At 42.1% G+C, this 246,644-nt stretch overlaps 1 protein-coding gene and 1 long non-coding RNA gene across 4 annotated transcripts; one reads left to right on the top strand and one right to left on the bottom strand.

Annotated features, from left to right (window-relative positions):
- Window positions 1–22,311: 22,311 nt before the first annotated feature.
- Window positions 22,312–24,749, bottom strand: LOC140908205 (uncharacterized). The gene is made up of 3 exons (XR_012157803.1): window positions 24,626–24,749; window positions 23,427–23,508; window positions 22,312–23,090 (listed from the first exon to the last, which is right to left on the bottom strand). It is a non-coding gene; the product is annotated as an uncharacterized LOC140908205 (long non-coding RNA).
- LIN28B (lin-28 RNA binding posttranscriptional regulator B) lies at window positions 24,178–202,502 on the top strand. Of its 3 annotated transcripts, XM_073335159.1 has the most exons (5): window positions 24,178–24,219; window positions 84,669–84,717; window positions 94,020–94,204; window positions 139,298–139,482; window positions 202,133–202,502. In XM_073335159.1, exons 2-5 carry the CDS (start codon window positions 84,684–84,686, stop codon window positions 202,500–202,502), a joined length of 774 nt encoding a protein of 257 aa, XP_073191260.1. In that variant the 5' UTR covers window positions 24,178–24,219; window positions 84,669–84,683. The 3 variants fall into 3 exon arrangements, with proteins under 3 accessions (XP_073191260.1, XP_073191261.1, XP_073191262.1); XM_073335160.2 differs by lacking the exons at window positions 24,178–24,219; window positions 84,669–84,717 and adding an exon at window positions 93,644–93,674; XM_073335161.1 differs by lacking the exons at window positions 24,178–24,219; window positions 84,669–84,717 and adding an exon at window positions 93,644–93,674 and having other exon boundaries at window positions 94,023–94,204.
- The last annotated feature ends 44,142 nt before the right edge of the window (window positions 202,503–246,644 follow it).

A 246,644-nucleotide genomic window follows, 5' to 3' on the forward strand; every position in this document is an offset into this window, starting at 1 on the left:
ATTGTAGTAAATGTGAGTACTTACGTATTTACTTAGATAAAAAAGAGTGTGATGTGATTAATTTGGGGCTTACTCAACAACTGGGTCGAGGGGAACAAGTACCACAATAAAGAAATCTGTTTACTCAATCCATCTCTGGGTCCTTCTGCTCCTTCTTTCTCTCTCTAACACTTAACTCCATGTTAATGTAGGTTTTTGCCACTGAATATCCATATAGTACTACTCATGTAAAAAAGTTAGTCATTAACTTAGCCAGCCCTTTCCTGCCATTGTAATGAACAAAACTGCAGTCAAAATATCATTAAGCGGTGATTCAAAATTGTTCTAGTTGTTTTAGGCTTTACAGCACGAGACTAGTGATGTGGAGAAGGTACCAGAAAACCTGTGGAGGGAAGTAATGGAGTTTTAGTGTGACATGGTTCAGAAGCCAGCATGTGACTGATTAAAAGTGCCTCTGATCTAGCCATATCTTATAATTACCTCTTAGAAGATTTGTGTGCTGCCAGAATAAGGACCGTGTTTGGGAGCACCTCCAAAGAACTATTTTCCCTCTGTGATGGGATTCCCACACATCATGAAAAGGGTAAAAATAGGCTTGAGAGGCAAATTAACCTGCCTGCTTGCACGAGGATGGTGGGCCTAGCCTAATTAGTGATAAAGCACACCTGGAGAAAGGGTTGGAAGGAGGTTCTGTGACCCTGAGGCTCCTTGGCAAAGAATCCCTTGCTCTTTACAACCAACTTTCATCTCAGGCCTCACAAACTGCTACACCAAGCACATCCTGCAGGGTATTCATCCATCAAGAACAGCAAGTGAGGTATCTACAGAAAGCTGATAACTGATCAAGACTCAATCATGGTGAAATGCATTTCTAATACATTTATTCTTAATATTTAAGGAATAATGTAACTATACTGAAAATATGCTTAGAGTAAAAGTTAGTCACCAGTGGATAACATGTCTCGGTGATGGCCCATTCACGCAGGAGGGAGTTGCTACCCCAACTTGGTTAGCCAGAGATGTAATGCAAGGCTCAATTGTCTAGCTTTGCTCCACCCCAAGACTATTAATGGAAAACCATCAGACACCACTGCAAACAATTGACACCACTTGGAGGTAAAAATGGAACATTACAACAAGCAGAGGTTTGTCCTGTCTATGAATAAAAAACAGTATAATAGAGGAGAAGGAAAGATCCTCTGCATCTTTTCCCTGAGGAGACATGTTGGAGAGCTCTCATGAAAAATTGGATCCTTGTTCCTGAAGTCAGCCAGCTCTGCAACAGACTGAAGTTTGCAGGAGGGGGAAACCTACTTTATTAAATAGGAAAGGTAACTACTGATAAGTGTAGACCCAGGGTCATGTTTTATGATTCTCTTTTATATTGTAACCATTTGTTTCCACCACTCTCTGGTTCTAGTTAACTCTCCATTGTTTCTTCTATAGCCTACTGTTGTTTTAATGTAAGTGCTCACAAATGCTGTAGGGATTACAGAAGTGGTGGTTTAAGGTAAAACCAGAAAACTGAGATGCATTGCAATTTTGGTGCAGAGGATTTGGGATTTCTGAGAGTAACCCATGTCAGTGTCTGGATATCACAGGGGAATGACTCAAAGGGACTTGAGGACTGTGATGCACCTATAATTAACCTGTAAGGCGAAGATGGGGCTGGCATAGCCCAAAGGAGAGTACTTGAGTAGCTAATAGGCTGGTGGTGTTAGGTCGTTAACACCTAGCCACCACAAGCAAAACTACCTCTATCTGGAGGCAGAGGATGACAAGGTGATTCACAGTCCTTGGTACCCCAAGAACCATCACAGGTTCCCATAAAAGGAATGAGCAAGCTCAATTAGAGAGAGAAGTTAGAAAGCTCCTTCTCTCTCCCCGGAAGTATGACTGAAAATGGCTACACAGATGGGATCAATCCCTGGGGTAGATCTGCAAACCCATCAGCACAAAAAGTGGCCCAGAGAAATCACAGTGCATCTGAAGGAGCTGACCTAACAGCTCAATACAGGGTCCCTGGGCTGAATTCCCCTACCAGGGGAGGGGCATACAAGCCCATCTTAAGTACTGTTGAGTCCAGCATGGGGCTGTAGACTGAGCCTCAAGGACGGGCTGAGGAATTGCCCAAAGGTGGGAAAGAAAAATGTTTTGGGGAACTTCCGTTGTTACCCTGGAAGGGGTGGATGGAAAAAGTGACTTGGCTGGAGGGCCAAGTCAAGGGAAGAGAGATCACTGTAGGGCTGGAACTCCAGTTAACATGGGGTGCTAAATAACAAACAAGCTGCTGTGCCAATCCCAGCCACGGGATGTGAGTGCATTCTTTACATCGCTGCTTGTGAACATTAACAAGGCAAATTTCAGGTCACAACTGAAATCAATAATGAAATTAGCTTCTCCAGAAAAGCTGAAACCCAGACATTGATGCACTTGTTCATAACAGATCATACTACATGTGAGAGTGGTCCAACTCACATAAATAATTGAAACCTGCTGTTTTCACAGATTTTTCTCATTGGTATATTTGTACAACAGCAGGACTTTACAACACCTTTGAATAGACCTAGAATTTTGTCCACAGGCACACCAAAAGAGAGCCATCTATTTTGTTACTTGTGCTTGACCACATGGTAAAACCACCTGAGAGACTGAATCTATAAACACTTGTTACGAAGGTAATATTTGAATAATATTATTTCACCTTAAATAGCAATGTTCTGAAAAATCTGGTCAGAACTAATGTCAAGTCTGTATTAAATAGTGAACTTAATTAGTTTTGTGATGATGATGTTGAGTCCCTGTTACATATAGCCTTGCATGTTCTGTTTATGCAAATGTACAGACAGTTCTGGTGCAATTTTTATTTTATTTGCAGCTGAGCTTAACATGGTTATTCCTTGCCTTAGTCTCGGTCTGTCTCGTTCTTAGGGGCAGAGCTTTTGCTCTCAGATTATAACCCCACAAGCAAACAAAAACATTACTTTAGTGGCAGAATACCTTATTCCAGTGGTCCCCAAACTGTGGGGCGCACACACACCCCTAGGGGAGTGTGGAGGAACATTCAGGGGGTGCACAGCAGGGGCCAGGCCAGACCCCATAGGGGGCAGGGAGGGAATGCCCCCCCCTCCAACCACAGCTGTCCCTTGCTCGGCTCCACCTCCAACCCAGCTCTGCCCTCATTCCTCCTTGCCCCTAGGCCAGCTCCACTTCTAGCCCCAGTTCCTCCCCCCTCTCCTGTTCTGCCCCCAGCTCCACCTTGAGCCCAAGCTGTGCTGAGGAAGCCTTGGCTGTGCAGTAATGGGGGGAGGGGTGCAGACAGATTCCATTGCTGGTAAGGGGTGGCATTACAGGAAAAGTTTGGACACCATTTCCTTACATGTACAGGGGGCTTTCAACGGGGATAAGATGGCCCCAAGTTTAGTGTGAAGTAACTGGCATGGTGGTTTTACAGTTCTGCACATCTTAAGTGACCAATTTCAGCTTGAACTAGGACAACCCTAAAAAGTCTGTTGTCTATATAAGTTTTTAGACCATGCTCAGTATTGTAGTATCTGATTGTCACCTAGAAGGACATTAAGCAATTTGCCTACACATCTGTCACATGTTGTTCTGTCAGCCTCTTCCCAGAAGGAGAAGCATGTGCAGGGAAGTAACTTGTTTTGATTAGAAGTTTCTCTTTTAAATAATAATAATTGTAGCTGTTAGGTATTTATATTAGAGATGCAAGGTCAAGGTTGTGTGCCTAACCCTTGACGCAGAAAGTGGTGATGTTTGTGATGGCCCTTAGTTCTTGAGGCAAGTCATTCCACAGTCCTGAAATCAGTCTGTTGGCCAGTTGTTTCCTGGTCAGTGCCCTAAGTCCTCTGTTGCCATACCAAATTGTTGAGGCGGGGAGGAGGCGTTGAATGTTTGCTTGTTTCAGTTTAGCAGCTTTAGATGTTTAAGCTACTTGGGGGTTATTTTAGTTTAAAAAGGGGGGGGGGCTTAAAGCAACTTAAAACCTAACCCTCCACCTGTCCTCCACCTCCTGAAAAATCCACACCCTTCTGGGAACAGGAAGGGGGCTGGAGAAATGGACTTGCACTGCCTTAAAAGTGTTCTGAAGTGCATGCTTACAAGGGCATATAACATGCAGAGGGAAAGAAATGCATATCTAGCCTGGAGAACTAAGAGAAACAAGTTGACCTTTGGCCAACTGGTGCCTGTTAAATCTAAAGGGTACAGTTTACTAATGTTGTTGTTAAAAACCTAGGGAATTAAATAACTGTTAAGGTTAGACAGTTAAGCTACCAAAAGTAAGAAAATGTGAAACTTTTAAGACCAAATGCAAAACTTTCATTCTACCCATTTAAATATAAACGGTGACAGGAGGAGAGCTAGAAGTTGACAGGTCATCATAGCTCCCACCTGTGTCCACCATCAGTCAGGACTTCTGCATGATGACAGATGAGCCCTCTGAGACGCAACCACCCCTCTTGCCAAAGCTTAGTACCAGAGGCAGCAGTGGTGCTAGAATTTATTGGACCATCATGGCTCCATTCCTTCCATACCTAAACCTAACCCACACCAGCTGGGGCTCTTCCTGGGGGCAGGGGGTAACCTCCTTTAAGAGGGACATGCACACTGCCCCAACCATATGACAGCAGTGAAGCAGAAAGGTTGGGAGCTGCCAAGTCGTCATGGCTCCAAACCATTCTGCCTCCTCACCAACCATGACTCTTGCACAGTGAAAGATGAACCTCTTTAAATCCATTCAGTCCCATTTAGGTCAACTCCATTTTGTTCACTGGGGGCTGTGATGGTCTTTGCTCATGGCAATTGTTGCCTAGTGGTCAGGGATTAGGTCTTTCAACATGCAGGAGCGGGGTGGTAGGGGAGCCCAGGGCCTCGTGAGGGTCTGACACCTAGGAGCACCTTCAGGCTGCCCTTTGTGGACTACTTCCTACCACCTTGCTATTGTCCAAAGTTTAGCCTATCACAGGAGGCCGTGTAGAGGGTCAGCTCACCACATGGCACCGCTTTGCAGCCAGGCATGGCATGAAAGCTCTCTCCCTCTTAAGACAGCAGTTGTCTCCTCTCCTCTAGCCAGGTCAGTTCCAAGTCTTTCCCTTTCAGGGGTGGGCCATAAACACATCACAAGGAATTAACACAAACTGCGTCAGAGGGGAAGCTCTTCCTTCTCCAGGTATAACAAAAACCAGCCCTTCCTTCCCTCGGAGAGGGACCTTCAGGCAATTGTTGAGGGAGATAAGGGCTGAGGGAAGGCAGCCTTTCTCAGGAGCAGTAAGGCAGAGTCCTTTTTCTTTCCTGACCTGCACACATGTTCTGCTCCCTTTTAATTCCTCCTCCAGTCTGTCCATCTCTTGCCCATATGACTGGACAGGGCTGGCTGATCCCAGAGCCGGGCCCTAACCCCTTGTTGCCCAGTGTGGGGTTTGTCTATTCCAGGGGTTGGCAACCTACGGCACACAAGCTGATTTTTTGTGGCACTCTGCTGCCAGCCAGGGTCCCAGCCGACAGTCTCGCTCAGCCCACTGCTGGCCTGGATGGACGGAACCCCGGACTGGCAGCAGGTTGAGCAGGGCCGGTGCCAGGACCCTGGCTGGCAGGGGCCGGTGGACGGAACCCCAGACTGGCAGCAGGCTGATCGGCTCAGCGCACTGCCGGTCTGGGGTTCCATCTGCAACCCGCGCTGCCGGTCTGGGGTTCTGTCTGTCGGTCCCTGCCAGCCAGGATCTCAGCCACCAGCCCCACTCATCCCGCTGCCGGCCCAGGGTTCTGTCCATCCAGGCCGGCAGCAGGATGAGTGGGATCCCAGAGCAGCAGCGCGGGTGGCAGATGGAACCCCAGACCAGCTGAGCGGCTCGTGGTGCTGGTCTGGGGTTCCGGCAGCTGGCCCCTGCCAGCACCGCTCAGCCCGTTGGGTGGGGGGGCCCTGTAAATGTAAAATTTGTTACTGGCATGTGAAACCTTAAATCAATGAAGACTTGGCACACTGCTTCTCAAAGGTTGCCGACCCCCGGCCTGTTCCGTCACAGGGGCTAAGCACAATAAGATTTTGTCTGGGTGTTTTTTTGCATTGGTTGAATATAGTACCCAATATAATGTGAGCAAGCCTTTCGGCCAGAAGCCTACTCTGCTTCGTGTTCAATGGGTCTTATAGGCTAGATTCTCATACCCTTATTCACAGAGAGTACCACCTTAATTTTCAAATAGACCCACTGAAACCAGTGGGATTACATTTGAAGAAAGGTACTACCCATTCAGGGTGGATTGACTTAAATCACCAATTTTAATCATGATTTAAATCAGCAAGCAGGAAACCTTGATTTAAATAATCTATTTTAATTTTATTTTTCATTTGTTCTTTTTAGGACTTGCCAATATAAGGCAAGTCTACACTACAAACTAAAGTGGACCTATGTTAGGTCGACTTACAGTCACCACAGTAATTACTGCGGTGGTTCATGTCCACATTGCCCTCCTTCTGTCAGTGGTGCGCATCCTAACTTCTTCCCTCCCCCAGGCTCTTGGCTCCCTGCTCCCCACCAGAAGCAGGGCATCCACCCAGGCTCCTAGTGAGAAGCTCCACACCCCAAGCCTGGGCAGTTCCCAGTGGGGAGCTGGGCAAACATAACCTGGCTGGGAGCTGGGAGCCTGGGTAGCAGCCCAGCCGGGAGCCCCACACCTGCCCCAGGGTGACAGCCTAAGCTGTAAGCAGCTTTCTTGTCAATTTCAGGGCTCCATGGGCGGTGGGTATGGTATGCTGGTGGAGGCTGTGCCTCCCCAAACAGCCTAGCATGGCCCCACCCATGCTCTTCCCCCCCAGGCAGGCCCCCTTCTCCAGTTCCCAGCCCTCTGTCCTGGCCCGGGCTGGCTAGCTTGCCTCCCACAGGGACTTGGGGTGGCTGGCACTGGGGCAGCGCTGCCTGCCTGGCGCTTGGACCATGCTACCTGGCTGCCTGGAGCACCAGGGCTGCCGAGGCTGTGGCTGCACTGCCTGGGGCTGGGGGTGCTCTGGACTCCTGAGGGGGTAGGGAGCACATGGAGGAGGAAGGGAGGGGCCTCGGGCACAAGGAGAGGGGCTGGGGACTAGCCTCCCCCAATGGCCGGGTCACCAGCCACACGTCCATGGAGCCCTGAAATTGACAAGAATTACCACCAACTGCCAATGTAAGTAACCCACAGTGTCTACACAGACACTGCATTGCCCTAACTACATTGACATAAACCCTACGCCCCTCATAGAGGTCGAATTATTATGTTGGTGTAGTGGGACACTTACATGAGTGGAAGCAAGGCTCTGGTGTAGATACTGACATAATTAGGTCAACATAAGCTGCTTTACATTGACCAAACTCTGTAGTATAGACCAAGCTTTAGTGCACAGAAAGCTGGGGTGAAAATCTACCTTGTACTAGATTGCTGTGTACTAATTGTCCATGTGGACCCTGCTCCTGTGCATTAGAAGTTCTCTATTGCACTCTTATTTATCCTGCTTTTGAAATTTTCCGTAAAAATAAAATTTAAAAAAAGGTTGATTCTCATTGACTGGTAACCATTAAAACATGTTGAATTGCAACTAAATATAGCCTTTATATAAACGTGATGCTGGTTTTGTTAACTAGGAGAGTGTGTGTGTGTGATATATACATATAGTATAACGTACATTTATTTATATTCTTAATTTTTACATTTGTATTACATTAGACAATGGTGAATGATGCATTTCTTATTTACTATGATTATTATATGTTTACCTGGGATTTGTCAAGCTGTTTTTGGATGGAAATTCAAATTCAGTTAAAAATGCACAAAAACTGCATTTCAAATTATTTGTTAACTAAAACTATCTTACATTTGCTGTGTAAATAAGGGGAAAGTTCATATTTTGTAGTAAAAGTGATGAATTAATTCTTGTTTATCTGTAGTTAGTGAATTAAGCTGTTTTTTTTTTTTTCTGGTCTCCATGTCCTTCAAGATTTTAGAACTAGTAGATCTTATCCTCTCACACTTAGTTCTTAAACTTAAATTGGAAGAGGAAAACAAACTTCCCTGCATTGGTTTCTTAACTTTGAATGAACTAGTCATTGAACTGAACTAGTTGAATAAAATGAAGTGAAGAGAACATTCTCTGCACCTGCATAAGAGGCTACTGCTGTAAAAAGCTGTTTCAACAAACTCAAATTCCAGGTGCTTAGCCAGTAACTACCATTTTAGTGGTTTAACTTTCTTTAAAACTTGGCAGCAAAGGTGAACTGCTTAACATTTTTTTTTTATTTTATTTTAAATCTAGGTCTTAACATAGGTTGTTATAATTTCAAATGGGTTTATTTTTAAATTGTTTTTTTTTAATTCAGATTTTTATTCATCCCGCTACCCAGAATGAATAAGGGTATCTGAATCTAACCTTACTGAGTAAACAGGGTTCACCTCCTTATGTCTGTTTTGGAGCTATTTGAAATCTTTGTATTACTATGTCTAGGGGTAATGGGGAAGGCATAATACGTATAGACACTTTTTAGCAGAACATAATGCAAATAAGTCATTGAATTAAAAAATGAACTACATTGTAAGAAAAGCTGTCTCACTGAAAAAAGTTTAAAATGGAAAAAAAATCTCATAATTTAAATCCATTTAGTCACAAACTTCAATGATGTTAGAATATTTTTTGAAAAAAACAGAATAGATTAGACTGTAGACATTCCTGTCTGAGAGCAGTATGGTTCAGAAATCCTGGCTAGGCATAAAGGAGTTATTTATGTTCTGAAACAGAGCAGACAGAAATGTTAGCATTGGCTTATATAAACCTGCTATATATATATATATATATTGTATTTACATTTCATTACATTTACATTTCAACTCCAGCCTTCAGCTGGATGGTGAGAAATCTAGTTCTGCTGCATTTCTCCCCCTATTCCACCTCAAGGGGAAAAGAAGTCCATAGTAATAGTTTTTAAATGAAATTAGGGACAATCAGCATGTAAAATATGACAAAACAGTGTAGTGTTTTCAATTCGTATGATGACATAATTTCAGGTCATTAACAAAAGGGGACAATTCAAGCTATTTTTAAACTAAAACTGATTTCCACAGTGCACACTTACATAATTGTTTTGTGTGTTTATTATGTGTATTAATTAGCAAAGGTATATGCACAGGTTCTGTCACTTTACTCAGGTTGAATAGTACCTTGCTTTATAAGCCCCACTGAAATTAATGGGACCACATGTGGAGTAAAGTACTACTCAGCATGATTAAAGGAATCAGAATCTCTTCCTTACTGGATAATACATATTTATTAATATAAGCATTATCTAGTGCCCTATTAAGCATATTATCTAATGTCCTACTAGGCACAAATGCAGAGTCTAACCCTTCAGGAATTGTGGACTTCTACAGGATAGTGTCTTCATCTAATCGTGATTACCCCAATCTTAAATCTGAAGAGAAAATTCCTTCTCTCTCTCATTGATACCTTACTCCTGGTTTCCTATAATATGTACCCCACTAATTATATAAAAAAAAATTGAAGGCATCCTCCTCTATAAACATATACAAAAGATAGCTCATATAGATGAGGCATACATTTCAGATTCTCTTATCCTATTATGCTGTCCAATACTATACACAGAAAGATTCCAAGATGTTTTTTTACTAATTACTAGACGTGTGTTTTTTCTACTCCCTTTGGCCAAATTCAGAGCTAATATAAGAACTTCACTGACTTCAATAGAACTGCACCAGCTTGGTTTTATGCCCTTGATAATATTACAGAACAATTATATGGACTCTGCACTGTTCATCTCTAGGTGATCCAAGAGGTCCCTTCCCAACCATACCATCTATGATTCCATCAATATCACAAGATCCTTCTCTTCTAGGACCAAAGTAGGGAAGTCAAAACAGGCCAATGGATAGGGATCTTCCAAATAAAAGGGGCTTCTTACCAGAACTAGTGCAAGATCTTCTATATGTCCCTTTACACTACTGTGCATTAGAATCAATATGGTTAATTAACCAGTCTTAAAATACAGCTAAAAATTCAAGCGTTGCCTTACCCTAAATAAGTCTTTGGTTTGTACCTTAACAAATTTTAAACCAATATGTTGCCCCGCGTGAGAACAATTACAGACACAGACATGCCAAAGATACAACATGTGCCTCAAATAGAGTATTAGGGCCATGTTATAAGAAGAATCTAAAGCTTCAGTGCCTGGTGTTAGAAGATATACCATCATATTCTAGCGAGAGAGATTAACTTTGACTATCCAAAAATAGCTTCTGTGGCTGTGTAAAGTGAGTTTTGGCTTTGGAGAATCTGGATTAGTGTTTCACAGGAAGGAGACATAGTCTAACAAAGACTCTCCCCTTAATCACTTCCCAGGGAACAGTGGTCTGAAGACCAGCCAAATGAACTGCTGACCAGGCTGCGCAACACAGGTTGGACAGTTTTGACTTTACACAGCTTTGCCCCCCATTTCTGCTGTATATGGTCCATAACACATGAGCTGCAAATCAATAAATGACCCTCATATGAGGTAGCAAGCTTTGGACACTGTAACAAATGAGCATCCAGAGGTACTTCCCTGACAGCCCTATATAGTGATTAATATTCAAAACATTTACCATAGTTCTTTAAACTTGTCCATTATGTAATTGCTATCTTTCTTACCTTTATCTTGTTTCCCTCAATCCCAGCTGTAGAATGTCAGTGATAGCCTGACAAGCATAAAACTACCCTGTCTAGAACTATTCAAGTACAAATAGTTTTTAAATTAGAGGTTTCTGAGTAGAAGCCGTATTAAAAAAGAAAAGGAGTACTTGTGGCACCTTAGAGACTAACCAATTTATTTGAGCATAAGCTTTTGTGAGCTACAGCTCACTTCATCGGATGCATCCGATGAAGTGAGCTCTAGCTCACGAAAGCATGCATCTGATGAAGTGAGGTCTAGCTCACGAAAGCTTATGCTCAAATGAATTGGTTAGTCTCTAAGGTGCCACTAGTACTCCTTTTCTTTTTTTAAATTAGAGTTTTTCTCTGTCACTTGAAAGCTTGGTTAACAAAAGTACTATTGCCCACTTTGTAACTGGAGCAGCTAGTCGAAGTTCAGGGTCCTGGGGATATTCCAGCTGGGAGTAGAAATGGATGACTTTGTCTTTTTTTGGTGGTTGTTTGATGCAATCTTGTTTATGTACAAGGATTTTGTACAACATTCAGGCACTGTAAAGAGACAAAGTTTACACTAAAATCCCTGATCAGAATAGCAGGAAAATGGGGCACCTATTGAAAAAGCAATGTTACAATTAAAAAAAAAAAAAAAACCTGGGAAAAGAGAGACTGTAACTATATATCATGAAATCCTGCCCCGATGATTATAGACTTAGAATGTGAGTCTGCTACACCATACAATACAAGATTAATAAGATGAAGATGTGGATAGAGAGCTGTAAGAAGCAGGAGGTCCCTGGGTGGGAAAAAATGGAAGGGAGAAGAGAAAGGTACAGGAAGCACGTTGGTGTCTCTGGCAGGTTCTGGAAAAGGGTGACATAAACACACGACTGTTCTAATCTGGGTTGAAAAGTCCGTGATGTTGTGCATAGGTTTGCCCAAATGAAAATTGCATTAGTAAAACATGATAGATGGCGAGCAGGTTTGGGCCCTTAAGTAGGTCTGTGGTGGGTTGTGCTGAGAGCAATAATATTTGTGGCTTTAGAAATCTAAAATGTATATCCTGCTTTGAGACAAATATCTCCAAAGATCTGTATGAAAAATGTGTATTGTTATGAACTGGGTTCAATCTTGTTAGGGGTTGAGTTAAAACCTCATTAAAACTGATCTGTGAACATGCCTTTTACTTAAATGATTGTAAAAGACAGTGAAGGGGCCATACCTAAAAGAAGGCCTAATGGAGTCTGCCCAGAAACTAGCACCATAGAATATCAGGGTTGGAAGGGACTCCAGGAGGCCATCTAGTCCAACCCCCTGCTCAAAGCAGGACCAAATCCCCAATATTTGCCCCAGATCCCTAAATGGCCCCCTCAAGGATTCAACTCACAACCCTAGATTTAGTAGGCCAATGCTCAAACCACTGAGCTATCTATCTCATCCTCCATGTACAGAGAGGATTTCACTGCGTATTCTGACGGGGGCAGGGGGGTGGTGTGTGTGTCTCAGATAAGCAAGCGTGAAGACTTAGAAACAGACAGAACACATAAAGACTCAGAGACAAAAAGCAAGAAAGCCAAGCAGCAGCCTGGCTGTGAGCACAGTATAGGACTCTGAAAAAAGCTAGAGAGGTGTGTTTGGGGTTTTTTTGGGGGGGGCTCTGGTGTTGGCTAATGAGACTTGGGGCTGCAAGCTAAGAAACTATTCTTTTGTTTTTGGTTCCTCCCATGTTTGGAGAATCAGGACTTTGTACATTCCTTGTACATAAACAAGATTGCATCAAACAACCACCAAAAAAAGACAAAGTCATCCATTTCTACTCCCAGCTGGAATATCCCCAGGACTCTGAACTTCGACTATCTGCTCCAGTTACAAAGTGGGCAATAGTACTTTTGTTAACCAAGCTTTCAAGTGACAGAGAAAAACTCTAATTTAAAAAAAGAAAAGGAGTACTAGTGGCACCTTAGAGACTAACCAATTCATTTGAGCATAAGCTTTCGTGAGCTAGACCTCACTTCGTCGGATGCAAGCTTTCGTGAGCTAGACCTCACTTCGTCGGATGCATCCGACGAAGTGAGCTGTAGCTCACGAAAGCTTATGCTCAAATAAATTTGTTAGTCTCTAAGGTGCCACAAGTACTCCTTTTCTTTTTGCGAATACAGACTCACATTCTAAGTCTATAATCAACAGGGGTGGGATTTCATGATATATAGTTACAGTCTCTCTTTTCCCAGGTGTTGTTTTTTTTAATTGTAACATTGCTTTCTCAATAGGTGCCCCATTTTCCTGCTATTCTGACCAGGGATTTTAGTGTAAACTTTGTCTCTTTACAGTGCCTGAATGTTACACACTACAAACTCCCAAAGGATGTGATCAACTGTTTCTTTGATTTTACATGTTTCACACAGCCCATCTTGGTGTTTATTAATTAAGGTCAAATTATTCTTTAATCCACAGTGTCCAGTGAGTATTTGGAATAGAGCTATCTCACTTTTTTCCTCAGGTTCTTGCAGCATGTCAGCATTTTCAATTCAAGAGCATACTTCATATACTCTTCTCCCCTTGTTTCTTCTGTCCATATTTCCTGCCACTCCTCTCCTGGTTCATTTTAAACTCCTGTTTACTTATAGGGATTGTTGTTGTTGGTTTTTTTTGGCTTTTTTTCATTTTTTTTGCAGCATATTTTGCTGCTTTGTCTTGTCTTCATTTCTTGCTATCCCAACGTGACTGGGATTTATGCTATTTCAATGTTTGTTCTCATCTGTGCCAATTCTGTTAAGAAATTTTAATTAATTATATAATTCTGCCATCTGAATTCTCAGTTTGGATTTCCGGTAGTGCCGATAGTGAATTTGACAAGAGGACAATGGAGGTACGTCACACATTCCATGTAATGCCAACATTAGCCCTGCTAGTTCGGCCATCATAAGGCTATAAAATTTGATAGTCGAACGGATTTCTTTATTCCGCAGAATGCTGTCCCCACAATCTCGGTTTTTTAATCTTTAGACTCCTCCATAAAGATTTAGCAATGTTTTCTCCATTTATCACATATATATTGATTTAATACATTTAGCTCTCCTTTTCCTCTTTTAACTATGTTGTAAAGTTCCACATTTATATAGGGGGGAGTATTTTTTTTTTCACCCATAATGCTTTTTTCCATGACTATATATGCTAATTTCTTTTAGGTCTTTCTTTTCTCTTAATTCCTTTGTCCATATTTTAATCCTATTCACATGAGGCATTCCGGGGTTTTCCTACCCACTAAATCCCCAGCATTCTTCATATATTTTAGCGTTTCCATCTTCTCTATTTCCTCTGACTCTTGCCAAAAGGTTAAGTCCAATAATTTCTTTCTTGACACTACAGCATTTCAGCAGCAGCAATCTGTGTTAAACACAAAGGGGTTGCAATAAAGGCACCATATATAATGCCTGAACTTGGGTTGAGTCCTACACCCATCTGACCCATGTCCTGGCTTTTATGATCAGCTAAGGTCACGTGATTAGGCACAGGTGAGGCAGGGCTCAATTTCCCTTATAAGAAAAACCCCTCAGTGACAGAGGTTGGTAGAGGGTTGTGAATAAGAGAGGTGTTTCAGTTGTCACTTATGATGGAAAAGCTTTCTCAAAGAGAGAGGCTTTGCAACATTTTCTAAAGATGGTCAGACTCTGAATTTACCTAATCTTCTCTGGAAGTGCATTCCATAGTATCCGAGAATGGCTTTGTCCTTAGCTCTCACATGCTTTGTGTATGATCTGCATTGTCCTAGAAGAGCATAGTTGTCTTCAATGTAGCTGGGGTTTGATCCATTAATTGCTTTGAAAGTCAATGGAATAATGACAATTTATGCCAGCTGAGGATCCTCCCCTAAATACCTGGGGCTCTCAGCCTCATAAAAATGGTTGTTCCATATCAAATTTCCATCCTGGTTTTGTCCAAGTTTCAAATAAGGCAGAAGAGTGGATACGCTTTCCAGTCATTCCCTGGCATGGTAGAGTTCTTGTGACAAAAATGACTTGGATGACCACAATTACTTTTTATATGTTTGATAGTGCCTTCAAGTTGTATCTGCCAACTAATTAGCAAGTAACTATGGGAGGAAGGGGGTTAGTCATTTTCACATGCATTAGTACATGCAGAAGGAGAGTGTAGATGCTTAGCTCTATCTATTGAGAAAAGCCTCCTCACTTCCCTTGGGTATCCAAGGGCAGACCTAGCTGAAGACTTAAAGGCACTATTGTCTTATTTAGTTCATGGAGGCAATAGTTACCCTTGAGGACCCAGCCAACCCCTTGCTCCCATGGCTCATGAAGCCATACACAGGCAGCCTGGACAGTAGTAAGGAGCAGTTCAACTATAGGCTGGGCAAGTGCAGAATGGTGGTAGAATGTGCCTTTGAACGTTTAAAAGCTCGCTGGTGCTGTTTGACTAGGTCAGACCTCAGCACAACCAACATTCCCATTGTTGCTGCTGCTGCTGTGTGCTCCATAATATCTGTGAGAGTAAGGGGGAGATGTTTGATGGGGTGGGAGGTTGAGGCAAATCGCCTGGTATCCAAATCTGAGCAGCCAGACACCAGGGTGATTAGAAGAGCACAGCAAGGTGCACTGTGCATCAGAGAGGCTTTGAAAACCAGTTTCGTGACTGGCCAGGCTTCGGTGTGACAGTTGTGTGTGTTTCTCCTTGATGCAAATTCGCCCCCTTTGTTGATTTTAATTCCCTCTAAGCCAACCACCCTCTCCCCTTCTAAATAAAGTAACTATTGTTTTGAAACCATGCATTCTTTCTCTCAATTAAAAAAAAAATAAAAAGAGATAGCGAACAAGGTAGCCCGGGTGGGGTGGGGGAGAAGGGAAGGACAAGACCCCATTGTTTATTGTAGCCACACTAAAAATCAAACTGTTTGAATGACAGCCTTCTGTTGCTTAGGACATCCTCTGGAGTGGTTGGGTGCCCGGAGCATCCCCCACCCCCGCGTTCTTGGGCGTCTGGGCGAGTAGGCGGTTATACAGTGGATGCAGCGGGGGGGGGGGGGTCTGTGCTCTTGTTGGCTTTCCTGCAGCTCCAACAGCTGCTTCATCATGTCTGTTTGCTCCCCCATTAGCCTCAGCATCATGTCCTGCCTCCACTTTTCGCGCTCACTTAATTCTTTCCTGGCATCTGCCACTGAATACCTCCATGCATTAAGCTGTGCCCTATTAGTGCAGGAGGACTGCATGAGCTCAGAAAACATGTTAGTGTGAGTGCATTTTTTTTTTGCCTTCTAATCTGCGATAACCTCAGGGACGGAGATGATAGGGGTAGCATAGAAACATTTGCACCTGTTTGCACCTGAGGGGGGGGGGAGATAAAAAGGGAGAGTAAAACTGGGTTGGCTTCTTCTGCCTTCATAACATGTGGGAATGTTTTCAAACTGCAGCACCCCCCTTTCCCCGAACAAGCAATGGGCTGGGTTTCACATTTAAAAGGAGGGGCTACAGTATTGGGGTAGATGTGCAGCACACACCTACCCCCAGGGCTGGCTCCAGGCACCAGCTTTCCAAGCAGGTGCTTGGGGCAGCAATCAGAACGGGGCGGCCTTCCGTGTCCCCCCGCAGCGGCAATTCGGTGGCAGCTCCGCCACTCTTCCCGCTGCAGCGGCTTCTGTGTGGCAGCTCCGCTGCTCTTCCGGGGGCGGCGGCAATTTGGCGGCGACTGCTTGGGGTGGCAAAATTGGTAGAGCTGCCCCTACCTACCCCCCCCCCCCCCCGCCACATGGCTATTCTCTGGGATGATCCCTGTTAGACAAGCACAAACAGACCAGCATGAACGGGGTCCTTTTACTGTTCCCTTACAAAAATTCCCCTCTTTCAACCAGGTGACCATGAACACTACTGGTTTTAAACCCTGTACTGTAGTTACAAATGTGCACTCAACAGAGGTGCCTTCTCTGGCTTCAGAGTCGGGGATCCCGCCTTGGGAGGGTATTGGCTCCAGGGCAATGAAAAGGTTCTGGCTGCCAGGGAGAACGGATTCATCCCTTGCCTGCTGCGCATTCTCCTCCTCCTCCTCCTCCGCAAAATCCTCCTCCCTGTTGCATGAGACTCCCCCCTTACAGGTGTCCACAGACAATGGTGGGATGGTGGTAGGGTTCCCCCCCCCCCCCGAATGCCATGCAGCTGATCATAGAAGCGACACGTATGGGGCTTTGACCCGGAGCAACCATTTGCCTCCTTTGTCTTTTGGTAGGCTTGCCTGAGCTCCTTCACTTTCACGCAGCACTGCTGTGTATCCCTGTTGTAGCCTCTCTCCACCATGCCCTGTGAGATTTTGGCAAATATATTAGCATTTCTTCCTTTGGATCAGAGTTCTGCCTGCACGGATTCTTCTCCCCATACAGCAATCAGATCCAGTGTCTCCCTTCTCGTCCATGCTGGAGCTCGTTTGCGATTCTGGGACTGCATGGTCACCTGTGCTGCTGAGCTTATCACGCTGACCAAACAGGAAATGAAATTCAAAAGTTCCTGAGGCTTTTCCTGTGTACCTGGCTAGTGCATCGGAGTGGAAAGTGCTGTCCAGAGCGGTCACAATGGAGCACTCTGGGATAGCTCCCGGAGGCCAATTCCGTCGATTTGCGTCCACCCTACCCCAAATTTGACCCAGCAAGGTCGATTTTAGCGCTACTCTCCTCGTTAGGGAGAAGTACAGAAGATGATTTTAAGAGCCGTTTTGGTTGACAAAACGGGGTTGGTTGTGTGGACGCGGTCATTTTGAATTTGACCTAACTCTGTAGTGTAGACCAGGCCTTGGAGGCAATTAAGGCAACTTCGTAGATGATCTCATTCAATAATGAGATGTTGACTCCCACCTCCAATCAGCCAATGATGGTCGCCTCCATCGACCACTTGTCTGAAAATTTAACAAGTATCTTTGTGCTTTTTCCCGTGCTTGAGAAGAGCTCCATAAACAAAACTAATGTATTTTCTTCCTTCAAATCGCTCATTAAAAAAACTCCTTCTCTATTATGCCTACAAAAAATTTGATAATAGTTATTCTGCTGGTGTGCAGAGATCTCAGACTACCATGCTGACCAAGATTGTCTCATTGCTCCTTCCTTCATCTGCCTGTGTCCATCTGTTTTCTTTTGTCTTATACTTGGATTGTAAGCTCTTTATTGTCTTTTTGACCAGTGTTTTGTACAGGGGCTAGCACAATGAGGATCTGGTCCATGACTGGGCACTGTAGTAATACAAGCATAACTAATAATAATAATAATCAGTTTCTTCCAGGTGTCCTAACTCACCCATTGTCTGCCAGTCCTGCTCACTTTGTGGACTCTGCCTGCAGGCTCTAGGCCTCCTAGAGAAACAAGGTTTGTGGAAGATTTGTGTGGCTACAGCTTGGGTCTCCCCAAGAAGAACTCAAAGAGTGAATGATGACAAATAGACCTGAAAAGAGAATGGTCAGTTCAGACCTCAAATGGATGTCTCTTCTGTCTTCAACAGACTGTGTCTTGACCCTGGAGATAATGAGGGGATAAATCCTTTATCCCCTTCTTTCTTTCCTTTTTTTTTTTTTTTTTTTGGTCATCCTTTCCCACTTCACAGTTTAATGACTAGTTAGTTAAAGAAGGGGAGAGAGAGAGAGAGAGAGAGAGGCCTCTTTTCACTAGACTGCTAGCAGTGTTTAAAAAAAGAAAAGGAGTACTTGTGGCACCTTGGAGACTAACAAATTTATTTGAGCATAAGCATCCGATGAAGTGAGCTGTAGCTCACGAAAGCTTATGCTCAAATAAATTTGCTAGTCTCTAAGGTGCCACAAGTACTCCTTTTCTTTTTGCGAATACAGACAACACGGCTGCTACTCTGAAACCTAGCAGTGTTTAAGTATATTATTTAGATGTTCCCAGCTCTCACATAGTACAAGAGGATGGCTCTGCAGAATTCTATGAGACTTGCCTCCTCTTATTAAGATCCAGTTCATGGTTGAATGGCAAAGGGATTTAAGTCAAATTAGATATAAGGTACTGGAAAGGATTATGATGAAGGGTAGGAAGTGTCTATTTATCTAATAAGGATTTATGCAAAGCTCATCACTGTGGTATCTCACTATCTCGTTTCCATTTCATTGTCCTTTGAGAAACCTCACTACAAAACAGTTAATGGGAACGTATGACATGCACTCAGGCTGAAGCATGCAAATCCCAATATTTCTCATTTAGAGTGGAGAAAGTGCACGCAGAGGGTGGACTCTCCTCCATTCCTTCTGGACCTGTCCCCAAATTGTTGACTTTATTGTTTGTTTATTGGAATTTTACTGGGTGCTGAGATGCTAATGAACTTTGCAAAGGGTTCCTTTTTCTAAGCTCTTGTCAGATGAGCATACCTTCATTCTGAGGAGATAAGGTGGCAGGGCCCACTGCCTAGGGGTGTTCCCTTCTTCTGCAACCCAGCTTTTCTTCCTAGCCTTCTAGTCCGGCTAGGATCCCAGAGTTTATTCTCCCCCGCCCCCACCCCCAGGCTTACTTCTCACTTCCTTTCTATTCCCAAAGAGTCACTATAGACGCTCTTTCTGCTACAAACTTCTTCTCCCCATACTAATCAGCCTGCTCCTGCCAGAGCTGGGCTTTATGGTCAGTTAAGCCTGACTCCCTTTCCAGGTGCAGCATGGTATCTTTAAATGGCCTCTCAGGTCCACATTAGCACATTAGGTACACACGCCATCATGGGTGATAAGTGAAAAGTAGCATTAGCAATTGGTTAGTGTGTAGCTAGGGGACTGCATCTCTCTTCTGGCTGGCACTTTGTAACAACAATCAACATAACAAATAGAAGAGCTTTAGAGGTGGTCAGAAAGAAAATAGTCATCCTTGCCCTTTTGAACTGTGCTCATGTATACCTCCACCCCAGGCTGTAGCGTGGGGCCAGAGCATCTCCAGTCTTGGGGCCACAGTGGAGGGCGGGGCAGAAAGGAGCAAAAGGGGTTGCAGTGCTGCAGTGCGGGGAATGGGGGCAGGCCCCAGGGAAGGGGCAGAAAGGGGTGGGTCTGTGAGTGGGGCTGCAGGTGGAAGGGGTGGAGCTTCAGGCAAAAGGGCCCCCCCTGCCCCTACTTGTTCTGGTCTAAGACACGAGGAAACCTTAATCTCCTCTGGCAGAGAACTAGAGACCGGTTCTAAATTGAGGAATTGAGATGGTTTCATTTGCTCAATTTTTAACTAAAGATTTAATTTACTTTTGCTACCCCATAATAAACATGCACCACAAAGGAGTGCTAGTAAGAAAATATTATTTAGACTTTATTTCTGTCCCAGTAACATGACATGACACAGGATAAAAAAAGGCTAGCATCCCTGTGCATCAAAGGGAACCCCGAGGCAGACTCATGACTTGTCACAATCTTGTTCAAATAGCAAGGCATTCTGAGACTGTGTTTTAGAAGGACTCATGAGATGTATAGGCTGGAGAGTAATGCTTGCTGGGAAAGTGGACAGCTATAAAAGAGCTCCTCCATTTTTTCAGTATAAGAGAGAAGCTAGACCTGGTGTGGGTTTCTACACAGAAAAAGAAAGATGTGAGTACAGCAGTGGTAGTTGAGGCATCTCTCCAGGATGGGCCCTAGAAGGAGTCTGAGCTGTGACTAAAAAGTGTTGAAGCACAGAGGAAAGAGAAATCCCAAGCAGGGGAGTTCGTTCATTTTTGGTGTGTTTAAGGGGTTTTGTTTGAAGCTTTATTCCCCCCCCCCCCCCGTTGAAGAAGTGGCCCTATGCATTGAAACAGAGATTACATATCCTAGAGTGAAGAACTGCTACCTTCCAGGGCCCCAGCAGGGTTAGCACTTCTGGTAGACCAATGGAGGAAGTTCCCGCTGTAGCCAGCAGGGGAGCTTGTCATAAACTGGCAGAGAGCCTAGGACCAGGTAGCTGAGGATCTAGACCAGTATTATTTGGTGGGAACCCTATATGTTTGTCACTTACTTTCTGTACATCAGCTACAGAGTTGAATTGAATCCTCAGAAGAAATTCAAGGTAAAGAAGGAACATGACCAAGAAGTGGCTTGTTTCCCTGGGCTCTGTGCCAGGGAGGCTGTTTGTTTTGGACCTTTGTTACTCTGAAATGGGTATAATTCAGTTTGGCTAGAGGTCTAAACTACCATTACCAGAAAGGCAAACTGAGGGGCAGCACCACCATCACAGGAGGAGGCAGAAGATCTGAGACACTTGGCAAGGGTCAGCATCCATTACCCAAGAGGTTATTGTTCCAACTGAGAGCCTTTGAATTTTCCACAGCAACCTAGTAGTACTTCTAATTGCTGAGATGGGTGAAGCTGGCGTGGGGCAATGTAGTTACTCCTAGGCTCAAGTCCACTATTCACCAAGTGGTTTGAAATCTTTCTATCAACTATTATGAAAAATCTAGTCCAGAAAGGTAGTTATGTCAAATTCTTATCCTGCCTGCTTACATGAGATCCCTATATGAAATAATGACAGGTTTCAGAGTAGCAACCGTGTTAGTCTGTATCCACAAAAAGAACAGGAGTACCTTTGGCACCTTGGAGACTAACAAATTTATTACAGCATAGCCCATTAAAGCTTATACTCTAATAAATTTGTTAGTCTCTAAGGTGCCACAAGTACTCCTGTTCTTTTTTTATATGAAATAAGTTAGTGATCTCTACCTTGTTCCTAATGGGCACACATCAAGAGATGACACACATCCCTGTCACAACTGGTTCTAATTTGGCAATATCTGTAGACAGGACAAATATGGAAACCTCTTACACACCACCATTATTATTTGTATTACAGTAGTGCCTACATTGTACTAGGCACTGTAAACACAGTGCAAGAGTCCCAGTCAGGAAGAGCTTACAATCTAAATTGACAAGATGGACAAAAAGAGGGAGAGAAACAAAGGCACAGAGGTGTAGACTTGCCCAAGGTCACACCGCTGGTCAGTGGTAGAGCTGGAAATAGAACCACAGTCTCTTGAGTCCCAGTACAATGCCCTAGACCTGTGCTTCTCAAGCTATCTGATGTGGGGGACTGGCAATTTTTTTTTCCCCAATGTGCATGCAGACTGGCAGCCAATGGCTCGCGGACTGGCACCAGTCCGCGGACCACCACTTTGAGTAGCTCTGTTCTAGACCACACTTTCTCTCATACTACACTCTGATGCCTAGATGGTTTCTTCAGGTCAAAACTGATGCATATTGTCTCAGTAAGGGTGTCAAGGTTCCTTCCCCACTCTGAACTCTAGGTCTAGATGTGGGGACCTGCATGAAAACCTCCTACGCTTACTTTTACTAGCTTAGGTTAAAACTTCCCCAAGGTACAAATTATTTTACCCTTTGCCCTTGGATTTCCACTGCCACCACCAAACTTTATCTGGGTTCCTGAAAAAATGGAGTTTGGACACATCTTTCCCCCCAAAATCCTCCCAACCCTTGCACCCCACTTCCTGGGGAAGGTTTGGTAAAAATCCTCACCAATTTGCATAGGTGAGCACAGACCCAAACCCTTGGATCTTAGAACAATGAAAAAGCATTCAGTTTCCTTACAAGAAGACTTTTAATAGAAGTAAAAAAAAAAAAATCACCTCTGTAAAATCAGGATGGTGAATACCTTACAGGGTAATTAGATTCAAAACATAGAGAATCCCTCTAGGCAAAACCTTAAGTTACAAAAAAGACACACAGACAGGAATATTCATTCTATTCAGCACAGCTATTTTCTCAGCCATTTAAAGAAATCAGAATCTAACACATACCTAGCTAGATTACTTACTAAATTCTAAGACTCCATTCCTGTTCTGTCTCCAGCAAAAGCATCACACAGACAGACACAGACCCTTTTGTTTTTCTCCCTCCTCCCAGCTTTTGAAAGTATCTTGTCTCCTCATTGGTCATTTTGGTCAGGTGCCAGCGAGGTTACCTTTAGCTTCTTAACCCTTTACAGGTGAGAGGATTTTTCCTCTGGCCAGGAGGGATTTTAAAGGGGTTTACCTTTCCCTTTATATTTATGACAAAGGGGAACCTGGCACAGCTATGATCCATGTTGCAATTGTTCTGATCTACAGTAGATTCTGTTTTAAGTGGCTGTCAGTCTGGGTCCTTTCAACACCACCACATTCACTTACTAAAAAAAGAAAAGCAAATACAAACTATATATATATTAGTGTATATCTTTCACTTCGTAGTATATTGTTTCTTGTTCTAACCATTATTTGCTTAATAACTCTCTTTTCTTTAGCATCTCAGGTTGTATGTTGGCTAATTTTAGTCTCCTTTTTTCACTGTTACATATCTTTACTTCTTTCCAGGATTTTTTTGGTTTAATGATTCTCCATCCCATGTAGTAATTCTATTTCTTCATAAGTAGAAAGCAGGCTAGATGGGCTTCAAATTATCCTCTTCTAAACTAACTGCAATGCACCTATAATTTACAATAGAAACAAAAGGTTTAGTATACCAAAGGTCATGGTAATTGAAGCTGATTCCATTAGACAGTGTGGGTATGTAATTGTTCCCAGTGTAAAAATCCATGTGTAAATCATAGGGCTAGAAAAGACCACAAGGGTCATCTAGCCTAACCTGACGATAATGCATTTATAAAACTGGGCCACAGGAAATAATCACTTTTCCATTAATTGTGGGTCACCTGCTAATATTAGCTTAATTGGGGTCATAAACTGACACTGCCAATAAATAAATGTCATGTGCTTTTATTAAACCAACTCATTAAGGGCCAGACTCAGTGCCCCTTACTCACTTAGTAGAAACTTTATACCATGGGTGTCCTGCAAGGAAGGGTGGAGAAATCTGGTTCCATTTGGCTTGCATCTTTTTTCCCCCTAAGAGTAAAATACTTTGGAATTAAGAAATTTAGGGTCATGTGCTCATTGAAGATTCAGATGAATGAAAATAAAGCTACTGTTATGATGACATATCATAGTTATATGAATTCAAATGGGTATGCTTGTTTTATCTTTGGGGGAGCTGGGGGTGGCAAATGCACCTCCATATTGACACCCTGCACACTAATGTAATTATCTTTGTACAAAATATGCCTTGTGAGGTATCATTTGAAAACTAAACTCACTGGTCAATAATATGGTGAAATCTGTGTAGCATGAACGTAAGCTGAAATGACTGAAGTACGTTTACCAAACAAGTCTGGGGAGAGGGTAAACCTGTTTCTCAAAGACAAAGGAAAAGCTAACACCTCTAGCCAGGTGTCAAAGTTGATTGGCAATTGACTGGTCAAGTGGCTGAACTTTGAAATGTACCTGCTCCCTTCCATTGCCAATCTCCATTTTAGCAAACAACAACACGGAACCTCTTTCACCATGGGACTCCATGTCTCCATCCTCACAGCTGGAAGGAACTTTATCTAAGGGGAACCCTCAGGAAAATGCATTTCAAAGGATGACTGGACCTTAAAAGTGATGGGCAAAACACACCCCAGATATTCTCTCTCTCACCTAAGACAATGGAAGCAGCCATTTTACTTTGGGAGAGAGCCTGACATGAGAAGCTGTCAACCATGTTGCTGAGAACATATGGTAAGGATTTTACCTTGAACCAAGTCTAGTTTAAGTCAAGTCTTAAAACACTTTTTTAATACTTATCTTCATTTCTCTTGTGACCGTTCTGACTTGTACTCACTTAAAATCTTTTAAATTTAATAAACTTGTTTTTATCCTTTAATCAAAACCAATCCAGTGCTGTGTTTAAACTGAATTGTTTGGTAACTCCAATTAAAGAATAAGCCTGGGGAAATTCTGCAGGGGAAATTCTGCGTGCCCATTGAGAAAACACCCCTCCCCTACAGAACACCTGTGGTTCCCTGCAGAAAATGGCAGGGAAGCCATGCAGGGGTGGTGATGGGGGGAGGGGATGACTGTGTGCTGTTTTGGGGGGATTGGCCCCCCAATCAGAGGGAAGGCATCGGGGGGCATAGAGGGTTACCTGCCACTGCCCCTCCTCATTTCTGCAAGTGCAGAGCTGCCCCACTGTAGGAGGCTGCATCTGGGCTCCAGCTGACTCTGCAGCTGAACGCCACCTCCTAGGTCCTAGTGCTAGTCGGGCTCGCCTTCTGTGTGCTGGAATCTGGGGTGAAAGTAATAATAATTTCTTACTGGTACACAGGGGCAGGGCTCTGGCCCCCAGAAGGGGCGGGACTGAGGGATCCGCCTCCCGCAGCCAGCCCATCCACGCTGTCTGGCCCCCACCACCTGAGGCTCTGGCGGTGATTTAAAAGGGCCCAGGGCTCTGGCCCCTGCCGTGGTAATGGCAGCGGTAGCCAGGAACCCTGGGCCCTTTTAAATCGCCGGCCCAGGGGGCAGCTTCACTTTTGCCGCCCCCGCGCCCCCCCCCCCCCACTCGCTGTCAGCAGCCCAGGGGGACTAAAGGGGCAATGACTTTAAAGCGCCGTGGCAGCACTTTAATGTTGCTGCCCCTTCCCCGCCCCGCATCGGTGGCCCTGCCGGTACAGACTCTACCGGCAGGGCCACCAGCAGGGAAGGCAAAAGGGGCAGGGACATTAAAGCGCTGCCGCAGCAATGCTTTAAGGTGGGCTGCTTGCGGGCCACTACCGGCTTCTCAGCGGTATGCCATACCGGCTCACTTTCACCCCTGGCTGGAATCCTCCCTGTTTTCTGTGCAACAGTGAGTGCCCGTGGTGGGGCTGGGTAAGGGGGGGCGGGGAACGAGGGAAGGGGGTGTGAGGTGGTGGGGGAGAAGAGGCAGTGGGAGGGGAACAGGGGATAGAATAGGACAGGGGATGGGGCATGGGGAAGAAAAGGGGATAGGGCAGTCAGGGGGTGGAAACAGGAGCCCAACATGGGGCATCCCCTGAGCAGCAGCTGGGGCTTTCCTCACTCTGTGAAGCCCCTATACCTGGACCCCCTGATTAGCTGCCCACACACACACCCAGACTCCCACCCCACTTAGCTCCAACCAGCTGTACTTTAGTCTCCCCACCCCATCAAGCCCCAATCCCCCAGCACCCAGATTCTCCTCCCCCGCCCCCCCCCCCCCCACACACACACCCTGCCAAGCTCCATCACCCTACACCTGGACCTCCCACACCCAATCTCCCCCCCCCCGCTGAGCCCTATTGCCCCACAACTGTATCCCCCACTGAGGCCCCCAGCTCCCTACACCCACACCAGCTGAGCCCCAACTACCTCAATACTCTGCAGAGTCCCATTGCCCTTGCACCCAGAACCCCTCTGTGCATCCAGATCTCCCACTGAGCCGCCTGTAACCAAATTGCCTAGCACAGAAACCTCTCACCCCACACCAAGCCCCTCCACACTTGGATCCTGCTGGGCTGAGCCTGCCCACCCACACCTCGTGCGCCTGGCCTGGCACAGAGAAGCAGGGCCTCAGGGTGCTTCTGGGGCAGGCCTGGCCCTTGCACTGTATAAGGGCTAGGTGCAGTCTCACTGCCATGTCCCTGTACTAGGGGAGGTGGGTCTTTCAGGGTGTACCTCAGTGCAGCCAGGGGCCTGTGCTCCCTACTGCCATTCTGAAGCCACATTTATTTGAGAAATAAAATTTGCAAAATATTAAAATATTGTGTGAATAATTTTTTTTGGTGTAGAAGTTTTAATTTTTTGGCACAGAATTCCCTTTGGAATAAAAGTAGCAAATTTTTGTACATGGACCCCTTTGAAGGGCAAAGGACCTATAAATGCTGAACTGTCCAGGAGAGCTCTCGACAGAACAGAACACATATTTTGGGGGGAAATCCAGGACTGGGAGTGTGTTGGGGTCACCCTGCAAGTGGTAACCAGGGATAGTGGAAGCCAGAGTGTGACTGGAGTGTTGGTGGCAGGCTGCAGCCATACACAGACAGGGTCTGACCTGCTTGCTGTTTATGAGCGGCACAGGTTGGGAGCCGCAGCAGCAAAGCATTATGAGGCACACAAGATTTCAGGCCAGGTGATTCTTGAACAAGATTGTTGCCAATGATAAAAGTCAGTCTGAAAGGTCCTTTGTTGCACTGGAGTACTAAAAGCAGCCATGCCTAGGCTGAAGCATAAAGAAAACATTCTAAAGGAAAGACTGTTTAGTTTCTTCATGCATAAAATGAAGTTTTCAATCTGTGTTCCAAAAACTCTGAATCCCCTGTAGCAAAATGAATTTTTCACTGTTTAAAAAATAAGAGATTGTTATAGGAAATCAGACTGGAGAGTGGAGTTGGGGGTGCCAGAAAATGCTAGAATACACATTGTAGTTCCCCCTCCGATGAAAGGCGAACTGTCGAAGTACAAAGTGCTGTATGAAGATGAGCAAGTATTTCTCTCTCCTCGTGGCAGAAGGAGGAGGGTGGCAGAGAGTTTAAGGACAAAAGCTTCAAACTTCAGTGCCTAATATGATATACATTGATATTTAGATGTCTAAGTACTTATATAGCTCCCATCACTGTTGTATCCGAGGGCTGTATTAATCTCTGGGATGGAGTTACAGCAGGGATTAATTTGGCTGTGAGCTTAAATAGCATGATATCAGAGTTGGTGCTCTCACCAAGAAACTGTCAGTTCTCAGCCCCTCAGAAAACCAAGCCACTTATTTAGCTATTTACATTTCAATACCCAGCTTGCCATCTGCCTTCTGAGCCACCTGACCCCAGTGGCTCCATTTTTTCTCTCCCTTTCTCCTGGCTCTGCACTGATTCTCTCACTTGCTGTGTTTGTCACCTTTCACTGGCACTCTCAAATCTCTCCATTTCAGTTTCCCCTTTCTGATTGTCACACTTTCTCCTCTTTCCCTATCACTCATCCCTTCAGTGACTGTCAGTCTTGGAACCCTGGACGACTTTGCTACTCTCTCTACCCTTTTTTTTTCTTCTTTTTTTAAATCTTCAGGCCCTCTACCATCTCTAATAGTTACTACTCTCAGCTCTATCTATTTCTTCTACACTTGCCTACTTTGTTCTCTATCATTCTGCCAGCTGTATATGTTCAGACTTGGTTCTCCCTTTATCTATTTATGTCCACTCCTGCTCTCACTCTGCTATTTGGGGAGGAAGTCCCATGACCTTGCCATTTCCACCAAGTCCTTTTTCTCTTCCTTCAGTTCTGTTCTTATGGCTAACCAGTCTCATTTCTTCTCCCTCCATCCCACACCTTTAATCCTTGGCTACTGTCTGTTGCCTTTGACTTTCTAGGCAAATTCATAAGAGGTGACATTGTCAGGATCAGAGGAGCTCTCTCACCCCCCTTCCCCTCTCCTTGAATTTTTTTTTTTTATTTCCCGTAACACTTATGTTGAACTCTGTTCATCAGGTTTCTATCCGTCTTCAGCTCCTTCACTTGGCCCCATTTTCTACTGCTTCCTTACCTCTGTTCTCCATTAATCCTCTTTTCTCTTAGGAATCACGCTCCTCCAACTGCTTTCCTTCTGCCTTCAGACAATGTTTCCCCTAGCCTAAAGAAGTCCTTCCCTGACCTCTATGCCCTCTCTATCACCACCTCTATCTTCTTCTTCTTGTATACTCTGCCCTTCACTGGAACTGCCCTCGGAATCATCAGTTAGCTCTTCCTTACCACCACATCTAAGGGTCACTTCCTCATACCTCCTTCTTGCCTTTGACATAGTTGAAGAGTCACTATTAATCTTCCATCAGTGTGCCCTTTCATGGCTCATTCTGCCTTGCTAGTTGCTCTCAGGGCTACCTTCCACTGATCCCTTTCTTCCTCTCTGATCCATAGGGCTCTTATCCTTCTGCCAACTCATTGTCTCTCATGACCTTAACCAGCCCCATAATTTCTTACTACCTTTTCATTATTATTTTATTTAATACTTGTTAAAGATACTTGTCTAACTTAACACCTAAAGGACCAATATTTAAGAGTCAAGCCAACATCTTGAATTCTAAACCTCTTACACTCTATTTCTTCTGTACTCCACCTGCCATGGTCGTCTTCTATGTGTTGTGTTCTGTCTGATTTACATGATAACCACATTGGAAAAGGGACCCTGTAAGTCTCCATGCACAAACGTGGTGCTATACTAATAACTAACCCTCTAAAACATAACAAGGTAAATGAAAAAGGAAGGTGATCAATTCAGAGTCAGCAGATTCTGAAAAGAGGGCAAAAATCAATATAGTATAGAATCTACAGTAGGACTCATTAAAATGACTTAAATACTTGGAAAAAAATTCAGACAAGGCAAGATAAAAGACTATGCTTTAGCTACCATTATTTTGGATTTTTTTTTATGTAATAGTTTATGGAAAAATATTTAGCAAGACCATCCTCTAAGATAACACTCTCCATTACCAGCATTTCAAGTGGCTCAGAGTGGAGTTTGTCCACTGTCTTGTAGCATAGTGTATCTCGGTCTTTAAGAGAGAATTCTAGTTAACTAGAAATGAAGAGGTTCAGGAAGGGCTGGGGGAAAACAGAGTTTGTCCAGGGTCCCAAAGGGGTCATGCTGAGATTTCTCAATTAGGGCAAATTGCAGAGAATGGGGCAGACAATCCCCCAAAACTGGTGGTTATTCTAATACTTAGATCCACCAAGCTAGCAACAAAACAGTTTCTATAATACCTTATTGGTTACCCAGAAGCCAAAAAACACAGTTACCTTAAAGCAACCAAGCCTTTGGCCTTCCACCCAGACAGTCAAGTCAAATATGATGAGGATTACTGAAAATCTTATACATCAGATGAAAAGTTCTACTAATCCCAAAGGATTGGGCACATTACCTCCAGGTCTATGAATATTTCAGATCTTACTCAAATACATACTTACAGCCAGTTCCTATTAACTACACTAAAATTTATTAAATAAGAGTATTGGTTAAAAGATTATGCATACAGGTATAAATAGAGTTCTTAGGTCAGTTTCATAGTAGAGATGGTGAGCTGTAGATTTGCGAAGAGTTCTTTCAGAATCAGGCTATAACTTCAGTCCAATGTTCCACATCCAGGTGATCCAAAAATGGGACTGGAGACCTCAGTCTTTCAACTTACACTTTGCCTGATGAAGTGTAAGGAGTTCTGAAATGAAAGGTTCAGGCCCCAGGAGTGTTTTAGTTTTCTGGCAGGCTATGAGAGTCTCTTGACAGCAGGTGTCCTTTGGGTGAAGTGTAGTTGCTTTGAAATGGAATTACCGATTTCCTATGTATACACAGGTTAGTTGCATTCATCAGCATGAGATAATTATCCATTAAGCAATTCATAGACTATATACTACAAACGTCTAAGAGAAATATAGGCAATGACATTATTACACCCAAGTTTCATCTAAATGTTAATATTCCCTTTTGATCTCTGAATTAATAGACATAGAAACAGACAGGAACCATCTGTTTACATGGTTAATAACAAGATATAAGTAAACACATACAATTAGTATGATCTCTAATTCTCTAACAATACAGGTTTGCATTTCAAAGCTCTAGTCCATTTAACATGGCTATGTTAACTATTGATAAGGAATACTCCTAATTACCACGTATATACTTTTCTAACATGTCTTTAAAGGTTGAATGTGGGTGAATTAGCTTGCTAGTTGTGTAACCCTTTCTGACCCTATGCCACACAGAGTTTTCTTTGAGGGTGTATTTTTGCAGTGCTGTAACGGTCCACTCAGTCGGTTCCTGTTAAACTCATCATTAGCAATAAAAGGTGATACTGCTTTATAATGCTTTAGAAGTGACTACTCTAATTGTGGCACATTTCAGTTCAGCGAGGAGGGCACAGGGAAGCCCTCTAAATATTGTTGGTTTCTGTCATGCTTTTCCATAGACAAGAAATGCTGATCTAGATGACTAATTACTTCTCATGACTGTGCAGGGGACTATAAGGCAGGTCGTCGCTACCAATATTAAAGCGCGGCTCTGCCAGCACTTTAACATGGCTGTGTAGTCGCGGCATCAGTGCTGGGAGAGCTCTCCCAGTGCTGTTAAAAAAAAACAAAAAAAAAAAAACACACCACCACCCAAAGAGGGGAGTAGCGACCAGCACTGGTGCACCGTCTACATGGTCACTTTACAGCACCGAAACTTGCGTTGTTCGGGGGGGGGGGTGTTTTTTCACACCCCTGAGCGAGAAAATTTCAGCGCTGTAAAGTGGCACTGTAGACAAGGCCTTAGATAAAAAACAACGCAAACGTAGAGATCAGCGATGTCATATCAACCCACAGATTCTTAAAGAAGGTACTTCCTTTCCTACTCAACCCACCCTTGCAGCCCCAAGTAATCATTACCCATTTTCCCCACTGTATACTCTGAAACATGTTTTATATGATTTCTCTTGCCTGCCATCCAGACATTTTTGAGCCTGCAGTTCCCCAAAGGAACTAGTTCAAACTCATTTCATCAGGCTTCAGCAAGAATATAAAGAATTTTGTGTTGATGAAGACTGCATACTACATAATGCAATAAAAGTCACAACGAGTCTAAATCATAACCAGATAAAACGTATTCCCAATGCGAGGCTAGCATTTCTTATGGTGACCATAATTAAAGGTAGATTTTAAATGTGTTGGTTTTCAAATGTAACCAAATATGCCAATGAATTTCAAAAAGTATTTGAAGACAACTGGATTTCCAGTTGTACCTTGTGAAATAATTATTTAAGGGTGTGTGACCCAAGAACCTCTTAATGCCAATTGACAAGGAGCCCAGAGGGCCCCTCTAGGGATTACTGGGATATCGTGGGTCTGGTATTTGTTGGTGAACTGAAATGTAGAGTGTCATGTGAGCTAGTAATGGGGTTCACTACTGACTCCTAGGATACCTCCTCATGAGTCATCTGGGATTAGCTGGCCACTGGTTGTCTTTCTGGAGTCACTTATCCTGTTGTTTCAATCTCACCTTCTAGGACTCTGGATAGTCATCTTTTGTGACTTGGCTACTCCCTCTTTTTGATTTGGCCCTCCAGCCAGGTCACTATAGTCCTCCCCTTCTGGGGTCTGTCAGAGTCCCTCTGAACAAGCTGTCCCCCTTCCACTCCAGGCAGTCCTCCAATCTATGTCCAAGGCTGTACCACTGTTCCAGTGGCTGGTAGGGGAATCCGGTCCCACCCTCTACACCGGGTTCCACTGCAGGAACCCTAGGCTCTGCAGCTATGGTCTACTCATTCCCTACTCCTGAGAGAATTCTGTACCCAAAAACAAAAACCTGCATACAATTTTAAAATTCTGCATATTTTATTTGTCAATAAATGTGGAGGCTCCAGCATAACAGTGGGAAGCACAGGTCACTGGGTGCACAGAGGTGGGAGATCACCCTGCAGACCTTCCCCATCCCCAAATACAGTGCAAGGGCCAGGCCTGCCCCAGAAACACCTCAAGCCCTGCCCCTTCACGCCAGGTGCGCCAAGACAAATGAGAGACAGAGAGGGACAGAGTTTCGCATGCACACGCAGACCTGGCCCCCAAGGCCAGGTGTGGGACAAATAGGCTCAGGCCAACAGAATCCAAGTGTGGAGAGAGAGGGTTCTGTGTGGGGTGCCAGGGGAATGGGACTCTGCAGAGGGGGCCATATGAAGGTCATCAGGGCTCAGTGGGGTGGGGGGGTGTCTCAGTGCAGGGGGGATGGGTCTTATCAGGGTAGGGGTTCAAATGCAGGTGGTCTGGATACAGGGATGGGGCTTTGGATTCAGGGGGTGAGGCTTTTTGAGGTGGGGGTTCAGGTGCAGGGGGTGGTCTAGGTATGGGGGCATCCAGTTGCATGGGGGGTGGCCAGATGGAGCAGCAGCTTCACGTACAGTGACTTCACACAGCTAGGGAGTGATGAAGGCTGGAAGCAGGGGAGATGCACAGTCATAGGGGTGGGTCTGACATGGCCCCAACCGCTCTTTGCGGGGGAAGAGGAAGTCCTGTTCTCCCGCATTCCCAGCCCAGCCAGGACTAGCAGCTGAGCCCCACACAGCATAGGAACCACTGCCTGGGGCATCTCCAGTTCCACCCCGCCACGATTTACCCCTTTGTCAGCTGCTCTGGGTGCCCAAAAGGACACACCCACACCGCTGGGGAGGGAGCACACAACTGCTGTTGCAGCTTCCCTTTGATTACCCATCAGAAGTCATTTTTCTTCAGGGAAACAAAGAAATCTGTAGGGGATATGAGTTCTGCACACCCCCAGTGGCGCAGAATTCCCCCAAGAGTAATTTCCAGACTGTTTGCTGCTTCCCTGGAGTCATACTACTCCCTCTTTCTAGTCTCTGGCACCTCTGAGATTAACACCCATCTGAGTTTCCTCCACTCCTTGTGGCTTCTTCTTCTACTAGCTTCTCTCCAGACCTTGTAACCTCCAGCACACCTTCCTCTGGTCAGGAAGTAACTGCAGATAACTTCCTCTTTCAGCCTTCTTTTGTTCTCAGCTTCTTAGTTTTATCGAAGCCCTTCCTGTTCCTGTCCAGGTGAACCTCATCCTTAATTAAGCATCATTGATCCCCGGCTCCCCTCCAGGTGCAGCCTGTGCAGTTAATTGGCTCATGTAATCTCCCTTAGCCCATTCAAGACTGATGTGGGGTGAACACCCCATCACAGAGGTCTCTAATAAAAAGCCTGTCACACTGGTCATTAATATCATTGGGAAACACATGTATGGATGTTGTGTAAGGAATTATGGATATACATTGAAAATTATGTTGTTAAGGCCTGCATCTAGGGACTAGTAATCAGGAAAGGTGAAAAAACAGGTTATTTCAGGCAAGAAATCTTTATCTGTTTGTTTACATGTAAATTAAGTACTGCATGATTCACATCAGGCCTCAAATCACCAGTATGAACTGAATGCTAAAGAAGAATTGTGAAAATTTCAGAGAGAGGAAAGTACCAGGAAGAATTAAAGGTGGGTGGGAAGGGACATATACAATATCTCGTGTTGCACATCAAAGGTTTGTTTTGGTATATTTGGTGGGCAAAAAGGATATCCTGGCATCCTTCTCCCATGAAGTAAAAGGACAGTGAGTTTGCTTCATGAAAGAGAAGTTTCAGCCAGACATGGCTGAAAACACTGGAGAGAAATTTGGGTGAGATAAGTTTATTTAGACAGGAGGATAACTTGCTAGTTTTATATGTAACTGTGACGATATGAGGCCCTCAGTGCCAACTGACAAAGGGGTCCCTGTCACATAAAAGCAACTCTCATCAGGCCTGACAAACTCACTACACCTAACACTTTGCTGTCATAGTATTTAGCTATAAAGAATGTCGTGTAAGGTATCAGAAAAAAGCTTATATCATACTGGGATCATAAGCATTGCAAGATGCATGTGCAGGTGTCATACATACAACTTCCTGCATGTACTAAAAATATGTTTAAACCATGGACCAGGCAGGGTTGATAAATAAGTTTGTTCTAGACAAAGGAATGTTGATTTACCTGTTTGCATGGGTCTCTGAAGTAAATCGAGCATTGTAAAAGCCAAAACACAATGGAAGCCCCACACTCATATTAAATCAACAGGAAAACAGGTTGATGGGAGATGTGAAATCAGCATGGAAGACCAAAGCCACAGGAGGCTGTCTTGTCTCTGGTGTCAAAACAATGAGTTTTGGAGAAATATAAGGTGAAGCAAAAAAGGCATTTTGTTATCCATGTATTTACTGATGAGACCTCAGTAGAGGGGAGGGATCATGAAAATCTGGATCCTGATTTGACTGAAAATCAGAGGCGGTACAGAAAAACTTTGAGAATGAGAAAAGTGCTTTTGCCAAAGGACTGTAGCTTGCTAAAGTGCTGTTTAGTCTTAGAAACATGTTATACTTTTGTTTTATTTGTAACCACTTTTGTTTCCACTGTCCTTACTCAATACTCACTTGAACATGTGAATCTGTTCTTTAGTAAAACTTACTCTTTACTATAAAGTCATCTCACTGCTGTGATGTTAAGTAAAGTGTGCCTTCTCAGTTGAATCAAGTAAGCCCGTATGTACGCTCTTTTGAGGAAGTAGAATTGATCATTACTGTGAGCTTCCAGTGACAGGGGCTGGATACTCCAAGGAAACAGTTTTCCAGGGGGATTGGGAAATGAAGTGCACCACATGTTACCTGAAAAGCAATGGCTGGTAGAGTCCTGAGAAGTTTGTATGGGGTGACTAATAGCCTGGAGTCACAGGGAGCTGTCACCCATTTAGCATCAGCAAGTCTCTCTGTCACTGAGGCCAGGTGACTTACGTTCTCAGAGTGCCCAGAACTATGTCTTGCTATTCTTACTATCACTTGAATCTCATTTATTTGTTAATATATTTATAGTCAAAACAATAAGTTTATCTCAGTGCTGTGTGTTACGCAAAGTGCTGGTCCTGAGTTGACTATACTGGGCTGGATTAAGGTTATGAGGGGTCTAAGGCTAATGGGAGGGAAGGGCCTAAATATGAATTACATATTGCAAAAGAAAATTATGAAGTTAGCAGACATTTATCTACATACATATTTACATATTTATGTAAATTTAACAAGTTTATTCTACTCTCACTACACTCAATTCTTCAAACAATTTTTCCCCCCTAGCTTTAGCTGTACCAAAGTCATGAATTATATCATCATAATTCAAAGATCTGATGATTTCATTCTCAGTGCTCAAGAGGGACAAAGCACTAAGATGCTCTTGAATCATGGTGGATTGGAAGACATTTTTTACCCTTGTTAGAAGAGAGAAGAAACGTTGTCCACTACAGTTAGTGATCATTAGTGATAAATACAGCCATAATGTAGTTTCAACATTTGGGAAACATTCTATCACATTGGATTCAGTGATAACTTGGTACATCCAAATAGTTTTGCTTTCATCATCTTTTCTCTGTGATGTGAATTCAATAAATTGAAGAAATTCTTTAGTAAAATCTAGTAGGAGACTGTCTGGGTGCTTCTGACCCAGGTGTTTGATACCTTTACTGACTTGGGAACTTGAAATGTTAGGCGAAAAATTTGTCAATACACTAAAGGTTTTGTCAATATTTTTATAAGCCTTGATCTGATGGTCTAATGGACTCTTCAGTTTAATGATTGTGATGAAGGTATTAACTCTGAAGGCCTCCTTGTCACTGAATGAGTGGGCAGTTGCATTGTAACATGTCTTCTGTCTTTTGCGACACATCTGGTGCTGAGTCGACGGACACTGAAAAATATCCCACATCTTTGATCTCATCTACAGTGGCCAATAGCAAAAACTTTGCCAGTAGTGCAATGAATTTGTCACAAATAGTCTTTGATACATATGATTTATGGCCTTTTCTATGATTTGCCTGTTCCTTGATGTGCTGAGCTAAGAAAGGGGCGAACTTAGCGATTAACTCCAGAACACCAACATAATTGCCATTGTGTTTCGATCCAACAGTCTCATCTGAGCCACGGAATGGCAGACCATGCTCAGCAAGAAAAACAATGGTTTCAACTACGCATCTGAGAACGTTCTTCCAATAAGCAGGAGGTTCCAAAAAGTGGTTTTCAATTTGGGTGTCAATTCTGCAACTAACTTTCTTTCGGGCATGGTAGCTGCTAACTGACAATGTAGGCTGCTCACTCATTGCATGATTGGTAATGTACGCAGTATTCTTCCAATCACTGAAGCCTTCGCAGAACATTCCCCACCCACTTTTTGGTATCAGAAAACAGGCGGCAATAAAAACAGTACGCTTTCTTCTTAGAAGGGAATAGATGAGCCATTCTTGCTTGCCAATCTGTGTGTTAGGCTTCACATATTCAAACATTGATTTGGTCAGAGAACAATTCTGATTGGTATTCATTTTGTCAATGAAAAGTCAGCATCTATGTCAAGGTTCCTCCCCCACTCTGAACTCTAGGGTACAGATGTGGGGACCTGCATGAAAAACCTCCTAAGCTTATCTTTACCAGCTTAGGTCAAAACTTCCCCAAGGTACAAAATATTACACCCGTTGTCCTTGGACTGGCCGCTACCACCACCAAACTAATACTGGTTACTGGGGAAGAGCTGTTTGGACGCGTCCTTCCCCCCAAAATACTTCCCAAAACCTTGCACCCCACTTCCTGGACAAGGTTTGGTAAAAAGCCTCACCAATTTGCCTAGGTGACTACAGACCCAGAACCTTGGATCTTAAGAAAAATGAACAATCCTCCCAACACTTGCACCCCCCCTTTCCTGGGAAATGTTGGAATAAAAGCCTCACCAATTTGCATAGGTGACCACAGACCCAAACCCTTGGATCTGAGAACAATGAAAAAGCATTCAGTTTTTTACAAGAAGACTTTTAATAAAAAATAGAAGTAAATAGAAATAAAGAAATCCCCCCTGTAAAATCAGGATGGTAGATATCTTACAGGGTAATTAGATTCAAAAACATAGAGAACCCCTCTAGGCAAAACCTTAAGTTACAAAAAAGATACACAGACAGAAATAGTTATTCTATTCAGCACAATTCTTTTCTCAGCCATTTAAAGAAATCATAATCTAACACATACCTAGCTAGATTACTTACTAAAAGTTCTAAGACTCCATTCCTGTTCTGTCCCTGGCAAGAGCAGCATACAGAGAGACCCAGACCCTTTGTTTCTCTCCCTCCTCCCAGCTTTTGAAAGTCTCTTGTCTCCTCATTGGTCATTTTGGTCAGGTGCCAGCGAGGTTACCTTTAGCTTCTTAACCCTTTACAGGTGAGAGGAGCTTTCCCCTGGCCAGGAGGGATTTCAAAGGGGTTTACCCTTCCCTTTATATTTATGACAATCTAGATTCTGGCATTTCTGTGGGCCTTTCTCAGTCCAGTATACAAGGAGACTTAAGAAGTCATATCCCACTCGCCTGGATCGTTGGAGAAGGATATTTTTGGATTACTGTCATTGGGAAAGTCTTCAGAGGAGTGGGGTGAGACTGCAGCTAGAGAAGTCACAGGAGGCTGCTCCTTTTCATCAGGCGCAGGCGCAGCAGGTTCACTTGGGTTCATATTTGCCCGGACTTCCTCACCACCAGACATAGTAGGAGGAAAAAATGTTAGGAGAGAAGGAGTACCTTTCAGAACTACATCTTATTTTTGCCGTCTTTCTTTGGCCTCCTTCATTTCTGCCATCCTCCTTTCTTCGACACGGTTTCTATTGTCCAGGGTAGGCCTACTATGTACAAAGTTCAATATTGCTTGGGCCCACAAACACTTACTTAGCCCAGAAAGACAAAATCACAACCACCATAAATTGAATTCACAATCCCCTTTCTTCTCCACACTGTCCCCTAGCCCCATTTCCCCCACCCCCGTATCTTCCCCCGTCCTATATCACCCCTCTTCCTTCCCCCTGAAGAGAGCAAGGCTTAAACACAATTGTCAGCGTGCACACAGTGTGGCTGTAGAGCTGTAATCTGCCTCTTGCATGGCTGTTTAGTCCAAGCTATAATTTAGAGACCCTCTGTGTGGGGACTCTGGCTACGACAGGTGGCTTTTGGTTAGTGTGGGAGTTAAAGAGCCTGGGGTCTCTACACTGTCCTGTCTGTAGTCGTCAGCCTCAAAAAATAAATACATTTCCTCTGTATTCATTATAACTAGGTCTTGTCGTTTCTTTTCCAGGATGGGGGATGCTATGTTGTCCTTCTCTTAGGCCTCCTTCCTCCTAGGTAGTGGACTGCTCATCTCTTTGAGGATGAACACTGCAACATTCACCATTCTGCTCACCTCTTTCAGCCTTGTGATTCACCCTCAGCTCTTCACATGGCACGGTGCAAAGCCAAGCCCTGTAGGTGTTTCCCCCAAGCTATGGACTCTACACCGCATACCCTATCTCACTCTGACTGCAGTCTGGGAGGCAGCCAGCTTTTAATATGCAAAAGAAAACCACTCAGGTGTAAAATCCACTGAAGTGGAGGAAGTAGTAGTGGGAAAATTACATTGGGTGGCATTGTATTTTAGGCTGTCTTGCTCTGACAGCTGCCTCCCAGTGTTGCACCTTCTGAGGACAATGAATTACTGTTTTCACATTGAACCCAAATATTATTTGTGGGATGATACCCAGTTTATGTAGTTAATCTCCAGTGATTCACCATATCAGGCCATTCTGTCACCAAGCTCTTCCACAATTAGAATCATAGAATAGAATCATAGGATTGGAAGGGACCTCGAGAGGCAGGATCTCATGGCAGGACTATGTATTATCTATTCTAGAATGTTCGATCAGCAGCTTTGACATGAGGTTTAAGCATGAGTTCTACGTGCAACAGCCCTCTACGGTTTGTATTTGTTTGTTTTAAGCTTTCTGTAAGAAAAATGTAACTGCTAGAAGTGACGCAGATCTTTAGATGATTGCCCAGTCATAATATTTTGCACTTCTGTACTATGTTAGCTCTTCAAAATCACTGTACAAACTTAATTTAAAGGCCTTTCAGCTTTTAAATGACTAGGAGTTGACAAAACAGAGCTATTCCCTGTTGTGTTCTCTGCCTCCCTGAACAAAAAGACTTCACTGAAAATCAGCATCTTAAAAGAACCATTAAGGATCTTTCAAAAGAACAGTCCAACCAAGACTGCTGTAGTTGCATCAGGTCTGGGGTTTGTTTAAGGCTGGTGTAGAATGAAGGGAAAGCTTCCTGTTTCATTTGCATGTATAAATCAAGCAGACTTGCTTATTTTTTTTCCTTAAAGTGCTCAGAGTTTAGGGGAGGAAAGTGAAAGATTTTGCTTATACCAAGTGTAAAAAAGCAGAAGGGACTAAAATCTATTCTTGTGCAAAAATCTGTTGTCCCTGAAGTCAATAAGGCTACAGAGGTGTAACTGTCTGCAGGAATTGGCCTGTGTTCTCATTCCCTTCCCAAATCACTCACCTTCCATGCTTGCCCAACATTTTTCACTTGGGAAGGAAGTTAGTTTGAGTTGAGGCAGAAAAATGAGGACTAACTTCAGGTTTATTTAGCTTTAAGTTTTTGGAATGAAACTCAAAAGAAACCAAATGTGAGGTACTTTTATGATGGATTGAACAGCTAGAGAACTAGCAAATGGACAGAACCTACCTTTAGCCTATTCAGCCAATCTTTCTATCATAGCCTGCTAAGAAGTGGATTTAAAATCCTGGAGGGAGAGGGGAGGGAAACACCTAAAACATTGTGTGTTGAGCTTCCTCTGAAATGTTCGTAACTCTGAACAAAACATTATGGTGGTTCTTTCAAAAGTTTACAATTGGACATTGACTTAATACAGCTTTGAGACTTTACTAAAAAAAAATAAAGGGAAAACAGCATTTTTCTTCTGCATAGTAGTTTACATTTAACACAGTACTGGACTGTATTAGCTTTTTTTAGTCTCTGCTGCTGCCTGATTATGTACTTCCGGTTCCAAATGAGGTGTGTGGTTGACTGGTCAGTTTTTAACTCTGGTGTTCATAACTCTGAGGCTCTGCTGTACTTTAAAACAGAATTGTGACACTGTATTAGAAGGTGAGAACTCAAATTGACTTTCCAATTCCAGGTTGGGTTTCGGTGCTTGGTGGGTAAAAAGAACATCTTTGTACTTGTAAACTGAGCCTATTTGGTTGAGAAATCACTGAGTGACAAACATTAAACTCTATCATGCGGTTTATGCTTGACCTTTAAGTGATTGATAAGGCCTTGAATTTCACCCTAGTAGTATAACAATTGCCCTATAAAATATTCAAAATAAATCAATTCAAACACCATTTAATTGCATATCTACAGCCAAGTCAATTATATCAAACTATATATCTTTCTCACTTGGGCATCAAACCAGCAAAGTGCTTACAATCCTCAATTGCTACCGAAGTTGAAGGTGCTGAACACCTTATAGGACTGAGCCTTAACATCCCACCGATAGCATAACTGAATTATGGGTAGCATTTCTAATTCTGAAATAACTAAGGGTAGAAAATAGTCTGTTGTGCCAAGTCCAGTCCAAAAGTTGGAGAGAAATGCTGACACATTAGACTAAAACTGAATGAATGCATATTATACATGTTCAGCATGCAACAATAAATCTTACAAGAAAAATTCCATTTTGCTTTTTTCCATTATTTATACACAACCAATGCCTACACACTGTCTCTAGGCACCCTGACAACAATTAAATTTACAATCCATATTAAGATCCATTCAGCAGCATAACACAATAAGTTAATATACTAGCCAGTACCCCACTTCATCTAAACTCCACACTATCAGCCCTACCCAAAAGCCCTATCAAACAGCCTATTGAATGTCCTTACAATCAACAAACTTAAGCTATTTTGGATCTATAAGTCTATGTTTTTAGTAGTACAGTTGGTCATATGAGACTGTTAAAATCCTAAAGATTTTTATAAAATTCAAACCATTTACAGAAAAGTAACTCTGAAATTAAATATACACTTATTTGTGAGTATTGAATCAGATCAAGCCAGACAGTATCTTTTTTCTGGTATAGAACTTGATTATTCATTTGTATTCCATTAGGCCCCAATTAATACTGGGATTCCCACTGTGCTAGGGACTGCATGCGCACACATACATGCATGTGCATGCATAAGATGGTCCTGCCTTGAAGAATTTTCAGTCTTAATAGATAGACAAAAGGTATTGACATTCAATTGTGATGGCTTGAAAATGTCATGTTAGTTCCATGATTTGTTTGTTCTAAACTTTTGGGGGTACACTTTCATTTATTTTACTTTATCTATTATAAGACAGGAATGGGGCAAAGAGGGAAGGCAGGAAAGGATTAGCTAAAAGGGCAGACAAAAGAAAAGGAGAGGGACCATTAAAGAGAGAGCAGTGATGGGAATGGGGAGGGAAGGATGGAAAGGAGCATGGAGGATAGCTAGAGTGAATTTAGGCACCTACAGGGTTAAGCGGCAGCTGAGGTGGGGGTTTTGTGGATTGCGGTGGCACCTAACATGGGTCATGGGTGCCTAAGTACCTTTGTGGATTGCACTCTTAGTCTCTGGTCCTCAATTTCCCATCTGTAAAAAGAAGATAAATATGTTAAAGACTGTGAGGTTCTCAGCTACTATAATAATGAAGGCTATATACGTACCTGAGATAGAACATGCCAATATTTTGAGCACCTAATTATCCACTTTCTCAAATTAGGAACAATACAAGTATAACTTAGAGAAGAATCAGAACCTGATTTTTAAACTTGTAAAGAAGACTACTTGTTCTTCCTTACAATAAATAAGAGTATGTGCATCTGCTCTAGGGTGGGTGTGATTTCTCAGAGGGGGAAAGCACATGCACATATAGGGGAGTGCACGAAGATGAGTTGCAGCAAATTAACCTAAAAAAAGAGTTTCTATACCGATTGGTATAATTTTCTTGTGTAGACAAGGCCAGAAAAGATGGCAGCAGTGTGGAGTGTAGCCTCAGACCTAGATCGAATTGGAAGATCTGAACTCCTACCCCACAGCTATTGGAGCATACCCGTGGAATACCTGCCTCTGCATAAGTTGTTCATCTTTCCCCATCCCCATCAATGTGTCTATGTCTTCACAGCAAACAAAGTGTGTTTCTTACTTTGAGATCCTGATGTCAAAAACACTGATTTTTTGTAGTGAAGACAAAAATTATGAGTGCTCTAGACCCATGCTGCTATTGATCCTTTAGCCTGCAGCAATATACCTTCTCTCCAAGAGAGTAGAATGCATGGTTCAGCTTCATACTACATAGATCACCATTGAATTATGATTGAATTTCCTTCCCAAATTGTGTGGATTTTGTAGAGGAGCTGCTGATCCACAGTTCTATTTCTCTTCTCATCCACCCCTTCAAAGCCAGCCAGGCCCTCAAATCCCAGAGACTTCCCTCCAAATACATATTGTTTATTTCCAGGGTGTCACATGACTCAGCAAAAGAAGAGAGAGAGACTGTGGAGAGCAGCGGAAGTCAAGACCTTTACATAAACTATTCCCAATGGACCATTTGGTTAGCCCCTGTGATTCTCCACATGCAGAATCTCTATTGATTTCAGAGGGAATTCAGTTCACACAACAACTACAAAACTGCAACACTGAGTGATTTTCAAAGTTTTCTTGGTTTTTGTTTTGTTTTTAAATGTCAGAGGGCTTTGGTGTACACCCTTTATGAAAAAGATGATGAAAGTTGACTTATGTGAGCTGCTTCTGTATGTAAACACGAATGTAATGATTGATTAATTATCACTGCAAACTCAGAAATCGTATTTGCTTTGGGAAAGATCTCTGCTGTTCCAGATGGCCACAGCAGATGCAGAAGACATGGGCTTAAGTGTGGTGCTGAGTCACATCATAGATCCCTGAATGCCAGCTGGCAAGCACGTTACAGGAAAGTTCTGATTCTGATATGTACATTCTGGTTCACCAAAGATTGTCAAGTGAGGTCTTAAATGAAAGCCAGGATCCTACTGGTCATGAATATCATTGTGAAATGTAGTTACAGATATTATACAAGGAGTTTTGTATATTTACTGGAAATATATGTTTTAAAGTCTGTAGAAAGGTAGAATTGACACAGGTTTAGAAATGTTTATTCACCTGTCTGTCAAGATGTAAATCAAGCATTGTAAGCTAACACAATGGATACTATTTACATACAAAGTCAACAGAGATGTGACATCAACAATGAAACAACACACAGGAAAAATAAGCCACAGGTAGTTATCCTGATTGAGTACAGACAATGAGCTCTAGGGATATCAGCAGAAGGCAAAGAGAACACCCCTTGATCCTGCATGTAGGAGGCAGTGAATTTACATTCATGAAATTAAGATTGCAAACATCCTTGGTTGGAAACACTATAGAAGACAGTGGGTGTGAGAACCTCCTTAACCTGTTTAGGCTCTAGAAAGCACATTATGGATTTTGTTTTATATGTAACCATTTATTTCTAATATTCTTATTCACTATCACTTGAATCTTAGATATGTTTATAGTGAAAACAATAATATGTTTATTATCAAAGTGTTGTGATATTAACCAAGGTGTTGGTCCTGGAATCATACAAGCTGGTGTGCACATTGCTCCTTTGGGGAGAGCAGACCTGGTATTTCTGTGAGAGTTCCATGAATAAGGAGCTGAACACTACAGGGGAATGTTTCAAAGGAGCTTGTGAACTAGGGTGCACATATTGCTAATCTGCAAGGCAAAGTAAGGGCTAGTGTTGCCCAGAGGAGAGTGCTTGGGTGACTAACAGGCTGGTGGTGTCAGGAAGCTGACACCCAGATAAGCACAAATCTCCCTCATACTGGAGACAGGGGGTAACAAGGTGACTCACAGCCCTGAGTACCCCAAGGACCATCAGAGTAGTGTATAGAAAGGTTTTGATTTATGTTGCCCTCCACTATCTTTCTCTCTTCTTTTTTTGCTACAGTATGCAGAAGACATGGGTTTCAGCGTGATACTGAGCCACAGCATAGTCAGTTCACTGCACCTCTCATTGTGGTCATAAATTGATTGTAGGTACCTTAGCAAAAATATGCCTTGCAGACATTTCTCCTACATCCTTGGAAGTTGAAAGACTAGTTAGGAATCTGTCTCTTGTTAAAGTTGATAACGCATCAGTATATTGAGGAAGTTCTCATATGAAGAGTTTGGGTTCCAGAAAGGACTATGCCTTGTTGGTCAACCCATAGAATAGCACAGGTTTTGGCCTCAGAGGAAGCTACTTGCATGGTTCTGTCCCCTGACAAGAGGAAGAGCAATTTACTGTGAAGAGAAGTATTGACTTAAAAACGGGGCTGGAGGGGATAAAAAGAGGACTTGCTAACTTTCTTATGAGAGGTAAAAAATGTGAGACTAGTGAGAGGATTATTTAAAAAACTTCCACATTTGTTAAAGTCCTTTTAAAACCTTATTTTAAAATGTACAGATTAGTGTATGCATATTGAAACCAATCCCCTCTAACTGTACAATAAAAACCGTATAAACTACTTTTCTGTAGCAGATCTCCTTCAACTGAGAGGACAGGAAAGGTCCTATCTGAAAGGCTGTGCTTATCCTGCAGCATCTCCCCAGCTCTCCAAAACTTCTTCATGGAAAAGAAGAAGACTGTTGTCTTCCCTCTGCCAAAGGAGAACAACCAAAGGCAGCCTTCTCTGCTCTCTAAGCAGCATCTTCACAGCAGAAACCTTTGATTATTTCAATAAATTTCCTAGAGACAAGAGCCCAGAGCCCCTAACCAGATTAAAAGGAAGGAAAACTCTTTATGACACCTTTGACCTCTCTAGGTCTTAGTGTGTATCAAATTTACAACTGAATAACACCTACACCACACAGGAGTCATGGGAGGCTAATAAGCCCTTTGAGTTCTTTGAAAAACAAGTGCTACTCAAATGCAAAGTATCATACTGTTTCGATGTGACCTTACACTCAAACCATTGGTGAGCAACCACAAGTCTGTTAAACCAAACGTATTGCCGGCAGAGTATGCAGTCAGTTTACCACATGCTGTTGTTAAAGTCATAATTTCCCTTCAAGGCCCAGTCTACGCTCACTTAGATTGACTCAGCTATGTTGCTCAGGGCTGTGAAAAATTTTGTGCAATGTAGTTAAATAGACCTAATCTCTGATGTAGACACAGCTAGGTCAGTGGAATAATTCTGCTCTCCACCAAACTACCACGTCTCAAAGAAGCGGATTAACTACGTCGACAGAAACCCCCTTCCCTCACTATAGGAAGGGTCTGTGCTACAGCGTCACAGCTGCAGCGCCGGAGCTGTGCTGCTATAGCAACTGTAATGTAGACATACTTTGAGAGTCTGGAAAACCAGAAACATCCCTTAATTTCCTGAGCCAAGAGTTCACTCCCTTTGGTGACTGGGAGCGTGTGCACGTGTTGTGTGTGCATGCCAAGAAACCCTGGCTCAGCCCAGTAATTCTGTTACAATGTTATACAGAGTTATTAGTAATATGCTACTTATGAAAAATCAAATCCAAAATTATATATTCAACAATGAAAGCAAAAGACACTCACAAATTAAAGACATTTATACTTCCCTCATAGATTTCCACTGCAATTTCAACAGCCACCCCCCATCCAATAAACTCTCTAGAAGAGGGATTGGCAACCTTTGGCACGCGGCCCATCAGGGAAAGCCGCTGGCAGGCCGGGCCAGTTTGTTTACCTGCAGCGTCCGCAGGTTCGGCTGATTGCAGCTCCCGTTGGCTGTGGTTCGCCGTTCCTGGCCAATGGGGGCTGCGGGAAGCGCGGACGCTGCAGGTAAACAAACCGGCCCGGCCCGCCAGCGGCTTTCCCTGACGGGCCGCATGCCAAAGGTTGCCGATCCCTGCTTTAGAACATTCCCATATTAGTGTCAGCTTCCTGGACACCATGATCGGCTTCAACAATGGAACCCTACCCAACAACTGAAAAACAAGAAACCCATGGCTAATCACATCTACCATCACAGATCCAAAAACCACTCCAACAGATTTCTTGACGTGTTTATCTATAGCCAGGCACACAGAATATGCTCAGAGAAGAAAGTCTGGGACATACACCTTAAAACACTTAAAACCGCCTTCAACAAACAAGGACGCTCCAGAGAAGTAGATCCCAGCATGGAATGGGTCACCCATATACACCGAGAACCTGCTTCAAAACAGAAATAAAGCCCCATCCCACGCCCATCACTAGCTGTCACATATCACCCCACACTGGAACCCCTATGGAGTATCAAACAACTTCAACCCATATTCGATGGGACCACATCCTGAAAAAAATCTTTCCTGAACCCCCTCATCTGGCATTCAAACAACCATCCAATCTCTCCAAGCTCATCATCAGAAGCAAGTTCCCCACAGACCAGGACACACCAACTCAAAGCAGCACCAGATCCTGCCAGAACAGATGCAAAACCTGTACATATATCTCTGCTAAAATGATCAATACCCTGTCACAACACAACTATCGAGATTCATTGGTGTACACATGTGGTGTACGTCATCCAGAGCACTAAATATCCCAATAACCACCATGAGGGTGCAACAAGACAATCACTACGCTCTCAAAAGAACTCTTACAGTACAATGATAAAGGACAAAAACACCATTTCACCTATGGGTGAACACTTTCACAAAACTATCATGTTATATCTGACTTCACAGTCCTTATCATCAAAGGAAACCTGCATACCACTGTCAAAAGACAAGTCTGGGAGTTTAAATTCATAACTTAGCCTGAGTTTTTAGTGTCTAGCAAACAGACACACACTGGATTTATGGCTTATTGCAACAATCTGTAACTCACTTAACTCCTTCCTCCACCCTTTTTTCCTACCCTCTTTTCCCCCTATGAATGGAGTGTTAATAAACCACTTCACCTTGAATGGTCCTTTGCTTAGCGTAAGAAATTAACACATTTTTCAATGTTTCATCTTGTATTTAGCTGTGACACTCTGAGAACATTTCTTAGACCTGAAAAAGAGCTCTGTAAGCTTGAATGTTTGTCTCTTGACAACAGAAGCTGGTCCAAATAAAAAAAAATTTTACCTCACCCACTTTGTCTCTCTAATATCCTGGGACTGTCTACAGGATACATGGCTACAACACTGCATGCAGGTATTTACTTGTCATTTGCTAACAATATACGACTTAGACACAATTATAGAGTAGGCTTTTTCTTCCCGTAAAAGATAACTTTCTGACAAGATGATTTATAATGCACAGCTGTATTTTGCATCTACAGTAATTGTATCTAACTGCAAACAAAATCATCTTTTTAATGTGTTTCAAGGTAGATAGCCAAAAAACTTGCATTCCCAATCCTGATTCCACTGATTTCAACAGGGTTTGGACTGGGCTCATTATGTTGATATCAATCAGTAGTGACCATTTCATTCAGAGCAGATCTTCTGAACATAAACCTTTGACATTATAAAAGCTTTATCCTGTAAAGTGCTGAAAACTGCCTAGGAAGTTCTGGATATGTTCAACTCCCATTGAAATTAATGGGCACTGAGAGGGCTTGGCAACTTACAGAATCAGCCTCCAAGACTCAAGATAATGTCCAGAAAGATAAATCTTTAAAACAGGTAATATGCAACATAGAGCAATACTCAGTTAATTGTATGCAGTATACCCACTTAACAAAAACCACTAGTAGCATGAGTATATAATTCTATTGGATATAGTTAAGGATACGATTTAGTCATGGATTCCATTACTCTACCGGACCTCCGGGACTCCAGCTTCAGCTATGTGCCCCCTCTGTCCCCTGCAACTTCAGCCTATGGCTTGGGCTGGGGCCAGGGCTGGAGCCAGGGCTGTACCACCCCCCCCCCCCCCATTCTGTCTCCTGTGGCTGCTGCCAGAGCCTGGGCTATGCACCCCCCAGCCCCCATGGCTTTGGCCAGTGCCGGAGCTGGGGCTGTGCCTACCTCTGTGGCTTTGGCGGTAGCCGCTGCTGTGTGCCCCCACCCCATGGCTTTGGACAGGGCTGAAACCGGGGATGTGCACCTCCCCCATGGCAGTGGGCTTGGGGCTATCAATCCTTCCCCCCCATGGGGCCCCAGCCCTCTCTCCCCACATTTATTTTTCGTAAAATTCATGGACAAGTCCCGGCTCCCATGATTTTTGTATATTGCCTGTGACCTGCTTGTGACTTTTACTAAAAAAAATGACAAAATCTTAACCTTACATATAGTCAATGATCACAGGTCTGTGCCAAAGATCCTAGAAGTTCTCAATACTCACTTGAGACCACAGCCCAAAGGAGGGGCTTGTCTACAGCTAGAGCTGCAATGATTTAATTAAGGGCTTCTCAATGTAAGAATGTCACACTGGATGACTTAAACCAATTTAGTTAAACAGGTGCTGTCTGGTTTAATTTAAATTGATTATGAATAGATTTAAGCTAAATTCCAATAAGCCAAACTTAAATAGATGCAGGGTTTGGAAAGTATCATGTAGACAGTCTCAAAAGTGTTATATTTCCTTCCACTCTGAGCAATGTAATCATGGCTACAGAAAGACTTTAAATACTGAAATAGTCCCCTACCATCCTATTTACTCAAATTCAGACTGCAACAGTTGTGAGGAAAACAACTCTGTTAGTAAGTGCAAGTACAAAAGCATTAAGCCTTGCAGTTCTTTTGATTTCTTATGAAGCTGCCTGCATAAAGGAGTCTGGCATGTACTGTGAAATCAGGCCCTTTCTATAAATGACCACTTGTGGCTAAATTTGTTTGTGACCCAACCAAGTTAAAACAGTTTGGCCAGATGGAGGGGGCTAGAGCCAAGGCACATTACGGCTAAAAACCTGCGTTGGTTCATTTTTCATAACTCTAATCAGGTCTGCTAAGAGTCATGCATCCAGCAGTCCTGACACACACTGCTACAGCTCAGCTGAGATGTCACATCCAGCTGTGATACAGGAGGGTTGCAGGTGTTTGGCTGCTACTGGCCACGGAAGCACCTGCTGAGCAAGCAGCCAAGCACCTCCCCTCTCTGCTCAACTTCCTAGATCAGAACCCAAAAACAGCCGCTGGAAGGAGGTGGCAGCCAGAGGAGAAGGTGGCAAAGGCAGGGACAGCAGCACAAGGGGAATAGTGACGAGTATCATACTTGCCCTAAACTCCCTCCACCCTGCAACCAGCTAAAGCAAGCTGCTCCTAGGTTCCCAACCAGCACCTTTTACTCCCAGGAGTCCACCCCCAAGGAGCCCTAGCATCTCCTCCTGCTTCCTCCCTTCCCACCCCTTGAGGAGACTCTGACCCCCCAGAATCCTCTACTCTGAGGAGCCTCCTGGCCTCCAGCAGCTCCTGCACTCACTGCCTCCCCCACAGCACCCACCCACTCCCCAGGAGTTCCCTGCATCCCAGGACTCCGTACCTCCCATTAGCCCTCGAATCCCAGGCAGCAGCAACAGCCACAGTGGAGACCCACCCAATACCTACACAGACACTGAAGCACCTACCTCAGCCACAGACACCTAGTTTTGTGCAGCTTCGTGTCCTACCCTGGCCACTGCTTGGGGCGAGGTGTGTGGACGATAACTCATTTATGGTTATACGCAAATTACCTCATTGTGTATTTTGTGGAAAATGTTCCACTTGAAGCGGAACACAACTTGACAGCTATGCCCAACGCTATTTTCAACACCAAATTGACATCCAAGACCACAATCCTGCAATGAACTCTGCACATCTGGACTCTTGTGCAGAGTCCCGCTGACTTAAACATGGCTCTGCACAGACACAGGGATCACCCTGCTCAGAGTTCTCTGCAGGACTGTGGCCCAAGAGGGCTGTGATCTCTCTGCAAGAGCAAAGCTCTAGGAGACAAGTGCAAGTCTTTCCAATAACAAAATGAGGGGCACTGAGGCTGAGCAGCCCTGCTCTTATTAGTTTCCTGGCAGAAACAGCCACCATGAAAGACAAATGTCCACAGTTGTTTGCACTAGCCTGGCCAGCCATAGCAGGGCCGGTGTCTCCTTTCCTAGGCATAAAAACCAGCAAATGTGCTGAAATAATTCTTTCAGTCTGTGGTGCACTGTACCCAAAGTAACACCCTGGAACCCCCTTATTCATCACTTGTATATGGTTGTGATATTTCATACGAGGCATGTCTTGTAAGGTACCATATGGAAGGTCATGATCTGTTGAAACTCATTGTTCTGTCAAAATATGTACATCATTAAAGTGTATGAAGTTATAAGATTTTGCTATATGGTTGTTATTGAAATATGTTGAGAGTCTCTGGGAGATGCCCACTGCTGGCTCTCCAGTGGCAACAGAGGAGGTGACCCACACCCAGGTAGGTGTTAAATGACCATTGACCAGTAAGGGAATTGTAAACAAGAAATTTACAATTCAATAAGAGACAGTTGTGCAAGCAACACAGTGGAGATTGCTCAACTCTGTTACTCAGCAAGGACTACCAAGCCATGTCTGGGCCAGTATCTTTCCTGGGACATGAACTGAGAGTATAAAATAAGGGACAGTGGCATCTTGAGACCACCTCTCTCCACCTATGCTGAAGGCAACAAGGATGTTGGGAAGACAAAGACTTTGAACTGAGGAGACTGGTCCCAGCCTGAGACAGAAATTCAGCCTCTGTATTAAGAACTGCAACCTTCCTGCAACATCCAGTAGGGTGAGCAAAGATTGCTTGATACCAATCTTGCTTAGTCTGATGAAGTTCAGGATTTAGACTGTGATTTTACTTTTTATTTATTATGTAACTATCTCTGACCTTTACCCCTACCACTTAGTCTTTCTATAGCCAATTCCCCAGTGGCAAGTGGTGGGGGAGCTAGGGCCACCCACAACTCCAAGTCCCCGGTCAGGGACCCTGTGGATCACAGTCTCCTGCTCCACCTCAAATTCCTCTCACTGCTGCTATGTCTCCCTGGGACATCTCCCCATGGCCCTAGCACCTTCTTCACTGTTCCTCAGGGCATGCAACTACCCAGTCCCAGCAGTCAGCCAGGAGCTCCTCGTGTTCTTCAGTTTCTGCCAGCAGTTGCTCTCTCCAAGGTGCTACAGGTCCCTCAGCCTGCTAGAGAGACAGTCTTTGCTCCTTGAGCTGCAAGCAGTGACTGACTGCTACTGGCCCTGCAGCTCCTTTTATATGGGCTTGCTTGGCCCTGATTGGCTGTTCCTCACAGCCCCTCTCTATTGGCTGCACAACCTCCCTAGGCTGCTTTTAACCCCGTCTCTGCCAATGTGGGGCAGATACCCCATCACACTCTCATTCCAGCCTCAGCTGCTTATGCAGCATGTCTGTTCTGCCACTGATCATTGTTTTTAGGAAGATATCACAACTTAAAGCTGACATTTGGAGTAATTGTTTCACTCCCATTGGCAGAAAACACCCAAATGTAGTCCCCAGACCCTGTCAGGTTTAAACAGACATACACACACACGTTAATTAGATGCACACACCAAGGAAATCATAGAATCATAGAATATCAGGGTTGGAAGGGACCCCAGAAGGTCATCTAGTCCAACCCCCTGCTCGAAGCAGGACCAATTCCCAGTTAAATCATCCCAGCCAGGGCTTTGTCAAGCCTGACCTTAAAAACCTCTAAGGAAGGAGATTCTACCACCTCCCTAGGTAACGCATTCCAGTGTTTCACCACCCTCTTAGTGAAAAAGCTTTTCCTAATATCCAATCTAAACCTCCCCCACTGCAACTTGAGACCATTACTCCTCATTCTGTCATCTGCTACCATTGAGAACAGTCTAGAGCCATCCTCTTTGGAACCCCCTTTCAGGTAGTTCAAAGCAGCTATCAAATCCCCCCTCATTCTTCTCTTCTGCAGGCTAAACAATCCCAGCTCCCTCAGCCTCTCCTCATAAGTCATGTGTTCCAGTCCCCTAATCATTTTTGTTGCCCTTCGCTGGACTCTCTCCAATTTATCCACATCCTTCTTGAAGTGTGGGGCCCAAAACTGGACACAGTACTCCAGATGAGGCCTCACCAATGTCGAATAGAGGGGAACGATCACGTCCCTCGATCTGCTCGCTATGCCCCTACTTATACATCCCAAAATGCCATTGGCCTTCTTGGCAACAAGGGCACACTGCTGACTCATATCCAGCTTCTCGTCCACTGTCACCCCTAGGTCCTTTTCCGCAGAACTGCTGCCTAGCCATTCGGTCCCCAGTCTGTAGCTGTGCATTGGGTTCTTCTGTCCTAAGTGCAGGACCCTGCACTTATCCTTATTGAACCTTATTTAAAAATGTATGTCATTAAATTCTACAAATAGCCACAGCATAAAAAAATAGATGGGCTAGGCTGCATACCAAAACTGTCCATGCTTGTGGGTAGAATCTTCACAGATTTAATGGAGATAAGAATTCCTTTTTAATTTGTTTTTTCTCTGATCATCAACTGCCATGGCAAATCTCTCTGACACCCGCTCACACAGTTTCTGCACCAGTTTAAACAGCAGGCATCTCCTCAGATTTCACTGAAATTAGCCTATCTGTGCCACTGGCCAATGAGAGAAATGATCACCAATTTAAAAGCAGGCACCAGTAGCCATAGGCTTGGAAATAAATGTAATCTTGCAAAGTGGGTAAATACTGACTAGTGAATGGTTGGAGCAGTGGACCATTCTGGTGCTGGCATCGTGTTTTCAGTCTTCCTGTAATAAAAGAGTTGCATCATAGCACATGTTTCAATCAATAAAATGAACATGTACAAATATAGGCTCTGTAATTTTTTTTTTTTTTTTTTGCTTTGATTGCCGTACTGGATGCTCATTTACCTGCATAGCTGCCTGACATTTGGAGGCAGAATGGAAAATGGTCTTGAAAATGTTATATTAAAGGTTTATTTTATAATTTCAAGGCCACAGAATACAGTAATGCATATTTTTGAGAGAACTGTTCCACACTAACTTTTTTAAAAAACCTCTTCCTTTTCCTAACACTTCCCGCCCCCAACCCCCCCGCAACAAGAAAATAAAATAAAAAGGAAGATGTAGCATGACATTGTGCTCAGGACACCCAGAATTGTGAGCCACTTACCCCTCTGCCTCAGTAAGAGTAAGTGTTGCTTCTGCTAAGCTGTGTCAGCTCCTTGTCACACCAGCCTGTCTGTCTTGCCACTAAACTCTTCAGGGCTCTGCCAGTGCATTATGTTTGCTGCCTCCAAAGAGGCTGAACACACACCAGCCTGTTAGGTTAGCTGAGGATTCACCCTCCACGATCAATACACAGTGCCGGGATGGTTTTGTAATAAAACCAGAATGAATTTATTAATAAAGAGCAGAGATTTACGTGATATGAAACAAGAATCAATGAGACAGGTCTGGTTGCAAACAAAACAAAACCCATTTTTTAATGACTAAAACTTAATTTTAGGAAGTTACAGTCTTTGTCTCAGCAGGTTTCTTACTTTCATCAAGTTTTTAGCAGCTCTTTCCTTTCTGGCCAAGAGGATCCAGCATTCCTAGGCTCAGAGGGTTCCTGAAGCAGGCCCCAGAGCAGGCTTTGGGACAGGAGCAGCATCAGCACATCCTGGGGCCATACTCAGAGGAGCTGTTTGATGTCCCCCGGAGGAACAGCCCACTGCAGAGCCTGCAGCAGTCACAGATCGGGCAGAAGCTGCCCCTGAGTCCAGTACTTTCGAGCTCCATATGTTTATTATACAGCAATGAGGGATTTCTGCTCTATGAACCAATGCAAAAGTTACTAGCTGCCCCAGCTAGCAACCTGTATCAGCTAATGGTGGATTGTATGCCAGCAACGTGGCTCACCCCTCCTCATCCCCCACCACATGTAGTTCAAAATGGCAACTGGGAAATGTAAACAGTAAAACTGCCTTGAAAGTTTTTTTTTTTTTTAATTTGAGAAGACAGATTTTTGCTGGGGCCATTCCTGTTTCTTTAAAATAACAACCTTACACTGCCATACCTGTGAGTACACTTCTCTGCAACCACTCAGCTGTGTAATGAGCCACCTGGAACTGTGGTGGGAGGAGCTAGAAATGTTCTCCATCTATAGCTCAGGCCATTTCAGTTACAAGTAGTCTATGCAGTTTGAGATTTTGTCCAGAAATGTGGCAGTGAAGGATGGGGATTAGGAGAAGGCTGTGGAGTTGTGTGTGTTTGCATGCAGCCATGACAGGGTGAGCCATGTGGAAATGAACACAGCATCCTGTTGATTCCCCTCATGGATTATGACCCAATCTTAGGTCCTGAAAGCTGCAACTCTAGATCAATAGTCACGTTGCGGGGAAGGGCGTATTTTCCAGAGCCACCTCGATAGCTGACCAGCCAGATGTGCTTTTTTGGTCACTTTGATTTGAATACTTTGATTGCATAAATTGGAAGATTTCCCACTAGCAGCTTGGAACAACATCTCCTTTGCCAGTCAGGCACCACAAAGACTGATATGTCCTTTGAAACATGGAGGGTCTGAAATGATAGAAAAAGCTTTTATAGCATGACCACTGATGGCACACACACACCCAAACCCAAATAGTTCTGCAATTTTTAGGGGGAAAAAACAACTTTGAATTTTTAACTTACCATTGTCTCTGCACTTCCTTTGCTGTGTTTAACAAGGCTGTATCTGTGATCTGAAGCCTCCTTCTCACACTATATTGAAGTTCAGGTAGGAAAAGAAACATTTTATGTCCTTGAATTGCCTCAAGAATTTTTTCTGTGTTCCTCCACTGAGCTCTTTGAGGCAATAACCCTCTGTGTCTTGTCCTGTTCCAGGCTGCACAACCTCTACGGGCTGCAGTACCTTCACAACTCGCCCACACTGCAGCACAAGCCTGGCTCACCATACCTTCACAGGCAGTTCCAAGAGCAAGTGTTTCCATGATGAACACTTCAACATGATGGTTGAAGTTCTGGACAGGGCCAACGAGCAGGTCCAGTAGCAAAGACAGAGGGACTTGTGGCTAGAGGAAAGGTATGACAAGAGGCAAGATTCAGGCTGCACAGCTCGAGGATAGGGTTTCAGTGCAGGTGTAGGCACTTGCTTTGCAGTTCCTGGAACAGGAATGGAGGCTAAGGGAGGAGGACAGAGCTCAGCAGAGAGAACTGTTTGAGTGTCTGATATCAATAATGGCTCCTGCTTCATCACTCACATCACGGCCTGAGTCCCTTGTTGTGATGCAGTCCAGAGACAGCTTGGAAAACTCAGTGGCTGGGTAGCCCATGCAATTGATCCCCCTGAGCAACAAGGCAGAGCAACTTTGCCCAAGGGAAACTTCCATATTGACCCACTCCCCTGTGGATGCCTCAATCCCCTTCACTGGTAACAAGTGCACAGTAAATAGGGAAAGGAGAACAGGGGGTCAGGGACATACAACAGGAGGGGGGTTCTGTCTTGTAAATGGTTTCACTGTTTGCACTTGTTCACGCACTTTGTTTTGTGTATGTTTGTTTTGTTAAGATTCTGCTGCTATGGTGTGTTGGTGTGGCAATGGCTGGTCTGCCTGGCAATGGGTTGAATGTTGTATTTTTCTAATACATGTTTGTAAATAAAACTTTTTATTTTATCAAGAAAGTTTATTGTTATCACTGTATCACATCATACAATATGCGTTTAAAATAATTAAAGGTAAATACATGATCAGGGACAATTAGGAATTAGTATGCAAACACTATTCCTCAATACAGTTGTGTACATCAATCCATACTTCAATCACTTCTTACAATCAATCACCCCCACCCCCATTGATAAATGGTCACATTATTCATAAGTACATTGTATGGCAATCAATCCCCAAGCGCAGAAACCATACACTATGAGCCCAATCCCCCCCGAGCACATTCATAATGGTACTATTCCCCTCTTCTCTGGGGTCATGCAAGTCCATAATTTGGCAGACAGAGCATCCCTGACTTCTGCTGCCCAGGTGCATCCAGGTCCAGCAGTGGTAGGTCCACAGTCTGGCTGAGCGTACCTCTTCAGTGGGCCCACCCTGTCATAGGTCCATTCAGGGGGAAATGGCTCACCGCTGGCTTCACAAAGGTTGTGAAGAGCACAGCAAGCCACAGTACTGCAATCAGCACTGATGACACTGGCATGCAAACGAGTCTGTAAACATCTCCAGTGGGATTTCAATCTGCCAAAAGCACATATAGCAACCATTCTACACCTGCTGAGAGTGTAATTGAACCGGTATGGTTCCATAAGCTAAGGCAAAAGTGGGTATACAGGGTACCCCCGAATAATGGTGCGGACAGTAACTCCATTTATTATGTCATTTGACAGGAACAGTGTCCAGCCTCTCCATGATTACAGACTCCCAATTGGTGAAAAACACTGGCACCATTTACTTTCCCAGTGTAACCCACATTAGCATTTATAAATCAATCTCTGTGGTCCATTAGGGCCTGCACTACAATAGAGTAGTACCCTTTGGTTTATGTACTCATGTGCTCCTTGAGGAGGACAAACTATGGGCATGAGTCCCATCAATGGCCCCAGGAAAATTTGGAAACCCCATTCTTTCAAAGACAGCAGTTACTTCAGGGAAGTCTTTTATGCCTGCCACCTTGGGATAAATCACACACCTGATTGCCTCACAAACCTCTACCTCCACTTTATCCACAGTCAACTTTTCAACACAGAACTGGTTTGCAACAGGCCTGCAGCAGTCTGGGGTAGCCAGTTTCCAGACAGTTATAGCAACCTGCTTCTGGATCAGGATGGCTGCCCTCATGTGTGTATCTTCATGGTAAATGGTCCAAGCAGGTTGCTCACAAAGCTCCAGAAATTTAGCCTTCTTCATGCAAAAGTTCTGGACTCATTGCTCATCCCAGGTCTGCAGGACAACGTGATCCCACCAGTCTATGCTTGTGACCCTGTTCCGGAACTGCCAGTCTATGTAGGGGATATCAGCGGCTATATTGAGTGTCATGAGCAGCATCAGCTAGTCAGTCTGCCATGGCTATGTCCTCCTCCTCCTCCTGTTCCTTCATAAGCTCTGTCAGGGACGTTTGGTGGTTCAGAAAACACCACCAAAATGTCCACTAATGCCTCATGGAAGCTCTGCCCATTTCCTGACACAGAAGTGAAAGTACAAGCAGGATAACTTCTTCAAAAGACTCCTCCATGTTGGTGACTCAAGTACCTGGGAGCACACAGACCAAAATGACTGCTTGGCCAGGATGGGCAGGGATAGTGTCCCTAGCCTCTGTTTGCCAGAAGGTAGGAATGGGCAACAGGGAATGGATCACTTGATTACTTGCCTCTGTTCATTCCCTCTGGGGAACCTGGCATTGGCCACTTTTGGAAGACAGGATTCTGGGCTAGATGGACCTTTGGTCTGATCCACTATGGTTGTTCTTATGTTCCTGGCAGGATGTGTTGGTGGACTGTTCAAACTTCCTGTAATATGCAGGATGGACAGTCAAGTTTTCCCACAGTGCACCATGGTTAAAGGGCTAGAGCAGCCACATCTCAGGACGCCATGAGGGAGTCTGGGATATGGTCGGTTTGCTTCAGGTCTGTGTGCTGCAGTGTGGATACCAAAGCCCCAGGTTCAAGCCTGTGTTAGAAAATTCTTAACATATGATTAACAATCAGAGTAGATGCTCAAACCTTTGGGTTCTCTAGCTGACTTGAGTTCCACTAACCTTGGGCTTATATTGGAGTGTAGACATGGGTGCCAAAATGGCTTTTTGCTTCTACTTATATTTCCCAAAACTCATTGTTTTGTCCCCAGAGTCAGGATGACCTCCTGCTGTTCTTCCCTTCCTGTTGATTTCTCATCCCCCTGCTGTGGAAGTATAACATTGTATAAGTATAACATTGTATAAGGGGACATGCTGGATACATTGTATATGAGAGGACATGCCAAAACATGTTACAAAGTATCTGAGGGAGCACACGTAGGGACAGTTAGCTTTTGAATGGAGAAGCAATTAAGATAGAGCCAGCACGTCTAAGAAGCAGGCATCAGAATGGAAGGTGTGAAGGGCAATTAGTTAAGTTAACTGGAAGCTGTTAAAGGAGATTGTTAAGGGTGGCAGGTAATTGAAGATACGTGACTGGTCTCAGGGATCTCGAAGGGTGGTGACTAAAATCTTTTTCTTCTTTTGTCTGTAACTTCTCTGTAACTTGTTCTCCAAAAAACTGTATAAATTAAAAGACACAAGCCCCAGTCGGGGGGCTCACTTCTAAATGTATTAGCAGAGCAGCTTTGCTAATAAAACAGAGTGGTCTGATAAATTGTGAGTCTGAGTCAAACTTTGACACTGCTGATTCGTAAATAAATGAGGTTGCCATTGTTTTGATTCCATAATGCTTAGTTTACATTGGAGAGAGGTAGGTAGCTACCTTCCCTGCTCTCTGGGAGAAAACCTGTTTCTCCCTTTGTTTGGTCACAGACTTTAAAGCATAATATCAGTGAGTGTCCATAATTCCTCATGTAGTGTTAATACATACATTTCAAAGTTATATTAATCACCGTTATATTAATCACCATAGTACCATTAGCTTTCATAAAAGACCTGACTCAATACTTTTTTATAATATAGTAATATTGTTTATAGTCAGTTGATTCAATTGATTTTTTTCTTTAGGATTCAGACTCCCTGTTCTCCCCCAGACAGTGCTGTTCCACACTAGCTTTTTAAAAATCTCTTCCTTTTTCCAGCCTTAACAAAACAATAAAATACAAAGGAAGATGCCTGGAAAATGAAAGAATGCTCTGATTTCCATTGTAGGAGCAACATCAATCTTTCACTGGATCATAAAAACACAACCTCACAGCTGCACTCTGAAGAGGCAGTCACCAGCAGAAAGGCTCTACAACTGTGTAAAGCCATTGCTGGCCAATAAATAGAAGAGAGAGGTGGCATTCATGACCCATGGTGAGGGAGAGGGAGTGCAAACTGGAAATGGAGAACAAGGACCTCACTGGGCTCATTCAGCACTGCATTTTACTTTAGCTTTGCTGCCAGCATGAAGACAGCTACAGCATCAGGCCTTTGCCACCCACCTCTCGAGCAGAACTCTACCTATCACACATTTACAGGGTTAGTTCAATCTGAGGTCCCCTATGAGCACACTTGATTGGGGCATCTTCCCAAGTAATCATTCATTTGGTCACCACACACCCAATGTTGTTAAATCTGCATGATGTATGTATAAAATTGCACACAAAACTACATTAAAAGAACACTATTAAGGTTGCAAAGTTAAGCACTCACAAGGTAGGAAATGCCAAAATTAAAGCTGCCTGTGCAACCTTAATTTGGCTCACTGGGGATACGGATTATGATACCATCTTTAATTACGTGATCATATTCTATTTTTTATTTAAAAAAAAAAAAAAGCCTGCCTCATTCAGTGCACAGGATATACGGTGCTCATTTAATGACCAGCTATGAAACATTTTGTTTTCCTCTCAGTGATCAATGTATGGCACCATGCCTCATTTACTATACACTATTCAAACATTGCTATGAATTATTTCATTTCCTCATTTCTATGGTGCTTATCATCACTATAGTATTTGAGTGTTTCAGAAACATTAATTTATCTTCACAAGACACCTGTGAAGTGAGGGGGATGGTATTATTCTCCATTTTATGGATGAAGAAGTGAGGCACAGAGCGATTAAGGTAAAAAACATCCACTAGTTTTGGGTACCAAATTCAGATGTCTAGGGGATCTGATTTTTCAGAACACTTAACATTATAGATCACTTTACATGTATTCAAGCACAGCTCCCAATGACTTCAGTTGCAGCTGTGAGTGCTCAGCATTTCTGCAAATCAGGCCCCACAGTCTCAAGTTGGGCACCCAAAAAATGAGAAACACACAATTAATGGTCACCTTTGAAAAGCTTGGTTTAAGTAACTTGCTTATCTTCCTACAAGAACTCAGTGTCAGAGACAAGGACAGAATCCAGTTCTCCAGGATAGCATTCATCTACCTTACCCATGTCCTTTCTTTTCCTGCAATCACCACCTCATTCACAATAAACCTTCCAATTTCTGTAATAAATGAGATACAGGTCCTAAAGACAACAGTCTCCTTCACTACATTTCCTAACTTGTGAATGCTTGACCTTATATATTGTAAAATATTTTAATATAGTTTTGTGTGTAATTTCCTGTTTTTTCTTAAAAGAAAGCAACCTGAGCACCCCCCCTCGCACGAAATTCCATCCTGTGGCACCATATTGGTACCCACATGGGTCATTAGCACTGGTGGAACTTTTAGATCCATTGCACAGTCCCCTGACACTTGAGATACCAGAATAACTGGCACAAGAGTATTTTATCATCCTTTATGTTATTGTGGACCAGTACTAGAAGAGGATCAAACACATACTTTAGAAAAACAGTTTTATTTATTTATTTAGGAAGTTTTAACAAGTTTACAAATCCTTATCATGTAAACATCAGAAACAAAAGAACCATTACAACAGCTGACTTTTGTTTAAAGAGACTTATACTGTAATATTGTCATCAGATCTTTCTATTTAGCAGGCTGTTACTATATTACAGAATGAACATCATTACAGCGCCTATAGTATGTAATTTCTAGTGATTTTATTAAGTTGAGTGAAATCTCAATATACACATACTTAACAGACCAGGTATGTCTATTAAATGTTAATATTGGGAAAAAATGGACAGGTATGCTGGGTTATTTTGCAAGTGAATGTACTTTGAGTACTTTATAAAAGGTAACATAATATCTAAACATCTATCTATCCTCTGTCTGTTTTGCTGGGTACATAATTGGTGTATTATTTTTCTATTAACCACAACCTTCCATATTTTTTGAACCATTCCTCAATGGTTGGGCTGTTTTTCTTTTTCCAGTGAGAGGCTACCATTAGCTGAGCAGGTACAGGCAGATAAGAGACTAATTCTTAATTTCCTTTTGTGTGATCATTTCTGCAAGGAAGCCCTGGGTGGATTAACAGGGGTAATAAATATCCAAATAAATATTTGTGATATTTGGTTACAGATTGCATCCCAATACTCTTTAATGAGTGTACACATCCACTCTATATGCATAAAAATCCCCTCTTTCACCATCATTTCTCCAATATTTATCCCTATTCAGTCTATCTATATATTTTTAACCTCACTGGAGTGAGGTGCCATTGAAACAGTATCTTAAAGAAATTTTCCTTTTTTGTGCTAAAGGCTGAGATTGCTGGTACTCTGTTCCAGATCAAACAACATTTCTCTGGGGTAATTTGTCTATCCACATCCCTTTTCCAGCATGCAATATATGGACACTTTTTCATTAGGAAAGCTGTCTCCAAAAATTGATATAAATTTGTTAAAATTGTTATTTGTTTATTTTCTAATTGACCAGACACCATTGCTTCTGTTAAATTTAGCTTTCTGTATAAAACAGTGTGAACCCGAGTGCCTGGAGGGGCCATGCTGAGAATGCTTACTCAGGGCAAACTGCAAGGAATAAGGCAGACAATCCCCCAAACTGGTGGTTTGTTCTATAATTAGATTCACCAAGCCAGGAGCCAAACAGATTCTGTAATATCGCACTGGTTATCAAGAAGCCACAATACAGACCCCTTTAAGCAACCCAGCCTTTGGCTCCCACCCAGACAGCCAAGTCTAAAATAGTGAAAGATTACTGAAAACTTTATTTGCCATACTTAAAGTTCTACCCATTCCAAAGGACCAGACACATTGCCCACCAGGTCAATGAATATTTCAGATCTCACCCAAATACATGCTTACAGCTAATCCTTATTAACTAAATCTAAGATTTATTAATAAAAAAGAAAGTTATATATAGTTAAGATCAATATACATAAAAATGTGTGTAAAGTCCTTTGGTCAGTTTCATTGCAGAGATGGTGAGGCTGCTGATTTGTAAAAGTCTTTCTGGAACCAATTTAAAAGGTTATAGTACAGTATCCAGGTACAGAGTTGGTTCAAATCCTTCCATGAAAATACCAGGGTGAATCCAGAGTAAACCTGGAGACCTAAGTCTTAGGGCTTAGAATTTCCCTGTCAAAATTTAAGCAGATCTGAGATAAAAAAAGATCAGGCCTGAAGCTTTCTTTATAGTTCTCTAGCAGGCTGATAGCCTCTTGACAGCAATTGTCACAGCAGGGCCTTCCTCGAATGAAGAATAGGTAATGTATATTGCTGCTTTGAATAATATTCTGTCTCCTATGCAAACACAGATAACTAGTTGTATTAATTAACATAGGGCAATTAACAATTCAAACTATCAAGGCAGTTTATTGTGACTTAGACAATTAAATTGAAGATGTAAATAACATGATTAATTCCTACAGTATCTTTGAGTCAATAGAATACAGTAATGAATCATTAAAAGACAGGAATAGGATTTTAGCATCTACAAGTGAATTAGATCATACTGTTAAACTTCTAACAAGATATAGGCAAACACAGTTGAATACAATTAGCATTTACTCTTGATTCTCTAACACTACCAGCAAACATGTTAAAGATTCGAGTCTAGTACACTTCTTTGAAATGCACATAAAAGTAGATTGTCTTGATTACATTTCAATGCCTCCCGTTAAGTTATTATGGGTCCCACACAATTGACCAGTCTGTCAGTGTCACAAATTCCCAAATTTTGAAGCTCTCTAGTTTCTGGATTATTTGCAAGGGAGAAACCCACACTTTTGGCAGTGGGTTTCACAAATATTTCACAGAGGAATAGTGAGACTCAGAAATCTTGGGTTCCTGCCCAGGTTCCATAGGAGAGTGTTCTTTAGCAAGCACCGACTCTTCTGCTTCTTTCCCTGTCCCTTGACACCCTTCTGTGTCATCCACTGGTCTCTCACTGGCCAGTGCCTGTCTCTTCCCCTCCAGCACCTCAGGTCTTTTTCCTAGTCCTATTTTCCTTGCCTATCCAGTCTCAGTTGCCACTCCTTGGGCTTCTCATACCAGTCCCAGTCTTCTTGCCTAGCCGGTCTTAGTCTCCTTCTCTGGGCTCACTATCTGAGTCTCAATCTCCCTCAGATCACTGTGTGTCTCCCCCTCTTCTAACCCCATCTCCTTGCCCACCAAGCCCCAGTTTCTCCCCCTCCCAGTTCCTCATCTGATCTGTCTGTCCCCTCCCATCACACTTTCCCAGTCATTCTCACAAGGTTCCTCATCCAATCTCAGTCACTCCCACACACCTTCCATGCCTCTTTGTTCCAGTCTCTTTTCCTAGCCAGTGCCAGTTCTTCCTCTGCAACCCAGCTCCTTGTCAGAACTTTCTTTCCTCCCCTTTCCCTTCGTTTCTCCCCAGGACCTAGTCAGATTCCTTCTTCAGTCAGTCCCAGTGTCCACAAACTCCTCCTCTGATCTCAGTGAGCTCAGCATTCCCCACCCTCAGCCAACTGGCTTCCAGTCCCCCACCCCATTTCCCTTATGGGCTTCCAGTCCCCTCACCCAACCAGTCCCCAAACTTCCCTTCTCCCCCAACCAGTTCCAGCCTCCCTTCCCATTGGCTCCCAGTCAGTCTCCCACTCCATTTCCCAGTCACAGTTTATCTTCCTCCAGTCCCAAGTCTCACCAGAATCCTTATCCCAATCTACTCCTTTCCCTCCCCACAGCCTGGCTTTTGTCCCCTCTGCATTCAAATCAGATAGCTTCCTCTTTCCAGTGTCCTGGCTGCCAGCAATGGGGTGACTGAGAGCACAAGAGAGACAAGATCTTTGCTCTTAGTTCTGGTGCCTAGCACCACCGCATTCTGGAGCGGCTATTATAGGGAAAGTCGTTCTGAGGCCCTGTAGAAGGCTCTGTCGCTCTACAGGGATGGTGCATGTGCAGTCTGGTCAGCACTAGAAGCTGTGAGAGGCTCAGACATGTTCAGCGAGGATGGTATATTTGGAAATAGAAAAGGAGGACTTGTGGCACCTTAGAGACTAACAAGTACTCCTGTTCTTTTTGAGGATACAGACTAACATGGCTGCTACTCTGAAACCTGTCATATTTGGAAATGTTAGCTGTTAATCTGTAACAAGTCTCTACTAAGCATGTGAAAACTGAGCTTAGAAAGGCTTATAACGTGTCCAAATTTAGGTGGATTTTCAGCAGGATAGCAAAATGCACATCCCCGACACAATGGTTACCCACTGCCAAATTTCAAGAACCTGTTCCAAAGCACAAGGGTTCTAGAACTTTTCAAAGAAAAAGTCTCAAGTATTCTTAACATGGGCAAAACAACATATTTTTTCCTAGTCTCATTTTCAGAAATGGCTGAAATTTTCAACAACAAAAAGAAAAAGAAAGAAAGAAAGAAAGAAAGAAAGAAAGAAAGAAAGAAAGAAAGAAAGAAAGAAAGAAAGAAAGAAAGAAAGAAAGAAAAAGAAAAAATCAGCCTGAGGCAGACATCTACCATGGAAAATTTAAGCCCAAACAATTAAATGTTGGTGCTGCCAGCCCCTCCCATAATAAATAACATATATTACTATTGCTAATAAAAATATACAAAATCCCAAGAATTGTACCAAACCAGAATATTTTTAGGCTGGGGGGCTGTGGGGAATGACACTGAGGTTTCCTGTCAAAGGATCTCCCGTTCTTTGCAAACAACTCTCACCTCACACCTGACAAACTCACTACACCAAACACAAGCCTTGCAGGAGATTTATAAAGAGTAGCATGTGAGGTATCCACAAAAAGTTTGTAACTTATCAAGATTCATAATCATGGTGAGATGTATGTACAGGTAATATTTAAGGAATAATGTAACTATATTGAAAGTATGCTTTAGAGTCTTGGACTAAAAGTTAGTCACCAGTGGACAATATGTCTTGGTGATGGACCATTCACAGAGGAGGGAATTGTAACCCCTATCTGTTTAGCAAGTGATGTAATGCAAGGCTCAATTGTCTAGCCTTGCTGCTTCCCAAGACTATCAACAGAAAACCACCATAGACAACTATAAACAATCAAAACCACTTGGAGGTAAACAAAGAAACACTACAACAGACAGAGGTTTGCCCTGTCTGTGAATAAAGACAAAACATGGTTTCAGTATAACAGATTCTTTAGATTCTTTGACTGAAGAGACATCTTAGGAAGACATTCTCATGAAAAACTGGATCCTTGTTCCTGTGAAGCCAGCCAGCTCAGCAATAGACTGCACTTTAGATAGAAAAGGTAACCATCAATAACTGTAGACATAAGTTTGCATTTTGTTATTTATTTTGTATAGTAACCATTTGTTTCTGTCACTACCTCTTGTTTCTAGTTAACTCTCCAATCTTTCTTAAATAAATCTACTTTTGTTTAATTATAAGTGCTCACAAGTGATGTGTGATATACAAGAGCAGTGGTTTAAGGTAAAACTAGTAAACTTGGGCACACTGCTCCTTTGGGACAGAGGATCTGAGATTTCTGTGAGTAGTCAGTGTCAGGGGCTGGATATCACAGAGGAACGATTCGAAGGGACTTGGGGACTGTGATGTCCCTATTGTTAACCTGCAAGGCAAAGACAAGGCTGGCATAGACCAGAGAAGAGTGCTTGAGAGGTTGCTGGTGTTAGGGAACTGACACCCAACTAGGCACAGGCAAGACTCCTGCACACTAGAGGCAAGATGTAGCAAGGAGAATTCACAGCCCTGGATGCCCTGAGAACCATCACAGGAGGCAGTAAGAGACAGGCAAATTGGGGATTGGAGAGGATGCTGAAAGAGAAGAAATCTGGTATAATGAGGATGGGAAGGCTGAGAGGAGACGTGTATGAACATGAAATATCAGATAGCATGAAGCTATGGGGACAAAGGAAGTACCTGGATGGTTGCAGCACTGGGGAAATGGAGGAAATTCTGATAAAAGCTTGAGTAGCCAGTGGGAGAGGGACATGAAAGTAGCCATGGTTGGTGGCAGAAACAGCCCCCAGAAGGTGGATGGTGTCCTGAAAGAAACTTTACTTAGGCCAGGAGTCTGGGAAATTCAGTCCACAGGAGTCTCTAGAAAACCTGGCAGTTTCTTATTCACAGTTTCAAGGGCAAGTGTCATGTGTAACAATATGTAATACTCCATAGTTAGAGGTACCATTAGAAGATAGAAAATGAAATTATTTATCAGATGTTCCACTTTTATTTTACCAAAGTGACAAAGGCTCCCATAAACTTCACTAGAAAAATGTCATATTTAAATGGGTTGAAGCAGTCTCATTAACTCTGCAGCATTTGGTGTTGAAAGGAGCAGAACAGAGAGGGACTATATGTTATGTTTTAAGCAGAACATGCAACTTCACAAGCTAAAAGTGCTTCTGTATTTATTTTTCCAAAATGTCAAACCTGCCAATTCTTTTTCACACGCCGTAACAACTCATTGATTTTAGTGAAAATATTATGTTCTGGGAAAATGCATAAACTGAGTAATCCACACAGAAACTGGTAGAATTCACAAAGGCTCTCAGGAATGAAACCCTGTGAATGAGCATTGTGGATCAAAGCTGGGGAACGGAACTTGCAAGTGGAAGGAATGCTCAGCGACATCAGGGAGAATGACTGTGCAACATGTTGTCACCCTTCTGCCATGTGGTTGTAATGTCGAGACCTTAGAGCATTCAGTTTGTTGTCGGAAGAGAAATCAGTGATACAGAGTCTGGGTATTTTCTTAGTATAACTTGTTTTACTAACACTGTATACACCAGTCCTTCAACAGAGGTGGTCACAAGTGCCACACAGGCAAATCCCTCTTTCAAAAATCTCAGCCCAAATCCCAGTGCCCAATTCCCAGGAAGCAAGTCTACTCCTGGTGTTGACTCTAGATAGAGAGAATAAGGTGCAGAGCAAACTCTCTTGCTGTTTACTGCAGCTTCTAGAAAGAACCTGCACCCCACAACTAACAAAATATGGCGTTTCTTCAAAGACTATATGTTGCTCACACCCTAAGGGTATGTCTACACTACGAAATTAGGTCGAATTTCTATAACTCAGTTTTGTAGAAAGTGGTTTTATACAGTTGATTGTGTGTGTCCCCCCCACACAAGTGCTCTAAGTGCATGTAGTCTGCGGAGTGTGTCCACAGTACCGAGGCAACCGTCGACTTCCGGAGCGTTGCACCGTGGGTGACTATCCCACAGTTCCTGCAGTCTACGCCGCCCATCTGAATTCTGGGTAGAAATCCCAGTACCTGATGGGGCTAAAACATTGTCGCGGGTGGTTCTGGGTACATATCGTCAGGCCTCCGTTTCCTCCCTCCCTCCGTGAAAGGGGCAGACAATCGTTTTGCGCCTTTTTTCTTGAGTTATCTGTGCAGACGCCATACCACGGCAAGCATGGAGCCCGCTCAGCAAACCGTCACCATATGTCTCCTGGGTGCTGGCAGACGTGGTACTGCATTGCTACACAGCAGCAGTTTATTGCCTTTTGGCAGCAGACAGTGCAGTATGACTGGTAGCCATCATCGACGTAGTCCTGGGTGCTCTTTTAATCGGGCGCCTGGGCAACCATGGGAGTGACTCAGCCAGGTCATTTCCCTTTTAAGTTTCGTCTCGTGGTGATTCAGTCCTACCGGCAGTGCACTGTCTTTTAACCTCCAGCCAGCAGAAGATGATGGCTAGTCGTCATACTGCACCGTCTTCTGCCGAGCCCCAGGAAATGATGACGGCTAGCGGTCGTACTGCACAGTCTGCTGCCAGCAAGATGTATAAAGATAGATGAAGTGGCTCAAAACAAGAAATAGACCAGATTTGTTTTGTATTCATTTTCTCCTCCTTCCCTCTGTGAAATCAATGGCCTTCCAAACCCAGTTTTGAGTTCTATCCTTGAGGTTCTGAGTTCTATCCTTGAGGGAGCCATTCAGTTTCTCGCAAAGCCACCCCCTTTGTTGATTTTAATTCCCTGTAAGCCAACCCTGTAAGCCATGTCGTCAGTTGCCCCTCCCTCCATCAGGGCAACGGCAGACAATCGTTCCGCGCCTTTTTTCTGTGCAGATGCCATACTACGGCAAGCATGGAGACCGCTCAGATCACTTTGGCAATTAGGAGCACATTAAACACCACGCACATTATCCAGCTGTATATGCAGCACTAGAACCTGGCAAAGCAAAACCGGGCGAGTAGGCGATGTCAGCGCGGTGACAAGAGTGATGAGGACATGGACACAGACTTCTCTCCAAGCAGGGGCCCTGGCAATGTGGGCATCATGGTGCTAATGGGCCAGGTTCATGCGGTGGAACGCCGATTCTGGGCTCGGGAAACAAGCACAGACTGGTGGGACCGCATAGTGTTGCAGGTCTGGGACGATTCCCAGTGGTTGCGAAAGTTTCGCATGCGTAAGGGCACTTTTATGGAACTTTGTGACTTGCTTTCCCCTGCCCTGAGGCGCAAGAATACCAAGATGAGAGCAGCCCTCACAGTTGAGAAGTGAATGGTGATAGCCCTGTGGAAGCTTGCAACGCCAGACAGCTACCGGTCAGTCAGGAATCAATTTGGAATGGGCATATCTACTGTGGGGGCTGCTGTGATGCAAGTAGCCCACGCAATCAAAGATCTGCTGATATCAAGGGTAGTGACCCTGGGAAATGTGCAGGTCATAGTGGATGGCTTTGCTGCAATGGGATTCCCTAACTGTGGTGGGGCCATAGACGGAACCCATATCCCTATCTTGGCACCAGAGCACCAAGCTGGCGAGTACATAAACCGCAAGGGGTACTTTTCAATAGTGCTCCAAGCACTGGTGGATCACAAGGGACGTTTCACCAACATCAACGTGGGATGGCCGGGAAAGGTACATGACGCTCGCATCTTCAGGAACTCTGGTCTGTTTCAAAAGCTGCAAGAAGGGACTTCATTCCCAGACCAGAAAATAACCGTTGGGGATGTTGAAATGCCTATAGTTATCCTTGGGGATCCAGCCTACCCCTTAATGCCATGGCTCATGAAGCCATACACAGGCAGCCAGGACAGTAGGTCAGGAGCTGTTCAACTACAGGCTGAGCAAGTGCAGAATGGTGGTAGAATGTGCATTTGGATGTTTAAAAGTGCGCTGGTGCAGTTCACTGACTCGGTTAGACCTCAGCGAAACCAATATTCCCCCTGTTATTACTGCTTGCTGTGCGCTCCATAATATCTGAGAGTAAGGGGGAGACGTTTATGGCGGGGTGGGAGGTTGAGGCAAATCGCCTGGCTGCTGGTTGCGCACAGCAGACACCAGGGCGGTTAGAAGAGCACAGGAGGGCGCAGTGCACATCAGAGAAGCTTTGAAAACCAGTTTCATGACTGGACAGGCTACGGTGTGAAAGTTCTGCTTGTTTCTCCATGATGAAACCCACCGCCCCTTGGTTCACTCTGCTTCCCTGTAAGCTAACCACCCTCCCCTCCTCCCTTCGATCACCTCTGTCAGAGGCAATAAAGTCATTGTTGCTTCACATTCATGCATTCTTTATTCATTCATCACACAAATAGGGGGATAACTACCAAGGTAGCCCCGGGAGGGGTGGTGGAGGAGGGAAGGAGAAGGCCACACAGCACTTTAAAAGTTTAAAACTTTAAAACTTATTGAATGCCAGTCTTCTGTTGCTTGGGCAATCCTCTGGGGTGGAGTGGCCGGAGGCCCCCCCACCGCGTTCTTGGGCGTCTGGGTGAGGAGGCTATGGAACTTGGGGAGGAGGGCGGTTGGTTACACAGGGGCTGTAGCGGCGGTCTGTGCTCCTGCTGCCTTTCCTGCAGCTCAACCATACGCTGGAGCATATTGGTTTGATCCTCCAGCAGCCTCAGCATTGAATCCTGCCTCCTCTCATCACGCTGCCACCACACTTGAGCTTCAGCCCTCTCTTCAGCCCGCCACTTACTCTCTTCAGCCTGCCACCTCTGCTCCCAGTCATATTGTGCTTTCCTGCACTCTGACATTGTCTGCCTCCACGCAGTCATCTGTGCTATGTCAGTGTGGGAGGACACCATGAGCTCAGAGACTATTTCATCACGAGTGCGTTTTTTTCGCCTTCTAATCTTCACTAGCCTCTGGGAAGGAGAAGATCCTGTGATCATTGAAACACATGCAGCTGGTGGAGAAAAAAAAAGAGGGAGGGGTATTTAAAAAGACACATTTTCTAGAACAATGGCTACACTCTTTCACGGTAAACCTTGCTGTTAACATTACATAAATAGCACATGTGCTTCCATTCCAAGGTCGCATTTTGCCTTCCCCCACCATGTGACTAGCCCCTCACCCCCCCATCCCCCCTTCCATCTCCATTGAAGGAGTCAAACAACACAGCTGGGGTCGTGGTGGCTGAAGCCCCTAAAATGGCATGCAGCTCACCATAGAAGCGGCATGTTTGGGGCTCTGACCCGGAGCAACTGTTCGCCTCTCTGGTTTTCTGGTAGGCTTGCCTCAGCTCCTTAAGTTTCATGTGGCATTGCTTTGGGTCCCTGTTATGGCCTCTGTCCTTCATGCCCTGGGAGATTTTGACAAAGGTTTTGGCATTTCGAAAACTGGAATGGAGTTGGACTAGATAACCTCCTGAGGTCCCTTCCAACTCTGATATTCTATGATTCTGACAGCACGGATTCCTCTCCCCATACAGCAATCAGATCCCGTACCTCCCGTTCGGTCCATGCTGGAGCTCTTTTGTGATTCTGGGACTCCATCATGGTCACCTCTGCTGATGAGCTCTGCATGGTCACCTCTGCTGATAAGCTCTGGCTGGCGTGGCAAGCTGCAGGTGACCATGCAAACAGGAAATTGAAATTCAAAAGTTCGCGGGCCTTTTCCTGTCTACCTGGCCAGTGCATTTAAGTTGAGAGTGCTGTCCAGAGCGGTCAGAATAGAGCACTCTTGGATAGCTCCCGGAGGCCAATACCATCTAATTGCGTCTACAGTACCCCAAATTTGACCCAGCAAGGCCAATTTAAGCGCTAATCCACTTGTCAGAGGTGGATTAAGGAAATCGATTTTAAGAGCCCTTTAAGTCGAAAAAAAGGGCTTCATCGTGTGGACGGGTGCAGGTTTACATCGATTTAACGCTGCTAAATTCGATCTAAACTCCTAGTGTAGACCAAGGCTAAGAAAAGCAACTTATAAGACTAAGTGTAATAGCACTATTTGATTACTTTTATGTTGAGCTCTAAGAATGGAACCCCAGCCACAAGAAAAGCAGGAATCCATGATGGCAGCTGAGTGAGCAAAATGTTTGAAGGTCTGAGAATGGTACAGTATGTTGTGTAACTATACAGCACAGGCTGAGATTATGTAACAGAACTTTGTGATCAGCATGTAGTACATAGACAAAAGGAATTAAAAGCTATACATTGTAAGTACAGCAGCCCCTTACTGGAACCTCATGACTGCAATGTATGTATAGAGACCTGGGAATAGAATTCTGACTAGACGGCATGTTCAGAGACTCAAGAATTAAATCCCATACATGGGTGGGCCACTGGAGACTCAGTAAAGGAACTCCACATGTGAGATCTGAGACTAGAACCTTATGAGCAGGGCAAGTATGCCAAAACTACCAATGGAACCCTATACACACCATGCACATGGGCCCAGGAATGGGACTCTGCAAAAAAGCAACCTGTTCTGAGACCCACTTTTTCACTCTAATTTGAACTGTGGTAGTGGCACATAATAAGAGCTATGAATGGTATGCTGTGAGCAGGTCAGTTAGGTCAAGACTGAGAAAAAGAACTTGGAAGTAGGTGATGGATTCAGAGACCTCGGCATGCAACACTGTCACCATGCAACATGTGATGAGAGTTGAGAGCAGCTCATGCACAGAACAGACCAGGTATTGGAATTAGAACACTGGAATGTGTGGGCTGGGTCAAGACCTGGAAATCTGGAAGTGAATAATATGCTGAGACCCAGAAATGACAACCTGGTCAAGACCTGGAAATAGAACCTTGTGTGTAGCACAAGCCAAGACACAAGATTGGAGCCTTGCAAGTGATTGGCACACTTAAGAGACCCAGGAGTGCAAGTGGGTTGAACATACTGAGTGGTGAAGTCAGATCAAACCAAAAAATGGAAGCCTGAGTGTGCAGAAAATACTGAGATCTGGAAATGGAGCCCTGACAGAAACCTGGACATGAACTGTTGAGACAAGGAGGTACCTGCAAACTCTTGGAGAACAGGTTGTTGTGATGTCAGGCACATTCAGAGAGAGGAGTGGATCTCTATGCAAGACATATTTTGGCCCTGTGGGATAGGACTTTCTGCGACCTGATCAGACAGAACCCTGTGCCCCTAGAACACCTTCTTACCCTGGGGGACAGAACATGGGATTGCCTTGCTTAGTTTCTGATGGCCGCTCACTGCTGGGGGCACCAGCAGAGACCTTGGGCTGGGTGACAAAACCGTGTGATGTAATTACTGGTGTTGTGTAGATTAGACTATGGGATGGAGGGAGGCACAGCCTGGAGAGAGGGAGGAACTGCCTGGGGGAAGCCTGTAACATGGGGGGTTGGGTGGTCTCTGTCGGAAGGCAAGGGCTGGGAAATGGAAGAAGGTTTCAGCCCCTAGGGAAGGCGGGAAAGCGAACCCAGCGCCGGCCACCCCTTCTGGAGGCAGGGGGAGGAGCCCTGCGTGCGGCACAGCCCGAGCAGGGGCGGAGCATAGCTGAACCCGTCTGGGTGGGCTGGGAGCGCCTCAGCCCCTGGATGGCTCGGCCTCGGTGCCGGTTTCAGGCTGGGAGCCTGCCAAGGAGGGGAGGTGTCAGACCTGGCCGGGGGCCGGGGCCAGGCTGAGGCGGGGCGGGCGGGAAGCGCCCTGTGCGGACCGGTTCCAGCCCCGAGGCTGGGGGGCGGGTCGCCCCCCGGACAAGCCGAGTCCCCCCGGGCTCGCGTGGGAGCCCGCCTGGGGAAGTGACTCGCGCTTGGGCTTCAACCTGCCGCGCCCCCTGGTGCAGCCAGGGCGGGCCGGGCCGGGCCGGGCAGGTGCACGCCTGCCGCGGCGTGACCCAGCGTTGGAGCGGTAACGGGCTGCTGCGTCCCTGCCCAGCCATCCAGCCACCGCCGCTCCGCCACCGGCTGGGAGCGTGAGCGCCGCTTCCCTCCCCCGCCGCCAGCCCCGCTCCGCAGCCGCCCCACAGCGCCTTAGGAAGCCAAGCGCCACCCGCTGCCCCCCCCAGCCCCGCCCGCCCGCGTAGCCCAGCGACCATGGCGCCCGGGAGGTAAGCGAGCTCCAGGCACTGCTCCTTCGCCGTCCGTGCCGCGCCGGGTCCCGGCCGCTGCCAGCGCCGCAGCTGGCACCTGCCCGGCACCTTGCCCGCGGAGTCCGCGCGCCCTGCGCAGATGCGGGGAGGGAGAGGGGGGTTTGTGGGGCGCCTTCGCTTCCCCTGCAGGGAAAGTTGCTTCCCGCCGCCCGAGCGCCCCTTTATTTCTCCCCAGTGTTGCCATTGAGATGCTGCTGCCGTGCCGAGTGTACTTCCGGGTTCACACCTTCCTCCCCCCCACCCCCCCTCTGCCGCCCTTCTCCGAGGGCTGCGGTTACCCTGGAGAAGATCAGACGCCTCGGAGCCCAGCGGCCAAGTTGCTGCTTCCCCTGGGGGGGAGGGAGGGGGGAGAGTGCCTTGCATGTGATATTACAAATAAAACAATAATTAAAAAAGGGATCGAGGGACAAGAGCCGAGCCTCCCTGGCATGTCACCCCGGGGTGCGCGAGGAGAGCGCCAGCGCTCGCATGGTGCATCTGCAAAGCGATGGGCAGCTCCAGGTGCGAGCACAAAGGGATTGTATTAACTTGCGCCGGTCAAGGTACAGGTTGGGATGCCCGCAGGTGAAACTGCGCCCGTTCGACGCCAGGGGGCGTCCCGTGCTCTTGGGATCCCTCCACTCCCTGCCTTTGCCCTCTGGTAGCAAAGAGATCTTTGTATTTGTAACCTACCAAGGAAACAATCTTGTACTGTCAGTGTGTGTGTGTGTGCGCGCGGGGGGGGGGGGGGGAGTTTGTGGGGGGAGGGAAAGATGCAGAGGCACAAACACAAATTAGGACTCTGGAGGAGCGAAGGAGAACGATCCTGGAGCTTGAGCTGTTGCAAAAAGGAAAGAGAAGGAGGAAAGTAGATGGACAACTACATTGTGTTTGCCAATCGGTGCGTCAGCTTTAAAGTGACTAGAGAGCAGAGGATGCAGCTGTCTTGTACGGATTTGTGCCCCAAAGGACTGTTTTTTAATTGCACCTTGGTAACTATTCCTGCCCTTTAGTGCTTTTTTTGGTGGGGGCGTGGCGGGCGGGGATGTTACTATTTGATCTCATACATAATTCCGTGTCCTCTCTACGGGGGTTTTAAATGTAAGTAATGGTAAGGCCGCCATTTTGAATTGTTTCATGCAACAGAACGAAATCTTAGGTCGATCTCTGTGTTTCCTTGCATTTTCCCCTCAGTGTTTTTTATAAATTGCTCCTAGTGGTACTGTGTATAGTTGGGGTCATTTTATAGTAAACTTAAAAAAGAAGTAGCACTGTGCTATTCTCCTGTGAAGTTGTCCTGTTGATGGCATGTAATGTAAGGGAAAACAAATAAATGTCTTTAAACTTTGTAGTTTCTGTTTTCTGGTTTCAAACACTGATAGAAATCTGGCTGTGTCAATTTGATTTATGAGTATAGACTAGAATGGCTGGCTTCAGAACTAGTTTCAGAAGTATATATTTCTCTTTTAGCAATGTAAAATTGAATTCAATCCTGGTCCAGGAAATATTTTGTATTTAATTTCTTGTTTTGAGTTATATTTTTATTAACATTTTAATTAAGCACATGTTATTTTAGTCATCTGATTTAACAGGAAATCAGTCAATTCAAACCCTGTGTGTATATGCATAAAAGATCAGAAAATATAACTTACACACTTAATGTTGCTATTTAGCCAAGCTCTTTTAAAAGCGTAACACCAGTATATTTTAAATAGTGTAAATTCTAAAGTAAGTTTTAGAGGCAGAGAGGTTTAACACTTGTTTGAGTTACCTATTTTAATTTGTTAACATCACCTAGAAAAGATGCTAGGCATTTAATTGTTCATCACTTTTCCCTGAGTGTACTTACTTGATATCTACTTAGTCTCATATTGTAGTACAAATGAATGAAATAGTAATACAGGTTATCAACTTTTGCTAAAGGATTTAGGCATGTTACTTATGTAACCAGCATTACATTTAAAAAGCCATTAACTAATATTCTAGTTATAGTCTGTTTTGGAACTTCACATTTTATGTGCATACGCTGTCTAACTACATCTACAGCAAAGTATGTGTTGTCATCAGTATTAGCTACTGTTAAGAAAATAAGAATTGTAGCTATAGTTTTATAATGGTCTAAATTGTTTTCAACATTTTAATTTAATGAAGCATCCATCAAATTTATATTAAATTACAGTAACAACCATTTAGAGTTAGATTGATACTGGATTGTACAGTAAACCATATAGGAAACAGACATTTCATTTTTAAAGGTGTAAAGATGGTACCTTATTTGTTGGAGGGGAAATATTCTGCCATTTACTTTTTTGAAAATTATTCACAGGATATGCAGTTAAACTGTAGTCTTCTGAAAGAATGATACTGTACAGCAAGAAAGATCACTAAAATATGGAATAAATATATAACCTCAAATTTATTAATAAGTATACCAAGAAGTCAAGTTTTCTTTGTTCTCATGAAACAATGAGACACAAAATAGCAAAGTAATGGTTACTTATAAGCAGACTGTTTAGTACATATTTAAAAACACCTGAGGTAGAAAATACAAGATTGCGTGAAGAAATGAGCTATCACACTTATATGTATATAAAATGAATGCTGCAAGGGATACAATTTGAAAAAAAAATCTTACCAGAAATCAACAGTAAAGTCAATGTAGGAGACATATTAGCTGATATGTATTAGAAACTTGAGGAGACAGGAGAGGAAAAATGAAAATTTCATATGTCTAGGCCCAAATCTTCATTGCTAGGATGCAGTGATAAGTCACAAGCAGTGTTTCAGATCACATTCTCCAAGCAGAAGGATGACTTAATAAGTCTTAGGCAGTTAAAGGTTTTGTTCTTCCTTTTTTCATTTTGAAGTAGCTTTTTGTTTGCATCATAGTTAAACAATGTGATAATGTGATCTTGGGGAGGGGGAGAGAAAGACCTACCAGATGATTCTCCTATTACAATATGTCTGGACAGAAGGTAGGTTCTAAAGGAACCATTTTTCCTCCAGAATGAGCCTAAAAACAATACATTGTGAGGCATAACTGCTAACTTGTTAATCAGAATAATAAGATTCCAGTTATCAAGTATAACTAAAATTCACATTATTTATAGCTGGCAGATGTACTTTATAAAGCCAGCTGTATTTTGAAAATATGAGGGTACATGCCTTTATGGAGTAGCTCCTCCTATGACATGATACTGTATGATGTCGCTGACCGGAGTGCTGAATCAAGACAGCCATGTTGATCACTACTAAATCCAACTGAAAAACACATCCTGAAGTTCTGTGGAGGTTCAAATACAAGAATAACTATAGTAAGTTTTGTCTTTATTATCTTATTTTTGCATCATTCATTCACTAAATGTAGTAGGCAGATAGATGCTGTCTCAAGGAAGCTTTTTCCAGTGAATTGTATTAGTTTGGTATTGAATGAGTATAGGAAAATCAATTAGATCAATACTATGGCACTCTCTTGTTTTGAAAATGGTCCTTTACCACCATAAAGACATTTTAAACCATCTTACATAAAAATGAAGCCTAATTTTTAAAAAATACACATTTTTGAGTCAAACAAATTTTAGACCTAAGTTTGCTATTAGCCATTTTTAAACACAGTTTCAGATTGTGAAAGGGTATTTTGAGAGCTAATATCAAAGCATGTGATCAGTGACTAAAAAAAATCAATGATGATATGGACAAAGTTCATGTAATTGCGTATACGCATTAACAACAAAAGATATGAGCATGAGGCTTTTGTTAAAGAGTTAAAATTTGGAGGAGCCAAGCAGACTATAGGAGAATCTTCTCTAAATTTGTTTTGTGTTCCAATATCTCTGGTAGGAAAAGCTCTTTCTTACATAAAGCATTTTGTGGACTAGTTCATGGTGTGTGTTATTTCAAAAACAGTTGTATAATAAAAAAGCAAAATAATTTTAATTTGCTACTCTTTTTGATACATAAGTGGTAAAAATTTTAACACAGGACTTTGACATACTGCTTCTAAAAATAGAATGACTTGATATGCAGGATCCTCAAATTAAAGGTCAAAGGTGACAAACCAGGACAAAGGTCATGCAGCTCATTTTCAAGCAATCAGTTTCTAGTTTTTTCATGGCTGAACAAAAGCTTAATTATACAGAGGGAAAAAAAGAGGCCTGTAATGTTAACTGATCAGTTTTCACAAAGAAATGGAGATTTACACAATTTCCCAAATAATGTACATTCTCAACTATGATTCTTAATACTGAATTTATGCTGACTTTTATAGAAATATGTATATACATGTTTAGGTTTAAACACTAAAATGTCTTCCTTAATTTAGTATTTTACCATCTCTAAATGGTCTAGATGCTAGTACTATGTACAACTGGGAATTTGTAGGATGGAATGCAGTCATTTTTCTAATACTATATGGTAAAGTTCTTAGATATATATCTAATGTTTGCTTTAAACAAAATTCTAAAATTGAAGACCATGTATTCTGACAGTGGTGTATGTGTAGATGCACACTAGGTTAAAAATAATCCCCCTCCCCTCCAAAAATGTATCTCAATAGCTAGTTGCTAGCAAAGAAACAGCTTCTAAAACTGTCAATTTTATTTTGTTGGAATAAACCTTGTTATTTTATTACATATAGTGTTGTGTTCTGCTACCCCACTACCTTTCAGAAAGGTGTGAGGGTTTTATTTTTAACTACAAACACATTTTAAAATGCCCTTATTTCTCTGTGTAGGTATGCATGCTATTTAGGCCAGTTATTTTTAATAATTTAACCCTGTTCAATGTATCTTACATCTATCTATCATCACTACCTATGTTACTGACAGTACTTCAATGCATAAAAGGTTTTTCAGTCTGGCCACAACATACACATGTAGATTGTTAAACTAGTGTAGAAAATATTCGCACACTGAGCATTATTTTGTAACTCAATACTGAGACTGATTTGTTTAGTAATATTTTAGATGTTCTACCACTATTGTACATACTTCATAATAAATTCTTGCATGTGCAATCATTTTGTAAGAAAAAATAAAATTCAAGATAAATGACAATTTCTAATCTCCAAGAATTTAGTATCAGTGATACTGTTCTGTAGTCTCATTTTAAATTAATAAACAATTTCAACTAAAACAAACAAGATCTACCATTGCATTATTTTGTTCAATAACTTATTTTAAACAATGACTCAGCAGGAATGTTTATTATATGGAACTATTTTCTTTTACAATTAGGAAAATTTCACATACCCTGAACTGTTTATGCTGCATTACTCAAACTTATGTGAAAAGAAAATTTCAATATTAGATTGACATTAGTGTTGTAAGCAATGTCTTTTGACAAACACACATTTTACTTTTAATATGTTTTCTTTAGCTTGGTTGCTTTATTCCTGGTAAATTCCTAATATTCACACCAAAAAGAAGACCTATAAAGGAGCTGAATTTAAGCTTGTGAATCTGTTAGACTCCGAAATGATAATTCACTAATTATAATTACAGAAAAAAATTGTTGTTTTACAGGTAAATGGCCTGTATAAAGGTATAACAAAAGTAGTGTGGGGCACAAAGGATGTAACAGAGATGAAATGTTAACTCCATGAAGAGTAAATATTAATTTGAAGTACAACAAATGACCTTAGAAATGCTTCGGTAGCATCTACAACCAGTCATGCTGAAGCTTTTACAGAAGTATATGAATTTTTTTAAACATATAGAATATTTTTTAAGTAAAATTTTAAAAAGTAGTGCAATACATAAAGTAGTTTTAACATGGTTAAGTTCTAATTGGCAAAAAATGCTTTTATTACCTGACTGCAAATTATGCATTATGCAGTTTACAGTTTCATTTTATTTATAAATCCAAATTCTGATTTTGGCTTAATTAATTCCACTTAAATTGAGGCTCTGTTGAGTTTAGGGAAAGGTTACAAACACAGATTTAGAATTATTTTCTGTGTGATGTTCATACCTCATTTGTACTGTAGAGGACATATCAAATGTAATGTCATTATGCGGAATGGAAGAATTGTACATATATTTTTATAAGTTAAAGCTGAATAATTTTAATTTACAATATTGCCATAACAGCTCTTATTTGATACACATCTTTCCAACATTTATTAAACATTATTTCATTCGTGAGCAAATATTATTCTTAAAAATGGCTTCAAAATGAATATGAACCACAAGTTTAAGATACATTTACATTTGTTTAACTTTTTAATAACTTGAATACAAATTAAACCAATGATCATAAGTAGGCTTTTCAGAATTAGATTTTTTTTTATAACTGACGGATAATATTTATTTTTAACCTTTTTTTTCCCCAGTTGTTATCTATTTAAGTTGTCATAGTTGCAGGAAACTATAGGGGTGTCAGAGAATTAATAATAGTAGATGGTGAGATTTAAAAAGTAAAAGCTGTATAACTGATTAAATCAAATTCTGATAAGTTCTCAAGAAGCATTTTTCTTTCTCTGCCTATCTTTAAATTTTGATTGTCAGTAGAAATATTTTTTCATTGGTTTGTGTGTGTGTATGGTGAAATCACTGTTGACATTTGACAATAAAAATCTAATCCTTCAAAGCCTATAAACTAAGCAAAATATCTAATAAATTTGGATTTGTTTTTATTTGTCTCAGTCACATGGGTACTCAAGTTATTGTGAACAAAAGAACAATACTAGCAACTTCTGGAGATAATCACTTTGAAAGCTAAATGAAGTAAATTGGTAGTAAATGAAGCCCAGTAAATGAAGGCTATTTAACTTCATTTGCTTAAGAAAATGCAAATTGCTCCAAATTTGGACAAATTAGCTTTAAATTACTATTTTACATGCTAGCTGTAAATTTGAATAAAATGCTGAAAATATGACAAGTAAAAAGAGACTAAATAGTTGCTTTTCAAAATATTTTATGTTTAGACATATTTTTGTACCCTTGAAAAGTAAAATTGGTTACAATCATATGAAAATATAGTCACTATTCTATATTATGGAATTTTTTTAGATATACAGAACATTTTCTATTTAAGGTATTTTTTCAAATTCTTCTAAATACAGAACATATAAAATAGATAATATGGATTAAGAACAATTAATCTCACTAAAAGGGAATGAGAAATGACTTTATCCAATTGTATTTCTTGATTATACAATTATTGTCATTTTACTACTAAATAAAAATGTAACTTTAGTGCATATGATTAAAGTTTTAGCCTTGTTGATCTTGGGGTCAAAGCACATCATTTAAAAGAAACTAAAAATTAAATTGAATGGTGGTATTTCACTTTTAAGAGTCAAATGTTGGTTCTGTTGGAGTCAGTGGCAGACTCCACACCATCGAGGTCAATGGAGCTAGTTATTCCCAATTTACATTGCTTTACTAGAACAGTCCAGAGTCTTGACATCAATGGGTGCAGATTTTGTTCTTATGTGCTCCTGTTCCAACTGAACTCAAATGGGAGTCTAGTAACTGATTGAGTGGGAGCAGAACTGGGCCCTCTGGTTATCAGAAATGCCTACATTATTGTGTACCAAATAGTCCACCTTACTCCTTTCATATGTCAGCAAAACATAGCTAGAGAATATCACCAAGTTATTTATATTGTTAACCACAAAGGGTAATCAATTTAACACATAACAAAAGATTCAAAGGTTCAGATCAGCAAAGAAAGATTAAACCTCTATTTGCTGATCATTAAAAAACAAAACAGAACCAAGTCAGTTTGAAGGATTTTTACTAAAAAAGTGTGTCAAGGTGAATTCTTGAATTTAGAAGATAATTGAAAGGAGTTACTTTTCCCATACCTGCTTTATCACTTCACTTCCTAAAAATGTTTATTGCAATGCTCACAGTATTGGGATGGGAAGAAAATTGTGAACAAAATTACACAATGTATGTAATTACACAAGAAAATGAAATCTAGTTATATAATTTCAGAAGAGAATAATTCACAGGAATTATGTTGTATCTTTAGCAAATTATACAATATTGAATAGGTAAGCCACTGGTTTGAGGATGTGGATCAGTTCCAGTGTTTTTCTATGTGTTTTATTTCCAAACTTTGAGGTGTTTTGAATTTTACAGAATGCAATTCAATTTCTTTGGGATATTATAAATTGATTTCTGTACCTTACTTAATGAAATATTAAAAGAAAGTAAGGGATACAATACCAGATACCTTTTAAAAAAAACAAACACATTTTAATGAAGTGTAGACCCATCACTTAGGATTTTGTTTTAAAACTATTGATATTTCTAAAAATTCAAAAACATTTTAGCATTGTTAAGTGTCAGGTAATTTGTTTGATTTAGCACTCCTCCGCAGCATTTGCAACTAAGATAGTGCAGCATGGTGCTAGTGCATTCAATCAGAAGTTGAAGTGACTATAAACAGAAATAAACTGATTAGTCTGTGTTACTGTCCAGCAGCTGAATCAAGTGCAAAAGGTAAAGCATACACTATATAATATATAAATATATTTTTTTTAATTCACAGTTTTTAAACAAATTCGTTAATGTTACCATAAGGTCTTTATTTTTTTTTTAAGAGTACCTGGCATTTTCTCTTAAAAATAAACAGCCTGTAGTATTTAGGTGTTCACAATTTATCTAATTCAGTTTCTGACAGGTACACCTGAAATCCTTAAAAAAAAATCCATCCTAGATAAGAGTTGCAAATAGAAAATAAAGGAATGTTGTATCTTTTTCTGCCCCATATGAAATTTGCTCACTAGTTAGTAGTAATTTTTTATTATTGTATATTTTACTTTTGTGTTCTGATGCATTTTGTAACTGTTTTAAACAATATTAATAAAATATTGAGTCCACTCTTGCTCACAGTAAAATCAATGTCCAAATTTTGATGGATTTCAGTGGAGCAGGATCAGGATCATTGTTTTAAAATTTTTGTTCTAGCTAATCTCTGAAATAGAGCAAACAATTTTCTAGGTAAACAGGCAAACTATAAATACCTGATTTTCTAACCCTATTACTATACATTCAATTTTCATATGGCAGTAAAATTGTTTAAATTAACACTCTGCATTATGTGAAATCCAAAACACTGTATAATTTTGCTGGTCACTAAGAATTTGGGGGGAAAATGAATGATTGGAGGCATACTATTGCCTTTCACTGTCCAATATGAATGAACTGCCAAAGATAAACAGTAAGTGGCAGAAAAAAAACCCTCAAATTATTTTATGTGTTATCTGTAACAAAGGTAAAGATTATTTCATAGGTATAATTTATAACTTTAACTTTCACTCTCCTTGAGTAGGTTTTATTTCCTGTTCTGTGATGATTGCATGGTATCTTCAAATATCACTTTATTCCTACAACTAGTTTCCACTCAGACATGTTACGATTAAATGCCTATAGACATTTAATCAGGCTTTTAAAGCAAAGAACAATTTCTCTCCAAAACCCTCTTACTAGGCTTGATTATTATATAATCCTTGATTAGCATTTATTAAATATTAGCAATTATGAAGCCTATTTAAATATGAATTTCAATTTCAGCACTAGCAGATCCCAATTTGCTTGAAATATTTATACCGAAGTAGTGTAGGAAAATACTAACCTATCACTGTTACTATTAGTTGCTTTAGGGCCCAAGCCTGCTCCCATTTAAATCAGTGACTAAATTCCTATTGGCTTCAGTATGATGCAGTAGAATATATGACGACTAGTTTTTTGTTTATACAGTTTTAAGAATTAATTTAATAGAATTAAGATGTTCAGACTTTTGAAGTTATTTTTATAAGCTAGCATTTCTTACAATTATATGTCAAGACTTCTATAGCCTATTAAGAAACAATTAACACCAAGTCTTTTAGAACAGTTACATCCCATTTACTTTCTGTATAATAATCTATTCTGATGCTTATGATATCCACATATTTATATACATGTTTACAAATACATTGAAGTGACAAAAACAAGGTTTTTTTTTAACCCTATCCAATTTTCAGAGTACCAAACTCGGTAGTTACTGCAATTCTTAATATTTCTTTTCCAAAGTATTTTGAATTCTCCCATAAACTAAAGCACATCACTTGTCAAAGCCAGGAAAGGATCTCTTACTCTATGTTTGCATATTTCATTATGCTGCATAAATAATGTAGCTAAATCCGAGAGACAAAAGCCACACAGCTGCAGGTTGGCAGAAGAGACAAGTAAAAACAGGGATTGGGCTGTAATAGTTGAAGGTGTAAAAGGAAGGATAGGTTTAATATTAAATTTATAAACTGCTCTACTGGAAAACAAAACTTGATATAGATGATCACAAAAAAAAACAAAAAACGGAGACCAGTGGCTGGTGTTATTTCACTGCAAGGGAAACCAAGCTGGCTATCACCTTTTCTAGTTGCTGATGCTGTATAGAAGTGGGGTTAACTAGAGGATAAGAAGTTAATATACAGAAATTTGATTCTCACTTGTCTTTGGCTGTTCACACAGTGAGAGAAGGAAGGTGGAGATTCCACATTTGTAGGAAAAGGCTAGAATCAACAGTCAGGACATGATCTCCAATTGCAAAAAATCTCAATTTTCTTTAAAGGAAGAAGAGATTTAGATTCACATCCAAATAGAACATGAAGTGGTTTATTTGCTTTGGATGGGTCTTACTTAAGGTAGAGTGTATAAAAATCAGGTAGAGGGAGACAAAAAGGACATAGGCTGGTAGCAGGTGAGTTTGTGTATGTTCAAATCTATTAATCTTCCTTGCTCTAAATAATCTGCACAGCCTGAGCAACAAGATTACTCTAAACAGAGTCAGTGGCTTTCCTTGAGTGTCTCTCACTATCTACTGTACTATGTTACTGCATGGCATTTTTGCTGTCATTATTATGCTATGAAATCAGATAGATCCTGCTTAATTGGAAGTGGACCAGAAATACATCTAGCACCAACAAAGCCATATTGTGTGTTGGTCTCTGATCAAATATTTTTGTTAATTTATTGAGACTTTGTAAGTATTGGTTTAAAATGCAAATGATTGTCTGGGATTTTACTAGTATTAAAGGGAAGGCATTTTCCTACTGATTCTCTTAGGTTGTTACTATGACCTATAATGTTTAGTACAATTTGACCAAAAATTTATTCCAAGATACTTCCTTTGAAATATATGTAAAGACACAAATTGATTGAATTTTTTAAAATGATTTAAGGTGTACAATTTAAGCATGGCAAAGCCAATAACCACTAGTACTTGAGTTACCTATTGCGATGAAATATTGATAAGTGAAAACAACACCTTGCAGTATCCAGCAAATCTGTGTATTTGTCTACTTCCTCATTAACTTGTATAAAAAGATTATTAATGGGGCAATGCCTTTAAAGAATGGAGAAGGCCCCCCCCCTTTTTTTTTGTAACAGGCTGATTGTTACCTCTTGGTTATCTAATTGTGGTTCTGATGAGCTAGGTAAGTCGCAAACAGTTAAAAAGTTTACAGGTCACTTCACAGAGTCAAAGCCCTGGCATTTTATGGCCTTCTAATGAGCCGTTAAACTGGAGAAGGGGTAATTAAATACTGTGCTCTAGTACAATTTGCCGGCTAGTACTGACTTCAGCTCTCTGATTTTAGGTTCCTTAGAAGACGATGAGGTCATTCAAGAAGGTCTCCTCGGGACCAGGTCAGTCTTTTTTTTTTTTTATAAAGTCTTACATGGCTGACTTTTCATATATGATTGGGGAATTGGTATTTGATAACTACTTTATGCCTCCCACTGTCACAACAGAATATACTGTAATGAAGCTAATATCTGTCTGGAAAAGTGCGATTGGACTCGAAGAAAGAATTTCATTCAGTTTTCTCCAAGGTTTAACTTTGGAATTCTTGATTGGTCTAACGGTTTGTAAATGGATTTTTTTTTTCTGGGCTGGGGGCAAAAAGACAGTATAGAATGTTTATTCCCAGGTGTCATCTTGTGAGCCTAAATAATGGATTTAAAGACATCTTGAAATACATTACAGAATTACTCTTAGAAGAAATATGGTGTGTCACAGCCATCTCTAACAGGTCGAGTTATTAATGATAAAAACGCAATAGTTTTTAAGTACTGCATAACAAACATATCAACAAGTAAAAGGTCAGTGCCCATCTTTTAGCGATATTAAATTGATTTTTAATGCAGCAGCAATGTAAACATGTTATCCCGCACAGTCCTCACATTTATAGACAATTCCTACCTACATCTATTTTTGAGGCAGTACTATACGTTGCCAAACCCTGCTTTTGGCATATGAAACTGGAGAAGAACAAAAAAAAGCCTCAGAGTTCACTGATCTTGGTCAGGTTTCATTAGGCAGTATCCATTGATTTTATTCCCTGGAAGCTGCGCTAACAAATCCTGTATTTCACTTTGCAAATGGTCACCTGGGAAAACTCATTGCCCAACTACTCTCCCTACAGCAGCACCCGCTGTTCCCATTTTGTTTCCCCATTTGTCCACTGCCTGGCTCCTTAGAACATGTACTACAATAGCCGCGTCAGGAGAAGGGGTGACCATATTCTGTTTCTTACCTTGGTTTCAAGAGTTTGCATAGTTGTACGTAGCCTGCGTCCAGCCCTGCTTAGGCTCTGTAGCGTTGTTGGGTGCTCTCCTGTTGCCCACTGAAGTTTAGTGTTTTTGGCTCTGTTCCGAAGTTGCTACTTTTTTGTTAGGCGCATGCCTGTTAGGGATCGGTAAGGTGCTCCTGACGTCACTCAGACTAGCAAATAAAAGGGGCCGGGGGTCCTCTGGTGCGATCCTTTATCCTCCTCCCTGGGGCACTGAACACATACCGCTGAGTGAGGCTTATGCAGCGCCGCGGCACAATGGTCTGGGAATTCCGTGCATGCTTAATCACGAGCTACATCTTGTGCTTAAGGCAATGGCTTTGGTCAGCTATAGCCGTTCAGAATAGTCAGTGGGCAACAAGCGTCCATAGCATCCAGCTTTTCTGTACAATAGAGAGCTGCATATGTATTTATATGCACCACATAATACAAACCCACCTTCAGATTATACCTCCATCTAGGGCCCGATCCTGCTGCCTTTGGGAGTGTTGCTGTTGACTGCAGATGGGAGCTGGGTTTGTCCCCTAATCTCTGTAGCAATATATTGTAGTTTGCGCACGTGCTGTTACTAAAATGGGTAACGGAGACTGGTGTGTCTACCTGCCAGTGGGCGGGACAGCCTTAAACACACACAGTCCCGCGCTCTCGCTCCCTCCCTCTCAACCCAATGTTTACTGCCATTGCTATGAAACTTGAAAAAGCAATAGGAGCTTTGAGAAGCAGCTGCAATCTTTAATTTCTAGGCTTCTCTTCCTTTCCTTCTTTCCCGAAATGAAATGTAGGGAAGCATATACAATGTCTCCTTATGTGCCATCTATTTTGAGTATTTTTGACAGTGAAATGCAAGTGGTCTTACAAAAGCGGGACTCTTCTGTAGGGCTTGTTTTCCAAATATAACCACGTTTTCCGCAAGTTACTGATGTGGCGCCTCCTTAAATCTAACCATGGAAGCAGTCCTTATGAGTCCTTGCAAATCCACAGCTGAAAAACTGCTAATGTACATGAGGCCACAGCCTGCAGTGAGCTCTGGAAGGGCTCTCAGTGTTCTAATGCCCTTGGATTACATCTAGGATTAGAGGAGTTTCTGGTATTTTAATAATGCCTCTCCAAACCATCAGAATTACAGGCAAAAATGCAGAGTGCATTGTTAGCTATTTCAGAATGTTTACAGTATCACTTTTGATATCAACATTCATTTTATTTTTTTACTATCAAATATTTCAAATCACCAATTTTAAACCTTCCTCCCCCAAACTCTGGTTATTAATTAAAATAACACCACCTATGGACGAAAAAAATAAAACACAGGCTTTAAGATATGGAATATTTTAGTCAGGAATGAGGAGAAAATCGTGGTTCATAAATATTTGTTAACATATTAAAAGTTCAGATTTAAAATAAACTTTAGGTATATTCCAATCATTCAGCTACCTTCTTGAGATGTGACACATCCTTTAAAAACATTAATTCATCATCAAGTTTTTATATACGTCACTATTTTCCACTGCAGTGTGAGGTCAACTTTCTATAACAACTTGTACAAAATACAAATGGCAGAAAAAACTATCAATTTTTATGATTAAGTATTTAATAACTTTTGGAAAACAATGGAAATATTTAACGGTCCGTTAAACTAATCGATAATTAACAATAAAATAATTAAAAACGTGTAAATAGCGACGGTATTGGCATAAAATGTTAGTCACTTAATATTCATAGATGTATACAAGTGTATGTTTGAATTTTTCGTAGTTTATAATTATGGAGAGAACGATTCAATCGTAACGAGGTTTATTTATTTTAAAATTTAAATTAAGTCTAAGAAGCATCTTCGGTTAAGAAGTATAAACTTACACACACACAAAAAGAAAAGGAGGACTTGTGGCACCTTAGAGACTAACAAATTTATTTGAGCATAACCTCACGAAAGTTTATGCTCAAATACATTTGTTAGTCTCTGAGGTGCCACAAGTCCTCCTTTTCTTTTTGCGAATACAGACTAACAGGGCTGCTACTCGGAAACTTTACACACACACATACACACACCCCTGAAGTTATCTACAGGTGTTAACTTTTATAGTCGGGATATCGGAATCTTCGAAAGGGGTAAGGAAATCACCGTAAACAACAGTGAAATGGGGAAAGGAAGAAAGATTCCCCCCTTTTTAAAAAAAGTGTTTTATTCATTGGAACCGCTATAGCTGATTTAGGGCGTTGTTAAATTTCCTCTCGCTGTTTTTCTACACACAGCCCACGTTTCCTGACATGAGGGCAGCTAAGGAGGAGTCTTCAAAGCTAAAGGAACAAGTAAAATTGACAGAGCTACCTAGATCCAACAGGACAGGCAGTCTTTGCAACAAAGACAGCTAGCCAGCTCGAAGTGGTCGTTGTATTGCAGGTCAATAATGGAAAGTGGTTGCGGTGGAGGGATTATATAGGTAATAATTGGGATCTTCACACAATGAAGATTTGAATATGAAAAGCAGCCATACCAACCTCTCTTGTATTTCAAATTAATGCATGGAATGCATTAATGATCCCAGAAAACTCTCCCGGAAAAACTAACGCTGAGGGTTAAAAAAAAAAAAAAAGAAATGCGTGTGAGAAAGGAGATCATTGCCCTGGCCCTGTTTCTAATGAACGCTGGGGTGCCGAGGAAACCCCTGCCCAGGCTGCAGCGGAGAAGGAACCAGAGGACAATTTTGGCGCCTGCGCTGCAGGTGAGACCATGGGCTCGAAGAGCCTTTGCACCCGCTGATATTTTCTCTCACGCCGTGATCTTACCCCCTTGCAACTCCTCTGGCGAAACCGTTCGACATGACACGACACCCGGTATACTACAGCCCCGACCGGGCAGTCTGACTGTGAAGAGAAACGCGGGGCGGGGCGGGGCGGGGAGGGAGGGAGAAGGCGTTATTTCCCCGACACACAGACTCTGGGTTCCTAACGCGAGGGCTCAGGAGGAATCTCCAAAACTAAAGAACCAGGAGGACTTGTGGCACCTTAGAGACTAACCCATTTGTTTCAGCGTAAGCTTTCGTGGGTTACAGCTCACTTCATCGGATGCATCAAAGCTCACGCTCAAATAAATGGGTTAGTCTCTGAGGTGCCACAAGTCCTGTTCTTTTTGCGGATACAGACTAACACGGCTGCTACTCTGAAACCATCTCTAAGGTTGGCAGCGTTACCTAGAGCCACTGGGACAGACCCGATCTTCCTAGCAGGGAGCAGGTTCTGTGAGTGGGGAATTCGCCATCCCAGGAGAGCTTTTTCCTCAAACATGCAACTTCCCGGGGGCATCCCTGCCGGTAACAACCTGGAGAGGACGGGCTCTCCCTGAAGCCGAAGGGGCTGGACTGGGCGGCCCCCCAGCGCCAATGAGAAAGCCACCGTGAACCACCCCGTGACAGGTCCACTCCGCTTAGCGCGGCTCGGGCGGGACCTTGCGGATCCCCCTCACGTGGGGAGGGGCCGAAAGTTGGCTGGCTGGGTGGAAGCAGACCCGGGTTGGCTAGAACCAGGAGGTGCCCGAAAGGCGGGAGCCCACCGGCTCTCACGTGGGGCCAGGCTTGGAGGGCGCCGTCGCGTCTGGTCCCTGCCAAGCGGGTGAGTTCCGAGGCAAAGCCAGGAGCGCCCCTCAGCCAGGTCCTGGAACCGGGCTCCACGTGGGGGAGGAGAGATGGGTGGGTGACTTGACCTGACCAGCCCCAGTGGCGCTGCCCCTCCCCCTCGTTTTCGGAAGAACCGCAGCAGCGGCGGATCTGGTTTTAATAGAGACCATCGCACCAAGCACCAGGGACTTCTGATCTGCACGAAAAGAAAGGGACACCAAGCGCGGCGCGCGCGGGCTCCCTCTTCCCCCGCAGCCACACCGGCACGGTTGAGTGAAATGGGCCGTCGGGGGAGGGGAACCTGGGGCTTCCAGCTCTGAGTGATGATAATAGTTCAAACAGAGAAGCCCCCACCCCCTTTTCGATGCGGTTATCACAGGGCAATGGCAGAGGCGCGCGCTCCTGCTTTTCTTGATTAGCGACCTGAGCAAAACTACAAAGTGTTTTCAAAACATGGTAAATCGAAGTTATCCTAAGAGCTCAGTTTTCACAGTGTTAAACATGAGTTTTGATCCAAATACATGGAGGTGGGAGGAGTGGGAAAGGGTATTAAAAGAAATCGGAAATGAGAAAAAAATTAAAACCAGAGAAGTTTTAGAAACATGACAAATTAGAAAACAGGCACCCAGAGCTCTGGCCGTTTTGATGCCAAAGGAGTCCTGGGACAGCTTCATGAATACGTTTCTTTCTCCGCGTAATTATCTCAACGAAAAAGCACGTTTTCTGTGGGGAGAGCAAGTCGATGTTAAAGACAGCGGCATCTTTCTAACGCCTGAAATATGACCATGATCCTGGAATTCCCCCGACCTGGGTCTGCTTAAAAAAAGTGGGTGTTTGTGGCCGATTGTTTGTGAATGAATTTTGGAAGGTTTTTGAGAGTTCCCAGCTGGCAACAGCTCTCTACCTTCCACAAAACTTGAAAGGCTGATGTCCTTTGCAGGAAATGAATGAGTCGATAACATCTGACACCAGTGACCAGTCCGGTGACCCCAACCTTAATTCCAGTAATACTGGAGGCCTGGAAATCTCAGTAAAGACCACTTGCAAATCTCCCCCCTCCCCAACACACGTAATTTACACAATCAGCATTTATTTTGTAATGTAGGAAATCCTTTCAACTAGCTCTTATACTTGCATTCAGCTTTCTTTTGCTGTTTTCACACTCCTCCCTTTACTCTGATAAAAAGCATAATACTGTATTGCTTTAAAAATATCAAACTATCTGGAAACAAAGGACAGTTTCTCCATAAAAAAACAACGACCTGGGTCAACTTATTTGCGTCCAGTATCGGTAAACCCAAGAGCCTAGTCTCCATTGCATTTTTCAGCCAAATGCAGATAGAGGAGACCAATCTGAGAAAAATACAGACTCTTATAACAGATACTATTTTAAAAAATCATATATATATAGATGCCTCCTGGTTTTGGTAGACATATCAAATAGTTGATAGATATTTTCATATATACACTACATTCATTTTCAATCTTTTTGCAGAAAAACGCTTTAAATATTTGTTCTCTCCAGCTGCCCTGCTTTTATATTTCCATTGATTATATCAGAATTGAAATTATATATAGTAGTTCATATATATATAGATATAGATATAGGAAATATTTAGTTTTTAATCTTTCATGTAGATAAAGTGAGTTGAATACTGATTTAACTTAGTAAAATAATTGCATTTATTAGGAAGTGGAAACGAAAAAAGGAATGGTTTATTGCACAAATGTGTAAAGGCAGGTCAGTGTAGGAAGTCGACCTCCACTGTTGAAATAACCTATAGGAAATTTACGGTTGAAGACTGCAAAGGAATTTCAGGATTTAGAGCTTCTGCTCCACTTGCCAGATTGCTTGTATTTTTACACTTTTGCCCACCCCCTTCTCTTTTTACCAAACGTTCAACTGGGCACCTTGTTATTTCAAACAGAAATTAAAGACAAAGGAAAGCAATTTATACACTTTCCTGAAAAGCAACAAAAAGAGTAAACAGGCCTATCAGAGCAAAGGGGGTTTGCTTAATTGGGCAGACTAAAACAGCAAGTGCTTTGAAATTTTATAAAATACAGTTGTACAAGATCTGGGCGGATCACAGTTTGTTGTTTTGGCTTTTTATTTATTTATGTTTGTGTGGATGGGACAGGAGGGGTAATGCCAGAAAATAATCAAAAAATAATTTAACCCAGTGTCCTCAGATTTTAACAAGGTATAAACTACCTTTTAAATGTTACAGGGGCAGAAGTGTCACCAAATTTTAGTTTATGATTGTGTAGTGCCTGTGAATAGGATGTTTACTGACAAGAAAAAATGGGCAATGTGATTTTATATTTTTTATGCCTACCCAAACATATACTGTATATTTAGCCATGTTCTTCCCCAGGAAGAAAAGGAAGGAAATAGGCATTTTTGATAAGTATTTTTTCTTAACATATTAAAAACCTATTATTTGAAATACGTGGGTCGCGAACTACAGTAGTAGAAATAACACATTGTTCTTTCCTACTTGTATACCTGAGAGAGGTCCAATGCCAAGGGAATTCGTGAAGGAACACGTGAAAGCTGTATCAAGCCAGTTAGATTTTTTTTTTCTTTTATGTGCTTGATTCTCCCACCCACTAGTAGTGGAGATTTAAAAGTGCAGTCTCCAGGCCAGCATTATTCCTCTTCTCTTTGTCTTCTTCCTTCTGTTTTTTTTTTTTTTTTGTCTTCCTCCTGCCTAGCAAATTCTCCTGTTCTCTTTCAGCCTTTCCTCCTCCTCCATCATGCTCCTGGAGAACAATCGCTGCTGATTGAGGTTCACTCTAATGCTAGGCTTGAAAACTGGGCTCTTATTTAGGAAGTCATTAATCACATCTCCTCCCCCGGAAAGAGATGGCGGAGAAACCTGTGAAGTGCAATCCCTCGCCCCGTCCCCCTCCAAAAATGTTTTGAAACGCTAAACCTCAACACATTCTGAACCATATTAAGGTGATATCGCGTTTCCGGTACGCGTTTCTTTTGAATATGAAATAGTCATGTGAAACAAAGGGAGGAACACTAGCGATTCTCTGTGTATATGTTGAGCCCAAGTGTGCATATGTTTCTGCGTACAGTACATATAAAGTTTTCCTGGCAACCTAAGTAGGTTAAAATAAGGTGATCAGCGAGTTAAATTCCCTGAAGCAGTCGAATTTTGGCTCACGTGTCTACAAGAAAATAAATACAAGGTTAAAAGGCAAAAATACAGTTATAATTCAAAGGTGTTTAAATGCCACTTTTATTAAGGAAGTAGCAACACTTGCAAATATGTACATTTTTTTGTAATACATAGTATATGTGATTCTGTATACATATTTGTGTGTCTATTCACATAATATATCTCCTCCCTATGACAGAGTATATATATATATATATATATATATATAAAAAATCTCAGTTGTATGTCTAGGGGTTGGATGTAACTCCATATGTAGCTATACGTGTATCTCTACACATATGTGTAAATACACACGCGCACAGAAACCCCCAAAATACGTCATCTCGATTTCCCGTGGAGTGTGCAAAGTAGCTGTAAGACAAGTTCGTATTTGAATTTTCTTGTTCATTCATAAATTATTTTGGTGTGTCAGCCTAAATTGAAATGGCGATTGGCTACTTCAGACTCTTGCCAACCCCTTAAGGATCTGATGTGAAATTAGTCGCAAGAAAGCATGTAATTGACAAAGTCACGTGTGCGTAGGGGGCCAGAAACTGAGGGAGAGACAAGGGGAAAAATCAAAAGAGGGAAAGCACATTAGACCATGCGAGCTAAATTTGTGATCGTTCAAAATCAGGATGTTAGATTGATGCAGAAGACCACTTCGATCCAAAGGGAAAGTTTTCATCTCACGAGTTTGGAGCAGAGGGCCCGTGGGGCAACATGGCCGAAGGTTAATTTTCTTATTCTATTGTTTTTCTATTATTTTTTTCTCTCTCTCTCTTCCCCTCCCCCTCCTCCTCTTTATTAACCCCACTAGGCACCATTCTTTTCTTTTTTTTTTAATCGGATCGCGCAGAGGGGCTTTCTACAAACCTATTGTTACGGATTTCCAAAAATGTTCCGTACCGCCCACACCGATTCACACAACTTGAAAAGCTTTCATGGGGCTATTGTTTGAATTGTTCCTGTACGATTAAACACAGTTTCAGTGGAGGGATGCGAAAACGTTTGTACACCTGTCCCCCCAACTTTAACTGAAAGTGATTTCAAGGGGGGGGGAGGTGGATGCACGTTGGAAAATAGTACTGGATCCGCCGCTGTATGTGCAATAACACGTTGTTGTGCAATCTGCCCCTTTTTTGCTCATTCCCTCTCCACCCCCACCCGCGCTTTGCAAGGAGAGAATAATTTAGCTGAGCATTTCTGTTGGAAAATGGGATCGGTCCTAAACCAGCAATATTCAAGTAAAGTATCGCGTTCTGCGGTGTAGTATGGCTGAAAGTCGGCGTAAAATGGAAAAATACACGTATATACAGAAACGTGGGCTGTTCCGGGCGACAGAGAGCGAGCATATGCTGGGTTTCCTCTCTGTTACCCTGGCTGCTTTTTGGGTTGTGTGCTTTTTTTAAATGGTTTTCTGCGCAGGGAAAGAAAACGGGTTGATTTTGTAATGTGCGGGTGTGTGGGGGTGGTTGTTTTTCTCCCCTCTGAGCAATCCCTTTGTACAAGGCAAAGGACGTTTACCAGAATTTAACTCTTTGCTTTGCATCGTGTGTGTGTGTGTGTGTGTTTTTTTTCCCCCTCCTCAGCAGGGGCGAGTAAAGGTGGAGACGAGCCCGGGAAGTTGCCAGAGCAGGAAGAGGAGGAATCTCAGGTTTTGCATGGAACAGGCCATTGCAAGTGGTTCAATGTGCGAATGGGATTCGGGTTCATCTCCATGATCAACCGGGAAGGAAACCCTTTGGAGTCTCCAGTTGATGTTTTTGTACACCAAGTAAGACCAACTTTTGTCTCCCATCTTCTCCCCCCACCCCACCCCCCATCCCCTTTTTTTTGGGGTTGAGTTCAATGGTGATCGAGTTACACTGGAAGGGAAACAATCAATCTATCGTTCTAGATATTTAAATGCATCTGTATATATGTAATAAAAACTGCTCTAAGAAGGGGTTCTATCTACATCAGCCCATTAAAACTCAAATAAGATCAGCATCCATAGTTGGTGGATTGTGCAAAAGAATATTTTATCTCTTCACAATGCAGGGCTGGGGTACAAACTTTTCTTTTTGAATTCTTTTTTTTTAAATAATCTCATATCCTGTTTTTGATAAGGTTTAAACTTTTCAGCTATGTCATCTGCTCAGGAGCAGATAGGTCCTTCCGTGCAAAGGTGATTAAAAAATATACACAGAAAAGGAGAAATAAATATATTCATCAATTAGGTCTGTTGTGAACAAATATTTTTTGTAACACTCTTCTTGTAGAATTAGACATTTTTTAAAAGTAGTTCATCCCAGATTAGTTGGTGAGAAGTAAATGTAATTAATAGGTTTATTTTGCAATGATACAGACATGAAAACATCCCTCTGATAATACATGACTCATCAAACTCTGTGTGTATGTGTGTGTGTGTGTGTTTGTGTTTGTTTGTTTGTTTGTTTTAAAAATCTCTTTTGGAAAACATATCTAGTAGTAAATAAGACTAAGGACATTGTCTCTTTAAAGACACTGAACATAAAGATGTGTCCATTGTTTATATTTTTAACATGTCTAACTGGTATCTAGAGCCTTATTTTGTACATGGAAACTCTAAGACAAATGTCTTCATTTGAAAAAGTTTCAGCTGCAAGAAACGTTAATCAGGAAGTTTAGAAAACTTCTTCCAAGGTTATTGATGTGATTTGTGAGAAACCAGTGTACCTAGATCTCCCACATGCTTGTATTAGTCCCAAATTGCAAGAATGACATTTTGAATTTCATCACCCTTCTGAGTTGATCAGAGAAAAAGAGAACAATATCTGCAAAGTAAAGAGACTGTTTCAGGCTGGGTTATGGCCATGTCAGGAAAGCTAAAGGCATCTTAACTTTTCACGTTGTTGTCCATTTCCTATGACGTTTACAATGATTTGGGGGAGGTTTTGTTACGTGATATTCTATCTTGATGGTCTAGTTTTATTCCATATATTATTGTACGTTTGGGCTCATTTTCACCATTCACGTTTAAGGAATATATACTTAGGATGAAGCTGATAGGAGATAACTGAAACAAGAAACAATGCTTGCTGGTGTGTTGCTTTGCTTTGTGGTGGTGTTTGGGTAGATTTTTGACCTTTTTGTGATATGTCCACCCCTGCCTCCAGGGTCTACTCATCCATATTGTCTGTTTGTATGTGGAATTAAGTATAACTGTGAAATGAAATAGAGCTTTTATTTTTAATGTAAAAGGAATACTTTGTTTTTACATTCTTACACTTCCTGCTTCGCACTGTCAGGCATGGATGAAGCAGCTCCTTTCCTGCTGCTTTTCATGAGACTGAATTACTGAAATCATTGTCAAATCTGATTGCTATCAGTTTCCTTGCCTTTTTTCCCCTCTGAACTGTCTTTAGGTCATTAATTGCTCTTTGTGATTACATAAATGTATTTTAAAGATGAAAGAAAGAAAAAAAGTTCTCTTTGTCTAATACCCTGGCATATTTTGTTCTCCTTGCTCCTCTAATATTAAAAAAACAAGTGTTTAAAGGATAGCAAATTGATTAATAAAATAAAATATTTGAAAACAATATTCTTAGAACTGTGTAACTGCAGAAAATGTTAAGTGATCATATTATGTGTAGGACTTTGCTATTGATACACACTTTAAAGTAAGTCATGTGTAATTTACTTACACAATAGAAAATATTCATAGAAAGTCAAAAGATAATCAAATAAAATTGTAGGAAATGTTGAAGCCAGTTTGTATTTTGTGTCACATAGAAGATGGGGACATTTAATAAGCCAATAAGTGAGTTATGCAGGAGGAAATCATTTCAAGCATAAATGTTTGGAGATACTGAACTAATCTACATGTCATAAATATTTGTATGGATTTACAGATTTCTGCTAGTACACAATACCATAAAAGATAGTATAGCTAATTGGTTTAAACTGTGAACCTCATTAATAATTTTGGATTTTTCTCAAATGTATGTCTTAATGCACTAATTTATCAGTGGTTCATAATTAATTGCTCTCATTACACCAAAGAAAGTATTTTAATATATCCCACTTTGTTTTTTCTTGGTGAAATATTCATTAAATGCAGGGCTTATGGTGACATTAGTCTCTTCTCTTTCCCAAAGCTTTAATATAATGGGGGGGATTATAAGAGGAGCAACGCCTAACTCGGGTTGAGTTTGAATTTCACATACTTCATTATTACAGAATAATTGTGCTACTTGGCTAGCTGATTTGAAGGTGACAGTAGCCACTGGTGGATAGATAGCCACAACAACATAAGGCCCTTTTAAAATCTGAAATGTTATACAAAGAAGAGATTGCATGCTGTTAAAATAGAGTCTGGTATCTGTACGTTCAATGGGCCCCATCCTCCAAAGCTGTACTCGTGCAATTAGGTCTTAATCATTTGACTATTGAAGTCAGAAATATTGTTCATGTGAGAAAGGGTTTGCAGTCATATTATGAATTTGTCAGGATAAATATTGCTGTATACTATTTTAGAACTATTGTGTCTTCTACTACAGCACATACTTATGTACAGGGCTTGTCATACATACAACTAGACTTTTTAGATACTATGTATCAGAGAATCCTACAAATTAAGAATAGGAAAAACCCACATAATTTAGTACCTATACAGGATTGCTTATGCAGGATTGTTCCCTACAAATACACTTCTAGTGTTTTGTCTAGCCGAGCTTTAAATATTCCCAATGATAGGATTTTCCATCCCCTTCACTTGAGAAATTGTTCAAAGCCTAAGAGATTTTGCTGTCAGGAAGACTTTCCTGATATTCAGTCCAAATTCCCTTTAATGATTTCATCCTATTATACCCACTTCTATTTACTTGTACCACTGTAAATAATTTATCTCCCTCTGTGGTGTTTACACCCCTCAATTATGTGTGCACTATAATCATGTTTTCCCTTTGTCATTGGTTAACTAAGCTGTGCATATTTAGGTCTTTTTTAGAGCCCATACTTCTTTAAGTCAATGGAAGTTCTGTGCATGGAACAGCTGCAGTATTGAGCCTTTAACTCTTCTTTTTAAGTTATTCCCTTCAGCACTCTGATTTTGATTGATCTTCTCTGAACTACCTTCGGCTTGTCATTATCTTTCTGGTAATGAGGTACTCAGAGCCAAACACATTATTTCAGATGGAAACATACCAGAGGTCTCTCTATATTTATATATTATAATTAAAGTAGAGTACATTTGTAAACATTTACACTCAAGTCCTTTTCAGATTTGGTTTGCATATGCCTGTCCATGTATTCAGCATCTTCATGTTGATCTTTTGTTTGAGCTATTCATTATTTCCAGAAGGAAGTTATAGAATAGTTAACCTGTTTGTTTCTGAATCACTCTTTACTCAAATTGCATTAATGGGACTATCATTTATTTTTATAAGAGTAAATATAATGGGCCAAATTCTGCATAGTGTAACTATGTTGACTTCAACAGAGTTGTACCATACTGGATTTGGCTCAGTATTGTTGTTCTTCACACCTTAAATTCCACATTAGCTGCTTTATAATAGATCCTGTCTTTAGTGGGAGATGCGTGTATTTATCAGAGGGCAGAGCTGGGCCTAATGAGTGTGCAATGATAGAAACTTCTTGTGATTCTGCATAAGTTTAAGTACAGCAGTTTAAAAGGTCTACAGTTCTGTAAACTAAAACGGATTATATGTGAGGTTTTAGCCCCAAGATCACAGTAAAAGGGTTGATGCTTGAAGTTAGTTTAACTGCTGAGATGTTTGTATATAACGTTTTTTTAACCAAGGGGGAGGGGTGAACTCTGACCCACTGTAGGTCCCTTCCAGCTCTAATTATTCTATGGTTTACCTTGGGAAGAAGGTTTAACTTTGAAAGTGCTTAACAAGACTGTTTATGTGATCACACACACAAAAAAGAGCAGTTTTTGTTGGTTTTAAATGTAAATAGATGCAATTTATAAGTGTTTATTACACATGAAAACTTCATAACCTTGTGTTCTGTTTCTGAATTTTAAGATCCTTGCCTAGGTGGATTTGTTTAGAAGATGCAGATAGTGGGGATGTCCTATATTAGGGTCTGGTCCTGCAGCCCAAAATTATTGCCATAATGGGATTGATTTTTGCATAAAGATTTTGGGACTTAAAACAGGATGCTTTCTATATCTGTATTTAAATGACCAGCATTAGCTAAAAGCACACATTTCCATCTGAAACTTGTTTTAACTACTATTGTTACACTTAAGTCTACTGAAACTGGAAGAAATCTGAGGATTTTTTGTTTTGTTTTGTTTTTCAGTTACTTCATGCATTTGACCTCATGTTGTATATAGTAAATTGCATTCTTTCCCTTGTTTTAGTGGGTCTTTCACGCAACACTGGAAAGTGATAGAGAGAAAAAAAGCATCTACAATAATATACAATGTAATTTTAAAACACAAGAAACAAAAATATTGATTGGGGAATTTAGGGGTAGATATAATACCCCAAATAGAATCTGTTTTCAACTATTGTTTTTAATCACTAGATTTTAAGTTGATTGTCTCTTTAAGATTAGGCACCTGATCATGAATTTCTTTTGTATCCAAAGCTGCTACTGATGTCAACTAGGGCAAGCAAAGTTTTATTGGTACAAGAAATGCAGGACTTGGCATAGAGTATTACATTTAATATCTAATGTCCCTGATGCCAGGGTCTAGATCTTCTCCGTGTGGGGGGGGGGGGGGAGGGAGGGAAGGTACATCTAGTGATCTAGTACATCTCTTTCTTATGATGATCCGGGCTTGAAAAAGCTTGTATACAGTGACTTGAAGTTTTGATGAGCAAGAGGGGTGAATGGCAGGCTGTTTTCCCCTGCTGCGTGCAACATAGCAGTTCCACTTCGGAGTACAGCAGTCTCTGTGTGAGGCCTGCTGCTCCTAACCTGGCTCCCTGAACTGTTGTTTGGGGGCAGACAAACCCAAACCCCAATCTAAATAAAAATGGATGGAAGAGACTTGAGGAGCCAGGAGAGAGAAACCTGTAGGTGAGCAAGTGAGGAGCAAACTGTGTGTCTGTTGGCAACAAGGAGATCAGAGGGAATCAGGCTTGAACTCAGATCTGCAATAAAAAGTCTGGGCCCAGCTATTGGTACTGAGACTTGCTCAGGGGCCTGAGCCCATTCATTGGGAATCTAGGCAGTGGCTTGCAGGGCCATCATGGAATGGTCATGTGGGAGGATTCCAGGAGAAGTGACAGAGTGGATACCTGATGAGGGATTCCTGGGGAGGAGAGCTGCTTCCTTCAAACCAGTGTGCGGAGTGTACAGGTTGGATGTTTGGAAACAGCTTTAAATTGCTGGGTGGAGGGATTTGTGGTGGTGGTTTAGTTCTGGTAAACCACAAAAAAATCTTAATGAGTGTTTACAACAGCGGCGTATTAATGCCTAGGCCGACAAGGCCTAGGCCTAGGGCAGCAAATTTGCTGGGGCAGCAAATTTATAACAGCAGCCAGAGGCTGCTTCCTGCAGCACTGGTTTGCGCCTTCCGCACCCGCCCCCGCCCCAACTCCATACCTTCCCCACCCCCTCCCTGCCCCTATTGGTCCCCTTCCTCAAATCCCCGCCCCAGCCCTACCTCCTCTCCTGAGGGCGCTGCATTCCCCCCTCTTCCGCCCTCCTTCGTGAAGCTGTTTCGCGAACAAGCAATGGCAGGGAGCAGGGAGAAACAGGACCTGGCTGCATGCTCAGGGGAGGAGGTGGAGCGGACGTGAACTGGAGTGGGGGGTGGGGGTGGCAATTATTTCAGGGCCTAGGGGCGGCAAAATCTTTAATCCACCACTGGTTTACAATATGATTCACAGTTAACTGAATCAGCCTCTCCTTTGAGAATCCTAGTAAGGGAGCCTTCATCTGTGATAAATGCCTCTGAACAGAATCTATTTACATTTAAAGCTAACATCTTTGTGCATTTTTAATCTGAAGACACATGCAGTATGGAATTCCATTGAAGTCAGTGGAAAGACTCCCATTGACGTGAATGGAGTTGGATCAGCTCCTGTCATGCTAAGCAATTGTAAATATTATTTTTTTCTAGACATAAATCACAAATTGTTACACCTTCAGGGGACCTACAGTTGGTCACTATTGGTCCAATTATTTGGGACCAAATGCTCCCTTGCACGAGCAAAGGGAAACACAAGTCTACAGATGCTTCTCCAGAACTTACTTCTCCCTTCCTCCAACTCTGAGGAAGTCTTGCATGAGCTTGGGAGCATGGAAGGAGGAGGACATTCTGTTTGGAACACTTTTTACCCTTCATACAGAGAGGGTATCCAAGCAGATATATGTGCCTACATTAAAAGAAAATCAACTTGGAAATTTTTGTTATTATTTGTCCTGAGGTAGCACGAGGAAGCCCCAGTTAGGGATCAGGGCTCCATTATGTACACTCTACATTCACCTAGTGAAAAGACAACCTTGCCTCAGAGAGCTTACAATCCTAAGTAAATCATATTGGTGTGAAAATTTTGTTCCTAATACAATTACTGTAACTGAAAAAATATTTCTCTTTCTTTTTTAAGTTTATTTACTTTGTGTTTTGACAGCACATTGTTTAGAATCTGTTTCCCCTGTATAGCCAGTTAGGATGACACCAGTGAAGGCAAGGTCAGACCTTTAGATAGGCTGAGATTCTCAAAGGTGTTTAGACACCTAACTCCCATAGACTCCAATGAAAGTTGGGAGCTTAAATACCTTTGAGGCTCTTGACCTTACTAGTTTGGTGAAAAGCCCATTATAAATATCAACAAGAGAGCAGAAGAACATTTTTATAACATTTCTTAAGGGAATCTAAACAAAATGGATCTGCAGTTTAAAGGATGATTTTCCAGAAACTGGAATTTCTAAAAATGAGTCAATTGAATTATCAATTACGTAATTCAATTGACAGTAATCCTTTCAAGTTTTTCAAGGGTTATTCACTCAGGTCAGGTCTACGCAAGAAACTTTTACTGGTATCATAATATCAGTGAAGGCTGTGTTTCTTTAAGACATTTTCCTACTGCCAAGAAGCCCCACAGTAGACACGATTATACCCATAAAATAGTTAATTTTGCTGGTATAGTTTAATTCATTTGTGAAACGGGTATAAGCAATTCTGGCAACATTTTTTGCCAGTATAAGCTGCATCTCCACTAGGGGAAGGCCAGTATAGCTATTGTGGCAATCTAGTCTAGGGAAGACCTAATCAGGTTCCAGGGTGACACCACTGCCCACCTGCCTTTCCTCTTCCCTATAGACAGAGTAGGGTTTTTTTTTCCTTCCATAGATGCAAAATGCTAGGACTGTGGGAGCATAGCTCCAGTAGGGGATGGAGAGCCAGAGTTAGTAGAGCTAACTTTTAAAAGGGTTCCTCTGGATCCTGGAGATCAGTACAGTAGGAGAGGCTGCATCCCTGTCTCCTACAAGATCCTCTCACCACAGAGGAAGACTTTGAGGAAATTCCGCTAAAGAGTTTCTTAGCCCTTCATATTCCATCCTTTGGGTAGATACGCAGGATGGTAGAGTCCAGCCCAACTCTGACATATCTCTGAGAGTCTGTAGTATCAGCCCTAAACTGTGGCATTTTAATGGATAAATTAAACATATTTTGCTGTTGCTTTAAAACATTTTAAATATGGATTATTGTAATAATGGGAGTTTCTAGATTACCCAGTATTAAAAAATAATAGTTATGTGTACTCTGATTCAATTTAGCTGGTAATACAAGAAAGCTGTCACTAAATCTGTGAAATATTTATTAATTAGTATGGAGAACATAACTCTTGAGTTATTGATCACATTTAGTTCTATGATTATCTCATTTCACAAAAAGATTTATTTTAAAACATCTCATTCTAATGAATAACTTAAATTATTTCTCCTATAGCTATATGAATATTAGTGAAGAACAGAATGTAGCAATATTATATTTTCATATTTTAAATATTTTTACCAAAATTATAGCAATATATTAATAGTTTAGAGCTTGGCCTGTATTTTTTGTATATTTTCCAATTAAATGTTAGTGTTTAAGTTGTTGTTATAATTTCAAAAATATGACTTTATGAAATGACAAGTTTATAATTTGTAGTGTAGTCATTTCCTTTGAGTTGCTTTAAAAAATTCTCTTTTGAAAATATCCTTGTTTCAGTTGCTTTTTATCTATTATTTATTAATTAGGATATTTGTCTTGTAAGAATCACTGAGAAAAGACATAATCAACATTAATTTGGAGTATATGGAGTTGGCTCAAAAAAACCCCAGAATTCCTTCATTGTTTTTATGGAATGTATACAGCTTTATTAGAAAATATTGGATATTATTATAAAATAATTATACTAATGAGTGTGTATTTTTAATCAGTGAAGCCGACATCAAAGAAATATTTTCCCAATTGAGGTCCTCTATTAATGAGTCATAGTAATTTATAGATACACAGCTTTATTTTTCTACTATAATATTATTATAGTACCACTTGAGGCTCCTTTACCATTTCTGTTATAACTTCCTATTGTTCATGGTTATATCAATTCATATAACAAAGTTATCCCTCAGATGATTTAGCATAAAAGTGCTTTCCCGTGTGTAGTTTTGAACAGACTAAAATAAATACAAACGTGGTTGTTTTTGAAGTACAGAAGTCCTTAAAATCTATAAACTAACCCTGTGCACTAACTTTAAAACTGCTCTATGTTTTTTACAACAGCATTTTGTAAGGCGTTACTGAAAAGTCTTGGTCGACTTTATAGGCTAGTTTCAAAAATACAATATTGGCTGAAATATGGGCTTTAAAAACATTTCCTGTGCCTGTGCAGTAATGTCTCAAGAATGCTTACTAGACTTTTGATATTTGGAATGTACAAATGCATATAAGGCCTAATCGAAAACCCACTGAAGTCACCTGAAAGACCCATTGGCTTCTGTAGATTTTGGATCAGGCCCATATAGATTTAATATTTTGACATGTATTGATATCATATATTGTTAAGTTGTGTGGTCTACTCTAAGACATACAATTTTGACATTTGAACAGTTAGCCATTATTGATGTGAAACTAGAAAATAATGAATTGAATGAATCATTAACACATCTCTTCTTATTTCTACATGTCGATCTTTTTTTTAAACTGCCATAAACAATGAGGTCAAGAAATCACATAGATCTATGTCAAAGGGACTGAGCTGAATCGCTGAGAGAAATTCAGGCCTATTATACGTAAATCATTCCACATTGTTTTTCTTAGATATTGCAGCACAGAAGGGCTAAATTCTGCCCACTTTTCTAACATGGGCAGTCCCCTTGACTTTTGAAACCCATTCAATACCTACCCCCAACATGGTGGATTAGGAATGGATTTTAAGCCTACCCTCTGAATTTTCTTGCTGTTATTGATTTAATTCAAATCCTTTGGCTTGGTCATCACTAAAAAGTTAGGTAGACCCAGCAACGTCACTCAGGGGTGTGAAAAATCAACGCCCCTGAGTGGTGTATTTAAGCCAATGTAACTCCTGGTGTAGACAGGGCTGAGTCCATGGAAGAATTCATCCATCAACCTAGTTACCGCCTCTCAGAGAGGTGGATTATTTATGCCAGTGGAAAAGCCTCTCCTGGCAGCATAGGTAGTGTCTACACTGAAGCGCTACCACTGTGCTGCTGTTGTGTTTCCAGTGTAGTTTCCTTAATGTTATTTAATCATAGCTTTCTTGTGGTTTAAAGATAGTGAACTGTAGTCTGTCCTGATATAGTCCCTGTGAGGTACATAATGTGTAAATCAGCATCGAGTTTGGTCCAGTGTCTTTAATTCAAATTTGTTTACTTGTCCTTAAAATTATATAATATAAGATGTTGTAGATCACAAGTTCATGAACCAGACTGATCATGTAACTTTTTATATCATGTTTACTACATACTATTTTCTAGTACAATATATGTGTGCTATGTGTCGTCTCATATGACTAACCTGTCAATAGACCACTAATCTGCCAATCTGCTTTGATACATTAAGATATGCAAAGCTCCCATGCTGATAAGGCATTTTTAGTTTTTTCTGTTGAAAAATTACTTAAGCTCAGAGCATCCTTTCCCACAGGAAGGAAGGATGTCGGAAGAAATTTGTGCGAAGATCCCCAAATGGAATGACACCCTCCACCCCACACATATACATCCTGTTGATGGGAGGAATTTGCCCCTCCAGTGGGAAATGCTCAGACAATTGCCACAAACTTGCAGGTCGAACCATGGTGGAGGCCCTGTGCCTCCACACCAGATTTGAGTATTGTGCTCAATATAATATGTTACTGTATGAATGGATATGTATTTTTATGAAAACGTATGTACATACATCTCTGCATGGTTTTCTGTGTGTTAGTAAGTATATTTTAAACTGCCATTTAAAAAATATTTCTGCAAATTGAACTTTAATATGCTAATGGAAAAGTCAACGGATGTTATTTTGTAATTCTGCAAAAAAATTCGAGCACAAAAACTTTTTTTTTTTTAATAAATTAATTGGTACATTGTTTTTCACTGAGTGTAAAACTCTTTAGGAAAAATCAGTCCTCCTGGACACGTTTTCCTCAAAGAAATCAATACCTTTAGAAATAGCATATCATTTTATAGGGAAGGATTTTTTTTTTTGTATTACAGCAGTTTAATTTTTAGTTGTATGTTTTAAAAAGTATGTAGAAAGGAGTGTTTAAATATTACCGTTGTTTATTTTTAAGGAAAACAGGCCATACCATTCAGTGCTTGTCATGCTTGTGTCTACCGGCTTAATATTGCAGACTTAGTCACATGGGTAGCCCAGCTCATTTGGGATGACCCATTAAATTGAGGACTATTTCTTTGCATAAAGATTTCTAGGACCAGGTTCTAATACCGCAGCATTTTAAACACTAGCCCTTTGGAAAAGCAATATTAATTCTTATGAGAATTTTTAACCTTCTGACTTTTCAATAGTTTGTCTAATGTTTTAAATTGTAGACTGATCAGTCTGTTTCTCTTTTTTAATAAGACTATGATTAGAATACTTCTATATAGGTATCAGTACTGAAAACAGTTAGTTTTTGTGTACAAAATGATGTAGTGCTTATATAGTCATCTCCGTTTTTTACAGTGCCTGTTTCACTTAGTATTGTTTGTTTAGTTCACTGTATAACTGGTATATGCACATTATTCAGTAGGGAAAAAGTGAGAGCTAAGCACTATTGAGCTCATTAGATCCTCTGTGAAATATAGCTATAATATGTTATATTCTCTTGAGAAATATTGAGATAATCAACATGAAATGATTGCCTTCTGGTGTATCATGATATCATTATTTTCTAGAGAGATTAATATAGTCCACTTGTTAAATGATTATAAAATTTGAAATAATTTTCTAAAACAAAAATGACTAATGCATCTTAATTTGACTTTTTTCCATAATTAAAACTATCTATTGAAGGTCCAAGACATTTTAGTTAGACTTTAAGGGCCCCATTTTGTTGAAATCAAAAAAGGTAAAATCCTGGCTTCTTTAAAATAGTGGCACAAATGCATTTCCTTCAGTGGGGCCAGGATTTCACCCAAGGATTTTTTGCAGTGACTTCAGTGAGGAAAATGAAGCCTTAAAACACAAGTTTCCTATCAAGTAAGCATTTAGGTTTCTTTATATATGGGGGGTGATTACTCAGTATAGCTCTGTCTATTTCCAGTGGGAGTTTAGTATACCAAGCCCCTCACTTCCTTTAAGTAGCAGAATGAAAAGAAAATTAATTGTGTAGCCATTTCATTTGCATGAACGTAAGATTATAATGTAGCACATTTAGCTGTGCATGTGCATTGAAGGTAGCGTATGACCCCCTCATGTTTACATCTTATGTGAGAGACATTGCTCCTTTGGCTTCCTTTGTTTTGTTCCACCAGGTTCTTAATGGTTAATTTGAATGCAGCTTCACCTTTGTGGGTATGTTCGTTTGAAATTCTTAGGGTTTCAAATAGACAATAAATATTCTCAAATCATCCTTCTTTGAAATAATCTAGAGCAAAATATAGATTTATAAAAACCTACATTTTCAGAGAAAGAATCCTGTTAATATTTTGTTGTGAGACTAATATATTTACTATCTGTTGTTTGTATAACTTTTTTCTCCTACACTGTGTATTTAATTTGGAGTATACAACTCATTATTAGGCACTTCTATGAGGCACAGTTGCATCACTGCCAAATTGTAGAAATGATAGAAAGATAGCTAGTTCTCTTAATCTCTGTGGAAGAAGATTATCAAGTAACATATAGTTTATTCAGAACTATGGCTGAATTTGCTTGTTAGAAGATACTAAATATTACATTACTGTAGTAAAAAAAGAGTTTTGACACATTTATTAAAGAAAATATTTTCTTTATCAGTAACACTTGTTCATTTGTTGAACTGTCTAGTTTCCATGAAGCAAATGGTGAGAAACAGTAGTAAGAGATCTATACAAAGGTTTCCAGCCATATTTATAATATCAATTTTTACCCTAAAAATCACAGTAGAATTGTATTTGTCAAAAAGCTAGTAAAATAAATCCAAGTGATAGCCAAAATGCTAAAATAAACATCTTAAACATTACTGATTTGAATTGCTTAATATAAAAATGTGTGTATTAAATGTTTATTTTTTAAAAGAATAGGAGCAGCATCTTTGCATCTTTCAAAGCCTCACTGAAGGAATATGTCTAACCATCTTTGTTATTTGTAGTTTTTGATCATGCAGCATGCTGTGTAAAGTAATTGAAGAGACCATACTTATTTTCAGATGGGTTTTATATTGGTCGGTGCCATTTCATGACCATTGCATTCTCACAGCAATATAACTACTTTTGGTCCATTACTGATTGTAGATACTCAGGGCCTGAATCTCCACTTACACTTTTTTTATGCCAGTCATAGCTCTGTTGATTGCAATGGAGTACTACACAGATAAGTGTGGAGCATCAGACCCTCTATTTTCACCCTCTGGCTTCTTACACAGATCTCTCTATGACTTCCTTGATCTAAATGTTTTATTTATTCCTCATTCATTGTGTGATATTCATATTCAAGTAGTACATGTTTCTTCAGCCTATATAAAACTGGCTTTGTTTCCTGCTGCCTTTATAATGAGGGTGCTGCAATCTAAGCAGGTTAAATGCTGTAGTAACTCCATTGGTTCAAAAGGATATTTGAATTGAATTCCTTTAAGAATAGTTTCCACTTAAGCATATTTTTCTCCAAAGATGGCATTTTGAACTGTATGAATAATAGCTGATTATTACCAAAACTAACTTAATGAACAGAACACCTGGAATCCTTTTTTCAGCTCTTCAATGTTTCTTTTTAAAATATTGATTAAATGACATGATTGATTCAAAGACACAATCAGTCCAATCCCACTCCTGTTCAAGTTAGTGGCAAAACCATTGACTGCAGAGGAAGCAGGATTGGGTCCTTAATTTGACTTTTTTAAATGAATGAATTAAAAATGAATAGTTTTGCATGAACCATGAGTCAGTTTAAGGTTTTAACTAGAAGAAACAGACACTCATTTTAAAAGGAGGCATATAATATATTGCAGTTTTCTAACAGATATAATACACCTGGGCGTTCAATGAACTTAAATAAATTCAGTATGATTTTTTGTGTGTAAGAACAGAGTAATTCAGAGGTTAAGTTGTAAACAGAGTCTGCATGCAGATGCATTTGGATGTGTGCCTCCTTAACAGTTTCCTCCCCCACTCCATTGAAGAATTCTGAATGGTGAGGAATTTGCACCCTTTTGGCTCAGGTTGCAGACTCTCTTGATCAAACCAGGGAAACCAGGGTCAGGGGCGGGCTATTCATTGCCTATCCCTTCCTTGGGCCATTTATAACCCAGTCCTCTGCCTCTAGTTAATAGTGCTAGTGATTGATGTAGAAGATTCAAAGATTCTCTTTTTATTAGTCTCTTAATATGGTTTAAAGTGTTTTAAAAGGCAGCTAATTTAGCACATGATACAGTACTGAAAATACTTAATGTCTGTGAGAATCCAAATAATGATATCTCACATATGGGGTTGTTCAGAGGATCTGACTCATTCTAGGTTTCCGAGTAGCAGCCGTGTTAGTCTGTATTCACAAAAAGAAAAGGAGTACTTGTGGCACCTTAGAGACTAACAAATTAGTACTTTTTTAAGTTAAAATGCATAGGGTTAAATTTGGTTATTTCACAAAGTGAAATGGCTATATATTTTTCAACTTAATTTAGATGGGAACATTATCAAAATACTAGTGCAGTGAGAATATAGGCTATCTTGTTTTTCCATTGTAAAGACCCAGTGTGAACAACTGCAGAATAATTAAAGATAGATTGCTGTAAATAAGGCTTAGAGATTTAATACGTAAAAATAAAAAAAAAATCAGGATTTATACGAGTATAGTCATTTTTTTCTTCAAAAGTTTAGTTATATTTATGCTGACACTTAGAACAATACTAGCATATGTTTACATGAAGCACTATTAATGATGTAACCACTTTTAAACTGAACCTAGGTTTAAACAAACACCCAACACTTTGTTCTTATCTTTGCATCCCAAATAAAGTATACAGCCTTTAGTTCAAGACTTTAGGACCACCCAACAGCCTGGTCATCGGATACTCCTATTTATTCAAGAAGCTCCTGAAGTGTATATAGTGCTGAGTGGGGGGATGGTATTTTTAAAAAATAAAGATGGCAGCACCGTAGAGGTGATTCTAAAAAACAAAGAGGCTCCATTGTTTCTAAATTGTGAATGATGCCCCAGTAGAACTGTTCCCGTTGTAGTTCTGCCCTGTGTAGAAAGCCTGTTGTTTTCATGTGAGTGCTGTTGCAAGTAGACCTGGGTGGTGAAAGCTGTTTTCATGTTTTTTTGGTGCATTCAGAGGGTTAAAGTGGGCCCCCATTAAGATTAACCCCAGCCTATTACAGCTTTTTGGCATGCAGGCCCCACCCATGAATGGCCCTGGACAGCTAATACCAAGCTTTTGTTTCTCCTTCAGAAAGGTTTTGGGTGTTCCCCACCCCCACCCCCCTCCTTCTCCAGAAAGGAAAGAAAACGGTTGTTCCGTTCACTGCTTTAGTCATGTGACTTCCCTTTTAGTGAGTCAGAGATAAGGTTGAAGGTGAATCAGAATGAATCAGACATTAGAAATCCAATTTTAGCATTTATAACAATTTTGGTTGAAATGGATCATATGGAATTCATAACACAGGATGCATGCTAACAATAATTGATGTTTATCTTGAAATGCTGCTCCTTGTTTAAAACCATGCTTTTATTTTAGTAATGCTTAGGATGTGTAACTCAAGATAGTAATGTTTAAAAAAAAAAACAATACTAATCCTTTGCATCTTTCTAAAGTTTGCATTGTAGAGTTGTGCTGAGCTTGGAAGGAAAATGTTTCCTATCCCGTCTTCTAGCTACCTTTGAGGTTTCTGAATGTTACCATATTTTCTCAGAACGCACATGGTAACTGAGATGGGGGAGGGGTACCCACCCACCTAGCTTTTGTGTGGGGGTTGGGTTTGCTTTTTATGTCAAAGAGAAATCTGATGATAAACACATTTTAACAGCAGTAGTGTGGTGCCTTATTTCTGTTTGTTTATACTACAAACATAAATCCTATTAAAAAGGAAACATGTTATAACTTTATAATGATAAGATACGATTCATTAATTTGCTTGCTTATTTTTTGTTCAAAATAAACACAAGTATACTTTTCTGGAGGCATGTGTGCAGTTATGGTGAAAAGTTAGAAATTCTCTGGCTTCTTCAGTCCTCAAATCAGTAACTAGATTTCTTCTTATTTATTAAGCAAAATGTGTGCTGCTAAAGAAGGATATTTTAATTTAGTATTTTAGAACCTTGAGTATTTTTTCTGTAAATTTTACTTTGTAAACATAAATGCATAACTTTTCATTAGCAACAAAATGCCCACTTTTTCTATCTGGATCAAATGTTTTAATTCTAAATGTTTTTATAAAATGTTCTTGAGCTTCCTTTTGATCTTGTACCTTACACTTTTCTGCTAAACGATTTCTTAGTTTCTTTTAATGCTGTAACACAAACAGCAAGAAAGCCGTCATATACTCCCTAACATTTTTTGCTCTTGTTTGATTTGAAGGAAAAAATGGTCTTCTCACATGAGAGAGATTCAAATAGATTAATTATTGTAGATCTTAATCCTGCAAACATTTACCCTTTTGAGTAAGGACTACACATGTAAACAAAGGGGTTTCTAGATTAAGTCCATAAAGATATGACAGTTTTAGATCTAAATAATTATTGGACGCAGAGTCCATTGCTGCAGGCTCTCCAGGCAAAATGCCTGTTGGGATTAATGGGAATTTTCTCTGTGTAAGGACTGTAATATCAGGCCCTAAATGCTTGTGACTTAAATAAATAAGGGAGAGGAGAGGACATCATTATTTTCTCTTTTAAAAATGCTTCATCCACACTGAGAATTCTGTTATAAGGGAAGTCTCTTTAAGATACATTTTGTAAAATAGACCTTGATCCGTTGATTTTCATTGTGTGCAGGGGGTTGCGTTAGCAGATCCTGATGCAGGACTGAGGTTGTAACTATTTTAATATTAAAGTATGAGCAAATCTTTCTGAATTTCTTAGTAGAACAGACAAATCTTAGTAGAACAGACAAATTTGTGTGTATAAGTGTATTCAAATGTGCTGTTAGATCTCAAAAGGCAGTAATGATGATGTAATCATTCTGGGACAGATTCTCAGTTGGCGTAAATTAGTGTAGTTCCACAGACTTCAATGGGATTGTGTCAGTTTACACCAAGTGAGGATCTAGCTCTCTGTCCTCTCATCACAACTCTGATAATACATTTAACTGTAATAGTTGTTCTAAAAATATATGTATGTATGTTCTGGAGGGTTTTTTGAAATAATGAAATGTAAGTTTATGTTAAAACAACATAACTATGATTTTGTATCAAAAGAACATAGTGTTGTGATGAAAGATTATTGTATTTAACTCTTATGTTGTCGATATCTTCAATGATATTTATTGTTAGTTTGTTAGGTGGCAAACCTGTTTTGTAAAATTATTTATAAACCAGAATTATTTAACAATGCAAATACAATTTGCATTACCTCTGTGATTTTCCTCCAGTTTCGATCAAGCATTTCATATGTACTATTGATGGCAATAGCTAAAGATATAAATTAGACATAGGGAATGTGTTACAAGATATTTTGGTTATTTTTCATTGTACATATTAAGTTACTGGAATGCTTAGCTGATGTTTTCCTTAGGGTTGGTAACTTTACTTAAAGTTCCAGTGTAAACTTTTATCTCTGTTCTTTTTTACATTTATATTTGATTGTTTTTAAAATCCCCAAGTACTAATAATGCTTTTCAAAACATGTAATTATGTTGGAGCCTTTTAATTGTTCCATTCCTGTGAACCCTGTCTAATGACATTTTTGTTGACATACTCCAATTGGTACTGTATTTGAGTAGGGTGGTGGTGGGGTTTTGTTTGTTTTTTTTAGTCCAAGGGCCATAAGGTACTATCAGTTTTACAAAAGAATGCCCCATTAGAGAGGAATTCTGCAGGAATGGTGTGATCAGGCCCCAAGCTTTTAAACTCTGGATATGGCATTATGTGCTTTGAATATGAGAATTTAGGGGCCCGATCCTTCAACCTTGGAGTCATTGTGTCTCTTACAAACACAGTGAAATCAGTAGGACAGTCCACCTGAGCAAGGATTACATACCTGAGTAAAAGTTTGTAGGATCAAGAGCATCAGTTGTATTATAGGCCACTTTTTGTTTACCAAAGGATAAGTTAAAATGAGAGGTTAACAAGTTGCTTTCATGTTTGTAATTTTTCAAAGTTTGTTAGGACACTGTCAAATTCAATTTTTTGAAATAGGTTACTTTTAAAAAATAAATCCAGTTTCTGATAGAGCATCTTTAAATATTATCTCCTGACATATATTTAAAAAAAAATTACAGAAATGTTTGCAAAGGTTTTTTAGTTGAGCAGTAGCAAAACTCCATCTGGGCACTCCCTACTGATATATAGTTGGCAGAGATAACAGAGCTGGCCCCTTAACCTGTCCTGTTCCTTACTTTGCCAATGGGGGAATGACAAAGCAGAACCTCTTATGAAGATTCTCCACGAGTGCAACATTTCTTAGAGGACCTTACTCCAGTGCTATAGCTTAAAGCAGCTCGTCAGCTGCTGGAACTAACGGCAGGGTTGAACTGATGCTGCATCAGTAAGTCATAAGTCGCCCCAAAGCAGAGCCTGGACATGGGGGAGAATTGATCTCCGCAACTATAATTTACCATATATGTAGTTCCACCAGTGGTAGCAGCAGCGGAACCAAAGGCTTTGGTACGCCACTGGTTTCACCATTGCTATACTACCTGTGGAATTGTGCGGATGGTGAATTTTGTAGCTATGAAATTTGCTAGTCTGCATGCAGATAGCAAGAGAGCAGAAAAACCCTTACTTTTTCAAAGGATTTTTTGTTTTAAATATCAGGCGATAGTCTGTTGACAAGGTGATGTAACAGAAATTGGACTTGTAATAAAAGCAGACAGTTAAAAAAATTAAAGTTGATCATGTTAAAACAAATTGAAAAATTGCAGCAGTAGAGAAATGTATCCTTAATTACACACACAACACACACAATTATGTTCATGATACATATACTCTCGATCCAGCAAATACTTACTTGTATGTGTAATACATACTCATCTGAGTAGTCCTATTGACTTCAATGGACTTGTATGAGTGAGGCCCTGATCCTGCAATGAGTTCTCCACAAGAGTCCTTATGTGTGGAGCAAGGTCCTTGATTTGTCTACCAAAGTGAACACGGGGCCAAATTCTAGCCTACCATGCAATGTTATTGCAAGTAATGGGGATGTACAAGCAAAACCCAGGACAGAATTTGTCCCATAGTGTTTAAAATCTTGGGGCCCGATCTTGCTATGACTTTTAAGCAGACATCTATACGCTTTTTTAAAAAGTGATAGTACAATGTGATGGTTGGACTCTCTACGCTACAGTATGGCACTGAGGCTTGTCTGCACTACAGCTTCCACCATTGCTATCCTAGTTTGAGCTGCACCAGTGGTGAATAACAACTATAACATTTTGTTAGTGTAAACAAAGCCGTTGTTATTTTTAAGGGCTTTTCAACAAGAGAGGAAGCTGATTGATTATATAGGGGAAACATGAAACTGACTACATGGAAAGTGCTATAAAACATACATTAGACAAATTGAAAAGAATAGAGTTGCTTAATTAACTTACTCAGTTATAGTAGTCATAGGTGTTAACTGTAACTGTAGAAAGTACATTTACAGATAGGAAAGGTGTTTGTTTATACATATCTTGTCTATGCCCTGATCTTGCAAGCTGTTTTGTATAGGCAGACTACCACACTTACATGGTGTCCCATTTGGGATCTCAGGGCTCATTAAGCTCAGTAGCTCTTTCTTTCATGGTGCAGGATCAGGGTCTTACTGATGAAGTACTTTTTTTTTACAAAATTGTTTATGGTTTGATGTTCCAGTGCCATTTTTTCCCAGTAGCATCTAGCTATTATTTTAGAAAATAAACCAAATCTAAGTGAATTATTAAAACTCTTTGTTGTTTGGCCCTTTGTTTACTGCAGTAATTTGGAATTTATTCTTGCAAAGAGCAAGGTGTATGCTTAGCTTTATGCACTTACAGTAAGGTTGAACAAGATGGGCACAACCCTTTGTTTCTGATACAATAATTTTTCAGACTAGGAATAGCCATGATTGCAATGTTTGGTGTATTAGCAAAATTTGAATGTATTTGGGATGTTGTTCTTATGTAGACTGTATTGTGTGAATGATTCTACAAGGTGTTTTTATCAGTATGTTGCTTTTGCAGAGTGATACTGATCCCCAGATTCCGGTAAATAAGCATGGTGCTATTAATGGTGATATATATATATTTTTAATCCGGTTCAGTTGTGCCCATCAATTTATTATGCAAAACCCCCCACATTTTCTTCTTCTTTCCTCACTCTTTTGTAAACCAAATAGCTTAATTCAAGCAAATATTTCCAAAGAGAATGCTATCTCTGAAATTAATATGAAATAGTTACAGATACATTTTTCCACTGAAAGACCACATTTTGTATTACACTATAGAACAGTGTTTCCCAAACTTGGGATGCCGTTTGTTCAGGGAAAGCCCGTGGCGGGCCCAGCCGGTTTGTTTACCTGCCATGTCTGCAGGTTTGGCCAATCGCGGCTCCCACTGGTTGCGGTTCGCTGTGCCCAGCCAATGGGGGCTGCGGCCAGTGGGAGCCGCGATTGGCCAAACCTGCAGACGCAGCAGGTAAACAAACCATCCGGGTCCGTCAGGGGCTTTCCCTGAACAAGCGGTGTCCCAAGTTTGGGAAACACTGCGATAGAAGATTGTATTTTTTTTCTTGCAGAATGAAACTGTTTAGGATGTTCCCTATGTTCTTTCTTAGGATAAAAGGTAGGAACATGCATTTCAAAACAATCTTCCTCCCATCAACTCAAATTATAGACCTCTGCATATTATGGATTATTATGTTTACATAGATCCTTAGGTTATTTACTAATAGCATATCATTTATGATAGATAATGCTTTCAAGATAGCCCTTTAGAAAGTTTTTTGGGTTGACGTAGGAAGATGTTTCATGAAATCCTTTTTTGTTCTTCAGTCGTGATAAGGAAATGCTACTTCACTGGAGCTGAACAAAATATGCTGTAGGCATTTCTGCTGGCTTCCCTTCATCTTCTCAGGGTGCCCCCTCCTCCTAGCCCCTCCTCCATTTTGTTTTCCTTTTTCACAAGTCTTCTGGTCATGCTTTCTCTTGACCCCACTCTGTGAACCTTTAACCATACAAGACACTGGCAAGGTCAGAGAATGCCACTGTTGGATTAAAACATGAGTGCAGAAGTCAGAAAAAGGAGGGCAAGGCCTAAGGGAGCAGGAAAATGAAGATCTGAGTTTGTTTGTTTTTTAACAGAGCTGCCTAATGCTTGGATTTGAAAGGTTTTGTACATATACTGTATATAGTACTCAGGTTATTTTAAAAAGGACTCCAGAGTGGATCCAAGATTTCGTAATCTTTGTTATCCTAAATTTTTTACAGCAAAACACTCAACATTAGTACCCCACAAGGCAAGCAGACTCCGGTACAGTGATTAAACATGTAGTATTCAACAGTCTGTAATTCAAATAAGCTTTGCTACTACAAACCCTTGAAAAATACAGACCATGTTTTAGTTTTTAACCTGTCCTTAAGACTGTATTAATTCCCAACAAATGGCCTCTCTTATCCATATCCAAATTCCTTTTTTTAGCTCATTCAAAAAGTTTGCTTTTGATAAAAAGATCCAGGTTAAAACATGTAGGCATGTGTGCATACTTCAGATGTTTTCACCCTCCACTCCTCTCCCCCCCCCTTAGCCGCAATTTGTAATACAGGCTTACATTTTCTGCGGGGGGTGGTCTATATTTCTAATATTAAGATGAAAATTGATCATGTTAACGCATATAATCTTACTGGTCAGTATTAGAATTCAGTGTACTGTAAAATGGTGAGTCTATTTCAGATATGTATACAGAAATGTCTTACTTGACTAGGAAAGAACTTGTGTAGCAAAACATCCTTCCTCCTCACCATCTGAGTAAAGGAGCAGCTTCACAAAGGTGCTGCATACAGTGCACATTATGCTGAACAGCACAAGCTCATACTCTTTCTTATTAACACAGCTAAAATCACATTTAGTTCTCATTTCATCCGTTTTAATGCTTTTTCACCTGTGTTAAGCATGTGAGCCTACATCTAAACTTAAAAGAACATATTCTACTGACAATTTAAAATTCCCTTGGGATTTCTGCAGATGGAATGAGGATAGAATATAGCTTCATTTTACCATCTTTGTGAATCTGGTGCTGTACATATGTTTTTGCAATTCCCAGAAGTCCAGTTCAGTGTGTAATTGCCACAGAAATAAACCCTATAAATAGAAGAAGTGAACTCTGCATTACCTTTTGACTGTATACACACAAAAGACTGAAATTATTTTTTAAACATGTTTGACAGTGGATTCAATTTCACAATTATTGCATTAAGAAATGCTGTTATGAGTTATTGTTTGTTTATTTTCCAGTAGTGGCTAGAGGCCCCTACTAAGAGCAGGGCCCCATTGTGCTAGGCAGTGTACAAACACATAGTAAGAGACAATCCTTGTAAACGCCAATAAGTTTCAGATCTAAATCATGGGTGGAGGGAAGGAGCCTTTGGGGAGGCTAGCCCCTGGTTCCGCCTGTGTCCCCACCCTAACTGGAGCCCCGAGACACACAAATCCCTGCAGCTGGAGCACTGAGATCCCCTGCCCTCCCGCGGCTGGAACAACCAGTCCTCCCCTATCGGAGGAGCCCGGAGCGCACCCCCCACACTGCTGCCTCCCAGAAGAGTCCTGAATTGGCCAAAGCCCTGGTTGCCAAGTTTTCTCTCCCCTCCCCACCAAAACTGCCTGGAGGAGCCCCGAGGGGGCCCCCTGCCGCTTGCCAGGAGGAGCCCTGGGACAGCTGCATCACACCTCCCCTCCCCAGACCCCAAGGCACTCAGGAAAAGCTGCAGCATGAGAACGTCTCTTCCCAAAGAACCTGAGCTTTTGATATGCCCCATGCGAGTTCCAGGGCAGCTGAGGAGGCAGTATGTGCTACTCAGCTTCCTAGGTTCATCAGTAATCTCCCTGGATACCGCCTCCTCAGCCACCCTGGAACCTGCATGGGGCATAATAAAGCAAAAACTTCCCCCGCCAAACCCACAACCAGGCGTCCGGCAGCAAGTGACAACAGAGGCAGAGCCTCCCCTGGCCTATTAGACTTGCCACCACCCATGATCTAAATAGGCATTTAAAAAGACAGATAAAGATTGCTGGTCGGGGGTGGGGTGGCGGAGGCACAGAGAAGTGAAGTTTTTGCCCATAGTGGCAGGGGAAATCTGACTTCCAATCCAGTGCCCTGTGCACTTAACCATAATGCCTACATCTGTTTACCAAATTTTCAGTGCTTCATAACTGTATTTTCATTAGGAGTAAATATAGTGTACACAGGATTTGGTCAATCAAGTTTTACGTGTAATATTCTAGTACAAGTAGCTCTGATTTATGTAGAGAAAACTATACTGAAACAGTTGTATTTGATAAAAATTGAGTACATTTTAGATTTCATAGAATCTACAAGGAAGGAACTAGGTTTCCTAGTAATAACTTTTCAGATCTTCAAAAAGAATAAAAATCTTTTGTCAACACTTATCGAACACAAATGATTAATATTTTGGAGAATGGAACCCTTTGCTAAAGATTTCACTCCCTTACCCCTTCCATGATGGCATTAGAACTCACAATATACAGTCTCTGAGATATCTAAGGCCTTGGCTACACTGGTGGTGACGGTATATAGGGTACATTTAGCTACATGCTGCAGCGAAGAGCAGGCTGTGTCCCGACTGAGGTGTGTGTAGCTACACATGGCAGTGAAAGTCTCTGACTGTGCGGAGATAGTGGGTAAAGGCTCTGCTTGGGCATGGGGAGTGCTGGGTAGGGTGCATACCTTAAGGTTCTGGCATGTCTGTACTGTACTCGCCTAAGCAGCGTCTCATTTGCGTTGTAGCAGCGGGGAGGGAGCAGGACACTACTCTGCTATTTTTAGCAGTGTAGGTGGCGGAGGTGCTGCTTGGGCATGCAGAGAGCTGGGTAGGCTAAATACCCTGAAGTTCTAGCATGTGTGTACTCTACTCACCTAAGCAGTGCCTCATTGTGTACACTACTGTTTATACCTGTGCTAAGGGGATGTGCAGTGTGTACACGCTACAGGCTGCTGTAAGTGTAGACACGGCTTTCAGCAAAACCAGAAGAGACCAGAATTATCATTCCTGATATTTCTAAGGTAAAAATCAAGCTAGGGGGCAGGTGGGGGGAATCAGGCCTGCTTCGTACATATTATAAAGATATTATTAAAAGCTTCTGGCCTCTACTGGATCCATGGGAGATTATGGAGTAACACCAAAGAATCTTGAGATTTTTGCCAGGGGGGATTGTGGGAGTTATCCTTCTTCAATTCTCTTAGGTGCTCTACATCCTACAGCAGGCCGTTCAGAAACCATCCACAGTGCACCACTGTTTGGAGTGAAGCACTAGAGTGGAAGTGGGAGGTAAAAGCAAATCCACTTAGCACTTGTGCAAATGGCTGCACTGACTCATGTGAACTACAATTGTGATAATTTCATTGAGTTACATATGACTGGTTTAATTCTCTAGTGAAGAGGTGCCTTCTGACAGAACAGCAAACTAACTAAAATATGTATTTAGCAAATGTACAGTTTATATTTGACTGTCAAGATACCAACTCTTACAGGAAGATCATTCCACTGAAGGTCTTTGTCACAATACAGTGAATTAAAAACATACTTGACACAAACCACAACCTCACTCTGGTCTGAACAAGATAAGCACTTGGCATTAGATCTGTGCAGGGTGGCTTTTTGGACTTCCCTGCATGTGTTTTCCAAGTACTGCCTGAGGAATAGATGCACATTTTCTGGCTAATGCTCACCTTAAGGTGCACCAGTTCTTAATGCCCTTGCCCTTGTACACAGGACTGGTTATCCAACGCTTTTATTTGACAAACCATTTTGTAAAAGAGATCTTGACATCGTCTACTTCCCTGTTTAACAGCCCAGTCACCTCATGGTTAGTTCCAAATACTTTGTGTTGTGAACCACTCGGAAGGCTTTATTAGACTGCTAGTGATCCACAAATCAGTCTGAAAACAAACCCGATCTGGAGCTGGTGTTCAGGGTATAAATGAAGGTAATTTTTTTTATATGGGCTAGATAATCAAATTTTCTGAATAGCAAATTACTGTATCAAGGATGTAGAATCAGCAATTCTTGTCCCTTACTTGGTTTTCGGTACCTCAGCACAATAATTTGTGAAGACCCTCAAAACAATGCTTGGCTGTCTAGTCTGATCTTTTTTCAGGGTTACTTTTCATTCCCAGTTAATATTAGTTCCCAGTTAGTGTAAATAGCTGACCCTCTTAGTACTCATTCCAATAGTAATCAGCTCTGTAATTCAGTATGTTAATGTTTACTAATCAATGATTCTCTAGTTGGTTCTCTAAGGCTGTGGAAATAACAGATGGGGTCAGAAGGTCACATAAGAAAGAGTGGAAAGACTGAAGAAAATTCTGTATCTTAATTGGCTCTGCTGCCTGTCACTTATGGAACAGGAGGATCAATGTATCAGTTACAAATTAGTGTGAAAATATGCAGAAAACCTGTTCACAGGAAAAATATTTATTTGTTTACACAAAAAATATCACTGGAATTTTGACTTTATATGCAGGAAAATTCTCTCTTGGTCTTTAGTTTTGTAAAAGCTTGGATATGTGTCCCTTTAACTTGTTTGTTAAAACACAATAATACCAGGTTGATTTTATTCTACCTGAAGTTCCTGTGAACAAATATCTATTTTTATGTTACTGCCTCACTTAATCGTCATGATCTTATGATAGCCTGTAATGGCTCATCTGGCTGGTACTCTAGATCTAATCTTTAATTATAGAAATTTTACAGAGAGTATATAGTCTGCACAGCAAACTCGTAATGGGCCCAATTCTGCAAACCTTCACTTTCATAGCTACTCCTTATTCATGTGAGTAGTTCCATTAACTTGTAAGCAACCAACAACAGTCTTGTTTACTAAAAAATCATTTGTCTGATCAGTTCACTGAAATTGATTAGATATATTTACTTTCCTGAAAAGGTCATTACAGTATTTAAACAAGAGATATTGAGTTTACTCAGATGAATTCAGTAGCTCCATAGCTTATTTGGTTTTGTGGTGCTTCAATAAAAGTTCAATTCTTGAAGCAAGATTAGTTTGCCTATATTTTACTCTGTGAATTTGGGCAATCTTAAGAGTGTAAAATATTTGAATAGGATATTATGTATGAAGAAGTGCTATATAAAAAAAAAGTTATTTTTTCACAAGCAGTTAGTCTATAATATAACCTTAATTTATTTTGTTAATTATTTTTTAGAGAATCAAAATGTTTACATTTGAAGAATAACCTAATGGGTTCGTTTAATAATTTTCTCATTTTGTATCAAGAGTAAAAGACTTGAAGGCAGAAAAGATGAGAATAATATAATTGACCAGAACAACTAGGAGTGCTACAGTACAAAACACAGATTAGCATATTTTAGGCATTTAGTATGTGGTTAATTTATAGTACATGTTTTTTCCCCAACAATTCCCATTAAATACTAAAGTTAAATATGATGAAAAGCTAAAACATAACTAATTTTCATGTGATAGATCGAGAATCATGGAAGGATTGCTCATTTTTTACTAACACAATGAAGCCGTGCTCTAGGTATACTTAATCCTGCCTCAGTATGTGGGGGGAGGACTAAATGACCTCTTGAGGACCCTTCCAGTGCTACATTTATGTGATTCTATCTCTACATTTAGAACAATAGATGCTTCACATCAAATAGCATTAATGCCCATGCAGTGTCACACATTTGTGCGGAAAAAGGTATTATGGGATGCAAAATAGCTGCAACACATGCATGTATAAAAGATTGTTTGTTTAAAAATGTAAATCCTTATGTTCTTTGTAATTTGTCAAATTTCACTACTCTGTCAAATTGAATGAATTCCACACGTTGCAGATCGCTTGTATAGACAGGCAGAGCCCCTGTTTGCATCAGTGGAGGTTACTATGGTTTCAAGCCGGGGGCACACCACCAATGCAAAGAGTAGCCATGCCAGTGTATTCAAGAGACTTGCACTACGTTGGTGGCTTAACTATCATTGACTGTCACTGGAGCAAATCTCCATTGGAGAAGAAGCCATGGAGGAAGAAGACACGGGTCCTGTGCTGAAGAGCTAACAATCTAAAAATAAGGAGGGGGAGAGGGAAACACTAAGGACAGGGGGAAGGAATATACATAGAAGTAAGACAGTGTACTGGTAGACACATGTCATGTCATTTTTTAAACATATGTTTTAATTTTATTACAAATACTTTGCTTTTGTGCTTTTTGGAGGGTGGAAGGGACTCAGGTTTGAAGCAGAGGAGAGGAAGGGTTTGTTGGACTTAGGCAAGACGGAAGTGATGCTGATTTGAAAGGAAAAACACTTAGAAGAACTAGCTGAGATGCTGTTTCCACCTTCTATTAAAGGCATTAGCCCCCATTCATCAAGGTGGCTTGAACCCCCATGGCCCTCTTCGACTCCTCGATAAATTTGGATGACCAGGTAGTGTCAGTGTCTAAAAATGCTTTCCTTCCCCTTCAGATCACTAGGAAGCTTTGTTCCTTCCTCCTGGATGAGGACCTGGCCACAATGATCCAAGCATGTATCATCTCCAGACTGGATTACTATAACTCATTGTATCTAAAGCTGAGTGGATACAGTGCACAGGCTGAGCTAGTACAGTATGTGTCTGCCTGCTTTCTCCATGGCTCAGACTGTTGTGAGCACATCAGGCCTGTGCTCAAGTCCCTCCACTGGCTCTGGCTCCCTGTCAGCTTCCTATACCAGTTTAAGGCCTTGGTCCTAATTATCAAAGCACTTAATGGATCAAGCCCCAGTTACATCAAGGATGGAATTTTGATCTGTGAACCACAGCGACAGTTGTGCTCCTCTGGGACCATGCAGAGCACAAAGCCCAGGATGAAACATGTGAGAGTTAGGGACAAAGCATTCTCTGTTGAGGGGATTCAGCTATGGAGCAATCTTCCAAAGGACATCAGGGGAATCGAGGATCTTTAGGGAACATTATAAAACCTTCCTCCAGGGGAGAGGGGGAAAGAGAGAGAGAGACAGAAAAAGCCTTTCCACAATAAGAATGACAATCAAAATACAAACAACCCATTCTGTCCCTAAACCTCTATAACAAAACAAAAAACAACAGAAATGAATAAAATTTAAAAGATCAAAACCCCAAGCAGAATTTTACTGACAACAGGGAGAAATGCCTGATGTTAGTTACTGGATGAACTGTACCTCTGACCCCTCATAGTCTGTCTGCCCACACCACCTCACAGGTTTCAGGCCACTAGCCAACACCTGTGTCTTGGTATGGAATTGTGCAATTCTCTGCTCTCCGACAAGTGCCCTGGCTGCAGACCCCTGTATATCAACTGTGACTGCCTCAGCAGGTTTGACTTAGGCTCAGATTTTGCATTTCTCTACTTTCTGGGGTAATGACAGTGGTTAATATAGTAACCACACAGCCTCCTTAAAGCAATGTTTCATTTAGAACAAAAGCATTTCAGAGAAAACATCTTAAAACATTTTCTGTTTAAAAATTTCTGTGCATTCTGTTTCAAGGGCATCCAACGATCTAACCAAAGTCAGGACCTTGTTTATTTCTAGTATTAAAAAAGCAAACAAAAATCAACAGTCAGACAGCTATTTAGGAGCTATCTTTATATAAACCAAAAAGGAGTAGTACAGATCACAAACAACCTTTTGGGATTTTTTTGCTTGGCAGTCAAGCTTTGGTAGTTGTAGCTTTCATTAGTGTTAAGTAGATCCAGTGTCCCAGGCCAGATAATCATATTAATACAGGCACTAAGTAAAAAATAAGAGTCAAAATCAAAAGATGACATAATAAAATGACTTCAGTTTTGATAAAGATAGCAAGCAATTTTACAGGGGAAAGAAATCTCCTATTGGAAAAAAAGTATCATCAGAACAGAGGGAAATAGAGCCATTAAACAGAGAAAATTTGTGTTGATGTCACAGATATGCTGAACATGAGTAAACTTCTTTGAGTTGTGGCTTAATTTAAAAAAGCACAGTTAAACAGTATTTTACTGAATGGGTCTGATTGCTGTAGAGCCAGTGTCCCCAGTCTTTCAATACCCTGAGCTAGAAAGGACTTTTCAAAGAGAAAACATGTTCACTCTTCGCCTTTGGTATTCTCCCCGACCTGGTAGAATAACCTATAGTGAAAATTCTGTCAATAAAAATGTGTCTGATCTAGCATGACCATACGTGAGACTCTCCATGATGATATTTGAAATCTGGGTGTTTTGCATATCCAATAAAACAATGTCCTACACTGGTATGTAACAAAATGTATTTAAATGTATTTTAGTATTTAAAATGAAGAATATTAGAGTGAGTGGACACAGCTCAAGCCATGTAAAAAATTCAAAGGATGCTGCTTGATGACACACATGAAATTGTGGGAAGTGTAAAAGGGGGGAAATATTTGTGGGTGAAAGGGTTTCAGTTGTGGGGAATCTGCCTTTTAACACTGTATACTTTTGTTTAATCAACACTGGAATTACTTGTATGTGTCTTTTATGAGACATATACATTTTATTAAGAGTTTTACTTAAACCTACAAAAGCATGGAAATTCAGGCTGACACTTCTGAGTATATGTTCTCCTCTCATCAATGTTAATGGGAGTTATGTGCATTCATTGGAAGAAGAATATCTCTTTGTCCTTAAGTAACCCCCTTGTGCCTTTGTATTGCAGATGATGTGGTCCTCTTTCAGGGGGCCTCAAAGCAATTGCAGTACTTAGGCTTAGTGTGGTAAAATGAGGACAGAAAAATGGCAGACTCAACTCTGAAGTCTCTCAATATTAAAGCCAACAATAGTATTTTGATGAATGCATTGTAATAGAACATATTCCAGTTCTACAATATTTCCTCAAGGAATATAATCATGGCTTCATGGTATTGTGTTGTTATTTAGAAAATAACATTTTGCAAACATTTCTGAATGCCCTTTATATTACATTACAGTAATAGATCTCAGGGGTTTCTTTTATTTTTTTAATTTAATTTAATTTAATTTTTTAATAAGTCTTTTCCTCTGCAACAAAAAATCTCTTTATTTTCTTCCTGATCCTCAGCTCTCCTGCTGTCATTTTATATTTATTTTTCATACTTCTGATAAAAGAAAATTTGGGATCAAATTCTGCTCTCATCTACACCAATTTAAATTCAGAATAGCTTAATTCAAGTCAGTGGAGATACTTGGGACTTGCCCTTTGTAACAGAACAGAATTTGTCCCATCCCCCAAACAGCCATTGCCTCCAACTGTTTTAGATGTACTGTTTAAATAGTGCATTTCATATCAGTTACAAATGAAATAAACATATTTCTTAAAAAAACTAAGTACAATATTTTTAGGGTATTTTTCTCAGAGTTCAAGTTAAATAGAATCGAGCATTCAGAACTAAACTCACAAACTCTTTTCAAATCATCAGCATTGACTCTTACTACGATTATGCATTTCAATTATATAAGAAAAACATTAATTCCTATTCACCCACTCATTTCCTGTTATGTCCAGACAGTGTTAGTCATTTATTACCAGCTTTGCTGTACTCCACTACCTGTAGACTGTTACATATTTAGATGATCTGTCATTTCCATAAAACAGTGACACAGGTTTAAAGTATAAAATTACTTTGTTCTCATTAACATTTCAAGATACAGTATTTTTTTTATTAAATTATTAGAATTTCTGAATGAACCAATCAGTATTTTTAGTTCCTATAAAATTATTTTATCGTAAGTAAAATATAATGTGAAATAAATCAGTTTGGTTTTCAATCATCTGTAATTTTTAGGAAGATGAAACTGATGATGCTAATGAACAAAAATATGTCCTGGATTATGTATTTGTTGTTTTGTAATGTTTTTCTGAAACAGCTATGAATGGGAGACTAGTCATATTTGTTAATCTTAATAAAAGAAACTGGTTATGCTATAGATCTCAAATTCTAAATCTGGAATTGTTAATGCAGTATAAATGTTGTGTATATTTTTCTTGCATAGAAACCATTAGAGTATTTGGTTGTTACAGTGTAGATAATGACATGAAAATAACTGCACTTTGTTTCCCTTTTTTTAAAGAAAAGATAGCTATTAAGTAATTGTTTCATGGGCGATTGTATTCTAACCCCCTAATAATTTCCCAAGATAATCTTGTCCTATCCCTTAGTGCCTTTATTCCCTGATATTATTTTAAGGTAATTAAATACATTAACAGGTATTTCAAAATTGTGTTTTAGTTTTTAGGTGGTGTATTCGCTTTATGCAAACCTGGGATAACTAGGCTTTTGTAATATACTGAATCCTTATGTCAGTGGAACTTTCAAAGGGGAATAGAAATCCAGCTATTAATATGTGCACTCAGAGATGTGTCCATGAGTCTTGGAGTTATCTGTGGGGGGAGAGAGGGGAGAAGGAAGAGGGCATATGAAAGAGCATGATAGAGAATATGTGACATAGATGTGGGAAAGCACAGCCTGCAACATCCATGAGCCTTCTCAGCATTTGCAGGATTTAGGTGTCCAGGTGGGGACCATAAATTAAGGAGCAGGGATTTGGTTTTAAAATATGCAGTATTTAATAAACATCCTCATTAATAAACCTTCTTGAATTATACATGTTAAATTGGACAATCTTTTCTTGATTAGGGGCTTGATCTTGCAATCCTTACTCAAGTGAATTGTCCTGTTAATGCAGTGGTTCTCAGCCTGAGACCCACAGGCTGCTTGCGGCCCAATCAGTACAGACCTGCGGCCCATGTGGCATCCTCAGGGCCATACAGGTAATAACACATTGTGGGCCTCGTGTGTCATAAATATAAAGGGATGGGTAAATGCCTTTAAATCCCTCCTGGCCAGAGGAATAACCCTTTTACCTGTAAAGGGTTAAGAAGCTAAGACAACCTCGCTGGCACCTGTCCAAAATGACCAATGAGGAGACAAAATACTTTCAAAGCTGGGGTGGGGGGAAACAAAGGGTTCTCTCTATCTGTGTGTTGCTTTTGCTGGGACCAGAGCAAGAATGCAGGTCAGAACTCCTGTAAAAAGTCAGTAAGCAATCTAGTTAGATATGCATTAGATTCTGTTTTGTTTAAATGGCTGATAAAATAAGTTGCGCTGAATGGAATGTATATAATGCATGTTTTTGTGTCTTTTTGTAACTTAAGGTTTTGCCTAGAGGGATTCTCTAAGTTTTGAATCTGATTACCCTGTAAGGTATTTACCATCCTGATTTTACAGAGGTGATTCTTTTTCTTCAATTAAAATTCTTCTTTTAAGACCCTGATTGCTTTTTCATTGTTCTTAAGATCCAAGGGTTTGGGTCTGTGTTCACCTATGCAAATTGGTGAGGATTTTTATCAAGCCTTCCCCAAGAAAGAGGGTGTAGGGTTTGGGAGGATTTTGGGGGGAAAGACGTTTCCAAGCGGGCTCTTTCCCTGTTATATTTGTTAGACGCTTGGTGGTGGCAGCAATAAAGTGTAAGGGCAAAAGGTAAAATAGTTTGTACCTTGGGGAAGTTTTAACCTAAGCTGGTAAAAATAAGCTTAGGAAATTTTCATGCAGGTCCCCACTTCTGTACCCTAGAGTTCAGAGTGGGGAAGGAACCTTGACAGAGGTAATAACACATTGTGGGCCGCATAAGTTCTCCAGAATCTAAGCTTTCATTTTAAGAAAAAGTAACTTTCCTAGCACACATGGCTACAGAGCTAACCTTCCAAATGGGGACTGAGTGTATCCAGTGCAGTGAGGTCTGCTTGAGTCTGCAGAAAGCCTGAATCAGTGACTCAGAGGTGCAAGTCCTCTATTCTCAATTAGGCCAGGTCTACAGTACCACATACTTCAGTGTAACGTACGTCAGTAACGGGCATGAATAAGCATCCTGCCCCAAGTGACGTAAATTACACCAACCTAAGCGCCAGTGTGGACAGCGTTATGTCTGTGGGATAGCTTTTCCCGCCGACATAGCTACCACCTCTCACGGAGGTGGATTTGTTATGCCTATGGGAGAGCTCTCTCCCATTGATATAGAGCATCTTCACCAGACGCGCTGCAGCAGTGCAGCTGCATCGATCCATCTGTGCCGATGTAGCACTTCTAGTATAGTCTAGCCCTAAATCTGGAGTGTCAGTGTTAAAACTCAGTGATGATGCTTCAGTGTGAACATTAACTGTTTAACTGCTGATCGTTTCAGTGGATGGAATGGAGGCAGAGAGCGGGTGTGAAGCCTGCTGGGTTGGGAATTTAGAGTTGCTATCAGGAAGGAAAAATAGAAAAAAAGAACAGAGGAGATTCACAAAGAAAAGGAAGCACGAGAGAAACAGAGAAAGGCTGATGGAGAAGAAAGAGAAACAAAAGGCAGAAATACTGGAGGCCTAGAAAGGAAGAATGTTTTCTCACTGAGTGAGAATGTGACAATAAGGCACTGAACAAATAATAAATAACTAAATCATTAGTTACTACATAGGGGCCATAATCTCCCCTTGATCTCTGTGCAACCCTCCAGCTCATATCAGTGGGCATTCTCTGGCCTGTGGATTCAATCCTCTGCAAAGGATTTGACACCACCGATGTACGCAATAAATTATGTTGTCAGTTTTTGGAGGTAGGAGCCGTGAGTTCCAGAGTGTTTGTACCACACCTAGCACAATGGGGCCACTGGACATACTGCATTACAGATAAGAAATAATGACTGCAGTAGCACAAAATACTTAATGATCTCTGAGGTAGCTTCCTGTTTACGAGGCAATAATTTTATCCTTGGCTAACTGAACTCTGAGACCAAAGGCTGAGGAGCTTAATAGCTCAGGGTATGATTACTACCAAGTTGGCAAGAAATATGATCAAGTTGTTGTTACACTGACTGAAATGCTCACTTACTTCCTTGCTGACCTGCTAGGGCTGTTTTCAAAAAGTCTCTTCTTCCCTCTCATGGGTGGAGGGGGTTCCACAGGATGGAGCATGCAGCTTAAAGTTGTATTAACTTCAGAGAGCATTTCCCACAGGGTAGTGCAAATGTCTCTGGCCCCATTTCCCTCTCTACTCACAGATCCTTGACCTCTTAGGAGCTGTCTCCTGGGTCCATAGTAGGGGAACAGCTGATCTCCTTTCCCCCCCATTCCCCCAAATGGGCTTGATTTCTTTTTGCATTTTTATGTAGTTTATTGGAATGAAAGGGGATGATAAGACAGTGGGGGGGAGGAGAGGCTAAGCTTTACAGCTAAACAAATAAAACTTTTATTGAGAAGGAGGGCTAGTCTTTCCTAAGCAAGTGGATGTGTGTGCATTGGAGAAACTGAGAGGAACGGTACTGATGGAGCTGAGAAGTGGTGAAAAGCTGAGGTGGCTAGACTGGTTTCAGCACATGGAAGGAGATTTCTGAAAGGTGCACTAAAGCCAACTGCAGGGATCTGCGTTTAATGCATGTATTTATAAATAAGTGTACCACTGCGGGTCAGTGACTATACATTATTCCTGTGATCTCACTGACTGACATAATTCTATTTTAATACTTGAAATATGCAGCAAAGATAATAAATTGAGCCTTTTATAGCATTCCTGTGCTTCAGCACCTCCAATGGAAAATATTTGTCTATAGTATGATCCGCGTTTACAGGACTATACAAGTTAACATTATTAATTATTGAAATCAGCTGTTCTCAGATTTATGACTGGGGAAGAGTAATCTGAGACAGCTCAGTGTATTATTGAAAACCCCACAAATTAAATGCGTAAATCATGGCCATATTGCAGTCCTCACCATCCTTAAATTCATGGAAAAGATCCCAAAGGGAGGAAAAGCTCAGTGAGATTCATATCACAGAATTTGCTCCAAATGTATCCTTTGTGAAAGAAGTAGGAGGCCCAGTCTCCACTCCTGCAGATCTCAGGGAATTTGCTGGAGGTCCTGGCCATATATACTGAAGCCCTGTGCCTTTCCATTAGCTCTGGGAGCCTGTGCAAACTTTCCCCTATTCCCTGATAATGGAGCTATGCTACAAGAACTACGTCTGTGATTCAGGTACATTACAAAATGGAAGGTTTTACTGAATTAAATAGCAAACATAGTACAGTCACTACAGAACTTCTTGTATAGTTTAATTTAAGATTCTGCACTGAGAACCACATGGGCATGCCCAATTGTGGTCCCAATATTTATTTTACTACACCCTCAATTTTCAATGTGCTTTGGAATTCAGTATCGAAAATGCATAATTTCACTACAGAAATTGCCAGGAGGAGTTGGGGAGAGCGGGGGGCGGAAGAGTTTCAACTTTTGGCAACTAAGTAGAGGACAAGTGGGGCTTTTGGTTCTTGGAAAGGTGGTGGAGGTAGTTTGAGATAGTGGAATAATCACATTGGGCTGGATTCTCCAATCTGATCATTTGGCACAAAGTGGTCTTAAAACTTGAAGATGGCCAGCTGAGATTTCCCCTATGTAGAGAACTGCCTCTGCTGCAAGCCACAACCATTCTTCACCTCCTCCTCCAATGTAAGTAGGTGGGGTGGGGTGGGGAGTGCGTATGAGGAACCAGAGCTTCACGACGCATGATCCTCCAAAGTGGGGTAAGGTCCTTGAGTGGTGTAAGTTAGAGCTGCTCCTTTGCAGCTTTAGCTTGTACCAGAGTTGGGCAGCTGATCATCAGGGAGCTACAACCTGCTTCCCCCAGCATTCCTCTCCACTGCACTCAAGCAGTGCTCCAACAAGGTGGAAAATCCACCCCATTAGGTGGATGCTTCTGCTAAAATAATCAGTAGTGAAATTTAATGTTTACGTTTAGGTCCTAATTCAGCAAACTATTTACATATATGCCTAACTTTAAGCAAAAATAGTCCTATTGAAGATACCCCATGCTTGGAGTAGGACACATGCTGTTGGACTTTGCTGAATAAGGGCCTGATATAGTCATCGTTAGTTTTCAGAATTAACACACAATTGACGAGAGAGCAAGAGACAGCAAAATCATATCTCTAAGAGCTACTGTTTTAGGTTCCCTGCATACTCAGGAAGACACAATACATCACTTCACACTTAGGTCATGTTCAGAAGGTTATGTCTGCAACTGTAAGGGCTAGAAAATTGTTTAAATAGTCTTCATAATTCTGTAGTAAGGGATACATTCAGTGCCAAATCCCATGACATCCTACAATACATGGGGTCCTAGTAATAGTGTGAATACAGCTCAAAGGCCCCAATCCTGCAAACACTTAAGCACATGCACAACTTTACTACCATGAATAATTCCATTGATTTCAGTGGGACTACTCTCTGTAGTAAAATGAAACGTGTGTTAGTATTTGCAGTGTTAGCACCTTAGTGTATTTCTTTTTCCTTCCGTTTCCTATTCATTTAGTTTACTTTGCTATCAATACTAAGAAGATCGAGGACAAATTAACGGCTGATATAATTGAGTGCAACTATTTTGACACTGGCGGTGGTAGGGCCATTTACTCATGTGGTAAACATGAGCCTTCGTTGTCTAGTAGGAAGTAGAAACAGTTTAACAACCAATGATAATGATAATGAATAATAATAATACTAAAAATGTTACCTTAAACCTTTTTTTTTTTAAAGCCTTAATTTACAGTGCTTTCCTACATGATATTTCTAAAACTGTAGAGACTGGTATTTCTGTTGCTTCTATTTCTTTGAATTGAAATATTGAAGAAAGCATATCTTAGAGTAGGCAGACATACTATATATTCTATCTATAAGGTATAGTAACTGCAGCTCTTATAAAATATTAACTATTGCTTTTTGTGCTTGTAATTTGAAAATACAAAATAAGAAAAAAAAATCTACTTCAGATACCATCTCAAACCAGATTAAAAACTACAGTACACTGGATACATAGACCTGATTTCATGTGCTTCATGTTTAAACAGCTGTTCTAATCTGCAATAGATTGAAGTTTGTGTGGAGCAGCCAGTCAAAGTCACGTGGCAAAGATGCCCTTTCCAAAAGGATGCTAGCTAGCTGTAGTCAGTGGGAGTTCTGTGCTAGATTCCGGGGGGTGGAGAGGGTGGAAGGAGTGTAAAACTCCAAGGTGTTCTCTTTGCTCTTGACATTATTGTCATATGAAGTGAGTTTAAGTGAGGGATTTAAAAAATAAAGTTGCCTCTTCAAAACAAATTTTTTCCACAAACCTTTCAACAACAGCCACAGGGGAGGGATAGCTCAGTAGTTTGAGCATTGGCCTGCTAAACCCAGGGTTGTGAGCTCAATGCTTGAGGGGGCCATTTAGGGATCTGGGCCAAAAATTGGGGATTGGTCCTGCTTTCAGCAAGGGGTTGAACTAGATGACCTCCTGAGGTCCCTTCCAACCCTGATATTCTATGAACCAGTGTTGGAATCTTGCACCACCACTGACAATTATAGGGAATTTTTTCATTTTGGGCCTCGCTCAGGTAGGAGAGCTAATATAGATCTGTTACTACTCTATCCTCTAACACTGCATGACGCAATGGTCTAGACTAGAGCTCACACTATTACTAGCACTGGTGGAGCTGCACTGGTGCTAGATCAGTGGAGGGAGAATGCCTTAAAATTTCAGTGTAGACAAGCTTCAGAATTTGATCTGCTTTGTGCTTTGCCTGGATTATTAACAAATCAGGGCAGAGACTCTGACTTTTTCTTTGTAAAGTGCCAAGTGTACTCTGATAGCACTTTGCAAAAAGAAAAGGAGTACTTGTGGCACCTTAGAGACTAAGCACTTGATCGTTATGCTGAACAGTTTTTTAAAAAAAACATTAAAAATACAGGTTTCAGAGTAACAGCCGTGTCAGTCTGTATTCGCAAAAAGAAAAGGAGTACTTGTGGCACCTTAGAGAGTAACCAATTTATTTGAGCATGAGCTTTCGTGAGCTACAGCTCACTTCATCGGATGCATACCGTGGAAACTGCAGCAGACTTTATATACACACAGAGAATATGAAACAATACCTCCTCCCACCCCACTGTCCTGCTGGTAATAGCTTATCTAAAGTGATCATCAGGTTGGGCTTATCATGCACATTGTGTAAAGAGTTGTCACTTTGGATGGGCTATCACCAGCAGGAGAGTGAATTTGTGTGGGGGGGTGGAGGGTGAGAAAACCTGGATTTGTGCTGGAAATGGCCCAACCTGATGATCACTTTAGATAAGCTATTACCAGCAGGACAGTGGGGTGGGAGGAGGTATTGTTTCATATTCTCTGTGTGTATATAAAGTCTGCTGCAGTTTCCACGGTATGCATCCGATGAAGTGAGCTGTAGCTCACGAAAGCTCATGCTCAAATAAATTGGTTAGTCTCTAAGGTGCCACAAGTATTCCTTTTCTTTTTATTAAAAATACAGAAAACTATAAACCATCTGAGCAAAATTGCCCCTCCACAGAATGGTTTTCAAAGAATTTTATGGCTGCGTCAGCAGGTGTTTAAGACGCTGACTAGAAACCCACAAAAGAAAGGAAATTCTGAATTAAGGCTCGTTATGGGGGCCTATTCTCTCCTCCATACGTACATGTTAATAGGAGTTATGCACGCATATCAAGAGGATAATAGACCCCCATAATGAGCCTTAACTCAGAACTTCCTTCCTTTTGTGGGTTTAAGTGAAAGTCTTAAGCACCCACAGGCAGTGCTGGGAAAGCATTCTTTTAAGGCACACTCCTACTTAGATGGTTTATGTTTGTTATATTTTTCTTCTCCGTTTTCATATTGAGGGACACTTTTCATGAAAACAGGATTGTTTTTAACTCTTCCTCCTGTTTGTTACTCACTTGAACTCGTAAGCTTTTTGCAACACACTACTGCTTGTGTTGGAGATGTGTGCGGCCTTACAGCATAGGCTGCAATACCAAGGAATAATAGCACATCCTAGAGGAACACTGTCAGGTTAAAAAAGTCTGAAATTGCTTTACCCACTGTGGCTACAAGTAACTCCCAAGGTTGTTTCTAATGGAAAGAGAGTAGAGAAACAGTGTCTATTTTTTCATTTGTTTACTTTGTGTGTAGTCAGTTTGTGTTTCCCCTTTTCTAAGGCCTGTTCCGGCAACTGGATATAAATGGGTCAGTCCTTCTTGGACCCGTGTAGAGTCTCACTGAGGTCAATGGGTTGGGATGGTCCGTGTTCAGAGCTCTGTCATGTGATTGCAAGATATATATAAATTAATGGCAGAGTGGGCGTAATTGAGCTAGTCAGGAAACCCCTGACGTTTTTAAAAACAAAAGTGGGAATTTTAAAAAATTACCAATATTGATTCACATATTTCAACCAACTCTATAAAAACTGTTTAAGAGGGCCAGCATTTGATCTTTCCTATTTGTTTCCAGGCCACTTTCTTTCATTATGCTTCAAAATAGTGGTGCATCCTCAAAGAATCTTTTTATTTGGAGGCTGACAGTTTAATAAATATTTACACAGTAAATCAGAGGAGTGCCATGTCTCTCTGTAATACTGTGAAGCTGCAAAGATATATTGTAGCAGGGTGCAATGTGAAACCATTTGGGTTTTTCTCTCCATATAATAAGCAATGCATAGTGTAAAAGAAATCATACCGTGCTTAATAGTTGATTATCAAGGTTTGGTAGCTGTCTTTTAAATGTCTTTTAAATTGCATTTTAATGTTTTTTAAATGTCATAGGTGTCCATAGTAAATTTTGAGTGTTGTTTACAAATGAAAGCTTTGTTAAAGTAGAACAATACAAAAACATTTTAAGCCATCATTACTGCTCTAAATAAAAGAGGATTTAAAAGTTTAACCAAAATTAGTTAAAAAAATACCTAACAAGCAAAAACAAAATAGGTAACACTTTTTACCACATATCAGCTTCCAGCTGTTTGCTTTCCCAATTAAAAGTCCTGAAAAAAGGGTTTATAACCTAAACACTGGCACAGCTTTATTTACAACAGCATAAATTTTATATATATATATATATATAAATATATATATAATAAAAAGTAGCCCATATCATTGCTGATGTCTCTGGGATACCATTGTCTCTGTCTTCTTGGTACTTCCAGCTTGACCGATGCCCTTTGTGAGCAGCATACTTCTCTGATCCATGTTGACTATCCCATTTGGAACACTTGTCTTTATGGTTATGACAAGGACAAAATATTGTTGTTGTAGTACAACATGCTGTCTCCTAATGTTTTTCCATGTGGCTGCTGGAGCACCAATGAGGTACTGCTGTATCTGTGAATGAATTCAGGGCCAGGTAAAATGGGATTATGATTATTTAATATTTTCATTATCATAGCACCAAGAAGCCCTCATCATGGACCAGGACCCCATTGTGCTAGGCAGTCCCTGTCCCAAAGAGCTTACAATCAAAGTATAAGACAAGAGACAACAGATGGATACAGACAGACGGGGGGAGCACAAGGAAACAATGTGACAGTATTGGTCAGCATGATAGGCAGTGGTCTCAGCACCACCAGCAGCCACTGTCCAGTTTTTTGTAGGCATCACAGCAAAGGAGAGTTTTAAGGAGGATGTTTACAGGAAGTTCCTAACAACTCTGAGGGACAGCATGAGAGAAAGCACAAAGGTGCTTGTTATATTTTAAAACAGTAAGGACAAAGGCAAAGTACTCCACTTAGGAAGGAATAATCAGTTGCACATATACAAAATGGGAAATGACTGCCTTGGAATGAGTACTGCAGAAAGGAATCTGGGGGTCATAATGGATCACAAGCTAAATATGAGTCAACAGCTAAGTTCCCTCTAAGCTGCGCAGCCACCCAGCAGTCTATCAAGGGCCACACACTTCAGTTGCCCCTCCTCCACCCCGCCACACTGCTCCTGCCCTCTGTCTTGGAGCCTCTGGGCAGCTGCTCCTGGGAGCCTCCTGCTTCCTGTGCAGAGTGTGGGGAGGAGGGCGGGGAGCTGGGGATGCTGATGTCAGAGTGTCCCCCTCCCCAATACCCCATCTCCGTGGGGGTGGGGAGACACGACAGGGCTCAGGAGTGGGGTGTGGGATGGAGCTTGCTGGCAGCTGCTGCTGTGTCTGAACAAGCAGTCTTCAGACTGGTGAGTGCCAATCTACTTAAAGGGGCAGCATACTTAATGGGGAAGCACATCTCTCTCTCTCACACACACACACACACACACACACACACGTCTCTCTCTCTCTCATTCAGACACACACACACTGTGTGTCTCTGTCCCACACACACTCTGTCTTTCACACTGACCTCCCAACACATACTTGTATTATTATTGTTGTTGTTGTTGTTACTTCTTGGTACAGTACTCCCTGCAATGCACATATATTCTCTGTAATTTTATTCTTTCAAAGTGCTGTTATTTCAGTTTTTTGACTGGTCTATGCATTTCATAATTTTTATTTCTCTCTTACACTCAAATTTAATTCTTTGAGTAGTGAGTTCTAAAATGCCTAACATGTCCTGGCTGGAGTAATTATCCCTATGGTAACTTTTAAAATATATATATTATATCTAGTTTTTTTGTTTCTACGGGTGGTGCACATCTGTACATTACCTCTATATTGGTGCACGTAACAAAATTCGTTTCACACATGGATGGAAAAAATTAGAGGGAACAATTGCAGTGTAATACTGTTGCAAAGAAAGTAAACATCTTTTTGGGATGTATTAGCAGGAGTGTTGTAAGCAAGACATGAGAAGTAATTCTTCTGCTCTACTCCTCATTGATTAGGCCTCAACAGGAGAATTGTGTCTAGTTCTGGGCACCACATTTCAGGAGCAATGTGGATAAATTGGAGAAAGTCCAGAGAAGAGCAACAAAAATGATTAAAGATCTAGAAAACATGACCTATGAGGGAAGACTGAAAAAATTGGGTTTGTTTAGTCTAGAGAAGAGAACACTGAGAAGGGACGTAACAGTTTTCATGTACCTAAAAGGTTATTACAAGGAGGAAGGAGAAAAATTGTTCTCCTTAACCTCTGAGGATAGGACAAGAAGCAATGGGCTTAAATTGCAACAAGGGAGGTTTAGATTGGACAGTAGGAAAAACTTCCTACCTGTCAGGATGAGTAAGCACTGGAATAAATTGCCTAGGGAGGTTGTAGAATCTCCATCATTGTAGATTTTTAAGAGCAGGTTGGACAAACACCTGTCAGGGATGGTCTAAATAATCCTTAGTTCTGCCATGCGTGCAGGGGACTGGGGACTGAATGACCTCTCGGGGTTCCTTCCAGTCCTGTGATTCTATGAAGTGGGCAGTGAAGGCCTATATCATGGGCCAGTTGGAGGCAGGAGTCCATTTCAATCAGTGGCTGAACGTGTCCTCCCCTGCTCATACTGTGAATTTATAATGACGCCTGGAAATCACACACATGTGGCATGAGTCCCTCTAATTCTATCCAGATATTTTAAAGCGGAGTGCTTCTTCCTAGATCTTTTTTGCAGATCACACAAGCTAATATAATAAATACTGCATTCCAATTATATTTTTCGATAATCTTAGATCACTTTGGATCATCCTTATCAGCACCTTTACCTTCATTCCCAGCAACTGCCAAAAGCACAAAGTGGAGTACTGATAGCTGCAAACTCCTCCCTTTCTTGTCTTTTCCTTTTAAACGGTGGGCACTAAGGCCATCTACACTGCAGCTGGAAGTGAGCCTCCCAGTGTGGGTTAACAGACTTGCAGGAGCTTTGCTCAAGCTAGCATGCCAAAACTAGCAGACAGGCTGTTATGGCTAGCCCCAGGCTCAGAGCCAGGGGTCAGGCGGGCTTGGACTTGAGTTGCTAGCCTGAGCTGCCACTTGTGCTACATCATCTGTGCTGCTATTGTTAGCGCCCTAGCTCCAGCTGAGTTACCCCATCTACCTGCCTACTCTGGGACACTCGCTCCCAGCTACACTGCAGACATCACCCCTCTGACCTGAAGAGGCCTGTGTTTGCTCCTCGCTTCACACGTGTTCGTCTTGGTGCAACAACTACTTCTACCCGAGCTGCAGGATTGGTCGTGCCCGAGCCCTCCTCATCCTAACCAGTGGATCCATGAATCTTCTGTGCTTGTAGCTCCTGAAAAACCTGCAATTCCTTCCCTAAAGGCAGCCAGATCCCTTTGTCAGCCTGAACTGATATTGTGACTCATAGTGCATTGGAATCCAATAGTACATTTCCCGTACCACCACGAATGACCACTGCTCAGTAGACTGTGGGAGCCCAGTAGATAGGAGTTCTTTTACTGTGTGCATGCCTGTGTGTGTACTCACTTAGTTTCTTCCAAATGAATATTTCAAACAGGTTTACAATCATTAATTTAATCTCTCGGTACCTTGTTAGATAGGTAAGTATTTGATAGTGGCTACTTTACAGATAGAGAAACTGAGGCATGGAAAAATTAAGTGATTTCATTTGCCCAAGCCCACACAGGAAGTCTGCAGAGATAGGAACAGGAGCCAAATCTTCCTGTCTCAGTATGGCTTCCATGCCTTAACCACAAGACCAGGCTTCCTCGTTGTACTTCCCACAGAAGATATTACAAAGGGGATGCCAGGCTCAGCTGACACAAATGGGGGTCCTAGCAGGCTAGTATAGACTCACTGTCCCCACAATTTCCCTTGCGATGTTGGACTATTTGCTGCCTGTGTGTGGTCAAGAGCATCCCTTGATGTTCTCCAGCTCTACCCTATATGTGGTTGAATGGAGAAATGTTGACCATTGACAGCTTTAGTGTCCAGCTACCTTCCAGACCACTACAGTGCATCCTACCTCCACAGTTAAGATTGCTTCCCTTTGTTGACTCTATGGTTTAGCCAAGAGAGTACTGGCTGGGTAGCTTGTATGAGTCAATCCAGATGTGTTGTCTATTCTGAAGTATTCACAAGCCAATAACAACAACAAAAAAGTGTTCCCCTCTTTGTTTCCCTTCCCTTTAGTTTTTATAAGAAACATAAAAGCCCAGTTTAAGTATTGGGTATTGCCAGTGATTCTGTAATACTCACTTTATAATCCCACTAATCTTGTCTGTGTTAAATATAACATTTTGAATAAACATTTAATAAGACCAGAGTCTATTATTGTCTTCCTTTTTACATTCTATTCTGTTTCACTTAACTTGCTAACCATTTCATCCAAGTTTTTTATTCAGCAGATTTATCCTTGGATATAGATTTAGTATTATACAGCATTCAGAGGATTTGAGGTGAGGAGTGAAATCCTGGCCCCATTCAAGTCAATTGCAAAACTCCCATTGACTTAATTGGGGCAGGATTTCACACTAGAAGTATATACCAAAAGATTATCAGTGTTGCTGTTTTGTTTCTCTGACCCTGGTGATGATGATTTGCTTTTCTTGGATTAAAGAATAAATCCATACCCAGATCATACCAACAAGATAGGTTTTACCGGCAATGAATGCTAACTTAGCAGTTCACCTGGAGTAACTGAGTTAACTTTTGCAATTCATTTTGTTGGTAGCTCCTTTTTCATTCTTTTTGCTCATTATTGTTTACTTCTGCTAGTTTGAAAATTGATCTTTCCTTTCCCCCCTTTTCTTTTATAGGTTGCATTTTGATTATCAACTAGAACTCAATATCTAGGTTCACTTAGAGAGGGAGCATTTGCTCTCTTTTCTTCCTATTTTTAAAAAAAAACCTATTTGCTTTGTCTTCTCTGTTTCTATTAAAATGCCTTAAACTGCAGAAAGTTTCTATAGAGCACTGTATGAGCATACAGCACGTTTAGATTTGTACAGCCCAAAAGCCCACATCAATTCAGCAGAGAATAAGGACATTATTATTTCAATTTTGTTCATATCCAAAAAGAGAATCTCATTATTTCTTAAGCTTGAAGAATGTTTTCACCATGACCATAAGTATAGACTCTTTAGTGGATCTTATTAAGGGAACCCCAATTCAACCTGTGTCTTGTAGGATAAACATAACAGGAAAGTTAAGGTTGTCCTGTTATTTTAATTGTCAACTTTGTTTTTAAGGCAATAGTAACCAAGAATATTTTTCCTATTTACAGAGCAAGCTTTACATGGAAGGATTTAGAAGCCTAAAAGAAGGAGAACCAGTGGAATTTACTTTTAAGAAATCTTCCAAAGGCCTTGAATCAATACGGGTAACAGGCCCTGGTGGGAGCCCCTGTTTAGGAAGTGAGAGACGACCCAAAGGGAAGACAGTACAGAAAAGAAAACCAAAGGGAGATAGGTAATTACTTTACTTTGTTACTCTCCTCCCCTCCATCCCACCTTCTTTGCGAGTTTTTCTGAATGTTGTATTTTCAATACTCATTCATATGTGACAGGAAACCCTTTTGTGCAAGTTTGGTTTGTACAGGTTGCCTACTACTTTGATTAGATATCCTGATCTGTATATGTAGAAATACATTTTGCTCATTTGATCGCTTTCATTTTTAAAATCCTTGCATACTGAGTTGGGGAGAGCTTGCAAAGGAATGTTAAGGTTATATTGAAATTATTGTGATTAGACTAAAAAGAGAGGTCACACTGAAGACAGGTGAAGCGATGTAACACTCAGTTGAGATAAGAGCATGCAGAAATGAATGCATGCATGCATTTGTTACATGGATATCTTTAGTACTGTACATCTGAAGAAGAAGACATTTTGTGCAATTTAGGTTGAAAAGCTAATGTTAACTTGGTATATAAATTGGTTAGTTATATTTTCACTTAATGAACAAAGTTCTGGGTGCTTCCAAATGCCTTAATTTTTGATGGTCTGCAGAACAGCTCATGGTTTTTTAAAGTAATTTTACAGATTATGGGCCAAATCCCAGAGCTGCACTCATTCACATCAGCTCAGGATCTCACCCTTTATCTATCCACTCCCAGTTCAACTCTACATCTAATGGTCTGAAGAAGTTTCATGATGCTTTTGACTATGCCGCTATAAAGACTGTACTTTAGTCCAGGGGGTATTTTCCACTCAAAAGCTGCTGTATGATGTGAATTTCAATGGCACCTAAGTCTCCATATGTCACAAATATAAAGGGAAGGGTAAACACCTTTAAATCCCTCCTGGCCAGAGGAAATACCCTTTCACCTGTAAAGGGTTAAGAAGCTAGGATAATCTCGCTGGCACCTGACCAAAATGACCAATGAGGAGACAAGATATTTTCAAAGCTGTGGGGGGGGAGAAACAAAGGTTCTCTCTGTCTGTGTGATGCTTTTGCTGGGACCAGAGCAGGAATGCAGGTCAGAACTCCTGTAAAAAGTCAGTAAGCAATCTAGTTAGATATGCATTAGATTCTGTTTTGTTTAAATGGCTGATAAAATAAGCTGTGCTGAATGGAATGTATATTCCTGTTTTTGTGTCTTTTTGTAACTTAAGGTTTTGCCTAGAGGGATTCTCTAAGTTTTGAATCTGATTACCCTGTAAGGTATTTACCATCCTGATTTTACAGAGGTGATTCTTTTACTTCAATTAAAACTCTTCTTTTAAGACCCTGATTGATTGCTTTTTCATTGTTCTTAAGATCCAAGGGTTTGGGTCTGTGTTCACCTATGCAAATTGGTGAGGATTTTTATCAAGCCTTCCCCAAGAAAGAGGGTGTAGGGTTTGGGAGGATTTTGGGGGGAAAGACGTTTCCAAGCAGGCTCTTTCCCTGTTATATATTTGTTAGACGCTTGGTGGTGGCAGCAATAAAGTGTAAGGGCAAAAGGTAAAATAGTTTGTACCTTGGGGAAGTTTTAACCTAAGCTGGTAAAAATAAGCTTAGGGGGTTTTCATGCAGGTCCCCACTTATGTACCCTAGAGTTCAGAGTGGGGAAGGAACCCTGACACCATACTTTCCGCAGCTTTGCCCAGCATGTATAGCCATGGCAATGTGGATCAAGAAAAGGACACCTTGTGAAGCACTGATCATGCTTAGTGCCTCCCCGAATGTCCAGACTTGAGCATTCCAACAGCCAGCCTTTACCCTGAGGTATTCAACCAAGGAAGAAAACTTACAGGGATAGCATGGCTCACAGATGATGTGAGTTCTGGAACAAAGTACAGTTTTGCAAAGAAAAGGGTACCAAAGCATCCCCCCAGGAGGAGGAAAGATCTCCCTTACCCATCCTCTATCTCTTCAGCCTACTGTGGTAGTGTCTCGAGGCCAAAATCAAGATGAGGATGCTGCTCTGCTATGTGCTGTACATACATGTAGCGAGAGACACTGCCTGCCTCAAAAGAGCTTAACATCTAAATGCGCAAGACACACGAAAGCTGGGAGAAAGGAAATATTACATCCCCATTTTACAGGTCAGAAACTGGGGCAGAGATACAAAATCAATGACTTGCCCATGGTAACACAAAAAGTGTGTGGCAGAGTTGGGAATTGAGCCCCAATGTCCTGAGTATCAGTGCAGTGCCTTAGCCACAAGACTGCACCACTGCCTCTTTGTGCTTAGTGTCTACTTGAAGTTGATTATTTTTGAGAAGGTTGAAGACAAAACCTTTACACTGATTGTGAATTAGGGAGGGTGAAAAAAATAAACACTTTTCTGTTCTTAGAATTCTAACTACACTAAAATGTCTGAAGTTTAAAATTTGGAACTAGGCATCAGTAATGAGAAGGGTCTGTCAATAATTCCAGCTCTTAGCTGTAACCAAAATTTAAAAAGAGAGCAAAATACTTAGTACACTCCTAATGAAATCCAGGAATCTCAGCGCAGTCACCTCTGGGTGGGAGCAGGAGGAGAGCACTGTCTTTATTAAATATAAAAGACTGCCCCTTAAACAAGTTTAATGCAAGTTTAATTCTTGGTGGTATGGTTAAATAACAAAATACTAATCTCATCAACTGTCATTTGGGACTGCTTTTTATCTGAGACCTGGTCTACACCTACAAATTAGATCAAACTAACTACATAGCTCAGAGGTGTGAAAAATTTTGCACCCTGTGCATCATAGTTAGGTTCACCTAATACCCACTGTAGACACAGCTAGGTCAACAGAAGAATTCTTCCAAACTACCACCTCTTGGAGAGGTGGATTAACTACACTGACTGAAACCCCCTTTTTGTCAATGTAGGAAGTATCTGCATGAAAGTGCTACACTGGCACAGTTGCAGTGTTAGACATACCCCGAGTCAGAGATCAGTTTAAAAAGTCTCTGGAGATTTAATATTGGAATCTGAGGAACAATCTGCAGCTGAGGATCCTACGGTGATGGTCACTAACAGCCCACAGTCTGGTCAGTCAGCTGAGGTAAAATTGAGGTATCTGGTGTGAGGTACGCAAAGGTGAGGGTAGAATGGTATTGCTGACGGGACTTGTGTCAAACTGCTGCTTGTGCAAGGTCATATAACTAGCTGCACTGGGCAGGTAATTAAAAAAAAATGTTCCATGATACAGGGTCTGGTAATTTCAAATTCCACCCCGTGAATAAATCATTCTCAAGAGGGTTAATCTAATGTTCTATTTGTTAGGAAAGCTGTCTCAAATTTAGAGGGATTTGGGGGGAATAGGGGTGGCAGATGGAGGGGCAGAGAGAGATGAGCCAGGATAGAGATGTTGGAACGAGAACTTGAAAGGGAGGGCGTGTGATGGGGCAGGAGGGGCAGATAGAACCACATTTGGAAAGTTGACGGGTGGAAGGCTGGTAGAGAAAGGAGCGTAGGGTGGTCATTTGATCAATGGAGGAAAGAACTGGCAGAGAGAGCTTAAAGAAGGCACCCAGTGGTTGGGCCATGTGGGTGACATGGGAGGGAACAAACGTCGAGAAACGTCTTGGAGAAAAGGATGGGAGACCTGTATCCTTTTGTTGTGACAATGCACAGTCAACCTGTGGAACTCGGTGCCAGGATGTCGTGAAAGCCAAAAATATAACTGGATTCGAAAGAGAATGAGATAAGTTCATGGAGGATAGGTCCATCAATAGCTATTAGCTAGCCTGGTCAGGGACACAACCCCATGCTCTGAATATCCCTAAGCCTCTCACTGCCAGAAGCTGGGACTGGACGACAGGGGATGGATCACTTGATAATTGCCCTGTTCTGTTCATTCCCTCGGGGGCACCTGGCATTAGCCATTGTTGGAAGACAGGATACTGGACTAGATGAACCATTGGTCTGACCCAGTATGGCCATTCTTATGTTCTTATGACATGGTACCAGCACCTCACTGACAAGAGGTTAATGTTTCCTACAGCCCTATAAGGTTGATAGCATTTACAGTTCTGCCATTTTGCAGAAAAGGAAAGTCAGAGAAGTTTAGTAACGTAGTTATTGCAGGCTCCATGTCGTTTGCTCAATCCACTTGAACACACTGTCTCTCAAAAGAAACTCATAAATCTGTATCCTAAAAATAAAAAATTTGATCTTTTCTTTTCCCTAGGTCTCTTTTCCATGCTTGCTTTTAGATTTTGTGCATTTTTTCCTGCCCTCTTATTTCTACTAATCTCTCTTTCCCCATTCTTTCTTTTCCTGTCCATTTCTCGCCAACTTTTCAATAGCCTTTTCTTTGTTTCCAGTCATCACCTTCTGTCTGAGGCCCCTCTCCAGTTGGGAAAGTCTCCTAAGACTTTCATATTGCCATTTTTTCCCCCTCAACGTCTAACTCCCAAAAGGCAACTATGACATATTATGGCAACTGTCCTTTCAGCCAGAAAGAATTGGGTGCAACTCTCTCCAGGGTTCTTTAATAGTGTTCCTTCTGAATGATTATTCACACTCTGTACAAAATGCTGTACAAGGAAACAATTATCAGGATGGTAGGCCAGAAGGATTGTTTAACTGTGATGTGAGCTCTATTGGTTCCTGACTGCACCGAGTCTCTGCTGACCATCCCATAATAAAGGACTCAACTAATAATGAGAGTTGTGCATTACAGGCAGAATTGGTAGCAATGCCTCCAGTTAAGGTTGCCTAACACTTTCCATTAATCCACTATTTTCAGTTCCTTATAACTTTGCTACACTTTAACCGTTTGAAATTAACTTTCAGAGGGGTAGCCGTGTTAGTCTGGATCTGTAAAAGCGGCAAAGAGTCCTGTGGCACCTTATAGACTAAAAGACGTATTGGAGCATAAGGCTTTCATGGGTCAAAACCCACTTCGTCAGATGAACGTAGTGGAAATTTCCAGAGGCAGGTATAAATATGCAAGCAAGAATCAGGCTAGGGTTAAAGAGGTTAGTTCAATCAGGGAGGATGAGGCCCTCTTCTAGCAGTTGAGGTGTGAACACCTAGGGAGCAGAGGGGCATTGCTGACACATGACGGTGTATATTACATTGATGGATGTGCAGGTGAATGAACTGGTGATGGCGTGGCTGATCTGGTTAGGTCCTGTGATGGTGTCGCTGGTGTAGATATATGGGCAGAGTTGGCATCGAGATTTGTTGCATGGATTGGTTCCTGGGTTAGAGTTACTATGGTCAGAGTTACTATGGTGCGGTGTCCACTAATGTAATATACACCATCACACAATAGCAGATTTAAAAGTAGCCATCCTACAGCAAAAAAACTTCAGGACCAGACTTCAAAGAGAAATTTTGCAACAGAAAACTTCAAAAACAGACTCCAACGAGAAACTGCTGAGCTTGAATTAATATGCAAACTAGATACCATTAACTTGGGTTTGAACAGAGACTGGGAGTGGCTGGGTCATTACACATATTGAATCTATTTCTTTAAATTAAGTATCCTCACACCTTCTTGTCAACTGTCTAAATGGGCCATCTTAATTATCACTACAAAAGTACAAATTTGACACCATCGGTTTAGGATTAAACAAAGACTGTGAATGGCTCGCCAACTACAAAAGCAGTTTCTCCTCCATTGGTGTTCACACCTCAACTGCTAGAAGAGGGCCTCCTCCTCCCTGATTGAACTAACCTCGTTATCCCTAGCCTGATTCTTGGTTGCATATTTATACCTGCCTCCGGAAATTTGAGAGGTTGCATAAAATCACTTCGTTCAGAGCTGGGCTCACAACCCTGTAGCTCATAGGGAAGATTCAAATCTCATCCACTTAGCCATACTGCCTTTCAGCAACCCCCTGTGTCCAAGCTCAGATGGCAAGCCTGGATCTCAGCCTGGAGCCGCAGTGTCCATACTGCTAATTTTAGTGCGCTACCTGGAGCTGAACTAGCATGAGTCTGTCAACCTGAGCTGGGATGCATGCTCCTGGCTGCAGCGTAGACATGCCCTCTGCTCCAACAGGGTGCTTTCAGCCAATAGACTTCCTGCTGAATGCTTCCACCAGTAGGGGGACTGGGTGCTCAAGGCCCCCTGCAGGAGCAGAGGGCACAGAGAAGTTCTCAGCTCCAGCAACAGCAACATAAGACACATTTTCCATTCTCTTTCTCATTACTCAGGAAAAAAGTTGGCAGCCTGCCACAATACCAGCTGACTGTGAACATTCTAAAGAGCCATAGTCACATCACTGCTCAAGTGGTGGCAGCAGATTCTGCACTGGGAACTGCCAGATGTGGTAGCTGTGGGAGAGGGGAGAAGAACCAGGCTAGACTGAGCTCCCCACATAATTCCCCCAGACCCAGCATGTGGACCCAGTAGTCTATCCCCCCTGTTACATGGGGCAGGGTAGGAGACTCCCACGTCCTGTGGGGAGGAAGAGAGTGATGCCAAGCTGGGCTTCACCCCTCAACCCAGCACATGGCACCAGCAGCTCCCCTCTGGGATAACAGCCCGTCTCCTGCTGCCAGCTAATGTATGAAGCTCTGTAGGTCAAATGGTAGAAGGTCTATACTACAGTGTTGAAGGTTCAGCATTGAAATATTGTTACAATTATACATAATAGAATTGGTGTTTTACTTTTTTCCCTTCTAAAAAAAAAAAGCTAGCGTATTGCATACAAAAAACCCCTAAATTAACAGAACATTTTGGCTGCAAAGTCAAGCACTCATAGCTAGGAAATGCCAGATATAAAGTTTCCTGTGCAACCTTAATTCAGCCCTTTGTGCACGTGCATTGTGATACATTCTTTCCCATATTATTTTTCAACAAGATCCCTGCCTCATTCAGTGCATTGGATGGATGCGTAAGAGAACAGAGTTAAGGCTGCAAAGGCAACTGTAAATCTGGCATTTCTAACTTTTGAGGGCTTTGCAACCTAAATAACTTGCTTTTAATATATTTTTTTAATGTAATATATAGACACATTTTTAACTGCCAGCCCAGCAAACTCACTTGAATATGGTCTAAAAGTCAAGTGGGATTCTTTCTAGCTGATATACCATCACAGTATTTTCCACTGCATGCATCCGATGAAGCGGGTTTTAGCCCACAAAAGCTTATGCTCAAATAAATGTGTTAGTCTCTAAGGTGCCACAAGGACTCCTCGTTCTTTTTGCTGATACAGACTAACACGGCTACCACTCTGAATACTGTTTTCAGTATCATTGCACATATAAAGAGGAGGGCAGCACTTGGCCCTTATCCAGCAAAGCACTTAAACCATACTTAACTTTAAGCATGTGTGCTGGCTCACTGACTTCAATGAGATGGCTCACATGCTTCAATGTAAACTTTAGTGCTTTGCTGAATCAGGGCCTTAAAACTCAATGGCAAGCCCTGAAGTTTACCTGGTTTGTTATTCAGTGCTTATCCAAAAAAATTCCTGTTGATATATATGAAAGGTGGGATAAAGACAGAATGGGACCTGCTAGTTATCAGTTCTGTTGATGATGTATGCATAAAAAGTATCAGACCTCAAATTTCTCATGGCTACATTATAATGAGCAATCCAAACTTTTCTCTAAAGTAGATACAATACCACATACACACAAGCAACACATCTGTTCAGTAGGAATGTATCGTTTTTACACAGCATTATGTAGAGTAGAAAAATCAGAAGCAGAATCTTTGTACAGCAGATGTGTCTCTTAGCTACATAAGTTGTTTTCAGAACATTGCCTTTTTTTTTTTTAGTAATAAGTATCTTCTACTCAGTTCTTCTGTGTATTCTGACTAGTTTAGGATCCTAGTGTGATTTGCTTGAGCATACGACAATATTTTCAAACTGTCCAGTCAGATTTTTTTATACTTTTACAATACTTCAACCATTTTATATTTTTACTTTGTATTGTCTGTGTTTATGATTATCAGCACTATTTGGGGTTTCTTTTTGACTTTATATCCAGACTCATCATTTTATTTATTTATTTTGTACTTTCCTTTCCTTTTCTCCATATGGAAGTCTGTTTTCTGTCTGTCACTTTTGTGCAGAGAAGTTGAGGCGGTTTTTTAGAAGGGCTACGTCAACTTGAAAAACTCCTGAAAATGTTATTACAATTTTTTTATTATTTGTATTTCAGTAGCACCTATGAGCTCCAGTTGTGGACCAGGGCCCCATTGTGCTAGGCACTGAAGAAATACATAACAAAAAATGGTCTTTGCGCCAAAGAGCTTACCATCTAAGTCATAGGCACTGACTTCCCCTCTGCCCGGTGGGTGCTCGACACCCCCATCCCTGCCCCCATTCCACCCTCTTCCCCCTAGTCCCCATCCCTGCCACGCTTCTTCTTCGCCACCTCCTTTGGGCATGCCGTGTCCCTGCTCCTCCCCTTCTCTCCTGGAAAGTCCTAAGTGCCGCCAAACAGCTGTTAGGCGGGGGGGGGGAGGAGCAGGGATGCGGCATGCTGGGGGGGAGAAGGAGGCAAGGACGAGGGAGCTTGGCTGCCAGTGGGTGCAGAGCACCCACTAATTTTTCCCTGTGGGTGCTCCAGTCATGGAGCACCCACAGAGTTGGCGCCTATGATCTAAGTATAAGAAAGAGACAGCAGATGGATACAGAGAGAGTGAGCACAAAGAAACAATGAGACAGTATTGGTCGGCATGGTAGTTAGGGGTCTCAGCACACCATTTGTACCTAGTGTTCTTACCAGGAAAGCTTAGGAGCACTATAACTTACAAGTGATTTAAAAAGAAAAAGTGTTTTCCTGAATATTTTAATGTGTTTGATTTGTGCATTTGACAGCACTGTGCGTAGTCAGCTCAGCTCAGAGATGGGCAAACTGCAGCCCGTGGGCCACATCCATCCCACAGGACCATTCTGCCCAGCCCTTGAGTTCCCGGCCAGGGAGGCTAGCCCCCAGCCCTTCCCTTGCTGTCCCCCCTCCCCCACAGCCTCAGCTTGCCATGCCACCAGTGCTCTGGGCGGTGGGGCTGTGAGCTCCTGCCAGGCAGCATGGCTGCGAGAGCCACCAGCCTGTCCCGGTGCTCTAGATTGTGCGGTGGCGGGGCTGGCTCTGGCAGGGCAGCACAGGTGCCACACCTGGTGTTCTGAGCGTCATGGTAAGGGGGCAGGGAGCCGGGGGAGGGGGTTGGATAAAGGGCAGGGGGTCCTGGAAGGCAGTCAGGGAACAGGGGGCAGTTGTATAGGCGTGGGAGTCCCAGGGGGCCTGACAGGGGGTGGGGGGGTGGATAGGCGTCGGGACAGTCAGGGGACAGGGAGTAGGGGGGATTGGATAGGGGGTGGGGTCCCGGGGGGCAGTTTAGGGTGGGAGGTTTCAGGGGGGCGGTCAGGGGACAAGGAATGGGGGACTTGGATGGGTTGGGAGTTCTGAGGGGGGCAGTAAGGCAGCGGGAAGTGGGAGGGGGCGGATAGGGGGCCGGGGCCAGGCTGTTTGGGGAGGCACAGCCTTCCCTACCCGGCCTTCCATACAGTTTCGGAACCCCTATGTGGCCCTTAGGCCAAAAAGTTTGCCCACCCCTGGCTTAGCTGTTTTGATGAATGTGCACACCCTTCCCGAGGCTCTGCAAGATGGGGATTTTACCAGGAACAGCAGCAAAACAGCTGAAACTGAAGGGTAGCCGGCAGGAGTTTGCAGAGGGAGAATGGTGATGGAGGAAAGGTGGACCTCAGCATGTTTGACATTGGTGCTCTTGTGCCCACCCAGAAGACTCCAAGTAGCATCACTAGGGCCTCAAATCAAGAAAGCATTTAAGCTTGCCTTGGAGACCATCCCTGTTCAGGACCACACATCAGAACATGCTTTGTTTTAAACATATGCTTAAGTTTTGTTGACTTCAGTGGGACTTAAGCATGTGGTTGCAGGTTTGGCCTGAATAGGGATACTTTCTTAAATCAGGAATTGGGGAGAGGAAAAAGCCTTATATTTTGTAAAGAATTGTTTGGTTTATTTTTAAATTCAGGATATCCGCTTGAAAGGGAGCTCTGTTGGAACATTTTTTTAAGCAGTCCATTAAAAAATGATGTTGACAGTATCCATTTAATGAAAAACAAAACAAAACAAAAAGAGAGCATTTTGATTTCAAGCTGTCTCCCATACCAGTGACACACTCACATGCTTGTCATTTCATGTCAGTTGTAAACTGACAGCTCTCTCTGCATACACGTACTACCAGGCCTAGTACTTACTCCCAGCTGTTCTAAAAGAAAGCACTATAAATGGAGTGAAACAGATAATATACTGTTTCTTATATTCCTGAGGTAATGTTTCCTAATCTCTTTGAGGAATTGGATAAAGTGAAAGGATTTAAGAGTGAGAGTGTGTTGGCATTTATGCACAGTCCAGCAGAACCAATGCAGGGCCTCAGTAGAGGTATTATTTAATTTAATAAATATTTTAGTAAATAATTTGAAAACATTATTCATGTTCCTAAAAATAACAGTAAATAAGAGTGCATTTAAATGGCAAAATACTTTGTTAATGCAGATCTAAGGTTTCCCAGTGACAGATAACTAATATCCTTCCAGAACATCCCGTGCAGCAAAATTCAGACTTCAGAAAACTAGAAAACAGAGGGTATAAAAACAATTAAACACCTGAGGCTGGCCCAGGTCAGCTGACTCAGGCTCGCAGGGCTTGGGCTGTGGTGTTCTAAAACTGCAGTGTTAGATGTTCAGGCTTGAGCTTAGGCTCTGGGACCCTCCCCCTTGGCAAGGGCCAGCCAGAGGTGTTTAATTGCTGTGTAGACATACCCACAGAGTTAAGATTAACACTCACACAAGCTTAACTCTGCCCCTATGGAGCTAGCAGTAGCTTCTGGGAATTATCCACATGTACTGCAGCTGCATTCAGTGTATGAGCTGTACAAAATGGTTTGACTGGTGGAGACAGGAGGTGGGGCAGAGGTGTGTTTGTGAGCTGAGGAGTTGGGGATTAGTTTGAGGAGGCTCACAGAGCTGTAATTGTGATATGAGGAGATCAGGGTTTGGCCCCACACCCCCACATTTGCAAGTAAAGAAAGGACGTGTACCTTGAGGAGCTAGTCTGCATCATTTTATTGCAAAATTGTGTCGGTTGTCTCAGTAGTAAGGCACTGGGGGTGTGCATCTTGCCTCAGGAATTGTCAGAAGTGAACTGGGAAATGGGAGCAGCCTGTGGGTTTAATGATGGTTAAGGGGAAATATAGGTTTAGATGGTATCCTGTGAATAAGTATGAAGGGCTTGTTAAATTTCACAAGTGTGGTATTCTGCCAGGACGGTAGGCTCAGTGTTTGAGTGTAGGGCAAGTTCTTTTCCTTTACAGTGAAAAGGCAGCATGCAAGTATGGGTGTTTTGAGTTATCGTGCAAAGAGGGCAGAGTTAAGGTTACATGGGCATTTACCTTAACTCTGTATTTCCTGGTTTTCTGAAGTTTGAATTTTGCTGAATTCTGTATTCTGGAAGGGCATCAGCTGTCACCGGGAAACCTTAACTCTGCATCTCCTGCTGACATAGCGCTGTCCACACCGGCTCTTCTGTCAGTGTAACTTATGTTGGTCAGGGGTGTGTTTTTTTCACACCCCGATGGACAAAAGTTTTACAGACGAAAGTCCTAGGTTAGACATAGCTACTGTGTACTCTAGGTAGGTGTGGCACACAGCTCTACACATCAGCTGCAGCTGAGGAGGCTCAGAAGGTGTGAAGTGGCTCCTACATCTCAGGGTGATGGTCTCACCAGAATGGGAAGACCTCATGGAGATGAATACAGCCTGAAACAATAAACAACTTCATTCACATCAATGGGTGTTCTCATTCTCTCTCCACAGTGCTGAAAAGCCTGTGGTATGCAACAAGCGTGCCTGCTCTCAACTCCTTACCCAGAATCAGCAGCATGTTCTTCGTCCATGCTCTCGGCATGCCTGTTCTGAGCTGCACACCCAGTGGGGTGGGACTTTCCCAGATCCTGTGCACGTGGCAGGGGAGGGTTGAAAGGGAGGCTCAGACCCCCAAAAAGGACAAGTTCTCCCAGTTCTCATGTAGGTGGGCCAGTGGCCCCCAGATTGTGACACACACAGGGGAGGGGAATGTGAGGCTGACAGGTGCTTCTGCCCTTATTTCCCCCCAGTCCTCCTGTCACTCACTCACATGTATCCTTTCCTAGTGTCCCACCCCTTCTCCTACCCACCAACTTTATTTATCCCCCAAGACCCCCTTGCTATACCCCAAACTCCTCTGCCCCTATTTCCACCTCCTCTTCCACCCCCAATCACCTTCCCTTCCCAGTGAGTATTTGTATTAATAGTGTATTTTCTTTCACAAATAGTTTCACTATCTTCTAAATATTCTTGCAGCATTCAAATTACATTGCCCCAAAATAAAAAAAAGCTCTTGTGATGAAGGTAGATTACCTCCTTTTTTGTTTCCAACTTCAGTCCTGGGATGGCTTTGAACTCAAAGTTCCTGTTTGGGCTCAGATTCAATGGCCAGCACAGTCCTTCAGAATCACACAGGTGCTGTGGATCTTTGGTACCTTTCAGCACTCCTGGGCTCTCTCTCTCTCTCTCTCTCTCTCTCTCTGCGCAGGCACAGTATAATCCATGAGGGATGAGAGCCGTGGCAATGCTTGCCAGAACACCCGCCTGGAGAAGCAAACTCTTATTCTAATAACATAATTTGATTTGCCCCAAAGAGCTTGTGGATGTCATGCACTCTATTGGGGTAACGCTTGAGCATCTGAGACCTTGCTGCAATGGTCTGAGCCCTGGTTTGATCTCTGTCTGTACACAATTTTTTAAAAAGCTGTTTTTTTCTGGGGGCTGTATCTTGGGCTCCTTGGCCAAATGGCCCTAAATTTGGGGCACTGACAGTACTGACATGCACCCCCATGTGGCACGGCAAATTTCAAGGCAATCCAAATAACCGTATGGATTTTAGAATAGTCAAGCTTCAAACAGAAAGCTGGTCTTCACCTTAACTGTAGCAGAGCTGGGGTGGCGAGGTGGCAAGCTCTGGCCATGGGACTTTGGGCTCCAGTCCCAGCCTCCAGCAGCAGGGCTTCAGGCTGTAGCTCCCCGCTGCCTACCCTGGCCCCATATCCAGGGATTAATTTGTCCCCCGGCTTGCTAGAGTTAAGTAAGTCTGCTGTGAAAAGTGACACTTGTATGTTTGTTAATATCACTTTTCACAACGGTCTTACTAGCTGGCAATAAATAAATTACAATGATTTGGACATGTATATGTGCATATTTATTTGTTTTTCCTGAAGCTAATTAAGTATTTTAGGAAAAAGCGTGAAAGTGGCCACCAGCAAGAGTTGGTGGTCACACTCTGAGGCCACCAAAAAATTTGCCCTGAGAACCCATTCTAAATACATAGGAAGAGACAGCCTCTGCCTCAAATAGCTCCAATCTAGGGTGCATCTACACTAGGAAATTTTGTAGATTTTTCTCAGGACATGGAGCTGGCAACAGCATAAACTCTAGTGTAGACATGATTTAAGGGGTTTCACCATCTAATCATCAATTGCAGCAGGGCTGAAAATGGCAAGCAGTTTTCCTAGTGTAGATGAAGAAGGCAATACACAGACAAATAGAATCATAGAAATGTAGAGCTGGAAGGAACCACCTCAAGAGGTCAACTTGTCCATCCCCTCTGCGCTGAGGCAGGACCAACTATACCTAGACCATCCCTGATAGGTGTTTGTCCAACCTGTTTTTAAAAATTCCCAGTGACTGGGATTCCATAACCTCCCTTGGAAGCCTATTCCAGGGTTTAACTACCCTTAGAGTCCCAAATAAGAGCTGCTGTGTCTCTGTGAGCCCAGTTCTTATCACAACCTCCTGTCACATCTCTGTCCCCCTCGTGGGTTATTGGCAGAATTGGAATCTTTAGATCCATAGCATAGTTCTCTGTCACTTGTGCTAACAGACTAATGTTAGCAGTAGAAAGTTATTTTCTATGTGGACCTACCACTTGAGGAGGATGAGACACACATTTGATCAGTTGGTTTCACAGCTATTTGCTAAGCAATAAAAGAATATTAAGACTCTTGGGTTCAGAATTCCAGGTTCTGCAAGGAAGTGTGCTCCTCCTGCCCCCCCCCAGCCCTTCTTGCTCCTGCAGCTCTCTGTCACATCTCTGCCCACCGGGCTGCTGCAAAGTCATACTGAGTTCAGGTGTTTCACCTGCCAGAGCCTCCCATTGTTAAGTATCAAGTGTTCAGATGTTGGGTGTTCCTGTTCTCTTTCCAGATGCTCCATTGATATGGGTTGGTTCCAGCCAGTCCTTAAATGACCCATTCATATCATATCACCCCAGACAGTTATGTGATACAAACATGTCATGTCTCCTGGTTTGCCCCAGAAGCTGCATATTAAGCCATTTGCACCCATTGGATAGGAATACCCAAGTGATAGGTACAGAGTCATATAAACAGGTCATAAAATATTACCCACATGCATCACAGCATTATGGCAGTCTTTAATTACATCATGACAAACTATTTTTTCCCACGGGGCCCCTGTCAGTGCACAGGACAGAGTATATGTGCTGGGGATGAATCAGGGTTATGTAGTGTATGACTCTATCGTCTGTAGGATTCCTGCCTCATTTGTTGCAGATGTTGGAAGGTGTGCAATGAGTGAGGCAGGGGACAGCAGGAAAAGACCTGATTGCTTCATAGTTAGGGCAGTTGAACTATATCCTAGAGAAGTGAATTCTATTCCTGCTTCTGCTACAGAGTTCCTATGTGATGCTGGGTAAGTTACTTAAACCAAAATTCTCACAGGTGGCCACTAATTGTGGGTTCCTCATTTATTTTGGGTGTCCAATGTGAGATACCTGGGGTTCGATTTGCAAAAGTGCTGAGCTCTGACAGCTGTAACTGCTGTCAAACTGGAGCTCTGCTCTGAACTTGTAAAGTGCTATAATATAGTGAGTACTCTGAAAAATTAGGCCCTAGGTTCTTCTTTGAGTGCTTGCTCATGTCGATTCCATTGTAGGGGTGTGCACGCCAATGTGTGCAGTCATCAGAGATTTTTACCTTAGCGGTATCCATAGGGTCGACTGTGGTGCCCCCTGGAGTGCTGCGCTCATGCCGCGGTATATCAGGCTCTGCCAGCCCTACACTTGTTCAGTTCCTTCTTACCGCCCATGGTGGTCAGTCGGAGCGCCTCCGTCCCTTGCTTTGCAAGCGGCCAGCAGTTCCTTTTCCTGTCTCAGCCTTGTGCTTCCAGTTGTAAATAGTTCTATTGTCTGCTGGTTAGCTGTTAAGTGTTCAGTTAGTTAGGGTCCCAGCGGGGACTTTGCCTCAGGCGGGACATGCTCCACGTGTAATAGGCCTATGCCTGTTAGTGACCCGCACGATAGTTGTCTGCAGTGCCTCGGGAATCCCATGTGAAGAAGCATTGTCATATCTGTAAGAACTTTTGTCTTCAGACACAGAGGGCACGCGACATATGACTAAGGGCCCTCCTGATGCAGGCTGCCCTGCGCCCAGCCTCAGAGCTGGCTCGGTCCAAAATGGCACCCAGTGCTTTGCCTTGGTGCGTAGCGCACCTCCAGTACCAGGCTACTCCTAGCACCGTTCACCATCCCCAGTGCTGAAACAGAAGCTAAAAAAGACGGCACTGAGCAAGCCCAATAAAGGTGCTATAGGCAAAGACCCTCTTCAGGCCTTATGCCCACTCTGGACCCGCACAAGGGCTCTGCTCTGGGGAGTTCCTCTCCCCGAAAAGACCCACCACCAACTCTGGGGAGCGGTACAGGGTCCAAGCCGATGGTACAGTCAACTCCCTTTCAGCTCTCTGCACCTGCAGAGCCAAGAGAGCTCCCATCGCAGCTGGCACCGGGTTCAGCAATGGAACTGGCTAAGGCTCCCTGCAAAGGCAAGCCTGCCAGTTAGGCCTCACACAAGATGAGAGAGTGTCATCGGTCTCTGGAGCCAAGACAGAGCCCTAGGTTGCCATGCTCTTGGTCTCTGCATCGGCCCAGGTCTCCATCCCATCGTTACCAGTCATTGGTACCGCAGTCCCGGTCCCCATTTTTGGACCGAAGCTTTCCCAGGCGTAGACAATCTCTCCGGCACCAGTCCTCGTCACATCGTCAGTCGCTGACGCTGAGACCTCGAGGCCCCTCCCCGACATGGTGCTGCTCTCCCTACTCCCAACACCAGTCACGGTGGCGACCGTTAGCCGCCAGACACAGGCCTCAACGGCCGTGCTGTGGTCACTGGAGGGCAACGACTTCTCCGGATCGAAGGCGCAGTTCAGCCCCTCACCCAGGCAGCAATGGGACTGTGCTCCAGAGGGCATGTCTGCGGCATTGGGGCTGGCCTGGCAGCAGGGCCAGTGGCCAAGCCAATGGCCTTATTGGAACACCTTGTCAAGGTCCTACAAAGAAACAGGACACTGGGTTTAGCTGCTGCCGCCCATTTTCATACTGCTCTCCTGCACAGCCTGCCCAGCGAAGCACCAAGGGGGCCAGAAGCGCTCATTTTGAGGGTGCGCCTGGGAGCGATGCAGCAACCATCTGTCCAGATCCTTCCCACCATTTCCTCGACTGCCTTTTCCCTTACCATTTGGCCTGCTCCAGGGTTACATCGAACTGCTGCATCCTGGACGTAGTCGCTCAGGGCTATACCCTGCAATTTTTGGCCACCCCTCCCTCACGCCCTCCCCCCACCTCCTTCCCTGTTCCTCTTCAGGGACACTTGTCATGAGCAACTCCTCATTCAGGCGGTCGAGAAACTCCTGTGCCTGGGAGCTGTGGAGGAGGTTCCTCGGGATATGGAAGGAAGAAGATTCTATTCCTGCTACTTCCTAATCCCAAAGGCAAAAGGGGGCCACAGACCTATTCTGGACCTGCGTGGCCTCAACAAGTCTCTCAGGAAGTTGAAGTTCCACATGGTCTCCCTGGCCTCCACCATCCCTTCCCTGGATCCGGGGGATTGGTACGCCACTCTCGAATTAAAGGACACATACTTCCATGTCTCCATATTCCCAGGACACAGACGGTTTCTGTGCGTCATAGTGGCCGGGCATCACTATCAGTTCATGGCACTACCTTTTGGCCTGTCCTTGATCCCCAGGGTGTTCACGAAATGTGTGGCACCAGTGGGGGGCTTACCTCAGACATTGGGAGATCCAGATCTTTCCGTATCTCAATGACTGGCTCATCAAGGGCAGGTCTCTGGAGCAGGTGCAAAGGAGCCTCAATCGGGTGCGTTCCACCTGCAGCAACCCAGGCCTGTTGATAAACATGGAAGAGTCCACATTAATGCCAGTCCAACACATAGAGTTTATCGTAGCAGTTCTCAACTCCGCGCAGGCCAGGGCCTTCCTTCCTGAAGCATGTTTTCAGGCCATGGCAGGTTTAATCTCCCACATAAAAGCCCACCCGCTCACCACGGCCCACACGTGTCTGCGACTGTTGGGCCACATGGCCACGTGCACATACATGGTCAGCCATGCCCGACTTCATCTGAGGCCTCTGTAAATGTTGCTGGCCTTGGTTTAGATTCCCAGCAGGCACCAGAGGTGAGCAAAATATGGCCCACGGGTCAGATCCGGCCATTCTAACATTTTTGTCCGGCCCACCAGGCTTTTTGATTGCCCGTTTGTGATCTCCAGACCACTAAAAGTCCCGCCATGAATGGTCGCTCCATGTGGAGGTGGTCAGCCTAATCTTCCGCAAGTGTGAGAATCCCCAGGTGGACCTGTTCACATCCAGGCAGAACAGGAAGTGCCATGTGTTCTGCTCTCTGCAGGGCAGGGACAAGGGCTCCCTGTTGGACACCTTCCTGATTTCATGGTCGGGAGTGCTGATGTACGCCTTCCCGCCAGTGCCCTCGATCCACAGGGTCCTCCTAAAGGTGAAGCAAGACAAGGCCATGGTCATCCTTGTGACCCCAGCGTGGCCTCATGAACACTGGTTCGGCATGCTCCTGTGTCTATCGGCAGCCACCCCCTGCAGCTGCCTCTTTGGCCAGACCTGCTGTCCCAGAACCACAGCAATCTGCTGCACCCAAACCTGGTGGTACTGCACTTGACAACCTGGCTGCTGTGTGGCTGAGTGGAGAGAAACGAAAGTGTTCCACTGGTGTCCAGCAAGTCCTGCTGGGCAGCATGAAGCCTTCTGCCTGAGCTACCTACATGGTGAAGTGGCAGCGATTTACGTGTTGGGCCTCAGATCGTCGCATCGATGTGGAAGAGGCCCCTCTGCAAAACGTCCTGGACTATTTGCTGCACCTTAAGCTGCATGGCCTGTCGCTGTCTTTGGTCAAGGTGCACCTGGTGGCCATTTCGGCATTCCATCCTCCATTTCAAGGTGGGTCGGTCTTCGCCCACTCTATGATGGCATGCTTTCTGAAGGGCCTGGAGCACCTTTACCCACATGTCTGGGAACCGGTACCCCCTTGGGACCTAAATCTTGTCCTGTCAAGGCTCATGGGTCCCTCCTTCAAGCCCCTAGCTTCCTGCTGTCTCCTGCTTCTCTCCTGGAAAGTCTCCTTCCTAGTCACCCTAACTTCAGCCCATCGGGTGTCCGAAATCAGAGTGCTAACATCTGAACCACCTTACACAGTCTTCTGTAAGGACAAGGTTCAGCTGCGTCCGCACCTAGCCTTTCTGCCCAAGGTCATCTCCCAGTTACATACTGTTCAAGACATATACTTGCCAGTCCTTTGTCCTGATCCCCACACGATGGTTGAGGAACACAGGTTGAATACCCTGGATGTCAGACAGGCTCTGGTCTTCAACATAGACAGAACGAAGCCGTTCTGTAAGTCGACACACTTGTTCTTTGCGATCGAAGACAGGATGAAAGGTTACCCGTGTCTGCCCAAAGAATATCATCATGGATCACGACCTGTATCTGCTACTGTTACAAGCCAGCGAAGGTGCCCCTGCCGGTGATAGTGACAGCTCATTTGACGAGGGTGCAGGCATCCTTGGCAGCCTTCCTCATTCAGGTGCCGATCCAAGAAATCTGTCAGGCCACGACCTGGTCGTCCATTCACACATTCACGGCACACTATGCGCTGACCCAGTGTCGAGATGACGCTGGTTTCAGTAGAGAGGTGCTCTAATCTGCAAGTCTGTGAACTCCGATCCCACCTTTGAGGATTCTGCTTATGAGTCACCTACAATGGAATCAACATGAGCAACCACTCGAAGAAGAAAAAATGGTTACCTACCTTTCGTAACTGTTGTTCTTCGAGATGTGTTGTTCATGTCCATTCCATTACCCGCCCTCCTGCCTCTCTGTCGGAGTTGTCGGTAAGAAGGAACTGAGAGGGTACAGGGCCGGCAGTGCCTGATATATCGCAGCATGAGCGCAGCACTCCAGGGGGCGCCACAGCCTGCCCTACGGATACCGCTAAGGCAAAAATCTCTGATGACTGCGCACATGGGTGTGCACACACCTACAGTGGAATGGACATGAGCAACACATCTCGAAGGCGAAAGGTAGGTAAAAGGGTTTTGGTTTTTTTTTCAAATTGGGCACTAAAATCATAGACATTTCTGATCATTTTGGCCTGAAACTTTGTACTTCAGTTCCCCATGTGTAAAATGAGAATAATAATACCACCTAGACTCACAGGTGCATTGTAAAGATAAAACTAGTGTTTGTACAGCATTAGGATATCATGGTGAGAGCACCATAGAAAAAGCCCAGGAGGAAATGCATAATTTTGTATTCAGTGCAGGGTTTGGATCATTTAAAATAAATAATGCATGGGGGGGAACACACTGAATGAGGAGAAAAAGAAATATTGAATAACTACCTATTCAGTGAGTATCATCCATCCTGAGCACTCAGCAGGGCAGAAATAACATATTGGAGGAAATAACATGTGGTCATGTAATTTAAGACTATCATAATGCGTACACATAAGGGCACCAAATTAGAGTTGCACAGGCAGCCTTACTTCTGGCATATCCTAACTTGTAAGTGCTTGACTTTACAACCTTAATATTCTTTTAATATAGTTTTGTGTGTGTGATATATCGATTACCCCCAACTCCCTCTCTGCATAACTGTGATTAGTTGCGTAATTTCTTGTAGACATCTCAGTAGAAGAAGGTCTTGAAGAGGGATGGGAGGGGATAGTTTTATGAGCTAGGCCAAGGAGGAGGTTGCATGTATATAGACAGTGTGGAAAAAAGTGCAAAGATGACTGTGATAAAAGCAGAGAAATGCAGAATTGAAGCTGGCACCGTGGCTGGAGTGGAGAGGGCTGGGTGAACTCAATAAGAGAGCAGTGGATAAGTAGGAAGGCGAGAATTGTGAAGGGTCACTATAAAATATGGGAATGAACCTAAATTTTTTTTTTATCTCCATTATTTATCATTTTATTTGTATTGGGTCTCATGGCACTAGATCTTTTCAACTATTCAGTATACAGTGCGAAAGGCGATTTTAAATTATACCAGTTTTACAGTGAATGGCTTTCCTTGGCTTAGAAGTGACTAGAATTGGTTTTAACTCTTTAGCTTTTGGACAGTTTAAATGCTGGCCATTTACTTTAGTTCCGACAGCATTGAAACAATAGCTAACCACAGACTGCTCTGATTTCATTGTTTGCAATTTATGTTGCACCAGCCTTTGCCTCAAAGTTTAACCAGACTGCTTTGATTTCCTGTGATATATGGCTATATTTGGACTAATATATGATTGTTAAATTGTTGAATGTTTCAAGTTCAATTTCATTCAGAGTTACTGCATTAATTTAATTAATACACTTTCTTTTTAGTTGCCTTTACTCTTAATCGTAAAAAATGAGTCTGGAGTAACGTGTGAGTAGAATTCATTAAACACTGAATTGTTTAGGAATCTTTTTGTTTTCTTGCCTGTTATTTACATTGTGAGATAGCAGTTGTCCTTTTTTCTGATGATTAACTCAGAAACGCATGTAGCTGGAATGTAAAGAAATCCTATTTATAGACTTTTAAATGTTTATAATTCTGTGTAAATTAACATTGCCTACTATATTAAAACACTTCTTGGCTGTTAAGCATACAATAATGAGAAGTACGGTTATTTGAGCGATATTTTCTGAGTCAGTCGTATCTATTCGGTTTTTTAACTTGGGATACTTATTAGGAATAATGCTTAACTCCTTGTGTGAGCAATATTAGGAAAATATACCTAATGTTTGTATCTATTCATTACTTTTAATATATTCCTCACTTTTTATATTAGAAAAACTAAAGTAATTAGTTTGTATATCACTTTATTTGCCTTTAGATAGCCTAGTAAAGAATTGTGTCTTCTCACTTTTGGTCTTTGCATGTTTATGAGTCACTCAGAGATAGAAATTATATAAATCACAAGGCTTTTGATCCCTGCATTTCTAACTCCTTGGGGTTTCATGAGGTTGTCCTTTCTACTTATGGGCTGTGTGCAATATTTTGAAGAAAGAGCCATTTACCCTCTGCTGAGAGAGAGAGAAAGAGAGAGAGAGAGAGAGAGAGAGAGAGAGAGAGAAAAGCTGCTGCGTAGCTAATTATGGCAAGAAAACTAAAATAAGAGAGAAAACTCTCCCAATTATCACTAAAATTAGCATAAACTGACATATATATTATTTCCACTTCCAACTTTACAGGGAAACAAACCATGTTTAAGAAGTGCCCTTAATAAAAAATGCTAATGTACTTACTTTCTACAATATAGATTACCAGCATTTAGAAATTATTCTTTTGCATGGTTAAGGTAGCTGGTTCCAAATTCTCTGCCCTAGGGGAAGAGCTTTCCATTTCTATTTTTGAAGTTTAGTCATTATTTTGGGCTGACTGCACTGATTTTGTCTCTGTCCAATAGCAAAAAAATAAAAGAATTTATAATTTTAGGTAATGTCCTCATAAACTGCTTGACTGTAACATATCACCAAGTTTCAGTAAATACAACAGGTTTGTGCTTTATAAGACTTGGTAGTCAGAATTTGGAGTTTGCTTTTTAGTCATTTCTTTTGTGAAAGAGAAATCTTTCAGGCATGAATTGATAGTCCAGATCGTTTGAGGTCTGTCTGTTCTAACCTATGACCTCTGTTCTTACAAGGTCAACATCTGAGGGCAGGAGATTAAGGCAGTTTAAAGACTGGAATGGGAACTGGAATGGAAAAATTAGCCAGCACATTTTGGGTGCAAAACATCAAAGTCATCAAACAATTTGCTTATTTTAAACCCAGGTTAAGGGTAACAAGCTAATTGTACTGTGCTTGTTGAAGTAAGCAATCTTCTTAGATATTACAGATTGACATGGAAGCAATTTCTTATTGGTGAATAATACCATGGATATAATATAACAATTTTATATATTCAACATACTAAATACTTTGTCCAATATTTTGTAATATGATACTTGGGATCTGATTATACAATCTTTATTTGCTCAATTATCCCCTACTCTCTTGAGAAATATCATTGGCATCAACAGGACTAATTGCATAAATAAGAAGTACTTGCCTTGAGTAAGGGTTGTAGGATCTGGCCCCATCCTGCTAGCTGCCAAGTATCCTCAACTCCCATTGATTTCACGGGATCAGGTCCTCTTATCGTGTTGAAATTGTTGTTCTTATGTTAGAATTTCCCAGTGCTAATGATTAAACCAATATGTGAGGATCTTTTTTTGTTACAGCTATTCAAAGTTGAACTCATTCGACACATTCTTGTCATCAGGGAGTGTCCTTTCGTAAATTACAAACTGGAGTATTCATTTTCATGAAAAGAGACCCATATATGTGATAGTTCAAGATCTATCGCAGAATATATTTAAAGGAGAATGATGATTGATCCTCTATCTGCACAGTCATTTTTAAAGTCATTATATATATATTATTCCATTCCTAAAACCAAGCAATACAATGGTGGGGATTTTAACATGTAACCTATTTGTTTGTTTTTTAAAATCCACAAATGGAAGAACAGTGATTTCAGTATCAACACATGAAAGAAAGATTTAGTGTCTAATCTACAGGCTCTTTTAGCAAAAACGTGCCATGTCTCCCTCAGTTCAGAATCTGACTCACATCTTTATAGATTCCAGTGCTTCTTGGGTGTCTGTGTCACACCGAATGGATTAGAGACCTGTAAATCATAGTTAGAAAATAAAGCACCAGGGCTTCCATCTGGTTGCCTGTTTGAGTGTATATAGCACATTCTTAGGTCTCTCCTGACAGTAAATGATACACAGACACTTTCATTCTAACTCCTCTGCCACAAGCTAAAAACCTTCCAAAATATTCTCTCCTTAGAGCTGCAACATTTCGTTTGTAGCTTCAGCTCAAAGGTGAATTTTTGGGGAAACCCAGTGGAGTGGCTTCCACCCTCCTACCCTCCCACCCCAATGGAGGGGAAAGGAGAAAATGCAGTAGGACCTAGTGTAGACTCCAGAGGCTGGACTGCCCAGGAAGGCCCCTGCCTTCCTCTTCCAGGAGCACCAGCTTCCACCCCTTCACCCCATTTGGGGGTTGATGGCAGGAGAAGCTGGCAGAGACTCAAAGGATTGGGATATCCATGCAGACTTAAGAGTCAAAATCCCATTGACAATTGATGGGATTTAGATTCAAGTGCCTAAATCCCTTTTGAGAATGAGACTTAGGATCCAAAATCAGGTAGGTGTTGCAACACTGAGCAGAGCAGTCCCTAAATTCCTTTAAAAATTTGGGCCCTAGACTAGAGTGAATGTTTTCTGTGGTAGGCCGTATATGATTCTTCCTTGCTACTCTCAGTCCTGGCGCTGATGTGGGACAGGCAGGGTGGAAGGAGGGCTCACTCTATTTAATCAGGTGATTGGGGGTAGCAGAGGTGGGGAAATGTGTAGTCTCGGGCACCAGGACTCATTGGAAGAGGGAGGGGAAGAGGCAAGTGGTTTATATAAAAGAAAAAATTAACAGAACTAATGAGAGATGTGCCTAACATCAGTTTAGGTAGTTTGTGCACTTCACAAATCCTTTGCCTGTTTAGACTATAAGCTCTCCAGGACAGAAACTCTGCCTTCCAGTATGTCGGTCCAGCACTTTGCACAGTTTTAATAGTATCATCTCAATTTCGGTAATTAGCTTGAAGATCTTGGCCTGTTGAATTATTAAAAAATGAAATTTTATGCATTTTAAGTCATTCTTTTACTCACTGGAAATGCAAAAACTGCTGAGAAATGCCTCCAAGTTTTTCATATAATCGATTGTAGTGAGAGGCAGGTGTTTTGCTGAGCTTGCAGGGTTGGTCTCAAACCTGAGTCTGAGCCCGAGCTTACACTGCAGTGTAGACATAGACCTCTGACTGCAATCCCGCAACACTTCTAGAATTACTGTCCCTCGCCAGACTCTTTGATTTGCCTGTACTGAATCATTTAATACTAGTAAGCTATCACAATGATATATAGCACATACTGAGTATATTTAAAATGCCCTCCTTTTTCTAAAATAAGAATTCATCAGAAAGGGTATTTGTAATAATGTAATCTAGATCAGAGGCTCTCCAACTGTGGACTATTGGTGGTCTTTGGAGAGCTGTGTGATCCCATGGTTCTTGCTCTCCTCCTCTGTTTCTAGTTGCTTAATTGCATGAAAAGTCAACTACAAATACATGAGATACTTTACTTTTCCATGTAAGCAGTTGCTGTAGGCTGCCACAACACTATGTGATCTGGAAAGGGATGGGAAGGGGTCTATGAAGTATTCTCTGTCAAGTCGTGGTTCACACTGAAAAAGTTTGAGAATACCCTGGTCTAGATTATTATTTCATTCTTCCGAGTGACTAGCATCAGTTGCTTAGTTTATTTGTAAAATATAAACCAGCAGTGCAGAGTTAGTGAGAGAAACTTGGATGCTTTTAAGACAGTAATTTCCTTATATTGACTTATATGTAACTTTAGGTAAATACATGTTTTGATACATTGTATAGAAGCTTGACTTTTCTGATTGGAAACAAAATGTCAAAGCTATTATACACAGAAGGTATCTATTAGAAGGTTGTCTCTAGACTGCATTTGGAGAAAGGGGTCAAAGGGGAGATGATTTAATCAGGGGTCAGGTTGAGCCCGTACGGGCTGATACATTGTACCAGTGTATCTCTGGCAACCTCATCAGTTTCTGCAAAATGTAAGCCTTCGTTAAAAAAAAAAAGTCTACTGCTTACATTTGCAAAGTAAACCTGAAATGAGCTGATTTGGTGCAGTCTTCTTCAGAATATTGAAAGGTAGATGTCCTGTGTATACTGGAACTTTTAACCAAGTTTTTAACCATTTGTTACAATACTCAGTTAGTAATCATGACAGCTAGCATTATTTTGTGATTTCACATGATTGGCTTCTTGGAACTGATTCTGCACCTGTTTTTTGCAGTGTATACAGGGCACGCCTCTCCCCCAAAGCCATGTCTATATAACTAGTTTGGCCAGTCCGCCTCCTTCCACATTCTCTCTGTGTTAGGGCATCCCAGAGTGCATTGCCCTAGATGCTGTTTGGCATCTCTCATTGTGCATGTTTTTCTGGCACTCTGTGGCCTGCTGAGGCACTATGGCATAGTGGCCAAGATTTTCCCAGAATATACACAGTCAAACATGGTTAGGCAGTGTTGATAGATGTGGACATACAAACACAGTTGATATGTGGCTGGATGGACACAATTCAGCATTTGCTGTAACCAGTTCTGCTGAGTGTCACAGACTTCCTACAAAACAGTTGCACTTGGAACAGAGACAGGATCTAAAACAATAGCTTTGAGAGGTGTAAAATGCACCTTTCCCTCTCAATGTGGGATTAATGCTGGAGCTTAAATATGGCAGCATACGCAATGTTAACTACACAGATCACTGTCTCAGAAACATCCAGCTGCTATGGGATTCCGTGTGGTGTTCGAGTAGAATACCGCCACATTTCCACCTCATGTTGATGGGTGGTAAATTTGCTTAATCCTGATATTCTGTTTTACTTTTACTGTAGAGGGACTGCTGTTTCTGTATGGTATATAAATCTATTTTGATTTGACTTCAAACTGTTTCTTTGAAGGGCAGATTCCCATTTATAAAAGAGAATATTCCACTGGGACTGTTCCATGTCAGTTCTCCGCGAGTGTAGATTTAAAACAAATCTGTTTCAAAAATTTCATGTTCAGTTTAATAAATACCAAGCGTAAGAGAAGGATAGTTCAAACTTGTCGGTTTAAAAATCCTTCCTTCCTAAATGCATCCAGCTGTGAGCGCTAAAGTGACATTGATATATGTCAGTATTTAAAAGCTGCATGTGATAAGGGTACATGGTGTGGGGAGCAGTTACGGGATGGAGGGAGTATGTTGAGCAGTAGGGCTGTGGAGGCGACAATGGTAAAGGAGTTTCTGGGCATGGGCTGCATGAACTAACTGGGTACACAGAACAGTAGGGGAGCAGCAGGGGACATTTAAGGATGGGAGGTGCGGGAGTATGTGATAATTGTGAGGGAGAGGCAGAGGTGTTTCTGCTGAGTTTCTTAAGAGCTTGCTGATTTCAGTGTCCCTGATACTCTTGTCTTTAACTCATTTCTGCTAGGAGAGTCAATGGGAGGCCGTAGTCCTTCCCTTTCAATTCCTTTTTCTCGGGCTATGTCTACACTAGCACTTGTGTTGGAATAACTTATGTCGCTCAGAGGTGTGGAAAAAACACCCCCCTGAGTGACGTAAGTTACACCGACAGAAGTGCTGGTGTGGACAATGCTAAGTCAGTGGATTAATTTGTCAACCAATGAGACACAGTGTTGACAAATTATCTGTTTAAGATTTTTTTTGCCTTTTGAAGGAACATGATAAAGCTGGAAATATCAGTTTCAAAAAGGGATATTACAGTAGTTTCAGATACTAAACATACACATTTTTGTGGTTTTATGGTCACAAGTCCCTATTTTAAAATATTTTGCTCTCCCCTGATGCTCTTTCAAAGACCCACATAAACAAGGGAAATGGACTAACTGAGTAGGCAGATGAAACAGTAAACCTGAATATAAGAAAAATGCTGTAAAATGCATAAAGCAAGCAAACAATAAAGAGAACACTATTTTTTCTAAGTTGATGGTATCCCTTCAAAATTTATGGTACCTTTAATTCCGCAAGTTTATTCTCTCTACATTTGATCAAAGGTGGTTTGGGAAGGGACTGTGTGTGACTGTTTGGCAAATGGTGATAAAATCACCTTCTGCACCACTCTGTAATAATGGCAGAGGACTTCTGAGCATAGTGTCCGTCTGGCATCTTTACTAGTAGCCAGATATCTTCTGTTGTCATCGTAGGAAGACAGATGCTAAGAACCCATGCAACATAGGGAAAAAGAGAGCAGAAAAACAGAGTCCGGTAGGCAGATAATTTTCTTTTCCAAATCAAGTATAGGTCCCCCAAATAATTACAGGTGAAAGTAAACAATTTCAGGGCCTTATGAGGGGTGCATAGCTGGGCCCAAGTGAGACCTGCTCTGTTCAAGCTGTGTACATTTTATCACCAAGAAAATCTGAAATAAATGATACATTGTGTCTGTACCCTGCAAGAAAAATTGTTGACACTTAGTATGAATAGAGCCTTGCTATGGCTTATGGTCTCCCCTGTCAAAGGAGAGAGAAGGCATGAGAGAAGCAGATCCTATCTACTTAAGGTACTTTTATGGCTTCCATCACTATAGTATCTGAGCACTTAATGGTCTTTAACCTTGCACCATCCTTGTGAGCTGGGGAAGTCCTCCTATCCCTACTATTTACAGATGAGGAACTGAGACACAGAGAGGCTAAATGACTTGAACCCAGGTCTCCCAAGTCCTGGGCTGAAGTCCTAGCCACTGGACCTATGGGTATTTTTGTGCTGTGCTAGTCCCTCTAGTCTTTAACCTGGCTCTCCTCTCCTGTGAATTGATGGGGGATTTAATGTTGCAAGATGCAGAATGAAACTGCCTGTGGAGTTCTGATTGAGAATCTAGATCTGAGGAGACAGTATGCAATACAGAGTGGATGCTTCACAGTTCTACCACGTCCCATTCCAGCATTCCCTCCCCAAAACTTGCAAAGCCCCAACCACAGTATTCATGCAAAGAGGTTTCAGCAGGGTCTGAGGAAGGGGATACACCTCATAGTCATTGCTGTTCTCCCTCTCCCCCAAACTCCATTCACACATACTGTATTGAGGGTCTTTCCATCCTTTTTTGTATTCATTTGAACCCCTCCACACAATGGAGTGAAGAGGAACATGTGGGGCTTTATACAAAAAGGCAGATTTAAAATGTGCATTAGATACTCCTGCATTTCCTGCTGGGTCTTGGGGCTTCTGCCCAGTGGGGCACACCTGCCAGGTGTTGGGGCTTCAGCAGGAGTGGGGCTGAACTTCCGAGCCCTGGGAGGCACCTCCGGTGGGGCTGAAGTCCCAAGCCCTGGCAGGTGTGTGCCAGCTCTCAAACTTCTGAAGATTGTCATATGCGGCTCGGAGGGTCAGTAAGTTTGGCCGCTCCTACTGTAGTGTCAAAAGCCTGAATTCAGCAATGCATTTAAACATGTGTTTTAATGTTCAAATTGTGCTCGAGTGTATCCCTATTTAGCAGAGTGCTTTGCTCTGCTGACTTGGCACCCAAGCACAGGGATATTTCCATTGTCAAGTTTCACCTTTCAAACCCCAGCCATTCAGTTAAAGGTTACAAGGTTTATTTGTTTATATTTTAAATAATGGTAAAACAATGTATTTTCCCCTCACATTACGCGCGATGAGAAAATGGCGGTGTTACATTGTTGCTCAAATCCCATTTCTCTCCCTTTCCCCCTAAAATAATAATTTAATAATAAATAAAAATGTTCAACTTAGCAGGAACAGAAGTGACCACTATATAATTGTTACAATAAAATATTCTATTTTGTGAGAAAACAAGTTTGTGCCCAATCCTGCAACTTTTTCTCAATATACTAATTCATGCTGGTGTGTGTAAGAGAGCAGGATCAGATCCTGAGTGTGTGAAGAGTAGAGCTGAGTGAATAACTGGCTTTTTCGGTTCACTGGTAATTCCAAAAATTCAGAAAAAAATTGGGTTGAATTGAAAATGTTTTTTTTTAATTTTTGGCAAATTGAAAAGTAAAAAACTCACCAGTTTCAGGCTGAACAAAATGTTTCATTCAAAATGAAATATTTTGTTTCATTCAATTTTAAGCATTTTTAAATGTTTATTTAAAAATAAAACTAAAGAACATTTTGACACGAAAAGCCATTTTGAATAAAAAAATTGGAACATTTCATTTCAAAAATTCCAAAATGAAATGGTTTGATTTTTTTCTGATTTTTTTGACTGAAAGAATTAAGTGAAATCAGCATGAATTAGCAAAATGTTTGCCTCACCAACCCTGCATTTTTCACCCAACCAGATTCAGTCAAATACTTTTGCTGAATACTTTAACAAGGAGTGAGGGAAAGAAATACAATCCAACAAGCATGAGAAAAAAAGACAATGGTACAAAGAAATGAAGGTAGTGCATGATGTGATTGACAGGACATAGTTAAAGCTTCTTTTGACCTGAGGCCTGATAGATCAGTATTCGCCAGGGTGGAAAAAAAAAAAACCCTGCTGCTTACACCATTAAAAAAAATAAAAAGCCAGCTGCTCTTTGAGCAGAGCTTGATCCTTTCAGTGCCTTTAACAGCACAGCATATATTCAGAGGAGGGGAATTCATGAGGCCCTATGGACCTACACCATGGCATTACACAAAAATGCAAAACAGAACAATGGGTGGCCCCGGAGGTTCCATCTGGCTCCCCATTAACAAGGTTAAAGTAAAGTGGGTTTCCTTGGTTGTGACATATACCATTTGTACTTCAGATATTTTACATTTAAAGCAGGGCTGGGGATAGCACAATTGTAAATGTGCATGACAATAATGTTTGGCTTTAGGTAAACACATTCAGTGTTGATACACTTGAAAAGATATTTACTAGAACTTCAAGATAATTTATAAGCATGTTTAGTGCCTTTGTGACTTTTTGCTGCTTTACAAAACTGCAAAAAACCTGTCAATCAATTAAAAGTAGGGTAAAACCTTGTTTATCCAAAATGTTCTGGGGACATAAGAATTTTAGTGGTTCAGCTAACTTGCAGAATTATTAGGTAAGGGTCTGAGAAGTGCTAAACACCCTGCAATAGTCATAGGTTGAGAACTTAGATTTGGATAGTAGTTTCAGGCTATTGGGGTTAAGGTAAATGGGGTTTTACTATACATGCCAAAGCGCTGATTATCCAGACCCTCCCTCCCAAAAAATACATAGCCGTTTAGATTGTTAGCTATCATAAATATTGATTATTCAAAGAACTGTACCAACATTAACTAATTAAGCCCCTGTGAGCTTAATATATTACCCCCATTTCACGGAGAGGGTCACTGAGGTAGAGAAATTAAGTAACTAGAATTATGCCATGCTGGTTGTGTTTCTTAAACATAAATATGTATTATCTTGTGAAATACAAGGAAGTAATTTTTTCTCAATATTGAAAGGGGAAAGTTAGCCTTCCTCTCACACTCAATTTTTCATTTGACTCATCAAAAATTGTTTTCAATTGCCCTTTCATGTAATGCTGAATCTTTGGACTCTATAGTTATGTGTTTTCTCTACTTGGTTAGATGGTGTCTTACAGCTTGGTTTGTGACTGTATTTTCAAAGTTCAGCATGTGTTATTCAAGATGTTCAGCATCTTGAAATGATTTCTAGCAGTTCTATATTGATCCCTAAAATACCATTGTGATGTGGTATTAGTTGATTTCAGAGTTGAGGTCATAACTTTTCTAACTTTTGCGCTGGGTTAATTCAGTTAATAAAGCCTGGAACACCCTTCCCTACAGCTCCAACTGGACATCTATCCATAGTCTGGCAGAATACACTCAGCTTGCTGTCTTGCTAATTTTCATGCAGTTTAGCACAACAAGCCAGGTGAATTACTGGCATCTTCTAGGGATTATGCTCTTTGCCTCTCAGGTTTAAAATTTTTACCAGGATCCTACCTATTAGTATTGTGCATCCTTTGATAGTACTTTGAATTCTATGAGATAAAAATGTATATGCCATTAACACAATGGTAAAAGCATGTAGGTTGGATTCAGAGTAGCAGCCATGTTAGTCTGTATCCGCAAAAAGAACAGGAGGACTTGTGGCACCTCAGAGACTAACAAATTTATTAGAGCATAAGCTTTTGTGAGCTACAGCTCACTTCATCAGATGCATAGAATACAAAAGCTTATGCTCTAATAAATTTGTTAATCTCTAAGGTGCCACAAGTACTCCTGTTCTTTTTAGGTTGGTTGTAAGTTCAGTCAAGTTTTCCCTAATACTCCCATCATATTTATTGTTTGCTATGTTCTCTACTTTGGAAGGAATATGTTCTGTTATGATACCTCCATTGCATGGAAGGAAGGCAGAGAGAGAATTAGTGTTATGGAGGTGATGATCGTGACTCTATAATTAAACTTGAGTTGAGTTTTACACTTAAAACTGGAATTCAACCTTTTTATTTAATCCATGAAAAATAGCACCCTCATCAAAATTACAGCACCTACTTTTCGAGTATACGATGAATTTTCCTGTAATGTACAAGTGTATCTGGAGTATGAATTTAAGATTAATTTAAGCGTCCTTTAAGAAATGTAGCACTCCTTGTCAGACCGTCTTAGTCCCAAATGATCTTAATAATGTAATAACGCATATACTTCACACTTGCACGCTAGTTAAAACTCACTGAAATTGCATACCTTTGAAGAATTAGGTTGTAATTAAGCTAAATTGTAAAAAAAATAAAATAAAAAAAAAATTAATAACTAAGTGTTACAATCATAGACCATAGCCAGGTCAATAGCTCAGGTCATTCTTAAGTGACATCAGAGGTAACAACCAATCATGATCCTTCCCCCCACCCCCTACTAATTTGTAAGCTGTAGTTCTGTGAAAGAAGTCAGAGTGAGAGTGGCTGTACACATGTCAAGAGTTCTCGTTGCTAGATTACTTGGTCCTATGTGTCATTGTTTCTTAGTGATTCTCTGGTTGCCTGCTGGCTCCCGTACTTTGCTTAGCACAGATCAGATCCACTGAAGCAAATCTTCTGCTGGACAAAGTGAACACCTCTCCACACTGCCTCAATTATTACGTATCAAGCAGGAGTCATGAATTAAGTTCCCTCTAAGCTGCATGGCTGCACAGCAGCCTATTAGCGCTGTGCAGGCACTCAGGGCTGCATCAGCCCCCAGCCCCGAACCTGCTGTGGTGGGGGGAGGGGAGCCCCGGCCCCAACCCAACCCCGGCCTGAAGCTGCTGTGATGGGGAAAGGCACCTCTCCCCTGCCCCTCAAGCCCAGGTGCTGCTGTGGGGAGAGAGAGCTGGGGGGAGTTCTCTCTTCCCGCTGTAGCCCGAGAGCAGCCTGCACTCCAAACCCCGCGTCACCGGCCCCACCCCAGAGCCCTCTGCCCCAGCCCTGAGACCCCTCCTGCACTCCAAACCCCTCGGCCCCACTTCTGCCACATGAATTTTGTTATGTGCACGAATATGGAGGTGATGTGTCTTCTGTTCCAGGCTCTTCACTGGTTCATGCTTTATTAGCAAGTACAGGGAGTCAGTCTAGGCATAAATATTCTCTTTTCCCCTTATCCTGTCTCCAAGACAAACAAAAAACCACCATGCCACCTTTCCTGAAATAAAGAAAAGTATCATCCCACTCCTGCTAGGTCAGACGAACGTCTGAACTGTCAGGGGACAGGTGCACCACATCAGGGAGGTACAACTCTGCTGCCACAGTACCCCTTGTGGGGCAGGGAGTGAGTCTGGCCCCACAAAACGCCTGTTCCCAGTGGAGTTTCACAATACTGCTCATGCCTACCGCAGGATAACAACTGGAGAGTGCTTCCATCAAGCCCCATCCACTAGATGCTCAAAGGATCCTGAAGGTACAGTTACACTCAGTGATGAGCTGCCAAAATCTTAACAACGGGTTCCCTCCTCACCCCATGAGGGGGTTGTTGCCCACCCCCGCCCCTTCGGACTCCTGTCCCATCCTACCACCCCCCTCCCTCTCCGTTCTTTGACGACCCGCCAAGGACCTCTGCCCCATCCACCCCCCTCCGCTGTCCCCTGACTGCCCCCAGAACTGGGCAGGAGGGTCTTGTGGGCCACCGTAGTGGGTGACCACCCCACCCCTAAGAGCCAGAGGCACCTGCCAGGGGGCGAGGTGCGGAGTCCCAGTGGTGCTTACCTAGGGCAGCTCCCAGGAAGCATCCGGCAGGTCCCTCTGGCTTCTAGGGTCGGGATAATGAAGCTAGGGGGGAGCAGGGGGAGCGGTCGCTCCCCCACTGATCACATCAAAAGTGACGCCTTAGGCACCGACTCCCTGGGTGCTCCGGGGCTGGAGCACCCACATGAAAAAATTGGTGGGTGCAGAGCCCCCACTGGCAGCTCCCCATCCCACGCCCAGCACCAGCTCACCTCCGCTCCGCCTCCTCCCCTGAACGTACCGCCCCGCTCTGCTTCTGCCACCCCACCCCCCCCACCGCCTCCCCACTGCCCGCAAATCAGCTGTTCGGCGGAAAGCCGGGGAGGACTGAGAAGCAGGCTGCGGCTTCACACTCAGGCCGAGAGTGGCGGAGGTGAGCTGGGGCGGGGAGCGGTTCCCCTGCCCCCCCACTCCCCTCCCGGGGTTACCTGCTGCGGCGCGGGCGGCCCTCCTCATGCCACCCCCACCTCCCCGCCCCAGCTCACCTCCACTCCGCCTCCCTGGGCCTGAGGGGGAAGCTGTGGCCTGCTTCTCAGCCTGCCCCAGCTTCCTGCGTGAACAGCTGATTCGTGGGAAGCCTGGGGGGGTGGAGAAGCAGAGCGGGGCGGCGCGTTCAGGGGAGGAGGTGGAGCGGAGGTGAGGTGAGCTGGGGCCAGGGGTGGGACGGGGAGCTGCCGGTGGGTGCTCTGCACCCAGGGAGTCAGCGCCTAAGGCGCCACTTTTGGCCGGTTAAATTTAGAAGCCCTTTTAGAACCGGTTGTCCCTCATGGAACAACCGGTTCTAAAAGGGCTTCTAAATTTAACAACCGGTTCTAGCGAACCTGTGCGAACTGACTCCAGCTCACCACTGGTTACACTGCAATAAAACACCCATGAATGGCCTGTGTCAGCTGACTTGGGCTCTGGCTGTGGGCTTATAAAATTGCAGGGTACACCTTTGGGCTCAGGCTGGAGCCTGGGCTCTAGAGCCCTGTGAGGGGGAAGGGTCTGAGAGCCCAAGCCCAGACACCTACACTGCATTTTATAGCCCCTCAGCCCATGCCCTGTGAGCCCAAGTCAGCTGACACAGGGAAGCCTCTGGTGTTTTATCGCGGTAAACATATACTGTGAGAGAGTAAGAATTAAAGCTCCATTCAGTCCCCTGCTAGTAATGGGTTCATTCTTTCCTTTGCTGGTACCTCCATGTGTATTTCTGTCTCTCTCTTTTTAAAGAGAATTTTTGATCCCCCTCTTTTCATTATATGGCATCAAAGACGTAGGGAGCGAGGGGAGAAGGAGGCAGGTGTGGTGAACAACATTTGCTGGGTAAAATTTTCAGAAAAGTGATTGAAGAGACAAAGTTCCAATGACTTCCAGTGGGGCTTTGGCTTCTAAGAGACTGTCACTTTTGGAAATGGGATTTACACTCCTACATCATTGAGACACTCAAAAAAAGTTTACCCATTATCACTCCAAGAAGGTCTAATAAGGGAGTGAGTACCTACGTTCTTGTCCTTAGGCCCCTTCACAGTGGCCTTTAGTTGTAACTACTTTAAAAGCTATTAAATTAGTGAAACGGAAATAAGATTCCGGTTCACCACATTCCATTTCTAATGTCTCATTGGAAATTATTTTCTCTGGAATAAAAACCCTTAAAATCGGATGCAAATAAAACTTTAAGTTTAGAACAACACACAGCAGATGTGTGGGGGGAGGGGGGTGGGGGGGATCTGGAGAATGATGGCAAAAATAAGATTTTTTTTTTCTGTACAGAACACTGTGTGACGGGGTCAGGCCAGATGGCTACAGGAGAGTGGGTTTTGTTTTGTTTTGTTTTGTTGTTATTTTTTTCAGAGGCACAGCTTTACTTGCCGGATCGAGCAATCCAAGCTCTGGGGAGAAGGCAGATATATTAGTCCCAGATTAAGCAGGTCCATTTTCCCTGGGTAAGGTAACAGGGGCAGTTCCAGAACAAGAAGGAACTTGCTGGAACAAATTCAGGCAGGCAGGCTAATTAGGACACTTGGAGCCAATTAAGAAGGTGCTAGAATCAATTAGGGCAGGCTGATTAATCAGGGCACCTGAGTTTAAAAAGGACCTCACTTCAGTTTGTGGCATGCATTTGGGGAGCTGGGAGCAAGAGGCACTAGGAGCTGAGAGTGAGAAGGTGTACTGCTGGAGGACTGAGGAGTACAAGCATTATCAGACACCAGGAGAAAGGTCCTATGGTGAGGAGACAGAAGGTGTTGGGAGGAGGCCATGGGGAAGTAGCCCAGGGAGTTGTAGCTGTCACACAGCTGTTCCAGGAGGCACTCTAGACAGCTGCATTCCACAGGGCCCTGGGCTGGAACCCGGAGTAGAGGGCGAGGATTCCCCCGAAACCTCCCAACTCCTGATCAGACACAGGAGGAGTTGACCTGGACTGTGGGTTCCACCAGAGGGGAAGGTCTCTGGGCTGTTCCCTGACCCACATGGTAGATCAGCAGAGACTGTGGGAATTGTTCCCCTTCCTTTTTCCCATGCTGGCCAGTGATGAGGTTAGCTGAGTGAATGGCAGGTTTGAGCCACTAGCAAAAGTGGCCAAGCTCAGGGCTGCCGTGAATTTCTGAGGCAGGCAAATCTGCCAATAAGCGCAGGACCCACCAAGGCAGAGGAGGAACTTTGTCACAACTGGTATTAGAGCCTGTATCAAAAGATCATGTGCTTGAAAACCATTATTAAATCTACAAACAGTCAGATTGCAGTTATTTCTGAATATTTTGCTTTTGAGGATTGAATCAAAGTTTTCATTTTGTTCAGCTTTGTTTATTTTCCTTAAAAAATATACAAAGTGTATCCTCCTATGCCCTAAAAAATCCTCTGTTTTGAAAAATATTCCTACTGGGACTAGAACATTTTTTTCATTATTACACTGTATGACAAAGATGGAGGAATAAGCAAAGGCTGGAAACAAAAGATAATCTGCAGTTTACTAAACAATAAAATTGCTGTTTTTTTTCTGATATCTCTAAAACAACTCATAATTGATACCAAAAATTATTAACTATCATCTGAATTCTCTTTATTAGGTTTCTAGACCTCAGTTCTAAACTTCTCACTAAACTTTGTTTAATTAAAAATGATATCTAACAGATTTTAAACTCTGATAACACAGACCTTTTTTGTACCGTCTCTGTTTAATTATTTAAAGAAAAACTAATTTATTGTAGGACAAGAACTGAATTCAGATTTGAAATCCAAATCCCTAATATATCCTTGCTTTCTGAATATCAATATCATCTTGTGATTCTTTATTCTCCTGTAAAAATTGCTTTCTGGGTTTATTCTGGATTTCTGTTATGCCGAGAATTTGTAAACAGGCTTGATAAATGGAAGCTAAAAGAGGCTCATTATTTCTTTCTATATTTAGTGGTGTTGTCTCTATGGTGTTGATTTCTTCAGATTTTTGGTAGGACTTGAATTTATTTTAAAAGGTGTATCTTACATGTGATTGACTTTGTTCAGCTCCTGCTTTTTTTCATTTGAAATAATATTTTTAATTATATTAAAGCCTCAAAAATAAATGTGGGGAAGAAACCCCTTGTGTCAATCCTCTTGCTGCAAAGTTAGTGGCTCACTGCTTCTGGGGCTGTCCTAGATCACCACCGTTTATGCCCTATGAAGTCACAGAACCTATTCAGTATTCATGCATCAGCCATCTGTGCCATGCCCAGTGTTGTGGGGGTCAAAGTCACACTCTCAGTGGCTTGCCTCTAAAAAGAGTGGAGTCCACCCCAGGAGACCCTACCACCACTATCCAGCCCAAGTAGCATTCTCAAGGGACTAGATTCACAAGGGGGACTTAGATGCTCAGCTGCCATTTTGGGGGCATACGTCCAACATTGAGGCACAACTGGCATTCACAAAACCCCTACTTAGGTCCTGCCTAACCCTGTAGGTGCCTACATTTCCACCAGTAAAGTTCCTGTGGCACTTGCATGCTTAGAGGCTGCCTAAGAACATGCCTACAGGATCAGACCTCACACAAAACACAGCTGATTGGGCCAGTGCCTGTCCCCTTTATCCAACAACCCAGTGGTTAGCGCACTCGCCCAACATGAGGGAGACTTGTGTTCAAATCTTCACCCTGCCTGAGGTGGAGTAGGTATTTAACCCCAGGTCTCAAGCTCCCATGTAGGTGCGCTAACTCTGTCCTGTTGAAGCTGTCCTACTGTCTATGAAATTCTTAAATATTCCTTGGAACAGGGACTGAACCTGGGTCTCCCAAGTCATTCTCTTTGGCCCAATGAATATTTAATTATTCAACAGGATAGAAGAGAGGCCAACCTAAAAATACCCTACAGACCAGCGGTTAGGGCACTCACCACGACTGTTTTTCTTGGAAAAGGGCAGACCTTGTTTAGACATATTCCTGTAGGCTGTGAATCCCAGGTGGAGATAGATGCCTACCTACGTCTGTTAGAAGGGTGGGGCTTGGCCCCATACACCCGTCCTTGGCATTTCCTACGGCTAGTTCAGGCAGCTCTCCATTCAGCTTGCTGGCTTTTGTGAATTTAATTCTTAGTCACCTAACTCTTCCCAGTCGTTGTATTGGAGCCTGGGGACCTAACTCTTGAGTGTGGATTCCACAAGGCACTAGGATGCCTAAAAGTTAGGTGGTGCAGTGTCTTGTGAAGCTTGCCCAAAGTGTTCAACGTATGAGAGGAAACTAGCACTGAAAACTAACCAAAGCAATCTGCTGCTGGCCTTAAGGCTATTCTGGCTTAGGCTGTTGCAAGATAAAGGAAGCTAGAGACTGTGCTTCGGTCTTCCAGTTTTCATTTTTCATGTTTCCCTTCCATTCCTTGTTGAAGGGAAGAGGGAAGGAAAAGAAAAGAGGTTTTTTATCTTTGTTTTTTAAAGGGAAAATAAAAAAATCCACCTATAAGGAGAAAAATTGCCAAACATTTTTTAAGAACTGGCTCTGAGACACTCCCCCTTTTGTTAGGCCTATACATGCTACAGCAGCAGCTATGCCACTGTAGTGCAGACACTTGCTGCTTAATGGGAGGGGTTTTCCTGTCACTGTAGTAAATCCACCTCCTTGAGAAGTGGTATTTAAATTGACAGAAGAATTATTCTGTCAGCCTAACAGTGTCTGCACCAGGCTTAGGTCAGCTTAACTACGTCTCTCAAGGGTGTGTGAATTTTTCATACCCCTGAGTGAGATAGCTAGGTTGACCTAAGTGCTAGGTGTAGACCAGCACTTCTGAGCCATGTAAAGGGAGTGCATCTGCTGTTTTTTGCCATCTGTCTGTGACTCACAACCTGGTGTTCAGCCAGCTGCTAGGTGGTCATAACAAGGAGAAAGCACCTCTGCTATTCTGAAGCAATCCTTTCCCCAGCTCAGCATGTGCTCCACGCCAGTTCCACATCCATCTCTCCTCTGTCTTAAGTACTTACTACAGAAATGGGGGCTGTATATCTGAGCTCCTCATGATCTTAAATGTATTTATTTAATGTATTTATCCTCAGATCATCCCTGGGAGGTAGGGAAGTCTATTATTCCCCTTTCACAGACAGGAAATAAAAGTACACAGAGGCTAAGGGTTAGATTCACAAAGGAACTTAGGCCCCTCAGCCCAACAGTTAGGTGCCACTGACATTCATAAAACCAGTGCTTAGCTGCCACCTAACCTCACGGGTGCCTAAATCCCCTTAGGTGCATAAGTTAGGATTTCAGTGGGAGTTAGGTACCTAAATACCTGTGTGAATCCTGCCCCTTAAGTATCTGCCAGTTGGTATGTGCAAAACCATCTGAGTCCCAATGCTGCTCGGATCTACCTCATCCCTAAGTCTCAATGCTATTCTCAAACTAGGCAAATCTTGCCTGTGGTGGCTGATCTGGTAGGTGTGCTCAGAGCACCCCTAAGCCAAGCAAAAGAAAGCCAAGGACAGGTCAGGAATTTTGGGGCTGGTTGGCAGGCACATGCCTAGGAATACTCAATAGCCCAGTGGTTAGGCACTCACCTAAGATGTGGGAGACCCAGGTTTGAATCGCAGCAACGCTGCCTGATTTGGAGCAGGAGCTTCAACCCAGGTCTTCCAATATCTCATATGAATGCGCTAACCACTGGGTTCTTGGCTTTAATGGGGGACCTGGTTTAGGCACATAACTTCAGGAGAGAATCCACAGCTGAGCATCCCAAGCTTAGGCACCAGAGGCCTAGATCAGTGGGAGGTCAGTGCCTAAGTACCTTTGTGAATCTGGGCCCTAAGCCTTGCCCCTTTTCTCTGTATTTTACTCCTGGCTAGCTTAGGCAGCTCCCTGCTCAGCTTTTTGGCTTCTGAGAATCCCTTTCTTAGGTGCCTAGCTCTCCACATACAATGCAGGGGGGTCTGCGGGCCTAACTTTGGACTGTGAATTCCTGTGAGTGACAGGGTGCCTAGGAGTTGGGCATGGCAAAGCCTAAGTCCCCTTTGTGAATCTAGCCCTAAGTGACTTGGCCAAGGTCACACAGCAAGTCTGACAGGGCAGAGACTTAAACCAGGCTTCTCAAGTCCTAGGTTAGTGTCCTAACTACTTGGACCATGTTTCTCCATCCTGCGTCATATGGCTGGACTACTGTAAAGACGGCATTCCCTTTCATAGCACAACCTCTGTAATATTCCGTGAGCCTGCAAGCTGCATTGTCACTACAGGGGAACCTCCGACAATGGTTTCCAGCTGCTTCCACTTAAAATACTCTGAAACTAATCCTCTAGAATTAGTTTGAGCAGACTAGCATCTGTTTTTCAGGTCCAGTTCTCTGAAGGTTCCCCACATTCTCTCCCCACCCTAATTAGCACCTCCGTTGCCACCTTTCAGCCTATCACTAACCATAAGCCAGTTCCCTGAAGTTAAGTTCCTGTTTTTTCACCCCGTCCTCCACTTGCCCCAGGACCATAGGGTGGGAAAAATCAGACTTCTCCTAAGGGAAATTCTTGGATTCTCTGGCCCTCGCACAGGAGTCTGAGCCTGAGGGCAACCTTCCTCCATTCTCTGGCTATCTGGAATCAATTATTTTCAGGTGTCTCATTTGTTTAGGGGTAGAATTACCTAAGGAGGAGGATCAAAGGCACATACTTTGACAAGCCTCGGATCAAGGCTTTCAGCCTTGCCCATGTACAAAGCCTTCCTGGATATCAAGAATGAGGCCAGTTTATTACACATTCAGCATGTCAGACTCTCACTTAGTGTCCAGCAAAGTATCCAGCATCTTCCAGTGAGGCAAACGCATATGTTGTTCCAGTCACTGGTGAATGCCTGATAGCATAGCTCTTAAATCAAAGACCACCTTCCTGACAGATTTAAATGGAGGCCCCTTTTAAACAGTACAGCAATGCTTGCTTAAATTCCCCTCCTAAGAGCATATCATAGAATCATAGAATATCAGGGTTGGAAGGGATCTCAGGAAGTCATCTAGTCCAACCCCCTGCTCAAAGCAGGACCAATCCCCAATTTTTTATTTTTTTTTGACCATGGATAAAATATTCAGAAGCACCTAAGTGATCTATGAGCCCAAGTCCCTTTTCAGAAGTGACTTAGGGACAGGTTTTTAAAGGTCTTTAGGCACCCCCTCCCCACCCCATGCATGAGGAGAGTTAGACGCTTAAGGAAGGGATTTTCAGAAGCCAGCCAGTAAAGCAGGAGGCCACTTAAGCTAGCCAGGAGTGAACGACTTAGGAAAAGAAAAGGAGTACTTGTGGCACCTTAGAGACTAACCAATTTATTTGAGCATAAGCTTTCGTGAGCTACAGCTCACTTCATTGGATGCAGCTCATGAAAGCTTATGCTCAAATAAATTGGTTAGTCTCTAAGGTGCCATAAGTACTCCTTTTCTTTTTGCGAATACAGACTAACACGGCTGTTACTCTGAAACCTGACTTAGGAGAAGGGTGAGGAGAAGAGAGGAGAGTGGCTTAGGTGTCTAAGGAGCTGACCTGTTGCTCCTGGCTGACAGGCCAGAGATAGGCGCCTCCTTCCACTCAGGATCCTCAACCACAAACCATCTCCTGGAATTAGGCAACTAAGCCAGGTCCACCGCTTTGGTAGTCCATATCCTAGCAGCCAAATCTCTCTCTCTCCTGCTCACACTTTTAGTATCTCTCACACGCCCCCTACATTTCCCTGTGCCTCTGGCTGCCTTTTGTGCAGGGGCTCTGCTGTCCCTCCACCAGTCAGTGGCTTGCACCCAACCCTCTTGCTGCAGGGCCTGGCAGGTAAGAGGAGTTAGGCATGCACAGATCCTGCCTATGGGATCAGGCCCTGCTGGTGAGGTAGGAGTTCCCTTACCTAATTTGAGAATCCCTCTCAGGGCCTCCAGCGCTTCAGCTTTAGCTAAGGCTCCGAGCAGTTCGGGGCAGCATCAGCGCTTAGGTGACTTTGCAAATACCCACCAGCAGTAGCTTACATGCCATGGGAACTTAGGCACCTGCGGAGTTAGGCAGCGGCTTAGTGGTGGTTTTGAAAATGCCAGTGGTGCTTAAATGATGGAGGTAGATGCCTAACAAGGCAGATAGGTGCTTTTGAGGATCTGGGTCTTAGGACCCTAAATCCTATTAACTTTCAATGGGAATTAGGCTCATAAAATTTTACCCCATGCCTCTTAAGATTGAACTGGACACTAGCTTCATGGTCAAATTGGTGAAGATAGACTTGAACCAGTTCTTTGTTCTCACCTCCTCAAACCTAGACTGGAGGCACAAAGTATGAATAAGCAGGACAGATTGTCAACCATTGACAGGCGTGTCACTTCTGAAAGTTCTGTGATTAGCAATGCTAATCTCATTCACAGCATCAGCAGGATGGCGATTCTGTGAAGCAGCAGAGGTAGCTGTGATCTAATGCTGAATTCACCAATGTGTACCTATGTCCATAGGTACTTTTCTCCAGTGGTGCTCCACCACTGTTCTCCCCCAAGGCTCCACCCCCCACTCCACCCCCTCCCTGAGGTCCCACCCTCATTCCGCCCCTCCCCCAAGGGCACGCCCTCGCTCTGCCTCTTCCTGCCCTGCTCCACCCCCTCTCCGAGGCCCCCGCCCACTCACTGTTCTCCACCCTCCCCCAAACTCCTCCCCCAGCTGCCAAACAGCTGTTTGATGGCGCCTCTAGTCAGTTAATTATGAGCACTGCCAAACAGCTGATTGGGGGTGTCGCCAAGCAGCTCTAGCAGGTGGGTGCTAAGCACCCACTATTTTTGGAACACCCATGGAGTCGGCACCTATGCCTATATCAGTTTCATTTTGTTATCTAGCTGGAAGTGAAAATCAGAGTATATAACTGTTGATTCCCAGAGTTTGTACACATGGTGGGTTAGAGATCCAGGAAACCATAACCTATTCCACTCCCTCAAAGATTTAAAAAAAAAAAAATCAGAAATATTAAATTAAGCAGAAATTGAGTCTAACAGATTCTTCCATCTTTCCTGAGTGGATGCACAAAAGCCAGGCCTCTTTCCCTTATGAGTACATCCTACTGTGGTGCTTCATTGCAGAATAAAAAGTCATCAAGCACGGGAGTCATTCACACAGTGATCATTTCTATCTGTCTGGCTGCTTATATGGCCCTCATCATCAGAAAATCTGAGCATCTTGCATATTAATGAACTTTTCCTGACATCATCCTTGGCAGGCAGGGAAATATTGTTATCCCAGTTTTGCAGATAGGGAACTGAAACAGAGAGCAATGAAGTAACTTGCTCATAGTGACATCGGAAATCAGTGGCAGAGCCAGGAGTTGAACCTACATCTTCGAAATCCCAGTACAGCAATGCTTCAACCACAAAACCATCATCTCAATCTTTAGTATTTATTTTGTGGATGAGATTTTTTTTTGGATTTGTGCTCCTAAACCACCTAAGTGCTCTTGGAAATCTCACCCTATAACGTCAGTAGCTTCTTCACATGTACATGCTTAACATAACCACATTGCATATGCATGCACACACACAAAAACTCACAGGCTGGGTCAAATTCATCGCCAGCAGCTTCAGGGTTTACACCAAGGATACATTTGTCCCATAGTGCCTTAAAATTCCACCTATCCTGCAGAGGGCAGCCTGCCCTGCAGAATGAATGCCATTGAACAACCGTGTTCCAGTTATAGGTAGGAGTTTCAGCAAGGGGAGGTTGGTTGGTTGGCTGTCATTTAGAGACTCTCCCTTCCCTGTAGCCCACGTGAGATGTTAAGGCTCCAGGAGTTCAGTCATTAACCACTTTATTGTGCTTTGAGCCCGCTTTCAAAATATTTGGCTTAGGACTTGTAACTCAGACATAGTTGGAGCTTGAAAAGTTGATCAAAACATACTGATGGCTTGTTTTGTTCTGTGCACTACACATAGACATATAGATGCTACTTATTATAGTTTGCAGGCCAAACACTTTGTTAGCATCCAAGACTTCATCCAGTGGACATTCACTTTGATCACAAAGGGATCCCCTTATCTGTATCTTTCCTGGCTTTCAAACATCTATGGCTGATATCTTATCTAAATCTTCTGATGCACAGTTCATCAGTCATGCCAGGAAAATTGATCCTTGGCCTATAAACACTCTTACTTTCTGAATCTCTGGTGCTTTTTGCTTCTTTCTTTCTTCCTTGCCGAATCCTAAAGGCTGAACCCATGCTGGCAAACAGAACTACACACTTCAGTCCTGTTCTCTGGCACTTTATCTTCCTAACTTGGGATTCATGCTACATTTTTCACTTGTGTTACATCAATTAAACTAAACAATTAGTTTTACAATTAGTGTAATATGTTTTAAAAGCGTTTATATAGGAGGGACCACATTCTACTCTGTTACATTAATAATGTAAATGCAGATTAGCCCCACTGCAGTGCAACCAGTGAGGTTACTCTGGATTTACACCCATGTAACTAAGCACAGAATTTGGACCTGTAAGCAGCGTGTTTCCTGGATCATATAATAGTTTTCAAAAACATTTTCTTTTATTTACATTTTTGCTGCCATTTTACTGGTGTGAGAACAAGAAGATATTACGTATAGCTGCACAAGCGTAGTCACAATTAACATGTGCTAGAATGTTTTCTTTCACAGCATCTGACACATTTGTTTTAGTAACTGTTGGTAATTAAGATTAATTTTAACCCACACACAGTATCAACAGAATTCAGAGAAAGATATATGAAACCCAGACCTGTGTGTATAAGCTTCTCTTTCTCAAGAGATTAGTAATCCTATGGCCAAGCTAAGAAAAAATAAATATAACAAAAACCCAAAAAACCCTTGCTTCAGTAATTGTAAGGGGCTATATTGTTGCAATCCTCTTGAGCACTTAAAAACCAGACCTTAGGTACACAGTTTGATTTCCAACTTCCCATGTAAGTAGTTAGACATGCAGGTCAAATGTAAAAGTGGTGTCTCTAAAGCTCTAAGAAAGTTGCAGGGGTTTTTGGCTACAAAATTGTGCTCACGGTTGTTAAAGTTGCAGTTTTGGTGTGGTCAGTTTAAGTACCATACTCTGCCTTCAGGGCAGGGTGGGGCGGGGGTGGTGGTGCAGGACCTAAGCTGTTTTTTGTAACTGCCTAGATGTCAAGCTGGCAGCAGGCTCCTTTACCTTGCAACTGGGGTTGGATATGCCCCCTCCACCCCGCCAATTCCCAAGGCGAGGTGCGAGGGTCTGCGCCTTAGAGCAGCCCCAGCTCAGAGATCCCTGGTGGTCCTGTCTGGGCCTGGCACCAGCAGGGCTCCCTTGTCCCAGCCTTGTGCCCTGTGGGAGGCACAAACCCAAGCCCCCCTCCCCCGATCCCCAGCCCCACTCATCAGCAGTCATGGAAGACAAAGTCCTTGAGGTCATGCAGGAGATGTTGCTGGTCGGTGAGCCTGGCCTGTGCCACCTGGTGGAGGTGAAATTGCACCTAGGCAAAATGCAAAGCCAGTGCCAGTAGGGTCAAATCCAGGCAGTGGCACTTGGCATGGAGCCAGGGTAGCGAGCAGGGCAAGCCCCCTCAGGAGCCTGGCCTCGACCCACATGCGGAACTGGCCCCATCTGCCACCCTCACCCTGCATGCACTGAATTGCTATGCCGCTTCACTGAAATATGACTTGGCCTTACCTCTGTCATGACAGAGAGGCAGGAGGCCAAAGTTCTGTGAGTGGTATTGCAAAAGAGTTGCCGTGAGCATGGGAAGTTTGGTAAGCATTGGAAATTGAGGTTTCTGAAATTAAATATTAGCCTGCAATTTTCTTACAGCCTTCCATATCTCCCTATATATGGAGCATCCACATGACTATATCAACTCTCTCATACAAATTGAGGGTGGATAGCCAGAACTTTGATCTAGGCACATGTAGGCCAACATCTTCGCAGATTGGTGTGCCTCAGACTTTGAATGCCCAGTGAGATTTCCATAGCCAGCTAGGATTTGAAAATTAATAGGAGATGTGTGTCTAACTTGCCTAGTTGGTTTTAAAAATCTCACCTTGTGGGCCTGATTTTCAGAGATGCTGAGTACCCACAGTTCCTACTGAAGTAGGCCTTTCATGTACACAAGAACCCATCTTGTCAGAACTCAGGACAAAGAAAAAACTAGCTGATACAAAACCCTATAAGATATACAGCTGAAATTACTTACTTCACCCTGTCACCCACTGGAGGGCCCCTAGCGAGTTTGGATTAGCAGGAAAGCCTCCAGAAAGGAGGAATTGATACTCAATCATTTAGGGCCCAGTTGTGCTCCCTCCCCCACATGCCCCCAAGTTACCATATAACATACCCTCATCATGCCCTAAATGTTGGAATTTCTGTGTTTTGACATAAAATTCTGGAAATTTTCAAGGTTCAAATTTTTCCTAGAAATGTTGAAAACTTCAGAAAAAATGTCACTAAATATTTATTTTCGTCATTTTTTCAATGCCACACTGTGACTTTATGGAACAGCTAGTCCATTGTGGACTTTTAAGGAGTACAAGTCTGGAGAACTGCATTAAAAGTAGACTACTTTGCTTCTTAGTAAACAGGTATGCAGATTTTCATTACTGGTAAAGTGTGGCTACTGCATGCCTGATCACTCCTAACTCTTTAGGCAACAGGATCATTGAATACATGATCTTACAGATATTATTTCAAGGAAAACCAACCACCATATTCATTGTCTTTTTGATATACTGTAGCAAAAAGAAGTGCAACATGTACGTCATATGACATAATTTATTCTATCAATTCCAGGAGCTATGGAATGAACCCCTCTATAGATAACTGACTCAACCTCACCATGCTGAATGTGCCAGGCTATACCTGTTCTTACATTTCTTAAGAATGAAATGAAGCTATGAATTATTGGCCAATCCTGCAACCCTTAATCACACGAGTGGCCTTTACTTACACAAATCCCATTCACTGAATGCAATAAGACAGCTTATATGAGAAAATGTTGCAGGAGCACGCACTATTTATGCAATAGTCCCATTACCAAACATTCATAATAATTTTGGTTTTGGGTGTCAAATTCATATGAGATATATGAAGGCAGATGAGTTTAAAGCAGGTGTTCAAACATGCCAAATAAGTGTGAGGGTTTCCCTACAACTTTATTTTACACCATCATACAGTACATTTCATATATGTGTGTGTGTGTGTGTGTACATGTTGATTCCAGAACAGTACTTAGGGCAAGTGCAGCCCAGCCCTCTTCCCACCCACTATCACTACCATTGCTCTAGCAGCTCCCAAGTATTCCCAGTGCATTGTGGGCTGGGCCGTAGATTAGAATGTCCATGTCCATTTCCGATTGTGGCATGCTGCCAAAATTTTGATGACAACAAAAGTAGCAGAAGGGAAATGGCAATTTTTAACAGTTTATAGCTCAGCTAAATCTGAAAGGAATTTCATGGGATAAGCAAAAGGCATGTGTCTAGCTTTGGGGGGGCTTTCAGCTTGCTGAATTTCAAAAGTCTGCTGCAAACAAAGTAGGTGTTAGAGCTACGAGCTCCCCCTACAACAAATGAAAGAGCGAGTGTTTCACAGTATGGTGTACCTTACAATGTACCTCAGTACACTGGGTACTCACTATAAAACATATTTTAGATATATGCTAAGGCCTTCTAAGGAGAATAGGTGAAATCCTGACATGGTATGAGAGGTTCAATTCTCTTGCAATTCTGTAGGACAATTTCTGTGTAAAGTCTGGTAATTAGTATTGTAAATGACATGCTGCATGTAAATTTGTCAGAAAATAGATGTAATTGCTAAGCTAACATCTGTGACATATGCACATTACTGGCACTGAATTGGTATTCAGTGGGTGTACAAAATGAGTGCAATTACATGTCAAGGGAACAAAAAGAGGTGTTATATTTTACTTATGCCCTCATGTTGTTTTCTTGCTATTCCTTCCTTCCTTTGGCTTTGCACCTCACCTGAATGCCAAATCAATGTGAGTTACACTTCCTTCCATTCACACCTATTTACTGATCAGCTTACATGAGGTATGTGTGTTCCACCATCCTGTAGGCCACTGCAGAATTTGGTCCTATGTAACTAAAGTCTGGTCTACAATACAAAGTTAGGTCAACATAAGTCACCTTGCGTCAACCTAATTGTGTGTATGTCTACACTCAAAATTGTCTTCTGCTGAAGTAAATATCACCAAAGCCTCCCAGAAAGGCACTAAGCCATGGCTGACCTACTGTGGTCAATACTGTGCAGCATAGATACCATGTGACCTATGTCGATCCTAACAGTCCTCCAGAAGCTGTCCCACAATGCCTGACTCTGACCTCTCTGGTCAAAACTGTGAACTTCACTGCCCAAAGGTTATGGAGACCAGAAGCAACCCACCATTTAAAAAAAAACCCATGTATTTTTGAAATGCGTTTTCCTGATTGCCCAGCCTGGTGAGCACCCTTGGCAGCTCACCTTTGTTGTGTGCAGGTGACCTTTCTGGCTACATGCTCCAGACGTGCTCCTACTCTGAGGTGCTGGGCCTGTGGAGAAAAGAGGCTGTGCTGGCACGAGCAGTCATAGAAATGTGGACATCTACAGTCAGATTGCACAGGAGATGCAGGTGAAGGGGTACGACAGGGATCAGCAACCTCGCTGCATAGAAGCTAAAGAACTGCTTCAGGCATACCGGGAGGCCACCAGTTGATCTGGTGCTGAGCCTCAGCCTCACCAATTTTACAATGAGCTGCATGCCATGCTTGGCAGAGCCCCACCAACCCCACAGAGCACCATGGTACCTCTCAGAACCTGAAACACAGCCCCCTGCCATGAACAGTGGAGAGGAAAAGGAAGATGGCGGTCATGTGATCCTGGGGTCCAGCTATGCCGCAAGCCAGGATCTGTTCAAGACTCCACCACTATCAATTAGTCAATTCTGTCAGCTGAACACAGGTGACCCAGATGCAGGGGAAGGAACCTCGGGTAACTGTGTGAATGCATTTCCCATTGCATTACAATGTTTATATGTACAGATGGCACCTGTCCCCAACGTAGCTGGACACAAGTATAGACTTTTAATTAAGTTCCTTGTACTAGAAAAGGTGGCAGTACAAGACGGGGAGTGTTATCTACTTTTCATTCCCCTGTACAGTTAGGCAGGGGGGCATGTGGCAAGGATGTCCCCTGAATCCTCCTGAGAGATCTCAATGAAACTTCCATGGAGGTGCTCTGCAGTCCTCTCCCAAAGGTTTCTAGGGATGACAGCCTTATAGCTTCCTCCACAGTAGGATACATTCTCAGGCTAGTCCACCATGACTTCAGCAGGAACCATTGCAGGAAAAAGGCTGGCAGCATACGGGCCCAGGTGGCTTGGGGATGCCAGTGGCAGTTGTGCTCTCTGTCTTTTCATTACCCTCAGGAGCAAGATATCAGCTAAAATCAGCACCACGTGTGGAAAATAGTGCCAATGCTCCAAGCCATTACCCTGCACTCATCCATGGAAATAGGGGATGAAATGGTATTGTTTCATGCAAGGAAAAAGTGTTCTGAAATTTAACTTTTGCTTTCCCTTGTGACTGTACAGACAATCGTACCGCAGTGTTTTTTTGTCTGTAGCTGCTGCCATGGAATGCCTGACCATGATAAGGAAGAGAAAGAAGAGGAGACAGCCAGGAGGATATGTTCAGTGAGATCCCTGCAAGCCAGTGCTGCATTGGACCATGAACAGAAGGGCTTGGAGGGTGAACATTGCAGAAGAAGGAAAGAGCAGACAGGAGAAAGGCCCAGAAGTCCCAGCAGGAGAGGGAGATGCACTAGGACATAATGGAGCTTCTCTGGCACCAAACATAGATGCTGGAGACTCTTGTGGATCTACAGGTTCAACAGTCCCAGTGTTGCCTCCCTTTGCAGTCAGTGAATAACTCCCCTTTAGCACCACCCTACACTCCCCAACAGTCCATGTGGCATCAGGGGCCACATCCCTACCATTTCAGGCTGAGGGCCAGTAAGAGGAACCACCATTTCACATATGCTGAGCTGTGAGAGCCCCTCTTGTTGTATGTAGAGCCAGTATGGACATGAATGTTCTTTCCCCTTGTTAAGTTCTGTTCCAGTAATTTATTTCAGAAGTTTTTATTATATTTGTTTGGGGTTTTGCACTGGTTTTGATATGCAATAAAAATCTATTTGGGGGGGGTAAATAATTCATCTTTATTACTTCACAACATATGCAGCAGAGTGCCTAGCACTCGTGAAAGCGCCCACAACTTGTTTTTCTACAGCAAGCACTGCACAATTCCTAACACCCCCAAAACTTAAGGGCCAGATAGAGCGCAGTCCACCACACCACACTACTGACTGTTAAAGTGCTCTTTCAAGGCCTCCCTCAGTCACATAGCTCTGTGTTGAGCTCTTCTAATAGCCCTTGTGTCTGGCTATTTGAACTCAGGAGACAGCCGCTCCTCCTCCATTCCATAGCAAGTTTTCTCTCTTTGCCTCACAGATATTATGCAGGACACAAAAGGCAGCTATAACCCTTGGGATGTTTTTTTTCACCAAGATCCAATCTTGAGTAAACTACGTCAGTGTCCCTTCAATCTACCAAAAATGCATTCACTGGTCATTCTGCACCTGCTGAGCTTGTAGTTGAATCTTTCCTTCCTGTCGAGGAAGCTGGTGTACAGCTTAGCAAGGGGTAGGCTGGGTCCTCCAGGATCACTATTGGCATTTCAACATTGCCAATGATAATCTACAGTGGGCAAGAATGTCCTGCTTGCAGCTTTCTGTATCGTCCTGTGTTCTTAAAGATGCAAATGTCATGCACCTTCCCCAACCAGCCAACACTGACATCAGTGAAGCATGCCTGGTGACCACCAGCATGTGCAAAACCATAGAAAAGTAGCATTTTCTATTGATATATGCTACGGCAGGTGCCAAAATAGGGATATGTATGCCATCTATTGCCCCAATGCAGTTCGGAAACCTCATTGCTGCAACTCCATTCACTGTGTCTGAGAGTCACAGTCCTGCCTAGCATGGCCCTTTCACACCTGCATGACAACAGCCACACACACACGGCACGCAGATTTCCCAATTCCAAAATGGGTTCCCACTGAGCCGTAACAAAACGATGTCACAAACTTCCACAGAGTGATCGCAACTCGCTTCTCCACTGTCAGTGTAGTTCTCACTTTGGTGTCCATGTGCTGGAGGACTGGGGTGAACTCAGCACACAGATCCAAAAATGTGGCCGTTCACAACCAAAAATTTTGTAGACACTGCTCATCAGTCCCAAACCTTCATTATGCTGTGATCCCACCAGTAAGCGCTCATTCTTTGGGCCCAGAAGTGGCACTCCACCATCTGCAGCTGCTCCGTGAATGCCTCCAACCACCCTGAATTGTTTTTTGCTGTGTCCCATAGCAGTCTGTCCTCCACAAAATCGTCATGTTCCCCCATTGTTGCAGCTCTTCCTGCGGCTCTGCAAATACTGGAGGATTGCACATTCTGTGTTTGCAATGTTCATGACAATAGTGCGGAGCTTTACACACTCCATGCTTCTGTCAGAGATGGCAGGCAGTGAGAAGTGCTGCTTGGTTTTGTGGGATTTTTAAAAATTGTGCCGAAATTACGGGATATGGATAGCATTGAGAAAGTTGCATGATGATAACTTGATCCCCTTGCTCTCAGTCACCCCTGTGTGACTTTCTGCCCCAGCATGCATTGCCAAAGCTTCCCAAAAGACAGCGTGCCAGATGATGTGCATTGCACACTGATCCCTACCCATAGTGCACAGCACTGTGCCTCAACATAAGACTCCTGGTGAGTACGTGTAGCCCTGACACAAGAAGCCAAGTATGCATGAGCATAAGCACTATACTAACTGTGGCAGCTTTATGTTGACATAACTTTCATCAACCAAAGTTTGTAATGTAGACATGGCCTTAAACAGCCTAACATCCTGCCTACAGTTCTGCTAAGATTCCCAGAAAAACCTAGTCCAGCATGTGCCGCACATGTCGTGTTAGAACCATGACCTAACACATCAATTAGCATGACTACAGAGATGCATTTACAGCACTGGGCCTGATTCAAACTCACCGAGGTTTTTCACTGATCTAATGCCCATGACTTGGAGTGGAGTTACTTCTGATTGACAATGGTGTAAGCAAGAACAAAAACAGACCCTCTGTGTTTTCTACCCATTAGAAACATGGTTTAGTTTTTGTTCCCCAGTCACAATGTTGTACATCTGAAATACATACTGGTGGGACACACACAAAATCCCACAAAACAACAAGAGCAGCCACAAAACCACAAAAGACTCCCACCACAACAGTCTGTGGATTTTTAAAGTGCTTAGAGCTTGTCTACACTTGAAAGTTAATTTGGATTAAGGTAGGGTGTGTTTTTAAAGCACGAGGCAATTCCTGGATAACTCCATGTGTAGAGAAGCCATTAGTCTTAGTTTTCAAATACATACATGCCTAAAGTCAGGCATCTCATTAAAACTTGCCTGATTTTTAGATGTGCTGCATACCTGCAACTCCCACTTACTTAAAAGACAGTTATGGCTATTGTAGGCACCTCTGAAAAATCACTGTGTCTAGATGCCTAAATATGGATTGAGATGCCTAACTTTAGGCACCTCTTTTTGAAAAATTCCATCTTAGGGCTTGTCTTCACTACCGGGGTAAGTCGACCTAAGTTACACTACTCCAGCTATGTGGATAACATAGCTGGAGTCAACGTAGCTTAGGTCGATTTACCCTGGTGTCTTCACTTTGCTACATCGACAGGAGATGCTTTCCAGTCCACTTCTTTTACTCTTCTCGGGGAGCTGGAGTACCAGGGTCGAACGGCGAGCGCTCTGTTGTTGATTTAGCATGTCTTCATTAGACCCGCTAAATCGACCCTTGCTACATCAGTTGTAATCAGGTAGTTTTTAAGTGATGTGAAACTTGGGTCTGCAAGACGAATCAGACTCCTGAAGAGGGTACAGTGATCTAGAAAGGTTGAGAGGCACTGACTTAGAGTAGTGTTTAGGCTACTCTCATTCATGGCAGCTTCCACAGGCGTGCCCCACAGTCCAGCATCCCCTGTGGTGATGAGTGCTATGGGCACGTCAGGGGCTGCAGGTGCGGACTCTGTGGCTTATGTCAGGTCCATGTGGTTCTTTGTGGCTCTTTAAGATCTCTCTTTGCCATCAGAAGGGCATGTAAGGGGCTGGGGCAGGAACCAGTTTTGCTTCCCTACCCAGTTACGTTGTATAAATAGTTGGGTGAGTGGGTGCAGTTAATTACTTTAAATGGAAGTTGATAACTTCTTAACCATAGGCTCCTAAGAGCTCCTTGTGGAAATGAGCTACTTTCTCCTCAGGTCCAGTTAAGATTTAGTTGCAGGAGGATGTAAGATTCAAACACAGGAGGAATTGTTCATTAAGCACTTGGAAATCCTGCCGCACTTTCTAATGAAAAAAGTCATTTATTTTTCTGTAGCAGAACAATGTCCCAGTTTAGAACCTATAATGTTGAATGCTAGGGAAGGATTATGTTTAGATTAATGTGTGTGACATAGGCATTATTCTGTGTTCCCTGCGCGATGTCAGTAGCTGTGTCTGTCTACTGGCAATGTGTATGCACAAAATATTTTAAAATTTCTCTTTTTAAAAATAGTAAATAAGTCAATGTGTACTTTCTACCCAGTTAAATTAATTCATTGTTAGGTAACAGATATTTTTGTATGTTTAATTTTCATATTTTGGTGCACACTACTTACCTCTTAGATCAGAGAATGTTTGTTTTTATAAAACAAACAAACAATATATATTATGGTACACTGGTTCATTCTGATAGAGTATTTTCTGTACAAAATGGGTTAGTAAAATATTTCTGTGCTGAGGTCTTGCATGCTAAATTTAAGAAAGTTTTTTAGAAACTGGTTACCAAAATCCTTTCTGAAAAACTATTGTTAATTCTGCAATTCCACTTACAGCTTTATGTTAGATATTTTAAATGGAGCCACTTTAATTTAAGGTCATAATTGCTTGCCAGTGTCAAATATCAAAGCTCACAGGGAACATCATTCTGTTTTTTGTATATATTTTTCAAAATGTAAGTGGGTTGGCTCCTAACTTTAGGATTTATCTGAATTCATAGTTCAATGTTTCACACCTGAAACGTATAATTTATGTGACTCTTTTCAACATGGTGTATTTAAATGGTTACTGAATTTGAAATGGCTCTATCATCTAGTAAGAACTGAGTCTATTTTTAAAATACGCATTTTCATTTTGTGCTGTGTTAGTGCTGTGGACAGATACACATTTTACTTTTTAAAATCTGACATGTAAATATTGTATTCTTGTATCGAGATTGAACATCGTAAAATTGTTTCTCAGAAGTTCTTAACTCCCGCTAGAGAGAAAACAACTGTGTTCATGCACTGTTTAATTTTTACAAATTGAAGTAAAGCCAAAGCATTTTTCCTTCAGGAGACATATTCCTTACCTATTTTTTATGTGATTGCTTGAAAATAATTTCCCTTCCTGTCTGCAAACTAGACTGAGTGAACAGTGTAGATAAGATTCCATGGAAAGGAAAGAAATTGTCAGAGAAATTTTTTTCAAGAGCTAATGTCTGTGTGGTCCTCTCCATTTTTAGAAGAATAATAAAATGGCTGAATTCTATATGGGTCTGTGCGGTTTAACCACCATCTTACGTTTATTGTTCTGGTTGCTTCTTATCAGGAAAACAAAATCTTTTAGTAAACCATAGTAGCTCATTCTAAACCAATTATTTTCCCACCAAACTTAAGTTCATCGTATCACCAAATGCCTAATTTATCAGACAAATGGTCTGCCTGGTTTGTTAGCTCCTTTGTTGGAAAAAAAAATCATCAGCAAAAGAATATAACCTATTGATATTACTTCTAAAATACACTAGGGAGAATAGATTGAGTTAGAACTAACCACATGAAACTATTCAGTCGGATGAGTTTACAATTAGGCATTTCATTTTTTGTAATGAGCACATACATCAACAATAATCCATGCTATGTTACTGGAAACCATGCAGAAAGTGTCTTCATGACAGCATGTTGGGGTTATCTAAATGTGGGGAAAAGGCAGTCTTAGGAGAAGAGAGAGGCTTTTAAACAGCCTCTACAAAAATTTAACCTCTTAGATCTTACTTGTTATCCTTGTGATATAGGATTTTTTATTTTGGAGGGGGAGGGGATATATAGGTGAGCAGATCAGCTTTTCATTCATCTCAAAAACAGTGAAGCTGTGAATTTTCAAACAGAATTTCACTTTAAAAGCCCCACTGCTGCAATTAACTTCCCCAGCATGGACCCCTGTAGGCCCCCACTGCAGCTAACAGGGTCCCTCCTGCATGGGTGGGTACAAGGGGCCAAATTAGCAGATACAGTTGCAGGGTCAGGCCCCTCTGTTTGTAAACATTGGAATTTGATCCTAAGGTACCATCGTCTAAAATTCCAGCTGGGTTAATTTACATAGTTTTTTGATATGTTTTATTAAAACAATAAGAGCATAATTAAAAAATATAAATAAACATTTTAATGGGTAAGTAAATAATATTGGTTTTGTGAGATTCTATCTGCTTTAATCGAAAGGTAAGAAAGCAAAATGACGTATTAAATAAAATCAGTGTGTGAAACAGGCAGAGTAGTTTCTGGAAAAATCTTAAACCTCAGCTGGTCTTTTTCTTTGCTTAGAATGAGCAAGTATTTTTGTGGGTATGTCTCGTGTTTGTTACAGGTCTCACATTAGTTTTTCCCTTCAAGAAAGCCTGGTCATGATGCCCTCCTAATTTACAAACCAATACAATGGGATTGCAAAGAATGCACACCAGTGTAAAGTGTGTCCTGATGAGTTGTGAAGCAGCACTGTGAAATTCTGGACAACTGCATGAATACAATTCCTGTGCCATGAGCAGTACTCATGCCAGTTTTGAACACAAGTGAGCAACACCATTGCTTTGTTTCCTCTGGGATTTCCTGAATTTTAAAATGATGAAGAAAATACCCTCCCTTTAAAAAACAAATAAACCTCCATTTATAAGAATCAGGGTGAAGATATTAAATGGAATGGGTAGCAGGCTGCATAGAATCTACAGCTAACCTGAATTCCTGCCTGCCCTTCCCCCTTCTTTTGCTCTAATTTAAGGTTCCACATGTATGACTCTATGTAGTTTTCTTGACTGTTCACGTAGAACTTGTTTCGTTTGTTTCTGTAGCAGCTGACAAAAAATAACCCCACCCCCCTTCCCATGACAGTTGCTGTCTGTTTTCAAGTTGTGATGATTTTGACCTCATATTCAGCGTCTCTGTCTCTTACTGTTCACAGTATCTGTAAAGACATCAGATATATGCCTGCCTGCCATTTATATTCTTAAGTAATATGAGGAAGAAGTCCTGCTTAAAACAAAAGTAGGTTAAAGTGACTTCCTAGCACTCAGTCAGGTTGACGTTTTTACTGTTGATTTCTTTACAAAAAAATTAACAAATAAAAGTTCTTTGGCATTATAGCCTACAGCGACAGTGGTTAGCCTTTGCATAACGCGAACATCTTAAAGGCTTGTGTTTAGCTGCAGGAAATAAAATGTGATGCTCTCAGCTTTTAGAATGCTTATTGGGAAAGGTTTAATATCCAGTCTTGGGTTATTAGAACCTTTAAATCATCCATAAAAATTATTCTAGATTCCTATGAAAAATGAACTCATAGATTAGCTGACTTTAGACAGACTGAAGCATCTTGTAATGCTGGAGAAGCATTTCTGACTTCAGCTGCTGTATTGCCCTGACTGAAGAGAATGATAAAACAGCATCAGGGGCAGGCAATTTTGTTACAGTTACTCTCATCATATATGTTCTGCGGTTAATTGTTTACATCTGAACCAGGCTCAGCAAGGGAAGGTGTGGGTGTTCCCTTCTTCTCCTGCCCCCCTCCCCCCCAACCATCTTGTTCTTCAGACTAATATCACTGAAGCCTTTAAATACTGAAACAATTATGTTCAGTGTTAATCTTTTTGCTATATCTTGGATAGTTTAACTCCCCTAGCATCAGAATAGGATAATTAGAGAAAACTTCCCTGTGTTTTGCTTGCAAAACTCTCATTTCCTCAAGAATGTTGTGGAGCTAATGACTAAAGAAAACTTTATTTATAAACTTAGGTCTCTTTTAGTCTATGTGTCATGTGTTGTAAAACCTCTAATTTGCACTTGCTGTAAAATAACATGCCATCTTTCAAAGCATTTAAACCACTAGCCCCCGCACTGTATTAGAAACCATTCACTGTTCACAGCGCACCAAAATGCAGTTTTTATTACTGGTTAGTATTTAAAGGAAAGGAATTGGCTAGGGAACATTTAAAAGATGTTAAACACCGCTGCCCGCAGCCCTTCCCTTTCCCCTGCCCTTTAAGTAGATGTAAAAAATCATGTAGTCACCAGTAAGTAATTTAAAGTTTTTTCTGTCAACAGATAACACCATACAGCTACACAATTATTCTCTACTCATCATATATATTGGATTATTGTCCAAATCATATTATAGGTCAGCGTGAAGACGCACACAATTGTGCTGGCCTTCCTTGTTGCTTAGATCACCCAAGCTGTGGCAAACTGTTTGCAAGACAGTGCTGGTGTCACTATAAAACTGTTTCTAAGTATGAACATGAAAACATGAGTTTAAATTAAGCAAAGCTAAATGCTAGAAGTGTTTTTTACTTTGCATTTAAGCTTCTGAAGGCATAGGTAATTTTAAAATGAATTCCAGTCATCAGTTTGGTTACAGTTAATATTGCACCTATTACATTCATATCATTTTCATTCCTATTCATTTAAGGTTTTTCTTCAACTTTGTAAAATTCTCAATTTAACTATGAATTGATGGTGAACTGGTGTTTGGAAGGAGAAGTGTTTCTTAAATTCCTAGGGTGGTGGGTTTTTTATATTTCCTTTCTCAGCTGTAGATTTTAATAGACTTGTTTTCTTGCTGTTGATTTTAAAGTATGTTGAGGATGTTATTAAATGATGCTAGACAGATTTCCTAAGGCTTTCATTTCATGACATTTTTCATTCCGTGTCTCAGAAGCAGTCTTAATCTACCTCCCTTACTCAGCTAACTGTACTGAGGCAGTGTTCCCATTTAGGATAATTGTCATCTCTTTATCTGTATTTCATGTTGCGTTAGGTTTTGAGCATGCAGTCACCTAATAAATTATCAGAGCCTATTAAGACTATGAAGGGCTGTTCCTTTTATAGCAGATCGTTTCCAAGAAACAGAATCAGGAGTTGCTCATACATGGTTTTTGCTGTGCTTTAGACTTTATGTTGACCTAAACATCATGTGATGTATAGTAGTTTGTTTTATTTTAACTTTATTTTAAGATGCTGAGATAAATCACCATGTTTCAGTGGTATTTTTATTTTAGATAATCATTTATTCCAGTGTTATTGGTTTGGATTATGTGTGCATGTTCAAATGTGCACTTGCTTAATTTTCCTTTGTATACGCTTGCCTGTCTATTGTTTTGTATATTTATGTGTACAGTGTGTACACAAGAATATACAAATCCATACATAGATCAGCCTGTGCCTGTGTATCATAATGTATTAGGTTTCATTTCATTGTGGAGTAAGGTAAGAAGATACAGCTGACACATTAGCAATTACAAACAGTTTGGATTTTGAATTCTCAGCTAGAACAAAAGGGTTAATACCACATTTCAATGTGCATGAATGATACCATGTGGTATCATTTGTGTGCTCCGAGGTGGCTGACCATTTCCATTTTGGTGTCAATCCCATGAGAACGAAAGCATTTCAGAATGGGGTGTGAGCTGTCTTGCTGGTAAGAGTGATTGACAAGGAACGAAGAAATAGTCAGAAGAACTGAATAAATACCACCCTCCTGTTTAAGTCCAGGCACACATGAACAGGCACATACACAATTTAATGCAACACTTCAACCAGTAGACTGACTTGCTTGGTGACAAAAACATGGCTGAGAAGCCAAATTACAGTTTAATTATAATAGCTTTTATTAAAACAAGGGCAACAAAAAACGCTACTAGAAATTTAAGTAAACTGGGGGGGGATTAAACTATTTTGAAAGCAGGATGTAATGATAAATATAGATGCAAAAGCTGATTGAGGCCCCTGGAGTGGAAGTGGGGGCCCTGACAGCAGGTTTTTGGTCAATTGGTGAGGCGAAATGGTTCACTGAATTGGATAACACAGTGCATACCATAGTGACTGATTAAATTGATTTGTCCGTGGCTGCAGCCTACTCTATTACTGAGGCCCTTTAACCTATTTTCGAACTCTTTTAAAAGAGAGAGAGAGAAAGGAAGCTTCTGGATGAATGTGATCCTAAAGGAAGGAAGTGAAAATAAGTTAAATTTACAGCTATAAAATTCTCTTCAGAATTAAGGTCAGATATATCATTCCCAAAGTGGATTACAATCCTTACTAACACATAGATAAGAAGTCACAGAATAAATACATATCTTATACTATATAGAAATAAAGCAAGAAAATGCCATTCTTTAATATCAAATTCAAATCATAACACCCCCCCTTATTTTTTAGTATCTTTCTAGAACTTTGGGGGAGGAAGGATAAGGGAAGGGATCATTGCCATTATTTTTCAGTTGTCACTCTTACTGTTTTATCTAGTGGTTCTGGAGAGATCTTATCTGACAAACATAGCTATATACCAGTAAGAGACGTTAATTTGGTCATTTGTTTTGCAATAGCTTCAGTGACTGAGGGAAAGGAAACCAATGTACAATGTTACAATGTACAATGAAAACATTTTTACTAAACATAAGAAATATCTGTCATTTTGGTCTTAGAGAATAGGATGGGTGTGAAGTATCTAACATTTTATTTAACCTTGCTGAAATATTGGGGAAATAAATGCTAGATGACTGTGGTTTGTAAAACCCTGCCTATTTTCTTTTTTTCCTTTCAACTGCAGAGGGTAATTAAGATTGCTGGGTCAGTTTACAATACATGCAAACAGACTCAGTTTGAGAAACAGTTCTTCCATCCTACTGGCCGATTACACAAAAAACAGATGTATACTGAATATTTAAAAATGTTAGCAGTTCATCTGAAGCCACTTAAAGACTCATTTTAGCGGGTTTTTTTTTTTTTTTTTGGTTTCACTTTTAAAAATTGGGCACAGCTGATGTCATTACAACATTCTATGCAAGGATTTGTAAAAAATCATTGGAATTCTATGTATCATTTTACTTATTCAAATTATAAATTGCCCTTGCAAAATTCAGCTTGGCCAAGGCAAGCAATTTTTGGATCATGCTAATGGGTAGGCAAGAGTTGTTAGAGGGAAAGGGTTCCCCCTCCTTGCCTGGAAATATTAATGGCAATTTTTCAAGGCTGGTATAAACTTTATACTATTTTTAGCAATTTTTCTTCCAAAACTGAAATCTATTTCACAAGCTAAGGCAAACATGCACACATCCATGCTTCAGTTTGGGCATGCAAGTAGACGAACACAGCAGTCACAAAGTTAAATATGTTCACAAGTGATTGCAGAGTTCTGGCTACAACTGCAATTTTCCAGTGATCTGCAGTTTTAAATATCTAACCAAGAGTTAGATCGAAAGCCCACTGAAATCCATGGAAAAGTTCGTAGTGACTCCAGTGGGCTTTGAAGCAGGTCTATGTAAGCAGAATTTCCCTTGTTTAACAGGTTTGTAAGTTAAGCATGGAAATCACATCATGTGATTTGGTGTCACTTTCCTCAGCAAAATGGTAAACAATGAATTAAATTTATGCATGTATAAGATGTATAATGCTAATTATAGAAACACAGCAAATATCTATACAAAGGTCAAGATGAATGTAACATGATGGTCCTATTACGTCAAAGAAATTATCTTCACAGACCTGCATTCTGTGCATGATTTAACAGTTCATGCAATTATTTTCTTTTTAGCAAATAGTACAAAAATGTATACTGTGCTCATTTAAAGAAATCATAAATGGAGCCTGTCATATAAATAAGGATCATTCAGTGAGGTATTGCTTGAGGACTGCAGGATTGAGCCCTTAGTTAACAAGATTACCAGTAAAGTATTTACATTCTGGCTGTGTGTTTAATCATTGGCATGACTGTTTTAAAGGTTAAAGCCATGTAATAGTTGAACATTCTGGAGTTTGTCTACTTGTTTTTGGAAGACTTAAATTTAGTTGTGTTGAATTCTGGGTTTCCAAGGAAGAAAACAATAAACCCATTTTACGATGCTCACTGTTATATTTTCAGAACCATGCTGCAACCTCTTAGCAATAGGTATTGCCAATAGCTTCCTCCTGGCCACCATCTCCCTCTTACTATGTCCCAATGATCCAGGCATGGAGAGGACCTTCCACTCAGGCTGCTGGGTCCATGACGCCATTCCCACTCATCCCCTTGCAGCACTGTTGGGATCTGGTGGGTGAGCTGGGGCTGGGGACACATCATTCCCCCTACCTACTAATCCATGCAGATATTACTGAGAAAGGTAACACAGCACAGGATTGTATAACTTTTCCTACAGAACCTCCTCTATGGTGAGAGAACATCCCTTTAAGGGTGGTACAGGGGGCAGCCTGGGGCAGGAGAGTTCACTGAAGTCATGCAACAGTGGGCAGTGGGGAGAACCCCCGGGCTCCAGAACTGCCTCCTATAAACCTCCTGGATCATGGGAGGTTGAATTCCTCTTCTCTGCCCCACAGAGGAAAGAATCAGGGAGGAACTCTTCTTCAAAGGGACCCTTGCAGAGATTTCCTTCCCATTACTTGGTGGGGAAATGATCTAGCTATTATCATCATAACTTCTCCTTTGCTCTGTTGGATTTGACTAATTTGGATGCCATACAGTTTTTAAGGTGGTGTATACCTTTGGAAGGGTTGGGTAAACTGTGAGACTGTTTATCAAAGAACATGAACTTCTTTCTTATCAAATTTCACCATATTATTCAACTTTTAATGGAGGACTCTTTTCTACCTTGTAGCTAATATGGCACAAACAGCACTAATTAGTGAGGATGCACTTGTAGGCAATCATAGCCTGATTTTTTTGCAACCACACCTTCAGTCATTAACCCAAATTAAACACACTAGCACTCAAACAGTTTATTGCTGCAAATATTCAAGTAAAGATATTTAATCTACATTACGTGAGCTACAGACTTTATTGTGGGCACATGTTTGAATATTTGGTGCCCTCTAGTGGACCATTCTAATGTTATCAGCCCAAGCACATTCTCTGAGATTATTTATTGCAGAGAAATACAACTGGTACATTTTGGCAGAGTCCAAACATACATTTTTACAGTTTAATAAACTATAAAGCTTATTTTTGATTCTGGATTTTAACTTTTGTTACCACTGAGGGGTACATAAAGTCATTATTATTCCCTTCATATATTTTTCTAATGTATTTGCACACAGCGTCGGTGACTGTTGGGTCTCACACTAAAAAGCCCTCACAGTTTCACCTCTGGTGTCCCTAGGCCATGTTTTTAAAGCTATTAAATGCATCTTTAGGCACCTAAATACCTTTGAAAATCTGGCCTTAGGACTTGATCTATTACAGTCAGTAGATAGACTCCCATTGACTTCAGTGGGCTTTGAATCAGACTCTAAGTAAGGGCCAGATTCTGTGTGAGTGATACCAAAGTGTTTGTGGTGGAAGATACTCATCAGTATGAATGAAGGTGGCGGAATCTGGCCTAAATGAGGATGAGATTTTCATAGTACCTAAGTGATTGAGGAACACAAGTCCTATTCCCTTTCAGTGGAACTTGTGCTGCTAAATCACTGAGAAACTTCTGAAAAAAATCTCACCTTAAATCCTTACAACCAGAAAATAAATACTATAAAATATTGAGTGGAAACTCCCACTGTTTTACAAATGTGCTGTGTGTCTTCACATGAAATTAAAAATTGTTTACATATCTTAAGATTTGGTTCTTCCTCGTTCTTTCTTTAATGTTTTGAAGAATATTTTTATTGACGTATTTTATAACGGACTTTCTTTTTCGTTTGTAGATGCTACAACTGTGGTGGCCTTGATCATCATGCTAAGGAATGTAGTCTACCTCCACAGCCAAAGAAGTGCCATTACTGTCAGAGCATCATGCACATGGTGGCTAACTGCCCTCATAAAACTGTTTCACAACAGCCCACTAGTTCTCAGGGAAGATATGAAGCAGAACCACAGCCTTCCACTTCTGCTTTCCTGAGAGAAGGGGGAGGGGCTTACGGCCATTCATCTCCATCATATTCTCAGGAGGGAAGGTCAGAGATCTTAGAACGTTCAGGCAGGTCACCACAAGAAGCTTCCTCCAGTAAGTTATCTGCATCACCTGAAGAACAAAGCAGAAAGGGGCCTTCTGTTCAAAAAAGGAAAAAAACTTAGAGCTTTGTCGTAACCTTTCATTTTCTTTACCCTCTTGGAATGTCTACCTCATGCAAGAACAGGGGAAGTAATTTCACTATCAGTAGCTGACCTGAAATTTTAACTACTGTTGAGGAACTGTGAATTTATTTTTTTTAATAGACAGATCACTCCAAGCAAATTACATTTGAGCAGGGTGTCTTGTGTTTTACTGCCTGTGTGGGTGGGTGTGCACGAGTGCATGTGTCTCTATCATGTCTTTCTGTCTGTATGTATACATATCTATAATCACTATCTCTATCTCTGTATATGTATACATACACACACCAGCAGAACATTCTCCATTTCCCAGGATACATCATCCATTGTGAAGCAATAGTCATGGTTCAGAATGTTTTTGGATACTCATTCCTGGCAGCAATCTTGAAACATGCTTTAAAAAACCAGTTAAGATCATGACTGTTACTTTTGTGTGAACCAAAGGATACTTCACCTCTCCAAGCTACCAATGATATGGTACTAAGAATACTAAGACATTCCCCTAACTCTCTATTTTGGGTAGATATTTTGTTCTTGATGCCCAAAGTGTAGCAATGCTGTTTTTTTCTCCACACACCTGTCAAGGGCATGCCTTGATTAAGTATGGCTCTGTTGCCACAATCTTTGTTCAGGAGTAGACTCCAGAAAAGACAATGAATGTGTAGTTTCTGTGCTGAGATCTCAAATGTTATGTTAAATGAATATGGTTTAATTTTAAGTTAGGTGACCATTGTGTGGGGGAGAATGTGTCAGTTGTTCTGAACTGATTGGTTTGAGTGGTATCAAGCTACCACCCTGTCTGCCCCCTTTGAGTTTTGTGAAAATCTTGACGGGGGTGGGGACGGGGGTGGTGGCAGCAGCTGCTTCCCTTGGTCCCAATTTGACCCCCTGAGTCAGTGTATAGATCAAGGGGATTTCCGCCTTGTTTACTACTGAAAGTCTTGGAGAGAACTCCCTAGGGTTTTTTAAGATAAAGGAAGAAGAAATACAAAGTTAGTGACATATTGGGGTACAGCCTTGGTGGAGAATAAAACTATATGGGCACTTACAGTTCATCAGCATCCCCTGCTATTCATATAGTAAAAGTACAGTACTGAGTGAAGAACATACACAGTTGACGCAGAGAGGCCTTAGAGCAGGGACATGCAAACAGTGCGAGACTTGCCAGAAGCCCTAGGACTCCATCTGCTTTCCATGAAATGGAGAAGACTGCAGACCAGCCTCGGCTCAGTGCATGCTGGGACTGCTCCTCTGCACTGAAGAACGTGTTTGCAAGCCCCATTCTAAAATTCACTGGGCTGCACTTTAACCAACCCATGGCTACACTTTGGCCATCCTTAACCTGGTCCATTTGCAATTGGTAAATTAACAAATTATACCTAAGAAAATGTCCTAATCATCCCATTGCAGATGTAATTTCTTTGGAGAAACCTGTATAATCCTTAACACTGGCAATAAACATAGGCTGTTACAAAAATTGAGACAGGAAGGTAGGTTTAAGCTCAGATAATCAAAAAAGAACTATAGCATGTCTGAAAAGGCCAAATTCATATCTGTTGTAATGCCATTGGCTGCAGTGGCCTTACACCAGCAGTGCATCGGGCCCATTGTATGGCAAGGCCTCCCTCCCCAAATTGTCTTGCCACATGAAACTTTTACTGTAGCTGCTGCTGCTGCAGTAAATAGATACCGATCAGCTGCCTCCATGAAGGGCAGGAGTCCTGCAGATGAACTTTGCTTGAATTCCATGACAGTGTTTGTGAGAATCTCAATGGTTTCTACTGACGTTCTCAGTATGCTGTAATACAAAGCTTACCTTTGACGATATTGAATGTGATGTACCTATAGAGAAGTACTTCCTTGCCTTACGTGAGGATTGTAAACTTATTTAAATTATGTAGACAAATCAAAGTGGCATTGCTTAACCTTCTAGCAGGTGTAATAACCAGATTAAAGAGCAAAGATGCAAAACTTAGGTCACTTTGAAAATTTAAACCAAAGTTCCTTATAGAAATAGGCCATTGTGGATTTGAAAGTTGGTCATTCCCTGTTTACATATAAAAAGTTCAGAGCTGAGATCATTAGGAAATAAGTAATCCTGACATACAGACCTTCCTGGTGCAGTTTGAAAGAGTTTTGTGCACCAAAACCAGACTGAACTGCTAAGAGCACATACCAAACCTATCTTATTATTGAAAGCTTAGGTTTTATTTTTGTATATTAGAATGTGATCACTATTACATAGCATACTCAGGATAAAGAACTTTGCTCAGGGAATATACCATGTAATGTTGTTTTTTTCTTTACAGAATAGTCTACAGGCCTGCTTACTCAGAACAAAACCAAATAGACTTAGACCTTTATATCTCTATATAAGTGTTGTATACTGACAATAATAACTACCTCTGAGTTGACATACACCTACGTTTCTTATAATCAGATATCAACTTTTTGTATTATGATTTCCTGTGAAAATAAGCGATAAAGCAGTATTCCTGTACTGGTTGCTTATGTGAATATGTGTGACTTTACATTCACAGGGTCTGATTTTCAGATACGGTGAGCAGCTGCAGCTCCCATTGATTTCCAATGGCAGTCCTAGGTGCTCAGACCTTCTGAAAAAAAAGTATCAAGCCCACTTCGTTTACATAGGTAACAATAAAATTATTATTCTGTTTACAGCAAAAGGCTACCTCATACTTACCGCATAAACACACCTTTGTGCTGCTCTGGCCTTAAAGGTGGCTGTTGATCCTATGGTACAAACCTATTTATCTGTACTATATATGTAAATTGGTAATTCACCACTGCGTACTTTAGAGCAAATACTTGTTTAAAATGAAGCATCCATTTGAAATTGTGAAAAGTCTCCAAACAGTTCTTTACAGTTTATATATTGTTTTTTCATCAAAAGGATTGTGGGCACTGTTCACAAAAAACAAAACACAGACACTAAAGCTAACTACAGAACTGCAGAGCTGTGATAAGTAACTAATTAGCACTGGATTGCAATAGGAAGTCTGGTTTTCATCCTCAATTACTCAGATTAAATAAGCTGCTTCAAATGAATAAGAGAAGGAGATTTATGGGTCCTTGGGAATCCTATACAGATCCATGTTTTGGGGTCCTCCCACTGTTCCTTCACTTTTGATGATGAAGTGTAGAGTATTCTCCATTTAAGAGCCCATTATAGGAGCAGCCTTGATTCCCATTTCCCTGACTACATGTGCCAGAACACCTCACAATGGAACCAGTCCACATAATTGTATTAAAATAGTTTCTGAAAGGGCTGTACTCCTAGCTTCCCCACACTACTGGAGATGAAATTTAAAACATGGGGAATTTCTCTCCTTCTGCATCTCCTCCTCCATCCAAAATAAGATACTGGATTTGATCTCCTCTCAGAAGACATTGTGGGATGATTTTTTTGTCCTCCAATAAAAGCTAAAACAAGGTGCACACTTGCATACTGAAAAGATTAAACTATTTGTTTTATTTTTTAAAAAATAGAGCCTATTTTGGCCGGGGAAAATCAAGTGGGCATTTTTGTTGTAGTTGTTGTCGAATTTGGCATCTTTAGCCTCCAAAATGTTCTGCTTTTAATCAGCTTTTGGGGACTGCCAATTGTAGTATGTTTTCATCCTCATGCCTTCCCCTTTTTTGGCTCAATTTTATTTTGCACCAGTGCTATCCGAGAGTTACTGCTTAGTTATATACTTAGTTTTGTGAATAGAGCCCCATAAAAGTGTTTATAGATCCTGTAACATTCTTTGTAAGAAGAATTATAAAAGGGCATGGGAAATCTCATTAAGTCTTAAAATTAATTTAAATTAATTTATCTGTAAGAAAATGTTTATCATAAAAATATATATGTGTATTCCCCTGTGCTGGATTTAAAAGTAATTGGGAAAGCTTTGTACATGTGCAGATGCACTAATTTTAATTTTCTAGGTATCTTAATGAGATTTGATTATTTGTTTTAGAGACAAGCAAAGCCTTGTTAAATGCATCAGACCTTATTTTGGTTACTATCAACAGCCTCTTTAAGATATGTTGGTTGTGTTACCTCTGTCATAATTGTTGACTGGTGAGGTTGATCTATGAACACACATTTCTGTTTTATACTTAAACAGGGCTGCAATTAAATGACTCTGGTAGAATTTTTATGAGAATATTGGAAAGTCCCAGGATATTTACTACCACTGTCAGTAAACCAAATGTCAGAGTAACTAGCTTTTAAAAGGATGATGGTATTGACTACCTCTTGGATTACTATTTAAGCAACAACTGGTTGACAAACATCGCCAGACTGGGTTTAACTAGTATGCGTTGCTCATGGTAATAACAACAATAACCATACTAGAGACCAAAGTGAACACTGATTTCTATGTCTTTAATACTGTGTCTTATCTAGTGGTTTTAAATTATCCTCTGTAGTATAGATTACCTCATTGTCCATTTTGACTTGGATGTTGTTTACAAGGTGAAATAAAAATCACTTGAATTGTATTTTTTTTTTAAAGACAGTGAGTTGAAGTTTTGAAGGTCATTTCACCTGTTTACTGTCTTCTTAATGGACTAAAGCACTGATTGCCTTTCTACATATCATGTATTTTATATTCTCATTTCATTGTCTAATGTCTTTTTATTTCTGTCAATCATGGATATTGTGAGGTTTAAATAAATTACTTGATTAAAAAATAAAACATATAACGTTGACATTTACAGTGGACTCTGGAGATTTTCTTTGGGTCAAATGGTTGAAGGATAAAGGATGCTGTCCCTACACCAACTATTCATATACTTAAGCACAGTTCGTTCTTTTCAGCATATCATCATCAGAAAAGGTCTTTTTAGTTATATATATTTTTGCTTATTCAGAACAAAGTCCCATAAATGGATAATTGTACTTCTGTGTCATATCAGCAAGGCTGCATAAATTACCCCAAAAGCTGTGTCCCCCTGTCAAAATGAAGCTTTCAAAGATCATCACTTTTGAAACTGGTTCACAATATCCACCATAAATTTTAAGTTATTCATCTACTTAGGGACAAAAAAATGTCTGTTTTGGTAATTAATTCCCATGCCATCACTTATTCAATAACTTCTGAATCTCTGCTCCCATCTGTTTCATAGGGATTTAAAATTTGAAATGCACAATTTTTTAAAATTAAATAGTATCACTTATAAATCATCCAGCACTAACTGAAAACTTCACATTCCAAATCTAAGGTTAGCATAATGTGAAATCCTGATGCCACTGAATTTAGTTTCCCCCTATATACATGCAAGTATACTGGAATTTGCATTTTTTAAATCTTTCTATATATTAAATTCCAACTGTGTCCCTTTATATTTAGATATTTTTACAATGGGTTTAATTTTGAGTACATCATATAGAAAGCAGAATGGTTTTATGCATTTGGATGTTTCCACAACAGTAAGAGTTCCCACCCAACCCCTGTAGTAGCATCCATGAAGGATTGCTTTTTTCAAATAGCTTTACATTGACACATTATGTTCATTTTCAACTATCAAGAGTAATTTTGATCTAGTTTCTGGTTTCTTGCAGGAAATTTTATCTGAGATCGAAAGGCAAACATGACAAGTCCCCTTGACCGCTTAACTGTAATACTTATCACCCAATTACAAATATAGCATTTGTTTCAGTCTAGGAATATTTAGTGTCTCTGCTGTAGCTAGTATGATCAGTTTAAGAGGGTCTCTATCAAAGTATCTAATCACATATTTTGTTTTTAATACTATGTTAAAATAGATTAAATATAACATCACATAGTATGTGTTCTGTAATATTGGTAACATCCACAAGAACAGCAATAGATCTGTAGCCCAATCACTACAGCAGCTCTTAATAATTATCGGAATGGAAGCCCATGAAACTAAAGCAACTTTTTCAGAATGGAAGGATTCTTGGGGCTTCCCACAACTCAATGAAAATGAAGATTGATGCTATTGTTTCAGGACCAATAAGAATATCAAAACTCCTGGTATTGAACCAGCTTGATTAGTCAATGGATAGCAATGTGAGCTAACATTTTATTTATCACTGGTCAACCTAAGGTGAGTCACAGAAGTGATGCCCGCAAAAGCAGGTGAGGTGAAAGCTAAACTCTACATTTCAGGAGCATTCCTAAGCAGCTAGAAAAACTGAAGGCATTTAGCCGGAGCAGTAGAGCTTAGCTGTGACTTGATGACTTGAGCTGAAGCTAGATAAGAGACCCACTGTCCTTGCTTGGACAAGCCCCCGTGTTGAGCATTACTACACTGAGATAGTGAGGATTCACACACACACCATTAATACATGCAATATTGTGGAGGGATGGAACTGTCCAATTAGGGCAAAAAAACTGGTACACAGATAACTGAGACAACTTAAATTGTGAATTGTACTGCCTACCTTGAAGTGTTCAAATATCATGAGTCAGGCCTTAAAAAAACCTCAGCAGATTTTAAAGTAATAAGTTTTGCATTCTTTTCATTTGCCTTTGGGTTTTTGTGTCTTTAAGCTTCACACTTTCAAGCTTTTCGTTGTAACTTTGAGGATTAGAAACTTTTTCATTTTAAAAGTAAAAGTTTAATGTCTCATAGAGTCACATGACTCCAGGAACTGGAGCGTTAAGGAAAACACCAAATAATGTGAGAGTTATCAATGCTGTAAATAATTCTACCACCAGTCCTTATGGTTAAGGTTTTGTAACCTCCACCCAACATAATAATAAAAAAAACCCACCGAAAAGACAACTTATCTCACACATATTAGGTCATGATCTCTAATGCTCTTTAGCTTTTCTCTGCCTTTCACTCATCCTATAAACACTTAAGTAGTAAACTGAAGGGAGAGTGGCAAGGATTTATTATTCCAGTTTTATATCATTCAGAGGTTACTTTTATTTACATCCGATAGCAGATCAAGTGAGAAGACCATAAGGATAAGGGGCAGGGATAAACATCCCTGGGACAATTACAAGCCTATGTCCTTTTTATTTCAGCTGGACACTTCCGAATTTTAAAAAATTTTAAAATCTCAATATGCAACCAAACCCTAAAGGCAGAATTCTGACACGCTTCTTTTGCTTGAATGTACAGAATGTCCAGGGTCCCTACTGAGGTGAGAGTGGGATGCTATGCAGCCCCCCCACACACTTTGCATGTATGCATTATGATACAGTCTTTAACTACATGAGTTCCTACTGTTGTTTCTACAAGACACCCACCTCAATCAGTGCACAGGCTGGAGGGTGCTCATTTAATAAGCAGCTATTCACTAGTCTGTTTAGTTTCCTCACACTATTCAAATCCTGCTATGAAGACAGAATTATCAATTTCCTCATGAGCTTAGCTAGGTTGCTTAAGAACATAAGAACGGCCATACTGGGTCAGACCAAAGGTCCATCCAGCCCAGTATCCTGTCAGAGATGTTATTACTATGCCTTCGTCGACTAGATTAAAGAGCACTGTAGTACCTGGTATTTTCTCCCTGGGAAGTACTCATACACTATAATCAAGTCACCCCTCAATCTACTTTTTGATAAACTAAACAGATTGAGCTCTTCAGGTTTCTCACTGTAAGGAATTTTCTCCAGCCCACCAATCATTTTTGTGGCTCCTTTCTGCACACGCCAGTACTTCAATATCCATTTTAAAATGTGGCCACCAGAACCGTCTGCATGCAGTATTTCAGTATCGGTCTCATTACTGCTGTATACAGAGGTGCAATCACCTCCCAACTCCTACTTGCTACTCCCCTGTTTAGATATCAAAGGTCACTGATTAGACAACAGCATCACACCTGCATCAACAGCATCACACCTGACGCTCATGTCGAGTTGTTTGTCCACTGTGAGCCCCAAAGTCTTTTGAGAATCACTGCTTTCCAGGATATAGTCCCGCATTCCATAGGTGTGGCCTGCACTCTTTGCCCCTTGTAATGCTTAGCACTATATAGCACGTTCTATATTCAAGTACAGCGCCAACTGACTTCAGTTGCAGATAAGAGTGCTCAACACTTCAGCAAATCAGGCCCTGCAGTGTCACAAGCTGGGCACCCAGAAAAAGAGGAACACACAATTAGTGACCACTTATGAAAAGTTTCAGAGTAACAGCCGTGTTAGTCTGTATTCGCAAAAAGAAAAGGAGTACTTGTGGCACCTTAGAGACTAACCAATTTATTTGAGCATGAGCTTTCGTGAGCTACAGCTCACTTCATCGGATGCATGCCGTGGAAACTGCAGCAGACTTTATTTATACACAGAGAATATGAAAAAATACCTCCTCCCACCCCACTGTCCTGCTGGTAATAGCTTATCTAAAGTGATCATCAGGTGGGCCATTCACTCTCACAAATTCACTCTCCTGCTGGTGATAGCCCATCCAAAGTGACAACTCTTTACACTATGTGCATGATAATAAAGTTGGGCCATTTCCTGCACAAATCCAGGTTCTCTCACCCCCTCACCCCCCTCCCAAAAACCACACACACAAACTCACTATCCTGCTGGTAATAGCTCATCCAAAGTGACCATTCTCCCTACAATGTGCATAATTAAAGTGGGCCATTTCCAGCACAAATCCAGGTTTTCTCACATCCCCCCCCACCCCCATACACACACAAACTCACTCTCCTGCTGGTAATAGCTCATCCAAACTGACCACTCTCCAAGTTTAAATCCAACTTTATTATCATGCACATTGTGTAAACAGTTGTCACTTTGGATGGGCTATCACCAGCAGGAGAGTGAATTTGTGTGGTGGGGTGGAGGGTGAGAAAACCTGGATTTGTGCTGGAAATGGCCCACCTGATGATCACTTTAGATAAGCTATTACCAGCAGGACAGTGGGGTGGGAGGAGGTATTTTTTCATATTCTCTGTGTATAAATAAAGTCTGCTGCAGTTTCCACGGCATGCATCCGATGAAGTGAGCTGTAGCTCACGAAAGCTCATGCTCAAATAAATTGGTTAGTCTCTAAGGTGCCACAAGTACTCCTTTTCTTTTCACTTATGAAAAGTGTGGATTAAGTGACTTGCCCAGCATCACATAGAAATTCTGTGGCAGAGCCAGGGATAGAATCCAGTTCTCCAGGACAGCATTCATCTGCCTTAACCAAGAGACCCTCCTTTCTCTTCCTGCAATCCCCTGCTGCATTCACTACACACTTTTGAATTTACGCAACAGATGAAGTGAGGGACCTACAGACAACAGCCTTTTATGCTACGTAACCCTGATTCATGCCCAGATCACCAGTCAGCCCTGTGCACTGAACGAGGCAGGGGGTACTGTGGAAAAATTAGTATGTGATTGTGTAATTGAAGATTATCATAATGCATACACACAAGGGGACCAAACTGAGGTTGCACAGGCAACATAATTTCTGGCATTTCCTAACATCTAAGTGCTTGATTTTACAACCTTAAATGATGGTCTTTTAACATTAGTTGTATGTGCGTGCATGAGAGAGAGAGCGCACGAGAGAGAGCTTTCCTAGACTTTTTCTCTGGGCATTTTACAAAACAGAAACTTCATTACGTGGCATCACACTGACACCCACCTGGTTTGGCAGCAGGATTGGCATCTGTAGATCCACTGCACAGATCTCTGCCACTTGAGATACCAGAATAAACTGATAGCATAGAGTGCTGTCCCCCTTTATGTGGAGCAACACTAGAGGAGGATGAGACACAATTTTGCCAGTGGGTTTCACAGTTGTCTGCTGACGGCAGAGAAATGGTAAGGTTTTGGAATCTTGGGTTTTGTTCCAGGTAGCGTGACCACCTTTTCAAAAGGCAAAAGTGGGACACATATAGGAGCCCCTCTCCCTCCGTGGCCCTTCCCCCTGCTTCTCCTCTTCCCCCAAGGCCGCACCCCAGACCCTCCTCTACCCCTGAGGCCCCACCCCCTGCTCCTCTTCTTCCCCCCAAAGCCCTCTCCCCCGGCCAAGCTGGAAGCTAGAGCCAAACTTGGTAAGAGTAGTGCGGGGAGCCCAGACCACTGTGGGTAGCCCCGCACCCTCCACTTGCCCTGGGCAGGGGCCTGGACTGCCCAAAAGCAGCCCCCAGCCCATGTCCCCAAACCCTGGGGCACACTGCCTAGGGCAGGTGGAAGGTCTGGGGCTCTCCAGGCAGTTCTTACTACTGCTCAAGACTTGAAGTTCCAGGCTCTATAGGGAAGTGTGCTTTAATGGGTACAGACTCTTATGCCTGTTCCCCTGAAGCTTGATCCCTTCTGTCCTGTCTCCAGTCTGACTCTCGTCTCTTCCCCACCTCTGGCTCCTTGTCCCAATCCCAACTCATCGGGCTTCTCATCCCAATCTCAGTCTCTGTGCCCAGCCAGTTCCAGTTCCCCCTCTCCTCAGACTCCTCGTCCAATCTCAGTCTCCCCAGCATATCTCCCTGGCTCCTTGTTCTAGTCTCTGTGCCCAGCCAGTCCCATTTCTCCACCAGCAACCCAGCTCCTTGTCCAATCTCAGTGCCCTGTGCCACATCCCCCTGCCCCACCTTCCTAGTACCTGTCTACCTCCCACTCCGGTAGCTCCTTGTCCAATCTGAGTGCCAGGATGTGCCCCCAGCCAACTGGCTTTCAGTCATCCCCCACCCATAACCCCCTTTCACTCACCATAGCCTTGTCCCTGTCTCCCTGACTATGGCGCTCCGTTCCATCGTCCCCAGTCAGCGAGTCCCACAGTCTGTTCCCAGGTTCTCTTTTCCAAACCACGCAGAGCAAGAGTGTTGCTCTTTTAGTTGTCCCGCTTCCCCCAGCACGCTACTTGACAGTATCCTCTGGTGGTGGACTTATGACCTCAAGTGTGACCATAAACATTGGAGTACTGTGCCCGGTTCTGGTGCCCACACGTCAACAAAGGAAGTTGCCAAATTGGAAAGGGTTCAAAAGAGCTACAAGAATTATTTTAGGTCTGGAAAACCTGTTTTACAGTGAGAAACTCAAGAACCTCAATCTATTCAGCTTATCCAAGAGAAGGTTAGAAGGTGACGTGATAATGCTATACAAGTATCTATACCTGGAAAAGATCTCTGACAGTAGACAGTTCTCTAATTTAGCAGAAAAAGACATTACATGTGTGAAACTCCACCCCATATTTTTCACAGTGCTATTATTAGGATATGATTATGGCATAATGATGACGCATTTTGTACAAGACAGGTCACGTGAGGTGTCATTGGAAGGTTATGATTTGCTGAATATGATTATCCTATTTATATGCATGTATCATTTTTTTAATATGACGTTATAAATAGTGATTGTGTATTGCATATGTAGTCACACCTGGGTGACACCCAGTAGGCAAGATGCTTCCAATCTAAATAGTTAGTTGGGAAGGGCTCATTCCGGGTGATGGCCCATTAGAGAAAACAATAGGTCTCAAGAGAAGTTTATCCCCCACCTGGTGAGCCATTCTGAGAATGGTACAGACAGCCTATAAGTAATAGCTGCTATGACTCTGCAAGGATATGTAACCAGCCCACATGACTCTGGACTCCATTTTGGGTACCTTTCACAAACTGATCTGGGAAATGAGTTTGGAACAAAGGGTTGTTCTTCACTCCCCACACAGGAGGACTTTTGGAAACTCCTGAGGCACAAAGACTGAACTGTGAGAAGTGCCAGACCCAGGCTAAAGGGATTTCTAGCCTGTGTACAGAAACCTGAGGAGCCCAAGCTGCAAAGCAAGTGCAGCTTGTGCCTTGAGAATCTCCAAGCCTTCTTGTTTCATCAGTCAGGGTGAGAAACAGCTAATTCATATCCAATGTATCTAGTATGTTAAATTTAATTTTTTATTTTTGTTTATTTGCTAGATAATCTGCTTTGATCTGTTTGCTATCCCTTATAATCACTTACAATCTATCTTTTTGTAGTTAATAAACTTGTTTATATTTTAACCTAAACCAGTGTGCCTTTAAGTGATGTATCGGGTGGGGGGGGAGAAATCTCAGCTTGGTTACCACAAATGTGCATATTCCTCTCCACATTGAGGAAGGGGTGGACATATTAATGAGCTTACACTGTACAAATCCCTGTGCAGTGCAAGATGATATAATTTTGATTTTATACTCCAGAGGCGGGGTGGGGACCTGGGTAGCTGGCAAACTGGCTGGGATCTGCTGTTTGTACTTGAATGGCTTAGGTAAAGTACTCTCAGGGAGCTCAGTTTGGGTTTGTGGCACTACCTGCTGTCATGTTGGATGATAACAGGGCCTGGGTAAGCCTGGCTATGTCTCCAACCAAGGAAGCAGTGTGAGCAGAGTCAGTCCAACTGAATGCTTAGAAGGATGCAGCGGTTTCTCACAGCTCCCAGACTCTGCACCAGGAGCAGCAACCCATCAAAACATGATCCAATATTTGGAAGCTGCAGCTAGACAAATTCAGGCTAGAAATAAGGGTCAAATTTTTAATGAGTGTTATTAGCCATTGGGACAACTTACCTGGGGACGTGATGGATTCTCTATCACTTGGAGGCTTTAAATCCAGATAAATGTCTAAGACAGTGGTTCCCAAACTTGTTCCGCTGCTTGTGCAGGGAAAGCCCCTGGTGGGCCGGGCTGGTTTGTTTACCTGCCGCGTCCGCAGGTTCAGCCAATCGCAGCTCCCAGTGGCCACGGTTCGCTGCTCCAGGCCAATGGGAGCTGCTGGAAGCGGCGCGGGCCGAGGGACGTACTGGCTGCCACTTTCAGCAGCTCCCATTGGCCTGGAGCAGCGAACTGCGGCTACTGGGAGCCGCGATCGGCCGAACCTGTGGATGCGGCAGGTAAACAAACTGGCCCGGCCCACCAGCGGCTTTCCCTGCACAAGTGGCGGAACAAGTTTGGGAACCAATGCTCTAAGAGATTCTGCTGTAGATGAACCAGAAGTTATTGTCTTGATGCAGAAATTACTGAAGGAAATTTGATTGCCTGTGTTATGCAGGAAGTCAAACTAGATTATCAGGATTCCTTTGGCCTTAAAGGCTCTGAACTGCTGATATATTTGTCAAGTCACACTGCCAAGGCTAGAAGGTCAAAGACCAAGCCTTCAAGAATCATGGGTGATTTGGGGTGTCTCCAATTTGGGTGCCTGCTTGAAACATTGCAAAAGGGGCCCAGTGATCAGAGTGGGGACATACTTAGCACTTTCTGAAAACCTGTCCCCTTTACGGTGTTTTAACTTGGGCACCCACCAAGTTGACATACCTAAATTAACGAGTCAGTTTGAAACTGTTGGCCAAAGTTACCAGAGCAGAAAAGCAGATTAAACCCTGGAGCACCAGGCTGGATCACACTTTCAAAAGGCATCTATTAAGCAACATGCATTTGCAATTCTCTCTCTCCCCTTAGCCAGCCGCAGGAAGATGACTCCCCATAGCACACACACCACTTCTCTCTGCCCCCCGCCTGCACCTGGCCTCCCGTGCTGGCTGCTGTGGTGCAACAACAAAAGCTCAAATCAAACTGTCAAACTCCGGCTTCCTGGAAAGTTTCAAGCAATGTTTTCCCCAGGGATTTAATTGAGGCGGAATGGGGGGGGGGGGTCAACTATACAGAGGGGTACTCAAATACACAGGGCCGATGAGGGTGAAGGTGGGTTGTATGGCACTATAGCAACAACTGAAAAATGTTTCATGATCATCTTATTAGGTTTAACTCATGCTTTAAAATCATCACACAAATTAAAGCTGGCTACTCAAGCCTACTATGAAGTGTTACATCTACATCTTTCTTGCTGTAATTTTGCACAAGTCCGTGAATTAACTTCTCAAATGCAGTTAATTCATCTTTGCTGGCTTCTCATGTGTCCGGTTTTTCCAGTCCTTCATGACATGCTCATGATCCAGGAGAAGGCAACTTCTTTCAGAGCACAACATTTTATTCAACGAAGAAAAAAGAATGCTCAGCTGTAGCTGTTGTGACTGGGAGTAGCAAGAGATGAATTCCTACTTCTTTCATCCCAGGAAACATAGCGCAAAGATTGGGTCAAACCACTAGTGATGATAAAGAAGAAGTTGAAGTCAAATCTTAATTTGTTCATTGTATGATATTCTACCCTGTCTTCAAATTCTCTATTCTGATCATATGGCAGCCCCATTACAGGTAGTGCCTGCCTCACTCCACTCAACTGTCGGTGTTTTATAAGACAGGCACCTGTAAAACTTATTTCAGAGTAGCAGCCGTGTTAGTCTGTATTCGCAAAAAGAACAGGAGGACTTGTGGCACCTTAGAGACTAACCAATTTATCTGAGCATAAGCTTTTGTGAGCTACAGCTCACTTCATCGGATGCATTCAGTGGAAAATACTTATGTAGAGGTTGTGCAGAATCCAGAAGTTGCTGTTGTAGATTTGTAAGAATCAAGTCTGTGTACTTTTTCAGCTGGCTTAACAAACATTTCTTGTCCTTTTCACTTAAGGAGTCAATATAAGTGCTTAATTAGTCAACTTCTGAACTGAAGTCTTTGCTTCTTCCAATATGTTTTCAATGGCTAGATCTCTGATTGATCCAAGTGTAACTTTTATTGCTGGACAAAAATCTACTGTTGTTGTAGCAGATGCCTGGATGGCATTAATGACCCAAGAGGTTTCAACAGTAGACTTACAAGAAAAAGAATGGTGATAGTCTTCTCTGAACTCAGTAGCAAAAACAGTCCACCAGCCTCACTACTTAGATCCATTCCATCTCCGTAGATACTTTCCAAAGCCAATAATAATGGTTGCAGTAATTTTAAGACAACAGCCAAGGATCGTTCATGAGAAAGTCAGGGTTAGACTAATTTGAACTTCAGTCCCAGTGTATCTTCTATTTTTTCCAAGATGTTTAGTCACTTTGGATTCTTGCTGAAAAAAAGAGTATAACAAAGACATTAAATTTATGGATTTTTAACTGTCTTTTGTAGATCCTGCAGCTCATACAAATGTTAGTTGGAGCAGATGGTCTCTGCAGTGTATATAGGAGAGATTAGGGTGACACTTTTCTCTGAGCAAAGCTTGTACTCCACTATGTCTTCCAGAGAAGTTTGCAGCTCCATTAAATGCACAAACAGCCATCTCTTTGGGGTTCAATTTACAAGCATTTAACTTTTCTAAGATGTGGGTTGTCACAGATGAAGCCGATGTGTCTTCTATAACCTGAACATCTAGAAATGCATCTAGAAAGACATCAAGCTAATGTATGCAGTGACTTAATACTTAATGCCCATTTGCACTGGTTCATTCATCAGCCATGTTTGCACGTTTCCTGAATGTGGTGAGAGAGTTCTTCACTTTTTAAACTGCTGAGTCTTTCACTGTTGCACTGCATGCTTCTAACCAGTCAGCTGAGTTCTTGCAGAAAGATAGTGAGCATTTGCTGGTCTTGGTTGGAACCAGTGTCCAACTTTAGGATGAACAAGTGACAATGCACTTAACACTGGCCTCCAGTTTGCAGTGTGTGGTATCTCTTGCTTAAATATAAAGTATGATGCGACAGCCATATTTGTTTGCATAAACTGTGTTGTGTCTCCAGCATTCTTAAAAGCCTCATTAAATACTTCTTTGTAAGTGTCTGGCTGATAAAGTTTTCTGCATGTCGATGCAGTCCAGAGGCTTGGTGTTTTACAGCCTTTTCATGTAAGTTGCCAGCATTGGCTTTGCTGATCGGTCTGGCAAACCAAACTCCTCCACTTTTACTATATAAATCCATGGTAAGCCCATATCTTGAATAATGCATGCAGTTTGTTATGCAGACAAAGCTACACAGGATCGTTTCAGGGGACAAGACAAGATGTCACGTTTATTATAACAAAATTTGATTTATGACCAATAACTAATATCTAATCCCTATGTATATACACACACACACACGCACATCAAATGTTCTGCAGCTACTGTATAGTTACCAGTCCTGAATGTAGCTTGAGTACATGGCTTGGGTTTGTAGCTTGTGGCGGCTAACTGGCCAGGAAAGCCGGGCACAAGGAAGAACTGGGTCTCTGCTGGGCATGCACTGATGCCCTTTCATGTTGGCAGCAGAATGTTACCCTCCAAAGTCTTCCATCTCACCCATCCTTTTTGTAGGCTTTAGTTTGAATCCAGAGTCTATAGGTCTTGCTGTGTCACGCAGCCTCTGGGTTTGGTGTGATTGATCACCCGTCAATTGCAGACATGACTTTCAGCCTAGGACCTGGCTTTGATGTTTCTTCAATTGTACTTTTGTTCTTTTCTTTTGAGGGTGGACTCCTCTTACTTTGTCAAGGCTGTTGTCTGCACCTTCAGCCATTGGGTGTTTACACTTTATTTCATCAGGACAGGCTGGGGCTGGAGGTTGATTCCATCATCCATACATACCTCATTCACACATCTAAACTAAACTAGTAAGATTACAGCAGGGTTTTGCAAAATGGAGTGAGCATTTTAAAAATGGAGTTTGGGTTACAACATGGACAAGTGTAAGGAATGGCAAACAGTGAACAGAAGTTCACAGTGAGTGCAGGCTGGGTCAGCAGTGTCTTCCACGGAAATACTGTCCCACAGCAGGTCTAAGCACTTAGACCTGATTATCAGTTATTTCAGCTTTAGCGGTCACTTAACAAAACAAAAGACTCTCTATGGAGCCAAATCAGCTCTGTCTTTAAACAGAGAAGAGGGAGGGGCAGGTCAGCTAGTGCCTGTGGCTCTGTTTTGTTTGCCAGAAGATGCCTTTTGGCAAAAAAACTCAGCAGTGTGGACAAGCCCTTCGGAGGAGCCCACACTACCAAGCAAAACCCATCTCCATCCTTTCTCTCTCTGCACGGGGATCTGCCATCCAAACCTCTTGCTTAGTGAGTGCAGTTCAGTTGAGGGTGACTAGTGCTTAATTTGTAATGAAAGAGGTGTCAGGGTCAAGCAAGTTTTTTACTTTCATAACGGATGTGGCCCAGAAGTCCTGAGGCAATGAACTTCCAAGCATGGCTGGCAAAAATTAAGCACTAACGGTGACCCCCTCAATCAGGATAGGCTAAGTACAGTTCTGCTGCCCTTTACTCATACAGTAAGGATAACAACATTTAATTACCCCAACATTCAATACAATTTGTAACCAAAACCGGCCAAAATTGATTACTTGGGCAACACAGTTCTGTCTGCTGGATACCTAGTCAGAGGAGGTGGGTTCATGTAAATACAGTCTGGTCCTGAAGTCTTCCCCCCACACCATCTGGCTCATCACTAGCTGGCAGGAAGAGCTCATTTAGACCTTGCTTACAGATCATAATTTGAAATTATTAGGTTGGCCAACATTGCTGAAATGAATGCACTGACATTGTCATAAAAAACAACAGCTGTGTAAGGAAGCTCGTCTTTGTTCATACTTTTCAAACCCATTATGATTTCTCGGGTACAAGTATTTTAGCCTATACTGTATATGCTTTTAAAGCGTGTATTAATGTTTCAATTTCAATTCAAATTTCTAGTCAATGACTACACTGGCAACACTGAAGTAGCTGACAACTGGGGGCGATGTTTGGGGAAACTCAGGAGGAGCGTACACCTCCCTGGGTGGGTATAGGGAAATCGCTGTTTTCAAGACAAATTGGTGTCAGAAAAGCAGCCCTTCCTCTGGAGCTGTGGGGCAAGGTGGAAGCTACCAGCGTGGAGAGCTGATGAGAGCCTAGAGGAGCCCTTGTCTCAGAGCCTAGAAGCAGAAGCCTAGGAAGAAGTGTGAAGGTGGGGGGGGCGGGGGGGGACACAGCAGTTTTCCAGGCCTGACAGAGCTGTGGATTCCCATAATTCTGAGGAAAGCATGGCCAGATTAAGGCACTATGGGACCACGCCTCAGGCTCCAGCTCCTGGAATCATGTGATTACAACAGAATCTCAGCTTTAATTTAAAAAAGGGTTTCTAGCCCTGGCAAAGAAAGCTTGAAAACATGAGCTGAGCATAACTGATTCAGTGACATCTGCCTGAGCCGTGTAGTAAGTGCTCCATGCATCTCAATGGCATATTAACCCCAAGACCAATGTTCTGTATCTCCCACTTCCCATCCCAGCAGAGGATTGGGTGTGTGATGGGAGGAAACAGCAGCAGTCCAGTCCTGCCCCTGTCACCGTCCCCAAGCACATACACCCGGCTGCTGAAGCAATAATGGGGAAAGGGGGGGGGGTCTTCCTTTTGCCACTCCTGCCTCTGTGTCATGGTGTGCTTAGGGTCCTGGATTGCTTTAATCTGACCCTGCATGAAAAAGAAATGAATACACGTAACTTAATTATTAGAGGCCTCATTCTGATCTCATTTAAAGTGACTTCAGTGGAGTTACTCCTGACCTACACCAGTGTGAGTGAGATCAAAATCAAACCCCTAGATCATGAGAGTCAATAATGTAATGCAGTGGCAAAAAAGGCTAATACTGTCAGGTATTTTCACAGGAGGGTTGTATGTAAGACATGGGAGGTAATTGTCCCTCTCTACTCAGCACTGGTGAGGGCTCAGCTGGTATACTGTGCCCTGTTTTAAGCACCACACTTTGGGAAAGACATGGACAAACTGGAGAGAGTCCAGGAGAGCAACAAAAATGACAGACACTTTAGAAAACCTGATTATGAGGAAAGGTTTAAAAAACAACAACCTGGGCATGTTAAATCTTGAGAAACAATGACTCAGGGCGAATCTGATTACAGTCTTCAAATATGTTAAGGGCTGTTATAAAGAAGATAATGATCAGTTGGTTTCCATGTCCACTGAAGGTAGGACAAGAAGTAATGGGTTTAATCTGCCACAAGGGAGATTTAAGTTAGCTATTACGGAAAACCTCTCTAACTCTGTTAAACTCTGGAATAGGCTTCCAAGGCAGGTAGTGGAATCCCCATCATTGGAAGTTTTTAAGAGCAGGTTGGACAAACAGCTGTCGGGGATGGTCTAGGTATAGTTGGTCCTGCCACAGCATAGGGGGCTGGACTTGATGATCTCTCAAAGTCCCTTGCAGCCCTACATTTATATGATTAATATGATCTTTCAAATTATTTGTATTTGAGTTTATCTATGGTATAGCCAGCTCTCATTTAGACACCGTGAGGATTATTTTGATAAATGCTTGTTTTGGGGGGAGACAATTATGGGCATTGTCAGCCCTGTAGTTGAGCATCCCTTTTGGTTTGCTCACTTTTAAGTTCTCCGCTCAGCAGAATTCTGATTTAGTTTACTTTGAAAGAAAGAGACATGAGGCCACTCATATATGGGCATTCAAAAAAAGCAAGCAAGGACAGAACATAAGGACCCTTAGTGTTGATGTTCTGTGATGAAGTAATAGGATTTATGCAGGAACCTTAAAGCATGGATGTCTGAGTTATCCTTGGTTTTATCTACCATGCATTTTCAAAAGGGCCCTCCTCTCCCTGCTTAAATTCATTACTGACAAAGCCCTTTGTCATCAGAGTTATACAATTCTTATTTCCAGCATTGGTGTTGGTCCCCTGAGTGACCTATCCAGAATATAGTGGATAATCTTTAATATTTAACTGAATTGAGCAAACAAACCAATCATGCAATGGCAATATGAAAGCATGATATCTAAAAGTGGGGGAAGAGGAGGGAAAGAAAGGCTGTATTTATTTCATGTGGTTTATGCAGACCCTATATAAACTTTTGTAGGATACTAGACAGCTCTGCTGAATCAGTCCCCAAATAAATATATTCAAAGTCTAGCTTCTCCAGAATTGGTCCCAGATTCAGCCTCTCCATCTCTTCCCCGTTTGCTTTTTACCTCTTTTGATCTTTCCACTCATGGGAGGCTGTCTTCTTTCTGCCTCTTAAAAATCTGAAAATTAATATAGTGACAGTAAATGAGGAAGGGAAATTAGCATTGATGTGATCCAAGCAGAGCTTTGCCAGGCACTGTTCAGTCTCTAGCTCTGGCATTGCTCCTTAAACCTGGCCTGCTACTCAAGTCCTGGGCCTTTATTGGTGCCAATCGTGCTACATCGTGTGGTACTTTGTCAGGTGTCTGACACAGCGATAGGATAGAATAGGATCACAAAACCACATATCTATTCAGGGGACACCATCACAGGGCCTAATCACATCAGCCACACTATCAGAGGCTCGTTCACCTGCACATCCACCAATGTGATATATGCCATCATGGGCCAGCAATGCCCCTCTGCCATGTACATTGGTCAAACTGGACAGTCTCTATGTAAAAGAATAAATGGACACAAATCAGACTTCAAGAATTATAACATTCATAAACCAGTCGGAGAACACTTCAATCTCTCTGGTCACGCAATCACAGACATGAAGGTCGCTATCTTACAACAAAAAAACTTCAAATCCAGACTCCAGCAAGAAACTGCTGAATTGGAATTCATTTGCAAATTGGATACTATTAATTTAGGCTTAAATAGAGACTGGGAGTGGCTAAGTCATTATGCAAGGTAGCCTATTTCCCCTTGTTTTTTCTTACACCCTCCCCCCCCAAAGACGTTCTGGTTAAACTTGGATTTATGCTGGAAATGGCCCACCTTTATTATCATACACATTGTAAGGAGAGTGGTCAGTTTGGATGAGCTATTACCAGCAGGAGAGTGAGTTTGTGGGAGGGGGGTGAGAAGACCTGGATTTGTGCTGGAAATGGCCCACCTTGATTATCATGCACATTGTGGGGAGAGTGGTCGCTTTGGATGGGCTGTTACCAGCAGGAGAGTGAGTTTGTGTGTGTATGGGGGTGGGGGGGGTGAGAAAACCTGGATTTGTGCTGGAAATGGCCCACCTTGATTATCATACACATTGTAAGGAGAGTGATCACTTTAGATAAGCTATTACCAGCAGGAGAGTGGGGTGGGAGGAGGTATTGTTTCATGGTCTCTGTGTATATAATGTCTTCTGCAGTTTCCACAGTATGCATCAGATGAAGTGAGCTGTAGCTCACGAAAGCTCATGCTCAAATAAATTGGTTAGTCTCTAAGGTGCCACAAGTACTCCTTTTCTTTTGGCCCTGTAAGTTTTGGTGATGTAGCATATTGGCTAGTGTGTATGTGTACAATGCACACGAGTGCTCAGGAGAGCACGACTGGATCAAATGTTCCTCGTAGCAGGCCTATGAAGTGGATATAAACCTGAATTCTAACCAGAACAATGGGGGATGCTCCTTTAAACCCAGCTTATGGGAGACTTTGATTTTAACGCTGAGCGCAAAGTTCTGTGAATGCACAAGCTGGCTTCCTGACAGAGAGGAATTAAAGTGAGTAACTACACAGCAAGAGCTGGGTACAGGTAACATAGCTAGTACAGGTAACATAGCAATGAAAACAGCTCAATGTGGGCAGAATATGCCCAGCATGGACCCTGGATATGTACTTGGCTTGCTAGCCTGCACAGCGCAGCCTTCACTGCTATGGTTACCTGTGCTAGCTGGATTCAAGCCAGCTCAGGTAGGCTAGCCCATGCACAGCTCTTGCTATGTGGACATACGCATAAACTTGTGGTTCGAGTACAGCACTGGGGATTCCTTGCCCTGCCACTGACTCCATCTGGGCTCTCAAGTTATTCAAACTCTCTGGTTTTCAGTTTCCCCATGTGTGCAATGGGACTGATGATATTTACCTCCCACAGAAGTGATGAGGCTTAATTCATATTTATAAAGCACTTAAAAAATCTGCAGATGAAATCTGCTCTACAAAGGGCAGAGTGGTGTTGGCCTGTGTTATTACTGTTGTCTCCAAATGTAAAAGGCTAGGGCACTTAGCTGCCCCTTCCACCACCTATTCCCTAATGAGACCATTATGTCATAAGTAGTTTATAAGCTAGCTTTCGTATTTGTGCCCTTTTTAGCATAACTGGAGATTCATGCATCATAAGGAGGCTTGCCACTGGTGAAGGGGATGACGAGGTGTTTAGAAGAGCTACTTAAATGAAGAAGCTTCCTGTCTGTTTCTGAGACTACATCTGGGCTATCAGTCTCAGTGGAGGAGTTCTACATTTCACCCCCACCCCTCCACACATACATAGCCTCTCCCCCTTTTTATTCATATCCCGAGAATAAGGAAAAGAGTCATCAAGACAAGGGCTGTCTCAGTCTGTAATGCTATTATGCGGAAGTGTGTGATCATCACAAAATGCTTCATTTCCCCACTCCCACCATCTTCAGAACGGAAAGGGGAGGGAAGGCACTAACTAGTACAGGCCTTGAAGTATGAGCCCTTAAGTAAAGTCGGATATTTCTGTGTTATTACTCTGCAGTTCAACAGTCATGAGCAATTACCGGAGCAACTTCCTCAGCCCCATGAGTCACACAGACCCTCACTACATTCATTAAAACAAGATAATAAATGAACTGGACCATTTCCTCAACTATTACCACCCAAAGAGATTAAAATAGAAAGCTGAGTGGCAGGGTAGAGGAAGAGAGGGCTTGGCGGGGGGATGACTGAGGAAGACTGTAAACAGGATTTCTTTCAGTAGATACCTTAATGGTGCAAAGAAGCCAAATTAAAGTTTGTGGGCAGATTCTGCTCTCACTCACCCTGGTGTAAACCTAAGTAGCTCCAGCAAAGTTTCGCAGGCTTACACCAGTGAGAGTGGGATCTGAGTCTTGCCCTTTTCTCCACCCATAATTTTCACTGCAGCCACCACTCAAAATATGGCTTGCTTATTCCCAACACTCATGCCTGCTGTGGTCTCTATTTGGGCACACTTCTGGTATCCCTCAGGTCAGTGGGGGAGGACTGTGCCCTTGGGGAATAAGATCCAAAGAAGGGCTTTTAAAAGCGGCACAAACTTAGGAAAAATTATTGTTTATTTTAAAAAAGAAATTGGCCTGTCATTAATTTTCTCTGTTCACACACAGGTCCTGCACTTGTCTAGTCACACTGCCCTCCACCCTTTCCCACAGCTTAGCCTGCAGTCAAGTCACAGTCCTGCATTTAGGATATTGTTGTATTGCCATCGATATTATTGTGATTTTACTAATTCATTCTGATGGCTTTAATCAGGAAGCAAACTGCACCTTCCAAAAGGAAAAAAAGAAAACGTGGGTAAACCAAACTGTCTGACAACAGCCCCACATCTAGTGTGGGTGCTCATGTAATATCACAGCCAGAGCAGAGGCCTGGGACACAGCACTCCTAGGTAGAGCTGGTTGGGAGTTTTCTGATGAAATGGCATTTCATTGGAAAAATACCAATTTGTCAAACCCAAAATGTTTTGTGGAAATATATTGGGTGCAGTAAACTTTCAAAAACTACAGGCAGAGTTCCACCAACAGAACTGTACCTGCTTTCCTGCCAGAGAGCTGGCACTTCCATGTCCCAGGGCAGCCCCACCCTGCAGATTGCCCCAGCCTATGGAATCCAGACTTCCCCTTGCCACAGAGCCAGAAAATCCCAGGAACCTGAGCTGGGAGTCTGGAAACCCTGAGAGACTCAATTTGAGCTGGAGCTCTCAGGTTTTCTAGGCTTCCTGCCACAGAGCCAAGAAGTCCTGGAATGGGCTTCCAGAGCCTGCAGCTCTGGCACAGCCTTGCCAGGCAGACTGCCCAGAGTCCAAAGACCCCAGGGTTTCTAGACTCCTGGGGCAGCTGGCTCCCCTGGCTGTGGGAGTCAGGCAGTCCAGGGAGCCATGGGCCCAGGAGTCTGGAAGGCCTGGGGTTCCCAATCCTGGAGTAGACCCCATGGTGCTGAAGATCCTGTCAGCTGCTGACTGAAACTGAGATGGTTCTTGTCAGTTTCACTGCTGCCCACCACTTAATAGCATCATCTCAGTTTCTGGTCCTGGGGAGCACATTTCATTTAGGAAACACCAGAATGAATCCAAACTGCAAACTGGAAATTCCAAGTTTTGGCCAGCTCTGTTCCTAGGTTCTGTCTCCTGCTCTATCCTTGGCCAAGTCATGTACTCTCTGTATCAAATAGAACAAAGCCAGCGAATTCACAAGGGTGCTGTGAGGCTGTACGTTTGTAAAGTGCTTTGTGCGTCTTGGAAGAAAGGTGCTACTGTAAAAGCCAAGGACAACTTGTGCTAGGGAAGAAGGTTATACATATGGGGTGTGGTGTCTTTAACCCATGGTGGGGGGAAGCGAGTGATATTAGGCCCTCTCTCTTTGTCCTCCCCCTCCCTCAAAAAAACTTGATGGTATGCTCTAGTTCAGAGGTGGGCAAAGGACCCTCCTGGCCGGGGAGGCTAGCCCCCGGCTCCTCCCCCGCAGCCTCACCTCGCTACCAGCGCAATGCACTGGGTGGCGGGGCTGTGACTCCTGGGGCAGCCCAGTTGCAGAGCCCAGCCTGACCCGGTGCTCTGTGCTGCGTGGTGGCGGCAGGGGTGCGGCTGTAGCATCGCCAGCCACCGGTGCTCCAGGCAGCGCGGTAAGGGGGCAGGGAGCGGGGGGGGGGGGGGGTTGGATAGAGGACAGGGGAGTTTGGGGGTGGTGGTCAGGGGTCAGAGAGTGGGGAACGGGGTTGTTGGATGGCGCAGGGGTCCTGGGGGGCAGGAGGGGAAGGAGGGGGGGTTGGATGGGGTGGCAGGGGGCAGTCAGGGGATAGGGAGAAGGGGTTGGCTGGGGCGATGGGGGGCACTTAGGGGTGGGGGTCCGGGGGTGGTTGGGGACAGGTAGCAGGGGTGTGTGGATGGGACAGGGGTCCCGGGGGGGTGGGGGGTGGGGAGACACAGCAGGGAACCGTGGGGGTTGGATGGGACAGGAGTCCCGGAGGGGGAGGGGTGCAGATAGGAGGTGGGAGCTGGGCCTCGACCCCCTCCCCTAACCGGCCCACCATACAATTTCCGAGACCTGATGCAGCCCTCAGGCCAAAAAGTTTGCCCACCCCTGCTCTGGTTGTTCCAAGCAACTGATTTGCAGATATATTTTCAAATCCCTATTTTAACCAGTTCTGTTGCTGGTTTCTGTTGCAAGGAACTGCCACAACATTCTTCAGTAGGGACTGGAGGAAAATTTCCCCCTGTATTGATACTAGAGTTAGGCAAATATTGTGCACACACAAAAATCTTCCGTTCATATTTATATCAGTTTTTATACAAGTTTGTTTCTGTGATATTTGTGCCCTTTGGTGCTTGATTTCTACAAACATTCTAGTGAGCGAGTTTTACTGGCTGGAATGTGCATAAAACAGTTAATTTTAGCAAATATTGGAAAATATTCCAGGAAAGCAGTTTTTTTATTCGTAAAGATTAGCATTTGCATCAGAAACCGTATCCCAAGAGTTCCACCCATTCTAACGCAACAGAAACATATTTCACGACTTAGGTTTTCAGTCAAAAACTAAACACAACAGCACCAGTTTTGAACGTTTGTAATGAACGCCTGGCAAACAAAATTATCCACAGAAACTATCTGGCAAACATTTTCCAATAGCCAATAATTCTGAGTGAGTCACAATTTGCTTGTGAATAATTTACCAACAGAACGAAGTGACATTTGAGTACCTTATTTGTCCAGCTGTTCTTGGTACTTTATGTAGTACTAAAGAGTCTAAATTCAGATCTCCATCTGGTCCCTTTTCAGTACTATCTGAGCCTCCTCATTATTAGTGTATTTTCCCTCGCAACACTCTAAGGGAAGGTTAACATCACTATTCCCAGATGGGGAAGGGAGGACGAGAGAGACTAAGTCACTCAGCCAAGCTCACACATAATGTCTGTGGTGGAATTGAGCCTGGGTCTAACCGCTGGATAATACTTATCTCAGCTTTCTTTTAATCAGTGTAACATTTCCATTTGCACAGTCACAAATAAATGCTTTACGGAAGCATCCTTTTTAAACTACTTGTTCTATTCACACACATAGTGCAATACTTTTCAAAGACCTATCTCACCATCTCTTCAGCACAAGCAGTTTTTCCTGTCCATATTTTAGTTTCATCATTCTCTCTGGGCACAACACGCTGGCTCTTTTTCTGCCAACATTAAGTACGTTGATTCAGACGTACAACGACAGCTGTCCACTAGACTCTCACAGCAGAGGACTTCATGGCACAACCCGGCATGAAGGGCGTACACCTTCCTCGGTATTTTTGTTCCCCTTAAGGTGCAGGTGTCGCACTCTCCTGCTTCCTCTGTGGAAATACTGGGCTGGATTTTCAAAGGTGCTGAGCAGTCAGAGTGCCAGCTGAAGCCAGCCTTGCTATTCCCAGGTGCCTCTCCTAAGCACTGGTGTCAGCATGATTGGTATTGCACAGCTTTGTCATGTAGACAAATGTCTAAGAGCGGAGAAGGTTAAAGGGATACAGTCAAAATTGAGGGGTCTATAATTTAACCTACCATTAAATATATTAAAAAAAGAGTGAAGTATCTTGTTCTTGAAAAATAGCATGTCCCCAAAAAGAAAGTGCTGACAGAAATCACACGAGGTGATCTGACAATAAACGTGGTGAGCCAGGTTTAGGATTACATGCACTGTCCCTTGTCTGCCCTCTTCAGATTGATCTAAATCCCACTCAAGTGAAAGGAAAGACTCCCAATGCCTTGAATGGGCAGTTCATCAGTTCACATATGAGCAGCATAGTTTTGCAATATACAAGAATGTTGTGGTCTGAAGTGCTTGGAGATACTTGGGTGGTTTAATACCCTGTCTCGTCACGAGAAAAGATCAGAGTGGCAGAGCAAAAGAATGGCATGATGCACACACTTGCTCAAACTAGAACAGCTGGTAGTCCTAATATTAGGTCAATCAACTTTGAGGATATTATTTTCACTTACGATTTAAGCACATACAGTAGAGAGGTGAAAGGAGAATTCAACAACCTGGGGCATTAGTTAACTCCATGAATATATATATTTTTCATTCAAGATTTTACATGTCTAGTGTTCATTTTGGGTCCACTTAGAAGCTATTTAGTGCCCAATCCCAATATGCAAAGTTTGTAAGGAATGCCATGCAAATAAGAAATTGCCTGCATAATTTATGTGGTCAAGGCAAAAGGAATTTTAGCACTGACTGATTGTGTGTGTAATTTTCATGGGCCTTATTTGCTGCCCAATACATGTTCATATAAATTGTTTATTTCCATGGCTTAGACCTGAAGTTGTACCTAAAAAAATAAACATGAAATACTTGCTGACTGCTCACTATTTCCCATCTATACCTCTTGTGTTTTCTTTGTTTTTTTAGTTCCAGCTAAAAAGGTGTCAGATTTATATCAAAATAAGACCCCCACATTTATTATTTTGAATTCGTGATTTCTTGGGGGCTGATTTCTGAATACTCAATGCTGGCAATACCACGACGTATTGACTCCCTATTGCACTTCCCTCCATGTTCTTCTTCTTGAAGATTAAAACAAAAGAAATCAAGGAAGGTGCCTCTTCATTCCTTGATTTCCCTGCAACCTAATACTGCTACCACATTTTCCTTCCCTCCTTTCTCTCTTCCATCAAAGCCACTAGCCCATCATCAACCTCATCTCTGCTGAAAATAAGTAGCTTCTATCTGGCCCCCTTCCCAACTTCATGGCTAGCTTCCCACCTCTGTACCCTTGCTACTTATTTACTACCGGCATTAAACATTCCCTCTGTCGGGATTCCCTTCCGGTGAAATTCAAAATAGGGCTTTGGTGGGTGTTTAGTGGTGCTGATACCTTGTGCTGTCCCTCCAAAGAAGGCTGGATTTATTTTTCATCCTTGCTTACTACATCACTAGCCTGCTTCCTCAGCCAAGCTCTGAAGAAAATGGCCGACATACCTCCACCCACTCCATTGCCTGCTTTGCTTTCAGTTTAGGTTTTTGAGCCTTTCATGTGCTGAATCTGCTTTTCTCAGGGTGGTTAATTCCCTACTTCTTGCCTCTAGTCCCAGAGCTTGTTCACTCTTCTCATACTGCTTGATTACTGTGCAGTTTTTCAATATTATTGATTGTGCTGTCCTGCTTCAGCACCTCAAGCATGTCCATCAAATCTTCAAAGGGTGGTGGTGGACTCCTTGTCAAGTAGCAAACAAGTTCACGTTACTCAATCTTTAGTTTACTCTGATCATTTTCAAATGCATCAGACAAAAGAAGTCACCATTTCCGCTCTTTTTTGGGTGGTGGAAGCCTGTCCATAGCTGTGGTAGTATCCGAGAGAGAGAGAAAAGAGTCTGAGGAGCCTCATCTCAATTCACAAGCAGCAGGGCAGGATCTCTCTCCAGTGCTAAAGGAGAGCTGAGGAAAATGGCAGCTAACATACTAGGTCAGACGCTGTACTCCTAAGGAGGCATGGTTTAGAGGGAAATACCCAGCTAATTCAGCTACACTGGCAGCATCCCCTCCAGAGTGTGAATCCACAGCCCACTCTGAAAGCACTCTCCATGACTATAGGATTTCTGTAGGAGAGGACACACCAGACAGCCTCTCTGCTCCACTTCACCGCATGGACCAGAGCAAGATTTGGCCATTAGTTGGTTAAGATAGTAATGAGAGCAAGTCATTAGAGTCAGGAGGAAAATAGGAAATATTTTCTGCAAGTTTGGGGTTTATTTTTTTTTTTAAGTATTTTTGAAAATTGGGATTTTTTTGGTCAAAAAGCTGGAAAGTTTCAAAAGAAACAGAAATTTTCACTAAAACAATTGTCTAACAGTACAATTTCTGCTGTTACAAATGAGAGTTTACTGTTGCTATTTATTTGTATGTTGTCCTACTTGCAAACAAGATTCTGTTCTTGGGGGGAACGCTGCTTTCAATGGCTCTTCAATGCTTCTAAAAATACATTGGATACTCGGGTTAATGTGGTGCTGGATAGGAATAGAACCTCCCCAAACAGACTGCTGCAGGGCAGGAATAGCTCAATAGGGCTCTTAAGAGTTCTCGCAGTGATATCTCATAGTAATAAACTGTCTGTGTTTCACACTCTGTGATATCTACAGTACTGCTGGATAATCTCAATGTGTCCTATTGTGCCTAGTTAGTGAAGGCTATAGGCTGGCATCTGAAAAGGGGGATCAGGAACTGTAAAGGAGAGGAAAGGTTGGGGGGGGGACTAGAGCTTTTAAGTTGCTTGGCTTGCTAATGGTGCACTATATTAAATGGTACTGGTGATCTTTTAGGGTGTTAGTTTTTATGTATTATTCAGTTGTGTTAGGGGTACATAGAGTACCTCTTACCCATAGGCACTTTTTTTTAGCATTGTACAAATATGCGTAGAGGGACAATTCCCCTCTTCTTGTCTTGATCTAAACATTGTCTAGCTTTATTCAATGTGTATCATAATGTTTTAAGTTGATTATGTGAGAACTGCCTTTTTAGGTCCTGATCCTGCAAAGATTTACACATGCATAAATCTTTGTAGAATAAAGGTCTTATTTAACCATTTAATTTTTATATAGTCCAAGAAATATTAATGGCATCGCAGTCTTAATATTTTCAGAAGAGGGTATGTATGTGGATTTTATCCCCAGTAGAGGTTGCTGTTTACCTGTCTTACTGCTGCCTTGTAACTATAGACAATTCTTAGTATTTATGCAGTTATACTCCTAAAACTTCCATACACCACAGGCTCATCTACTCTGTAGCTATATAACCAGCTTCTGCCATCCCCATCTGACAGCCAAACAGCACTGACGCAACCTACTGCTATTTTTCTATAAGCATTTAGGCATAGATTTCAACGTGACACTCTTCAGGATTTAAATGCTAGCTTACCGCATTCGTTTAGTTGGTAAGCTATATCAGACCCCGAGTAATTTTCCATCTTCCTCATGTCAGACACAATGCACATGCAGTATATGCTTGCAGCCACTGAAGAATTAGCTGTCCGGTGAGCTTGTTATTTGGAGAGTGCAAGCAACTAACACAAACTGATCTACAAAGTAATCATTCTTCCGAGATCAGTGTGATGAGCTGACAGAAAGTTTAAAATCTAGCACAGTCCTTCTCACCCATTAAGACTAAAAGCCAAAATAAAATGTAAAAACATATCAGCTTTGCACTGTACATAATGTAAGAAGTTTTATAGGCAACTTATAACTAACTCCACTTAAGTGCAGTAGATGTGAACCAAAGAAAATCACAGAGCCATCAATCCATTTAAAACAAATGGAAATTAACATATTTAATAAAATCACTGAGGTTTACATATTTTCTGTGATATAAATTTAACTAATTTGCTCACCCTCCCGTTTAAGCCACTATAGACATGAAATCTGGGACTGACAACCCAAAGCATGAAATCCTGAGTCAAGTCCCAAAAGTCATGAGGTTGGCTTAAAAATCATGAGATTTTTAAAAGATTAACTTTGGGGTCTTTTTATTTGCCTGCTTCATTTTGAGCCTCTGGGCTTCATATAATCCTGCTGTTCTGTGCAAATACGAAGGTTACAAACGCCCTTTCTTTTTAGATGGAAGTTGAGACACAGGATTGCCCGAGCTGAGGCTTTAAGAAAAATACCAAGTAATTTTGGGAGGGTATCATGAGAGTTTGCAACTCTGAAAATCCAATTTTTCAAGATCAGCTCAGACATTTGACTGCTACATCTGATCGAATGAAGAGAGAGTTTCTTAACTGTCATATAAATATAGAAGTGAGGCAAGCAGAGGTCCCGACTGGGCAAGTGGGTCTGCGTAGAGACCTCTCAGCCAGTTGCAAGACTGGGGTCTGAACCTGCAACTAGATTCTCCCGAATGCCATATCCATTGTCATTTCTTTGAACATGAGGAAAAAGTGCACAATCTCCAGTCATATATGCCACAAGCCTATGAAATACCCTCATTGGCTTGTTGGGAACACTGGGCACTACACTAGGTAACTCGGGAGGGTGGAAGACCACGAGTGTCGATGAAGCCCTCCTCATCTAGGCCCGGATAAACCAAGGTCCCTTTGCTTCTTGAACCCTCTGTGATCCTGCATAACACTGAGAAAGCTAGCACACAAACAGACAGGTTTGCACACGGCTCGCCAGCCAAGCTTCGGCCTGGGAAACAGATAAATAAGGCAGAAATGTTTAGCAAAAACTAGTAACAAATAGGACCAAATAAGGCAAGGCTTGGGCAATGCTACTGAGGAAAAACACAACTGGCTGCTTTAGCTGATTGGCTACGGTATTTTACGGGGCAACAGGTAATTGGTTGCATAAGCTTGTGTAGTGAAGTAGGAAAAGGTATAAACTGTATACTGGAATCTGCTGCACTGGGGCAGGATTTGAGACAGCTCAGTCTCCCTGCGCCCTATTTGGAGCTCCAAATAAACTTTTCTGCTTCTCCACCCCGTTGTGTTTATTGGGTGACGCACACTGGGCAACGAACCCCTGCTGTTGCTTGCCTCTGGCACTGGGTGCCGGCAACAGGCTCATTCAAATATTCCAAATTTTGATGTTTTGAGAAAATATGATCAAAAATCAAAATTTTGACACCCCCCCCATCCCCCAGGGACATGCTTTTTTGAAAAAATAAAATACATGAAAAAATTCTGTGTTTTTTAATCAGCTCTTCCCTTTGATTCTATATTTCCCCAGGATCCAATGAGATATGTACAGAAATCCTCTAAATTTAAAGTTCAGCACAGTTTGTTGCACTGTTTATCATAACAGGCCAATCAGCTTTCAGCTGAACACATTTTAAACAACATCACACACTCCGTCTCCCTTGCTCTGGCTATAACTCCTGATTCAGTGCTCATTGGTGTCAATGAGACACCGTCCCATGATTTCAAAAAGGATTGGAGCAGGTCCTTATGCAGTCTGGAGGCAAAAATATTAAATTCCACAACCAAATGTATAGAATAAACACATCTCAGAGTTAAATATCAGGTTAGCAAAGATGCAGAGATACAAAAGCAGTGAGGCTTGCCATCTATAGGAAAGATGTGTGGCAAGGCTTTTTGCTCTTCCAAATTAAATAAGCGTGTCTGACAGAATGGGGAACCAACTGAACAGCTCCAGAGCTAGCTCTGGTTTGTAGGGGAGATTATTATGGGTTGAAGAGAAAGCCACAGGTGCTGGAGATGGGAAAGGGCATGCCCCCCTAAACAGGGGGCTTGCCCTCCACTTTTGAGAGCCTGCCCCCGGCAGGGAATATAATGGGGGAAGGAAAATCAACCTGGCCCCTCCCCCACTGGAGCCCTGACTGGAGCTGGGTCATGGAAGGGCTGAACCCCTTCCCTGCTGACATGACTGAGGGGTGGCCAGGCCAGATTTGGTTGGCATTGTGATTTTATGCACCAGATGACATCACCCCTCACTCAGATTTGGCCCGGCCATCCCCCTCCTTCATGACTAAGCACTATCCGGGCCAAATCTGAGTGCATGGTGTTGTGAATGGAAGTACCTGGGTTTAGAGAGGCCAAGAGCTTCAGAAAAGCCGAGGGGGGGTGGTGGGCATTTGCATTTCGTTTTTAAACATCTTTACAAATATCGTGATTTAATTTTAAATGATGAAAAAAAGTTTAAAGTTGATTATCTTGTTATAAAAGACCACTTTTCACTCCTTGCCTGTGCAGCATACAGTGCTTACACCACCACAGTCAATACCATCAGATTGAAGCACCTTCTCTCCTAGACGTTACAACATGCTTTAGATTCTTGTCACATCCTAAAGCCTGTGGGGTACTTACAGTCAGTAAAATGAGTTGAGGAAAAATAAGTACCATGCTTCCCCCAAAGGTGCAGGATATACAACTTCCACATCCATGCTGGAAGGTGGATTTGCCAACCTTCCCAAAGATTTCTGCATGAGAAGGTAGCTTTAATAGCCACTTGATCGTGCTGGTTGAAAAATGCGAATGCGGTTTGGTGGGAAATTTGGGGAAAATGTCTTTTCCTCCCATAGTCTCTGTGACATTCTTCCCCCAGATTCATCATAAAGGCATGATTATGATATGATTATGACATAATTATGATGCACCTTGTATAAAATGTGTCATGTAAAGTGTCTATGGAAAAGTTATGATTTGATTAATATGATTATCCTATTTATAGGCATGTATCATTTTTGTATATAAAGTTATGAATATTGACTATGTATCTGTATTTCAAATGTGCTTGCGCTGTGTAACACCCACAACTAGCCTTTCAGGTACAACAAAGAAGAAGCTAGATGATGCTAATGGCCCATCAGCAGAAACAAAGGGCCATGGAAAAGGCTTGTCCTCACCCGGGGATGCTTCAGACAGCCTATAGATAATGATTGCTATGACTCAGCAAGGCATACAAGGACATGTGACCAGACATGATACTGAACTCCATTTTGGTACTTTTTTCAGAGTAGCAGCCGTGTTAGTCTGTATGCGCAAAAAGAAAAGGAGTACTTGTGGCACTTTAGAGATTAACAAATTTATTTGAGCATAAGCTTTCATGAGCTATAGCTCATTTCATCGGATGCACGCAGTGGAAAATACAGTGGGGAGATTTTATATACACAAAAACTTCAAAAACAGACTCCAACGAGAGACTGCTGAATTGGAATTAATTTGCAAACTGGATACAATTAACTTAGGCTTGAATAAAGACTGGGAGTGAATGTGTCATTACACAAAGTAAAACTATTTCCCCATGTTTATTTCCCCCCTCCCCCCACTGTTTCTCACACGTTCTTGTCAACTGCTGGAAATGGCCCACCTTGATTATCACTAGAAAAAGTTCTTCCCCCCACTTGCCTGCTTGTAATAGCTCACCTTACCTGATCACTCTTGTTACAGTGTGTATGGTAACAACCATTGTTTCATGTTCTCTGTGTATGTAAAATCTCCCCACTGTATTTTCCATTGCATGCATCCGATGAAGTGAGCTGTAGCTCACGAAAACTTATGCTCAAATAAATTTGTTAGTCTCTAAGGTGCCACAAGTACTCCTTTTCATTTTGGTACTTGTATTGTTCCACAAACTGGCTTGGAACAAAGGGGTTCCTGACATATGGAAGAAACTATAAAAGGGGGAAGTGACATCACCAAGGGGTCTCACTCCCTCTACAGCTCAACACCTGAAAACATCTTAGGAACAAAGACTGACCTGGGAGAAGTTCTGGTCTCAGGCTGGAAGAGAAAATTCCTGCCTGTGTATAGAATATTTACAAACTGCTTGTACTAGCTAACATGGTGAGACATTGTTTGATTCAAATCCTATCTAGTATATTAGGCTTAAAGTGTGTTTTCTGTTAGATAATTTGATTTGTTTGCTATCCCTTAAAATCGATCTGTAGTTAATAAACCTGTTTTATGTTTTCTCTTAACCAGTGTGTTTTTGAGGGAAGTGTTAGGGAATCTTAGCTCTGTTAACAAAGGCGGGTGAATATCTTCCCCACACTAAGGGGGAAGTGGACTAATAAATGAGCTTGCACCATACAGATCCCTGTCCAGTGCAAGATGGTATAATTCTGGGTTAATACTCCAGTAAGGCAAGGCTGGGGAGTATTTTGGCTGAAGCCTCTCTATTGTTGGTTCATGCAGTGGCTGGCAGAGCATTCATGAATACAGCTGGGAAGGGCCTCTGCCTGGGGATGTTACTGTGAGTGCAAGCTTGGAGGGCTTTGCAGATTGTCAGAATGTCACAGTGTGAGAAGGAACCCAGATTAGTAAAACAGAGGGCTCAGCTGTTCTCCAGTTCCAGGTGGCACCCTGGGGGGGACCCATCACAGTCTCATCCCCCACAACATGTTGGATAGAAAACAAAGACAACAAACAATTTTTCGTTTTCAAACAGCACTTTTGGGGAACATTTTGGCGGGGTTGGTAAAAATGTTTTTCCCCAAAAACTGAACGTATCCCACCCCCCAAAATTGGTACCACAAACCTGAAGTGTTTCTTTTTAATTTTTAAACCAAAATATTAGAATATTTACAGGAAAAAAATGTTTTCTGGTTTTGCCATTGGAACCCTCTCCCCCTGCACCCCTGGAAAATTGATTATATTTAAAGTTTTTCATAACATTTCTAATTTTGGTCAAAAGGCCAATTTTTATCTCAAAAAATAGTAGTTTTGACAAAAACACTTTGACCAGCCCCACCAGGGGAGGTTCTGTAGCTGGAGGAGGCTGCCTGAGAAAAGCACTGAGTCAGTACATCTCCTGGTCCTACTACTCATGGGCTAACCTGCATTGGGGCTTGCTCCAGTCAGCTACCAGGGCTCTGAAGTGGGGTTTGCAAGTAGCTTGTACCATCAGATGTGCTGAGCAGGTTAATAAGGATCTCTGTCTTCCTGCTCACTGCCCAGCTACTGGTTCCCTCATTATGGTGGGGCAAAAATTGGGAGGACATGCCCAGAACCATCGACTTGTACTCATTCATCCTCCTCCTAGCTCTGTGTAGGAGCCCATCCTAATGCAGGGGATCATGTGCACATGGGAGAGGCAGAGCCTGATTGGAGGAATCAGGGGTCTGGGTTTGATAAACCGGGGAGAGGAACACAAACTGGTGTAGGAAAGGGTAATGCTGTTGTGCAGACTGGCTGACCTAATGAAGGTAAAGTTAAGGGAAAAGAAGATATGAAAGAAACTGGGACCAAGGGAGATGGGGGTCATGAGAGAAGAGAAACAGTGAAGGTAAAAATAGGACTAGGATAGTCATGAAGCTAATACACTGGACTGAGCGTAAAGAAACCTGAGTGAAATTCTGAATTCCCCCTTGAAGCCAATGGACAAGCTCCCAGTGACTTGAGAAGTGTCAGGATGTCACCTCAGATGTCGATTCCTGACTCAGTTAGTACAGAAGCATTATTTTCATGAAATTTTATTATTATTTATTATTAAACATGGGGAGGCAGGTTGAGCTGGAAAAAGTTCCGTCATTTGTGACAGTTGTCACCTGAAAACTGACATAGAATTTGGCAGCTGTATTCTGGGGGCAAGGTCAGCCTGCCCTTCCCTTCTCATTTGTTTAAAAAAAACAAACAAACCCCACCAGTAAACTCTTGTTAACATAATTAACAGAGAGAGAGATTTTCCTCTGTGAGATGATGAGGTCCCACTGCTGCAGTTGGCGGATAGCCATGACATTAGGAAGATTCAAGGCGTCAGTGGGTAATCAATCAGTATCTGACTTTGGCCAATCAGGGTACCAGATCTGGTTAAAAATGTGGGTATTGTTCCCGTTTAGCAAAACCAAAAGCAGTATTGATTCTGACACCAGTCCCATTTTATCTGAGTCCCATGTTTGGGGAAGTGAGAAAGCTGGAGAACTGTCCAGGTTTTGTCCCATCTGTAGTTAGACAACCTCATCTTAAAAATTCTTCTGACTGAAAGTGTTTTGCCTCCCATTGTGACAAGTTCCAGAATTTTTTTTTAATTTTTTCGCTTTGTGCCTTTGCAAACAGATTGTCTGTAGTCAAGTCTGTTTGTTTCCTTGTGTAAGAAATCATTTCCCTAATATTTATATAAACCTTTTACACAACAACTAGGAAGAAGGAATTAAAAAACAAAACAAGAAAATTGTATTGTAAAACTGCTGGGGGTTTAAAAAATAAAAAGAGGGCAAAAAGACTTTAAAAAATTCAATTAGCCTTGAAGATTTTTTTATCCTATCATAGTACCTGTGCAGACAATTTACTATTGCATTATGAGATTCCTTAGTTTTCTGAACTAAAACACAGCACACGGGAATGAAGGAAGGTGACACAATAGTTTGTAAGTGGACACATTTCAAGAAGCTTCACTTTTGATCACTCCTTTTACTATAAAGGATGATGGGGAATTCTTCTCCCAAAGGCACTTTGCACAGGAAGTCAGGATGTGGCCCTAACAGATATTATTCTCTAAGGAGGAAGTTAAGGAGCAGCCTGAGAAATTCAAGTGCTGTAAATTACAGTAACCGGATGGTATTAATCTGAGAGATCTGATAGCAAAGCTATCTGGGGATATGCAATACAGGTAAAATTTACCCAAGTGCAGAGGGCCTACTTAAGGTCCTACGTATCACTTAAGCCTTTAATAGGGGGCTCAAAATGTGGGAAGGGTCTTGTGCTGGCTTGTACTGGGATGATTTTCAACCTTAAGCCTTAAAATCAGCTGTCTTGAATATTGAGAAGTCACTACTGTTATTTGGCTTAAAAAAAGAGCCCAGGGCAATCCTGAGATTTGAAGACAGGCAAGCTTCACCTCAATTCTAGGCAAACTGACTGAATGTCTCAGGATAGAATAGTCAATGTGTGCTGATCAAATCTTCCCATGGGCCTTCTGTAAAAGAAAGTGATCACTTTATAAGCTCTTAAAGCTAAATCCACAATGAGATGTCAGTCCAAAATTTAGGTCTTCTATACCCCCATTCAGCTGCTGGCTAGCCCTGCAGGCACCTAAATTCCCTAAGTGCCCAAATTGTCACTGGCAAATCTTCCAGGAACCTACACTGCTGCTGCTGAGCATGCACAGAGCAACCTCAGGCCTCGCTCCCAGGTGCATAGCTCATGCCTAAGTCCAGCTCAACTCTCAACACAGGATCAGGCCCCGGCAGTGTCACCTGCAGGGCCTGATCCAGTAAGCATGCTCCAGATCAGACTTTGTACAGAACACAACTGCTGTTACCTCCCTACTAACCCAGCGGTTAACAGATTCACCCAGGCCACCTGGGTTCACATCTTCCCCCTCTACTTACGTGGTGAAGGGATCTGAACGTGAGTCTCCCGTCTTGCCCATGAGTGCAATCACCACTGGGCTATATAGTCACATGCGCTCCTGCTTGCCCCCCCCCCCCCGTTTGTGGCCCAACGAATATTTAATTAGTAATACACAGCGGAGCCGCTTACACAGGAGAGAGTAAGAGACCCACCCCAGAGCACAGGGGTTGTGGCATTCAGCTCTGAAATCCCCTCGCCTGGGTAAGTGCTCTCATGCTTGGACTCTAACAGTTACCCTGGGAAAGGAGGGAGGGTGGTATGCAGTGGCACCACCCCACTTTAAAAAAAAAATGTTGAGAAAAAGTTTAAGCACCTAACTTCAAGAAAGGGCTTGTGGCTGTGAATCCCACGCAGAGGGAGGTGCTGCCCCCTAGCCCAGGCATAGGTCCCTAAGTCCCTCGTTAGCACTTCTTACTGGCTACCCTCAGGTAGCTCCCCTGCTCAGCTTACTCACTTTTGGGGATCCCATTCTTAGGTGCCAAACTCCATCCAGGTATTGTCTAGGGAAGCGGGTGCCTAACTCACCGGTGTGGACCTAGATACAAGCATTGCAACACCTAACGTCTACACTCCTTCTGCGGATCTAGCGCTTAGAGTTCTTTAGCCAATCTGTGTGTGTGCATACAGGTGCTTATATTAAAGGAACATAATTTACTTGGATTTTCCAAAAGATTGTGTGTCTGTGATCAAAGACAAAATCTTGTGCTTTAAAATATGGTTACCGTGTAGGCCCCCCCTTTCCCCTCTATAAGTTTTAAAATTGTGTTACTAAGCATACAGGTATTATAATCATACCAATTGAAAAGCCATTGGTTTAAAGTAATGACAAAACAGCTAGCAGCCAATAGAACAGTGCCATTTTTTCCAAACCAATGTACAATTGCAGACTTTTGTTGGTGGTGAGAAGCATATAGACTTTACCCCGTTACTGCTGAATACTTGGAACTTTTTGTTTTAGCATTGCCTCTGTGAAATCTCTAAATGACTCTCATATTATCATGCTTACAGGAAGTTTAAATGTCAGGACTAATTAATGAAGACAGTTTGTCTTCCCTTATTCATCCATTAAGTACTCGGAACCTGCTCTTTCCTAATCAGAAACAGCTGGGACTAGCCTTGCGTGAGGGAGGAAAGACATTTTACTCAGTCCAACCACCATTTCCTATGACTACCACATTTCTGAACCCATAATTGGAATAACTGTCACTGTTCTTCCTAGTAACAACATAAAAGCATGTCACCAAAATTTCATTTTCTGAGATTCTTGGACAATGATTTATGAATGTGTAGTGTGAAGATCTCTCCATAAACATTGCTTGTGAAATTGCCATCTCTCATGCCTAGAAAGAGAGACTTCCTGAGGCCTCAGTTCTACGACAGGCTCTCCGCGGAAGCAAGGATGGGCCTGCAAAGTATGTCGTAAAGGATCCATCCCTTAATGTTTTATTGTATCAGGGTTTTACTACTGAATTTCCTCTTTAATTTGGTAACTGCTAAGCTGCCAGTGTCTTGGTCACTTTAAGCAGAGTACTGACTTTTCTCTAGCGCATTAGCATTTTGTTATCGTTCCCTCTCACTGTATAGCTTATGATAATCCTGTCTTATGGAAAAACAGACTACAGTTTTCATCTATATTTCACCATGATCTTACTTAGTTTTTGGTATTTAAATACAACAGATCTGTTTATATGAACACCAATTTTAATAAAAATAGACTTATCTGAACGACATTCATTTGGCTGAAATAGTTTTGATTGCCGACTTTCCCCATTCTGAACGTATTTAATTAACTTTCATCATCACTGAATCGAATACACACATGGCCAAACTTTAGGCACCTGAATAAGTGGCCTGCTGAGCAGCCGCAACTCGTTGACTTCGGTGAAAGTTGTGAATATTTAACAGCTCCAAAAAAATTAGACCACTTATTTGAATGCTTAAGTATTGATTTTGGTGCCTAACTTTGAAAACATTGGCCTAGGATCCTGTAGAACAGTACTACCTAGCATGTCCTGTATGGTATGTCCATATGAAAGACTTGTTCCACTTTTATTTTAGACAACATATTTAATACATATTTGCATATTAAGGGCCAAATCCTGTAAACTTTTATGAGTTACGTTAGAATTGCAGAAAATATGAATAGATTTCATCTTTGCCGAGATACATCTAAGCATGGCATGCTGGTGCCTGATTTAGACAACACAACAAACAACAAGACAGACTATTAGAAGGCTAGGAAAAATGCAAAGGAGAAAAGACTTAGTGAACAATGGAGACAGTTTATTTTGTAATACAGTTGTCATAAATATAAAGGGAAGGGTAAATACCTTTAAATCCCTCCTGGCCACAGGAAAAACCCATTCACCTGTAAAGGGTTAAGAAGCTAAGACAACCTCACTGGCACCTGACCAAAAGGACCAATGAGGAGACAAGATACTTTCAAAGCTGGAGGGGGGAAAACAAAAAGTTCTCTCTTTCTGTGTGATGCTTTTGCAGGGACCAGAGCAGGAATGCAGGTCGGAACTCCTGTAAAGGGTTAATAAACAATCTAGTTAGATATGCGTTAGATTCTGTTTTGTTTAAATGGCTGATAAAATAAGTTGTGCTGAATGGAATGTATATTCCTGTTTTTGTGTCTTTTTGTAACTTAAGGGTTTGCCTAGAGGAATTCTCTGTGTTTTGAATCTGATTACCCTGTATGGTATTTACCATCCTGATTTTACAGAGGTGATTCTTTTACTTTTCTTTAATTAAAATTCTTCTTTTAAGAACCTGATTGCTTTTTCCTTGTTCTTAAGATCCAAGGGTTTGGGTCTGTGTTCACCTATGCAAATTGGTGAGGATTTTTATCAAGCCGTCCCCAGGAAAGGGGGTGTAGGGCTTGGGGGGAAAAGACATTTCCAAGTGGGCTCTTTCCCGGTTATATTTGTTAGACGCTTGGTGGTGGCAGCAATAAAGTCCAGGGATAAAAGGTAAAATAGTTCGTACCTTGGGGAAGTTTTAACCTAAGCTGGTAAAAATAAACTTAGGGGGGTTTTTCCATGCAGGTCCCCACTTCTGTACCCTAGAGAGTTCAGAGTGGGGAAGGAACCTTGACAACAGTATACAGAAATGTTGCTCTTATTTCCTCAGTTGTTCCTCGTTCTGCACTTATTTCCTTCCTGGACCGAAAGATACCCCTCCCCCACCTACTCAGCCCTGTTGTTTAAGGAAGCATTTGCGAACTAGCAGGAGTGAGAATTACACCAGGTGCATGGGATGGGGAAAGCAGGGCAGGCATAGTCACCCCAAGAGTCTCAACCATCCTGCCTCCAAGCAGGCAAAATAAAAAATGGTTACCTACCTTTTGTAACTGTTGTTCTTTGAGATGCATTGCTCATGTTGATCCCATTCTAGGTATGTGTGTGCCCACAAGCAATATCCATAGGGTCAGCTGTGGTGCCCTCTGGACTGCTCCACTCATGCATCGGTGTATCAGGTGCCACCCTCCCTACGCCCTCTCAGTCCCTTCTTGCTGGCAGCTCCAACAGATGGGCAGGAGAGTGGGTAATGGAATGGACATGAGCAACACATCATGAAGAACAACAGTTACGAAAGGTAGGTAACCGTTGTTTCTTTGACTGCTTGCTCATGTTTCCATTCTAGATGACTCACAAGCAGTATCCCTGGAGGTGAGCAGCTTACAATACTACTCTGCTGAAGCCAGCATCGTCTCAGGCTTGCCGGATAAGTGTGTAGTGAATGTGTGAATGGATGACAGGGTGGCAGCCCTGCAGATATCTGGAATTGGCACATGGGCCAGGAAGGCTGCCAAAGAGGCCTGCGCCGTAGTCAAGTACAATCGCCAGTGGAGGCACTTTCATTTGATTATAGCAAAACTGGATGCAGGCAGTGATCCATGATGAAATTCTTTGGGTAGATACCAGACAACTTTTCCATCCTATCCGCCACGGCGACTAACAGCTGGGTCAACTTACGGAACATTTTGGTCCTTTCAATGTAGAAGGCTAGCGCTCTCCTGACGTCCAGGGAATGCAACCTCTGCTCCTCCTCAGACTTATGAGGCTTTGGGAAGAAGACTGGCAAGAATATGTCCTGGCTCATGTGAAATTGTTAAACCACCTTGGGCAGGAAAGCTTGTCCTTGAAAAACATTGTACAGGGCAGAACTGTGGTAAGTGCCCTAATCTCAGAGACCTTTGGGCAGGCGTTCTTGCCACGAGGAATGACACTTTCCAGGAGAGCAGAAAGCCAAGGGCTCGAATGGACCTCTGATGAGCCATGTGAGCACTGGTGGGGAACGTTCCTGTGGTCTAGATGACTGCAATTGACATCGTAGAGTGGGTCGGGGGGAGGATGACCAGTGCCTCCCTTTAGGTGACTCATCGAGAGGGTGGAGACTGGGAGCATGGTGCCGGCGAACTGAAGGGGTGAACCAGTGACCGGGGCAGATGTGGAAACCAGGGGCATGGCGACAAAGAGCTCTGCCTTGGCTCCGGAGACCGGCAGCATTCACTCACCTTCTGGGGGCTTTCACGGCTGGCTTGCCCTCATAGGGAGCCTTTGCCGGGTCCATCACAGCACATGGTGGGAGGGATAGCTCAGTGTTTTGAGCATTGGCCTGCTAAACCCAGGGTTGTGAGTTCAATTCTTGAGGGGACCATTTAGGGATCTGGGGCAAAAATTGGGGATTGGTCTTTGTCAAGGTTCCTCCCCCACTCTGAACTCTAGGGTACAGATGTGGGGACCTGCATGAAAACCTCCTAAGCCTATCTTTACCAGATTAGGTCAAAACTTCCCCAAGGTACAAAATATTCCACCCGTTGTCCTTGGATTGGCCGCTACCACCACCAAACTAATACTGGTTACTGGGGAAGAGCTGTTTGGAATAGTCTTTCCCCCCAAATACTTCCCAAAACCTTGCACCCCACTTCCTGGACAAGGTTTGGTAAAAAGCCTCACCAATTTGCCTAGGTGACTACAGACCCAGACCTTTGGATCTTAAGAACAATGAACAATCCTCCCAACACTTGCACCCCCCCCTTTCCTGGGAAATGTTGGATAAAAAGCCTCACCAATTTGCATAGGTGATCACAGACCCAAACCCTTGGATCTGAGAACAATGAAAAAGCATTCCGTTTTCTTACAAGAAGACTTTTAATAAAAATAGAAGTAAATAGAAATAAAGAAATCCCCCCTGTAAAATCAGGATGGTAGATACCTTACAGGATAATTAGATTCAAAAACAGAGAACCCCTCTAGGCAAAACCTTAAGTTACAAAAAAGATACACAAACAGAAATAGTCATTCTATTCAGCACAGTTCTTTTCTCAGCCATTTAAAGAAATCATAATCTAACACGTACCTAGCTAGATTACTTACTAAAAGTTCTAAGACTCCATTCCTGGTCTATCCCCGGCCAAGGCAGAATATAGACAGACACACAGACCCCTTTGTTTCTCTCCCTCCTCCCAGCTTTTGAAAGTATCTTGTCTCCTCATTGGTCATTTTGGTCAGGTGCCAGCGAGGTTACCTTTAGCTTCTTAACCCTTTACAGGTGAGAGGAGCTTTCCCCTGGCCAGGAGGGATTTCAAAGGGGTTTACCCTTCCCTTTATGACAGTCTTGCTTTGAGCAGGGGCTTGGACTAGATGACCTCCTGAGGTCCCTTCAAACCCTGATATTCTATGAAAGTCCTTTGCTTTCTGGGTGCTGGGAGGGCATAGACTCCGCCATGAGTTTGGGTCCCCTACTGCTCCCTGGAGTTGGTGGCAGATCCATTCGGGAGGGTAGGAGGTCCCCTAGGGAATGTATCCCCATGTGGCTCCGGAGTAGGCGGGCAGCTCAAACAGGGTCCTTTACTCAATGCCCCTTGCTCAATGCCAGGTCCTGCTTTTTGGACTTTTTCTTGCGCACCAGCTAAGGGGGTCAGTGCCGGGTAGAGCCCAGTGCTGGGGATGCGCTATGCACCAAGGCCAAAGTACGGGGAGTAGGGTCGAGGCAGGATGGCTCTGATGCTGGGTGGAGAGCAGCCTCCATGAGGAGGGCTCTCAAAATGGATGTCAGGCTCTTTTTGTGTCCTGAGATGAAAGTTTTTACAGATGTGACACTTTTCTTTTACATGAGATTCCCCCAAGCACTTCAGACAGCTGCCATGGGGGTCACTAACAGGCATAGGCCTGTTACAGTCAGCCGGAGACCGGGGCATGCCCTGCCTGGGCCAAAGTCCCTGCCGGGACCCTAACTTACTAGCTACAGTAAACAAAACTATTTACAGAGCTAATACATGAAACGAAGAAGAAAACTGCTGGCCATTTGCTAGGCAAGGAAGAGAGGCGCTCCAACCAAACAACAATGGGCGATAAGGAGGAACTGAGAGGGTATAGGGCTAGTGGTGCCTGATATACCGCAGCATGAATGCAGCACTCCAGGGGGCGCCACAGCCGGCCCTACGGATACCGCCAAGGCAAAAATCTCCAACTGCGCACATGGACATGCACACACCTAGAATGGAATAGACACGAGCAACACATCTCGAAGAAGAACCTCCTTCCTCCCTGGCAAAGTACCCATCTTTCCAGTGACCCCAAACAAACCCAAGGAAGTTAGCCAGTCCCCATGTGATGTTCATATGAGGATTTGACAGTTTTCTACTGGTTAAAGCA

The sequence above is a fragment of the Lepidochelys kempii genome, chromosome 3 (genome assembly GCF_965140285.1).
Source record: "Lepidochelys kempii isolate rLepKem1 chromosome 3, rLepKem1.hap1, whole genome shotgun sequence".
Classification (NCBI taxonomy): Eukaryota; Metazoa; Chordata; order Testudines; family Cheloniidae; genus Lepidochelys; species Lepidochelys kempii.

What these genes read in the sequence shown, in the direction of transcription:
- LIN28B (XM_073335159.1), top strand. Translation starts at nt 84,684, where the DNA reads ATGAGGTCATTCAAGAAGGTCTCCTCGGGACCAG. An exon ending in GAAGGTCTCCTCGGGACCAG is followed by an intron (nt 84,718 to 94,019) that starts GTCAGTCTTTTT and finishes CCCCCTCCTCAG; the next exon opens with CAGGGGCGAGTAAAGGTGGA. An exon ending in AGAAAACCAAAGGGAGATAG is followed by an intron (nt 139,483 to 202,132) that starts GTAATTACTTTA and finishes TTTCGTTTGTAG; the next exon opens with ATGCTACAACTGTGGTGGCC.